Below are 205,604 nucleotides of genomic sequence, written 5' to 3' on the forward strand. Positions count from 1 at the left end.
ATGAAATATATTGATGCTCGAAGCAACTAGTGTCCCCATTCCTCCTGGATTCCCCCTCCTTTTTCCAGTTTTGGAGCTGTGATGGGATTGTAGCTCTGGTGTCTCAGTATGGTTCTGTCTCAGCACCTCATCCCAGACAGACTGAAGAAATGGCTGTACCAAACCAACTTCATAACCAAGAAACGGAGCTGAGCAGTGTGCTGGACCCTTGATGTTCAAAAGCTATTCACAGCACATCTGTACACTAGAAGGCCATGTAGCAATCAAAGGGAACCAACTGCTGGGTGAGATGACACATTATAATCCTAGGATGAAGCAGGAGGATTGTGACTTCGAGGCCAGTCTAGGCTACTTACTAAATTCAAGACCAGCCTAGAACTGACTAGCAAGACCCTGTCTCAACAGCAAAACAAACCACGGATATAAAGAACTTGGATGGAAAAGCCAATCCCAAAAATCACATGCTATATTTCTGGTTATATAATAATATCCACCCATGTAGAACAGAATAGTGGATGGCAGGAATTAGGATGCAGTCAAAGAGGGCCCAATGTGACTACCAAGGGGACTTCTTTGATATTGGAAGGTACTATGCCTTGCCTATGGGCAGCTGTTTCACACATCCACATGACACATTTCTTAGAACTAAACACTGACATGAGTACATGAAAAACTGGCTTATCCCAGAATTCGGGGGGGAGAGGAGCGGTCTGAGGATTATATCAGTCTTGCTTTCATGGCTATAATGTCACACTACGGTTACCTAAGATGTTGCTGTTGGGAAATGAAGCAAAGGGTACCCAAAGCCTCTGGTGTTTTTGCAATTTTTTTTTAAAGAAGTATTTTATTTATTTATTTATTTGAGAGCAACAGACACAGAGAGAAAGAGGCAGATAGAGAGAGAGAGAATGGGCACACCAGGGCTTCCAGCCACTGCAAACGAACTCCAGATGCGTGCACCCCCTTGTGCATCTGGCTAACGTGGGACCTGGGGAACCGAGCCTCGAACTGGGGTCCTTAGGCTTCACAGGCAAGCGCTTAACCACTAAGCCATCTCTCCAGCCCATGTTTTCGCAATTTTTAAGAATCTACAATAATTTCAAAATTGAAAATCCTCCCTTCCCTCAACTTGCTTTGACCAACAAAATGTGAGAGAAAATGACATTCACCTGAACCAGAGGTCTACTTCCCCCTGACATTGACTAGCAATTCTCCAGGCAGAAGCTGCTCTGGCTGTTTCTTGAGGGTGGGAGGGCCACAACTGACCTACAGGTTCCACAGGGCAGGGAAGTGAAGTGAGAAATGATCTTTTGATGTTGGACATCAGAGAGGGTGGGCACTTTACTCAAGACAGAAAAACCCAGCCTGTTCTAAATGATCCAGATAGAAGGGCCTTGGCACTCAGGAGCCCACACTTAAGACAACCAGAGAGATCTGCTTTTTATTGTTTTTTTCCTCAGACCTTGGCTATCGTACTTCTGGGCAACTTTACTTTAAAAACTACTGTGAGCCGAGCATGGTGGCACATGCCTTTAATCCCAGTACTTGAGAGGCAAGAGGTAGAAGGATCACTGTGAGTTCAAGGCCACCCTGAGACTATAGTGAATTCCAGATCAGCCTGAGACCCTTCCTCAACAAACCAAAAAAAAAAAAAAAAAAGAAACTACTGTGTATTTTTTTTAATTTTTTAAATTTATTTATTTATTTGAGAGTGACAGACACAGAGAGAAAGACAGATAGAGGGAGAGACTACTGTGTATTTTTATGTGTATTATTAATATAATTTTATCAGTGTATGAGTACTCAGAACATGTTACACATTCTTCATATGCTTGTTCTTTAAACAATAGTCCATACCTTATTTCCTCATGAGCCAGTTTGCCATAAACAGAAACAGGTTTTCTAGGCCAGAAATAGGTTTTGTGATAAATTATTTATAAAAATGAAGTGTTGGGGCTGGAGAGATGGCTTAATGGTTAAGGTGCTTGCCTATGAAACCAAAGGACCCAGATTCCTCAGTGCTCATGTAAGCCAGATGCACAAGGTGGCACATGCATCTGGAGTTTGTTTGCTGTGGCTAGAAACCCCGACACACCTAATCTCTCTCTCTCAATAAATAAATAAATACTTTTAAAATAAAAAAAAGAAATGTCCAACTTATGAATTGTGGATATATAACAACCTAGAAATCCCAGTAGTGCAGTTGTCTTATAAATCTGACATTTAGCCCAAGAGAAATTTTATGTCTTCTCCAGCGGAGAAGGAGGGAAGGACACAGACAGCTTAGTTCATCAAAATTATGTGTAAGTCAAGTTTGGTGATGGGTATTGAACCCAGGGTCATACTGGGATGCTGCCCTCTCCTTTCTGGTCACCATGAAGTGAGCAGTTTTGCTCCACCATGTGCTCCTCACCATGACACTTGCCTTACCAGAGACCCAAAGCTACATGGCCATGAAACCTCAGACTGTACCTCTGACACCAGGAGCCAAATTAAACTTTTTTGTTTGCTCTTATTTTTTAGGTAGAGTTTTACTCTAGCTCAGTCTGACCTATGTAGTCTCAGGATGGCCTCAAACTCACGGTGATCCTACCTCTGCCTCCCGAGTGCTAGGATTAAAGGTGTGCGCCACCTTTAGTCTTTTTTTTTTGTTTGTTTGTTTGTTCATTTTTATTTATTTATTTGAGAGTGACAGAGAGAGAAAGAGGCAGATAGATAGATAGAGAGCGAGAGAGAGAGAGAGAATGGGCACACCAGGGCTTCCAGCCACTGCAAACGAACTCCAGACGCATGCGCCCCCTTGTGCATCTGGCTAACGTGGGTCCTGGAGAATCGAGCCTCGAACCAGGGTCCTTAGGCTTCACAGGCAAGCGCTTAACCGCTAAGCCATCTCTCCAGCCCACCTTTAGTCTTTTAAACTTTTAAAACTTCACTTTTGAAGTTGGTTGCTCTGAGGTATTTGGACACAAGATCAGAAGGGTGACTAAGGCATGAGGGCACATGGCAAGGAAGGAGTGCAGGCTGGGAACGCAGTCCCCGTGGAGGAGCTCCCTTGCGTGGCGGCAATTCCACTTTGGCAGCTTTGGCTTCAGCTTGTCTTAGTTGAAGAAAGAGACTCTGGTCCACGGTTGTCACCTAGGAAACTGGTGAGTGGAACCTAGCTTCCTGTGATGGTTTGAATCTGATCTTCCCCATAAACTCATGTGTTCTGCATGCTTGGTCCGCAGCTGGTGACAGTGTAGGAGGTGGAGCATTGCTGAAGGAGGTGTGTTGTTGGGGCAGACTTTGAGGTGTCATAGCTAGCTCTCTCTTGCTAGACTTTGGCAAACTCTCCTACTGCTGTTCTCCATTTGCTGTGGCAAGATGATGCCCAGCCTCAGCTTGTGACATGCCACCATGAAACTTCCTCTGGAGAGTGAAAATCAAAATAAATTCCTTCTTCCCAAAAAGCTGCTCCAAAAGAGCTACTTTTGGCCAGGTGTTTTATCCCAGCACCGTGAAGGTAACTGCAACACTTCTGGTTACTGTAATGAAATGCCAGAGATAATTAACCTATAAAAACTTACTTGCTCACAGTTATGAAGGTTCCAGCTTAAGGTCAGTCAGATACTTCTTCAGGCCCCTAGTGGACATGCCAGATGACAGTTCTGAGAAGTGTGTGGCACACAAAACAAAATGTAAGCTGAAAGTCAGGAATAAGGTGGAAGGAGACCGGCCCCACAGTCCTCCTTGAGGGCACATTCCTAATAACCGAGGCCCTCCCATGGGCCCATCCTTCTAAATGTCTATAGCACCACCCTGGGTTCCAGGTACTTCACATTCGGACCTTTAGGGGATAGTCAACATTCAAACCAGGAAGCCTGGGGTGTAGATTAGGGGCAGAGTGCTTACCTAGCATATCAGAAGCCCTGGATTCCATCCCAAGCCCTCAAAAAAAAAAAAAAAAAATCATCCAGATATCACTAAATGGGTGAATACTTGAAGCAGGGAAAAAGACGCAAAGACTGCCTATTCATTAACATTTCCCTGTGCAAATAGTTGATCCTCAGCCTGAGCCGCCTCAGCCATGTGCATTTATGCTTGAATAGCGGAATGTTACCCTGTACCAGCAATGACTGAAACCCAGATCAATGAGCAGAAACGGGAATTGATACATCAGTATTGAGCCAGAATCTGGTAGCCCAAGCTTACTTCAAACTTGACATGAAGCTGAAACTCTGCCTCCAGCTCCTGGAACCACACCCAGTTTTATGGGGAGCTGGAGAATAACTCTGTGCTTGTTACCAATTTTCAGCCCTAATTTATGTATTTGTGTGGCTACACCAGCTCTCTTTGGAACAGAAATGCCTTTTAGACATAGTGCCATCTAGGATACCATTTTCTCCCCAACTTGAATAGGAAAGTAAAATTTTATAACTCTATAAAACTACCTCTCTATGCCTTTCAGTTTTGATTTTTTGTTTGTTTGTTTTTTGAGGTAGGGTTTCAACTCTAGCTCAGGCTGACCTGGAATTCACTATGTGGTCTCAGGCTGGCCTTGAACTCATGGTGATCCTTCTACTTCTGCCTCCCGAACGCTGGGATTAAAGGCATGCACCACCAGGCCCAGCCTCAATTTTGAATTTTTTAATTAAGCAAGCTAGATTTTGTTCTTTCCTATGTCTTTCAGGCACAACTTCTGTCAACATGCAGAAGAAGCTGAAAGTTCCAAGTCAAGTTCAAGTTGTCAGTGATACAGAGGTCTGGCAGGGCATGGTGGCTTATGCCTGTAATCCCAGCTCTAGGAAAGGTTGGGGCAGGAAGATTGCCACAAATTTGAGGCCTGTCTGGGATACATAGCAAGATCCTAACTCAAAAAGTTTAAAAATGGGGCTGGAGAGATGTCTTAGCAGTTAAGGCACTGGCTTGTGAAGCCAAAGAACCCAGGTTCTATTCCCCAGTGCCGGGAGACAGGAATTGTTTAGGTAGTCAGGGTAACAGAAACCCAAAAGTGAATGATGTTTTTATTCCTTGACTAAAAGCAGGAAATGTCACTAAGCTTGCAGAAACCTGGATGTTACACACGTCAGGAAAGTTCTCTAGAGTAAGCTTGTACCCTTCGGAGAGGACAGAAACGCTGACCCTTACCTAAGATGCCTGGCAAAGCTGTAAAATTTGGTCTTTGTCCATAGTAACCATGTAGCCACTCCCCGTAAAAAGAGAAATTCACACAGCCAACATATCCTTCATCTAACATTATTTTAATCATTTTAAAAACACTTAATTAACAAATAATTGTTTTTAGGAACAGACAACCTAAAGGAGAGAGTAAAGATTTAGCTCACATTTGTAATAGGAAGAAAGGCCTCACTCAGTATTGCTCTTTGGAGACCCGGTTTGGCCCACTTTCTCCTTGTATTTGGCCTGGTCTTCAGTTCTTACAACTAACGCAAAATGTGCTTGGGTCTTTTCCAAGAGCCGGCAAAGATGTCACATTCCACCTCTGCCCAGAACTGAGACTATACACCAATGAGTAAGAGCAAGTTTGGGCTTCTATGACGGTGCCAGGTAAAAAATTCATCTAAGCACCCCAACCATGCTCCTAAAATTCTTACTACCGGAGGTAGAAGAACGTTTATAAATCGCTGTGTCAAGGCGGTTTTCAAACTATACTTGCTCCAGATTACTAACATCAAAATAATGTCGGCCCCTACTCAAAATACTAAGGTATGCAGTCTCTACTAAAAAAAAATATATATATATATATAAGTTTCCGCAACTCTTCCTCCCGAGGCTGGCGCCCCGCAGCCACAGCGGGATGAGCCTCCGCACCCCGCCCTGCCGCCGGCCTTCCTCAGTGCTGGGCGGGCCCGCCGCCCGGGGCGAGCAGGAGCTTGGCGCCGGCCGCGTCCGCGTCGGGTTCGGGGACGCACGTGCAGCCCACGGGGATGGTGACGTAGTGCTCCGCGTACACCGAGCGTCCGCCCACGCAGGCCGCCGTGCGGCGCAGGACCACGGCGGGCGAGTAGACGGGCGCGCTGCGGAAGCGGAGGTCCTCCTCGCCGAAGAGCCCGGTCAGGCAGCCGCGGCACAGGCAGTAGGCCTCGGGCAGGTACCTCGGGAACCGCGCGGGGTCGTAGGAGATCCTGCGGGCGAGCAAGAGACAGTGCCGGTGCATGCATGCATGCCGGTGAGCCTCCTCCAGCCACGCGTCTGTGGCCGGCTGGGACTGCAGAGCACGTCCCAGGGTCCCAGGCTTAACTTGAGCTAGGAGCGAGTCCCTACCTTAAAAACTCCAGTCTGACCCGGCGTGGTGGCGCACGCCTTTAATCCCAGCACTCGGGAGTCAGGGGTAGGAGGATCTCCGTGAGTTCGAGGCCACCCTGAGACTACAGAGTGAATTCCAGGTCAGCCTGAGCTAGAGTAAGACCCTACCTTAGGGAAAAAAAAACCAACAACAACTCCAGTCTGGGCTGGAGAGATGGTTTAGCGCTTAAGGCGCTTGCCTTCAAAGCCAAAGCACCTGGTTTGATACCCGAGGAACCAGGTAAGGCACATTCACAGGTGGTGCATGTGCCTGGAGTTCGTTTCCAGCAGCTAGAGGCCCTGGCGTGCCTATTCTCTAATAATTTTTTTTTTAACTAAAAAAAAAAAAAAAAGAAAACCTCCAGTCTGCTGAGATCATTGTTTCAATGGTGTGGGGAAAAGGCTGAGCCGGGTATTTCATCCAGTAAATTAGCATCCTGCTTGAGGCTCAGCCTTGAACGCATAACCAGCTACACCACGGAACTGGACCCTGTCGGAGGCAGCATGGACAGCTATCCTGAGCCTCTCCATAACACCACGGAGTCTCAGCTCAACCTAAGTGAAGGAAAATACCAGGGCCACTGCAGAGAGCTCACAAGTGCCCACTGGACAGAATGACGCTCCCATGCCAGCCTGGAAGAAACACCTCTGTAATGCTCCCCTCCTAGCCCACCAGGCTCTGCAGCCCCAGGATGGATCCCCAGGACTGGGAGGCAGGATGGGACCAGTGCAAGGCAGAGCAGATACCCTCTACCTGGTTAATGTACCATATCTGCATACAGACCACAGGGTGCCTTCTGTGAAGGGACTAACACAGGCCTAGCTGGCCCCAGGCAATTAACAGTGAGTGATGCCAAGTGGTGCTTCTAGAACAGCTTGCAGGCATTAGAGTCCACAGGGCAGCTGGGACAGATGGCTTCCTGGGAGGAAAATGCAACTACAGGCCACAGTCTGCCCTCACAACAGCCACCTTCACAACCACAGAAACCGAAGGAGTCATTGGCAAGGACCCAGGACCCTTTTAGGATGTCCCCATTGCAGGCAGAATCACTTTCCCCAGTTTCTCCTGGGACTGCTGTGAGCATAAATTCATTTCCATGAATCTACACATCCAAAGCACACCCACCCTTATGAATCTGCTCTTCTTCCTTCTGGACAGAGTTCCAGACATTCTCATATCCCACACACTGCCTTGACCTCTCTAACCTGCCCGGCAACACATCTGCAGGTCCATGATGTGTCCTTTGAAGGACACAAGGAACCCATTAGCAGCCTCTGAAGAAAAGTGAGAAAAAGGGCAGGTTTGGAGGTATTTCTGTCCTAGATCTTCAGATTGGGGGGGTGGGGGGGCTGGGTACTAGCCATACCATACCATCCTGCAGACTACAATGCCAACCCTAGGACTTGCTTTCTCTAAGGGCCTCAATGCTAATGACAACCCCAACAAAGAGACTGTCCTTTGAAGAGTGCATTCAGGGCATCCACACTAAAGAAGGTGGGGCCAGACAGGGAAGGATGGACCAGTAGAGACCCAGGCTTGACTGGGCCTGTAACAGGCCAAACAGCTGGGGGTTCTGAAGTCAAGGCCTGCTGGTCATGGAACCTTTCAGCCCCCTTCTCTAGGGAACAGAGAGACAGGGCCCAGGGCTAAGGCTACAATGGGTGGGGTGGGGTTCAAAATGAAAACATCTCTGAAGCAAAAACAGTGATATTGTCCATTTGTGCTTCCCTCCAACATGTCCCCAAATAGGCAAAAAATCACCTTTTAAGCCTGTTGCTATCATCTCCTTATTTATGGCATGTCCTTGTCACCCACTAATCTGACACCTGACCCTCATCAAAATCCCAACTCTTCTACTTAGCCTTCACTGGCTTCCAGAAGCCCTACCTTCCCCCTTCCCTGTGCCCCTCACCACCTCACTCCCCAAAAGGATGGGGCTGAGAAAGATAGAGGCTGGAGATGGGTCTGCTCAAGAACTTGAATTGGATTGAGCAAGTTGACCAGATACTTGCTGATCCTAAAACAAAATACCTGAGACTGGATAATTTATAAGCAACAGAGGTTTGCCGAGTGCTAAGTATCTGTAATCCCAGTATCAGATGCATGAGGCAAGAGGGTTTTCAAAACTAGTGTGGGTTACATGGTAAGAACAAGTTTCAAACTCCTTCCTCCCCAAAGAAGTTTATTTGGACTTCAGCTCACTGTTTTGAAGGGTGGGAAGCCCAGCAATGTGGCCCTAGCATCTGCTTGTCGTCTGCGGAGAGTCTTCTCATTGCATTCTAACAGTGCGGTGAATCTTCTCACTGCATGGTGGTTGGATGCTCATCCACCTAAAATATCCACCTCAGTCTTCCAGTTGACCCCAGACCAGACCCTTCATCTTTACAGTGACTACCTACAGCCTGTTGACGAGACATCTGCACCTCTCATCTCCACCTGGGACCTAAGATACTAAAGGAGGGAACAATGTGAGGTGTTTTCAAAATTGTAAGCTTGAGCCGGGTGTGGTGGCACACTCCTTTAATCCCAGCACTTGGGAGGCAGAGGTAGGAGGATCGCCATGAGTTCAAGGCCACCCTGAGACTACTTAGTGAATTCCAGGTCAGCCTGGGCTGCAGCGAGACCTTACCTTGAAAAACCAATAAATAAATAAATAAAACCCTAAAATTATAGGATTGAGACCTGGATTGTTCCTTCACGACAGGAAAGTGCTACACCAGGTGGGACATCCGTGGCACTGATTCAGGTGGACCAGTGTCACAGAGAAACAGGCCAGCCCAGCAGGCCGAGGGGGCCAGGTAAAGCTTGGGCAAGTTATTAAGAAAGAAGCCCCAGACACTAGGGCAGCAGCAGGTTGACCCTGAACTCACCCACTCCCAGCTTCCTGCCTATGCTGGGAAGATCACCAGCCAGCAAGCAACGTCTTTGGTTACAGAAAGCCTCGCACAAAAAATAAAAGACCTCCTTCTGACCCTCTCTCTTCCCAAACTCGGACATACATACAGCCTAGCAGAAACCTTCCTGGCCTCCCTGCACTGTCGCTCCTTTGTCTCCACCTGCTGCTCTGTGCAAAGTTGGCTCAGGACACACGAAGCTTTCCCCTCTGACACTGACAGGGTCTCAGGAGTGGCCTCAGACCTGTGTGAAGTTTGGCCCGAGTGAGTGACAGCTGGTCGGGCTTAATCCAAGAACAAAGGACAAGAGATGATTAGAGGTGATGGAAACTGAGCTTGGGAAGGAATGTAAGTGACAGCAGAGACAGAAAAAGAGTGCTGCCCCTGGGGCCTGGCGGCAGTAGGAAACAATGTGAAGCGGCTCCAGAGGACTAGCTTAGAGAACAATGAACACCCCCCACCCCAGGAATCAGCCACCTGATGTCCCAAGTATAGCTGGGCATTCACTGGCTCACAGTCCGCAATGTGGCTCACCTCCTACTTTGCAAAACATGAAATTATTTCCATTTTTCTGCAGCAGATGATTGGTTCTCTCACAGTTACCCAAAGGACCCTCCACACAGTCCCAGGAACAAAGCCAGGAGGACACCTGAAAGCCTAGGGCACCACCAGTAAGAGCAGATAAAAATGACCTTAGCAGCCTGGCCCACTAGCACTTAAGGTCCCAAGTTCAGCCCAGCACACTTTCTTCTAGGGGCAGGAAAGAGTTAGTATGAGTCCCAGACTGAAAATTTTTGCCCAATCTAGCCAGTGACCTTGAGCTTATCAACCCCACCCCACACACACACCTTGTGTTTTACCTATTGAGAAGGATGTTTGACAAGAAGGTCACTCCAGCTTCCCAGGGTGTAACCCACCATGTGGCACTTACACCAATGTTTTATACCTAGAACACACTGTGATAATGAACTTAAGTTTCCAGAAAGAAAATTGCACCTGCTATGTTGCCCTCAGTAATAGTGGGAAGTTGGAATGTTGCAGGTCCACAGCCAGTTCATCTTGGGCTATCTTAGTCCCTAAGTGGCCATTTATTTGCCCAGCTGTGTGTGACCTAACATCCTGTGACTATTAAGTACATCTGTACAAACAGACCCCTAGCTTCCACCACACCAAAAGCTAAGCATGTCATCAGAGAGCATCTGAGACCTACGGCAGAGACGTCCTAGCTTTGCTATAACCACCTACCTGATGTTTGCACCAATATATTTGAAGTGTTTTGACTTATTACTATAAAAACCCCATGATGGGCTGGGAGATAGCTCCATGGTTAAAGGCTTGCAAAGCCTGCTGGCTGATGGTTCACTTCCCTAGTACCCATGTAAAGCCAGATATACAAAGTGGTACATGATTCTGAAGTGTGTCTGCAGCAGCAGGAGACCCTGATATAATGAATTGAGTCTGCAAAGTCTTGGAAAATTCCCCCAAATGAGTCTATTCAATCTATACAGTCAATGCAATCCTAACCAAAATCTCAATGGAGAACTTGGTGAGCTAGTCCTAAAACTCATAGAGCAGGAAAAGGGCTTGAAACGTCACTTTTGAGGGAAAATGAGGGGGTAGACTCCCTCCACCAGACAGGAAGATGTTAACAAAAAACGATAGGGAAGCTGGGTGTGGTAGCACATGCCTATAATCCCAGCACTTGGGAGGCAGAGGCGGGAGGATCCAATTGCAGATCAACCTGGGCTACACTGATGGTGAGAACCAGAGAGAAAGAGGTGGGGTGGGGGATATGCCAGCTATCCTGACTTTTTCATCATGTCATGCATATATGTATTGAATCATCCATCACACTGTACCCTATAAATATACACAATTACTGTAGCAATAAGATTAGTACATATTTGAAAAGAACAAAAAACAATTCTGATTCTCAGGCTTCACACCCACCGAGTCATATGTGTGCTCATTTACTACCCAATGATCTACTTGGCTCATTTAAACGGGGTGTAGTGAAGAGGGATTCTCAGAGACCCCTTCTGGGCTGCGCTGAGCATCAATGTTAGGCAACATCTGCCTTGGGTAGTTAGGCATTAGCACCAACAGACATGGCGACAATAGCTGGTGGTCAACAATTGGACGACGGCATCCTTCCCAGTGCAGGACTGCCCTGCATGCAAAGGGTAATTCACACGGAAGGTCATAACAACCCAAGCAGAGTTGGCAGTGCCAATGGAACAGCTTTGGGATCTTAGATGTTCTTCACTGGAGGCACACAAATTAGTTTTTTAAAAATAGTGATGCTGTTTCCTGACCCCTAGAGGCTCTGAATTAATTGCTTTGGAATGGGGCCGAGATATAGTAGTATTTTTTGAAAAGTTCCCTAGTTGACTCTCACAAACAGCTCTCTGTACAGGCCATTTAGTCTCAACATTTAAGAGAAGTAAGGAAGCCGGGTGGGGTGGTGCACGCCTTTAATCCCAGCACCCAGGAAGGAGGATCGCTGTGAGTTTGAGGCCATCCTAAGACTACACAGTGAATTCCAGGTCAGCATGAGCTAGAGTGACACCCTACCTTGAAAAACCAAAATAATAACAATAATAATAACAAAATAAAAAATTTTTAAAAAGTAAGGAAGCCAGGCCTGATAGCACACACCCATAATCTCAGCAGTTGGGGGGAGGCTGAGGCAGGAGGACTGCCACAAATTTGAGGCAGGCCTGAGTTACACAACAAGATCCCACCTCAAAACTAAATTAACTCTGGGAGTGGTGGCATATGGCTTTAATTTTAGCACCAGGGAGGCTGAGGTAGGAGGAGGATCATTCGTTTAAGGGCAGTCTGGGGCTACAGAGTGAGTTCCAGGCCTGCCTGAGCTAGAGTGAGAACCTACCTTGAAAATGAACAGCCGAATAACAAAAAGAAATCATGAATCATTAAGACAGGGTTTGGAGGCTGGGTGGCTGGGCTCAGTGACAGTGTTTGCTTTCCTAGATTCTATCCCTAGCACTCAAAATAATAAGTAAGTATGCAATTGAGAGTGATTTTGAATTAATGTTCTAATCTCTCATTTTCCCTTTGGAACAAGCCCTGCAGCTGGAGAGGAAAAGTCTCACTTATATATCACCACTGAAGGCCCAGGGGCCTGTAACAGTGGGCCCTGTGGGGTGGCCAAGGGGTAACTAGGGACACTGGAGGTCACAAACAGCTTCCCTCTGGGGGCACCTTGTGGCCAGCAGGCCTATCAGGTCCACTCTCCTTCCATTTGCTGAGGCCCCAGGGAGCCAAAGAGCTACAGAGCGTGCTGCCAAGAAGCTCTGAAAAATGCTTTTCTGGCCCCTAGAAGAAAACATCACTGTGCATTTCTCCTGAAAGAGGACATGGAAAAATTAGCTAGGGCTTGCATCAGGCTTGACTGGGGCACAGATCCCCATGGGCTTCATCTGGCCAAGAAGAGCTAGAGGTTGGTCTTGCTCCATCTGGGGACTGAGAAAGACTGCAAGCATCCTGAGCTTGGCACCAAGGCTGAGGCTGAGTCCATGAGGCAGCTCCAGGGTGAAGACAGCTCTTCTGCCTATGATCCAGCTTAGGGCCTCTTAAGAGAAGGAAAGCCCAGGCTGCTTACTTTCCCTCTCACTCGTAGGGGAGACTGAGGCACCATCAGGGCAGAGCTTGTCCACTTGGGTTAGCCCAGTTGCCTGCAAGGTGGTAATGTCTGCACACTCTGGATATTAGCAGGTGGTCCCTTGGCACCTAGTAAACTGAAGGTCCAACCCAGAAGGAGGGGAAGAGGAGACAGTGTCTTGGGCTATGGGAAAGAATGTGAAGGATCATTCCAGGCAGGAGTGGGAGTGTTGTAGAGGGAGAGAAGGAAATCTCTCCAGGTTTTTATTGCTGGTCACGGTACATGCCGCATTTGGCGCAGCTGGGAAGCAGCTCTTCAAGGAAAAAAACTGCTCATGCGCACAAGATGGCTAGCTCTCCAGGGAAAGCTGCAGAATATGGGTCCAGAGTCACCTCTGATGTGCCCTTGCTGGGGGTGCAGGGGGAGCCCATCTGGCACAGGGAGCCAGCTGTCACCACACCGTGGAGGGATAGTTTATACACAAGAGCCTAGTCTCTGCCTTGAGCTTTTTTTTTGGGGGGGGCGAGGGTGTGGGGGGTTGAGGTAGGGTTTCACTTTAGCCCAGGCTGACCTGGAATTCCCTAGGTAGTCTCAAAGTGGCCTTGAACTCATGGCAATCCACCTACCCTGCCTTCGGAGTACTGGGATTAAAGGCGTGGGCCACCACGCCCAGCCTTCCTTGAACTCTTAAGATTTCCTGATATTTTCTCCTTGACCACTTAGTTTCTCCATATATCTTCCTTTACCCTTCTTGCTGTCACCTCTGGAGGACAGTCACCAGAGGAATGTCACTTTGTGGCATGTGTGGAACCGCCTGCATTTGCAGGGCATGACACACATTTTTTTCAGGTGAGGAGCGTTGAAAGAGGTGCCAGGGAGTGAAATATTGTCATCCTCCCTGGCTGCACTCAGCATGCTGAAGTAAAGCCCCAGCCCTGGGGAGCAACCATCAAAGCGATGGTAATCCCAGAACAATGCACCATGACAATGCTTTTATTTTTACTTCGTGAAACAGTAGAGTCGGCTTTATTTTGAGATGCCCACCAACCGGCCTTGTACGTGGGTGGAATCAAGGTCACTTGTTCATACAAATATTTGGAGGAAAGATAACAGAACTTCTTAGTAAGCCGCTTTAAGCTAAAATGCATGCCTTCTTTTCTACAGGATCTTGTGTGGTGGGTTAAAATGGAGACTCTCAGCCAGCCACGGGCATTTTTTCTGCCGCTATTTCTTTCCTCTTTGCCCAGATCGCTCCCTTGTCTTAACAGAATATTATCCCAATAATGAAGCGGAAGGGACCGGGTCATAAGATACTAGAATCCAAATTGTTCTCCAAGAGAGGTTTATAATAAAGTCATTAGAGAAATCCACAAGGTGAAGCAGAGACCCAGGAAAAAGTGAACTTACTATGGGAAAACATTACAAAAGAAACGGATCCCGCCCCAAATTCTAAAGATCATAGGGATGAGTGGCCCTGGCGCGATCTGCGGGGATGCTGGCGCGGTGCTGCCCCCTGTCGACCACAGCCGCCTCTGCAGACATCTTTGCGGACCAGGTCCTGGTGCCTGAGGGCTGGGGGCCATACCCGCCCTCCCTCCCAGTTCTGTCTGTGGAAATCTTTAGTCTCAGTCTTCGCGCACAAAAAGTACATAAAGCAGGGAAGATGTATTTGAAAGCAACAAAGTAGTAATGTTTTTAAAAGGATAGTGCATATGGAACTTTCTCGAGCATACTGTAGTCTTCCCTTATGGGAGCTACTCTGAGGGACTTTGGGTAACTGAAACCACAGAAATCAAGAGGCGGGGGAATGTGTGTGCTCCAAATTTCTTTTATATTCCTTTTTAAAATTTTATTTACTTATTTACAAGGAGGGAGAAAGAATGAATGAATATGGGCATGCCAGGGCCTCCAGCCACTGCAAACAAACTCCAGATGTATGCAGCACTTTATGTATCTGGCCCTACATGGGTACTGGGGAACTGAACCCTGGTCGTTAGGCTTTACAGGCAAGTTCCTTAACCACTGAGTCATTTCTCTAGCCTCAATTCCTTAGATAGTATTTGTTTGAGCCAGAATATTGCTATATAGTCTAGGTTGGCCTGTATAACTTGATCCTCCTGCCTCAGCCTCCTTAGTGCCGCTGCCTGGCTGTTCTTAATAAGTTTTTTTTTTTTTTTTTAAACGTTTTGCTGGGCAGAAAGCAACAGATGCCTGTGTTCATAGGAGGAGCACTCAAGGCCAGTGTGGGCCCTGTACAACTCTCTGCTAGTGTCTGATGGTTGAATGTGACCTTCGGTGGTTGTGCTGGGAAATGGAACCTCTAGCGAACACCCCACACAGCAGAAAGGGTGCATGATGGATTCAGCAAAGCCATCCTTTCTACAAACCCAGCCTTTCCTGATGGCTCCACCAAGCACAGAGGCTAGGCTGTAAGAGGCAAGATCTCAGAAAATACTAGTGAGGGGTATGTGTCAACTCCGATCACCTGTAAACCCACTTGCCATGATTCCCCAAAACTTTAGTTCCATATTCATACAAGTCTAAATCACATGCCTAAATTGAGTCATTTTGTAGCGGTAAGTCACAGTGGCATTCCCACGCACACCGAGGACTTAATCTGCCCTCCTGCGAAATGTAACACTTGTAAGGAGCCGGCATCCCAGGGCAGTCAGGTGAAGGATTGGCTATCCTTTGTGGAACCCTGCTAAATGGCAACACCTGCAAGCACCAGGCAACAGCTTGTCACAGCCTAAGGCTGACTTATCAGTGGATCATCACTGAGGCAGGGTTAACCCTGTCTGCCCACAAAGTAGCTGGGGGCTGCATAAGTTGTGCAGGTGCAGATAGCCGGTGGAAGTTTCTAGATGCACTGAAAACAGCACAGTTCTTTATGGTTGGTTGGCATGTCATCTAACTATGGTACTGCGTGGTACGTGGATGTTAAGATGACTCCCAATTCCTTGCCAACACTCTTTTGTGTCTGTGTGTTTTTCCGCCAAAACCCCTGAGGTCAGTTTAAGTGCTTCCAGCTTCTCTTTTCCCAAAGTCACCTGTTGAAAGTTCTGGTTCCTTGAGTTTTCCATGGGGGAAAAACTAATCCCATATAGTTCAGCTGGTGCCTGTGTTAGGACGATTTCTTCTTGCCATGCAGGCCCATCCTGCCCACTGCCTTGCTGCCAACCTGCTGGAGGTGGCCTTACCTCTTCCTTCCTGGGGACCTTTTGTTTTTTTTTAATCTCTCTCTGTCCTGGAACTCACTCTGTTGTCCACACTGGCCTCAAACTCATGGCTATTCTCCTACTTCAGCCTCCTGAGTGTTGATATTATTAAAGGGATGAGCCACCACTCCCAGCTGTATGTCTATTTTTAAGTCACTCGGCCTTCCTGTTCCCTTCTCCTTTGCTGTCTTCTGTTTGTTTATTGTTCCATTTACTCATTGGTTGTTACTGGTAGCCACAGAGCTGTTTGCTACAAAATAAATGTAGGTGTAGCCTCTTAAGACTCCCTACAGAAAAAGTTATATTAAAAAAGTACTAAAGGCTAAGAATAAATCATTGGGCATTATTTATATCCTAGAGAAAAGGTATCTTTAGACTGCTACTTGAAATTGGAAAGTGTAAACAGGGCTAGGGAGATGGCTCAAAGGTTAAAGGCACTTGCATGCAAAGCCTGCTTCCTCTACTTTGATTTCCCAGTACCCATGTAAAGCCAGACACACAAAGTGGCACACGCATCTGGAGTTTGTTTACAGCAACAAGAGGCCCTCTAAATCAATCAATCTCTGTCTCTCTCTCTTTCTCTCTCTCTGCTAGGAAATAAAGATAATTAAAAAAAAGGCTGGGCATGGTGGCACACGCCTTTAATCCCAACACTCGAGAGGCAGAGGTAGGAGGATCACTGAGAGCTCAGGGCCACCCTGAGACTCCATAGTGAATTCCAGGTCAGCCTGGACTAGAGTGAGACTTTACCTCGGGAAAAAAAAAATCATGTATTATGCTTTTCTCAATATAAAAATAGCAGCACACTTGACTGGTCTACTTAGAGTGCTCTAAAAGTTACCCTCTTCATAGCTACATCTTACCCCGCTGTTTGTTGAATGTCTGATGCCTTCCAACCTTTGCTGTTAAAGCAATGAGCTCACATACTTGTTCGACATGCATCTGCAGGAGGTCACTGGATCAAACTGTGCGTGAATTCAACAAATTGATACTGAGCCAGGCACAGTGGCACATACCTGCAGTCACTTGGGAGGATGAAGACACAGAATCACTTGAGCCCAGGAATCTGAAGCCAGCCTAGGCAACACAGCAAGAACCGGTCTCAAAAAACTTTTGTACTGTGTGTATACGTGTGAATACAGTCACATAGGGACATCAGAGGACAATGTCAAGTGTCAGTCCTCAGCTTCTACCTTGTTTTGAGGTAGGGTTTCACTGTAGTTCAGGATGTCCTGGAATTCAGTCTATGGCCCCAAGCTAGCCTCAAACCAATGGTTTTCCTCCTGCCTCAGCCTCCAGAGTGCTGGGACTGAAGATGTGCAGCATCAGCACGCCCAGCGCAAGGCAGGGTCTCTTGCTATTCACAGCCGTGCTCAACAGGGTAGCTGGCCTGTAAGCTTCAGGATTCTCCTGCTTCTGTCTTCCTTCTCTCTTTTACACATGACCTGGCTTTATAAGGGACCCCGACTGGATTGTCAGATTTGTGTAGCCATCTCTCCAGGACCTCTCAAAACATTTTTTGGTAGTTCTATTCAGCTCCCTTCTATAAGTCATGACAATTTACCCTCCTCCACTGTAAGAGAATGTCTTCTTTCTTCCTCCCACCCTTGCCAAAGCAACCTTATGGTTGTAAATAAAAAGAAAAAGTTCATATGGTTTCAACATGTGTTTCACTTCCTTGCCTGCAAAAAGCAGCTCATCGTGGGCCAAGTGCTGAGTCATGTGACCTTCCTTCCTTGAACCGGCCCTGACTTTGGCCCATTTTCTCATGTTTATCATTGGCTTTTTTTTTTTTTTATTGGTTTGTGGGGTCTCTTTTAGAAATGAAGCCTTTGTGACACAGTTGCAAATATTTTCCCCTTAGTTGTTCTGTATCTCTCTCGTTTTATTTTACCAAGAAGACAGTATGTAATTACATAACTGCATTTCTTAATCTTATCTTTTATGATGTCTAGGACTGTGAGCTGCTAAATAGACCTCCTCCACTCCAAGATTATAAATAAATTTCTTGTGTTTTTCTCTATTTTTATGGTCTTTTTTTTTTTTACATTTAAATCTTTGAATCATCTGAAATTTGTTTTCACATAGAAGCGAGGTACAATTGTATTCTTTTACATGAAAAACCAGCTGTTCTGACACCATGACTCCCTATCCTCATGACATGGAGAGACTACTGATAGTCCAATGCCTATTTTAAAACCCATCTTATGGGCTGGGAGATGGCCCAGCAGTTAAGGTGCTTGCAAGTAAGGTCTGATGGCCTGGGTTCAATTCCCCAGTACCACATAAAGCTGGATACAGAAAGCAGTGTTCTGCATCTGGCATTCATTTGTAGTGGGAAGAGGCTCTGGCATGCCCATTCATCTCTCTCTCTCTCTCTCTCTTCCCTTACAAGTAAGTTAAAAAGTAAATATAACCTACTTTACCATCTAAAGTGATCCTTTCTTTGCTCATGATATTTCTGACTTGTGGTCTGTTTCCCTACTCACCTTTCTTAGCATTCTGGTTTGCCTATAGGACCATTCTACCTCCACATTAGAGGAGAAGAGACAGAAGAAAGACAGAGAGAATGGGCGCACCAGGGCCTCCAGCTACCGCACGTGTCACTTTGTGCATCTGGCTTTATGTGAGTACTGGGAAATTTAGCCCAGGTCATTAGGCTCTGCAGGCAAGCGCCTTAACTGCTGAGCTTTCTCTCCAGCCTCCAAAGGAGCATCTTAATTTAAGTTTTTATGTGCCAGATACTGGCTTTCTGCCCTGAGCTCTGCCAACCAGTCCATGGCTGACCTTGCAGGCAGGTAAGACTTAAGAGGCATAAGACCAAACTCCATGCTTCCTCCCAAAACACTTATTCCACATTCTGTTTCCCTATTTTGTTTAAATATGCTCAAACATATTAAGCCAGAACTACGGTGGACATGCCAAGCAGGAGGACCGGATTAGACTACACCTAGCTTCTCTGTGTAGCACACATGCCTTTTGGCTCACCAGACCTTCAACCCAGCCCCTAGAGAGAGTAGGATTTGTTACAGAGTACAGAGAAGCCAGATTGTTGTTCTGAGAGATATCCCCCTTAATACTATTTAGTGCATCATGGGCATCATGTGAGACTGGAGGAGACAATGATGTCATAGCCCACTCTGGAGTCTAGGAAATAAGAGGAAGACAGGAGAAAAGCAAGAGAATGAAGCCAACAGCACCGGGGCTGATGGGGCACGACTGGGAGGCAACAGATGAACTATGGGTGGAAGTCAGAAGGGGTCTTGGTGCCCCCTCTATGTGAGCAGGGATATGACAAGGGATGGGCCACAGATGAACTTGCCTTTTGCAAAGCAGCCAGGTGGAAGGAGGGCCTAAAATTCAGCTTTCCGGGACAACCTGAGATGTTGAATAAAGGTAGTTGTTGAGTAAAAATATAATGAAATTATAATAATAAATGGTTATTTTAGCTCACAGTTTTAGAGGTTTCAGACCTGTTGCTTTTTTTTTTAAGTTTTTATTTATTTATTTGAGAGAGAGAGAAAAAGAGGCAGATAGAAAGAGAGAGGGAGGTAATGGACACGCCAGGGCCTCCAGCCCCTGCAAATGAACTCTAGGCTCATGTGCTACCTTGTGCATCTGGCTTACATAGGTCCCAGGTAATCGAACCTGGGTCCTTTGGTTTCGCAGGCGAACACCTTAACCCTAACCCATCTCTCCAGCCCCAGACCTGTTGCTTTTAAGCCTCTGGTGTGGACGCCAGCTGGCAATGGTAGGGAACATGTGATGGAGTAAAACCATTCACCTCACTACTGGGAAGCAAAGAGAGAAAATAGGTGGCAGCTTGGGGAAATATCCACATGTGTTACTAGACACACCCATTCTATTGCTTGGGGTCTGAACCAGTGACCTAGAACACATTTTATGCCCTTTCTTCTCCCTCCCACATATACAAGCACCCATTTACCCAGCCCTTCCTTCTTTGATCAGCATTTGCCCCAAACATCCTGTCTCCACTGTTTCTTCCTCAGCAGAGGCCCTCACTGCCTTTTGCTAGAATCACTGAAGTGAGCCTGTCCAGCACCCCCACCCCTCACTGGGACACCTACTATATATAGCCTGCATCTTAATATCTCCCACAGGTCCATGTGTTAAAGGCTTGCTCCCCAAGTTGGGGCTACTGGGTGATAATATAGCCTTTAAGAGGGTCTAGTGGGAGGCCTTTAGGTTATTTGATATGTCTTTGAAAATGAGTGTGGGGCTTTGGTCCCTTCCTGTTCTCTCTCGCTCGCTTGCTCTTGCTTCCTTGTAATGAGGTGAATGTTTTTGCTCTGCATCAGGCTCCCTAAAACTGCCATCTGGCTCCTCACCTAAAAGCATCAAGTCCAAAGCCTCTAAAACTGTGGGCCAAAATGACCTTTTACCATTATAATTTCATCAGATATTTGTTACAGTAAGGGCAAGTTGACTCACACACCTTCCTGGAACACAAGAGTGACTGGCTGTATGACCTGGGTGATCAAGAAACATTCTACTGATTGAGTTATAGCTCACTGGTGTAGCACTTGCCTGGGAATCATGAGGCTCTGACTTCCACCCCCAGCACCACAACACAAATGAACAAACAAGAAAACTTGCTGGGGAATTCTATAGGCATCATCCTCTTCCTCTCCCCTTGCTACAGCTGTCTTTCCCTATAGACCACCCCCATCTTTGGTAGGCTCTCATCTGCTAAGGTGCAGCTCTTCTCTTCGTCCCGCCAGTGTGAGGGCTCCCTCCTTAAGGCTGCTCCTGCTTTCTGTGAAAATCATAGGGACAGTCACCAGTGTCTGCACAAGACACCTTCACCACACCCTTGCCCCACACTCCCAGCATTTCCAACTTTCCCTTTTGACATGTTCCTGCTTTCTTCTGAAATGAAACCATTGTCCAGGGGTGTGTGTGTGTGTGTGTGTGTGTGTGTGTGAGAGAGAGAGAGAGAGAGAGAGAGAGAGAGAGAGAGAGAGAGAGAGAGAGAGACAGACAGACACATAGTTTCACTCATCTTCAGCTAGCCTTGAATATGCTATGTACCCAAAGATGACTGTAGTGGTTTGATTCAGGTGTCCCTCATAAATTTAGGTGTTCTGAATGCTAGGTTCCCAGCTGATGGAGATTTGGAAATTAATGCCTCCTGGAGGGAGTGTATTGTTGGGGGCAGGCTTATGGGTATTATAGCCAGTTTCCCCATGCCAGTGTTTGGCCCACTCTCCTGTTGCTATTGTCCACATTATGTTAGCCAGGGGCTGATGTCCACCCTCTGCTCATGCCATCGTTTTCCCCTGCCATCGTGGAGCTTCCCCTCAAGCCTGTAAACCAAAATAAATCTCTTTCTCCCATAAGCCGCTCTTGGTCAGGTGATTTCTACCAGCAATGTTTACCTGACTGCAACAGTAAAGTGGTACCGAGGAGCGAGTGGGATTGCTGCTAGTCAACTGGCTGTGTGGCTTTGGCTTCTTGGAGCTGACTTTCAAGAGGAATGTGAAAGGATTTGAAACCTTGACCTAAGAGACGCCTTACAGTGCTATATGTACAGTTTGATGGACTATTCTGGCCAAAGTTAAAAGACCTGAATGCAGTAAAAACTATGGACTGGTGTGGAGGTGGGGAGGGAGGGAATTACCATGGGATATTTTTTTATAATCATGGAAAATGTTAATAAAAATTAAAAAAAGAAGATTCCATATGTGTGTATCAGAAGGTATGCATTGGACATATGTTTGTGTGTAATGGGGTAGGGAAGACGCAATTTACTACTCTATGATCCTAAACTGGAACCAACCCACATTTTCATCAATGGGAAGTTGGAGGAACAAATTGTGGTACATCCTCCTAATGGAATATGTTTAACAAATTGTGGTACATCCTCCTAATGGAATATGTTTACTAACAAAAAATAAAAAAAACCACTGATACATCCAAAAAAAAAAAAAAAAAAAAAAACAAAACCTATGGACTGTGAGGTTTGGCTTATGAGGTTGAGAAAGACCTTTGCCTAGACTGGGCTACCAGTTTGTGTGGGAAGCTTGCTGTTATGCCTGGGTCCTGAGAAGTTGTGCAGGGTTGCTTTGCATATAAATGAACTACTAGAGGGATATGGCACAGAAAAAATGAAATCTTTGGGCCTAAATTTCTGCCCATTCACCTGCAAATTGTTTGAGAGATTACAATCTTTCAGATTGGCCTAGTTGACCCGCGCTGGGGCAACATGAAGAACGGAGACCCTTTTTTTTTTAAAATTTTTTTTTTATTTATTTTTTATTTGAGAGCGACAGACACAGAGAGAAAGACAGACAGAGGGAGAGAGAGAGAATGGGCGCGCCAGGGATTCCAGCCTCTGCAAACGAACTCCAGACGCGTGCGCCCCCTTGTGCATCTGGCTAACGTGGGACCTGGGGAACCGAGCCTCGAACCGGGGTCTTAGGCTTCACAGGCAAGCACTTAACCACTAAGCCATCTCTCCAGCCCCGGAGACCCTTTTTGAGGGGCCTGAGTGCTCAAAAAGTGTCCTGTTCTTCAAAGTTGGCTTCCCCTCCCCCCCATTAACAAATTGGCATCGTACCTGGTATTGTGGAGTATTGTGGAAAGAGAGGGTCATTGAGTTTGCAACACTGTCTTGTGTTTTGGAAATGGCCATGGGCAATGTGAAGCAGGTTTGCTGGATGCCTGCATGTATACCCATTGCAGCCATGAGGATGAACAGTGGATTGCAGTGGAGACCCAGTGCCAGGACCACGAGATGGCTGCTAAGGAAAGCTGCCAGCCCCAATGAAGTTTTCCAGGACTGTGAGTAGCCTAGCTGGAATTGGAATGCCAGAGACTTGTTGCTGGTTAGAATTATCAGACTTGGAAATTTGTCACTGGCTAGAGTTGCTGGACTTTAAATTATGTAGTTTGATGTTTTCCCTGGTTGGTTTAAATCTTGTATTGATTGAACATTTCTTTGCTATGCCCAATGCCATCTTTTGTAGTGCACTTATTCTGTGCCATTATGTGGTGTTTTTTTTTTTTTTTTGGTATTATGGCTCAGTTAAAAGATCTTGGTTACAGAATAGAAAACTAATAAAATAAATAAATAAATAAATAAATAAATAAATAAAATTCCATCACTGGAATTGATAAAAACTATGGGGACTTTTAAAGTTAGATGAATGCATTGCATTTTACATCATGTATGGTTATCAGTTTATGTGGGCCAGTGGCAGAATGCAGTGGTTTGATTCAGGTGTACCCCATAAACTTAGGTGTTCTGAATGCTAGGTTCCCAGCTGATGGATATTTGGGAACTAACGCCTTCTAGAGGCCACAGTATACTGTTGAGGGCGGGCTTTTGGGTGTTAAAGGCAGTTTCCCCATGTCAGTGTTTGGCATACTCTCCTGTTGCTATTGTCCATTCTGTGTTGGCCAGGGGGTGATGTCCACCCTCTGCTCATGCCATCATTTCCCCCTGCCATCGTGGAGCTTCCTCTCGACCCTGTAAGCCAAAATAAACCTCTTTTTTCCCAGAAGCTGCTCTTGGTTGGGTGATTTCTACCAGCAATGCAAACCTGACTGCAGTAATGACCTTTAACTTGATTCTCCTGCCTCTACCTTCCAAGTACTGGGATTATAGGCATGCATAGTGATGCCCAGGTTATGTCGCGCTGGGATCAAACTCTGAGCGTTGTGCGTGCTAAGCCAGCACTCTGCCAACGGAGCTACATCCCTAGCTTCCTCCACGGATTCTAAATGCCATTTTCATCCTTGAAAACACCCTCTCCCACCCCCACCCTTAAGCCACCACATCCTGGAAGCTTTGCATTGTCACCTCACGTCCTACTTTGTCTTAAGGGTTTTCCCAGTCACCCTCTCTCGGGGCGTGCTTCCCTGTGCTCAGTCTCTCCGCGGTGCAACTTCCACAGGCCTCCTGCACAAAACCCCACGGCAATTAGTAAGCGGGTCAATGGACTTGAGCCCACTTAACCATGTGCCTTGCAAAGAGCTAAGGCGATTATTGCATAAGAAAAAAAAGTGGAAGAGAGGATAAGAGGAAGACAGGATTTCTCCAAAGGAAGTGACAAACCTTGGTTGGACTGAACATCTCCCAACCTGGTTATTCCACCTGTCTGTCTCTCTCTCACTCTCTCTCTCTCCCTGGCTCCTCCCTACCCCCGGCGGTCACCCGGGGCCACCTGCCCCACCCGGCCCCACCCAAGGGACGCCCCGCCCCTCTCGCTCCGCCCGCCCCCGCCCCGCCCCGCCCCCCGCCCCGTGGGCTCCCGCGGGCGCCGGCTCGCCTCTCGCGCTCACCTGTAGGCCCAGGGCGACACGCTGCGCAGGTTGGTGGGCGGCCGGAAGCGGCGGTCTGCGGGCCTGCCCCCTGCCGGGCAGCTGGCGTTGCGCGCCTGCTCGCGGGGCCCCAGCTGCAGCGTGTGGTGGAAGGCGCTGAGCACGCCGGCCGCCAGCCTGCCGTACAGCTGCTCCAGGAGCTCCTCGGGCCGGTCGGCGCAGCCCCGCGGCCGCTGCAGCGCCGGGCGTCTTCCCGCCCTCAGCGCGCCCGCGCCCGGCGCCAGCGCCAGCAGGAAGCCGGCCACGAGCACCCAGACCTGCGGGGCCACACAGCCCGAGCTCAGCGCCTCGCCCTCCCGCCCGCCCGCCGCGCAGACCGTGAGCTCCCTTCCCCACCCCAACGCCGCCCCGTCGCCACCCTCCGCAGCATGGGTGCCGCGCGGACGGGCCCCCGAGCTCCCTCCCCGCCCGCCCGCCGTCCGCGGGGCTCCCGGGGTCCCGCCCGCCACCGGCCCGCGCGTCCCCAGCCCCTGCCGCCGCCGCCGCCCCGAGCCGGAGCCCGCGCGTGGGGCGGGTGCGGGCCGCGCGTGCACGTGTGCGTGTGTCTGCCCGGCTGCTGCGCGGCGGGCTGCGAGTGCCTGTGACGCCGGCGCCTCACCCCGGGGCGCGCCATCCCGCCCGGAGCCCGCGCCGGGGACCGCCGCCGCCGCCCGCCAGCCCGCACGGCCAGCCCCGCCTCGTCATCCGCCCGCCCGCCCGCCCGCCCCGGCGTCCGGCCCGCGCCCCACCCCGTGCGCCTCCGGCCGGGGTCCCGGGCCGCCACCTCGGAGGCCCTCCTCCCCCTCCGATCCCCGCGCCAGCGCCTCCCCGGTCCGGGGGCGCTCCGAGACGCGGGGCGACGCTGCACCCTCCGCCTCCGCGGGCAGCGTACTCACCACGGTGCCCAACATCGCGCCGCCCGAAAGGGTTTCGGATTGGCGAGGAAGAAGATGGTTGCGCAGCGGTTATTTGCTGAATGAAACAAAAGCGCCACACGCTCGACGAGGGCTCGGTGCAAGCTCGCGGGGTCGGGGACCGGCGGCCGTGCGGCTCCCAGGGCGTCGCGGTGGGCCCGAGCCCGGCGCCTGCACTGCCACCGCCCGGGTGTGGTCCAGCCTGGCCGGCTGAAGAAGTGAGCGCTCTCTGGCCTGGACGTCTCCCGAGCCGGCGAGTGGGGCCCGCTTGGGCTCAGAGGAAAAGGACTTGCTTGAGGAATCAAAACAACACCTCCCCCCACCCTCGACTGGAATAGTCCACCTGAGAAAACTCAAAAAACCCACGACTCTCCTCCCGAGGACCACTTCCTCTTCTGAGATTTCATAATTCCAGGAAATGCGCTCCAGATTTTAAAAATCTGTGTTCCGTGAGCTGAGACGCTCTTCTTCCCCTAATTACCCTATAAGATGAGCCTGTGCCTCTCTCTCTCTCTCTCTCCAGCTTTAAAATGCGAAGTGCTAAGTACTTCATTGAACACGGTCGTAAGTGGGCATCGCTGGGTCTGAAGTTACAGTGTTGGAGAACTCTTGACTAAGTTGTGTGTGAGCAGTGCTTTAAAATGAGCCTAAAATTCTGTGAATATCAAAGGAAATATGCACAAATAAAGAACAATGTTATTTATCAAAAACCACGAGAAAATGTGCGTGTTCATTCTGCAACTAAATATCTAATGCTTACTAGATTAGCCAGCTAATATTTTTCAGCAGCAATGCTTTGAAAATGAAAACAAGTGGTTGATAGTAGCTGAAAGCTTTTTGAAAATGTGCCGAATGATATTTTGGCTTCCTAAATGTTTGCAGCTTTAGGATTAGGGTAAATTGTAAAGCATTGCTTAAGCTACATTTCATTTAGGCTATGTAGAAAAAAAGTTACATGCCGTCGATGTTCTGTAACAGAACTACTTAGTAATTGCTGCAAAAATCCCTCCAAACTCTCCAACTTCAGCAATTTACAGTTCTTAGTAAACATTTCTTTGGGGTTATAAAACACTTTCTGACTAGCAGATAAATTGTTCGTGCTCTTTTTGTTTGTAGTAAAATGGCAATAAAGACATCAGTGTTCAAATACTGGTTATTTTCTATTTGGGGGAAAAAGAAGAAAAGGAAAGGCATCTGTCAGGGGAGAGATTATTTACTGTAAGAGCTCCATGGGAATACCTTGTCTCTATAACATCTTTTCATACTTACTGTGACAGTACCAGTTTGTCAGTTCTGTTTTATTAGTCAACAAAGTACCTTCCAGTGTCTGATCACATGGCTTCTCCCTTCTTCCTGATTACCTTGGAAGCGAAGAAGCAAATATTTGCTTTCTAATTTGTAAAAGGTCACAGTCACTGAAAATTCCACCTAGTAGAGCAAAATCCATTTGAGATGTAAGCAGGGTTTGTGGACAGGCACAAATATTTCTCATAATGAATTCCCTCCAAATCTCAACATATTTATGAAGATGCAAGACTTACATATAATCAGTCCAAAATTAACACAGTGGAAAAAGTACAAAATATTCAACATTAAGCTCAGTGTTCCTTAGGAGCTGTGGTTCCTGTAGGGCCCCGTGTTGTTTCTATGAGTGCAGTCCTGTGGGCTGACTTCACATCCTCTTGATTCACTCAAGACCAGCAGAAGCTGCAAGACTCCTTAGCATTGCCAAGCTTTGGAGAAGTTTTACATCATTCTTAGGCACCATACCACTGAAAGTCAGTGTATGCTTGACTATTCCCATACTTACCTTCCTGGGTTACTGAGCAACACACGTACCTATCTTTTAAAGGGCAGTTTCATTGATACCATCTTTCCAGGTCTTTCTTTTATTCAGTGGTGATTTTTAGTAACTGGACCTACTCAAACTTGGCATCTTTAGGCAGCTCACAAATGTCAACATCCTGATTCTAACCATGTTAGCTCCAGTTATCATTTGTTTTCTCATCTGAGCCATCAAATTGCGTGGTTCCATGGAAGTTATCCTCAAAAGCAGCAGTTGAACCACATCCCAACATCTGATTCCTCTGGCCTGGGCCTTTCCCACTCCTGTACTTCTCAGAAGCCATCCAGTCTTCAAATCCTGTCACTTTTTAACTAGCATTCCACTTTAAAAGTCTTTTTCCCTTGGTGTTTAGTTTTGATTTCAACTAGATAGTTAACACTGTTACTCCTCATAATTCCTAACTCTTTTCGTCTGCTGAACTTGTCTGGAATAATCCAACTTAAAAAGTCATACAAGTGAGCTGACTAAAAAGCTCTAATTTATGTGTGAGGCACTTGGGAGGCTGAGGTTAGGAGGATCACTGTGAGCTCGAGGTCACCCTGAGACTGCATAGTGAATTCCAGGTCAGTCTGAACTAGAATGAGACTACCTCAAAAAGCCAAAAAAGAAAAAAAGTTCTAATTTATGACTAAATCACAGATTAGCATTTGTAATAGATTGGATGTTACCCAAAGGTGCATGTGTTCTAGGTTTGGTGGCACTAGCTATTGGGGAGGAGGGAAACCTTTAACAGGAGGAAGGACCTCTCTAGACAGGTCACTGAAAGTGTACCCTTGAAGGAATCCTGGTCTCTCTTTCTTGATTCTGGGCCACTGTGAGTGAACAGGATTCCTCTGTGACATCCTTCTGCCACAGGCTCAAAGTAACAGACCTAGTTAACCATGTACTAAAACTTAAAAACCATGAGCCAAAATATCTCGTGTATTTTGTCATAATAGTGGAAAGTTGACTGTGCTAGTTACCTTTTCTGTGACCAGTTCCTGACAAAAGTGCAACTTAAGGAAGATGTTTCTTTTGGCTCATTTTGAGGGCATATATGGTGGATAGGGCATGGTGGCTCTTTGGCAGCTGAGAGGGTGGACCTGTTTGTATCTCAGAGGACCAGGAAGCTAAGACTGACAGGAAGTAGGCTCTGACTATGAACCTAAAGGCCCAGCCCTAGTGACCCATTTCCTATAATGAGGTGGAACTTACTCAACATTCCACCAACTCCAAAAACAGTGCCACCAGCCGGAGACCAAATGTTCAAATACGGGAACCTGTGAGGAGTTTCACAGTCAAATCAGGACATTAACAGCATTCATCACAAGTACCCTATTAAGTTCTCCATCTCATTCCCTTTTTCCAAGATGGCTAATTTACATCTTTGAACAGATCTCACATTTTCCTCCTTACATATTGCATAGTTAGAAAAGAGATCCATCACACTTTTCCCCCATCACCAAATAACACGTACTTGCATTTGAACTCACATAGACTGCCTTTTTTCTTGAGGCATCTGATGAACCCTTTCTTGACCCCACATCTTAACTCTAGTTACCATCTAATTTTTCCCGTATAGCAAAGTTCTGAATTATCTTTATTCTCTGGTTTGAAAAAAAAAATCTGGCTGCTTATTCACTGGACACACTACAATTGGGACCTATCCCCATAGTTATTCCAGTGACTTTTAACAAGGGCACAGTAATATATAGTTATTACCAAAGTCATGGAGGTCTTTATCTTTTGAGACTTTCTGCATCCATTGACATAGTTAAGCATGCCTTCATTCCTTTAATGTTTGTATGACATATCTTTTCCCACCCTCTTTTTCAATCTATTTTATCTATAATATTTTTAAATTGGACAATAATTCCCACTGGCCTGAAAATGGCACATTTGACTTCCAAATTTTTTTTTTTTAAATTTTTTATTTGAGAGCGACAGACACAGAGAGAAAGTCAGATAGAGGGAGAGAGAGAGAATGGGCGCGCCAGGGCTTCCAGCCTCTGCAAACGAACTCCAGACGCGTGCGCCCCCTTGTGCATCTGGCTATCGTGGGACTTGGGGAACCGAGCCTCGAACCGGGGTCCTTAGGCTTCACAGGCAAACGCTTAACCGCTAAGCCATCTCTCCAGCCCAACTTCCAAATTTTTTTGTAACCTTTTTTTGGTTTTGTTTGTTTTGTTTTGTTTTCCAAAGTAGGGTCTTGCTCTAGCTCAGGCTGACCTGAATTTCACTGTGTAGTCTCAGGGTGGCCTCAAACTCACAGCATTCCTCCTACCTCTGCCTCCCCCAGTTTTTAAAAACATTTTATTTATTTATTTGAGACAGAGAGAGAGAGAGAATGGGCATGTCAGGGCCTCCAGCCACTGCAAATGAATTCCAGATGCATGCACCACCATGTGCATCTGGCTTATGTGGGACCTAGAGAATTGAACCTAGGTCCTTAGGCTTTGCAGGTACACACCTTAACTGTTAAGCCATCTCTTCAGCCCTGGCTTCCAAATTTTATTTAATTATTTGAGAGAAAGAGACAGATTGGGTGTGTCAGGGCCTCTAGCCACTGCAACAAATGAACTCAAGATGTGAGTGCCACCTTGTATGTCTGGCTTTATGTGGGTACTGGGGAATCAAATCTGGGTCCTTAGGCTTTGTAGGCAAGCACCTTAATCACTGAGCCATCTCTCCAGCTCCTATTTTTCATATTTTAAAACATGTTTCTTGTAAGTAATATAGTTAGGTCTTACACTTAAAAATTTTTTTTTTTTGTTTATTTGAGAGCAATGGACAGAGAGAGAATATGGGCGTGCCAGGCCTCCAGCCACTGCAAACGAACTCCAGATGTGTGCACCCCGTTGTGCATCTGGCTAACGTGGGTCCTGGGAATTGAGCCTCAAACCGGGGTCCTTAGGCTTCACAGGCAAGCATCTCTCCAGCCCAGGTCTTAACATTTTTATTTTTGTTTGTGTGCGTACATATGTATGCGTGCAGTGTGTGTATGTGTACGTGCCTCGCTGCCCCTCATATACTCCCATGTGGTGGGAGCTGCTCACCTAGTGTGGCCAGAGTGGAATGTTGGGTATCGCTGCTCATCCCTCTTTTGCCTGGTCTTGTTTTGAGCTACAGTCTTTTTACTGTTTCCAGAGCTTGCAGGGTTCTGTAGATTCTTGGGTCTCTGCTGCCTTCTGGGACTTGGGCTATAGGATAGGTATGTGTGGCCATACTCAGCTGTTTCATCTGAGATCTGGAGATTTGAACTGATGGCCCCACCAGGGAGGGAAGAAATTCAAAAAGTAGTCCACTAAGGTAAAAGCTGATATGTTAGATCTGATTTTAGTTTAGATGTGTGTTAATGTAAACTTTTGTCAGGTTTTTTTTTGAGGCAGGGTATCATGCCTGGGTTGACTGGGAAATCACTGCAACTCAAGCAGATTGTGAGCTCTCAACTCACAGCTAGCCTCATTTAGCTCAGCCTCCCAGTTGATCAGAATAAGAGACCACACCCATATGGTTTAGGGCCTTTGATTTTATTTATTTTTTGTTTTATTTGAGATAGGGTTTCACTGTAGTCCAGGCTAACCTGTATTTCACTATGTAATCTCAGGGTGTCCTTGAACTCATGGCAGTCCTCCTAGCTCAGCCTCCCTAGTGCTGGGATGGGATTAAAGCTATGTGCTACCATGCCTGGCTCTGATTTTATTTTTAATCCTCACACAGGCATGCATATTTCCTGCTGACTTTGGTTTCTTCTATTTTTTTTTTTCCACACAGACTACTATGAATGTAAGAGCCAAGGTTAAAGGAGAAGTGCACTGTAATACTGTCTTCCAAAGATAGTCATGACCCCACAGTAGCTTATGCTATCTACCCAAGATCTGCATAATAGGAGGGAAAAATGATATCAAAATAGTTGGAAAGAAAAGTTTCAAGTGGAGGCAGGATATATGAGTGGGGCAAAGGAGGGTGGTGGGAGTGGATTATGAAGAGGGACTCTTGGCTTTTGACTTTTGGGATAGTGACAGAAAAAACATGGTGTCAGACAAAATTTGTACTAGAGACCTCACAGAATGTACTCTGACTCAAGGTGAACGTAGCTGAAAGAGGAGCTCATGTTTTATTAGGGAAAGATCATCTTTTTATTATCAAAATTACAGGTAAAAAGTTTAAGTAGTAGGCAATTAAGGAACTTGAAGAGAGTACATCTGGGTATTGTTTATTAAGGCTAGTCATGAAAGTTTAAACATGAAAGGAGTTTAAACATGAAAGAGAGCAGTAGCCTTATCCTACATAAAGAGAGGACTGGAAAAATTTAGAAAAGAATCCTGTCAATACTTCATTCAGATTTGGCAGAGAAAGTGTGTACAGAGGTTACAAATAAAAAGTTAAAAAACATTATATACATATATAAAAATTGTCAGTAAAAATAATTTTAAAAACAGACCAAAAAGTTAATTTATAAAAGCAGTTAGGACACAAATAGATAAATGCTTAAAGCCTTAGAAAAAAAGAATAAAACCCAAACAAAAACTCAGTGCAGGCTGAGCGTGGTGGCCCACGCCTTTAATCCCAACACTTGGGAGGCAGAGGTAGGATTACTGTGAGTTTGAGGCCACACTGAGACTACATAGTGAATTCCGAGTCAGCTTGGTCTAGAGTGAGACCCTACCTTGAAAAACCAAAATAAATTTAAAAAGTATCCTAAAACGTACCAGAAAGCTTTTAGAGCTGATAACTGTTTTCATCAAAGTAGAAAGATACAAAATTAGTACATAGAAATCAGTAGCCTTCCTACATATCAGTAACAAATGTGCTGAAGATGAAATTAGGGAAACATTCCCATTCACAATTGCAAAACATACAAAAAAAAAAAAAAAAAAAAGAATCTTGAAATCAACCTAATCAATGAAGTGAAGGATTTCTACAATGAAGAAACTTTAAAGACTTAAGAAATTGAAGACACTAGAAATTGGAAAGGCATCTGTTGTGGTCAGCTCCACACTGCTGGGATTGAACCTCCAAACCAGACACAGTTTATGGAGGGGATTTATTTGAAGCTTACAGTTCTATGGAAGCTCCATCAAATAGTGGCAGAAGCTACCTCCCTTTCACAGATCCAGGCAGAGAGAAAAACCACCAGCAGCACCACCAAAAGCAAGTGCAGTCTGGCTGCAAATATCAGGGAACCCAGGCAGAGCTCAAGCACTCTGCATACCTTTGGGCTAGAAATCAGATGTCTCCACTGACAACACCTCCAGCCAGGTGGCTGGACACAAGCTATTTTTTGTATGTACTTTATTTATTTATTTGAGAGAAAAAGGAGAGAGAGAGAGACAGAATGGGCATGCCAGGGCCTTTAGCCATTGCAAATGAACTCCAGACGCATGCATCACCTTGTGTGTTGATGTGGGTACTAGGTAATCAAACTTGGGTCCTTAGGCTTCACAAGCAAGTGCCTTAACTGCTAAGCTATCTGTCCAGCTCTGGACACAATCTTTTTAATAAAAACACCTGAGTTCATTAGGTGGGGGCCATTCAAACTACTGCAGAATCTCATGTTCATGGACTGGATGAATCAGTATTGTGAAAATGTCTATCTTATCAAAAGTAGTCTACAGGTTTAATGCAATACCCATAAAATTCCAATGGCAGGGCTGGAGAGATGGCTTAGCGGTTAAGCGCTTGCCTGTGAAGCCTAAGGACCCCGGTTCGAGGCTCGGTTCCCCAGGTCCCACGTTAGCCAGATGCACAAGGGGGCGCACGCGTCTGGAGTTCGTTTGCAGAGGCTGGAAGCCCTGGCGCGCCCATTCTCTCTCTCTCCCTCTATCTGTCTTTCTCTCTGTGTCTGTCACTCTCAAATAAATAAATAAAAAATTTAAAAAAAAATTCCAATGGCATTCTTTAGCAAAATAAAAATATTATCCTAAACATCATTTGGAAGCTCAAGAAAACCTTGAATACCCAAAGCATGTATCTCTGAAAGTGCTAGAGGAACAAGCAGGAGAAACACTTCAACATATATGTACAGCAAAATTTTTCTGAATATAACCCACATTGCTCAGGAAGTATGACAAATGATCATCCATTGGGAACTTATTATTACTAGTTAAAAAGGTTTCGCACAAAAGACACTGTGAATACAACAGAATCAGCCTACAAAATGAGAAAAATCCTTGGCAGCTATGTATCTGACAGAATGTTACTATCTAGGATATACAAAGAACTGAAAAAAAAAACTAAATAATAACCCAATTAAGAACTCCATCAGCCGGGCGTGGTGGTACACGCCTTTAATCCCAGCACTTGGGAGGCAGAGGTAGGAGGATCGCCATGAGTTCAAGGCCACCCTGAGACTACAGAGTTAATTCTAGGTCAGCCTGGACCAGAGTGAGACCCTACCTCGAAAAACCAAAAAAAAAAAAAAAAAAAAAAAAAAAAAACTCCATCAAAGAGTGGGTTGTAGAAATGAATGATTTTGGAAAAAATTCAAACTGCCAAAAGAAAAAAAAAATGTTCTAGACTTCCAGCACTACTCCAGAGTCAGAACTCCAGAGCTGGTCTCTCCCCAGCCCTAGACACTGAGAAGGGTAGGCAGACTCATGTCCAGATGGCCATGTATACCAGGGAGACCCATTATAAGATAACCCATCATGAGATGAGTCATCTCTGTCACATCTTCCTTATAGAGGAAATGGTGGATTAAATATGAGGGCTGCTCTCACTGCTAGCCAGAGAACCAACTCGAGGGAGATGGCAGTAGACACTGAGGATACTCAAACTCATCAAAGCAGAAAATCAGAGGCTGCTAAAAGCTCAACACTAACACATTATCCAAAGCTCAGGGAACACTCCAGAAGAAGGGGCAAAAAGATGGTAAGAGCCACATGGTTGGAAGGTGTACTCTGAAACATTGTACCCCCCCTGCAGAGACTGACTGATGTTTTCATGACACCACAGTGAATAACCACAACCCCATTGGCACAGACCCTCAGTGGACTGGGGGTGAGAGGGAACATAAGAGTGTAACCTGGTGGGAATATGACCAATCTGCAATATGTTCATTCATATAGTAAAGTTCTCAATTAATAAATAGCTTTCAAAAATGTTCTACATTCTTAGTCATTAGGGAAATGCAAATTAAAATTGAGATTATATCTATCAGGTCAATATCAAGAAATCAAATGCCAGTGAGGGTATGGGTAAAGAGGACCTCTTCTCCAGTGTTGGTGGGAATGTAAACTGGTTCTGTTGCAGGGAGGGGTGCATGCAGTGAAACAGAATACCCAAGCTGCTGTATGTCAGGAAGCAGTTTATTTAACACAAACTCAGCAGATTCACATCCAAAGCATGAGCCCCAAATGCAGAGGGGCTTTGCCTTATACACACTTTGACTTCTTTGTCTCCCAAACATGGTGATACACATATTTTGACCGGTTACTTTGAACTTGCTAAGTAGAATTTACTGTCCGAAATTACCATAATTAATTACAGGGCCAGAGGAGAGGTGGGTTACAGTGGAGACTTGGTGGAATGTCACATACACTCAAGGGTAATAGCCTGTTGCAGATGTTTCTTGTCTTTCTCTTTTCTTTCATTCCTTAGGGCCACTCTACCACAAACTCTTTTATACAGTAACACACTAATTAAGCTACTGGGCACATTCTGGGCTCCAAGGTAGCTACATGTACACAGACACACAGCTGTCTTCTCTTTGTTGTGAGGGCCCTTTCCACAGTACAACCATTGTGGAAATCAATGTGAAGGTTCATGATACAGCTAAAAATGGATTTACCACATGCACTAGCTATGCCACTCTTCAGCATATACACTAAGTACACTAAGGACTCTACATATTAGATTAGAGATACTTGCTAATCCACATTTATTGCTGCTCTATTCATAATAGCTAGGAAATAGAATCAGCCTAGGTGCCCATCAACTGATGGTTTATGAAGATGTGGTACATATAATGATTTTTTTTTTTTTTTTTTTGGTTTTTCGAGGTAGGGTCTCACTTTAGCTCAGGCTGACCTGGAATTCACTATGTAGTCTCAGGGTGGCCTTGAACTCACTGTGATCCTCCTACCTCTGAGTGTTGGGATTAAAAATGTGCATCACCACTCCTGGCTTGATTTTTTTTTTTTTTTTTTTGGTTTTTCGAGGTAGGGTCTCACTCTGGTCCAGGCTGACCTGGAATTAACTCTGTAGTCTCAAGGTGGTCTTGAACTCATGGCGATCCTCCTACCTCTGCCTCCCGAGTGCTGGGATTAAAGGCGTGCGCCACCACACCCGGCCTGGCTTGATTTTTTTTAACCCCAATTTGTTTTTTCAAGGTAGGGTCTCGTTCTAGCTCAGGCTAACCCGGAATTCACTATGTAGTTTCAGGCTGGCCTTGAACTCACAGCCATCCTCCTACCTCTGCCTCCTGAGTGCTGGGATTAAAGCCATGTGCCACCACACCCAACTTACAGTGATGTTTTATACAGTGGTAAAGAAAACTGGAATTATAAAATTTGCAGGAAAATGAATGGATCTGGGAAATATACTAATTGAGGTGACCCAGGCTCAGAAAGTCAAATACTGCATGATCTCTCTCACATGCAGGTCCTAGCTACAAATACTTATACTTGTGAGTTGGAGTAAAAGTCAGTAGCAGTGCTGGAGAGATGGCTCAGCAGTTGGAGCACTTGTCTGCAAAGCCTAACAACCTGAGTTTGATCCCATAGTACTCACCTAAAGCCAGATGCACATGCATCTGGAGTTCATTTGCAGGGGCTGGAGGACCTGGCATACCCATTCTATCTGCCTCTCTTCTAATCTTTCCCTGCTTGCAAATAAGTAAATGATTTTTTTTGAAAGTCCGGAGCTGGAGGGATGGATTAATGGTTAAGGCACTTGCCTGCAAAAGACCCAGGTTTAATTCCCCAGGACCCACGTAAGCCAGATGCCCAAGGGGGCACATCCGTCTGGAGTTCATATGCAGCGGCTGAAGGCCCTGGTGTGCCCATTCTCTATCTGCCTTTCTTTGCCTCTTTCTCTCTCAAATATTAAAAAAAAAAAAAAAAAGCAAGTAGTAGAGGCCAGTAAGCTAGAAATGGGCCATGAGGGAGGAAGGAGAGGGGAAGGCTTAAGGGGAGTGTAGCTATGTAAATAGAGCGGCAGAATACTGAGGGCAAAAGGGTCTAAGTGGAGTTAGGGGGAGGGAATAAAAAGAGGATGAGGGGGCTGGAAAGATGGCTTAGTGGTTAAGGCATTTGCCTGCAAAGCCAAAGTATCCTGGTTCGATTCTCCAGGACCCATGTAAGCCAGATGCATAAGGGGCGCATGTGACTGGAGTTCATTCACAGTGGCTGGAGGCCCTGGCACACCCATTCTCTCCCTCTCTGTCTCTGCCTCTTTCTCTCTCTCAAACAAATACATAAAATATATTTTAAAAAAAGAGGATGTGGGATATTAATCATAAAATGTTATAAATAAGTCATATGGAAACCTACTTTGCAGTCAAAAAATACATAGATGTTAAAAAAAAAGAGTTGGAGAAGAAGTACCTTGTGGGGGTGGATAATTCTGTGCCTAGAATCCATAGATTGTTACTAGAAAATTTAGGTACCAAGGGTGGGATACCTTCCAGTGAATTGTTGGCCAGGGTGGCCTCTGATGACACCAAAATATTACAGGCTATTGCAGAGGCTCTTCGTTGCCCACCAGAACTAGGTGGTAAGACCCTCTTGCTAAAGGCACTACATGCTTGGGCTGCAGAACACTGAGAAATCAAGCTGGAGCTGAGCTGGAAGCTTCCTCCCTGTTGACTAGCTGTCAGGATGCTGAAAGGAGATACATAGCTGGGTGAGGATGAGAAGTTACTAACCATCTTATCCAGAAGTGGACCCTGAAAGCTTTATACTTGGCCTGCCCGGCTAAATGTACCAACTGGTAAAATGGCAACATGTCTGTTATGGGGAAGCCAACTGCACTCTTGATTGGATTTGAGGCCTGCTCCATGGGAGGGAATTCATGTCTGGTACTGAAAACCTAATCAAAAGCCTGTGCTATGTAGGTCATAAGCCCCAGTGGCTAAATTATATATTATGCCCACCAAACTGCCCTTTAAATACTTATGTTTATGCCTATGTTAATACTACTCTTTCTTTTTTTTTTTTAGAGAGAGAGAGAGAGAGAATGAATTCCTGTGCTAGGGCCTCAGCCACTGCAATCAAACTCCAGACGTTTGTACTATCTAGTGGGCATGTGTGACTATGCACTTGACTCAACTTTGTCCATCTGGCTTATGTGGGATCTAGAGAGAGATCGAACATGGGTCCTTAGGCTTTGCAGGCAAACGCCTAAACCTCTAAATCATCTCTCCAGCTCCTACTCAAACTTAGTTAGTGAGGGAGTGACAACCAGGGAGACTCAAAACTAATCAACGTTCTGAGAAGAGAGAGTAATGTTCGGTACTAAGTAAGACATCGTCATCACACCCTCCAAAGCGCAGGAGCTATTTGGAACGTGGTAGAAAGAATCTTGTGAATATGTGTGTGTGTGTGTGTGTGTGTGTGTGTGTGTGTGTGTGTGTATGTGTGTGTTGGTTCTACAAAGCTTCTTACTGTAGGTCACTGATACTAGAAAGGTAAGAAAGTCACTGGTCCATGGCATTAGTTTCACATGTCTTTATTTCATAAAAATGACAACACATATGACAATAATACTCAAAGAACAGAATACATGTAAAGTAAAAAAGTAAAGTCTGCATGTTTGATAGAAAGAGAAAATGAGTAAATATCTCATAAGGCAACTTCTTTTCTTTTATAAATGACCCATTAAAGTTGATATTATTCTGGAAGCAAGTCATCTCCTAACTCTTCATCTGCGAATTCATCATCATCAATTCTCTTTTTGGCTGCAGTCTTTGGTCTTTCTATTTGAGGTCCCAGTGGATCCACATAGTAGGCATCTAGGTTTCAAAATAGATCAAATCATTAGAGTAACAGAGAAAAACAACGATATATGAAATATTCTGGACTCAAATCAAAACTGAGATAACTCAGAGTGAACAGAAATGCTCTCTCAAGTCACTGGGAGCTTTGTTGGCACACATCAAACTCACAGGAGTTCCCAGCATACATTTGCCATCACACTGGTCTGCTGGGGGTGGGGCAGCACTTGCCTATGTCTTTGTTACTGCTGCTTTCGTAAGGTTCCTCCGCCCCAGGTAGAGCTCTAAGTTTGGTACTCAGTCGTTCCCCTTTACTGCTGGCACTGCTGCTCTGGCCACTATCTGAAAACACAAAAATAAAAATGTTTTTGTTCAGCAGGCTGAGGAAACAACACGACACTGTACAGCTTCGTAGGCAGACTTTCACTGGAAGCCAACTTCTTAGAAATGGAATTCATGTTTGAAAGAAATCTCTTGTGGAAAATCTGTAACACATAGAAAATACCATTTAAGTAGTCTTTGTATTGTTCCTATGTATGTTTAGTTATAGGTTTCAGTTTTATAGAAGTTGAGAGATTACTCTGAAAAGCATAGCTCAAAATAAGTGGCATCTGAAGGGAGACTAAATGGGAGGGCAAAGAATCAGTACATGGTATGTATCATGTTTCAAGGCTTTTGAGTCACCTAAAAGAGCAACATGTGAGAATTTTTTTGTTTGTTTTGTTTTTTTGAGGTGGGGTCTCACTCTGGCCTGGACTGACCTGGAATTCACTATGGAGTCTCAAGGTGGCCTCAAACCCACAGAGATCCTCCTACCTCTGCCTCCCGAGTGCTGTGATTAAAGGTGTGTACCACCACGCCCAGCGAGAATTTTTTTCTCTTTGAGACAAGTCTCAGGTATCCATATTGGTCTCAAACTTACCATGTAGATAAGGATGACCCTGAACTTGTGATCCTTCTGTCTCACCCTCCCAAGTGCTGGCATTACAAGTATGTCCTACCATATGGAAAGTAGCATTATAAGCTGATAAACTGAACCAAGGGTTACAGAGAACCTAAATTACATAAGTGTCAGACAGCTTAGGTTTGCTTTAACCCAGGGGACCAGACTAACACACAAGCAGTTTCTTCAAACACTTGAAAAATGTTCCCATACAAGGTGAATGATTCCCCATGTGTAGTGAGGTAGATTTTGGCTCAGTAAGAGACAAAACCTAAGGGCTGGGAAGATGGCATAGCAGTTAAAGGTGCTTGTTTTCAAAGCCCTACAGCCTGGGGTCGATTCCTCAGTACCATGTAAAGCCTAAACTCACAAAGAGACACATGCATCTGGAATTTAATTGTAGTGGCAAGAGGGCCTGGCATGCCCATACTCTCTCTTTCAGTAAGTAAATAACAAACAAATAAATAAATAAAGACCTTTTAAAAAGTCAAAACTTGAAAAGAATTACAACTACTCAAATAAAGCATGGCTAACTTGGGAAAAATACAATTTATATCATTTATTCTGAGGATGAAGTCTAACTGTAATAGAAAATACTTTTTTTATTTATTTAACTTTTTTTTTTTTTTGGTTTTTCGGGGTAGGGTTTCTAGTCTATGCTGACCTGGAATTCACTATGGAGTCTCAGGGTGGCCTCGAGCTCAATGGTGATCCACCTATCTCTGCCTCTCAAGTGCTAGGATTAAAGGTGTGTGCCACTACACCTGGCAGAAAATACTTTTAATTTCTATGAAGTTTTTAAAATGAACCACTGTTCCAGCCCTGTTTACAACTGTTTTGCAGTGCTGGGAATCACACACAGGGCCTTATACATGGAAGGCATGAGCTCTCTCTCTGAGCTACACCCCAGCACAATGAAAGTTTTTTTCCTATTTGGTAAATTTGACTTTATTTTGTTGAGGCAGGTTCTCACTGTAGCCCAGACTGATGTGGAACTCACTATGCAGCCCAGGCTGGCCTTGAACTCATAGTGATTCTCTAACCTAGCCTCTTGAGTGCTGGGATTAGAGGTAACTATGCCTGGTGGTAAACTTCATTTAAAAAATGAAGCAAGGGGGTGGGGAAGGAGGGAATTACCATGGGATATATTTTATAATCATGGAAAATGTTAATAAAAATTAAATAAAAAAAATAAAAAAATGAAGCAAGGAGAAAGGGGGGGGTAGAGAATGGGCATACCAGGGCCTCTAGCGGCTACAAATGAACTCCAGATGCATGTGCTACTTTGTGCATCTGGCTTTATGTGGGTACTGGGGAATTGAACCTGGCTTGTTAGCCTTGCAGGCAAGCACCTTAACTGTTCAGCCATCTCTCCAGCCCAATTTCTTTTCTTCTTTTTTTTCTTTTCTTCTTTTTTCTTTTCTTCTCACTGTAGCTCAGGCTTACCTGGAATTCACTATTTAGTCTCAGGGTGGCCTCAAACTCATGGCAATCTTCCTACCTCTGCCTTCTGAGTGCTGGGATTAAAGGCATGCGCCACCATGTCCAGCTCCAACTTCATTTTTTACATATTTTTATTTATTTATTAGAGAGAGGGGGAGAGGAGAGAGGAAGAGAATGGGCACACCAGGGCCTCTAGCCACTGCAAACGAACTCCAGACACATGCATCACCTTGCGCATCTGGTTTATATGGGTACTGGGGACTCAAACCCAGGTCGGTAGGCTTTACAAGTAAACACCTTTAACCACTGAGCCATCTCCTAAGCCCCAATTTTTTTTGTATTTTTTTATTTGAGAGTGAGAGCTTGAGCTACATGAGACCTTGTCTTAAAGAAAGTAAGGGATAAAGGAGAGAGAAAGAAAAGAAAAAGAAAAGAGATTCTGGAGCAAATAAATATAACTAAACCAAGAATTTACTTGAGGGAAGTAGGAGCAGAAAAAAATGATCAGTGAACTCCAAGACCAATCATTATTGAGTTAAAGGATAAAAAGCAGAATGAAGGCAAGAGAAGCATGACTAAGGGAAATCCAGGACAGCAGTGCGTGGAGCACAAGCATTACTAGAGACCCACAGGAAGAGCGGAGATAAGACAGGGCAAAATAATTATCTGAAGAAATAGTGGCTGAAAATTCTTCAAATTTGAGGAAACACTGAGCATCCTAATTCAAGAAGCTCAATGGACAACAACTGTGGTAAATCTATAAAACAGCCCATACTGACATAAGAGTATTGAGGCCAGCTTGGGCCGTCCAGTGAGTTCAAAGCAAGCCTGACTTATATACTAAAAAAATAGGTATCTGTCATAACTTTATAGCCAACACACATGACAAAGCGAGAGCAAGAGTGAAAGAAATTGAAGCAGATAGAGACCTTTGAGAACCTTGGCATGAACCTATGGTCCATTTTACATGTAGGTGCTCTGTAGTCTGACTACAAATAGCCTATCTCACGTTGCTTCTGTCCGTTTCCAAAGTTAACTGCCCTCTAACCTCCACCATCTAAGAAAGTAATAATGTCAACAGCTCTGATCCTCAAAATTTCACTGAGACCTAGTCTTAATCCAAGAATGTGTATACATGAAATACACATGTATATGTTCATGATGTAAGTACTTTACAGTTAGATATGTATATACATATGTGTATATCTGCAATCTTTAAAAAGTTTTTAGACTGCATTTCTTGTGATTTAGTAGCTTGCTTCTGGCATTCAAAAGTAGAGTTTCACAAGTATTTGAGTAAATTGTATTAATGAAATAGATATTAAGCCTTTCAAATTAGTAACTTAAAAAAATGACAGCTCTTGCCAGGTGTAGTGGTGCACACCTTTAATCCCAGCACTCAGGAGGCAGAGGTAGGAAGATCGCTGTGGGTTCAAGGCCACTCTGAGACTATATAGTGAACTCCAGGTCAGCCTGGACTACAGCAAGATGCTCCCTTAGGGGGAGAAACTTCTTTATACAATTTCTAGTGTTTTTGTTTAAAAAATTCTTCAGGAAACCAGAGGTACATTTCGTTGCATGTATTTTCATGTATTGGTAAATATGCTCCAACAGTGACAAGAAAAGTAGTGAGAACCAATCAACTCAAGGCAGTGTATCCAGTTGTATAAGAACATGGCTGGATATGGTGTTAGACACTAATGTTTTAGGTACTTATCCAGTACTTGCCCATTTAAGGCATTATCTTAAGAGTTTTCCCTATGTGAACTCATTTCTTCCTCTCTACAAGTCTTAGGTGGTGAACTATTTTCACCCTCATTTTATTGATGGGAAATTGTGACAAAGGGGCTCTACAGATGTTAAATGAGCACCAGGTCTGAGGAACCAAGTTTAGTGACCTCAAATTCAGGATAGGCTAAGAGGAAATGTTTTTTTGGAAAACCCCAAACCTTACCACATAAATACAAAATTGTTAGGTGTGATGGTATGTTTGGAAGCAGCTGGGATATAAACACCTAAAGTACTTTCAAGAGAAGGTCATGGACTATTGGGTATAGTGACTCACACCTTTAATATCAGCACTGGAGAGACTGAGGTTAGGAGGACTGCCCTGAGTTTGAAGTCAGCCTGGGTAGAGTGGAACTCTGCCTCACAAAAGGGAGGTGGTGGTCTTGGTCAACATCTCTCACTGTTCAGACTGTGTACTTGACTACAGGACTCAGGTGCTTTGATCCCAAGGATAAGTCCTAGGCTCACCTGTCATTACTGTCATGGAGAGCTTAGTTTCCATTGAGTTTGGCAAAGTACAGCCTGTGGCTCAATCTTTTTGTCTATCAGTAAGCTAAGAATGGGTCACACAGCTTTGAATAGTGTGGAAAAAATAAAAGAATATTTTGAAACATATGAAACCCAGATGACATTCATATTTCACTGCATTGTAATAAAGTTTGATGCTTATTCATTTATATACCATCTGTAGATGCTTCCCTGATACAATGGTAGGATGGGATTCCCTCACAGAAATGTGGTCTGCAAGCCTACACTAGCCATTGCTAGTTTGGGCATAGAGAATAACTGAGTCAAAAAACAGAATATCCTGGCAACGCAGCCTGACAGAGGGTATTGGCATGGACAAGGTTCTTTTGGACTCTACCAGTAAGATACTTTAGCATTACACATGCTATAAGCTATCTTCTAAAATTTGTTACTAAAAAGGCCTCATTTGTAGTACGTACATGCTGTAAAGTGACCAGAAACCAGGGTATCCATCAAACTGATGAACTTAATCTCTGTGATGAAGGGCTACTCTTGGTGACCCTGAAGGTGACCAAGAACAGTATTTGGAAAAATGGTGGCACCCAAGTCTGGCCCCACAAGGTTTACTCCTCCATATGTGTTCTCCCTTCTTGTGCTCTGTACTCAGTTGGGTGTCTCCTTAGTGTGACCTGGGTGACCATTCCAGGACAATAATCTGGGTCTCTCTACTCCAATGAACACGGGTGTGGCTTATTTACTCTACTTGTGACACCATCAAAACCTAACAAAACTCTGTTAAGGTGTTCTAGTAAAAAAAAATCCTGTGTGCCCTTATGATTATAATCTTCAGTTAAAATTTGACTTCAGAAAAAAACTATTATTCTCTTTTATATAAATATTTAGAGAGAGAGATAGAGAGAGGGAGGCAGACAGCATGGGTGCACCAAGGCCTCTAGTGACTGCAAACAAACTCCAGACACATGTGTTGCCTTGTACAGCTGGCTTTACATGGGTACTTGGGAAATCAAACCTGGGTCCTTCGGCTTTGCAGGCAAGTGCCTTAAACACTAAGCCATCTCTCCAGCCCAAAAGTTTGACTTTAAGACATAAAATAAGAATGGGTTATAATTTATGAAAGACATGTTCCTCAAAAAGTTTGACTATAACATGAATTTCTGTTCACTGAGTCACAATATCTTTATTTTCATTATAGAATTATTTTTAGCATAAAACTGTTACATCTTCTTACATCTTCCTTGGAAGAGTTCACATATAAGACATCATAGAAATTATATTCAAAAACACAATGAACCATAAACAATAAACAAAAAAGCCATCTAAAATGAAAACTTCATAACACAGTACTCAAAATAACTCACAAAACCATGCCAACATAGAAAATGCTGTACAAGGAGGTGCTCTTGTGACCTGACGAGAGATGCACATGAAAAGCTTAAGTGATTTCTTGACTTCTTAAATGTAGCTGACACGACAGACAAGAATGAGGTTATCCTCCTCAGCTTATCCATGAAGAACATAGACATTGAGGCTATGAATACTTTGAAGTTATAGAATGCATGGTTATGATTTGGGAAGCTGACATGGCTTCATTTAATTTTTTTACATCTTTGGATTGATGTTTGTTATTGAGTTATTCCAGCATAATGAGTAATGCATCTTTAAGTAGCAAGTTCACTTTGTTTTAATTACTTTCTGTAAAAATAAAAACTGGAGAGATGGTTCAACAGCGAAAGGTGCTTGCTTGCAAGCCTGACAACTCAGGTTTGATTTCCCAGTACTCACGTAAAGCCAGATTCACAAAGTGGTACATGAATCTAGAGTTCATTTCCAGTGGCAGCAGGCCCTAGCATGCCCATAGTCATTCTTTTTCCACCTGCCTCTTTCTCTGTGCATGTCTCTCTCTAAAATAAATAAATAAATATTATTAAAAAAAATTAAAAAGACCGAAAATCCTATACTAGGATGATAAACTCTCTGAACCAAGCACTTTTCAAATAGTGATAGTAAGAGTTACCATATCCAGGTGTTGTGGTGCGTATTTGTGGAGAGAGAGGATTACTGAAAATTTGAGGTCAGCCTGGATTACAGTGCCTGTCTCAAAAGTGTCAACATCATATTAAAAACAACAGGTATAATTTACTTAGGACCCAGAATGTGGCCATCAGTGTGGGGGCCAGTCCTACTGGCTGAGCATGCACTTCCTACACCAATGAAAGAGGTTGCTCAAGGTGACACCTTTAGAGAGACAGTGCCAGAGTGAGACCGCAGGCTGGTGACCATACTGTCACACAATGGGCACGGGCTCTGATGGTAGTAGCAGTATGACTTGGATCTTGGCATTGACTCCTTCAAAGTGGACCCGGGGTTCTCCCAGCATGGGCAGTAGCAAAGGAAGTGCAGCTAGGAGCTTGTCAGGCATGGTTCCAAAGCCCTGGGCTTAGGGTTCAACAGTCTAACAAGCCTTCCAGGTGATTCTCAGTCTGGGAGCTACTGTGGGGAGCTAAGGCTGAGCAAACATGTCAACAGCAAAAGCAGGACTGCAGTGAGACTAGTCTAATGCACCCAAACAAACCCCCATGAGCCCAGAGTCTTCAAGAAACAACTGTCATAAAAACCAGTAATTCTGGGGGCTAAAGAAATGGGTTAGTGGTTAAAAGTGCTTGCTTACAAACCAAAATACGAAGTGATCCATGCAGCAGCAAGAGGTTTTGTGCATGTGTGCACACACTCACACACAAACACATTAAAAAAAAAAAAAAAAGCAACCATGCACTCTGGAAAGGGCCTGCTTAATGCTTTAAACTGGTGCCAAGTGAGCAAAGCAGCATGAAACCCTGCTTGGAAAATGCCTCACTAGGGCTGAGTTTCTCCTTGGAACACCCTCATGTGAGCATAAAGCTCACTTGTCTACTGGTGCTATTTGTGTTGGCCTGAAGCAGACTGGATGGGAGAAGGAAAAATTGATTAAAATCTGCAGCAGTGCAGTTGCTGAGGCCCCTGCCAGGACTGCTTCAACAGAAGGGCCTCTTCCCCAACACACAGGTATCCTAGCCAGCAGCCCCGCCTGTCTTATGCTGGTCTTTCTCTACCCACCTTGAAGAACCCTGTACTCTGGAAAGCCTCTATTTTTCTGAGGCTCTAAGAATTTGAGGAATATTATGGCAAAGGCCGCTAGGGAGGTTGAACAGTCTTCCTGTAGTAGAGGGTGGTGGGGAAGCCTTGGGGGAGACTTTGCAAAGGAACCTCTGCCTTCCCTCCCGAGTCACACTACCTCAGCATTTCCTGGGGCTGCATGCAGTAGGCTTTCCTAAACCCTGAAGGGGGTGCTCAGGCAGGCTTTCAGGAGGATTTTACAAGTCTACACATGACCGGAAGACTGAGAACTGAATGTAGGGTTGGTTAGTAGGAATGATCTAGATGGTTATTTCAAACTTAGGTTTTCATACAGGTTCCTCATAGTATGGTGGGACTAGTGCTATAGTTTTCTTTAGGATTTTTTCACTCTTCTGTTCAAGACTTTATATTATATATACATACACACACACATATATATATATATACATATATATACATATATATTATATATATATATATATATATATATATATATATATATATTTTTTTTTTTTTTTTTTTTTTTCCTTCCCAAGGTAGGGTCTCACTCTAGCCCAGGCTGTTACTATGTAGTGTCAGGCTGGCCTTGAACTCATGGCAATCCTCCTACCTCTGCCTCCTGAGTGCTGGGATTAAAGGCATGTGCCACCATGTCTGGGTCTTTTAAAATAATTTTTATAAAGGTATATAATGTTTAATTTTGTTGAGCTTTTCAAAAAATTTTTATTTATTTGAGAGGGAAGCAGGGAAAGAGATAAAGGAGAGAGAAAGAGAATAGGCACACCAGGGCTTCTTGCCATTGCAAACAAACTCCAGCAGCATGCACCACTTTGTGCAACTGGCTTTAACTGGGTCTTTGTGGAATCAAGCCTGGGCTGTCAGGCTTTGCAAGTAAGTGTCTTTAAACAGTGAGCCATCTCTCAAGTCCTCTGATTAGTTTTATTGAGACAGGTTTTTCATTCTGTAGCTCAGGCTGGCCTGGGACTCAAACTTGCGATAATCCTCCTGCCTCAGCCTCCTGAGTCAGTACTCAGGATTACAGGTGTGATCCACTTCACCTAGTTTGGTCTTAATACACATTTACTACTTCCCTAAGCGCTACCATGACAATTACTCCTTAAAAGGATGCTTAATTTTAGGATGTCATATGTATTTTCCTGCTTCCTATGATTAAGTAGCATTGAGTTTGCTAGAACTTAAAAAAAAATATTCATTTATTTTCAAGCAGAGAGAAGAGAGACAGACAGAGAATAGGCATGCCAGGGCCTCTAGCCACTGTAAGTAGACTCCAGATGCATGTGCCACTTTGTGTATCTGACTTTACATGGGTGCTAGGGAACTGAACTTGGGTCCTTAGGCTTTTCTGGCAAATGCCTTAACTGCTGTGCCATCACTCCAGCCTAGAACGTTTTTTCTTTTTTTTAAGAGAGAGATCATGCCTTGCTATATCGTCCACGTTGGCCTTGAACGTCCTGCCTTATTCTCCAAAGAGCTGAATCACAAGAGAACACCATTTGGCCCAGCTTAAGAGTTTTCTTTTCCTTTCTCTCTCTCTATTTTTTGGTTTTTCAAGGTAGGGTCTCACTCTGGTCCAGGCTGACCTGGAATTAACTCTGTCATCTCAGGGTGGCCTTGAACTCATGGCAATCCTCCTACCTCTGCCTCCCGAGTGCTGGGATTAAAGGTGTGTGCCACCACGCCCGGCTCCTTTCTCTTTCTTTCATTCTTTTTTTTCTGTGTGTAGAGTATGTGTGTGGCATGTGATGTGTGTTAAAGGGATGTACGTGTACAGATGTACATACTCTATATGCATGTGTGCAGAGACCAGAGGAGAATGTTGGGTGCCCTCTTATTGCTCATTCACATATTTCTTTTCTTGAGGCAGGATCTCTCTCTCAACCCAAACCTGCTGTCAGGAAACCCCAGTGAGTCTCTGGTCTCCACCCCTCATTAGCTGGGATTACAGATGTGTGTAGCTACTCCCAGCCTTTTAGATGGGTTCTGGGGAATTGAACTTGGAAGTCTCTAGCCAGAAAGGCACTTATCCTTAATCCTCAAGTGCTTACCTGATGAGCCATCTTCCAAGCCCAGCAGTTTCTTTTAACTGATAAACAATATGTTGTCTGTTGAATTCTTGGCAGTTAATAACTTTTTTTGGGGGGGGGTTGTTTTTTCAAGGTAGGGTCTCACTCTAGCCCAGGCTGACCTGGGATTCGCTATGGAGTCTCAGGGTGGCCTCAAACTCATGCGATGCTCCTACCTCTGCCTCCCGAGTGCTGGGATTAAAGGCACCATGCCCAGCTAACTTTTTTTTTTTTAATAGACCCTCAATCCCTCTCCTGTAGTTCCACTTCCAAAAACTAAAGGCTAGGTATTCAGGTGGCAATGCATTTGTGACACTGAACTCATAAGAAGTCCACGCTTGGATATTCAGGATGGCTCCACAATCTGCCTGGCACAGAGTTTCTAGGTGGGGCTCTTAGGACCTACATAGCTACCTATAGCTTATAAAGAACTGCTGGGCTGGATCTCTAAGACCTAACTCCAGAAAGTTAAATGGATTCACTAAAACAGGAGTTGAAGGAGGAGGATGTGGTAGAAATGAGGTGATATCTGGAGTCTGAGTAACAGCAAGACAACAGCAGAGCATCAAGATCATGGGAGGCTCAGGAAGGAGGACCATTACTCCTTAATGTAGCAAATCGCCTTTGGTACTTTATGGGACTTGGGCTCAACACCACTAACTTCTCAAACTCTGGGTGGTAGCACTGTGGCTGAAGTAGAAGAAGGTCAGGAGCAGAGTTAGTGGGAGAAGCTAGACTAGCCCTTGTATACCAAGCTGCCTGGCTAGCAGTTTTGCACCACTGATGTTTAGGCACTATAATTGCCTGAAACATATTTAGCTAGGCCGACTCTGAGTTCAAGTATGAATCTTTATCTTCACTACAGTTTTCAATTCCTAGGAATGTAAGAAAACCTGTGTGAATTTTTTGTTAGGGAAACTCTGGAAGCAGCATTCAAACTTGTACACCTGTTTTTCCAACGAGATGCTAACTGCATTGTGTGCAGGGGCCACATCTCCTTCCTCTTCACTTATCATTGCCATACTCCTATATTAGAACATCACTGAGTAGTTACTCAGAACTGGGTCACATATGTAGGACCATGTTGATCATGGATAGGAAAGACTAGATATAGCCACATATTTCAATTTAGTATTTAATTTTTCCAATCAGATTCTTTAAAAGCACCAAATTTCTATTAAATTTAACTTCCACTACCTGACAGAAGTCAAAAAAGGAGGTAAGGGCTAGAGAGATGGCTTAGCAGTTAATATGCTTGCCAGCAAAGCAAAAGGACCCCGGTTTGATTTCCTAGTACTCATATAAGCCAGATGCACGAGGTGGCTGGAGTTTGTTTGCAGTGGCCATCCTTTCTCTCTATCTGCCCCCCTCAAATAAATAAATAAAAATATTTTAAAAAGAAAGAAGGTTGAGGGAGGGAATTACCATGGGATTTTTTTTATAATCATGGAAAATGCTAATAAAAATAAAAATAAAAAAATAAAAAAGAAAGAAGATTGTGGCTGATGAGAAAGGAACACAAAATTTACTAAAACTTTAAAAAATATTCTTAAATTTATTTATTTGAGAGAGAAAGAAAGAGGGAAGGAGGGAGAGAGAGAAAAAGGGAGAGAAAATGGGTATACCAGAACCTCCTGCACTGTAATTTGTGCATCTGGCTTTATGTGGTAGTACCAGGGAATTGAACCCAGGTCATTAGATTTTGCAGTCAAGTACCTTAACTACTGAGCCATCTCTCCAGCCGTACTAAAACTTAACTGAGAATTAATGCCTTAGGAGTCAGAGTTGAAGAAATACATAGATGCCAAGAACTTTAGATGCATTTATATGGCTGGTATGCAGACAGAAGGATGTGGTCATGTTCAAGACAGGACTTGCCATATCTCCTATTTGGTAGATTGGAGCTGGAACAGAAAGTTAGACAAGACTTTGACTGTCACCATTCCCCAAGACCACCCTACTCAAGTCCCTCATATGGACATTTAACAAACACAACACAGTAAAAAGCTCATCCATATGTATACTCTATGATAATCTATTCAGCCTGAACTCAATGATCAGAAATAGATATGTAATTTAAGAACTAAAATATGATAATATTTACAATCACATACCTGACAAATGACTGCTTAAAAAATTAGAATAACAAAAAAGCTGGGCATGGTGGTGCATGCCTTTAATCCCACCACTTGGGAGGCAGAGGTAGGAGGATAGTCATGAGTTTGAGGCCACCCTGAGACTACATAGTGAATTCCAGGTCAGTCTGAGCTAGAGTGAGACTCTACCTTGAAAAACAAACAAACAAACAACCCCCCCCCAAAATTAGAATAAGTGAGGTTTTACTATGTATGAAACTAACAAACATATAAAGGCCAGTATTGGATTTTTTTTCAAGGAAGGATCTCACTGTAGCCCAGGCTAGTCTTGAACTCACAGTGGCCTTCTGAGTGCTGGGATTAATGGCAAGCACCACCATAGTAACCCATATGAATTATTTTGTTATGTTTCTAGAAGCCCATGTATGAGAAGCTGTCAAACCCATTCTTCCAGGGCACAGGAAATACTTACCACTGCCAGCACTCCCCTCTCGTTTACTGCGAGAGCCCCCACTGCTGTCTCTGCCAGACTTTACGCGCTAAAATGATAAGAAAACAAGTTTAAAAGAATAAAAAAATGATATTCCTTCAAAGTTGAATGCAGCTAAAGGTTGAGATTAAAATAAATATTACTATGTAATCCTTAAAATTATCTCATCACCATGAGAGAGCCGAGTCAACAGGAAAAAAGGAGGAGTCATTCTGGAAGTAATGCCCACCTTGTCAGAATCCTGCAGTGTACACAAATGGTATTTCCATCCAAAAAGTCTTTTGCTTATCCATACAAGGAAAAAAAAAATCAAATAGCATTTTCTTGATGCAAAGGTTCAGGACTTAAATATAACAGTTTGAGAAAGATACTTTATGACCTAGTCCTAACCCATTTGGAAAAAAAAAGTAATTTGGCTTATTCAACTTCTCTTAATTTTCCTTTTTTGAAGTAGGGTTTCATTCTAGCCCAAGTTGACCGAGAACTCACTCTAGCTCAGACTGGCCTTGAACTCACAGTGATATTCCTACCTCAGTTTAGCTCAGCCTCTTAAATGCTCCTTTAGGCTCTAACATTCAACTGCTAAAATAAATTAAATTAATAAATTAAAATCTCACAAACTACTTAAGATTAGTCCGACAGTTTACTTTCTGGGATCCACACCTATTCTCAAAGCATAATAAACATTTCTAAGCTATGACAGTCTGTTTTATATTTACATTTATTAATTATATTCCAAAAGTACTGAGAAGTTGTGACTTCATTTTTATTTGATTCTAAGAATTTTTGAATTTCTTCAATGAGTATATTGTTCAGTCTCCAGGTATCTGGTTTGTTTCTGTGGTTTCTCTTACTATTGCTTTCTAGTTTTATTCCGCTGTAATCTGATAATACACAAAAAGTTACTTTGATTGTTTTGTTTTTATGAAGACTTATTTTGTAACCTAGAATGTGATCTATTTTAGAAATTATTCCATGGGCTGCTGGGAGGAATATGTATTCTGGATCTGTTGGATGGAATACACTGTAAGTATGTTAAATCCATTTAATCTATAGTGCAGTTTAACTCTGTAGTTTCTTTGGATGAGCTTTCTAAACATGAGGGTAGGATATTGAGGTGATTTATCTTTGTTTTAGAACCTATCTGATCTTTTACTGTTTGTTAATGAAATCAGGAAGCCAACATACAGTGCATATATATTTATAATTGTTATGGATTCAGATGAATTAGTTCCTTTTTATAAAGTGGTTTTCTTTAACCCTTCTGCCAAATTCAGCTAGAAATGTACTTTAGCAAATGTCAGAATAACTATGATAACCTGGTTCCAGCTTGTTTCTTTGAGAATTATTATCTCCATCCATGACTCTTATTCTGTGGGTACCTACCAATGAAATGTGTTTCTTAGAGGCAGAAGACAGTGGAGTTTTTAAAAATTAATTTAATTTAATTTATTTATTTGAGAGAAAGAATGGACAAAATGTGTTTCTTAGAGGCAGAAGACAGTGAAGTTTTTAAAATTTAATATAATTAATTTATTTGTGAGAAAGAATGGACATACTAGGGCCTCTAGCCCCTGCAAAAGAACTCCAGATGCATGCATCCCCTAGTGCATCTGGCTTATGTGGGTACTGGGGAATCAAACCTGGGTCCTTAGGCTTCATAGGCAAGTGCCTTAACTACTAAGACATCTCTCTAGCCCTGGAGTTTTTTACATTCAGCTAGCTGTCTGCTATTTTCCTTTGTTGTTATTGAGAGTAACTTGCTAATTCCTGTACTTGTGTTGCTTATTTTTCTGGTAGGCTGGGTTAGTATTTGATCTTTTTTTTTTTTTTAATGGAAATTCTCTTTTTAAGATTTTTAAATTTATTTTATTCATTTATTTGCAAGAAGAGAGAGAAAATGAACATGGGTGTGTACCAGGGCCTCTAGCCACTGCAAATGAACTCTAGGTGCATGTGCAACTCTGTGCATCTAGCTTTAGGTGGGCATTGGGGAATTGAACACAGGTCCTTAGGCTTTGCAGGCAAAGCGCCTTAACTGCTGAGCCATCTTTCCAGCCCAGTATTTAATCTTTACTTTCCTATTACTATTAGGGATGTGTTGGGCATGATGGATTACTTCCTAGCTCCCCTTTGTTCATCTATTCTCATAAACTTTATTCTTTCTTTGTACTCATGTGATAAAGACTTGTTTCCTTTTCCTTGTATAGTATTGCTTCAAACATCTACAGTGCTTACTGATTATTAACTGTCTTAGTCTGTGTAGATCTTTAGATGTTTTTAAAAATATCTTTGCTAGGGGCTTGAAAGAGTCTCAGCCATTAATGTGCTTGCTTGCAAAGTCTAGGGACCCAGGTTTGATTCCCCAGTGCCCACATCAAACCAGATGTGCAAGGTGGCATATGCATCTGGAGTTTGTTTGCAGTGGTACAGAATACTCATTCTCTTTTTTTCTCTCTCTCTTAAATAAGTAAATAAACAAATAATTTTAAAAATACCTTTGCTATTTATGATAAACTGATAGTCAACATATGGAATGGGGAAAAACTGACACTCAATATATGTATAAATTAAATGGATGAAAATAAACCAAGAAACTGAAATGAATGGTCAGTGGAATAAACTCTATGAGGACAAGATCAAATGTAGGAATAAATGCCAAGAGACAATAAGAAAGTTAAAACAGTAAATAAAAATGGAATTCAAAAAAGAGATGGAGTGATGGCTTAGTGGTTAAGGTGCTTGCCTGCAAAGCCTAAGGACTCAGGTTTGATTTTTCACATAAACTAGATGTACAAGGTACATGCATCTGCAGTTCATTTGCAGTGGCTTGAGATCCTGGTGTATCCATAGTCTCTCTATCTGTGTCTTTCTCTCTCCCTCCTAAATAGATAAATAAAATATTAAAAAAGATATGGAGACACTGAAAAAAAAAATGAAATAACTCTTATAAAAGGAAGCCTAACCAACTACAGACTATCAGAACTCAAGGAAAAGACAGTGGAAATAGAGTAGTAGTCCAAAAATAATGACATGTTAAAATTAAGGGCAAATAGGGGGCTGGAAAGATGGCTTAGCAGTTTAAGGCATTTGCCTGCAAAGGCAAAGGACCCCGTTTCAATTCTCCAGGACCCAAGTAAGCCAGATGCACAAGGTGGCACATGCATCTGGAGTTCATTTGCAGTGGCTAGAGGCCCTGGCATGCTTATTCTCTCTCTCTCTCTCTCTCTCTCTCTCTCTCTCTCTCTCGTATTTATTTATTTATTTTTTAAAATAAGGGCAAACAGATAAGGAAAATGTGAGGTACCTTAAAAAAAATATTTGAATTATGAGCATATAAGGAGAAGAAACACAGGCCAAAGGTGTAGGAAATATCTTCAATAAAATGATCAAAGAAGCTGGGTGTATAAACTCAGCACTTAGGAGGCAGAGGTAGGATCGCTGTGAGTTCGAGGCCATCCTGAGACTACAAAGTAAATTCCAGGCCAGCCTGGGCTTCAGCAAGACCCTACCTCAGGGAAAAAAAAAAATCAAAGAAAATTTTCCCAACCTTATAAAAGAAAGACCCGTCTAAGTTCAGGAAGCAGGGAGAACACAAAAAAAATTATAGGAGCAAAGGATAAATTTCTTACATCACATTATACTTAAAACTTTAAACACTGAAAATAGAATACTAAAAGCTGGAAGAGAAAAAAATAGCTCGCTAAATATACAGGTAAGCCCGTTAGATTTACCTCTGGTTTTTCTTTTTACCTTTATTTTTGTTTGTTTGTTTTGTTTTCTTGAGGTAGGGTCTCACTATGGCCCAGGCTGACCTGGAATTCACTATGTAGTCTCAGGGTGGCCTCGAACTCACAGTGATCCTCCTACCTCTGCCTCCTGAGTACTGAGATTAAAGGTATGCACCACCATGCCTGGCTATTTTTACCTTTTTATTTTATTTATTTATTTGTAAGCAGAGAAACAGAGAGAGGGAGAGACACACAGACAGAGAGAATGGGTGCACCAGGACCTCTAGCCACTGCAAACGAACTCCAGATGTATGTGCCCCCTTGTGCAGCTGGCTTATGTGGGTACTGGGAAGTGAAATGTGGGCCTTTGGCTTTGCAGGCAAGGACCTTTTAACCACTAAGCCATCTCTCCAGCCCACCTCTGATTTTTCAGTGGTGTGGTGATTTGATTCAGGTGTCCCTCATAAACTTAAGTATTCTTCAGCTGATAGCAACTGGAAATTAAAGTCTCCTGGAGACAGTGTATTGTTGGGGGAAGACTTATGGGTGTTACAGCAAGTTTCCCCACACTAGTGTTTGACATTCTTTACTGTTGATAATGTCCACCTTATGTTGGCCAAAGGGTGATGTCCACCCTCTGCTCATGGCATTGTTTTCCCCTGCCATCATGGAGCTTCTTCCCCTTGAGTCTGTATGCCAAAATAAACCTTTTTTTCCCCCATAAACTGCTCTTGGTCAGGTAATTTCTGCCAGCAATGCGAGCCTGACTGCAACAAATGGAAACTTTAAATAGCCAGAACAGCTTGGAATGAAGCATTTCAAAATTTAAAAGACCAAGTCTGCCAACCCAAACTATTATACCTAGAAAAATTATTCATAATACAACATGGAAGAAAAACTTCATGATAAAGCCAAGCTTTATGAATATATGAACATTAAGCCAATCCTACAAAGAATACTACCTGGGATACTCCACACTGAAGAGACAAACAAACATACTCAAGAGGCTACAGAAGGTAAAATGTAATAATGAAAACTAGTACAGACCTGAAAAAATTTAAAGTTCAATAAAATACCATACTCCACAAAACCTTCAATTTGACAAGGATTAACTCACACCTCACAGTTATAGCTCTGAACATTAATGGACTCACGTTCTTAATCAAAAGACACAGGTTGACAGGCTACGTCAGAAAACTAGATCCATCCACTTGCTATCTATAAGAAACCCACATTACCATTAAAGACAGATACTACCTTAGGGTGAAAGGATGGAAAAAGATATTACAAGTAAATGGAAATAAGAAACAAGCAGGTGTGGCTATACTAATAGCTAACAAGGGAGATTTTAAAGAGATAAAGAAGGCCACTTCTTAATCACTGTAGCAGACAGCTTCAGGTTTGCTGAGATGAACTTCCAGAGCAGGAACAGTTATGGAGGAAGGGATTTATTGAAGCTTACAGATCCAGGGGAAGATCCATAATGGCAGAGGAAGCTGGCCTGCTTTCACAGGACCAAACACAGAGAAAGATGCACAACCCTAAAAGCTAAAAGCCACACAGCACAGCACACCTCATGAACTCCAGCTAGGCACTATTTGCATATCTAAGATTGAAATCTCAGACCCACCACCACACCTTAATATCCACCCAGTGACACTGCCTCCAGCCAGGTGGCTGCAGATGCAAACTACAAACTAATAAAACACTGAATATATTGGGGACTATCTATTCAAACTACCACACTCATTAAAGGAACAATTCAATAAGAGAACATTACAATCATACTTCTTTGCACAAAAAACAGGTGCACCATTTTTTAAAAAGAAAAATCAAATAGCCAATTAATCCAAACACAATAATAGGAGACTTTAATACCTCACTATCATCAATAGATTATCTAAGCAGAAATAAAGATACAATGGAGCTAAGCAATACCATACATCAAATGAACAGACATCTAAAGAATATTTCACCTTAATTCCACAGAATACATATTCTTCTCAGCAGCTCGTGGAACCTTCTCTAAAACAGATTATGTATTAGGGCACAATGCATGTCTCCATAAATTCAGGAAAACTGATATAATGCTCTATATTATACCTGACCACAATGCAATAAAGCTAGAAACAAGCAATTAAGAGAAACAATAGAAAACACAATGACTCCTGGAAATTGAACAACTCACCATTAAACAATGAGTAGGTCATTAAAGAAATCAAAAAGGAAATCAATAAATTTCTAGAACTGAATGATAATGAAAACACAAAATACCAAAACTTATGGGACATAAGGAAGGCAGTCCTAAGAGAGAAGTTTGTTTTTTTTTTAATTTTTTTTGTTCATTTTTTATTAATTTATTTGAGAGTGACAGAGAGAGAGAGAAAGAGACAGAGAGAGAGAGATTGAGAAAGGGTGTGCCAGGGCTTCCAGCCACTGCAAACGAACTCCAGACGCATGCGCCCCCTTGTGCATCTGGCTAACGTGGGTCCTGGGGAACCGAGCCTCGAACCGGGGTCCTTAGGCTTCACAGGCAAGTGCTTAACTGCTAAGCCATCTCTCCAGCCCCTAAGAGGGAAGTTTATAGCAATAAATACTTACATTAGAAAAATAGAGAGATCTTAAGTTAATAACCACTTATTTAAAGGTTTTGAAAAAATAAGAACAATCCAAACTCAAATGTACCAGATGCAAAGAAATAATCAAGATCAGAGCAGAAATAAATGAATTGGAAATGTAGAAAACAATTAAAAAATTGTGGAAGGGGGAGGAAAGATTGTAAGAGCTACAAGGTGGCAAGGAATATATTAAGGCCTTGCCCCTGGCCAGAGACTATCTGATGCATTCATGACTCCACTGAGCGGGGCCCTCAGTGGAATGGTGGTGGGGGAGAGGCAATAAAAGACTATAAACCCAATGGAAATATGACCGCCATGCATTTTTTTCATACAGTAAGACTTGTAATTGAGGGCTGAAGAAATGGTTCAGTGGTTAAGGTGCTTGCCTGAAAAGCCTAAGGACCTGAGTTCAATTGCCCCATACCCATGTAAAGCTAGGTGCACAAGGTGGCACATGTGTCTGGAGTTCGTTTGCAGTGGCTAGATGTAGATGCCCTGCCACACCCATGCTCTCTCTCTGCCTCTTTTTCTCTTAAATAAGAAAAATAAAATTCATAGTTGAAAAAAAAATATATCTCAATCCAAGGACTTCTAGTTAAGATGGAGGAATAGGAGGCTTGCAGAAGGAACCTGAAGAAAACAGAGGTGAGATAACACACAATACACCTTTTCCCCCCCAAAAGTCAAGGGGTGCAAGGAGCTTATTAAGCCAGGGTGAGACCCTGGCAGAGCAGGAAGGAGCTACCATAATTAGACAATCAGTGAGGACTGTGCTCTGTTTCAGCCATCAAGATCAATGGGAACTACTGGGAAGGGATTCTCCTTACTCATACTGGCCTGCAAAATCAAAGAATCTGAAAAGAACAACAATAGGTTCTGCTGAGCAGCACCAGAACATGTCCAGACAGAATTCCACAACTTCCCCTCCCTCATAGCCACACTTGGAACTTCACTAGGTCACTGGAGATTGCAGGACACCAAGGGGTCCCAGCCACCCCTCCCCAACACAGTATCTAGACTAGTCGATCTCAAGGGTTGACTGACATAACCAGCTGAGACTAGCCCATAGTGCATTGAAGAGGGAATAAATTCTACAACTCAGTGTAGGTGTTAGTATTAACTTCTGTCACTTTTGATAATTCTTAAGTTTTATTATGTGTGTATTTAATTGGTGCAGGGTCTCACTTTAGCCCATGCTGACCTGAAATCCACTGCAGTATAGGCCGAGCTTGAGCTTATATGGAGACTTTTTAATTTAATTTCTACTCATGCATATATATTTGATGCTAGTTTTGTTTGAATTTTTAAGTTGCTTAGTTGGATTTTAGGTTTGTTCTGTATTTTTATCCATTCAGCCTACTTTCTACCATGCTTCCCATGCATGACTTGTTTACTTTCCTTCTCTTGCCAATCTCTCTGCCATATTCTTCCTCTGTATCCCTCCTCTTTGTTCTCTATGACTAAAATCTTCTACAGCCTCAACAACCTAAAAAATCTGTGGAACCTAACAGTAACTCAGCTTCTCTCTCCCAGGTGTTTGTGCCACCTCTATCTTTTTCAGTCACTACTAGTTTTCACCTGAATCCACTCCACATCCCTCCTGCTTCTAAGTAATCAAAACCCTTCCCTACTTCAAGCCAGCATTGTTTTATTTATTACTCACTCATTATTTACTCACCAACAATTAATGGAATCAAAAAGGACATCACTGTTAACTCACTGCTAGGACATTTGCATAGCAGGCATATCTACCAGTTTAGGTCAAACCTGTTATTATTCTGGGAGTAATACAGGTGACACATCTGGTACCTTGAGCTCCTACCCTGAGTCTATAACTTCCAATTTACACAGCTAAGAATAGAGCTGATAAACAGAAAACCCAAACAATAAAATAAACTGAAATAAAAAAATCTTAATATAGGAATATAAGAAACACAAAAAATCAAGGTACTATATTCCTTCAAAAATTGTAAAGTCAAGCTGGGCATGGTGGTGCATGCCTTTAATCCCAGCACTTGGGAAGCAGAGGTAGGAGGAGCACTGTGAGTTTGAGGCCACCCTGAGAGGACATAGTGAATTCTAGGACATCCTGGACTACAGCGAAAAAAACAAAAAAATAAAAATAAAATAAAAATTATAAAGCCAAAGTAATGATATCCAGTGAGACTGAACTGATGAAATGCCAAAGAATTAAAAATTATTATTATGAGTATACTCAAAGAAGTCTGAAAGAGTCCCCAAAAACCACAAGCTATCAACTTAATAAAATAAGGAGGTCCATACAAGGTATGAATAAAGACAAAAATACAAATACTGAAGAAAGAGCAATTTGAAATATTGGAAATGACAAACACAGTAAATCAAATGAAAAAACCCTGTAGAAAGTTTCACCAATGGCATGTATCAACAAAGGGACAGAATATCTGAGCAGGAAGACAAGGTGGATGATTTAGAACATTCCAACAAAGAGAAAAAGTAATAAGAAAGTGTGAGTGGAAATTTCAAGACATTTGGGATACTGCAGAGATCAGAGTTAACAACTGAGGGTAAAGAAGGAGGAGACTAATTTCAATCTAAAGGCATAGTACATATTTTAAATAAAATCAGAGAAGAAAGTCTTCCAAAATTAGAGAAAGAGATACCACTACAGATACAGGAGGCATTTAGAACACCAAACAGGTAAGACTAGAAAAGAACTTCTCCTTGTTATTTTATAATTAAACTACTAAACATACAGATCAAAGAAAATATATTGAAAGCAGTAAGAGAGAAACATGTAGTCACATATAGAGACAAACCCATCAGAATAAAAACAATTACTTGGGCTGGAGAGATGGCTTAGCGGTTAAGCGCTTGCCTGTGAAGCCTAAGGACCCCGGTTCGAGGTTCGGTTCCCCAGGTCCCACGTTAACCAGATGCACAAGGGGGCGCACGCGTCTAGAGTTCGTTTGCAGAGGCTGGAAGCCCTGGCGCGCCCATTCTCTCTCTCTCCCTCTAACTGTCTTTCTCTCTGTGTCTGTCGCTCTCAAATAAATAAATTAAAAAAAAATTACTTAACACATACACTGAAAGTTGGAGACCATGGAATGATGTATGCCAAGTTCTGAAAGATAACACCTGCCAACCCAGACTTCTATGTCCAGCAAAGCTATTCATCATAATTGAAGGAAAACCAAGAAATTTCCATGATAAAAACAGACTAAATGGATACATGATTACTAAGCCAGCTCTATAGAAAATACTTGAAGGGACCCTTTGAACTGAAGAGAAGGAAAAGAGCACACACAAGGCCACAGGAAAGAATAAACCATGTGAGGATAAGCACTAATGTAAAAGCCTAACCCCCTCCTCCAATTCTATAAAATCAAGAAGAATGAAAGAAATTAAGATATGCTGTTCAGTAATAATTCTGAATATCAGTAGCCTTGATTCTCCAATCAGACTTGCAGACTGGATTAAAAGGCAGATTCGTTCTGTCTGTTGCCTTCAAGAAATTCATGTCTCCATAAAAGACAGATGCTTTGGAAGGCGCTGAGAGATCCAGAGGCTCCTAAGAGCTCATCACTGAAGTAGCCTTAAAACACCCACCACAGCTCAGGGAATTTTGCAGAAGAGGGGGAGGAAAGATTGTAAGAGCTACAGTTTGAGATATCATGCCCGGAGGCATTCCCTTCCCCCACAAAGTAACTGACTACTGCTCCCACAATGCATAAACCACAACTTCATGGCGAATACTTGCAACCCACTAAGGAGTGTTCTCAACGGAATGAGGGCAGGGATGAGGGAAAAGAGGGTATCAACACATGATGTATTCACATGAAACATTTTGTTAATAATAATAATAATAATAATAATAATAATAATAATAATAAACATAAAAAGAGAGCTGCTACCTTAGGATGAAAGGATAAAAATAGCATGTCCAACAAATGGGCCTAGGAACTTAGCAGATGTCATTATTTTCTTTAATTTTATTTATTTATTTGAGAGAGAAAGAGTCAGATAAAGAGAAAGAGAGTAGGTATTCCAGGACCTACAGCCACTGCAAACAAACTCCAGATGCTTGTGCCACCTTTATGTAGATCCTGGGGAATCGAACCAGGGTCCTTAGGCTTTGCAAGTAAACACCTTAATAACCATTAAGCCATCTCTCCAGCCCAGATGTCATATTTTAATATCTCACAGGATATACTTCAAATCAATATTAGAAGAGATAAATTAAGTCACTTGATATAAGAAGACATCATTACAATTCTAAGCATATATGAACTAAACATGGGTGTGCCCACTTTCATTAAGCAAACACTCCTGGATATTATGTCACAGACTAATACAAGCACAATAGTAGAGGGTGATTTCAATGCCTCACACACACCAAGTGACAGGTAATCCTGCAAAACATAAACAGAGTAGCATCTGGATTAAACGGCATCATAGGACAAATGAACCCAACAGTCATCTACAGAACATTTGATCCAAATCCTTCAGAATACACATTCTTTTCAGAAGCACAAGGAATTTTTATCTAAAACAGATCATATATAGGACATAATGCAAATCTTTTGTTTAACTTAAAACTATTATATTTATTTATTTATTTGAGAGAGGGAGGCAGAAAAAGAGGAGAGAGGAGGAGAGAGAGGGAGAAAATGGGTGCACCAAGACCTCTTAATTCCTGCAAATGAACTCCAGATATATACATAACCTTGTATCTTGCCTTATGTGGGTACTAGAGAATCAAATTCAGGTCCTTTGGCTTTGTAGGCAAGCACCTTTGGTTTTTCCAAAGTAAGTTCTCACTCTAGCTCAGGCTGACCTGGAATTCTCAGGGTGGCCTTGAACTCATGGTGATCCTCCTACCTCTGACTCCCAAGTGCTGGGATTAAAGGTGTGCACCACCACGCCCAGCTACAATAATTTTTCAAAAATTTTTATTTATTTATTTATTTGAGAGAGAGAATGAATTGATGTTCCAGGGCCTCCTGCCACTGCAAACAAACTCCACGTACATGCATCACTTTGTGCATCTGGTTTTGCATGGGCACTGGGGAATCAAACCTGGGTCATCAGGCTTTGTAAGCAACAACCTTTAACCATTGATCCACCTCTTTAACCTCAAAATGCAAGTCTTAACAAATACAGGAAAACTGAAATAACTCCTTATATTCTATTTGATCACAATGGCATAAAATTGCCCATCAACAGCAACAAAGATGACAGAACTTTAATAAACTCATTGAAATTAAGCAATATATGACTGCATAATGAGTAGGTAATTGAGGAAATAAAAGATTAAATTAAAAAACCCTCAGACTTCTAATTAAGATAGCAGTATAATAGCCACACCAAAGCAGCCTAGGGGGAGAAATGAGCAGAAAAACAGCACAACACTCTTCTACTAAAAAGTGAAGGTGTATAAGGAATTATCAACCATAACAAAGAAGCAAGAGAGACTCAGAGCTTCTAGCAACCACACAGCTGGCCAGAATCAGCTCCAGCCATGGCTCAGTCTGCTGGGAAGAGCTATACCTATGTCTGGCCCTGCCTTAACAGCAGGAGTAGAACCACAGTGAAGGGACTCTCCATTCACATCAGCCTCCTCACAAAGTCAAAAAACCTGAAGGAGAAGACATCAGGCACCAGCTGAGCAGTTCTGGAACAACTCAGGTACTCACCACAATGTCCACTTCCCCAACCACCAGCACCAGGGAACTATTAGAAACTCAGAACTCCAAGAGATCTTGGCTACTCCTAAGCCACATAGCCTCCCACACAGCTGATCAGAACAGCAGATCCACCAGCCCAAACAACCTAGCTGAGCCCACAGCACAAAAAGAAGAACCCAGGCAGACTCTCAGTGTAGGTGAGACTGAGAGCCATCCAAAAGGTAGCAGAGCCTACTTACAATGGGTCAATACCTGTCCCAAATCTAGGTACATAGGCCTACAATGAAGTACTAATTGCACCTTCCATGTCAGGGCAGATTATGTGTTAGATTTGACTGGTGTACTATTGGTTGACTTTACCATTTTTAAGTAAGCAAGCTGTATTTTGGGGTTCACCTTTGTTACTTTTGATGTTTCCTGATTTATAGTGCTTCTTGTCTTTTTTTTCTGTCATTCTTGGGGATAGGGTCTCAGCCCCAGGCTGACCTGGAACCTATTACAGACAAGAAATCTCAACTTCCCAGTTGGCAGGCTTAAGGGTATGGGGCAAAACATACCTTTAGAGACTCTGAATTTATTTAATTATCTGTTTGTTTTAATTCCCACTCTTGCATGGCTACTCCATGCTGGTTTTGATTGAATGTATATATTTGTCAGTTAATTTTAGAAGTTGCCTGTCTTTTGCTGCACCCAACCTGCTAGAAGGCTTGCATAGCAGGGAAACAATACCTAGAGTCACTACTGCTGTTACTCTGGGATTAATATAATAGTCACACTTGGCATCTTAAGCTCTAACACTGAATTTGCATGTCGAAGAATATGCCAAAGAGTTAGAAAAGTCAAGCATCAAATTAACTCAATATGCAAAAACCTCTAATATAATACAAGAAGCAAAAAACCAACATAATATAATTCCACCAAAATTATAAATCCATCAGAAATGATATCCAGTGAGACTGATTTAGATGAACTGCCTGACAAAGAATTCAAAATAAAATCTGGAAAAAAATCAAAGAAAAAAAAAAACACAAAGGAACCAAAGAAGAAAACAAACTCCTGAAGAAATACCAAGAGAACACAGGAAACTAACTTAATGAAATAAGGTCAATACAAGACATGAGTAAGGAAACAGAAATGAAGAAATACTAGAAATGTGAACCAGAGTAAGTCAAATAGAAAGTCTCACCAGTAGAATGTATCAAGGAGAGGACAGAATATCTAAACTAGAAGACCAGATAGCAGATATAGTACAGTCCAACAAAGAGAAAGACAAACTAACAGCAAGGTATGAATGGGAATTTCAAGACATTCGGGACACTATGAGGAGAGCAAACGTAAGAATACAGGGTATAGTAGAAGAAGAATTTCACTCATCAGGATCATAGCAGATTACTCAACACAAATTTTAAAAGCCAGAAGATATATTCCAAGACCTGAAAGATAACAACTGTCAATCAAGGCTACTTTATCCAGCAAAGCTATCCATCCAAATTGATGCAACAACAAGGACTCTCCACCAAACAAAGGGCTAAAGGAACACACAATGACTAAACCAGCTTTACAGAAAACAGTTCAAGGGATCCTTCATGCTGAAGAAAAAGAAAAGCACACATATGCAGAAACAGGAAAAAAATAAGCCATATTCAAATAATAGATAATACAAGACAGTAAAGGAAAAACAGGAAGCACTAGAAAACAAGAAGAATGGCAAGATAAACTCACACCTTTCAATAATAGCTCTTAATATTAATGGCCTCATTGCTCCAACCAAAAGACACGGGTTTGCAGACCGGATTAAAAGGCAGGATCCTTCTGTTTGTTGCCTTAAGATGCACAGATGTTTCAACATATGCAAAAGGCTAAATATAATACGCTATGTAAATTGCCTGAAAGACCAAAATCACATTATCATCTCAATAGATACAGAAAAGACATTTGACAAAATCCAACATCCCTTCATAGTAAAAGTCCTAAAGAAACTGGGAAGAGAAAGAACATACCTCAACATAATAAAGGCTATTTATGACAAGCCTATAGCCAACCAAGTAGAAGATGGGGAAAAACTTGAAACTTTTTCACTAAAATCAAGAACAAGACAAGGGTGTCTACTGTCCCCACTTTCATTATTTAATACAGTACTGGAAGTCTTATCTATAACAGTAAGGAAAGAAGCACACATAAAAGGGATACAAACTGGAAAAGAAGAGATCAAATTATCATTATTTGCAGATGATATGATTCTGTACATAAAGGACCTCAAAGACTCTACCAGAAAGCTCTTAGAGCTGATAAACACTTTCAGCAACATAGCAGGATTAAAAAAATAACACACAGAATTTAGTAGCCTTCCTATATACTAACAACAAACATGTTAAGAATGAAATCAGGACCCAGCTATAGCACTCCTAGGCATATATCCAAAAGACTCATCACATTTCCTTAGAAGTACGTGCTCAACCATGTTTATTGCTGCTCAATTTATAATAGCTGGGAAATGGAACCAGCCTAGATGTCCATCAACAGATGAGTGGATAATGAAGATGTGGCACATTTATACAATGGAGTTCTACTCAGTGGTAAAGAAAAATGAAGTTATGAAATTTGCAGAAAAATGGATGGACCTGGAAAGTATTATACTAAGTGAGGTAACCCAGACCCAGAAAGCCAAGCGCCACATGTTCTCTCTCATATGTGGATCCTAGCTACAGATGACTGGGCTTCTGCGTGAGAATGAAAATACTTAGTAGCAGAGGCCAGTAAGTTAAAAAGGAGACATAAAGGGTAGAGAAAGGAAGAGGGGAGGATACTTAATAGGTTGATATTGTATATATGTAATTACAATGATTGTAATGGGGAGGTAATATGATGGAGAATGGAATTTCAAATGGGAAAGTGTGGGGGTGGGGAGGGGGGGAATTACCATGGGATATATTTTATAATCATGGAAAATGTTAATAAAAATTTTAAAAATAAAAATAAAAAGAATGAAATCAGGGAAACACTCCCATTCAAAATTGCCTCAAAAAAAAAAAAAATAAATAAAGTATCTTGGAATAAATATAACCAAAGAAGTGAAGGATCTCTACAATGAAATCTTTAAAACATTCATGAGAGAAACTGCAGAAGACAATAGGAAATGGAAAGGCATCTCATGTTGTTGGATTGGAATAATCAACATTGTGATAATGTTTTAATCTTACCAAAAACAATCTACACATTTAATGCAATCCCTATCAAAGTTTCAATGGCAGGCTAGAGAGATGGCTTAGCTGTTAAGGCACTTGCCTGCAAAGCCTAAGAACTCATATTCGAATCTCCAGGTCCCATGTAGCCAGACACAAAGTGACAGAAGTGTGCAATGTTGCACATGCACCACAAGGGTGCACACATGTCTGGAGTTCGTTCATTACAGCTGAAGGCCCTGGCGTGCCCATTTTATATTTCTTTTTTTCTTTCTTAAAATAACTAAAAAATACATTTTAAAAAATTCCAATGGCATTCTTCGCAGAAAAAAAAAATCCTAAAGTTCATTTGGAAGCACAAAAAACCTCCAATAGCCAAAACAGTTCTAAGCAACAAAAATAAGGATGGCAGTATCACAATAACTGATTTTAAAATATATTACAGAGCCATAGCAACAAAAACAGCATGGTACTGGCACAAAAACAGACCTGTAGATCAATGGAACAGAAGAGAGGACCCAGATGTAAATTCACACAGCTACAGTCATTCAATTTTCAATTAAAATGCCAAAAGTATTCATTGGAGAAAAGACAGCCTCTTTAACAAATGATTCTGGGAAAACTGGATACATATAGGTAGAAGGATATAAATAAATCTTTTTCTCTCTCCCTACAGAAGAATCAAGTCCAAATGGATAAAAGGCCTTAATATCTGACCTGAAACTCTAAAAATGCTACAGGAAAAAGTATGGGAAACACTTCAACATACTGGCATAGGTAATGACTTTCTGAATAAAACCCCAGTTGCTCAGGAAATAACACCATTAGCCAACAACTGGTACCTTATTAAGTTAAAATCTTTTGTACAGCAAAGGACACTGAATAGAATGGGAGGAAATCTTTGCTAGCAAAACATATGACAAAGGATTAATATCAAGGATATACAAAGAACAGAAAAAATGAAACAGTAAGAAATCAAACAACCCAATTAAAAAATGGACTATGGAACTAAATAGGGCATTTACAAAGGAAGAAATACAGATGAGCCGGGCGTGGTGGCATATGCCTTTAATCCCAGCATTCAGGAGGCAGAGGTAGGAGGATCGCTGTGAGTTTGAAGCCACCCTGGGACTACATAATGAATTCCAGGTCAGCCTGGACTAGAGCAAGACTTTGTGCTTGGAAAATAAGAAATATATCAATAGTAAAAATTTTTAAAAAATCTTTTAGAATGATGATAATGGAAAACAATGAAGGCAGTCTATGGTAGGAAATTTACGGCTTTCAGTGCCTATATTAAGATATTAGAGGGAAGCTGGACGTGGTGGTGAACACCTTTAATCCCAGCACTCAGGAGGCAGAGGTAGGAGGATCGCTGTGAGTTCAAGGCCACCCCGAGACTCCATAGTGAATTCTAGGTCAGCCTGGGCTAGAGTGAAACCCTATCTCAAAAAACAACAACAAAAAAAAAAAAAAGATATTAAGAGGGGGGCTGGAGGGATGGCTTAGCGGTTAAGATGATTTCCTGCAGAGCCAAAGGACACAGGCTTGATTCCCCAGAACCCACTTAAGCCAGATGCACAAGATACTGCATGCATGTGGAGTTCGTTTGCAGAGGCTGAAGGCCCTGGTATACCCATTCTCTCTCTGTGTCTCTTTCTCTCTGTCAAATAAATAAATAAAAATAAAATATATTAAAAAAATTAGAGGGATCACAAATAAGTAACGTAATGTTACACCTTAAAGTCTTGTAAAAAGAACAAGCCAAACCAAAAATCAGTAGGCAGAAACAATGAAGATCAGGACAGAAATTAATGATGGAGAAACAAAAATACAAAGAATCAATGAAGAAAAGTTTGTTATTTGAAAGAATAAATAAGACTGACAAACCCTTATTTAAACTAACCAAGGGGTTGAAGAGATAGCTTAATGGTTAAGGCACTTGCCCACAAAGTTAAAAGACCCACGTTTGATTCTCCAATACCCATGTAAGACAGATGCACAAGGTGAGGCATGTGTCTGGAATTCGTTTGCAGTGGCTGGAGGCCCTGGTGCACTCATTCTGTCTGTCTCTCTCCCTCTTTCTCTCTCTCTCTCAAACAAATAAAAATAAAATTATTTAAACTAACCAAAACCGAAAGCCGATCCAAACGAAAAAAATCAGAGGTGAAAGGGTACAATTAAAATAGATACCCATGAAGCTGGGCATGGTGGCACACACTTTTAATAGAGGATCGCTGTGAGTGTGAGGCCATCCTGAGTATACAGAGTGAATTCCAGGTCAGCTTGGGCTAGTATGAGACCCTACCTCAAAAAACAAACAAACAACCAAAACCCCCCCCCAGATACCAATGAAATTCAGAGAATCATAACATACATTAAAAACATATAAGCTACTAAAATGGAAATTCTAGAAAAATGGATGAATTTCTAGATATATATGACTTATCACAATTAAACTGATAGAGCTGATAAACATTTTCAGCAAAGTGCAGGATACAAAATTAACACACAGACATCAGTAGCCTTCCTTTATACCAATAATAAATATTCTAAGGATGAAATCAGGGACACACTCCCATTTATAACTGCCTTAAAAAAATACCTTGGAATAAAACTAACCAAGGAAGTGAAAGAACTCTGCAATGAAAACTTTAAAACATTCAGTAAGTCACACTGAAAGCTAATTCTTTACTAGCCAAATATATATGTGGCATATTTTAAAAAGACTTTAGACAGAAGTACCCTGGATCATCCTGTGCCCAGGAAGTCATAGATTGTTACAAGAAAATTTCAGTGCCAGGAATGGGATACCTTCCAGCAAGTTGTTATTCAGGGAGGTCTCTGATACACCCCACCTCCTACCTCCGCACCAATGCTAACTATTGCCAAGCTTCTTGGTTGCCTACCAGAACTAGATGGTAAGATCCTATTGCTAAAGGCACCACATGCTTGGGCTGCAGGATACTGAGAAATCAAGCTGGAACTGAGTTGAAAGTCTCTTTCCTGTTGACTACCTGCCATAGTACTAGAAATTATTATGTAGCCTGCTTTGGGAGAAACATCATCAATAGTTTTAACTAGCAGTGGACTCTGCAAGCTTCATGCCTGGCTATGCAAGCCAAACTAGTGTCTAGAATGTCTGTTAGTTCAGTTCTCACCATACAGAGTTTGAGTCTAGCTCAAGCTATGTGAGACCTCTTTGCAAAAAGCAAAACTGCAAAAACTTAAATATCAAAAACCAATTGAAAGCTCTACCCCATTCTGCCTTCTCGTGGGCAAGAATTCTCTGCACTTTCTTCTCTTTTCTTCTTTTAATCTAAAATTTTCTCACCAAATGTTAAAAAGAAACAAAAATATTTATAAAACAAAATAAAATGAAATCTGTGCTGGGGAGACAGCCTATCAGTTAAAGGCCCTTGTTTCCAAAGCCTACTGGCTCAAGTTTGATTCCCCAGTATCCATGTAAAGCCTGATGTACAATGTGGTGCATACATCTGGAATTCATTTGCAGTGGCAAGAGGTCCTGGTGTGTCCATAGACTCTCATACCCACAAGTAAATAAACAAATGAATAAATACACAAATAAAAACATTTTCTAAAAAACTAAATCAATCAACTAGGCTAATGATCTGAATATTTGTCATACAAAATATTTGAAAGAAAGTGTTCAATATCCTCAACCACCAGGAAAATATAAATTAAAACTGCTCTGCAAAGTCTGTGGATATAACTTAGTGTAAAACACTTGCCTAGCATGCAGAAAGCCCTGGGTTCAATCCCACTGCTGTAAAAATAAACAAATGAATAAATACAGAGTTTATAAATCTGCTCTGAGATATCATCTTACTCCAGTCAGAGTGACTGATCATCAAGAAAACAAAGGACAGTGGCTGGAGAGATGGCTTAGCAGTTAAGGCACATGCCTAAGAAGCCTAAGGACCCAAGTTCGATTCTCCAAGTCACAAGATGTATATGGTAGTGCATGAGTCTGCAGTTCGTTTGCAATGCTAGAGGCCCTGGCTTGCCAATTCTCTCTGTCTTTCTCTCTGTCTCTAATAAATAAATAAAAATAAGTCTTTTAAAAAAATTAAAAAAAGAGAAAACAAAGGACAACAAATGTTGGTGAGAGTGTGGGGAAAGGGAACACTTATGCACTCCTGACAGAAATACAAACTGGGGGCTGGAGAGATGGCTTAGTGATTAAGGTGCTTGCCTGCAAAGCCAAAGGACTTGGGTTCAGTTCCCCAGGACCCACATAAGCCAGATGTACAAGGTGGTGCATGCATCTGGAGTTCATTTGCAGATGCTGGAAGCCTTGGCATGCCCATTCTCTCTCTCAAATAAAAATGAAATATTAAAAAAAGAAATATAAACTGGTACAGTCATTATGGAAATTAGTTTCAAGGTTCCTCAAAAAAACTAGATAGAACTACCATATAACTGAGCTTTTGAGTACTTTTGGGTACTGTAAGTCATCATGTCGAAGAAATACTTGCACATCCATGTTTATTGCACACTATTCACAATAATAAGGAAGCAGCTTATAGATTCGACAAAAGCTGAATGGCCAAAGAAAATGTGCTACAGAGCTGAGTGCAGTGGCACATGCCTGTGATCCCAGCCCTTGGGAGGTAGAGATGGGAGAATGAGGAGTTCAAAGTTGTACTTGGCTGTATATCAAATTTGAGACCAACATGGGTTATATGACCCTGTCTCAGAAATCCAAGAAAAGAGGGCTGGAGAGATGGCTTGGTGCTTAATGCACTTGCCTGCAAAGCCTAAGGACCCATGTTCAACACCCCAGATTCCACATAAACCAGAAACATAAGGTGGCACGTGGGCAAAGTTGTGCATTTGCACAGGGTGGGCCATGCCTCTGTTCGATAACAGTGGCTGGAGGTCCTGGCACACCAAATTCTTTCTGTATCTCTCTCATTTAAAAAAAAATGCAAGAAGAAGGGCTGGGGAGATCACTCTGCTACAGGTGCTTGCTTTTAAAGTTTGTGGGCCTCAATTCAATTCCTCAGCTTCCACATAAAGCCAGATGGAAAGTGGCACGCACGCATCTGTGATCCCAATGCACCTATGACAATGGGAGGAGGAGCCAGGGCATCCTGCAGTCTGGTAATTTATTTGTACCTACAAGAGACTCTGTCTCCCAGAAGGTGGACCACAGACTCCTTGATGTTGTTCTCTGACCTCCAATGAGTGCCCATACACACCAATAAATAAATAAAAATAGTAAAAAGAAGAAGAGAAAGAAGAAAATTATGGTACATAGTGGTGCATATACATAATAGAACTTCACTCAGGTATAAAAATGATATTATGATGCCTGCAGGTATATATACAGAACTGAAGATTTTTATGTTAAGCAAAAACATGCCAGACTCAGAAAAAAAAGTAAGAGTATAATGCAATGTACATGATACAAAAACAGAAGCAGGACATCTGCAGGGGGAAGGGGACCAGGAAGAATAGGGAAGGGCAATGAGGAACATATAGGAATGAGGTATAATGACATGTATGTTTGAAAATGTTAAATGAAATTCATTTCTTTGTAGGTTTCACAAAAAACAATAATAAAGAAAAGAAGCCTCCCTCACAATACTATTCTTCCTCTTGCCCTCAGAGATAAAAGAAAATATGAACGAATTAAAAAGTAAGAATTTAAACATCTTGCAGGGTGTGGTGGTGAACACCTTTAATCTCAGCACTCTGTAGTCCCAGGAGGCACAGGAAAGAGGACTGCTGTGAGTTTGAGGGTAGCCTGGGACTACCGTGTGAGTTCCAGGTCAGCCTGGATTAGAGTGAGAGACTATCTCAAAAACAAAAACAAGCAAACAAAAAAAATCTTCTCTATAATCTGACTTTATTGTACAACTTAATTTTCATCTATTCCATATTGATTATCTCTAGCAAATCTAAAAGATCATATATGCTGAGAAACTTTTTGCCTTATCCTTATATCCTCTTTCTTCCATGGCACTGGGTAAACCCTCAAGTACACAGATAGCTGCCCCAGGGCACCCCATGGCCCAGTCAGTGTCTTTGTCTGTGCCCCCACGAAACAGCACACTGTTCTCACCTGTGGCCAACAAATCCAGCCTGCTTCATGAACCAAAGGCAGCAGCCTCCCTTGAGCACCACAGCTGCTGCCCTCAGCCTGCCAGGGCCCTTCTGGGCTTCCTCCAGCTCCTCTTCTCACAGACAACCTGTCTCCCCCAGGCGGCTGCTTCCTTGTGTACAAGTACCTTGTCTCTGCTGCTCAACATTATCCCTCATCACTTTCTTGTGTGCTGAGTGGTTATTCATCTTCTCTTCCAGCTGAGTAGCCATTTGCACTCAAAAAAAAAAATCAACTAATCTCACCAGAATGAGTCTCATAGGCCATCCACTAGTGAGGATGTCATGTGGAAGTTAGAGAGGCAACTTCATATGACATCAAAAGATTTATCAAAATATTGGTTTGATAAGGTTCAAAGAAACTGGAAGCAACTGTGAGGCCTCAGTTAACTGCTCATCTTTGATGTCATTTACATGAGAGAGATCTGACAATGGTGTTTCAGCCTTGACTGAAATTCTTACTTAGCCAACTCAGAGTAAACCCTGCAGGGACAAAGTCATGACAGCAACAACCCCACCAGGCCATGGGTCTGACTCTCAGATGCTCTTCCAGGGAGTCCGGGGCTAGCTGGGAGCTGTCTTGCCCTGTCTGCATGGGATAAGAGGTAAAGCAGCTTATTAGGAGCCCAGAAGAATGGAAGGAACCAGGAGTGGCCAGGCTACAGGGGCATACACAGCTTTGCTAGGTGAGGGAGGAGGAGAGTTTCCATGATATACATAACATGTACATAGCAATGTACATAATATGTACACTGCATTACACTCACCAACAGGGTAAGAGAGAGGGGCCAGGGTACCTCATCAAAGAGAAAATAAAGTTCAACTAGATAAATTTTGTAGTTATCTTCTTGTTGCTGGGATAAAGCACCCGACCAAAAGCAGCTAATGGGAGGAAAGTTTTTATTTTGGCTTCTAGTCTTGAGGGGAAGCTTCATGTTGGTAGAGGAAATCATGGCATGAGCAGAGGCTGGACATCACCTCTGCCACGGTAGGTGAAAAACAGCAGCAGGTGAGTGAGCCAGACTAACACTGGCAAGCTATGGGCTAATAAACCTCAAGGTCCACCTAGTAACACACCTCTTCCAGCAAGGCTCCATGAGTTTCATGGGGACATCTAATTCAAACCACCACAATAATGCATTATAGCTCTTAGGTGGGGATAAAAGAAAATAAGAAAGTAGAACAGATCTAGAATTTATGTGGCCAAAGGCTTATCAAGACTGGGGGAGGGGCCAGGTGTGGTGGTGCATGCCTTTAATCCCAGCACTCAGGAGGCAGAGGTAGGAGATCACTGTTGAGTTTGAGGCTACCCTGAGAAGCTATAGTGAATTCCAGGTCAGCCTGGGCTAGAGTGAGACCCTACCTCAAAAAACAGAACAAAACAAAAGACTGGGGGAGAATTTTGGAAAAAGATAATATTGAACTATGAAAATAAAATAGGTACAAATATAAAATTTATGTGGAAGGAGCAGCTAAACTGAGTGGCTCTACTATGGATTCTCTTGGCCATGGTAGCCTCTGTAGCTTGCCAGGACATTGGAGAGGGACATTTCCTGTGGTTCTCCTGCCATTAAACCACTCCTGGAGAACCAGCAGCCACACTTATATTGATATAATCTGATTTGTGACCCACGTTAGGTGTTGCATAGAACCAGGTATGTTTTTTTGTTTGTTTGTTTTTTTGTTTTTTTGAGGTAGGGTCTCACTCTAGCCCAGGCTGACCTGGAATTCACTATGGAGTCTCTAGGTGGCCTCGAACTCACGGTGATCCTCCTACCTCTGCCTCCCTAGTGCTGGGATTAAAGGCGTGCACCACCACGCCCGGCTGGAACCAGGTATGTTTTAATAGCATAGGACAGCTTGTTAAAGATAGTCATGTTAGGCTGGAGAGATGGTTCAGTGGTTGAGGTGTTTGCCTGCAAAGTCTAAGAACCAAGGTTTGATTCCCCAACACTTACATAAAGCCAGATGCACAAGGTGGTGCATGTGTCTGAAGTTCATTTGCAGTGGCTCAAGGCCCTGGTGCACCCATTTTCTCCCCCCCCCCCATAAATAAATAAATAAATATATTTTTAAAAGTCATTTCTATTAAAAATATTTTAAAAATAAACAAAATAAACAATCTGATGTATGGTGTGACAGTTGAGTACTTGGTGCTAAATGGAACATCTATATTACCCCAGTAAGCCTCAGGGAACACTGAAGAAGGAGTGGAAAAAATGTTAAGACTGGAGGATAAGAAGAAAGGAGTACAGTAGAATTCTGTCACTTGGACAGGGTATGGCCATTGCACTCACGAACTCACAGCTGCAGTTACCTGAGAGGGCCTGTCACTATCCCTCCATGGGCCTCACCCTCTTTGAGGAGCTAGTGGTGGTTAATGGGTGCAGGGGGTGGGGGAATCATCCTATTCAGTGGTGTAGCCACTGCTAAGTATGTGAAGAAGGGGTTCAGCTGGACGAGGAGAGAAATAAGAGTCAACATACACATGTATAAAATGGTCAAAACAAACTAAAAAAAAAGAAATTAATCAAGGGCTTGGATGTAGCTCAGTGGTACAGCTGTCGTGCTCAAGTCTCTAGGTCGGAGAGAGAGAGAGAATAATTTTGAATAGCACGAGATTATATTATTCTGGCTAAAAGAAAGCATTCTTCTATTTAAATACTTTGAAAATCTAGAAACTTGAAAATGTGAATTATTAACTTTTGGACAAGCAATGAAAAGTTTATTTCATGTCATTTCTACATCCATTTTCTTTTTCCTCTTTATTAATAGCTTCCCCCTTATTTATTTATTTATTTGAGAGAGTGGGGGGAGAAAGAAGGAGGGAGGGAAGGAGAATGGGTGCATATCAGGGCCTCTAGCTATTGCAAATGAACTCCAGATGCATGTGCCACCTTGTACATCTGGCTTTACATGGGTCCTGGGTAATAGAACCTGAGTCCTTTGGCTTTGTAGGCAAACATCTTAATTGCTAAGCTATACCTTCAGCTCCTCCTTTTTTCTTTTTTCTTTTTTTTTGAGGTAGGGTCTCACTCTAGCCCAGTCTGACCTGGAATTCACTATGGAATCTCAGGCTGACCTCAAACTCATGGCAATCCTCCTACTTCTGCCTACTAAGTGCTGGGAATAAAAGCATGCACCACCATGCCCAGCCTTTTTTTTTTTTTTTTAAACTAATTCTCTTTGGTATTTTTGTTGATCTTTTTGTATTCCCTATTTACATTTAAAACACCCAAGGACTCAATTCTTCCTTTCCCCATTTTGCTCTTTTCTTTTTCTTAGTGTTTTAACCATTTATTTGCAAGGAAAGAGAGAGAAAGGGAGGGGAGGGAGAAAGAATGGGCATGCCAGGGCCTCCAGCTACTACAAACAAATTCCAGATGCATGCACCACTTTGTGCATCTGGCTATATGAGGATACTGGGGAGTTGAACCTGGGTTGTTAGGCTTTGCAGGCAAGTGCCTTAACCTCTGAGCCATCTCTCCAGCCCAGTTTTGCTGTTTTCTACAAATCCTTGCACTCATAGTTTTCAAAGACAGAACATGACATCTTTTTAAAAACACTTTTGGGGCTGGAGGGATTGTGTGCCTACAAAGCCAAAGGGCCCATGTTCAATTCCCCAGGACCCACGTTAGCCAGTTGCACAAAGGGGTGCACAAATCTGGAGTTCATTTGCAGTGGCTAGAGGCCCTGGCGTGCCCATTCTCCCTCTCTCTCTGTCAAATAATAATAAATAAATAAATCAAAATAAAAACATTTTTGGTGCAGGGATCACAGATTCTGAGGGCATACTTGTTGCAGTCCTGCAGGTGGTGAGTCATGGCATGCAGGGAGGAGATCTGTCTACCCTGGTCAACAATCCTATACCCAGCATAGCTTTCTGCTTGCACTAATGAATGTAAAATATGTATCTGGCTGGAACAGTCTTCTTTTCCATAACAGTGCCAGGAAGAAGACAGATTTCTACAAAAAGTCCACTTAGATAAAATGTCTAGCTCCAGCTAGGGAGATGGCTTAGTGGTTAAGGCACTTGCCGGTGAAGCCAAAGGACCCAGGCTCAATTCTCCATGTCCCACATAAGGCAGATGCACATGTTGGCACATGTGTTGGAGTTCGTTTGCAGTGGCTAGAGGCCCTGGTGTGCCTATTCTCTCTCCCCCATCTCTCTTTCTCTAATAAACAAAATAAAAATAAAATCTTAAAAATTTTTTTTAAAAGTCTAGCTCCAATATTTTTAAAGAATTTATTATTTATTTGGAAGCAGAGAGAGGAAGAAAGAGGAGGGAGGAGAGGGAAGGAAGAAGGAATGGAGGAAGCAAATGAGCATGCCAGAGCCTCTTGCCATTGCAAATGAACTCCAGACACATGTGCTACTTTGTGCATCTGGCTTTATGTGGGTACTGGGGAATTGAACCCAGACCATCAGGCTTTGTAAGCAACTGCCTTTAACTACTGAGCCGTCTTCCCAGCCCCAGGCTCCAACATTTTACAAGCAAGTACCTTTAATCTCTGAGCCATTTCCCCAGCTGAGGCTCCAACATTTTAAATAGGAGTCAGTGGTTCGTGGAGAAAAACTGTCCTGACCTACATTAGGTTTATCCTCTTTCCTTAAGTCTAAACAAATCTTTGTCTTTTTTTGGTTTTCCAAGGTAGGCATTTTTGTTTTAAGACCATGGCTTGTTATATTTTGTGTCTATTTTCTTCCCTCTTAAATCAGATTCTACATGCTGGGCTGGTATTTAATCACCTGCAAGGTGACTTTTGTGGGAATGAACTTTGAGTGCTTATTAATTTCAGTAAGTATAAATTACTTGGAAAACTTGTGTACACACACATACCCATCCCCCTTCCCCACCCACACACAGTGGTGGACTGATCTCTATGCCCAGAGATTTTAATTCTGGGGTAGAGGGTGGGCTGGGACCATGGATTTAGCAATACTAAGTGTTTAGATGACTGTGAGGCTCCACTGCTCATGACTACACTGTAGATAGTACAATTCTGAGGACCCCTAATCTAAGTATGAAAGGCTGATGACAAAGAAACTTTAATTCTCAGCACATGAGTTACTAACTTCTCTGGACACAGAGTAAATATGGAGTATGTATCAACTGAAAACTGTTACATGTGGCACCCTTAAGGTAGTAAGGCACAGGAGGCAGGAGCTTGTACACAGGAACCTACTTTTGCCCCAGATAGTGGTGTGAACTGCAGAAGCTGTGTAGTCACTGTGAGTCTCTTGTCTCACTTATAAAACATAGCATAAGGACACCATATCCAGCATCATAGGATTACTGCAATGACTGAGTTAGTTCATGCATGTGGAGTGCTTAGGTCAGTGCCTATGCTTCCATGCATTCAATAAATGCAAGCCATCGCCATTAGCAGTGCTGGGGAATGGAACCCAGAGCCACCTGCATACTCAGCAGGTACTTTACCTAGGAGCACATTGTTACTGTGTGTGTGTGTGTTCTTGTGTGTGGAGGCCAAAGGACATCCTCAAGTGTCCTATTTCAGAAACATCATCCACCTCCACCTTTTTTTTTTTTTCCTAGATAGACCCTCTCATTTTCCTGGACCTCACCAAGTGGGCTAGGACGACAAGGATCCTATCTCTTCCTCCCCAGCACTGGGATTACAAGTGTGCACCACTGTGCCTGGCATTTTTATGAGGGGACTGGGGATTTCATTAAGGTCTTCATGCTCACAAACTTAGCTCTTTATTGACTGAGCTACTCTGTGTCCACCATTATTGTCTCACTAAGTTGATGTAAAAAAAAAAAAAAAAGGAATTAAAAGCCAGGTGTGGTGGTGCATGCCTTTAATCCTAGCACTCAGAAGGCAGAAGCAGGAAGATTGCTGTGAGTTTGAGGTCACCCTAAGAATGCAGAGTGACTTCCAGTTCAGCCTGGGCCACAGTGAAACCTTACCTTGAAAAAAAAATTTTTTTTAAATTTATTTATATGTGAGGAGAGAGAGAAAGACAGAGAGTGAATGTATATTAAAAAGCCAGAGCATTTTGCCACTGCAAATGAACTCCAAATACATTCACCACTTTGTGTACCTGGCTTTACATGGGTTCTGGGGAACTGAACCTGGGCTGGCAAGCTTTGCAAGAAAGTATCTTTAACCACTGAGATTATCTCCCCAGCCTAAGAAAGGATGTTTCTAAAATTCCTTGGTGTCTCTGACTGATGGTTTCGTTTTTCCTTTTTCTAATGGGGGGGGGGGGCACTACATGGTAAATTCCAGGTCAGCCTGAGCTAGAATGAGACCCTACATAGGAAAAAAAAAAAAGAAAAGAAAAGAAAAGAAAAAGAAAGAACGGCATCTATGCTGATCCACTCTAGATGAAACTAAAATTTAGAGAGTAAATTAGTGACAAACTATAAAACATTTGTGAAAAGTAATTCTAAGTATATTCAAAGGGGGAGGATGTTGTCTTGAGTTCTCAACTTCATTTCCCAGGAATTTCTTGGAATCCGTGTTTCCTAAAACTTGTGCTTTCATTCAGGTAGATACATTGTGACCCTGGGGTGTTGGCATACACCTGCAATCCCAGCACTTGTGAGGCTAAGGCAGAAGGGTTGTCAAGAGATTGTGGCTAGCCTGGGTTACACACTGAGTTCCAGGTCAATGATGACACAATAAAACCTTGTTTCAATAACAAAAACAAAGCAAAACAAAAGATTCCTCGTGAAGTGCCTGCAAGGAAGCTCCCAGGGAGTTAAGGTACTCTTAAAAAAAATTTCTTGTTCATGTATGTATGCTTTATCCTCAGCCCTTACAAGAAGCTACTTCTTATGACTTGGAAGGGGCGAATCCTTGTAGTCTACTAAATCAGAAATGCCAAGGCTGTAATTGCAAGAAGCATAGTATGCATGATTCATATCTGCAGAAGTCTCAGTGAAAGTTAACTTGAAACTTCTGGTGCTCAAACCTGTGGCGTGGGGAGAATGTGACTTTCTACACATACACATGGTTCTACATTAGGAACTTTATGGAATAATGAATTGAATTCTAAAAACATGCTTTCTTTGGAATATATACTTTTGATTCTTATTAATAAGACACTTTTTTTTCTTGATTTTTCAAGGTAGGGTCTTGCTCTAGGCCAGGCTGACCTGGAATTCACTATGGAGTATCAGGGTGGCCTCAAACTTAAGCAATCGTCCTACCTCTGCCTCCAAAGGGCTGGGATTAAAGGCATGTGCCACCATGCCCAGTTTAAGACACACTTTTGTGTGTGTGTGTGTGTTTTTCAAAGTAGGGTCTCACTCTAGCCCAGACTGAACTGGGACTCAATCTGTACTTCCAGGCTAGCCTCAAACTCAATGATCTTCTTCCTACCTCTGCCTCCCAAGTGCTGGTATTGAAAGTATGTGCCACTACGCCCAGCAAGACACACTTAATCACAATTAATGATGACAATTATGATCATTTGAATTTGTTTATACCAGGTTTATCTTACAAAGCTTTTACCCAAGTTATCTAATTTCATAGCATCACACTTTAATAGCAAAGATAACCAATCACATTTTGCAAGCACATGTGGAATTTAGATATTCTCTATAGGCATGATAAATACATACATATATATATACTGGTTTTTCAAAGTAGGGTCTCATTCTAGCCTAGGCTGACTTGGAACTCACTCTGCAGTCCTCAAGGTACCTTTGAACTCATGGTGATTCTCCTACCTCTGCCTCCTAAGTGCTGGGATTAAAGGCATGCACCACCACACCCAGTTGATAATTAAAGTTTTGAAAGTCATTTGTTGCTATATTTTCATAATTTCAGTTATAGCAGACTGACATTTTGAAAATTAACAGACAGCAGTTTTTGGCCCATATGATGTACCTGTTCTCTCATTTCTTTCATTTTTTCCAACCTCTTGAGTTTTGTCGCATATTCTTGAACTTCTTTTAATCCAATATCTGTACAGAGACGAACCAAGAATCGCAGACCTAAATTGTGAAAAATATATTTAAGAAAGAGTATGTGCATAGTGGTGAAAATCCAACAAGTCAGTGGACTTAGACTTTTGGCAGAGGTAGAACAGATGCTGACAAACTTAACTTCTCTTAGAACGCAGGTACACTTTGTAATCTCTGTACCTCATGATTTGCCCTGTCATCACACTGTGAGCCCCTAGAAGGAACATGGCACGAGGGCACCGCTAGGTAGTAGGAACTTGAGACAGATGTGGTATTTGTTAATGTGCCAATGGAGATTGGAAGAAAAAGGGAGACTTGGCTACAAAATGTAAACATTTTATACATAAATAATAAATAACTGATTTTTGTTTGTTTGTTTTTCAAGGTAGGGTCTTACTCTAGCTCAGGCTGACCTGGAATTCACTATGTAGTCTCAGGGTGGCCTCAAATTCTCGGCAATCCTCCTACCTCTGCCTCCCGAGTGCTGTATTAAAGGTGTGTGCCACCACACCTGGCTTCTGATTTTTTTATTATCAGCAAATTTATTCTTTTAATAAATATTCACATTATACGCAAAGCACTGGGAATGTAATAAAAGATTATTTTGTAGACAGGTTTGTAGTCAACATCAAATATATATACAATAACTATAGGAAACGTGGAAGTGAACACCAATGAATTGAACAAGAACATTCCAACACTTCATATCTGTCTATTTTTTTTCTAAATTTTATTAACAACTTTCATGATTATAAAAAATATCCCATGATAATACCTCCCTCCCCCAACTTTCCCCTTTGAAACTCCATTCTCCATCATATCCCCTCCCCTTCTCAATCAGTCTCTCTTTTGGGCCAGCTATTTCTTGTACCACTGCATGATTATATTTTCCATTGCAGTGACATTGAAAGGTGACAGAGGTGCAGTAAAATTTACCTTTAGTAGGAAAGGAGAGATGGTTTAGTGGTTAAAGCACTTCCCTACAAAGCCTAACAACCCAAGTTCAATTCCCCAGTACCCACAAAAAGCCAGGTGCAGATGGGAGTGGTGGTGCATGCATTTACATATCTGTCTATATACATCAATCCCCCACACTTATATCTGTAAATTTTTTGTGTTCATCACTTTGTTGCATAAAACAATAATAAAAATCCTTTCTATAACTTATGTCCCAACAAGTTATTTAGTTTTGCTTGCTAGAGGTCTTACAAAATATTATGTATTTTCTTTCTTAATATTTATTTAAGATAAGGTCTCATATATGCCAGGCTGGCCTTGAACTTGTTATGTAGCAGGGATGACCTTGAACTTCTGATCCTCTTACTTCTATCTCTTGAGTACTGGGATTTACAGGCAAACACCACTATGCCTGTTTTAATTGTGAATTTTATAAGTTGTTTTGGATTTAAGACTGTATTCATAAAAGAGCAGAATTAGGTTGGGCATGGTGGTTCATGCCTATAAACCCTAGTACTTAGGAGACTAAGGCAGGAGGATTACTACAGCTCTCAAATCCAGGCCTGCTTAGGTACATACTGAGTTTAGGCCAGTCTGGGCTAAGAGTGAAACCTTGTCTCAAAAAAAAAAAAAAAAAAAAAAAAAGCTTAAAAGAGAAAAAGTAAATACTAAAACCACAATGTAATTCTTTCTACAATAATGGGAATGACCTCTTCCATTTACTGTCCCAATTACTTTGAGTATTTTTATTGTCTTCAAAATAATTTGTTTCTCTAAATATAACAACTGTGTATATTATGGTGGAGAACTTGTAAAACAAGTGACACTACAAAGCAAAAAAAGAAAAATTAAAGTTAACTATTACTCCTCAAACCCAAGACAAAAACCAAACATTTTAGGTATTCTTTTTACATTTTTCTCAATTATCAAGAGAATAATGAAAAGTTAAGTTTTTTCTGGGATGGGGAAATGGCTCAGTGGTTAAAGGCACTTGCTTGCAAAACCTGCTGGTCTGGAGTCAATTCCCCAGTACTCATGTAAAACCAGATACACAAAGTGGTACACACATGTAGAGTTGGTTTGCAGAGGCAGGAGGGAGGTCCTGGTGTGCCCATTTTCTCCCTCTCTCTTAAAAATAAACAAGTAAGTAAAATTTCTGGGCTGGAACGATGGCTCAGTGGTTAAAGGCACCTGCGCATTGCAAAGCCGGCTGGTCTGGGGTCAACTTCCCAGTATTCATGTGAAGCCTGGTGCACAAAGTGATGCACACATTTTGAGTTCATTTCCGTGATAAGAGGCTCTAGTGTACCCATTCATATTTTCTCTCTCTTCATCCTCGAATGGGCCTGACAGATGTCTCAAATTTGCTCTCCAGAGATCCTGTATTATGAGCTTCTAATCCTAGTTGAAGTTTAGTTTTAAGTAATCTTACTGCTTTCTTTTCCATGAGAACAGAATGGTGCTCATAAAATAGGGATGTTTGCTATAGTTATTTTTTTTTTTGTTTCTATTAGTATCAAGGTTTAAATAGCTCTGCCTGCCTCTCTCTTTTTTTCTCAATGATACTTCACTATGTTGTCAAGGGTGCCTAATAGCCTCCAGGAGAGCTTAGCTATCACACCACTATCATTGAAATTATGCTTTATAATTATTTATATTTAACTAGATATTAATCTCTATTCACAGCTCTAAAGTTTGAGTCAGCTTTCCATCCAGCTTCCAAATTCAGTTTCAAGCCAAATTTTTGTTTCTCTAAGCAGACAGGTGAGTATGTTTGCTAGCCTCTATATTAGATATCAAAGACTATCTTTATATTGCATTTACATACAGAAGACTGTTCCACTGTCATTGGGATTTAGTGTCTGAAGTTCAGAGTTGCAGATTACTAGCTGGGCTTTTCTGTGTTCTAAAATGTTCTCCTCTACTATGTCTTTGATTTTCTTTTAAAAAATTTATTTTATTTATTTGAGGGAGAGAAAAGACACAGACAGAGAGAGAAAGGCAGATGAGAGAGAGAGAATGGGCATGCCAGGGCCTCTAGCCACTGCAAACAAACTCCAGATACATGTGCCACCTTGTGCATCTGGCTTTATGTGGGTACCAGGGAATCAAACCTGGTACCTTAGGCTTCATAGGCAAATACCTTAACTGCTAAGCCACCTCTCCAGCCCATGTCTTTGATTTTTTATTTCACTGCCATTGTTTTGTTTATTTATTTATTTTTTTGATTTTTTGATGCAGGGTTTCATTCTAGGGTTTCATACTAGTCTAGGCTGACCTGGGATTCACTATGTAGTCTCAGTGTGGCCTTTAACTCATGGTGATCTTCCTACCTCTGCCTCCTGAGTGCTGGGATTAAAGGCAACATTTATAATTCTCAGACTGTCTATTTCTCTTATTTTCTTTATCAAAGTCTCATCTGTTCTTTATTTCATTTTTAAAATTTTTTGTGCACTTTTATTTATTTGAGAGAGAGAGAGAGAGAGAGAGAGAGAGAGAGAGGGAGGGAGGGAGGGAGGGAGGGAGGGAGGGGCACGCTAGGGCCTCCAGCCACTACAAACAAACTCCAGATGTGTGTGCCCCCTTGTGCATCTGGATAACATGGGTCCTGTGGAATTGAGCCTCAGGGGTCCTTGGGCTTCACAGGCAAGCGCTTAACCGCTAAGCCATCTCTCCAGCCCTTATTTCAAATTTTTATTAACAACTTCCATGATTATATAAAATATCCCATGGTAATACCCTCCCTCCCCACACTTTCACCTTTGAAACTCCATTCTCTATCATATCCCTTTCCCATCTCAATCAGTCTCTCTTTTATTTTGATGTCATGATCTTTTCCTCCTCTTATGATGGTCTTGTGTAGGTAGTGTCGGGCACTATGAGGTCATGGATATCCAGGCCATTTTGTGTCTGGGGAGAGCACATTGTAAGGAGTCCTACCCTTCCTTTGGCTCTTACATTTCAAAGTTTCATCTTTTTTTTTTTTTAATTTTCTTTTGGTTTATTTTTATTTATTTATTTGAGAGTCACAGACACACAGAAAGAGACAGAGAGTGGGGGGAAGAGAATGGGCGCACCAGGGCTCCAGCCACTACAAATGAACTCCAGATTCGTGTGACCCCTTCTGCATCTGGCTAACGTGGGACCTGGGGAAATCGAGCCTTGAACCGGGGTCCTTAGGCTTCACAGGCAAGCACTTAACTGCTAAGCCATCTCTCCAGCCCCCAAAGTCTCAGCTTCTTTTAAAAAATATTTTATTTATTTATTTGTGAGAGGGAGAGAGAGCGATAGAGAGAATTGTCATGTCAGAGCCTCCAGCCAATGCAATTGAGATTCAGACACATGTGCCACCTTGTGCATCTGGCTTACATGAGCCCTGGGGAATTGAACCTGGATCCTTTGGCTTTGCAGGCAAGTGTCTGAACCCCTAAACTATCTCTCCAGCTCTCAACTTCTTAACTCTTGTTTTCTCTATAAGAACTTCCTAGCTTTAAAAAAAAATATTTTATTTTATTTGAGAGAGAGGGAGAGAATGAGGCAGATAGAGAGAAAGAAAAAGAATGGGCATGCCAGGGCCTTTAGCCACTGTGATTGAACTCCAGACGTGTGTACCACCTAGTGCACATGTGTGATCTTGCACACTTGTGTCACCTTGCATCTGGCTTATGTGGGACCTGGAGAGTTGAACATGGGTCCTTAGGCTTTGTAGGCAAGGACCTTAACTGCTAAGCAATCTTTCCAGCCCTCTGCTACACATTTTTAATTTCTGTGTAACCCTTTCTAATGTATTATATATACACTCTTGTCAACCCTCCTCCTTCTTTTGTATCATCCTATTATATATTTGTTTTGGCTTGTAAGTTTTGTCTATGAGAAAGATAGGAGCCTATAGCCTCGTGAATCTTAAAGAAGGGGCCAAATATTTGTCTGCATTTTCTTTTGGTTTCTTTAATATTTTTTGTCTCCTCTATTTCTGCAGGTGATAAAAATAACTTTATTTCCTTTGTAAATAGCATTATTTTTCATAGTTTCATACTGGCTCTTTCCTTATAAGGGCTCAAATGAGAAGAACTCTAGACCTTATAGTTACCAACATAAGAGTAGAGCTTGCCAGTGGCCCTGCTCCTTGTCTACAAGGATGTAGATACAATTGTTTCCTGCTACAGAAGGCTGATTCTTAAGTATTCTCTTGCATGAGAAGTGTCATCACATTAACAAAATAATAACCTATCCACTCTGTACAATTAATTACATTCCTTCAAACTTTTTTTTTTAAATTTATTTATTTATTTATTTGAGAGCGACAGACACAGAGAGAAAGACAGATAGAGGGAGAGAGAGAGAATGGGCGCACCAGGGCTTCCAGCCTCTGCAAACGAACTCCAGACGTGTGTACCCCCTTGTGCATCTGGCTAACGTGGGACCTGGGGAACTGAGCCTCGAACCGGGGTCCTTAGGCTTCACAGGCAAGCGCTTAGCTGCTAAGCCATCTCTCCAGCCCTCCTTCAGACTTTTAATCCCCATTGTTGTGCTTCTGTGGCATATTTTCAGTTTCCCCTAGACCATTTCCCCAGCCAACAGAAATCCTCACCTCTTGTCATGCTTTTAATAAACAAGTTTCCTGGGACTACAAATTTCATCTAAGCAGCCGATTCCTCGCTTTCCCTCATACTTGAAACCCATTATGTGGGCTGGGGTGACAGCTTAATGATTAAAGGTACTTGCTTACAAAGCCTCTTGGATTCAATTCCCCAGTAATGCCAGATGCACAAAATGACGCATATGTTGAGTTCATGTGTAGTGGCAGGATACCCTGATGTGTTCATTCTCATTCTCATTTTTTCTTTCTCTCTGCTTGAAAAATAAATGAATAAAAATATTTTACAGAAAAAGGTACTTTCTTAAAACCTACTGTATTTCTGCTTCAGCATCTACTTTCCTGATGGCCTAGAGTCAGTGGCTTTCTTTCAGTTTATAACTTCTCTTCTGCAGTGCTGGGGAGGTCTTCTGAATGCAGTCTTCCATAGAAGAATCCCCCAGCTCAAGCCTTCACAGACACCCACAGCTTCTTGAATGCCTTCTCCCTTGGCTTCTGGGCACTACTCTTTTAACTTTCCTGGCTTTTCTTTTCTTTTTTTTTTAATTTTTTATTAGCATTTTCCATGATCTGGCTTCTCTTTTCAATTTCTTCTACCTCCCTTAAATATGAGTGTGCTCCAGGTATTAATTTATGATGTGTCCCATCCTTTTATCAACTTCAGGCAGGCTTTGCATTAATAATTTGAAGCTAGTTTTTCACTCCAGACCCATACTACTCAGAATTCACTACTGTCCTCTGCATGGAGACTTTGTTAAAGGAGACTGAATATCTCCACCCACATCCCCAAGACCTGAGAACACCTGCCTCATACTGACATCATCCCTAACTTTTCCTCCCATGTCTCCTCTACTTAACTATCCAAGTTATGCTTCTTTTGCCTACTTTTACAAATTATTCATTTGACCCTGTTAAATATCTTCTGAGCAGGTTTCTTCATATGTGCCCCAACAGCCTCATGGCTTTCTGCCTAGATTCCACTGAGGATCTGGGAACCATATTGTTCCACACCCACACACTCAGACAACCCTTCTGTCTTCAGCCCTGGCCAGAACACCTCCTACTCCTGATGCTTCCACTTCCTGGGGTCTCCTTGGGGTTGGTGTCATAAACTCTTTTATTTTTGTCTAATCGGCTAAACAGAAAACTTTTCTAAAATCTTCTAAGACTTAATTGTATTTTTGCTCTTTTAGGTTTATAATTTTTTAAATGTCTTTTTTATGGTTTTTATTTCTGTTCTAGAGCTCAGATGATGGCTAAAGGCACTTGTCTGGAATGTCTGCTGGCTCAGGTTCAATTCCCAAGCTACTCATGTAAGCTAGACATAAAAAAGTGACCAAGCATCTGTCATTCATTTGAAGCAGCAAGCAGCCCTGGAATACATGTATACACATGTATGCAAATAAATAAATAATGACAAAATTTAAAAAAGAAAACATGTTCTACCTGCTATATTTTTCTAGACAGTGACATTTTGAGATAGTTGTATTCCCGTATCTCTGTTCCTCCCAGGGCTGCTCCTCTCCCGGAGGTCTGGCTGTCTAGTCTTCCCTGCCTAGAAAAGCCTGTCTTTTCTTCCTTTTAGGCCACTTACTCCAAGAAAACCTAACTTGGGCTGGAGAGATGGCTTAGTGGTTAAGGCGTCTGCCTGCAAAGCCAAAGGATCCTGGTTTGATTCTCCAGGACCCACGTAAGCCAGATGTACAAGGGGGCACATGCATCTGGGATCCGTTTGCAGTGGCTGAAGGCCCTGGTGTGCTCATTCTCTCTTTCTCTCTCTTTCACTCTCTGCCTCTTTCTCTCTCAAATAAATAAAAAATATTTTTTTTAAAAAAAAGAAAAAGAAAAGAAAACCTAACTTATGGCAAATGTTCCCCAGTTCTGGCAGAGTTGAGTTCTAAACTTCCACAGCACTTTGGGTATTTAAGGTTGTCTTTTCTATAGAGTCTTAGGGAGCAAGACCCAAGATTTAACATATATTAAACCAAGTGTGGTGGTCCAGAACTCAAGTAGTGGATATAGGAGGGTTGCTATAAGTTTGAGCAGCCTAGGTGAGTTCCAGGTCAGCCTAGGCTAGAGTGAGGCTCTGCCCACAAGATTATAGGGAAGGAAAGATGGCTCAGCAGTTAAAGGTGTTTGCTTGCTTCCATAATCTCCAGCCAGATTCAATTCCCAAGCTACCCATTGACCTTTTTTAAAAAAAATTAAATTTATTTATTAGGGAGAGAGGTAATGGGTACACCAGGGCATCTAGGCACTGCAAACTCTAGATGCATGCACCACTTCGTGCATATGGCTTTATGTGGGTACTGAGGAATCGAATCCAAGTCCTTAGGCTTTTCAGAAAAGTGCCTTAACTGGTAAGCCATCTCTCTAACCCCACCTTTTTTAAAAAATATTTATTTGAGAGAGACATGAGATAGAAAGATAGATGAATAGATGGGAGAGAGAGAGAGAGAGAGAGAGAGAGAGAGAGAGAGAGAGAGAGAGAAAATGGGTGTGCCAGGGACCCTATAACTGCAAATCAACTCCAGATGCATGTACCACTTTGTACATCTGAATTTCTGTGGGTACTGGGAGTTGGAGCTCATCCTGTGAGTCTGTCAAGCTGTGTAAACAAGTGTACCTTGAACTGCTCAGCCATCTCTCCAGCCCTCAAAGTTGAACTTTTAACCCATTCCATATACCTGGTGTTAATCTGCAATATATATATATGCTGTCTTCATATATTCTCTGCTGTTCTCTTTTCTTTTACAGCTGATATGTCAACTGCCAGTCAAGCCTGGAAGCTCTTTGCCAAATCTGCATGCCGTATTGGTAGAGAGTTCTTTTCTAAATCCTCCCTGTCTTTAGGTAAGTCCACTGCTCTCCTTCATGTATAAACTCCTTTAATGATAAGCTTTTATAAACAATGCTCAGATGTACTCTCTTTTTTAAGTTCCTTAGTTAACTACTATTTGAACTTTTTTACCTGCAAATTTGACAGTAAACAGATGTACTTTACTTAATAAAAGACTAGCTCCCTTTTGGCTGAGAGAATCTTTGGTTGGAGCTCATCCTGTGAGGCTGCTCAATTACAAACTCTGCTTGTCTGAGATCATGTTTTTGTGACACTGTTCGACAACCCATGTAATTGGGATGCAAAAAGTGGCACATGTGTCTGGTGTTTGTTTTCAGAGGCAAAAGGCCCTGGCACATCCCACCCTCTACACATGCAAGCAAGTAAATAAATAAACTTAAGAAAAAGCACACAGGAAATAGGTGACAACACCCATCAAAAAGTCTCTCAATTAACTATGCTTATCCCCTTTAATCCATGCTCCTCTCACTCTTGGTTGGAGAATCTGTTTTCTGTTTGTTTTTTACAGATGGCAGCAAAAAACAGGGTAAACCAAGATCCATCCATTAGGAAAAGATAGTTGACTGCCTAGCATGAGATTCACCACCTCTAGCACATCTGCCAGAGCCCAGGAGACACCACAGATAAAGGAGCATGAGTGCTGCTCTCACTGCTGGCCCAATAAACTACTCCAGTAAGATGGCAATAGACACTGAGGACACTCAAAACTCATCAAAGCAGAAATCCAGAGGCTGCAGAGAGCTCAACACTGAAGTAGACTTATAACACACCCGTGAAGGCTGAGGGAAAGTTGCAGAAGAGCGGGTAGAAAGATTGTAAGAGGCTCAGGGTGGGAAGGAGTATCTGGAGACATTGCTCCCCAGTTCCCCTCCACAGAGACTGACCTATGCATTCATGACCCCACAGTGAATAGCAATAACCCCACTGAGGAAGATTCTATGTAGTGGAAACAGGGAAGAGGGATTATAAGAAGATAACATGAGGGGAATGAGACCAACATATTATTTGTTCATACAGTAAAGTTCGTAAGTAATTAAAAAAATAGGTAGCTGGGCGTGATGGCACATGCCTTTAGTCCCAGCACCTGGGAGGCAGAGGTAGGGGGATGACTGTGAGTTCAACGCCACCCTGAGACTACATAGTGAATTTCAGGCCCAGGTCAGCCCGAGCTAGAGTGAAACCCTACCTCAAAAAAAAAAAAGATGATAAAAATTTTGAGGAACAAATGAATAAATATATGAAAAGTCTTAACAAATATATAGTTTACTCAAAAATGTTATTTGTAATAATATCCTTTTTTGTTATTTTATTTATTTATTTGAGAGAGAGAGGATATGCCAGGGCCTCTACCTACTGCAAACAAATTCCAGATGCATGCATCACCTTAAACATTTGGCTTATGTGGGTTCTGGGGAACTGAACCTGGGTCCTTTGGCTTCATAGGCAATCACTTTAACTGCTAAGCCATCTGTCCAGCCCATGTAATAATATTCTACAGAAGAAAACAACATGTATTGAGATAAATTTATATGTTAATGACCTCCAACTTTAGGTGCACAATGAACATATCCTTTGAGACACCTAACAGGCAGACATCCCAAGCACATTTTTTTTTTACCTTTCCCCTCTGAAACTTGCTCCTTCTATAGTTTTCCATATCTTAGTGAATAGTAAGAGGCTCTGTCCTTCAGTTGCTTCTACCTAGATCTGTGAGGTCATCCTTGATGCCCCACACCATATCTAATGTTCAAGCATCCACAGATTCTGTCACCAACACTTTCAAAACAGAATTAGAATGTGACCACCTTTTAGTAGTCCCACTGCCATCACTTGAGTCTAAACTCATTATAACTCATGTGGCTACTGTCCACCCCTGTTTTTCCCTAGAGAACAGCCAAAGTTTGCTTTAAACTTCAGATATAAATGTCTGAGTCAACTTCACTCTGGTGACGCTTTGAAAATGCATGTCAAATCACATAATTCTTCTTAAAAGTCTCCAGTGGCCACCATCATCTCCTTAAAGATAAGCAAAGCCTTGCTACACAGCTGCCTGTGCTGACACTTCTAACTGGCTCAGTCCCTCCTGGTCTCCCATAACATGGTCTATATTGTACTCCATCTACAGTCCTCTAAGTCTTTACATCTTGTTCTTTATAGTCTGTCATGTTCCTGCTGAAATTCCACCTTGTTAGAAAGACCTCCCTTGTCCTACAGTCAGAAGCATCAGGCCCTGAACCTCCTTTCTTACAGTGCAACTACAATACAATGTATTGTCCTTCTCCTCTCATGACAATACCAGCTCCATGGCACCATGGACTTTAGTCTGTTTTGTTTTCTGCTACGTTCATAGTGCTAAATGGTATCTAGAACATATTAGTCACTCATCAAAAATTTATGCATAAATAGTCAATTTATAACCATTAAAATACTGTGAAAGTGCCACTCCTAAAATAATTTAAAACATCATAAATACTATAAGTTATCTGTTTTGACTTTAGTAATTCACAATAAGAAGGTAGTTTATACTTTTGCAAATATTAAGATAGATAAGACTACTGTTTGTCTGTCTTACCTATCACTTCTCAGAAGAGTGGCTTAGGGATGTCTAATTATAAAACAACAATGATTGTTTCTAGCCAGATGTGATGGCATACATCTATAATCCTAGCACTTGGCAGTGGAGGTAGGAGGATTAGGAGTTTAGGGCCAGTCTGGGCTACATAGTAAGTTTTAACCTAGGGTGGTCTACATAAGACCCTATCTAAAACAAAGCAAAACAAAACACTCAACCCTCCCAAACAAATAACAACAACAAAAACTCCTAAACACCTTTTTGGTTGATGTCCTCTGAAATGTCACATATCATCTGCAAGTGAATAGAGCAGACCAACTTTTGGTGAAGCATATATTTTGAAATTAAGTTATTCTGTTGGGTTCACCATAAAACTATTTTGTTTACACTAACATTTCATAGATTTTTTTCCCTAAAGTCCAGGTTAAGGCATTCTATTGATTATATTTATTTTGAGAATTATATAGACCAAAGTCATCCTGGACATTCCTTACAGTGTACTCACTCACTCATTTAATTTTTAGGGTAACTCTTAAAATTTTCTATAATAGAAAGTACTTGTCCTTGCTGGCCCTGTGCCAAAGTTTTGTGGCTACTTCAGTGTTTTTCATTTGGCATCAAGTGTTCCCCTTAGGGGACATCTGGCCAAGCTTGGAGACTTATGGGTTTAATAACTGTGATGCAGGCTGGGGAGATGGTTCAATAGTTAAAGGTGCTTGGTTGGAAAGCTGGCAGCCCAGGTTCAACTCCTCCATACCCACATAAAGCCAGATGCACAACGTGCCATATGTACCTGGAGCTCTCTTGCAGTGGCAAGAGGCCTTGACAAGCCTATGTGCTCATGCTCTCTCATTCTCTCTTGCAAACAAATTTGAAAAGAAATAATTGGGATGAGAATGCTACTAGTATTTTCTATCTGGTGGTGGAAGCCAGAGATGCTGCTAACCCAACTCACTGGCCAGCCCCAGAACCAGCATTGTCTGAGCCCAGAAGTCAGGAGTGCCTGCTGGACACTGGCAGCTCTCCTTCACAGCACCATCCCTGTTCTCTGCTCCTGAGTGCTCTCTACCACACCAGCTTCAGATTAGGATCACACAGAAAACCTTTTAAAAACAGATGCCTTGGTGTACTGCAAACCTAAGCAGGAGTCTCTGAAGGTAGGGCTGATGAAGTCTACACATTTTTAAATGTTTTTATTTATTTGAGAGAGAAAGATTGAGTGTATCAGGGCCTCTTGCCATTGCAAATGTACTCCACACATGCACCACTTCGTGCATCTGGTTTTCACGGGTACTGAGAACTGAAACTGGGCTGGCAGGCTTTGCCGGCAAGTACTTTTAACCACTGAGCCATTTCCCTAGCTTGTGTCTGCAAGTGACTGCTATTTGGATGCCGTGGCTGGGAGGTGATACATCTGCTTCTAACCAGCAATAGAGACACCTTGACCCTGCCCCACTCCACAGATCAGAGCCAAGTCACCTACTGTACAGATCTTTTCAAAGGCCGGCAAGAGACACACATTAATGAAGGGCATAGTACATCTACAAAATCCTTGGGTCAGGCTGGGCTACCAGAAACCTTGACTTGGAAGAGATCAATTTCAACTGAACTGTAATGTGCTACATGTGTTTACTGTCTCTGGGCAAAACTCATCTTTTCAAACATGTTAGGTTCTTTGCTGCAGGCATGGTATTAAGTATCGTCTACCTTTCTTTCCTTCTTCTCCTTTCTTCCCTCATCTCTTTTCTTTGGGCTCTATTTTCTCTCATCTCCTCTTCCTCTCTTTCTTCTCTTTTCCTGTCTCTCCTTCTTTTTGAAGACAAGGTCTCACACAGTCTAGACTGGCCTCAATTTTGTTAGTAATCAAAGATGGCCTTGAACTGCTGACCCCCCAGCCTCTACCTTCTGAATACTGGGGTTACAACATGTGTCACCACACTCAGTTTATATGGCACTGGGAATTGAACACAGGGCTTCATGCATGCTAGGCAAGCACTCGACTAACTGCTACATCCACAGCCCCTAAAATATATTCTTAAAAAATTTCACAAAAGTTTGAAATGTAGATTTGTTTAGTAGTAAAGAGAATTTGATATTACACTTAAACCTATTAATAATTAAAGTCTATAAAAATGTATAGTTACATAGTCAAATTTCCTGATTCCATAAGAACATTTAAACATAGGACCACAATATATGTCACATTCACGTTTGCAGTTACTATAGCAAATATTATACTAGAACACAAGCCACTGAATCTCTGCCTTCAAGTTATTACATATAATGTTACTTACAGTCAATATTTTCTGGAAATTTTCTGTGAATATCTTTATAAGTATCTAGTGCTTTTTGGTAGTTACCTATACATAAAAAAGAAAAAAATGTTAACATTAGCAAGTTATACAAACTAATAAGATTTAGCAAAATATTAATTTTAATATAAAATACTAACATTCTTTTTTTTTTTTTTTGGTCTTTTCAAGGTAGGGTCTCAGTCTAGCCCAGGCTGACCTGGAATTCACTATGTAATCTCAGGGTGGCCTCGAACTCGTGGCAATCTGCCTACCTCTGCCTCCCGAGTGCTGGGCTTAAAGGTGTGCGCCACCACGCCCGGCTAATACTAACATTCTTTAATGGTTTTAATAGAAAGCTTTACTAACATTAAATTAAAATTATTAATTAAATTATTAATTAAAATACTAACATTCTTTAATGGTTTTAATAGAAAGCTTTCATGTTTACCACAAGCAAATATGAAAAATTCTTAAATAATCTCTCAGAGAAAAATGTGCATATAAAATAAAGTTGAGGCCTGGCTTGGTGGTGCATGCCTTTAAGCCCAGCACTCTAGAGGCAGAGGTAGGAGGATTGCCACGAGTTCGAGGCCACCCTGAGACTACACAGTGAATTCCAGGTCAGCCTGAGCTAGAATGAGATCCTATCATGGAAAACCAAAATAAATAAATAAATTTAAAAAATTAAAATTTAAAGCTTTGGTTGTGGTGGTACACTGTAATTCCATCACTGAGGAGGCAGAAAGAGGACTGCCACTGGTTCAGGCCTGGTCTACATAGTGAGGCCCTGTCTCAAAGACCAAAAAATAAGTAAGTTTGAGAAAGGGTTAGCATACAAGTAAGTAGGTAATGGTTGAAACTAAGTTTTACTTCTCAGCAGTAATACTTTAGTGGCCAAAGTTAATATCCACTCAGAAAGCTGAGGATGTAGCTCCATGCTATAGTGGCTTTCTAATGTGTGCCTGAGGTTCCATCCTCAGCATGATACAAAAGGAGAAAAGGAAGGGAAGAAAAGGGAAAAGAAAGGAAGAAAGGAGAGGGGAAGGAAGAGATCTACTCAATTTTCTAGAAACAATTATTTCAGAACAACGGGCAGATTTTAAAATAACTTAAGTATTACACTAATAGTAATTTCCATGGCATACATTTATTAGGAAAATATACAAATATATTTTCAAATATATTTACAAATATATGAAATCAATTTATCTCTAATCTTCCTTCCTCTCTTTTCTTTCTTCCCACTTCCTTCCTCTCCCCCATCCCCCCTTGTAGTGCTGAGGATTGAACTCAGGTACTTGACAATGGTAGACAAGTGCTCTACTGCTGAGCCAACAATTTATTATAAAAATAAATTCACTCATGTAGTAGCAAAGAGTAGGAAAATGGGTGTGGATTAAGGATCTTTGTTAAAACCTCAGCAAACAATTTATGAATGCCTCAAGGCCCCACTGTATGAGAGATGGCCATTCTCATCCTTTGAGGGGTTGTGAGACTGAAGTGAGAGAAGCAGCAGCACTAGCACTCAGCAGGCTCTCAATGAATGCTAGCTACTTCGAATCTGGACATCAGTAACTAGCAGGCTGTCTGTAAATCAGTCTGATTAGCATATATGTGTGTACATCCCACTTGACTGAGACCAATGAGCCCAGGCAGCTGAAAACACATGGATTTAATGAGTGCGCACAAAACAATCAGGTTGACAGGAAACAGGAACTATAGCAATATTAAAGATCAAACCCTTCAGTGACTTGAATATTTATAAAATACACATGAAATAAATATGAAATACTTCTGGTACCATTCTTAAGGTGTTCACAAACATAAAGAATACAGTTAGGTATGAACATACTGTCAAAACTTTCACAGTCGGTGTTTTCCTCATATTGAAAACTTTCTTTGCCTGGGCATTATTTTTTTTTTTTAAGGTAGAGTCTCACTCTAGCCCAGGCTGACTTGGAACTCTGTAGCCTAGGCTGTCCTTGAGCTCACAATGATCCTCCTCCCTTTGCCTCCCACATTCTGGGATTCAAGGCATGCACCACCACACCTGGCTCCCAGGGTACATTTTTATGCTGTACCAAAAAGCCTCCTCATTGAATCACTGATATTTTAAGCAGATCATATACCTGTTTGTCTAAAACTAATAGAATCTCTAACCTTCATGAACAGTGCTGCTAGTATGGAATGAAACAAAATCCAGGTAGGAAACACAAGCCATCATATCTAGTGACCTTTGCTGGAACTAATATATAGTCCCCATTGACCTAGTCCTGAGTTTTCCTCACATTTTTACATATGAAATACCTTTGTAAATTTGGTTAGCACATGGGCCATTGAGAATCACTTGAGTAGAAAATGGAAATATATTGGGACTGAGGAGATGGCTTATCAGTTAAACGTACTTGCTTGCAAAGCCTCGGGTTCAATTTCCCAGACATCCACATAAAACCGGACAGGTATTCACCTGCAGGGTGTGCATGTACATATTTGCATACACACAAGCACATATAAAAATATTTTAAAAAGAAAAATGGAAATATAAATTAATATATAGCACTGAAGAGATGGCTCAGCAAATAGAAGTGGTGAACATTAACCTCCTCTTTAAGTGGACATGGTGGTGCATGCCTTTAATCCCAGAATGTGGGAGGCAGAGATAGAAGGATGGCTTGTGAGTTTAAGGCCAGCTTAGGCTACAGAATGAGTTCCAAGTCAGCTTGGGCTACGGTGAGACACTACCTTGGAAAAAGTGGTAAACATTAACCTTGCTTGCAAAGCCTGTTGGTCTGGGTTCAATTATCTAGTACCTAGGTAAAGCCAGATGCACAAGGTGGTGCTTGCATTTGGAGTTCGTCTGCAGGCGTAGGAGACCCTGGTGCATCCATTTATTCCCTCTTTCTCAAATAAACTAAAATATCAAGAATATTTTTGTGGCTAACTCATAAAAATGATTACATGTTAATTTTGAGAAACAATCCATATTTAAGAGGTTCTGGAGTAAATTATTACTATCTTCCTGTGGGCTGGGGTATAGCAGAGTGTTAGGTCTTAAATTCAAACTGAGCCCCAACCTCTCCTACTAAAAAAACAACAAAAAAGTCCCACTTTGTAAGCATAACTTTTTCTACACATAATAAGTATTATCTTTTTCATATACTGCTTCAACTATGTGTATTTAGAAAGTTAAGTGTTTAAATAAACATTCAACTGGAACACATAATTAACTAAAAGAAAAGAAATAAGTAAGAAAAAAAATCATAACATTTACCACTTCTTCTAAAACAACTAGCTAGCATCAGCTGCCACTTCACTTGCATGGGCCTAGAAAAAATCAAATTAGTTGAAATTAGAGAAGAAACAAAAATAATATGATATGTTCAGTTTCAATTAACATTACACCTGTATTTCCTTTCAATTACTTTTGACTTTCGTTACATCATTTATTATTATTGTTGTTGTTGTTGTTTTTATGAGGTAGGGTCTTGCTCTAGCCCACGTTGCCCTGTTTTTATTAGATAGGGTCTTACTCTAGCCCATGTTGCCCTGGGATTCACTATGTAGTCTCAGGGCGGCCTCAAACTCTCAGTGATCCTCCTACATCTGCCTCCCAAATGCTGTGACTAAAGAGGTGTGTGACATCAAACCCAGCTCATTTTATTATTTTAAATGATAAATATATAATTCCTTCATTATTAGTTGTACCATTAATACTGGTACATTTAAATTTAAGACTCCTTCAAAGTTCATCTAATTCATGCCTTTATTTAGATGTTCTTATGAAAATGACTGAGGAACTGTTTATACCCCTCTTTAGAATCTCCCTTTTTTTTGTTTACTTAATTAATTTATTTATTTGAGAGTGACAGACAGACACACAGAGAGAGGCAGATAGATAGAGAATGTGTGCGCCAGGGCCTCCAGCCATTGCAAACGAGCTCCAGATGCATGTGCCACCTTGTGGATTTGGCTTACTTGGGTCCTGGGGAATTGAGCCTTGAACTAGGGTTCTTAGGCTTCATAGGCAAGTGCTTAACCACTAAGCCATCTCACCAGCCCTAGACTGTCCCTTTTAATCAACCAACGGCTTCAAAGACAGCCTCTGGGTTCACATCCAATTTGACGTCAACCCTATCAGCTTTAGAATCAAATAGAGCTGGGTTTAAATCATAGCATTGCTATCAAGCCCATCACCTACACACCCACCCATTGTGATCTAAATAAAATACTTATAAAATACTCCTGAAAATCTGTCATCTTCTGTACCCACACATCAAATCCAAGATTCTAACATAGTCTATCCACTTTCTAGTCCCTTTCTTCCTCTCCAACTCTTCTTCCACCAGAGCTTGTCTAATCTTTCCTTCTATGTCAGGGCATGGCTAGATGTACTAGACTCTAGGTCATACACATTATCATCTGTCAGCTAGGAGACCCCTTCCGATTTCTAATATTCCTCACACTCGGTAGGATCTAACTGTTCTATGCACACCCCAAACAGCTTAGAATTGTACTATACTGTACTTATGTGTTGTTATTTGTGTTGCTGAATGTTATTATCAGCTCTTTTCCTTTATAAATGTGACCACTACCTAATTTCTAACACTGTCAGCTTAGCCTGATTTTGAACTTCACATGAACAAAATTATCTATGTATTCACTTTTTTTTTTTTTTTTTTTTTTTTTTTTGATTTTCGAGGTAGGGTCTCACTCTAGCCCAGGCTGACCTGGAATTCACTATGTAGTCTCAGGTTAGCCTCGAACTCATGGCGATCCTCCTACTTCTGCCTACTGAGTGCTGAGATTAAAGGTGTATGCCACCATGCCTGGCCTATATTCACCTTTTTAAATAGCTGAAATATTGAGATATAACTCACATATCATACAACTAACCCACTTAGGGGATATAATGCAATATTTTTACATGCATATTATGTGACTTAAAAAATTATAAAATAAACCAGGCATGGTGGCGCACATCTTTAATCCTAGCACTTGGGAGGCAGAGGTAGGAGGATCACTGTGAGTTCAAGGTCAGCATGGGCTAGAGTGTGACCCTACTTTGAAAAAACAAAACAAAAAACCCCAAAGTTATAACGTGTGTGTGTGTGTGTATAACATAAAACTTGTCACTTTAACCATTTTATATGTACAGTATAGTGGTATTACATTCACAGTATTATACAACTTTTACCACTGCATGCTATTACTCTGCACTATTAGGATACCAAACAGAAACCCTTTATCATCAAACAATAACTGTTTATTCCTTCCTCTCCCAATCCTGGCATATTCTTATTAATTTTCTTTCTATGAATTAACCAATTTTAGATACATCACACAAGTCAAATCAAATAGCATGTGTTCTCTTGTGTCTGGTGTACTTCAATTAACATGATGTTTTGAAGGTCTTTCCACATTGTAGCACAGTCCAGGACTTCCTTTTCATGGTGGAATATTTCCTTGTATTTGTATACCACATTTTAATCTATTAATTGTGGGTGGATACCAGTTATTTCTACTTTGGGACTACTAGTGAATGATGCTACAATGAAGCTCCTAGCTGACTCTCCACTTTTGCTTCTGAGTAAAAGTAAAAGAAATTTATATTAAATTAAAATAAAGTAAATTAAAAGCAAAATGCCTGGGAGTAAAGCTGATAGATCATATTGAAATTCTAGGTTGTGCTTTTCATATGGCAATTCTAGGTTGACCGTTTTGAAGATCTGCTAAGCTGTTTTCCAGTAATACTACTTCAGATTCTCATTAATAGTATACAAAGGTTCTGGCATTTCCACATCCTTCCACAACACTTGTTATTTTCCTTTTCAGTTTCTCTTGAGTTACATTCTGCCTTTTTTATTTTTTGCTTTGAGACAGGATCTTGCTATATGACTCAGGCTAGCCTGAATTTTACTGATTAGGTCTCCTGAGTGCTAGAATTACAAGTATGTTTCACCATTCCCAACTTATTTCCCCCCCCTTTTTTTTTTAATTTTTAATTTATTTATTTGAGAGTGACAGACAGAGAGAGAAAGACAGATAGAGGGAGAGAGAGAGAATGGGCGCGCCAGGGCTTCCAGCCTCTGCAAACGCTTCACAGGCAAGTGCTTAACCACTAAGCCATCTCTCCAGCCCATTTTCCCCCTTTTTTGTAATACATTCCTAGGACTGGAAAGATGGCTCATTGGTTAAAGGCACTTACTTGCAAAGCCTGACAGCTTGAATTTGATTCCTCAGTACCCACATAAAGCCAGATGCACAAAGTAGCGCATGTGTCTGGAATTTGTTTATAGTGGCAAGAGACCCTGGTGCACCCATTTTTTCTCTCTCTCTCAAATAAATATTTAAAAATACTTGCCTAAAAAGGTATGAAGTAATATCTTATTGCTTTCCTGATTCACATTTCCCAAAAGACAAAATGACAGTGAGTACCTTTTCATATACTCATTGGCTATTTCCATACCTTCCTTTTTTTTTTAAGTTTTTTTTAAAAAAATTATTTATTTGAGAGTGACAGACAGAGACAGAAAGAGGCAGAGAGAGAGAGAGAGAGAGAGAGAGAGAGAGAGAAGAACGGGGACACGCCAGGGCCTCCAGCCACTGCAAACAAATTCCAGATGCATGCGCCCCCTTGTGCATCTGGCTAACTAACGTGGGTCCTGGAATATTGAGCCTTGAACTGGGGTCTTTAAGCTTCACAGGCAAGTGCTTAACCGCTAAGCCATCTCTCCAGCCCTTCCATGCCTTCTTAAAAATTAAATCTACTCAAAACTTTTGCTGGAGGCTGAGGAAATGGCTCAGACAGTAAAGTACTTGTCATGCAAGCGTGAGGGACAAAGTCTGGGTCCCTAGCACCTACAGAAATGTCAAACGGAGGCTGCAGAGATGGCTTAGCGGTTAAGCAGTTGCCTGTGAAGCCTAAGAACCCCAGTTCAAGGCTCGATTCCCCAGGACCCATGTAAGCCAGATGCACAAGGTGGTGCATGTATCTGGAGTTCATTTGCAGTGGCTGGAGGTCCTGCTGCACCCATTCTCTACCTGCCTCTTTATCTCTCACTCTCAAATAAATAAAAATAAACAAAATATAAAAAATAAACTGGGAGTGGTGGTGTATGCCTTTAATTCCAGCATTTGGGAGGCAGAGGTAGGAGGATCGTCGTGAGTTGGAGACCACTCTGAGACTACATAGTTAATTCCAGGTCAGCCTGAGCCAGAGTGAGACCCTACCTCGAAAAACCAGAAAAAGGAAAAAAAAAAAAAAAAGTCAAATGAGCATAGAGACCTATCCATAATCACAGTGCTCAGAAGGCAGGATTTTCAGGGTAAACTGGCTAGCTAGACTAGCCAAATTGGTGAGCTATGAGTTCAAGTAAGAAACTGTACTTCTGTAAATAAAGTGGAAAGCAATAGAGGAAAAAAATGTTATTCTCTGGTCTCCACACACTTGCACACATTATGTACCCATGCACCTACACACACATGCAGCTACTGCATACAAACATGCATGAACACCACAAACACAAATACACTTAAAAAGAAAGCTTTGCCGGGCGTGGTGGCACACGCCTTTAATCCCAGCACTTGGGAGGCAGAGGTAGGAGGATCACCGTGAGTTCAAGGCCACCCTGAGACTACAGAGTTAATTCCAGGTCAGCCTGGAGCAGAGTGAGACCCTACCTCAAAAAAAAAGAAAGCTTTGCTATTTTTTGTTGTTGAATTTGTAGGATTTCTTTATATATTTTATAATAATGATCCCTTATCGAATGTATGATTTGTAAATATTCTTCCCATTCTAGGGACTGCCCTTTTTTTTTTTGTTTTTTTGAGGCAGGGTCTCACTCTGACTCAGGCTGACCTGGAATTCACTATGTAGTCTCAGGGTGGCCTCGAACTCACGGCGATCCTCCTACCTCTGCCTCCCAAGTGGGACTGCCCTTTTGTTTTATCTGCTAAGAAGTGCTATAGTGTGATGAAGTCGAATTATCTATTTCTTGTGTTCTAATGTCATTTCCAAAGAATTGTAAAGTCTATGTCATAAACAAAAAAAGTCCTGTAATTAGATGTTTCATCCATTTTGAATTTTTATGTAAGGTGTAAAGGTTCAATAACTTTGTAGTTAGTTTTTGAGATAGGATCTCCTTATATAGCTCAGGTTGGCTTTGAAACTCATAATCCTCCTGAGAGCTAAGATTATAGGTGTATACCACCACTACTTATGCTTCCAACTTCATTCTTTTGCTATGTGGCTAAAGAACCCCAATCAGCATGCTTTGCAACATACACCTTTACCCACTAACCCATTTCCCTAGCCCCTACATTTAATTTTTTATATGTACAATCTGCAAGGATTTCTACATATAAGATCACATCTGTGATTAGAGGTTTCAGGACTTTAAATATATCACCCATCGTCTTGCAGTCTCCAAGGTTTCTGCCAATAAATTTGCTGAGAATCTTGTTGAACATTTCTTTTAGGTCATGGGTTACTTTCAAGATTCTCTCAAAAGTGTAATGACAATGTGTCTCACTATGAGTCTCATGTGTGATCCCTACTGAGAATTATTTACTGAATAATGCTTTTGTCACTGAGAAAGAAGGTAAAGACAGGTTCAAACGAAGGTAAATTCATAGGAAAGTAAGGAGAGAGAAATGTAAGGGGACTTTCTACAAAAGGTATCCATTTCTAGGGAAAGTAGAACAAATAACAAGGGGAGGAGTTGAAGGGCTCTGAGGAAAACAGGAGATGGAGAAACACTGAGGACTAAAAAGCAGTGAGCACACACACAGACTTCTTTAGCACCAATTCACCTGGTCACATAAACTGTCTGCACAGTCTCATAAGCTTCCACAGCAATGGAACAAATAGTTGGGCTAACCCAAGAACAGAAGTTTGAGTGGACAGACAGGATAGCAAAACAAGGGAGAAAACAGAACTAAGAATGCCAGTAAACAAAAGCATAGAAGGCCTGGGACGATGAGTCCAGTGGATAAAGGGATGGATGGATGGACTGGCCCATTTGTAATACCAGCACTCAGAAGGCAGAAACAGGATTCCTAGAGCAAGCTGGTTAGCTAGGTTAGCAGAAATGGTGAGCTGTGCGGTTAAATGAGAGACTGCACCTCAGAAAACAAAGTACAGAGTGATTGAGGAAGATATCTGACATCCACTTGTCAGCTTCTGGCTACCAAATGCATGTATGTGCATATATACTTGCATATTTGTATATTCACATGCATGTGAACATGCACACACATAAATAGACATACAATGCATACACATGCCAAAAAATTTACAAAAGGAAACAGATATGACTAGTTAAGCAGCCTAGTAAGGTTAAGAATTCAAGTCAGGAGAAGGCTAAGAGTACAAGAGAAGGAAAGGGCCAAGAAATTGAAGGTTTGGTGGAGGGATGATAAAAGAAGGCAATGGGAGGTGATTATGATCAAAATACATTATATACATGTATAAAAAATGTCACCAAATTAAAAAAAACAGTAAAAGAGAGATTGAAGGTTTCAATTATCACCAGACAGGCATACTAGGAAGTAGAAAGTATGGATACTGGAAAGAAAGGCAGCTATATTCAGATAGCTAGATATTACTAATGTCAGTGTGGTATTGAGAGCATCAAGTAAAATCTACATGGCTGGACCTCAGAAGAGATAAAGCTCAATGGAGGTAGGGAGGGTAAAATGTTTGAGGCTGGGCTGGGGAGGTAGCTCAGTGGTTGAAGGTGCTTGAATGAAAAGCCTGCCAGCCTAGGTTCAATTGCCCAATATGCATATAAAGCCAGATGTACAAGGTGGTGCATGCATCTGGACTTCATTTGCAGTGGCAAGAGACTATGGCACATCTATTCATTCATTCTCTCTCACATCTTAGTGAAATAAAAAACTATTTAAAAAATGGAGGGGCACTGGAGATATGGCTTGGAGGTTAAGGCACTTGCACAGCATGGTTCGTTCTTTGGGAATGGCCACTGGCTGGGTAATGGGAAGAGGGTTGTTGGGATGCCTGCATGAAGCTTTATAGAGCCATGAGGATAAACCATGGGTTGCAGCAGAGATCTCAGAAGATGACAGGAGAGCTGCTGGTCTGGAATGGATTGTTCCCTGTGCTGTAAGCAGCCAAGCTGGAGGGGCAGAACTGAAAACTCAGAGACTTTGTCACTAGTTACAAATGTTGGACTTGGAGAGACAGAATTTCAGGTCTGCCCTGTTTGTTTTAGCTCTTGTATTATTGGTCCAATCTTTCCTTGCTCTACTCAGTGCCATCTTTTGCCCTATGAATGTTTACTTTGTGCCATTATGATATTATTTGGTCTTAAACACTAATAGTTAAGAGACCTTTGGACTATAGAGATGTTTGGGCAATGTTGGGATTGATAAAAAAAACAATGGAGACTTTTAAAGTTGGACTGAATACACTACATTTTCTCTCATGCATGGTTATCAATTTAAGGGGGTCAGGGATGGAATGGGGTAGTAAGGAGTCTTCTATAAACTCATGTGTTTTGAATGCTTAGTTCTCCAGCTGATGGAAATTTGGGAGGTGGAACTTTACTGGAAGAGGTCTGTGTGGGCATGGGCTTATGGGTATTGTAGCCAGTTACCTAGAATCTTGCTCACTTTCTGCTGCTGTTTGCGACCTGCTGCAGTAGAGGTGATGCCCAGGTGATGCTTATGGTAATGTTTTCGCCTGCTATCATAGAACTTTTCATCAAGTCTGTAAGCAAAACAAACAACTTTCCTCCTATAAAGCTGCTTTTGGTTGGATATTTTGTGTCAGCAATGAGAAGGTAACTACAACAGTGAGACAACTCTAACACACTCTCTAAAGCTCAGGGACTACTGTGGAAGAGGTGGTGGAAAGGATGTAAGAGACCAAAGAAGGTTAAGAATGCTTAGTATAGTACTGTCTTCCATACACAAAGTGGCCTTGCCATTCATAACCTCATAGGGACTGATGTTACCTATACAAGACCTGCATAATAGGAGGCAGAAAAGATGATGAACTCTAAATAGACCCAGGATTAGTTGGAAAGCAGAAGGCAGTCAGTGGAGGGGGTACGAAGGAGCAAAGCAGGGTCATGGGAGAGGATTATAAATAATCATGTTATATTGTATATACTTATGGAGTCTGTCAATACAAAAAGGTTTTAAACTTATAAGGCTAGAATATTGATGGGATAGAGAGAATAATTAGACTAAATAAAGGAATGACTTGTTTCACTTTATTTTTCAGCTTTTGAAAATAATTTATGTCTTCCTAAGAAAAATATAAAGAAGTAAAATGGAAAAAATCCTGCTCTAATATGGAGAGCATGAACTACTCATTTAATTGAGTCTGTTTGAATCTAAAGTACAAAGTTTCCTTTGTGACATTGAGGCAATTACTTAATCTCACTATTGTTTTGTTCTGAAGACAGGGTTTCACTTTGTTGCTAGCTTGGCTTTCAACTCACAGCCATCCTCTTGTCTCAATCTCCGAACGTTGAAATCACAAGTGTGGGCCACTTTGGCTGTCTGGGAATGACTGTGACACTAGCGTATGACACATAAAAATTAGGACCAAAGATGGGACAGTATGGATGGAGCCTTAAAGCAGGAATGGTCTAATGGCTAAGATAGGGTAAGATTAATGTAATAAACACAACTTTAGCCCTATAGATGTAATCAAATTTAAACTATTTCCTTAACCTGGGTTCTTTTATACATTTTTAAAATTTTTATTTATTTATTTATGTACTTGAGAGATAAAAAGAAAGAAGCAGACAGAAAAGGTGAGTATGGGTGCACCAGGGCCTCCTGCTACTGCAGATGAACTTCCAGACACATGTACCACCTTATACAACTGGCTTTATTTACATGGGTACTAAGAAATCAAAAATTGGGCTAGCAGGCTTTCAGGCTTTGTAATCAAGTGTTTTTAACTGCTGAGCCATCATTCCAGCCTCCAGTTTTACATACTTATGTGAAATCAAATAACAAAAATTAATTGCCTAATAGAAATTCTACATAAAGATTATTTAAATCACTAGGCCTTCCTTATTTTAGAAATAATTTGAAATTAAATATCCTCTCTTTAACTCAATTTGGCCAAATACATAGGAGAACATGAAACGATTTTTGAATAAGATAAGTATAAAACATTCTGACATGAGCACAAAGACATTTACAAGTTTTGTTTTAATATACAATGTGTATTAATTGTAAATTGAAACCAATACATGCTTTTCTATTAAGACTTTTTTAGATGAAATTAACTTAGGAACAATACAGATACTTTCTGATTACATGTAATTAATACTTTTTGCTAAGATTTAGACAAGAAAAATACATAACGAAAAGCACATTATAGTATTTAAAATGTAATAAAATACAAAAAAATGAAAATAATTTGCAAATGTTCAGAAATACCTTTTCATGAACTTACTAGGTCTGTCAGATCCTAATGTTCTGGGGATTAAGAAAAATCTCAAAGCAAGATATTAAATATAAAATTCTTATAGTTACTTACTGTATAAGAGAAGCTCTTTCAAAGTACTGAATGGCTTTTTCACAGAACTGGGTGTCAATGTAATAAGCTCCAAGCCATTCAATGACTTCAATATTAGAAGGGAAATACCTATATGACTACAGAAAACATGAAAGTTGACAATATGAGTTCAGTAGCAATATAGAATACACTTTGTTTTTGTTTTGCTTTTCGTGGAGGTAGGGTCTCACTCTAGCTCAAGCTAACCTGGAATTCACTATGTAGTCTCCAGGTGACCTTGAACTCACAGCAATCCTGCCTCTGCCTCTGCCTCCTAAGTGCTGGGATTATAGGCATGCACCACCAAGCCCAGCCTAGAATACACTTGTTGAATACTTTCCTTGCTGAATAGATTGATGTTCTCAAGGTAAAATGTTAAAATTTCTTCATAAAAAAGTATAAGCTGTCAAAAGTACAAGTTCTGCAATGCTGTAAGATTTTAAAAACTTAAGCTTCATTTGATACTTTTCAATTATCTATAAAGATCTTTATAATTATATATGATCTGAGTCTTATTTATTTATTTATTTATTTTGAGGTAGGGTTTTGTTCCAGACCAAGCTGATGTGGAATTCACTACGCTGTCTCAGGTTGGCCTCAAACTCACAGCAATCCACCTACCTGTGCCTACCAAAGGCTGGGATTAAAGGCACATACCACCATGCTGGCCTGAGTCATATTAAGTATTTAAAAGAATCAAAAAGGGATTTAAATCATTGTTTAGCAAAATAAATTAGTACTTTTCATTTTAATTAAAATTAATTAAAAGCAATTTCACGAATCCAAAGCTATTTCAAGAATGTTTTATTTTAACTGGGCGTGGTGGTGCATGCCTAACACTTGGGAGGCCAAGTAGAAGGACTGCAGGGAGTTTGAGGCCAGTCAGAGACTACATAGTGAATTCCAGGTCAGCCTTAGCTAGAGCAAAACCCTACCTTAAAAACCAAAACTTTAAAAAAATAAAAGAATGTTTTATTTTAAATATATCACTTTCTAGGCCAGGCGTGGTGGCACATGCCTTTAATCCCAGCACTTGGGAGGCAGAGGTAGGAGGATCATCATGAGTTCGAGGCCACCCTGAGACTACATAGTGAATTCCAGGTCAGCCTGGACTAGAGTGAAAACCCTACCTCGAAAAACCAAAATAAATAAATAAATAATAAAATAAGCTTTTCTAAAATCTTAAGGACTTTCTCCCTTTAAGATTCATAAAATGGGTACAAGGCTATTTAAGAAAATAAAGTTCAGTTTAGTTTATAATGAAAAAAAAATCATAAAATTCCAAGAAATATAAGGAAAGTGAAATAACATACCTACCTCATAGTAATATTGGAATGCTTGGGATTTATCTCCTTCACTGTCATAGAGCTCTCCTAGCTTAGACAATGCTTTAGAATCAGTTGGAACAACACTGATCAATTGCATTAGCCATTCAATAGCTTGATTGGGATCTTCCATTAATTCATATCTTAGGCAATAGCAGTTAAGGATAATACAATTGCTCTGAATTCATTACTCAATAAGCAGATATGAAAACATTATCACAATGAAAACAATTCCTAGTCTACCTTAATGTTATTTTGCACTGTCTGCTCTAGGTTACTTCAGGAGAGGGAAAATGGAGTGGTTCTATATATAAATACTTTTGCTCTTTCTCTATCCTGCTTTTACTTTTGCTTACTACTTGCAAATTTCTAGCAGAACAGTTCAAATCACTATTGTGATTATCCTTAAAATACTGTCCTCAAGCCAGGCATGGCGGCACATGCCTTTAATCCCAGCACTTGTGAGGCAGAGGTAGGAGTATTGCTGTGAATTTGAGGCCAGCCTGAGATGACATAGTGCATTCCAGGTCAGCCTGGGCTAGAGTGAGACTACCTTGAAAACCAAAAAAAAAAAAAAAAAAAAAAAAAGTAAAAATAAAATAAAATGCCCAAATGTCTAGATCTCTTAAATTTATCAGCATATTAAATAAATCCTTTCTATTACTCTTTTTTTGAGTTTTCCCTAATTAGATTGCAAGTCTGAGAATAGGCAGACCTTTTCCTATAGTTTCCTTTAGAACCTAATATTGCTCTGCATATCCTCAAGTAATTTGTTTTTATCAATGCATATTGGCTATGGTGATAGTTTATATTGTCAATTTGACAGGACCCAGAATCACCTATGAGAGAGAGAGAGAGTCATTTAAATGTATGGCCCCGTAGACTCAGGCTTGAATCTTGAGTCTCCACTGAGCAGAGGCCCTACCATAGAAGAGGCATGTCACTGGGAGCAGATCTTAGAGGCCAGCTAAGGTATGTTTGAGAGTGGATCCTGAGTCCACCCCTACGGTTTGTGGTGCTGGCTATTGGTGCTCGCTGTTTGCTGTACTCATGCCTCTCTGCTTGGCTTTATGGAAGTTAGCCAGCTTCTTCTGCCATTGATGATGTTCTGAAATTTCTAATTTTTAACAAAATTTTATTTGACAGAGAGAGACAGAGAGGAAGAGAGGCAGAGCACGTACATCAGTGCCTCCGGCCACTGCAAATGACCTCCAGACACGTGTTCCTTTGTGCATCTGGCTTATGTGTGTCCTGGGGAATGGAATCTGGGGCCTTTGGCTTTGCAAGTGCCTTAACTGCTAAGCCATCTCTCTAGCTCGTGTTCTAAAATTTATAAGCCTGAAAAAACCCCTTTCCTCCCATAAGCTGTGTCTTGTTGGATGTTTGTACCAGCAACGAGGAGCTGACTGTAACAAGGGATTACATAAATTAGTCTAGCTTCTGTGTCCTTCTTTGATGAAATTCTATTGATTCCATTAATTAAGGCTGGAAGACCCATCTTAGCTGTGACTGGCACCATTCCATGGGCTGGGGTACTAGACTGTATAAAAAGGAAAAAGTTGTCTGAGCCAGAAGCATTTATCTCTACTTCCTATCTTATGATGTGCCAGCCAATGTGAGAAAACCTCCTGTTCCTGCCATGCTTTGCCCACTATTAATGGACTCTACCCTCTGAAATTAAGCTGACTAACATACTTACTATTTATTTTTATGTTTGGTGTCCCAATGAAATGAATACATTTTAATCCAATGTTTATTAAAAAAGAAGTCTCAAGCCTAGTGTGGTGGCACATGTCTTTAATTCCAGCACTTGGGAGGCTGAGGTAGAAGAAACATTGTGAGCTCAAGGCCAGCCTAGGGCTATAGTGTGAGTTACAGGTCAACCTGAGCTAGGGTGAGACTCCACCTCAAAAAACATAAATAAGCCAGGCATGGTGGCACATGCCTTTAGACCCAGCACTAGGGAGGCAGAGGTAGGAGTACTGTCGTGAGTTCGAGGCCACCCTGAGACTACAGAGTGAATTCCAGGTTAACCTGAGCCAGAGTGAGACCTTACGAGACAAATAAACAAACAAACAAACAAACAAAAGAAAAGTCTTTCCAGGTGTGGTGGCTCACACTTTTTTTTTTTGTTTGTTTGTTAAGGTAGGGTTTCACTCTAGTCCAGGTGGACCTGGAATTCACTCTGTAGTCTCAGGGTGGCATTAAACTCACAGCGATCCTCCTACCTCTGCCTCCCGAGTGCTGGGATTAACGCCACCATGCCAGGCTTGGCTCACACTTTAATGCCAGCACTTAAGAAGCTGAGGTAGGAGGATCACAGTGAGTTTAAGGCCAATTTGAGCTAGAATGAGTTCCAGGTTTGCCTAGGCTAGAATGAGACCCTGCCTCAAACAAAAAATTATGATTATGGTATATTATATATATTTATGGAAATTGTCAAAGTTTTTTTAAAATATGCATTTTTAAAAAGTTTATTTGAGACTGACAGGCAGAGAGAGAAAGAGGCAGAAATATATAGAGAGGGTGGGCATGCCAGGGCCACCAGCCATTGCAAAAGAACTCCAGATGCATGTGCTATCTTGTGCATCTGGTTTACGTGTGTCCTTGAACCAGGGTCCTTAGGCTTCATAGGCACGTGCTTGACCACTAAGCCGTCTCTCCAGCCCTTAAAAACATTTTTGTTTATTCATGAGAGAGAGAGGGAGAGAGGGAGAGAGGGAGAGAGGGAGAGAGGGGGGGGGGCAGATAGAGTAGAAGAGAGAATGGGTGCACCAGGGCCTCCAGCCACTGGAAAGGAACTCAAGATACATGCACCACCTCGTGCATTTGGCTTACATGGGTATGGGTACTGGGGAATCGAACTTGGGTCTTTAGGATTCACAGGCAAGAGCCTTAATTGCTAAGCCATCTTTCCAGCCCCAGTAAAATGTATTTTAAAATTCTATGTTTTTGTTGTTTTGTTTTGTTTCTGAGATAAGGTCTAAGTTGCCTAAGCTAACCTTGAACTCAAGATCCTCCTGCCTCAGCCTTGTATATATTTGTCACCACACTCAGCTTACTGTCCTATTTTGAATATGACAAATGTGATACCACAAGATTACTACCTGGGCAGTATGAAATCATGATGTTTATAGTTTCAGAGAGGTTGAAAAGATAGTCCAACAAGGGCTTAGATCTGTAGCTTATGGCAGAACATATGCCTAACATGTTCAAGGTCTGGGTTCAATTCCCAGCACTGTAAAAATAAAAAATTACAAAAAGAATAAATGTATTGATGATTCTATCACTCTAAAACTAAGATTTTTATGAAAATATTTAAAAATCTGTATTATCAAAAGTATAGCAGAGAATACTTAAAAATTATTAACATATACCTCACAATATACTTTTTTATCTTCCACATATTTATATGAAAGTTGTATTAAGATAGTAAAACCTTAAAAACCTACCTTGACTGGTCTGATATGGCTCAACTATTAAAGGCACTTGCTTGCAAAGCCTGACATTCCAAGTTCAATTCCCCAGTTATACACATAAAGTCAGCAGCAATAGACTTGGTGGACACCTACCATAGACACATGTGCAAATAAATAAATCATTTTTTTAAAACTACCTGAGGGCCGAAGAGATGGCTTAGCAGTTAAGGTGCTTGCCTGTGAAGTCTAAGAAACCAGGTTTGACTCCTGAGATCACACATAAGTGAGATGCACAAGGTCACACACACACACAAGGTGGTGCACATGTCTGAAGTTTGATTGCAGTGGCTAGGGGCCTAGTTGTACCAATTCTCTCTCTCTCTCAAAAAACTTTAAAAAACTATCTGAGATTTTAACTCTCCCCACACAGTATTGTCAAAGTTTATAAAATGAGAGAAACTAAAGTGCTTTTCACATGAAAAGCATCAACATATTTTTGCTTTTCTGCTAGGAAAAAACAACTAAATAAAGCCAAGTTTTAGAAGAAACTAACATGACTGAATATTTTATAGTATTTTCTCTAGAGTTCTAAACATAAGGCTGTGCATACAGGCCAATATGCAGAAGCTTGAAGGATAAAGGTCTCTGGGGAGTTATATTTACTGTCTCTACACATTAGCTAAAACAAATACCTCATCAAAATTCAATAGCACTAGTCTTTTTAATTTGTAAATTACTGCTTCAATGATACCCAAGGAATCAGAATTAATACAACATTCTAAGTATCTAATTTATTTTCAACAAATAGCTTATGTACTCAGAATATTGAACTTTATTCCTTCAACATTTATCTACAAATTAATAAATAACAGTTTAATTCATCTCACCATGCAAATGATCTTTTAAAAATGAGGTTAAATAGTATTTTCACCACATGTTAGATTATCATTATCAGTTACCTTAATGGCTAATATCATTTAATTATTGAACTTTAGTCAGCAATTGAGTGAATTAATATCCTTAAATTTTCAAATAAGATACATATTTGCTATCTGGTAAAGAACCTGGGCACTGTTTCGAAGGATTGCATGAAGTTTCAAGAAGCAATCCAAAGCCTCATCTAGACGGTTTAGCTTCTTACAGGTTAGGCCTTAAGTACGAGAAAAACGAGAAAAAACAAAAAACAATTACCATTATTAGTATAATTTTACTCAATGTAAATGGAATAAATATCTAAATACAAGTAAACAATCCTTTAAAAAAGCAAATGAAGCAAAAAAAACAAAGCATGAACTTGAGGAATTTTATTTATTTTTATTTTTTAATTTATATTTATTTATTTTTGATTTTTCAAGGTAGGGTCTCACTCTAGCTCAGGCTGACCTGGAATTCACTCTGTAGTCTCAGGATGGCCTTGAACTCAGTGATCCTCCCACCTCTGCCTCCCAAGTGCTGGGATTAAAGGTGTGCATCACCACACCTGGCAATTTGAGGAATTTTAATAGAACAGTTAGGGGGTGGGAGTTTTCCATGCACACACCAAACATGCTGCAGAACTTCTGTGCTTTTAAGTGTGGTGTCAGGAATAGACAAACAGACCCCAAAAGTTGAATAAATAGTTCAGAAATCGACTCAGCTATAAAACGCAGTTAAAACACATTTAAAATAAAATAAGCCTTCTGTTAGAGAAGCTTCTCTTTTCAGATGAGGGTGACTAGTTGGACAATTCAAAGTGCTAAGAAGTGATAGTAGGGTGTGCTCAGCACTAAATGAGTCATATAGAGACCATTGCAGAAGAAGTGACAGAAATGATATAAGAGGCAAAGAAAGGGGAGGGAATGCTTTGTAATACTGTACTCCAGAAACAGAGTGACAGTGGTATCAATGGCTTCACAGTGGCTGATGCTATCTATACAAGACCTACATACCAGGAGGAAAAAATGGCAACATCAAAGTAGAAGACAGACTAGTTGGAAAGAAGGGATTCAATAGAAAGGGATATACAGAAGAAGGGGAAAAGGAGGGTTGTAGGAGGGGATTATAATTATGATATAGAGACTATCAATAAAAAGCTTAAAGAGCTAATAAAGTCAATGAGGATGAAGGGACCAGTGATAAATGATGTTCATTTTTTAATTTTATTTTTATTCTCAAGTTCATTTTCTTTTTATTTTATTATTATACCTGAAAGGAAATAAATACAGATCCTTATTTCATTTTTAAAAATTAAATTATACAGAAGAAGAAACAATAAAGCTTAACACTACAAAAATACAGGTTGTGGGTTGGAGAGATGGCTAAGTGGTTAAGGCCCTTGCCTACAAAGCTTAACAATCTGGGTTCACTTCACCAGTACCCACAGAAATCCAAATGCTCAAAGTGGTACATGCATCTGGAGTTAGTTGGCAGCCACTGGAGGACCTGGCATGCCCATTCTCTCTGTCTCTCTTCTCTTCTCTCTGCTTACAAATAAAAAAATTTTTTTTTAAAAATACAGGTTGAGAATCCTTAATCCAAAAGTTCAGAATCCAAAATCTGAAACTTTTTAAACTCCAACATGTCATCATGACAGGAAATTCTGTGCCTGGCTGGCTGTAGTGGCACATGCCTTTAATACTAGCACTTGGGAGGCTGAGGTAGGACTGCCACGAGTCTGAGGCGAGCCTGAGCTAAAGAGTGAGTTCCAGGTCAGCCTGGGCTATAGTGAGACCCTGCTTCAAAGAAAGAAAGAAATAAGGAGAGAGACATAGAGGAGGAAGAGAAGGAAGAAGAAGAGGAAGAAGGAGGAGAAAAAATGGAAAGAAAATTCCATGTCTGACCTATGTGATGGATTGAAGTCAAGAGTGAAGCTATTTTATAAAATTACCTTCAGACTATGTGCATATGATATCTACTGAACATAAATTAATTCGGTGCTTAGACTTGGTCTCACTCCTAAGATATCTTATTAAATATATACAAGTATTTAAAAATCCAAAATAATCAAGTCCAAAAACTATGGATCTTAAAGCATTTCAGGTAAGGGGTATTCATGCTTTATAGAAAAATTGTTTTATAATCCTGGGATAAGGAAATGATTTCTAATGCAATCAACAGTAGTTGTCTATGCCTATAATCACAGCATTTGGAGGCTAAGGCCATAGAGGAAATAGGATGAAGCCAGGTTGGGTTACTCAGCTAGACCATCACAAAATAAAGTACTCACTTCAGCAGCATATGACCAAAGATCAGAATCACTCCCATACAAGGATGAAGGATGACACACAGTCATGAACTATTTCCTATTTCAAAAAGAATAAAGTGGTAGAAAGAGGCAGACCCCTGGGGCTCACTAGACAGCTAGTCTAGCCTATTTGGCAAGTTATAGGCCAGAGAGGACCTCTGAGAGCTGAGAGTGTGGCTCAGTGACAGACTATTTGCCTAGCATGCCAAGACCCTGATACGATCTCTCATGCCACACAATACACAAAGAACAACAAAGAGGAAAAACACAGAAAATTTATAAAGTGAATTAATGGGCATTTATTTAGGCAATTAAGCTCCTCCACGAAGGCTTGTGCCTTTTTCTTCCCAAATGCCACACCCTCTGTCCCTCCTTGTCATTTCTCACTGACTTGATACTTCCTCCTGGCTCTCCTCTTTTCCAGAACTGGCAGTGGGTCTTCCTTTCTCCTCTAGGCAGATATAAGAGTCGATCTTTCCTCTCAGAGAAGACTCTTAGAAGTGTCAGGCAGGTTCTGAACAGAGCAGTCAGACAGGTTGCCCATGCAAAAATGCCACTCTCACTCACGAACCCACACTCTACTCAGCTCCCATTTACAAATTGCTGGCCATCAGAAGACAGCTCAAGACATCAGACATCCGGGGAAAGGTCACAATATGAAAAGGCAATAAAAGAAACAAGCAAAAAAATCTTGAAAACAATCAATGAAGCAAATTTGAAAAGAAAGTTCAATAATAACTAGTATTACAGACATGTGTTTGCAACACCCCAGGGGCATTAATGCCCATTTCAGGCAATCTCTAAATGGCAGGGAAGAGAATGAAATGAGGAGGAGCCGTCACAGCTTGATATCTTTTGTTTTTTGCAAACAAAGTCTGAAGTACATATGGCAAAATGTGTTAAATTGGGGTGCTAATTGCCACATTATGGTTTTTATACATTTGAAGTTGTTTATAAGTAAAAAGGAAGATGAGAGTTTTTTTCCTACTTCTTTGGGAATAGTAAAAAAGAATATCATCTAGTATCATGAAAAATTTAGGGACTAAGTCAGTTTTATAAAATGTGGTAGAAATAGATGTTGGAAAAGCATTTTGGAGGGCAATATAGCAATAATATCACAAATTTCATGTATATAGTTTCTGAATTATTAATTCCATTTAAAATAACCTATATTATGAGAGGCATCAACTTTTTTTTCTTGGCTTTTTGAGGCAGAGTCTCACTCTAGCCAGTCTGGCTTAGAGGGAACTTACTCTGTAAACTCTGGTGGCCTCAAACTCACAGCAATCCTCCTGCCTCAGCCTCCTAACCACTGAGATTAAAGGCATGACCTATCATGCCTGACTTTAATGTTTGTTTGTTTTTGAAGAAAGCCAACAACTCCTATATTACATAAAATTCAATTTTGCTTTTTAACTTACCAATATTATAAAGTGCTTCAGTACAAGAAGAGTCATTTCTTAGAGCCTCCTTATAGAATTCAGCTGCCTTCTCATAATCACCATTTGCAAAGACTGTATTCCCTTTGTTGGTAAGAGCTGATGGGTTGTATCTATCAGAGTTCACAGCTAAATCTGCATAGCTGCTGGCTTGCACAAATTCATTTTCCTAAGTATAAAAGATACAAGCTGAATTTCCTTCAGTTTCTTTAGGTTCCAAAATTATACATACAGTAAAGCATATTTTTCTGAAATTACAGACAATAATCAACAGAAAAAAATATTTTAAGTCTCTTGGTTTTAATGGGCTATTTTTACAAAAAGATGTTTAACTGTCAAGCTCAAGTAGTCAAGTTTCTTATGGCTGACTTCTCTAGTCTCATGGTGTGCATAACAGTATTTATAGGTAGGAGGCTCCATGTTCAACGCCCAAGTCCCATGTCCTCATTTGCTGCACACTCCCTTCCCACTTGAAGCACTGAAATAGCTGGAAAGGTCTAGCTGTCCCGTTTACCCTGCACCTGGCTGCATCACTCACTAGGTTCCTGCACTCCTAGCAAAGCTCTGTATTCTCTCCCTCTCTCAGCCACATGCTTGATGAAGATCTTGTCATCATTCCTGTGAGGCTCAAGAACCCCCTACTTCTAGGGACATCTCCCTTTTGGTGGGCATTTGAACCAGGTCAGCTTGGTGAAGCAAGAACCACTTAAAATGCTTAAATTAGAGGCAGTCAATACCTTCACAAAGTTGGGACAGTTAAAGTTCTCAAATCAGTGGCAGTCAATACCTTCACACATTCCGGACAGTTAGTGCTATTAATTTCAGCTGTTACCAGAATATTTTTCTCCACTCCCAACAGAAACCCTGTGCCCACCAGCAATCAGGAACTATTCTTCCTCCCAGCCTCTACTTTCTCTTTCTACTTTCTTTTTTTGTGCTCTACTTTCTGTGTCCCTGCCTGTCCTAGATAAATGGAATCTTAGGGATGATATGCAACCTTTTGTGTCTGGCTACTTTCACTTGGCATGCTTTTTTTTAAATTTTTTTGGTTTATTTTTATTTATTTATTTGAGAGCGACAGACAGAGAAAGAGGCAGAGAGAGAGAGAGAGAGAGAGAGAGAGAGAGAGAGAGAGAGAGAGAATGGGCACGCCAGGGCTTCCAGCCACTGCAGATGAATTCCAGATACATGTGCCCCCTTGTGCATCTGGCTAACGAGGGTCCTGGGGAATCGAGCCTCAAACTGGGGTCTTTAGGCTTTACAGGGAAGTGCTTAACCACTACGCCATCTCACCAGCCTTCACTTGGTATGTTTTTAAGGTCCCTGTAGCATGTAGCAGAAGTCTGTTGCTTTTAATAGTTCAATAACATGTGTTGTGTGGATATAGCATATTCTGTTAATCCTTTCATCACTGATAGATTCTTGTCTGCTTCCACTCACCCTGTGGTTGTTATGAATAATACTGCTGTGAATATCTATGGGCAAGATTTTGCATAGACTCTGAATTCTGACTGTTGTACAAAATGGTACCAATAAGTAGAGTGTTGTTGGGAGCTATGAACCAAACCTCGGCCATGTTAACAGAAACCGCCATATAGCAAGTTAAGTTTCTACTTCCTCACCTAATATTCAACTACTAGAAACAATGGGATCGTACACCTGGCTAAACACTCCCCCATCCTGCCAGTAGCTGATGAAGAAACAAAGGCATTGCGGTTTAACCAGTAACTCTGTAATCTTTGCCCTAACTATGTCCCCTTCCCCCTACAACTCTATATAAACCTATGTGGAAAAAATAAAATCTCGAGGCCTTGACAAACACCTAGCATGGTCTTCTTCTTGTGTCTGTTTGCCTTTTCCCACCCAGGTTAGCTTCTCCTCGAGTCCTTGTTCAACTCCCCACTGGCCAGGGCAGAGTGCTATAGCAACTGAAAACTGAAATGTGACTGGAGAGATTGCTTAGTGGTTAAAGTGCATGCTTGCAAAGCCTAAGGACCCAGGTTCGATTCTCCAGGTCCCATGTAAGCCGGATGCACATGGTGATACATGAGTCAGGAGTTTGTTTGCAGTGGCTAGAGGCCCTGGTGCCCCCATTCTCTCTCTATCTCTCTGTTTCAAATAAATAAATAAATAAAAATCACCAGGTGAGGTGGTGCATGCCTTTAATCCCAGCACTTGGGAGGCAGAGGTAGGAGGATCGCCATAAGTTCGAGGCTACCCGGAGACTACACATTCCAGGTTAGCCTGGACTAGAGTGAGACCCTACCTTGAAAAACCAAAATAATAAATAAATAAATAAATCTTTAAAAAAAAGACTAAAACGTGTAACACTGTCTTTTCAACAAGAGAACAGGAAAAACTTAGAAGAGCTGTGGGATGTTGCACTTAGGGTTGAGAGAAACAGGGAACTGTGAGTGGAGCCTGCAGAAGTAGGAAGAGCTGTTATCAGAGGCTGGGTAAAGGGCAAGTCAAGTCTGTACTTAGGAAGCAACTGACATACTAGCACCCACATACTGTTAGTATTCCCAGTGATTGGCATCTAGTAGGCACTCAGTAATTGTTACAGATGGCACTCTGTAACCTTATTTAAGTCATTTAACCTAAGATACCACTTTCTTCATATCCAACACAAAGAAACTGAAGCATGTCTAGCTCATCTTGTAGTGGTCATTCTATAATTGTTTTCCTCACTACCACAATTGTTCTCCCCACTTTTCCAGAGATGGTCTTCTCACTCATGTCTGTCATCTCAATACCAGACCTGGCACTTGTCATGACCAGATCCGCATTACAGTGCACTCCACTTACATTCTGCATCAGTCTTCTTTGGGGGACACTTCTTAGGTACAATCCTTACCCAGAAATTTAGCAATACAAAAACAGCATGTGAACAACTATTAGTTGTAAAAAACAAAACCTACCAGATAATACAGGAACGAGAGGTTGGTTGCAGCTGCACTTTTCACCCTACTGTCCTTTTTTTCAAACATTTTCAAGGTATCTACAGCCTAAAAATGTAATACATGAAGTTACTACCATTGTAATACAACAGTATTTAAGGATATGGCTGGGGAAAAGGTCCTGGACTGTAAGACCAGGGTACAGAAGGGGTGGGTTAATATGTTCAAGAAAATAGATGGCAAGAGGAGAACTTCATTCAAGAATTTATCAAACATAGCAAAATAGAAATTCTGGAACTAAATTATAATAACTAAAATTAAGAATATATAGGATTAGGAAGATGGCTTAGCTATTAAAAGTGTTTGTTTGCAAAGCCTGCCAGTCTGAATTTGATGCCTCAGCACCCAAGTAAAAACTGATGCAAAAAGCGGTGCTGGCATCTGGAATTTATGTACAGATCAAGAAACCCTGGCGTGTATGCACATATATGTGTATGTGTGTGAAAAAAAGGAAATAAAGAATATATAGATAGGTTTAATAGCAGATTACACATAACTGACTAGAGGACTGGTCACTAGGAGGAAGGTCAGTGATGAATATTGAGCCCTGTGAGTCATAGGAAAATGTCCTATGTTCATCCTGCATAATGGAATGGGATGAGGGCCTGAAAGGCTTTACCTGACATGATTAAATTTTCTCTTTACAGAATATTCTGGGATACTTGCTTCTGGATATTATAGATTAGTCTATAAAATCATACTTATTTCCCAACAGAAAACAACTGGAAAATTAATATAAAATACTATAAACATTTTTTGTTTATTGATTGATTTCAGAGAGAGAAAGGGAGAGGGAAAACAGAGACGCACAAAGTATGGTCATGCTAGGGCCTCCTGCCACTGCAAGCAAACTCCAGGCACATGTGCCACTTTGTGCCTTTGGCTTTATGTGAGTACTACAGCACTGAACTTGGACCATAAGGTTTTGTAAGCAGCCCCCTAAAAATATTTTTGAAGGCACTAGAGAACTACTAGGGTTACTAGTAATTGAAGGCCAAGATCTCATTAAAAAAAAAAAAAATCTCAACAGGGCTTGGAGAAATGGCTTAGTTAGTGGTTAAGGCATTTACCTGCAAAGAACCCTGGTTTGATTCCCTGGAACCCACATAAGCCAGATTCTCAGTGGGATGCATGAGCCTGGAGTTCATTTGCAGTGGCCAAAGGTCTTGGCCCACCCATTCTCTCTGCCTGCCTACTTCTCTCTCTCTCTTAAATAAATAATATTTTTAGAAAACTATTAAACTGTAACAATGTGCAAATAGTTTCCTTTAAATAAAAAAATCTTCTAAACAAATAAAGTATAGCAAAAGAATGAAAAGAGTGTTTTATTAAAAATGTACTTTAGGGCTGGAGAGACAGCTTAGCAGTTAAGGCATTTGCCTGCAAGGCCAAGGGACCCAGGTTCAATTCCCCAGGACCCACATTAGTCAGATGCACAAGGGGGCACATGTGTATGGAGTTCGTTTGCAGTGATTGGAGGCCCTAGTGCGCCCTTTCTCCCTCTCCCTCTTTCTCTGTCAAATAAATAAATAAAAATAAAATATTTTTTTAAAATGTACTTTAAGCTAGTGTGGTGTCACATGCCTTTAATCCCATCATTTGGGAGGCAGAGGTAAGAGGACTGTTGTTGAGTTCAAGGCTAGCCTGTACTAGAGTGAGACCCTACCTTGAAAAACCAAAAGAAAAATAAGTACTTAAAAAAGATATAAGAAAAAGAGAAAACAGTACAAAGGTCTTATATAAATAAAACTAGAACTGTGAAAGAAGAAAAAAGATCAACAGATGAATATCAATCAATGACAAAATAATTCTAGGAATATTACCAAAAATAATCCGAAGTACATTTAAATATAGTTACATTTTAAAGTCATTAAAAATGAAAGTCTACTTTTAAGTTATTAATTTATTTAAGACAGAGAGAATGGGCATGCCAGGGCCTTCTGTCACTGCAAATGAATTCCAGATGCATGCACCAACCACTATTTGCATCTGGCTTATGTGGGTACTGGGGAATCAAACATAGGTCTGCAGGTTTTGCAGGCAAGCGCCTTTACTGCCAAGCCATCTTTCCAGCTCAGAAAGTCCAATTTTAATCATCAGCCAAGTCAGGGATAATGCTAACCAAACAACAAGATACAGCTGTTCACGGAAGGTGAATGATAATGCACCCTAGAAATTACTATACAAAGTGAAAAAGGAAGAAAAAGCTGAAGACAGGCAATGGGTTTTCTTTCTTCCTACTTTTTTTGTGTTGTTCTTTGGAGGTTGAGTCTCACTCTAGCCCAGGCTGACCTGGAACTCCTTCCATGCCTGGCTCTACCTACTTTTAAAATAAGTTTATAAGCCAGGTGTGGTGACACATACCTTTAATCCCAGCACTTGGGAGGCTGAGATAGGAGGATCACAGTGAGTTCAAAGCCAACCTGGGGCAGAGTAATACCCTGTGTCAAAATAAATAAATAAAAATTACAAAATAAGTTTATGGGTAAAAAATGCTTGACATCTTGATGCCTTCTGTTCTTGGCAAGCACTTGTGTCCAAGCAAAAATCTTGCCTATTTTTACCATGACCATCAGTAATGGCTGCAGATGCCTGAAACACTCTGACCTGAAACTCACTGTTTAGGCCAGGGTGACCTTGATCCTCCTGCTTCTGTCTTCCAAATCATGGCATGTACCACCTGGCTCTCATAATCTTTTCTTAAACCAAAAACAAAATATTGAGAGATAACTCTAGAATTACAGCCTTCTAGAAGGAGACATAGTTCTTTTCTCTTATTCTGAATAGTAAATAAGGTAGTCTGACCAAATGATCAAAATGAGACACATGAATCAAACTATTTTAACCTTATAATGCTTTTTTTTCAAACTAAGATTATGTTATACATACCTCATCATACTTACAATACGCAAACAAAAGTAAAGCAGAAATGTTGAAAAGAAAGTAGAAAATGGTATTTAAAATATAAGCAAATTAGCAGATTTAAAAAAAAATGAACACATAAATGTAACAAAAGGTATTTTGAATAAGACCAGGCATAGTGGCACATACAAGTAATTTCAGCACTTGTGAGGCTGAAAAAGGATTGTAGAGTTATAGGCCAGCCTGGGCTATGTAGCAAAATCTTGTCTAAAACAGAAAATAACATAACAAAACACCCTCATGTTTTAAAGAGAGCAGCAAATAAAGCAGCAGCAAATAAGATCTCAGTTAAGTGAACTTGAACATGTAAAAGTGTGTTTCTTCCCTCCCTCACTCCCTCCTTTCATCTCTCTCTCTTGCAAGTATATGTGTAATGTGGTAGGTGTTTGCCTGTGATGACCAGTAGGGAATGTTGGGTTCTCCTCCACTACTCTTCTGCCCGGGTTTGAACTGAAGACTCTTACTAATCTTGGAGGTTGCTGTCACCTGCCCACCCTCACAAGCCTGGGCAAATCTCTGGTTTCTGGTCTCTGCTCCTCACAGGACTGGGGTCACAGACATGTGTAGTCATGACTCCGTTTATCGAACTCAAGTGGTCTCTCAGGTCTCACTTAAGCCCTCATACTAGTACAGAAAGTGCTTTATCCCAAGAGTACTTCTTTCTTGATGTACACTTTTAAAACATGAACGATGGCAATGCACTGATAAACTTTCTTTAAAGATCCTTTGAAAATAAAATGCCTAACTTGCTTGCAAAGCCTGATGGCCTGGATGCCAAAGTGACATATATGTCTGGAGGTCATCTGCAGTGGCAGGAGGTCCTGGAGTGCACATGCTTACTCTTGCTATTCTTCTGTCCCTCTCTCTCAAATAAATAAGAAAATATTTTAAAAAATAAATGCCTGGAAAAATAAATAAAGGTGAATTTTTTTCATTGTCCTTTCTACAACAGTTCATCTCATCGTCATAACAAATATTTTTCTAGTGGAAAATCACTTCAGCAGGACAACAAAGACCACTTAGTCTCACTTCACTCAATTTTCCTGTATGCACAATGCACATTACAACAGCTTAACAGAGCATTCAGTGGCTTTTTTTTTTGTTTGCTTGCTTTATCTCAGGAAGGCCAGCCAGACCTTGAATTTGCTATGTAGCTTAATATGTCCTTGAATTTCTTCTTTTTAAAATTTTTTTTTGTTTATTTTTATTTATTTAAGAGTGACAGAGAAAGAGGCAGAGAGAGAGAGAGAAAGAGAGAGAATGGACATGCCAAGGCCTCCAGCCACTGCAAACAAACTCCAAATGCATGCGCCCCCTTGTGCATCTGGCTTACATGGGTCCTGGGGAACTGAGCCTCGAACTGGGGTCCTTAGGCTTCACAGGCAAATGCTTAACCACTAAGCCATCTCTCCAGCCCTTCTCTTCCTCCTCCTCCTCCTCCTCCTCTTTTTTTTTTTTTGGCTTTTCAAGGGTGGCTCTTGCTCTAGCTCAGGCTAACCTAGAATTCACTCTGTAGATTCAGGGTAGCCTCAAACTCATGGCAATCCTCCTACCTAGATCCTGAGTGCTGGGATTGTGTGCTTGAGCTCTTGGTCTCAGTAGCATTGTTAATGGCCAATAGTGAGATGATAAAATGACACAACAGACCCATTCCACCCCCCCACCTCTTTTTTTTGTTGCTCTCCCAAATAAGTAAATAAATAAACCATATTTTAAGAAGATAGCACAACAAGTTGGGCATGCTGGCGCACACCTTTAATCCCAGCACTTGCGAGGCCCAGGTAGGAGGATCACTATGAGTTTGAGGCCACCCTGGCCACCCTGAGACTACATAGTGAATTCCAGGTCAGCCTGGGCTAGAGTGAGATCCTACCTTGAAAAAAAAAAAAAAAAAAAAAAAAAAAAAAAAAAAAAAAGATAGCACAACAAATATAAAGATACTTTGAAAGTCTTTTAGTGCTTTGTAATTCAAATAAATAAATAAATAACTGGGCCAGGCTTGGTGGCACATACCTTTAATCTCAGCACTTGGGAGACAGAGGTAGGAACATTATTATGAGTTCAAGGCCACCTTGAGATGTCAAATGAATTTCAGGTCGGCCTGGGCTAAAGTGGGATCCTACCTCGAAAACAAACAACAACAACAAAAAATTGGCACGGTGAATTAACAGATGCAATGAACCACCCTGTGGTACTGCAGCACATCATCATATAAACACTCCTTGAACACAGGGTTAGTTCACTCTATTCTTATATTCTCTGAGATGGTATTCTCTATCTTTATCCTTTATCTATTTCCCAGACAAGAGGGCAGTTCTTCAAATAGGAAGAAAAGGGAAAGCACAGGCCTGTGGGAAAGATGCTATGGTTTTATTTGGTCCTTGCTATTTGGGCTGAGTGAGTTTTTGAGTTGGAGACACACGACATCAACCATTTATTTTACTCTATTTTAGTATCCCTTGTTTTTCTTTTCTTTTCTTTATTTATGAGAAAGAGAGAGAGAGAGGATGGGCATGCCAGAGCCTCCAGACACATGTGCCACCCTGTGCATCTGGCCTACATAAGTACTGGGGAGTAGAACCTGGGTCCTTAGGCTTTGCATACAAATGTTTTAACTGCTAAGCCATCTCTCCAGCCCTCCCTCCTTTTTCTTAAAGCTGTGCAAACTTGCTCTTGTCTAAGCTCTGCCTCCCTTGAACAAGCACCAAAAGGAACTCCTACACCCCACCCACCTTCAAGGCAGCAATGTAGCAAGGGTGCCAGTGACAGATCTGAAGGTTCTAACCTGGCGTCTAACAAGGGGACCCTTTCATTCCCAATGTAGCAAATATGAACCAGCCTGCAAGGAAGCTGTTCCAGAGAGGAAGGAAGAGAGAGGCACACCAGGCTGCTCTTCAGGCTGCCTGCAAAGAACCCCTGCTCTGCATGCCTTAGCCCTTCGCAAAGCAATAGGACAACTTCAGGATAAAGTTAATGACTAGACTAGCATATGATTTGGTAATTTAACAATATATCATATAAAGACTTACATTTTAAGAAACAATTAACAGATCATTTTTTTAAAAGTTTATGAATGGGAGATATAGCTCAATGGTAGAATATTTGCCTAATTTATAGAAATTATGTTAAGACAGAGAAACAAATTACTTAAGTTCAGAATGATCACACATAATACAGGAAACTGCTTTGTCCAACTAACAAATGAAATGCCACAGAAAACTGTTTTTTAAACTTACTTGGTTAAAGTCCTTTTGTCTCAAATATGTAATTGCTTTGTTTATTTCCAGATCATTGGCCAGCTCTACATATTGAGATGCTTTCACTACTTCCACACACCTATAAAAAAAGTCAAAGCATAAAAAAGGTGACTGGGTTTGGGGACACGGCTCGGTGGCTGAGTGCTTTCTACTTATGCCTTTGGGCATGAGACTTGCCTAAGGCTGACCCTGCAGAACCCACATAACAAGAGCTGAGAATGGCAATGCATGACCACAGCAGCTCGAGACCAGAAATAAGCAGGTGCTCACAGATGAGAAAAGCAGCTCCAGGTTCAGGGAGAGACCTCATCTCAAAGATGTCGATAGATGAGCAATAGAGAAGGGCACATATCTGTATATATGCATACATACATATATGTATATATACATAGATGTACCCCACATAATACACAATACCACAAGTGCTAGGTCTATACATACATGCTACACCAAACCCAGCTTTTGTTTGTTAAATGTGCCTTTTTCAAAGTTAGTTTTCTTCCTTCCTCCTTCTTCCTTTCCCTTTTCTTTTTTGAGGTAGGGTCTTGCTGTAGCTGAAGCTGACCTGGAATTTGCTATGTAGTCTCAGGTTGGCCTCAAACTCAGTGATCCTGCTACCTCAGCCACCCAAATGCTGGGATTAAAGGTGTGTGCCACACCTGACTCTTTCTTTCTTTTCTTTTTTGTCCTTCCTTCCTCTTCTTCCCTCCATCCTTCTTTCCTTTCTTCCTTTCTTTCCTTTCCTTCTTCCCTCCCTCCTTTCTTCCTTTCCTTTCCATTCTTCCCTCTCTCCCTTCTTCCCTTCACCTCTCTCTTTCTTCTTTTTTTTTTTTTAAAGGTGTACACCACCATGCCAGAATGGTTATTTTTTTTAATTTTTTTTTATTTTTTCAAGGCAGAGTTCAATCTAGCTCAGCCTGACCTGGAACTCACTATGTAGTCTCAGGCTGGTCTTGAACTCATGGCAATCTTCCTACCTTTGCCTACCAAGTGTTAGGATTAAAGGCGTGTGCCACCATGCCCTACTTTATTTTTTTAATTTTAATTTTCCTTTATTTGAGAGACTGAGAGAAACAGGCAGACAGAGAGAGAGAGAAGAGAGATTCTTTCTTCTTTCTATCCTCCCTCCCCTCCCTCCTTTCTCTTCGCCCTCCCTCCCTCCTTTCTTTCATTTCCTTCTTTTTTCTCTCTCTCTCCCTTCCTTCCTTCCTTCCTTCCTCTTTCTTTCCTTCCTTCCTTCCTTCCTTCCTTCCTTTCTCGCTCTCTCTCTCTCTCTCTCCCCTCCCTCTCTCTCTCTCCGCTCCCTCCCTCTTTCCTCCCTCCCTCCCTCCCTCTCTCCCTCTCCCTCCCTCTCTCCCTCTCCCTCCCCCTCTCCCTCTCTCTCTCCCTCCCTCTCCCTCTCCTCCCTCCCTCTCCCTCTCCTCCCTCCCTCTCCCTCTCCTCCCTCCCTCTCCCTCTCCCTCTCCCTCTCCTCCTTCTCCCTCTCCCTCTCTTTCTCTCTTTCTCTCCCTCCTCTTTCTCTCTTTCTCTCTCTCCTCTTTCTCTCTTTCTCTCTTTCTCTCTCTCTCTCTCTCTCTCTCTCTCTCTCTCTCTCTTTCTTTCTTTCTTTCTTTCATGCTAGGGATCAAACCCAGGCTGACTACATGGTAGGCAGGTGCTCTACTGCTAAGCTGCATCACCAGTTCTTATTTTTTTCCCCTCTTAAATGCTCTCATGGGCTGGAGAGAGGGCTCAGCAAAGTGTGCTTTCTGCAGAAGCATGAAAATCTCAAAGGGAATGAGATTACTCAATTTTGAATCATTAAACAGTTGTGTATAACCATGTCAACCTATAACTCCAGTCCTATAGGGGAGCAGAATCCCTAAATCACTGAAGCTTGTGAAAAGATGGCAAGCTTGGGCTGGAGAAATGGCTAAGTGGTTAAGGCACTTGCCTGAAAAGCCAAAGGACACAGGTTTGATTCCCCAGAACCCACATTAACCAGATGCACTAGGGGGCACATGCATCTGGAGTTCATTTGCAGTGGCTGGAGGCCCTGGTGTGCCCATTCTCTCTCTCCCCATCTTTCTCTGCCAAATAAATAAATAAATAAATAAATAAATAAATAAATAAACAAACAAACAAACAAACAAACAAACCAAAACATTAAAAAAAGTTTAAAAAGCAAAAGCAGGAAAGCTCTGGGATCAGTAACAGACTCCAACCTAAACAAGAACCCAAGGAACAAAGGAATGAGAACACCCAATATTCTACTCTGGCCATCCTGCCACATTGAGCACACAGAATGCCACATACATGTGTACACTTCACATACATACATACACATGAGCAAAATTACTCTTATGAGAGGAAAAATTCTATAGAAGTTATAGAATATACTTAATTACATATGCATCTGTAAAATTTGAAAGCTGTTGATCTTTAAGTCTTGTCACACACAAAAATAAGTATGCAAAATAATGCATATGTTAGACTTATGTAACATCCCACAATGTATACATATATCAAAACATGTTGTAAAGTGAAACTCAATACTTTATACACTTAAGGTATACTAACAGGGACAGGCATGGTAGCACATGTCTTTAATGCCAGCACTTGGAAGGCAGAGGTAGGAGGATTGCTGTGAGTTCAAGGCCACCCTGAGACTACATAGTGAACTGCAGACCCTACCTTGAAAACAAACAAACAAAAAAGATGTGCTACTAAAAACTACCGAAGTAGGAGCTGGAGAGATGGTTCAGTGGTTGAGGTGCTTGCCTGCAAAGCTCACAGACCCAGGTTCAATTCTCCAATACCCATGTGTTGCAGTCCAGGTCGCATTGCTGGTAGAAATCACCCAACCAAGAGCAGCTTCTGGGAAAAAGAGTTTTATTTTGACTTACAGGCTCAAGGGGAAGCTCCACGATGGCAGGGAAAAACGATGGCATGAGCAGAAGGTGGACATCACCCACTGGCCAACATAAGATGGACAACAGCAACAGGAGGGTGTGTCAAACACTGGCAAAGGGAAACTGGCTTTAAAGCCCATAAGCCCGCCCCCAACAATACACTCCCTCCAGGAGGCATTAATTCCCAAATATCCATCAGCTGGGACCCTAGCATTCAGAACACCTAAGTTTATGGGGGACACCTGAATTAAACCACCACACCATGTAAAGCCTGATGCACAAGGTATCACATGCATCTGGAATTTGTTTGCAGTGGCTAGAGGCCCTGGCATGTCCATTCTTTCTCTATCTGCAACCCCCCTGCACATAAATAAAGTAAAACATTTTAAAACTACCAAAACAAAAAACAGCATGTACATATAATAAATATGTAAATTTTTATTTATTAATTTAAAACAATAAGGACATTTTCAATTTTTTTTTTTGTTTTTTTGAGGTAGGGTCCCACTCTAGCTCATGTTGATGTGGAAGTCACTAAATAGTCTCAGGCTAACCTTGAACTCATGGCAATCCTCCTATCTCTGCCTCCCAAGTGCTGGGATTAAAGGTGTGTACCACCATGTCTGGCAAGAAAAATCTCAGAAGACAGTATATATATTGAAGAAAAGGATTATTTCACTCAGTAAACAAAGCCAAACAGTATTTCTCACTGAAGTCTGGATCATTGTCCTAGACCAATGATTCAAAACTACTTAAAACAAAGAATCCCTTTCTTTTAGCAGAATCTTTAAAAAAATATTTTACTAACTTATTTGCAAATGAGAGAGACTATGAATGGACATATCAGGACCTCTTACCACTGCAAATAACTCTAGATGGGTGTGCCATTTTGTACATCCAGCTTTTTGTGGGCACTGAGGACTTGGACCCAGGCCATGAAGCCTTGCACAGAAGCACCTTTAACTTCTGTCCTAACACTCCAGCCTGACAGCTTTATATTGCTTTCTTTTTCAGGGAAAGGGGAGTCAGGGCTTCACTCTGGCCCTGACCAACCTGCAACTCTGTAATCCAGACTAACCTCAATCTCATGGTGATCCTCCTACCTAAGCCTACTGAGTGCTGGGATTGAGGCATGTGCCACCACACCTAGCTAGAATTTTTTTTTGGGGGGGGGAGTGGGGGAGGAGACATAGGACTCGAAGCTCTGACTACACTGCATGTCACTGAGTGACCTTCTGTCCCTAGCACTGTCCCAGGACAGGATCTGGAGACATAGACAAAAGAAGTTTCTTGTGTTCCAACAAAATAATCTAGAAAACACTGATGTACTCAGCACACAATTATTAAATTCTATTGTACTGTAGATAATATATTTGGTACTGGGGCTACAAGGATAAATAAAACATGGTTCCTGCACTGGCAGGGAAAGCAGAACAATAAAACAAGCTCTGTGGCAGAACAATGATAAAGAAATCCAAGACAGGGGAGAACTACATCAAACTTGGAAGGGTATTAGAGTTCAGTTTTTTTTTTTTTTTTGGTTTTTCGAGGTAGGGTCTCACTCTGGTCCAGGCTGACCTGGAATTAACTCTGTAGTCTCAGGGTGGCCTTGAACTCATGGCGATCCTCCTACCTCTGCCTCCCGAGTGCTGGGATTAAAGGCGTGCGCCACCACGCCCGGCTTAGAGTTCAGTTTTAAGGACAAATCTGCACCATGCCCGGCTGAAGGACAAATCTGAATGCATTTGAGAAAAGACAAAAAGGCATTCTAAGAAAAGGGAACAATATCTGTAAGGATGCAGAGGAAATATTTAAGAGATAGATTCAATCACCATATGGAGACTTGGTAACTTAAGAAGTGCACATGAAGTGGAAAGAAATATGATCTGAGAAACAGGCAGAAGCCACATTATCCAAATCTTTTGCAGTAAGCCAGGGAATACGCACCATACTCTCAAAGTCCCTGAGAAGCATTAAGAACTGTAAGTACATGAGTGATGGTGACAATTCTTAGAAAAATTACTTGGATAGCAGTTATCAAGGAAACCCAGGAGCCAGGCAGACAATGTGGATTGATTCTGAAGTAGCCAAACAAGAACAAAAGCTTGAATCCCCACAGTAGGTCAGGGTGCAGGAGGTCATTCTGTGAGCTATTAAAGAGACAGAATTGATGAGTACTTGCTGATTTGATGTAGAGGTGAGATGGAAGAATGCAGAGAAGTCCAAGGCAGTCTGGTTTAGGCAATCTGTTAACTAGTAGTACTACTTGTGTCAGAAAGACAATTCAGAACAGGACATGCTTTAGGACAGAAGAGAAGATAAGCTTAGGAGTGAAAAGGCTGAATTTGCACTTCATAAAAGAACATCTGAAAGATGAGAAGCAAGGGGCAGATTGTGCTCCTATAATATACAGAATTCCATAAACATTATTTGGCATTTGACAGATATAAGGGACAGTTAAGACACACAGGTGTTAAAATAAAACCCTTTTTCTAGGGCTGGAGAGATGGATTAGCAGTTAAGGCATTTGCCGGCAAAGCCAAAGGACCCAGGTTCGATTCCCCAGAACCACATTAGCCAGTTGCATAAGGGGGCGCATGTATCTGGAGTTCATTTGCAGTGGCTGGAAGCCCTGGTGCACCCATTCTCTCTCTCTCTTTCTCTTCCTCTTTCTCTGTCAAATAAATAAATAAAATAAAATATATTTCTTTAAAAAACCTTTTTCTATATGCAATTCTGACATAAAATGCATGGAGGCTTTCTTCCACCCCAAGCAATTCTCAAGTTTTCTTCTAATACTACTGTATATATTAAAAAAAAATTTAAATGTGTTTACTGTGTATGTGCATGTTCACGTGTGAGAGTGTGGGTACACGGGTACTATGACATGCATGTGGACATTAGAGGACAGCTTATAGTCCAGTCTTCACTTTCTACCTTGTTTTGAGGCCGGGTCTTTCATTGGTGTTCAGGGCTCCCTTGGGGAGCTGCCTGAGCTTTGTGGACTTTGTGAACTTCTGGGAAATTCTCCTGTCTCTGCCTCCCTTCATGCAGTTGGTACACTGGAATGAGAGAACCCTGACACAGCTTCCAGCTTTTGTGTGGGGTCTGGGGATATGAACTCATATACTCAGAGTTGTGAGGCAAACATTTTATCCACTGAGCAATCTTCTCATCCCCAACAGTGTCCCATAATTTAGCTCAATTCTGTCACTAACTTAAGTAGCTGAAGTTAAAGGTCGGTCCTACAAGACTTCCCTACATTTCAGACCCCTTTTGTAAGCATGGGTCCCTAGCACTAGACAATAAACTTTTAATAAAGAAAAATAACCAGGGCTGGAGACATGGCTAATCAGTTAAAGGCACTTGCTTGAAAAATCTGCTGGCCTGGGTTAGATTCCCCACTACCCACTTAATGCTAGATGCAAAATGTGGCACATGTGTCTGGAGTTCATGGCAATAGGCCTTGGCATGCCCATATTCTCATATTCTTTCTCTCTCTCAAACAAATGAATAAAAATATTATTTTATTTTTTTATGAGAGAGCGTGAGATAGAGAGAACTGGTATGCTACGATCTCCAGCTACTTCAGTCAAACTCCAGACGCAAGAGCTATCCTGTGCACATGTGTGACTTTGCACACTTGCATCACTTGTGTGTCTGGCTTATATGGGATGTGGAGAGTCGAACATGAGTCCTTAGGCTTTGCAGGCTTAACCAATAAGCCATCTCTTCAGCCCTCAAAATATTATTTTTTTCAAAAAGAAAAATTAACTAGAAAATTATGGCTGCAACACTCAACTTACTTTAAAAATTCTGGTAAGGTGCTATGTAGGAAAGGTCACCAATTGTATTTGTTCAAAAACTCAAAATAAGGGCTGGAGGGATGGCTTAGTAGTTAAGGCATTTGCCTACAAAGCCAAAGGACCAGGTTCAATTCCCCAGGACCCAATGTTAGCCAGATGCACAAGGGGGCGCACATGTCTGGAGTTTGTTTGCAGTGGCTGGAGGCCCTGGCGTGTCCATTCTCTCCCTGTGTGTTTCTCTCCCTCCCTCTTTCTCTGTCAAATAAATAAATAAATAAATAAAAGAAATGTCTATAAAAAATCACAACAAGAATTTCCTGAGGGGTAAATTTGGATTTAATGCAAGCAATACACCCCTCCCCCACCACACACACATTGATTTTTCGAGGTAGGGACTCACTCTAGCTCAGGCTGACCTGGAATTCACTGTGTAGTCTCAGGGTGGCCTCAAACTCACAGTGATCCTCCCACCTCTGCCACCCGAGTGCTGGGATTAAAGGCATGTGCCACAATGCCCGGCTTCAGGAATAAATTTTACTCCTTAGAGATGTTAGAAAATCAAACTAGTAAGTATTAGATTCCAAACAGAAAGTAAATGATCACCTCTACAAGATGTTGTTGAAGATTCCCATACTATGTGGAGAAAATATTAAACCACTTGCTCATGTAACAAATAATCTGAGACTTCCCAGCTCTACAATACTTTACTTCTCTCTAGGAAATATATTATATGAGGAGACTATGGCCTCTTTAGAGCTATTACACACGATGGAAAGTTTAGTAAGATGATAAAATTAAGGCAGAAACAGATCCCCTAGGATGGAAACCAATAGGCTCCAGAGAGATCTTCCACTGCTCTTTGACTAAGAAGTGTGGATATATACATCAATAAGTCTCTCCAATAACTATGCTTATCTCCTTTAATTCAAACTGCTCTCATTTTTTTTTTTTTTTTTTTTTTTTTGGTTTTTCGAGGTAGGGTCTCACTCTGGTCCAGGCTGACCTGGAATTAACTCTGTAGTCTCAGGGTGGCCTTGAACTCATGGCGATGCTCTCATTTTTGGTTGGAGAATCTGTTCTATCTTACAGATGCTAAAGAACACACTGGGAAGAACCAGGATACATCAATACATAAAAAATAGTCAACTAGCTACCATGAGATAGGGCACCTCCACCTTATCTGCCCAAACCAAGAAGTCATTGCAGAAGTAGTGACATGAATACAGCTCTCAAAGTCAGTCTTAAAACCAATTCCAGGGAGATAGTGTCAGTCACTATGGTCAAACCTCATCAAAACAGAGATCCAGAGGCTACAGAGAACTCAACACTAAATCAGGTTTCTATCATTCCCACCAAGGCTCAGCAAACATAGCAGGAGAAGGGTGGAAAGATTGTAAGAGCCTCACAGTAGGTTGAAATATGAGACACTATGTCCCCTCTAACTGCAGAGACTGGCTGATGTCACTTGGTCCACATAATAAATACTAATAATTCCAAGTAGATATTATATGTTAATGTTAACATAGGGAAGACCTCCAACAGAATTGGGGTGGAGGAGAGGGTATATAAGAGTACAGCCTTCTTATTAAAAAAATTTAAGGCAATCAGGCATAGTGCACATCTTAAATCCCACCACTTGGGAGGCAGGGGTAGTAGTTCAAAGCTATGCTGAGACTACATGGTAAAATCCAGGCCAGCCTGGGCTAGAGTGAAACCATACCTCAAAAGCCCTCACCCCCCAAAAAAAATTTAAAAGGAAGGAAGGAGGACAGGCTGGAATTATACAAGGGAAGCAAACATAGCAATGATAGCACCCTGGCCCTAACTATTTATTTATTTATTATTTTTTGGTTTTTCAAGGTAGGGTCTTACCCTATCTCAGGCTGACCTGGAATTCACTATGTTGTCTCTGGGTGGCTCACCACAATCCTTCTTCCTCTGTCTCCCAAGTACTGAGATTAAAAGCATGAGCCATCACGCCCCTATTTAATTTAAACAATGGCATGAGGGCTAGGAAGATGGGTCAGAGGTTAAAGGCATTTGTTTGCAAAGCCTGCCAACCCAGGTTTGATTCCCAGTACTCATGCAAAGTGCTACATATATCTGGAGTTCATTTACAGTGGCAGGAGGCCCTGGAGTGCCCATTCTTTCTCTGTCTCTTCTCACAAATAAATAAAAATATTTTTAAAAATCAAAAATGATGAGCAATATGAAAAATAGCTTGGGCTGAGGAGATAGCACTGCGGATAAAGCACTTGCTACTCAAGCTAGAGAACCTGAGTTTGATCCCCAGACCTGGTGTGAAAAGCGAGAAGCCATGTAGGCTTATGTAATCCCAGCACTGTGTTGGTTGACTGTGGATAGGAAACGGAAACAGGAGATTTCCCAGAAGCTCACAGGAAGCACATCAAAGAATAGCAGGGTGAGAATACAGAAGGGAACTATCTCAAACAGGGTGGAAAGGCGAGGACTGACCCGAAAGCTGTCCTCTAACCTCCATACATGTGCTCTGTAGCACAAGCATGCCTACAAAACACACACACACACACACACACACACACACACACCTCCACACATGTGCTCTGTAGCACAAGCATGCCTACAAAACACACACACACAAACACACACACACGTGCACGTGCGCATGCAACACAAAGAAGAGAAAAATATCTTACTAGAACTTTTACAATGATCTATGTTAACATTAACATATAATATCTACTTGGTAAGTACACATCAACACTATTCATCATTTACACACTTTTCTAATGCCAATATACATTATGACAATGGCATATTCATGCAATTTTGCTGAATTTTTCTCTTACCAGTCATAGCCTACAGCAAAAGATGTTTCAATTACAGGAGCAATCAGTTTTGCAGCAGTCATGATGTATTTTTCTGCCATGGCTTTCCTATATTAAACAAACAAAATGCTGTATTTAGCACCTTAACCACTAAGCCATCTCTCCAGCTCCCATTATATTTAGATATAAAAGTAGTTTAGATTTATTTCTTTTTAAAAAACTTAATTTTTTTTTTATTTATTGGAGAGAGAGAGAGAGAGAGAGGGAGGGCGGGAGGGAGGGCGGGCAAGTCAGGGCCTTGACCTGCTGCAAACAAACTCTGGGCACATTTGTCACCTTGTGTATCTGGCTTTACATGGGGAGTTGATCCTGGGTCCTTTGGCTTTGCAGGCAAGTGTCTTAACTGCTAAGCCATCTCTCCAGCCCTAGACTTATTTCTTAAAATTTTTAAAAAATATTTTTATCTTTCATTTATTTATTTGAGAGCGACAGAGAGAGAAAGAGGCAGATAGAGAGAGAGAATGGGCGTGCCAGGGCTTCCAGCCACTGCAAACGAAATCCAGACGCATGAGCCCCCTTGTGCTTCTGGCTAACATGGGTCCTGGGGAGTCAAACCTGGGTCCTTTGGCTTTGTAGGCAAGCACCTTAACTGCTAAGCCATCTCTCCAGCCCATATTTCTTAAAATTTAAATATAAACATTAAATTTATTTTTACAATATTTTTATTGATTTGTTTGTGTGCGTATAACAGAGAGTGTGAGTATGGACATTCTAGAGCCTCTTGTTGCTGCAAAGGAACTCAAGACACCTGCACCACTCTGTGCACTTGGCTGCACAAGGGTACTGGGGAATTGAACCTAGACCAGCAGGCTTTACAAGAAAGCTCTTTTAACCACTGAGCCATCTCCTCAGCCCTATATTTAACTATAAATTAAATATAAATGTTATATTTAAGTATAAGCATGATAAATATTTAAGTATAAACATGACATAGCAACATAAGATACCAATTTTTCTATTTCTAGTGCTATTTTTTTTTTATAGCCATACTAGTGGGTGTTAAGTGGTATCTTACCATAGTTCTGAATTGCATTTTCTTAACAGATCCTGAACTTGAGTTATCTTTCCATTTGTCTTCTGGGCATTTATGTATATTTCTGTTTAGATCTGTTTAAGTTGGGTCATTGGTCCCTTTTGATTGAGTTGAAAGTTATCTACATAGACTAGAAGTAAATCTCTTTTCAGATACATGATTTGTAAAATACTTTCTCCTATTCAGTGGGTTGTGTTTTCTTTCTTGATAGCATCCTTTGGAAAACCTAGTTTTTTATTTTAATTAAACTTATATATTTGTTCTTTTATCACTTGTGCCTTTTTTTGAGGGGATGTTTGAGGTAGGGACTCACTCTAGCCCAGGCTGACCTAGAATTAACTATGTATTCTCAGGGTGGCCTTGAACTCACAGCGATCCTCCTACCTCTGCCTCCCGAGTGCTGGGATTAAAGGTGTGTGCCACCACAACTGGCACTTGTGCCTTTTATATTATATCTAAGAAACCATTGCCTATATCAATCCATGTCAGTAATCTTTTTTTGTTGTTTAAAGAACTTTAAGCTGGGCATGGTAGTGCACACATTTAATCCCAGTGCTTGTGAGGCAGATGTAGGAGGATCACTGTGAGTTTGAGGCCAGCCTGGGACTACATAGTGAATTCCAGGTTAGCCTGGGCTTGAGTGACTCTACCTCAAAAAAAAGAGAGAGAGAGAGAGAGAGAGAGAGAGAGAGAGAGAGAATTTTAGTTTTAACTCTTATGTTTAGGTCTATGGTCCATTTTGAGGCAATTTTTGTTTTACTTTATTCTTTTGCAACATTTACTTGAACTGTAGTGGATTCTTCATTGACCATAAGAATAAGGCAGCCTCCAGAAGTAATAGGCTATTAAATGAATATTCCACTGCTCCACAAATTTGTGGTTAAAAAAAATACAGGCCATTCTCACTTCTCACCAGAAGTAGACGGTAAGGCCCTATTGCTGACAGCACTACACACACAGGTCACAGAATGAATTAAACTGGTACTGGGCTGGAAGTTTCCTCCCAGCTGGCTGTCCCTCACAGTGTGGGAAGGTGCTAACCTGGCTCCTCCTCGGGGAAGAATGGTCATCAACAGTATTACTCAAATGTGGACCTTGCATGCAACAAAACTGAACAGTCAGGCAAGATATGCCTACTACTGCAGTAGTATTAAGTCGGCTAAGGGGGTAAACAACCAATTTTTGAATGGATTTCAGGCCTTTATCACAGGAGAGAATTCGTGTCTGGAACTGTAAACCTGGTTATAAACCATGGCTGGGGAGACATAGGCCTTCACAGGAAAGCTACTGCTGTTGTTTTCCTAAATGGACATGAGCTGTCTATTAAATTACCTTCTAAGGGGCTGGAGAGATGGCTTAGCGGTTAAGGCACTTGCCCAGGTTTGATTCTGTAGGACCCACATAAGCCAGATGCACAAGGGGGTGTGGTGCACCCATTTTCTCTCTTTCTACTTGCCTATTTCTGTATCCCTCTCTCTCAAATAAATAAAAATAAATTACCTTCTATGTAACTTTATGCCATAGATTAGCTTTCTTTACAGTGGCAACTGCAGGCACTTGTCAAAGTGCTAAGAATAAGTACTGCTGAATGTTTAGCAGCATCCATACTAACCCCTCTCCCAGGCTCAGGGAACATCACAGAAGGAGAGGTGGTAAACAGTATGGTGTGGAGGAAGCAGGTGAATGGTGGTATGGCATGATGACCTTGGGGCATGACGTGGTTGTCATATTCTGTTTTTAAGGTTAAAAACTATTTTTACTTATTTGTTTGCAAGTAGAGAGAGATAGAAGAAGAGAGGCAGAGAGAATGGGTGCACCAGGGCCTCCTGACACTGTAAATGAACTCTAAATACATGTACCACGTTATGCATCTGGCTTTACATGGGTACTTGGAAATCGAACCCAGGTCATTAGGCTTTGCAGGCAAATGCCTTCATCACTGAGCAATCTCTCCATCCCCCACACTTTTATTTTTATTTTACTTTATGAATATTATAATAGGTTATACACTTTTATCCCCTTACCTCAACTCCTGTTACCTTGAGGGCCCTCCTCAGTGGGGTTATGGTATTCATTGTGGGGTCATGAAGGCCTCAGTCCCTATAGTATAGTAGAGAACTGTCTCAGGGTATTTCTACCCACTCTGTGGCTCTTACAGTCTTTCTGGTCCCTCTTCTGCAATAATCCCTGAAGCCATGGGAGGCCTGTTGGCAGACTGATTTAGTGCTCAGTTCTTTGTAGCGTCTGGATTTCTGCTTTCATACATTTTTATTAACCTTTGTGTTTGTCCACATCACCCTGGGGTTGATTGTCAGGCTAGCAGTAAGAGCAGTGTTCATGATGTCACTTCCTCTGCAATTTCTCCTGGGCCCTGGCAGATGAAGTAGAGGTGGCAAGTCTCATGGGCCCTGGCAGCTGTGTTGACCTACACAAGATCTGCATAAAATTGGGCCCACCAACATTCTGTCATGGAGGGCAGGGAGGTTCATGGGTCTCCACTCCTCCTTGAGGATTTATATGAGAGAGTTAGAGACATCTTCTTCAGTGGCATAGCAGCTGGTAAGATGCCCATGCTTCTGTAAACAAACCCTTACCCATTCTCCTGTCAACAACCCTACTGAAACTCACTGAGTCACCAAAAATAAAACAAAACATGACAGAATGGAGGCAAGCTGGGGAGAGGAAGGGGATCAGTGGGAGGGGAACAAGAGGGTAATGGGGAGCTGATATGATTGAAATAAATTATGTACATTATAAAATGTCATAATTAAAACCTATTATGTATAATATATGCTAAATAAAATACTTAAAAATCTTTCATTTACATAGACTATGTTGTTAGAAGGATCACTGTGAGTTCGAGGCCACCCTGAGACTACATAGTGAATTCTAGGTAAACCTGGGCTACAGTGAGACTCTACTTCAACAAACAAACAAAAATATAATAAGTGAAAAGAAAGCTTACTGGTAAAGTACAGGGCCCTGAGTTTAATCCTGAATACAATTAAAAAGAGTAATAGCTGAATAAGGATAACTGGGATCAGCATGAGGACTAAGTTAATATTAAGAAGAATAGAAAATACAGTGAAGTACAGAAATGATGACATGGCAGCACCACTCAAGAAATATATGGACTAGAGTTTTGTAAGAATTAATGAGAATGTGCATTCGGTTTATAAGTTAAAACTATACTACTGAGTTTCTAAAACAGTACCTTTCACGTTCCATTTGCCTGAGAGGATCGTTTTTTATAGCTTCAATCAGTAAGTTAGTATGAGGATCATCCTGGGAAAATAAAATTGAAAAAAAGTCAGAGGTAAATATGAAAAACTTACATTTCTTATCACAGCCCCAACTAACTGGATATATAAAATGGTGAGTAAATCAACCTGTCTTCCCTTATGTAAAGTAGAAAGAACCCCCTTTTTGATTCTTATTTCTGTTTGTCTGTCACATTCTCCATTGAACTAACATGTGTTATGAGTAGCAAATAAAAAGGTCAGGCTACCAAGAATAGAACCAAGTACATAAGAGCTGTGGCTGATAGCATAAGTAAGTGATACAATAAATTCTAAACTCTAATACTGGTGTTTTCATAATCATTTTAACTGTTTAGTGTAATCCATGTCTCTACTCCCTACCTAGGATACAAATACAAATGAGGCTGAGGATGATGGAGCTCAGGGACAGGAGCACTGAACGTAGAAAGGTTAGTTTACAATCACTGGCTCCAGCCCAAACAAACATACATCAAACAAACAAAAAAATTAGATCTTTTAAACAACATATGGTTTTCTAATATGAAAAAACATACAATAATTAAAATTTACCTAGCACTTACTATGTTACAGGTAAACTTCCAGAATTTCACAAGCATTTGCAGACATTCAACCCTTACAACTTTTAGGTAGGTTGTTTTAGTTATTCTACTTCAAACAAAAAATTCAGGCATAGGGCTGCAGAGTCTACAGTCTTTATCTACTACTCAATAATGCCCTTACATACCATTAAGGAAATCTGCTGCTGGGCACGATGACCCATGCTTATAATACCAGCAGTGGGGAGGATGAATCAGGAGGACATGAAGTTTTGAGGCCAGCATAGGTTACATACAGAAATCTTATCCCCTCCCTGTCAAAAAAAAAAAAACAAAAAACAAACACTATGGAGTCCCACTCTATTAAACTGAAAATACTTTACCATTTTGATTTATAAGTACAGGAAATTTCATGATAGCTTAAATTAATGTAACAGAATAACAGGGTATTTGTTTGTTGCAGGCAGGGTAAACTAGAACTCAGTCAGTAGCCAACCTAACCTCTTACTCATGGCAAGCCTATACCTTAGAGTGCTAGAATTGAAGACATGGCCACAATTCCCAATTCCAATAATTTATATATAAAAATCTGGGTGTTAGGGTGATGAGACATCTCAGTAGTTTAAAATGTGGGTTATGGGTTGGAGAGATGGCTTAGTAGTTAAGGCACTTGGCTATGAAGCCTAAGAACCCAGGTTCGATTCCCCAGGAGACACATAAGTCAGATGTGCAGTGCTGCATGTGTCTGGGGTTCATTTGCAGTGGCTGGAGGCCCTGTCGTGCCTTTTCTCTTGCTCTCTACTGAATAAATAAATAAATATTTTTAAAACCTGGGTTATGTTTTTAAAGCATTAAAAGACGGAAAATCGTTTAATTGTTCAGAAACCACAGTTTCTATTACAGTGTATGCGTTCTCATTTTCTGTTCATGTGTAAGGCATGGGTCTGTGTTTTTTCACTTAATCTTATTATTAATTTCTTCAGGTGTGGTGGTTTGATTCAAGTGTCCCCCATAAACTTATGTGTTCTGATTGCTAGGTCCCAAGCTGGTGGCAATATGGGAAATGAAAATTTCTGGAGGTGATGCATTGTTGAGGGTGGGCTTATAAGTGTTATAGCCAGCTTCCCCTTGTCAGTGTTTGGCACACTGTCCTGTTCCATTGTCCACCTGATGTTGGCCAAGAGGTGATGTCCACCCTTTGCTCATGCCATCATTTTTGTCTGCTATCATGAAGCTTCCCCTCAAGTCTATAGGCCAAAATAAAGCCTTCCCTTCCACAAGCTGCTCTTGGTTAGTGTTTTCTGACAGCAATGTAAAGCTGACTGCAACAGTAAAATTGGCACCAAGAGTGGGATTGTTACTGCTAGAAATCTGACTTTGTGGCTTTTGGCCTTTTGGAACTGCTTTTCAGGAGGGATGTGGATGGATTTGAAACCTTGGCCTAAGAGATGCCTTGCAGTGCTGTAAGTATAGCTTGATGGACTATTCTGGTCAGAGTCAAAACACCTGAATGCAATAATAACTATGGACTGTGAGGTTTGGCTTACTTATAAAGGGAACAAAGAGCTATGCCAGGACTTGGCTAGAAGCAGTTTGTGTGAAAGGGTTGCTGTGTTCTGCCTGCCTGTGTCCTAGAAATTTGTGATGGATTGCATTGCATAAAAATGGACTGGTGTGAGCAGAGGAATATGGCACAAAAAAATGTAATTGTTGGTCCAAAACTGCTGACTGTCCTGCTGCAATTGTTTGAGAGATTATAGTTATTAAGATTGGGCCAGCTGATCTGCACTGGGACAAGAAGAATGGAGACTCTTTAGAAGGGGCGCAAATGTGGAAAGACTACCCTGTTCTTCAAAGTCTGCTTTTTTTCCCCCACTAGATTAACAAACTGGCAGCCCACCTGGTACTATGGAGTATAAAAATGCAGGAAAGATATGGTCATTTGATTTGCAACATGTTTTTTTGTTTTGGAACTTGGCCATGGGCAGTGTGAAGCAGGCTTGTTGAATTACCTTCATGGAGACCTGATGGAGCCATAAGGATGAACTGTGGGTTGCAGTGGAGACCCAATGGAGAAGCCAGGACTATGGGATGGCTGCTAAAGAAAGCTGCCAGCACGAGATGAAGTTTTCTGGGGCTGTGATTTTCCTAGCTGGAGGGGTGGAACTGGAACTCTACAGATTTGTCACTGATTAGAATTATCAGACTTGGAGACTTGTCATTAGTTAGAATTGTCAAGACTTGGAGGTACAGCATTTGATGTTTGCCCTGTTTGTTTTAAATCTTGTATTGGCTATTTCTTTGCTATGTGCAATACCATCTTTTGCAGTGTGAATGTTTATTCTGTGCCATTATGGTTTTTTTTTTTTTTAATATTATGGCTCAGTTAAAAGACCATGGACTATGGGGATGTTTGAACATCCCTGGGGTTGATAAAAACTACGGGGACATTTGAAGTTGGACTGAATGTATTGCATTTTACATCATGTACGGTTAGCAGTGTATGATGGTTGAGACAGAATGTGGTGGTTTGATTCAAGTGTCAAAAACTTATGTGTTTTGAATAATAGGTCCCCAGCTGGTAGCAATTTTGATATTGGAGCTTCCTGGAGGCAGTTTATTGTTGGGGCGGGCTTATGGGTATTATAGCCAGCTTCTCCTTGCCAGTGTTTAGCACACTCTCCTGCTGCTGTTGTCTACCTGATGTTGGCTAGGAGATGATGTCCACCTTCTGCCCATACCATCATTTACTCCTGCTATCATGGAGCTTCGCTTTGAGTTTGTAAGCCAAATAAAATCTTTCCTCCCACAGGCTGCTCTTGGTCAGGTATGTTCTAATAGCAACATGAAGCTGACTGCAGCACAAGATATTTATAAAATAAAACTTTTCAGGGACTGGAAATATAGTTTAGCTGGTAAAGTGTTTGCCTAGCATTCATGCAGCCCTGAGTTTGACCACCATTACCACATAAAATGGCATAGTTTTGCACACCTTTAATCCTAGGGGTTGTGATAATTGCCCAGTCTGTAAAGTGCTTGTTGTGCAAACATGAGGACTGGAGTTTGAGTCCCTGAATCCATGTTTAAGCAAAGAAACAAGGATGGTCGTATGTGCTTATAATCCCAGTGCTGGGGAAGTAGAAACTGGAGAATTTCTAGGGCTTGCTGGCCAGCCAGTGTAACCACTTGGTGAGCTCCATGACAGTAAGCGATCCTATACCTCATCCCCCCAAAAGGTGGACATAGTTCTGAATATGTATATGTACATACATGCACACAGGCATACCTATGCATACACATGAACATGTGCCTATGTATACACACATGTATAGCATATACACACACAAATACATTGAGTTCTAGGCTTGGGATACATGAAACCCAGTCTCAAAAAAAAATTGGACTTTTCAGAGCTTTAGTAAGTTCTACCCCATGGATCAGGAAAAGTGTTTTTCATTCTTAGCACATTTAGTACAGGTGATTTATTTATTTATTTAAAAATTTTGTTTACTTTTATTTATTTATTTGAGAGCAACAGAGAGAAAGAGGGAGAGGGAGAGAGAGATAGAGAATAGGCACGCCAGGGCCTCCAGCCACTGCAAATGAACTCCAAATGCATACACCCCCTTGTGCATCTGGCTAATATGGGTCCTGGGGACTCAAGCCTTGAACCGGGGTCCTTAGGCTTCACAGGCAAGAGCTTAACCACTCAGCCCTCTCTCCAGCCCAGTACAGGTGATTTATGATGGCTCTGTTCAACTTTAAAAAGGTCTAAAAAGGATTTGAGAATTGGGTATGGTGTTAAATGCCTGTAATCTCATGAGTTTAAGGCCAGTCTCAGCTAAAGTTCCAAGCCAGCCAGTGCTACATAATACCTGCCTCAAAACAAGCAAACAAAAAACAACTTGAAGTTCCAAGATCAATGGGCTTAGCAGCAAAGCATTTGTTTAGCATATGCAAGGCTCTAGGTTCAATTCCCAGTACAGGAAAATAAAGGTCAACATACTAGTTAATGAATTAGTGACATAAAATCTTATATTTAATGAGACATTTAAAAAAATTTTGACTAAAATTGTCCAGTCTGCTTAATCATCTCTAGCCCCATTTCAAGTCTTTTTCTCAACTTGTTAAATAGCAAATGAAATATATCAAATATATGATAAAACCAGAATATGGGCCTGTGAGAAATTCAATTACTCATCTATTCCAAATTTATCATTTTTTGAAACAAAAAAACACAGATAAGTAGGAGATGGTTACATAAATGTCCTTTTCATACTCACACTTGGAGAAATATATTTATCATCTTCATCAATTTCTAATGGAACAGCAATCAATTTTTGGAATGCCTTCTTCATTTTTTCACGGTCTCCAATGGCAAAATAGCTAAGAATTAGGTTGAAGCCTGCCTTCAGATTTGGCGCCATACTCATTATGTACTCAAATGAGTTAATGGCATCTGAATATTGACCAGTTTTAATAAATGTAATTCCAATATTCTGCATTATTTTAATCCTAAATAAAATAAACACAAATTAGCCTTAAAAGTCTGATTCTTAGTATGACATTCAAGTTGTTGCACAAATGTTATGCTTTTCTTTCTTTCCCATTTTACTTCATTTTATTTTATGAAAGCTTTAATGTGGTTGTGGTAGTTTAAGTATAAATGGTACCATAACCTCAGGTATTTTTGATTAAGCTTCCTACTTAGTCTTCAGTATGTGGGGCCCTGCTGACGGAGGCATATCCCTAGGGGCAGATCTTGAGTCCAGCTCTACTAGGTGTGCAGAGAGCCAGTTTAAGCCCTGGCTGTTGGTGGTCTCTCTCTGCTATGGCTATGTAATGAAGTGAGCAGCTTCTTCCACATGTGATACTGCCCCAGGAGTCTGTAAGCCTGAAATAAATCCTTTCCTCCCATAAGCTGTTTCTGGTCAGATGTTTGCCCCAGCAATGAGAAGGGAATTAGAACAATAGTATAATAGACATCATAAAATTCATTTGTTTCAAGTATGTGACTCAATAGTTACTGCTGTACTTATACAGTAGAGAACAATAACCACATATTTAAATTATTTCCATTGCCCTCAAAAGAAAACCTGTGCTCATTAACAGATGCTCCACATTTTCAGCCTGCCCTAATTGAGTACTAAAATCCTTTCTATCATCCTTCTTTTTCTTGACAGTGTATACAAATAGAATCACAACAGTCCCACAATATGTGCCAGGCTTCATTCACTTGCTTTGATCCCAAGTTCTCTCCATATCACAGCAAGTATCAGTACTTCCCTCCTTTGTCATCAAACAGTATTCTATAGTACTGATACAGACCATATTTAACATATCTATTGCCTACTTAGTGGGCATTTTGATTATCTCCACTTTTAGGATACTATAATTAATGTTTTCACATATAAGTTTTGATAATAACAAGTTCTCATTTCTGTTGGATATATACCTAGGAATAGAATTACTGGTCATATGGTAAATATATGCTAGACTTTTAGATACTGCTTGTCTTCCAAAGTGGCTGCATCATTTTATATACCCAATGTACAGGATTTTTGAACTTCTCTACATTCTTGTCAATACTTGTTATTGTCTATCTTTATGAGCAAAGTCATTCCAAAGGATGTGATGCCACCTTATTTCCAACTACCCCTCAATATGATCCTACTGTTTAAACACAATAAGCTAAGTGGATCATGACCACTTATTATATTCCTTTCTCTTGTCTGGGATGTTAATTCGTATCTTAGTTAAGTAACTTATCTCAAGTATATCTCCTTAAGAAAGTCTTTTATGGCCATTCTTCTCAATAATTACTGCCTTACCTGAATTGCTATAGTAACTAATGTCTTCATTGTTATTAAGCACTTAATATATGCCATTTAATATTACCTTGTTCTAAAATGCTCAAATTCTTAGTCTTACCAAGGTCAAAAGTACCTCCTGAGGCCCTGGTATTCATATTCATTCTCATTTTTTTTTTCATTTCTCTCTCTCTCTCTTCCCCCTCCTTCCCTCTTTCTCTCACTGCATTCAGTTCAATGGGAGACAGAGAAATCACCAGTGAAGATACTCAACAGCAGACATTGCAAGCCTTATATTTTGCCAGCCAGGCCAAATGAGCCAACCAGTGCAATAGCAGCACGTCTGTCATGGTGGAAACCAACTGTCCTCTAATTGAACCTGAGGCTCGCTTCATGGGAGGGAATACATCCCTGATACTGAAAACCTACAACAGGGGTAGTCATGAGCCCTAGGGGTGTAATATCTGCTGCTATCTGGCTACATGTATATACTATGCTCATCAAACTGCCCAGTAAGCACTTCTCTTAATGTTTATACCCATATATTAATGCTACTCTCACTTTTGATAGAGAACCTTCTCTTTTCAGATGGCAGTGACCTTGGGGTAACTCAGAAGGCATCATAGTGCTGGGAAGAAGTGATAGGAGTGCTCAGCTCTGCAACATCTCTATCACACCTTCCAAGATTCAGGGTCCACTGTGGAAGAGGTGGTGGAAAGAATGTAAAAGCCAAAGGAAGGGTAGAACTCCTTCCAACTCCCTCCAGACACAAAATGGCCTGGATATTCATGATCTCACAATGCTTAATACTACCTATACAAGACCATCATAATAGGAGGAAAATATGATGGCATCAAAATAAAAGAGATACTGATTGAAAGAAGGAGGGGATATGATAGAGAATGGAGTTTCAAAGGGGAAAGTGGGGGGGGGAGGGAATTACCATGGAATATTGTTTACAATCATGGAAGTTGTTAATAAAAAAAAAATTAAAAAAAAATTTTTTTAAGCTTGAACATCAAGCCGGGCATGGTGGCACATGCCTTTAATCCCAGCACTCGGGAGGCCGAGGTAGGAAGATCACCACTAGTTTGAGGCCGCCCTGAGACTATATAGCTAATTCCAGGTCAGCCTGGAGTAGAGTGAAACCCTACCTTGAAAAAAACAAAGACAAAACAACTACACCACCACCAACAACAAAAGCCTGAACTATAAGCTAGAAAGATGGCTTAGCAGTTAAGGCACTTGCCTATGAAGCCTAAGGACCCAGGTTCAATTCCCCAGAACCCACGTAAGCCAGATGCACAAGGTGGCATATGTATCTGGAGTTAGTTTGTAGTGGCTAGAAGCCCTGGTGCACCCTCTCTCTCTCTCTCTCATAAATAAATATAAATAAAAAGCCTGAACTTCAAAAGAATTAGAACTGCTTGAATATTCTCTAAGTTAGTTAATATTTGTTGATAATAATGAAATACCATGAAAATCAAACTTACAATGGTCAAGAGAGGTGACATTTACAAATAAAGCCAATACCACAGATGATATGTACCCTTTATGTAGGGGACATTAGAACCAATAAATACATATTTCTGCTCTTGAATACTGGAAGAACAAAAAATATTCCACCTTCTCCCTCTTCTAAAACTCAGAGGTTATCTCTTCCTTTTACTACTTCACTGGCAAGCTCTAGAAAGAAAGTGACAGAGATCTTAATTCTAGCCTTGTATTTCAGTCTGACAGTCTGCATAACTGTGATTGTGACATTTCTGGTTTTAAGTTGTATAATAATATTAATAACCTGCATGGTTAATCCCTTATTAATCAATCAGCTTAGTTTCATTAGACTTAAATATCTAATATGTCTTTAGCCTTTCAGTTGTTATTACACAGATATGTGCAAAGAGTCACAAGGAAATAGTAAAACACCACTCATATAACATGAATCTAATACCTCTCATTAATAAACACCTCAACATACCCAGCCCACAGACAACAATCCAGAACTTAAAACACCTGCAATTTACACTTACTATGGTGCACACTTACCTCATTTCTTTGTGGATACTTGGGATTTGATCTAAGGCCATTCGGTAGAATTTAATGGCTTTGGAAAAATTTCTTTGCTTTAAATAAATATTTCCCATATTCACTTTCAGTCTCCCTAATTAAAAAATTAATAATGAATCATATTTGTACTTTCTTATGATATTTCGGATGCCCTCAGTTGATACCATCTAAAGCACTCTCAAGTTATGAAGCTTTCAAAAATAATTCTAACTTTAAAACAGTATATAACTATTATATATCTACACTCTATTCTATGAAGAAATGGAATTTAAAACAAGTAAATTCTTAAAAATATGGTTGGAAAATGATTTATTTTATGAAATTAGTCTGGTGTGGAGGAGCATGCCTTTAGTCCTAGCACTTGGGAGGCAGAAGTAAGAGAATCGCCATGAGTTCGAGGCCAACCTGAGTCTACATAGCGAATTCCAAATCAGCCTGCGCTACAGTGAGGCCCTACCTTAAAAAAATAAAATAAAAACAGAAAAAAAATATTTTTACAAAATGATAAATATACTTTGCCAAGAAAAGTAGACTAAAAGACATTTTTAAATTAATATCAATACTACATACATTTTAATAAGCTATTAAATAAAATGGTATCTGATAAACTTTAATACTGCAACAAAAGCTACACAATATAAATACTAAATATAAACTCTCGTTTCTTGGAACTCTCATCACACAGGAAAGAATAACCCATAGGACTGCTATGGCTCCTTCTACCTGTTATGACAGATGACAGTTTTGCTTTGGCATTGGGCAGCATCTTTCATACAATTATATTTCTTGCTTTGTATTTTATGGATTTTCACACATAGAATCTTTAAGCAATACATTCCAAAGTAAGTGCCAATTTGCCTAAAGCATAGATAATTTCATTATAAGGAATATAAAGTAAGGAAATGTTAGGTCATACTACAAAAGAATTATAAATCTTTTGAAACAATGTGTTATATCCACCTACCTGCATTACTAAACATTTTATTTTTCACTATAACTTGGTAAGTGTTCAGTGCTTCTGAGTACATTTCATTAGCTGAGTATTGACTGGCCAAGTTGAAGAGAACCTATGGAAGAAATACTGTAGAGTCACATGCTGACTGCTCTAGCCCCTCACTGTGAGTACAGACATTAAAACTATGAGTAAATTTGGTTGTTTTTATTGAAATACCAACCTGAAATAAAAGAACAGAAAAAATCTTGCATTCCAAATAAAGAAAAATACTAAGAGATAAAGAACTGTCTTCTAGATTTCATGGAATTAAAAAATATTAGCTTGGGCTGGAGAGATGGCTTAGCGGTTAAGCGCTTGCCTGTGAAGCCTAAGGACCCCGGTTCGAGGCTCGGTTCCCCAGGTCCCACGTTAGCCAGATGCACAAGGGGACGCACACATCTGGAGTTCGTTTGCAGAGGCTGGAAGCCCTGGCGCGCCCATTCTCTCTCTCTCCCTCTATCTGTCTTTCTCTCTGTGTCTGTCGCTCTCAAATAAATAAATAAAAAATTAAAAAAATATATTAGCTATAAACTACCAACATTGAATATTTTAACATTTCAAATGCCTCTTTTTTTTCATTTGATCAGCATATAAACACACTGCCCACTGACAATACCTGTGGTGGTTTGATTCAGGTGTCCCCCATAAACTTAGGTGTTCTGAATGCTAGGTGTCCAGCTGATGGATATTTGGGAATTAATGCCTCCTAGAGGGAGTGTATTATTGGGGGCAGGCTTATGGATATTATAGCCAGTTTCCCCTTGCCAGTGTTTGGCACACTCTCCTGTTGCTATTTTCCACCTTATGTTGGTCAGGGGGTGATGTTCTCCCTCTGCTCATGCCATCGTTTTCCCCTACCATCGTGGAGCTTCCCCTCCAGCCTGTAAGCCCAAATAAACCTCTTTTTCCCAGAAGCTGCTCTTGGTTGGGTGATTTCTACCAGCAATGTGAACCTGACTGCAACAATACCCTTTATTTTTTAAATGTTTTAAAAAATTTATTTGAGACAGACAGACAGTCAGAGAACACAGACATGCCAGGGCCTCTTGCTGCTGTAAATGAGCTCCAGATACATGTGTCACTTTATGTATCTGGCTTTATGTCAGTATAGGGAATTTAACCCCAGGCCAACAAGGCTTTGCATTTGCAAGCAAATGCCTTTAACTGCTGAGCCATTTTCTCAGCCCCAATACCTTTTATATCTGATAAACATCAAGAATGTTTTCAGCATTAGACTTTTTTTTTTTTTCAAAATTAAAGACTTTTTCACTATCTTCATAGAACATTGTCTTATTTATCTAGTTCAAGTCCTTGAAAATCACTGACTGAAGTCTCCTTTGGAATCTTATTAAGATCAACCTACAGAGAACATAAATATTAACAATCTTTAAGAAACACAGGCATAGGAAGGTAGGTTTGCAATTATTGATTAAGAACCACTATCTGAATAACTAAGTAACTAAACAAAAGAAATCTTTATACAAACCAAAGAAAAGAGTGTCTTATAAACTAAATATGCACTTAATCCTGGGTGCCCAAGTGTGATGACGAATTTCCTATGTCAACTTATATGGATCTAGAATCACCTAGATTAGTCATTGAGGTGCAAAAACCCACCCTAATGGGTGGTACCATTCCATAGGCTGGGGTCCCAGACTGAATAAAACAGAAAGCAAGCTGAGCACCAGCATTCATCACTGTTGGCTTCCAAACTGTTGAAACAAAGTAACCAGCTCCTCACAGTTCTGCTGCTATGACTTCCAGGCCATAATGACCGTGCCTTTGAACTGCGAGCCAAAATAAACTCTTCCTTAAGTTGCTTTTGTCAGGTATTTTTTTGCAACAACAAAAAAAGTAACTTATACACCAAGAAACAACCAAATTAAATTTTTAGGAAAACCAACAAGGAATTAAAAAAAGGCTCTGAGAGGAGTAAAGGAAAGGAAGAGATTGACTAATGAATATAAAGTTTGTAAAGAAAGTGTAGTGTTGTTGAGTATAGTGGCAAGGGACTATAATCTCCACACTTGGAAGGCTGAGGCAGGAGGATTATAAATTCAAGGTCAGTCTAAGATATGTAGAAAATTCAAAGTCATCCTAGGCTATTTAGTAATATGCTGTCACAACAAAACCAAATAAGTAAGTTTTGATGTGCTATTTTGTACCACAAGGTAATTACGCAAAATGATAATACCCTATATATTTTTTAAAGGTAGAAGGAGTTTGAATGATCAATGTTTGAGGAGATAGATATACTTAATCTGACTTAAGCATTATATAATGCATATACTTGTTAAAGTACCACATGATAGCTCATAAATATGATTTGGTTAAAAACATCTAAAGTGATCAAATCAGGGCTGATATAGCTCAGTGTCAGAGTACTGGTCTAGCATGCATGATACCCTGGATTTGAACCCCACTAGTACTGAGGAAACAAACAACAACTGAAAAAAGAAAAAAAAAACAAAAAACAGGCAAAAAGAGAATGACCTAGAATTCAGAGATCCTAGTCAATACATTACATTCTGGAACACATCAATACTTACTGAATAAGTTAAATCCAAATTGATATTTTCTGGAGTTGTAACTTGCTCCCGTTGTCTCACCAGGACTCTTTCTTTTCTTCCAGCATCTTTTGCTTTTTCTAAGGCCTTGAATCAGATTTACACTTTGTAAGATCAGCTCTATGTATTCATGAATTTTTGAAGATTTGGGAACTATTTATGTGACACATGATTGAATTTATTCCCCACCTCAAATTTCCCAAAACCCCTCTTTGTAGTCTCATATAAAATTCCCCAGAGTACTGTTTAAACTAGAGCTCAGCAACATAGAATTGTGTATGTGATTTTTCTGAGAATGAAGGGGAAAACACAAGGATGAAATGTAGGGTATATTTGCTCCACCTTCATGTTCTTACTCCAAGTTAATGTTCCAGCACCTTGCGGGTTTGACTATGCCTATCTAACTTGCTTTATCCCTCAAATTCCTAAGTGTGTGAGTATTTTAATTCAAATTTACAAGGCATATATCTGGATAGATTCTATTTGGCAGAATCCAAACAGTCAGGATACTCAGAATTCCAACATATCATATGCTGTGACTGCAGAATACTGAGAAATTAAGCTGGAGCTGAGCTGGAAAACTCCCTGTCCATGACTAGCTAACAATGTGCTGAAAAGTCAGACTGCTGGGGAGGAGAAGTCATAAATGGGCTTAACCAGAAGTGGACCCTGTGAGCTATACAGCTGGCCAGCAAGACAAAATGTGTCAATTGATGGAATGGTGGCATATCTGTTATGGGTATAACCAACTGCTCTCTAATTGGTTTTGAGGCCTGTTCCATGGGAGGAATTCATGCCTGGCACTGATAACCTAACAAAAGTTTATGGTTGTAGAAGTCATAAGCTCTGGTGTGTGTGGGGAGCTACTATTGATGTTTAGCTAGTAGATATATTATGCCCACCAAATTGCCCTCTAAATATTTATTTTTATGCCCATATATTAATTCTACTGTCACTTTTGGTTAGAGAAGCTTTTCTGCTCAGATGGCAGTGATCACTAGGATGACCCAAAACTCACAAAAGTGCTGAGAAAAAATGACATTGGAGTGTGTTCAGCACTGAATGACAGCTTTATAACACCCTCTAAGGCTCAGGGATGGCCTGTAGAAGAGGTGGCAGAAAGAATGTAAGAGCCAAAGAATGGGGAAGAGTGCTTTGTAATTCTGTCTTCCAGATACAAAGTGGCCTTGGCATTCATGATCTCACAGTGACTAATGCTACCTACACATGGCCTGCATAATATGAGGGCAAGAAAAAAAAGCAGAGATGAAATCAAAATATAAGAAGAATGAGTTGGAAAAAAGGTGTTCAGTGGAAGCCGGATATGGGAAGAAGTAGGAGGCGGGTGGGGAAAGGAGGAATAAATAAAAGAGGGAGAAAATATTTCTTCCCATAAATGTGCAAGTCACAATAAGGAAATTCAAAGAGTAAGGGACAACAAGCCACCACAACTTACTCCAAACTTTCAACTCCCCAAAAAGAATCAGAAAATGCAGTAGTAGAAATGCCAGAGAAAGAATTTAGAGTTCTAAAAGTAACTAATGACTATGAAGACTCTACAAGCAGATAAATGAAAGGCCATTTAAAAAACAAGTTCAAGATCATGACAAAACAATCTCCAAAGTGAATTAAAAAGTAAGTAAACTGGAAGAAAAAGTGACAAATCTGAAGAAATATACCTCAAAATAACAAACGCCATATATGAAAAATCCACAACCAACATTGTATTAAATGAAGAAAAACTGTAACAATTTTCTCTAAAGAAAAAAAAAAAAAAAGGATGCTCACTCTCACTACTTCTATTCAATATTATTCAATATTATGTTTGAAGCCCTTACAAGAGCAATAAGACTTGAAGAAGACATAAAGAAAATAAAAACAGCGAAGGAAAAAGTCAAAGCTATCCCTGTTTACAGATGCTGATTTTTAAATATTTATTTTTATTTATTTGAGAAAGAGAGGCAGATAGAAAGAGAATGGGCATGCCAGGACCTACAACCACTGCAAACAAACTGCAGACACAGGCACCACCAAGTGCATCTGGGTTTACATGGGCACTGGGAATTTGAACTTGGGTCCTTAGGCTTCATAGGCAAGCACTTTAACTGCTATGCCATCTCTCTAGCCCCAGTTTCATACTAAAAGATCCTACAGAATCTATGAAAAAAAATTCCTAGAGTTAATAAATAAATACCTCCAGTAAGGTTGCAGGATACAAGGTCAATACACAAAATCAGTGGCTTTTGCCAGGTGTGGTGGTGTACATCTTTAATCTCAGCACTTGTGAGACAGAGGTAGGAGGATCACTGTGAGTTCAAGGCCACACTGAGACTACATAGTGAATTTCAAGTCAGCCTAGACTACAGTGAAACCCAACCTCCAAAACAAAAAAAGAGTAAAAAATAAACAGTAGCTTTCATATATACCAGTAATGAACTTACAGAGAAAGAAATCAAGAAAAACATCCCACTTGCAGTAAAAAATTAAACATTTAGGAATAAACAACCCAAAAATGTGAAACACCACTACAATGAAAACTTCAAGATACTAAAAAGAAATCAAAGAGGGTACTACAATGTCAAAACCTCCTGTGGTCCTGGGCTGGCAGAATTAGCACTGTAAAAATGGCTATATACCAAAAAATAATCTGATAATTAGCACCAGGGTATAGGAAACAGACCCTGAGAATACTCAAAACCTACCAAAGCAGAGACCCAGAGGTTCCTAAGAGCTCATCACTGAAGTAGACTTAAAAAAACTCACCCTCGATGACTCAGGGAATTTTGCAGAAGAGGGAGTGGAAATATTTTAAGAGCCAGAGGTTGAGACATCATGCCCAAAGGCATTCCCTCACCCCCAGAATAACTGACTGCTGCACCCACAAGGCATAAACCATAACCCCATGGAGAATACCTGCAACCCCACTGAGGAGTGTCCCTAATGGAATGTGGGTAGGGATGAGGGCAAAGAGGGTTCCAATACATAATGTATTCATACGAAAATGTTGTTAATAATAATAATGACTTACAGATTCAATACAGTTTCCATAAAAATTCCGGTGATATTCCTCACAGAGTACAAAAAAAAAAAAATAATCCAGGAATTCATATGGAACCTCAAAAGACCAAAAACAGCAAAAGCAATCCTACGGAAAAAGAAGACAGTAGGAAGTCTAACAATACCCAATCTCAAATTATACTACAGGGCAACAGTGATAAAGACAGCATGGTACTGGCACCAAAACAGACATATAGACCAATGGAACAGAAAAAAGACTCAGAAATAAAGCCACAGTGCTGTGATCACCTTATCTTTGACAAATGAGCAAAAAATTCCCATGGAAAAAAGATGGCTTATTCAACAAATGGTACTGACAGAACTGGATATTCACCTGCAGAAGAATGCAATTAAATACATACATCTGTGTGTGTGTGTGTGTGTGTGTGTGTGTGTGTGTGTGTGTGTACACAAATATCATGTCAAAATGGATCAAGGGCCTAAATCTAAAACCAGAAACACAAAGAACAGCAACAGTTAAATACCCCAAAAATTAATTTGCCAATCAAATGAGCTAATGAATTGAACAGACAGGTCACAAAAGAAGAAACACAAGGGCTGGAGAGATGGCTTAGCAGTTAAGGTATTTGCCTACGAAGCCTACGGACCCAGGTTTGACTGTCCAGGTCCCATATAAGCCAGATGCACATGGTGGCACATGCGTATGAAGCTTATCTGAAGTGACTGAGAGGCCTTGGTGCACCCATCTCTCCCTCTCTTTTCCTCCTCTCCCTCTTTCTGTCTCAAATAAAAATTCAAATAATAAGAAGAAACCCACATGACCAATAAGTGCTTAAGAAACTGCTCAACCTCCCTAGCTATCATGGAAATGCAAATCAAACAGTGAGATACCCAGTGAAGGTATCATCAAGAAAACAAACATGCTGGGAGATGCAGGGAAAGAGGAACTCTCATTCATTGTTGGTGGCAGGGCAAACTAGTACAGCTATTATGAAATCACTGTAGAAGTTTCCTAGAAAAAGTTAAAAATAAACCTCCCATATGACCCAGTCATATCTTTCCTGGGCATATACCCTAAACATTCCACACTCTACCTCCAAATACTTGCACATTAATGTCTATTACAGCTCTACTTACAATAGCTCAGAATTGGAAAGAGCCTAAATGCCCAGCAGCAGATGAATGGATAATGAAGATGTGGTACATATGCACCAATGAAATTTACTCAGCAGTACAGAAAATAGATGGATCTGGAAATAATCATGTTAAGAGAAGTGACTCGAACTCATAAGACCAAAATCACATGTTCTCTTTGACATGGGGGTCTTTTGTAAAACTCACTTAAAAATATGTACATATGGGGGGGAAATATAGGTAGAACCCATAAACATAGAAACATAACTAAAAACAAACAAAGAGATGAGCTGGAATAGGGAGGAAGGATGGGCACAAAAATACTTGTTGACATATAAAAAGAAGGAAAAAAATACAATGGGGAGGAAATTTGGTGAACAGGAACAGGAATCAACAACAAAAAACTGCATTTGAAAATGCTATAAATAACAACTAGGAGGTGGTAAGAATTGGTGGACACATGGTACAAAAGGAGACTGTGGGTCTGGCTTAAGCACTTGCCTGTGAAGCCTAAGGACCTTGGTTTGAGGCTCAATTCCCCAGGACCTACATAAGCCAGATGCACAAGGTGACACATGCATCTGGAGTTTGTTTGTAGTGGCTGGAGGCCCTGGTGCACCCATTCTCTATCTGCCTCTTTGTCTGTCTGTCACTCTCAAAAAAAAAATAAAAATAAACAGAAATGTTTTTAAAAAAAAAAAAAAACAAAAACAGGAGACCGTGGTAGAGGAGGGAACAGAGGGGTTGGAGGAGTGGGTAAAAACCTGGGAAGAGACACAAAAGCAAACTTTGAAAAACATCTTAGCTGGGCATGGTGAAGCACACCTTTAACCCCAGCACTTGGGAGGCAGAGGCAGAGGTAGAAGGATCACTGAGTTTGAGGCCAGCCTGAGACTACATAGTGAATTCCAGGTCAGTCTGGGATAGAGCGAGATCTATTAAAAAAAAAAAAAAAGGAAAACATCGTAATAAAACCTAATTCTTTGTATGCTAATATAAATAAATGAATAGATAAATAAAATTTGAAGAAAAGAAAAGATACAGCTAAGCCTGATGATGCAGGCCTATAACCTCAGCTACATGGGAGGCTGAAGCAAGAGAATTCCGCATTCAAGGTGTATGTATACTGCACAGCAAGTTCAAGGCCTACCTAGGCAGCTTAGTGAGACTGTCTCAAAATAAAATGTAAAAAGAGGGGATGAGGATATCACTCAGTGGTACAGTGTTTACCTAATATGCACAAGGTCCTGGAATCAATCTCCAGGCACCATAAAAAATAAACAAATAGTGCTGGAGAGATGGCTCAGTAGGTATAATGATTGCCATGTAAAAGTGAGGACCCAAGTTCAGCTTACCAGTACCCATGAAAATTCTGGGCAGGCATGGAAATCTGTTTGTAGCCTCAGTGCCCAGGAGGCTGAATAATGAATAGTTCTCTAATATAATTATTATTTATGTTCTGTAACAAAGCTGGCATGCTCGACTAGCCAAACTGGCAAGCTCTGAGTTCAAGATAGACCATGCCTCAGCAAACAAGATGCACAGCAATCAAAGACATCAATATTAGGCTGAAGAGATGACTTAGTGGTTAAGACATTTGTCTGCGAAGCCTAAGGACGGAGGTTCAATTCCCTAGTACCCACATAAGTCAGATGCACAAGGTGGCACATGTGTTTGGAGTTCACTTGCAGACATCAATGTTAGGCTGAAGAGATGGCTTAGTGGTTAAGACATTTGTCTGTGAAGCCTAAGGATGCAGGTTCAATTCCCTAGTACCCACATAAGTCAGATGCACAAGGTGGCACATATGTTTGGAGTTCACTTGCAGTAGCTAGAGGCCCTGGCACATGCATTCTCTCAATCTACCTACCTCTTTCTCAAATAATTAAATATTTTTTAAAAGACACCAATGTCTAAAGCCAGGCGTGGTGGTGTACACCTTTAATCCCAGCACTCGGGAGGCAGAGGCAGGAGGATCGCTATGAGTTCAAGGCCACCCTGAGACTCCATAGTGGAATTCCAGGTCAGCCTGGGCTAGAGTGAGACCCTATCTCAAAAAACCAATAAAAGAAAAAAAGACACCAATGTCAACCTCTGGCATACATTCAAACATACATACATGCATTAACATACATGCATGCACATACCATGCACACACAAAAAAATAAATAAATAATTTAATATGCAAAAGTAGTTGGGGGCTGGAGAGATGGTTCAGCAGTAAAGGCGCTTGCCTGCAAAGTCTAAGGACACAGGTTCAACTCCCCAGTTCCCACATAAAGCCAGATGCATAAAGTGCAGCATGCATCTGGAGTTTGTCTGCAGCAGCTAGAGGCTTTGGCATGCCCATATTCTCATTCATATTCTCTCTCTCTCCTTGGAAATAAATAAATAAATAAAATATTTTCTTTTAAATAAGTAGTTGGATTCCTAAAATAAGCAAGCCACGATTTTGTGGTTTACTTAGGAAAAAAAATTTCAGGCTAGTGAGGCTTCAAAAAAATAGCACTTAAGGAAATCAGGCAGGTGGTGCCTGCCTGTAATTTCAGTAAATCCCCATACTCAAAAGGGTTAGGGGAGCTGGAGAGATGGTTCAGCAGTTAAGGCACTTGCCTACAAAACCTAACAACCTGAGTTTGATTCCCCAATACCCACATAAAACCAGATGCACAAAGTGACTCATATATCTGGAGTTCATCTTCAGTGGCTAGAGGCCCTGGCAATGATCACTCTTGCTCTCTCTCTCTCTCATCTTTATCCTTTGCTTGACAAATAAATAATTAAAAAAAAAAAAAACCCACAAAGGCTCAGGCAAGAATATCAAGAGTTCCAGACCACTTTGGGGTACAGAGTGAAACCCTGTCTCAATTAAAAACAAATAATCAAAGCTGGAGAGATAGCTTACTGGTGAGGCGTATGTATGCCTGTGAAGCCCAAGGACTCATGTTTGACTCTCTAGGTACCATGTGAGCCAGATGTACAGTGACACAAGCATGCAGGGTGGCATGTGTACACAAGGTGGAGCAAGCATCGGGCATTTAACTGCAGTGGCTGGAGGCCCTGGCATGCCAATCCTCTCTTTCACTCTCACAAAAAAATAAAACAAACAATAAATAAAGCCGGGCGTGGTGGTGCACGCCTTTAATCCCAGCACTCGGGAGGCAGAGGTAGGAGGAACACTGAGAGTTCAAGGCCACCCTAAGACTACATAGTGAATTCCAGGTCAGCCTGGGCTAGAGTGAGACCCTACCTCAAAAAACCAAAAAATAGAAACAAATAAATAAATAGTCAAACAAACAAATAAAAAAAAAAAAACCAACAAGGAAAACAGTACTCAGAAATACAAGTGATTCATTGTTCCTGGTAGCTATGATTTTTGACAGCACTCCATACTAAAAAGACTAATGCCAAATATTACAACAGTATTTAATTCTCCTGGTATCAGAACTTATAAAGTTATAGGTCTATCAATCAAATCCTAAGGTCAGTCAAAGGCAAAAGAAAATATTTATGTGTGTATGTGTATACACATATAAAAGCAGATACAGGGCTAGAGAGATGGCTCAGTGGTTAAGGTACTTGTCTGCAAAGCCTAATGACCTGGGTCCAGTTCCTGTGGTGGTTTGAGTCAGTGTCCCCCATAAACTTAGGTGTTCTGAATGCTAGGTTCACAGCTAGTGGAGATTTAGGAATTAATACCTCCTGGATGGAGGCAGTGTATTTATTGTTGGGGCAGGTTTATGAGTGTTATAGCCACTTTCCCCATACCAGTGTTTGGCGCACACTCTCCTTGTCTACCCTATGTTGGCCAGGGGGTGATGTCCACTTCTGCTCAAGCCATCGTTTTCCCTTGCCATCATGGAGCTTCCCCTCAAGCTTGTAAACTAAAATAAGCCCTTTTTTCCCACAAACTGCTCTTGGTCAGGTAATTTCAGCAAGCAATGCAAACCTGACTACAACAGTACCCCAGCACCCAAGTAAGCCAGATGCACAAATTGGTGCATGCATTTGGAATTCATTTTCAATGGCTGAAGGACCTAACATGCCCATATCTGTGTGTGTGTGTGTGTGTGTGTGTGTGTGTGTCTCCCTCTCTGTCTATATTTCCCTCCTTGTGAATATATAATTTTAAAAAGCAGATACAGCTGGGTGTGGTGGCGCATGTCTTTAATCCCAGCACTTGGGAGGCAGAGGTAGGAGGACTGCCGTGAGTTCGAGGCCACCCTGAGCCTACATAGTGAATTCCAGGTCAGCCTGAGCTACAGTGAAGCTCAACCTCAAAAAAAAAAAAAAAAAAAAAAACAAATAAAAAAATAAAAAGCAGATACATACATCCACACATAACTATCTTAAATTCTATTCTACTTTCAGAACTTACCAATTTTAAGTCTCCACAACTGTTGGCAATGCAGCTTTCTTCTACCAACTCATTGACTTTCTTCTCCAACTGTCTAATCTTTTCTTCTGGACTATAAAAGAAAAAGTGAATATAGATTAAATTATTTACTAATAATCTATAGCAAAATTTACTTTTAACATTCAAGAACATGTCCCAAATATGATAAGCATATACATGGCACTACAGAACAAAAGTAATAGTGTGCATAATAATTACATTAGAAAGTTATTCATAATAGTAATAATGCAAATTAACTCTTACTTAGCACAAGTGTAATAAATTATACACCATTAATTGCTTTAATAATTCCATCTAGAGAATGGAATTTCAAAGGGGAAAGTGGGGGAGGGGAGGGAATTACCATGGGATATTTTTTTATAATCATGGAAAATGCTAATAAAAATTAAAAGAAAAAAAATTTTAAAAAAGAAAAAAATAATTCCATCTAATTCTCATAATATTTGATACAAAGTACTATCATTATTTCTATTTTATTGAAAAGGATGTCTAGAAAGTTAAGTCTTTTCCCCAAGATCACAAAGCTACTAAGTGATGGAGCCAGGACTTAGTCGCAGCTAAGTACTCTAAAACTGTTTGATATCATCACCCCAGAAAGAAGTACTTTTTTGTTTCAGATGCTTTAGCAAATGAAAACATAACGTCATGGCTAGAAAAACTTAAGTTCATAAAAAATTACTTATGTGGGCTGGGGAGATGGCTTAGCAGTTAAGCGCTTGCCTGTGAAGCCTAAGGACCCCGGTTCGAGGTTTGACTCCCCAGGACCCACGTTAGCCAGATGCACAAGGGGGCGCACGTGTCTGGAGTTCGTTTGAAGTGGCTGGAAACCCTGGCGAGCCCATTCTCTTTCCCTCTCTCTATCTGCCTCTTTCTCTGTCTGTTGCTCTCAAATAAATAAATAAAAATAACAAAAAAAATTTTTTTTAATTACTTATGTAAAGAAAGATACTACAAAGAAAATTTCCATGCTGGAGAGATGGCTTAGTGGTTAAGGCACTTGCCTGCAAAGACTAAGAACCCATGTTTGACTCTCCAGATCCCACGTAAGCCAGAAGCACAAAGGTGAGGCAAGCACAAGGTTGCACATGCCCACTAGGTGTGCCTGGAGTTCTATTGCAGTGGCTGAAGCCCTGGAGTGCCAATTCTCTCTGTCTGTCTCTCTCATTCCCTCTAAAATATTTTTTTTTAAAAAGAAAGTTTCTGACAAAGTGAAAAAATTAAAAATTTTGATTCTATTAAAGGAAAATCATGGGGCTCAGTGGTTAAAGGTGCTTGTTTGCAAACCCCGACAGCCCTGATTCCACAGCACCCCTGTAGAACCAGATGCATAAAGTAGTGCATGCAATCTGGAGTTTATTTATAGTGGCAAGAGGCACTGGCACACCCATTCTCATTCTCTACATGTCTGCTTCTCTCTCTTTGTCCTGATCTCTCTCTCAAACAATAAACAGATAAAAATATTTTTAAAAATACAAATTATCCTGGGCCTGTAGATACAGCTAAGTGGTAGAGCACTTACCTGGCATGTGTGAGGCCCTGGATTCAATTCCCAACAACACACACACACACACACACACACACACACACACACACGTGCATAAATAAGTAGCTGCCAAAGAGTCGTATTTCAAAATAATTATTATTGATGGTTTGCTAGTACCATGTTCCAGCAATGAATGCACATCCATGCCTAAAGATTTACCCAGATAGATAGCAGTTCTCTTAATTCTTTACAAATGGACTTTTCATAAGAATAAAGGACTAAATGTAAACAATGCAGTTTTATCTATAGAATCATATTCTGTGGGGGAGCCTGCAAAAATGTCTATAGCCATAGACTACTGATTGTAAAGATTTTTTTTAAATTTTTTATTTATTTATTTGAGAGCGACAGACACAGAGAGAAAGACAGATAGAGGGAGAGAGAGAGAATGGGCGCGCCAGGGCTTCCAGCCTCTGCAAACGAACTCCAGACGCGTGCGCCCCCTTGTGTATCTGGCTAACGTGGGACCTGGGGAACCGAGCCTCGAACCGGGGTCCTTAGGCTTCACAGGCAAGCACTTAACCGCTAAGCCATCTCTCCAGCCCTGTAAAGATTTTTAAAACTGAGCAATGAGCATAACAAATGGAAAGTTATGGGCTGGAGAGCTGGCTTAGTGGTTAAGCGCTTGCCTGTGAAGCCTAAGGATACCAGTTCAAGGCTTGATTCCCCAGGACCCACATTAGCCAGATGCGCAAGGGGGCGCATGCATCTGGAGTTCGTTTGCAGTGGCTGGAGGCCCTGGCGCGCCCATTCTCTCTCTCTCTCTCTCTGTTGCTTTCAAATAAATAAATTAAAAAAAAAAAAGAAATGGAAAGTTATAATGGCTACAATGAAGTTCAAATACTCTCAAGTTTTCTAAAACACTCTAATGAATATCTTTAAATGTTGCTTATAAACTGATATTACACTACAAATAATTAGTATAGAACTTCATGTGCATATATATATGTATGTGTATGCATGGGTTGCTATGGGTACATATGGTCAGAAGACAGCCTTGGAGTGGTGGTCCTCTCTTTCCACCTTGTTTGAGACAGGGTCTCTCTTGTTTTTTGTTTGTTTGTTTGTTTGTTTTTGGGTTTTGGTGAAGGCTAGACTAGCTGGTCCACAAGCTTCATGACTTTCTTGCTGTAGGTCAGGTTGGGATTGTTGACGTGCTACGTGTATCTTGCTTTACATGGGTTCTGAGGATCCAATTTCTGGTCAGCAGGCTTGGGCGGCCTACTTAACCATCTCCTATGCCTTAATATGACAGTTCTAAGTTAAACATACTTAAAGGAACTTTTCTGAAGACACTCAAGGTAACTTCGGTCCCTAAAAAATACCATAAAATAACATTAATATGCAGAATTGTTCCATAGTTGCCTAGCAGGAGCCTGCTTGCTGTCATGCAGACTATAGCATTGCATTCCCTTTCCCAGTAGTGAAGTTGGCTCAACTCAAGACATGTGATGCATTTCTGGTCAACAGGTCTATCTGTGTGGGGCAGAAAGATTTTGCAAAGATTTTCTTTGCTTTGTGAAAATGACTCAGACTGGGAAGTTTCAACTGCTAGACTTCAATTACATGGTGATTTTGAATCGTCTCTACTCTCTCAACATCATGATAAGTAGACTCTTGGGAAAAGCCAGGAGAATTAGAGGAACAGTAAAATTATCCACAGTAGAACTATCCTTTCTCCAGAACTCACACTATATGACACAATAAATGTTCTTACTAGGTTTGTGTTTTAAGTTTTCTCTTCTCTTGTTAGCAGCTAAACTGGTCCTAAATTATGTAACAGTTTACTGAAATAATGTGTTTTCATTAGCAAACATGCTGTCATTACCTAGGGTATGAAATAAATTGGTTTTCTATGGCAGTTTCTTGTTAGTCAAAAGGGAACTTTCATAATTTATACAATATCTCAACTACTGGGTTTAAGAATCACTATTTAAAAACAAACAGTAGGGCTAAAGAGGATCCTAGCAGTAAAATGCTTGCCTAGCGTACATAAAGCCCTGGTTAGATAGATCCTCAGCACTGCACATACATATGTGCATAGGTGGCTGCGCTCACACTATAAATACATACATACATAGACACACGTACATGCACAATCACTCACACAGCAACTAAATGCACAAGCTCCAGACTTGACAAACAGGATTTGAATTTCAATACTGCCCTTTATTAGCCTCAGAAAGTCAAGATCTCTGGGCTTCAATTCTTCTTCTTTGACTAGTAAAAGTAACAGCTTCCTTTTTATGTACAAAGATCTTACAATAGTGTCTGAACATAGGAAGCTCAGTAAATGTAGCTGCTATAACTATTTATAAAACATATGCATCCTTAGAAACAAGTAAACAGAGATTTGGCTGTTTAGACAACAGTACAGAACTAAGTTAATTCTCCAAAAACTTCCATTGCTCAGGCTGAAGTGCTGCTCAGTGCTATAGCATATGCTTAGCAAGCACAAGACCCTAGATTGGACCCTCACTACCATACACATAGGCAAAAACTAAATCACTCAATAATATGACTAACTTGCAATGTGCTCTTTTAATTTTTTTTGTTTGAAATATCTCCTTTTAAAATAATGTAACTGTTGGGCTTGGTGGCTCACACCTTTAATCCCAGTACTAGGGAGGCTGAGGTAGGAGGATCACTGAAATCAAGATCAGCCTGGGCTAGAATAAGATCCTGTCTCAAAAAGCCACAAAAAGAGAAAGAAAGATGGCTCAGCAGTTAAGACACTTGCCTGCAAAGCCAAAAAAGCCTAGGTTCAATTCCTCAGTACCCACATAAAGCCATATGCACAAGGTGGTGCATGTATCTGGAGTTTGTTTGCAGTTGCCTAGTGTGCCCATTCTCTATCTGCATCCTCACTCAAATAAATAAATAAATTTTTAAAAACAGAAAGTAAAATGAATAATAGAATGATACAGTGAGTACAGTCTACAAATCAAGATAGACTGTGAGAGGAAAAAAAGAAGTAAGGGGGAGGGGACAAAAGAAAATGTGGGCTGGAGAGATGGTTCAGTGGTTAAGGTGCTTGCCTGCTGTGATTCAGGCATCCCCCATAAACTTAGGTGCTCTGAATGCTAGGTTCCCAACTGATGAAGATTTGGGAACTAATGACTCCTGGAGGCAGTGTATTGTTTGGGGCAAGCTTATGGCTATCATAGCCTGTGTCCCCTTGCCAGTGTTTGGCACACTGTCCTATTGTTATTATCCACCTTATGTGGGCCAGGGGGTGATATCCACCCTCTGCTCATGCCATAGTTTTTCCTACCATCATAGAACTTCTTCCCCGAGGCTGTAAGCCAAAATAAACCTTTTTTCCCCCCACAACCTGCTCTTGGCTGAGTGATTTCTACCAACAATGTGAACCTGACTGCAACAGTAAAGTAGAACTAAGGAGTAGGATTGCTACTAGACACCTGACTGTGTAGCTTTGACTTTCTGGAGCTGATTTTCAAGAGGAATGTGGAAGAATTTGAAACCTTGGCTTAAGAGACATCTTGCAGTGCTGTAAGTACAGCTTGATGGACTATTCTGGTCAGAGTAGAAAGTCCCAAATGCAGTAAGAACTAAGGACTGTAAGGTTTGGCTTATGAGGGTGAGAAAGAGCTTTGCTTGGACTGGGCTAGCAGTCTGTGTGGGAAGCTTGCTGTTTGGCTAGGTCCTGAGAAATTGTGCAGGGTTGTTCTGCATAGAAATGAACTAATGTGAGCAGAGGGATATAGCACAGAAAGAAAAAATCTTTGGGTGAAATGCAGCCTGTTTAGCTGCAATTGGGAGATTACAACCTTTGAGATTGGGCCAGCTGACCCGCACTGGGCAACAGGAAGAATGTAGACTCTTCGGAAAGAGCTTGAGTGCTCAAGGAGTGTCCTGTTTTTCAAAGTCTGCTTTATTCCCCCACTGGATTAACAAACTGGCACCCTACCTGGTATTGTAGAGTATAAGAAATGCAGGAAAGAGAGGGTCACTGAGTTTGCAACACAGTCTTGTGTTTTGGAAATGGCCATGGGCAGTGTGAAGCAGGTTTGCTGGTTGCCTGCATAGAGACTCCATGGGGCCATGAGGATGAACCGTGGATTGCAGTGGGGACACAGTGGAGAAGTCAGAAGCACAAGATGGGTGCTGAGAACAGCTGCCAGCCCTAGATGACGTTGTCCAGGACTGTGAATAGCCTGGCTGAGGGGCAGAATTGGAACTCCAGAGACTTGTTGCTGGCTAGGATTATCGGACTTGGAGATGTCACAGACTAGAGTTGTTGGTCTTGGAACTACAGAGTTTGATGTTTGCCCTGGTTGTTTTAAATCTCGTATTGGTTGAATATTTCTTTGTTAGGCCAAAGGCCATCTTTTGCAGTGTGAATGTTTATTCTGTGCCATTACGTTTTTTTTTTTTTTTTTTTTTTTTTTTTGGTATTATGGCTCAGCTAAGAGACCTTGGATTATGGAGATGTTTGAATGTTATTAGGATTGATAAAAACTATGGGAACTTTCTTAAGTTGGATGACTGCATTGCATTTTAAATCATGTATAGTTATCAGTTTATGGGGACCAGGGGAAGAATGTGGTGGCTTGACTCAGGTGTCCCCCATAAACTTAGGTGCTCTGAATGCTTGGTTCCCAACTGATGGAGATTTGGGAACTAACGCCTCCTGGAGGCAGTGTATTGTTGGGGCCGACATATGGGTGTTATAGTCAGTGACCCTTGCTAGTGTTTGGCACACTCTCCTATCGCTATTGTCCACCTTATGTGGGCCAGAAGGTGATGTCCAACCACTGCTCATGCCATCGTTTTCCCTGCCATCATAGAGCTTCCTGCTCAAGCCTATAAGCCAAAATAAACCCCTTTTCCCACAAGCTGCTCTTGGTTGGATGATTTCTACCAGCAATGTGAACCTGGCTACAACACCTGCAAAGCCTAATGATCTAGATTCGATTCCCCAGTACCCATGTAAAGCCAGATGCATAAAGTGGCACATGCATCTGGAGGTCCTGGCCCGCCTATTCTCTCCCCCCCTCCCTTCTATCCCTTTCACTGCTTGCAAATAAATCAATAAATCTTTATTTTTTCAAAAAGGAAACATGTAGTCTGAAAGTGGAAAAAAAGGGCTGAGAGTATAGCTCAGTGGTAGAGTGTGTGTTTAGCACGCTTGTAATCCTGTGTTAAATTCCCAGCACCAAGTAAAAACAATGTGCATTAAGAAAAAAAAAATGAACCGAGCGTGGTAGCACCCACCTTTAATCCCAGCACTTGGGAGGCAGATGTAGGAGGATTGCTGTGATTTCAAGGCCAGCCCAAAACTACATAGTGAATTCAGGTCAGTCTGGGCTATAGCAAGACCCTGCCTCAACACCACCCCCATCAAAAAAAAAAAAGGAAAAAAATATGATGTGTAAAGAAATGAAGGGACCTAGGCATGCTGATACTCATCTGCAATCCCAGCACTCAATAGATGGAGGCATGAGGTTTAGGAGTTCAAAACCAGCTTGGGCTATGCAAAAATCCTATCTTATAAAAAAAAGTGTGTCAAGGGGAGGAGAAAATGGAAAGGAAGCTATGGAGGAGAGGACACAAGGAGGAGAGAGGAAAGGACAAGAAAAAAAAGCAGAAAATAATTTTTTAAATACAACATAATAGCACTTAATTTTTTGTATGCTAATAAAAAATAAGACATATATAATCCTGTTTGGCTTTCAAAAGAATCAATGCAGGTATACATAAAAATCAGACAATTTCAGCCAAACACACGCCAATAAAATAGAATGGAACTGGTGACTAATTATTCTTTTTGGGGGGAGGGGTTGAGGTAGGGTCTCACTCTAGCCCACGCTGGCCTGGAATTCACTCTGTATTCTCAGGGTGGCCTCAAACTCACGGCAATCCTCCCACCTCTGCCTCCTGAGTGCTAGGATTAAAAGTGTGCACTACCACACCCGGCAATGACTAACTATTCTTATTCTTGCTAGCTCCAAGTACTAGGGATGACATTTCATTAGTGAAACCTTTTCGAATTATGCATTTGGAAAATAGAAACTATGCAGCAGCAGAACATCAGCATGGGGGCTTGCATACCTATCTTCATTTTTGGCTTCCAAAGGAGGAGCAGGGCCCCTGGACTGACCAAGAGGATCAAATGCAGAGCCTGAGACACAATTCAAGAGTTTACATTTAATTTGAAATGCAGAGAAATTGAAGAACAAAATTTTACATAACATATTTGCCTATTTATTAAATCATTTAGGTTATCTATTAAATGGATATAACATTTATTATGTCTATATAAGTATTTCTTATATAAAGAAATTGTTAAAAATTTTAACATACATCAAACTACGTAAATAAAACTTGTAAATTAACAAAAGTAAAATAAGTAAACACAAAGACACTCCTGTGTTTCTATTTTCTCTCTCAGTGATATATTTATATTCTTTGTGTAAATTCTAAATAATCAATCATGTAAAATATAACCTGGTATTAGCTTTCTAATTTTCCTTATTAGTATAATAAATGTTAATTATGTCATAATTTTATTTTAATTATTATTTAGCTATGCATTTAAAATACTTTTACCTCTCATTTTCAGCACAAGCTCTAACATATAAACCATATTTTATTTTTATTTTTATTTTTATTTTTTATTAGCATTTTCCATGATTATAAAAAAAAAATCCCATGGCAATTCCTTCCCTCCCCCTCCAACACTTTCCCCTTTGAAATTCTAAACCATATTTTAAATGCACAGTTTGGGCTAGAGAGATGGCTCAGCAGGTAAGGCACTTTTGTCTGCAGACTCTAAAGACCTGGGTTTGATTCCCCAGTGCCCATGTAGAGCCAGATGCCCAAAGTGGTGCATGAATCTGGTGTTCATTTGCTGTGGCTAGTAGCCCTGACATGTGCTCTCTTCAAATAAATAAATAAATATTAAAAATAAATAAACACATAGTTAAAATTTTTGAAAAATTACACACTACCATACCTATTTAACACCAACTGAATATACAATTTCTTCTCCCTATCTCCTTTCTTTTCCTCTCCCTTCTCTTCCCCTTCTTCCCTTTCCTGCATCCCTCCCCTACCTTTCTCTCTTGGTATATAACCCAGGCCTAGAACTCGTGACCCTTCTGCTTCAGCCTCCCAAATACTAGTATTACATATATGCATCATTATAGCTGACTTACCCTTTTCCTTTCTTAATGATTCCTAAGATTATGGTGCATCTTATAATCAATAACATATTGGATTTTATTTAAAATAGTAATGATATGCACATATAATGACAATAAAAGTAAAAAGGATCTGGAAAAAAAAACAATTAGTAAAAGAGGCATAACCAACCTCTCAAAGCTGCCTTGGTAAAACCAGCTGCTCTCACTGCTGTCATAGGTCTAGTAACTCCATCCTGCAAAGAATAGGAATCATTAAAAGTACTCTTTTAAAAAAATCTTTTATTATTTTTTATTTATTTAACAGAGAAAGAGGAAGGGAGGGATGGACAGAGAGAGAGAGAATGGGCATGCCAGGGCCTCCAGCCACTGCAAAGGATCTCCAGACAAGTTTGCCCCCTTGTGCATCTGGCTAACATGGGTCCTGGGGAATCGAACCTGGGTCCTTTTGCTTTGCAGGCAAATGCCTTAACCCTGAAAGTATTTTTTTTTTTTTTAAATTTTTTTAATCAATTTATTTATTTATTTGAGAGCGACAGACACAGAGAGGAAGACAGATAGAGGGAGAGAGAGAGAATGGGCGCGCCAGGGCTTCCGGCCTCTGCAAACGAAATCCAGACGCGTGCGCCCCCTTGTGCATCTGGCTAACGTGGGACCTGGGGAACCGAGCCTCGAACCGGGGTCCTTAGGCTTCACAGGCAAGCGCTTAACCGCTAAGCCATCTCTCCAGCCCCCCTGAAAGTATTTTTAAACAAGATCTATTACATCTTTGTAATCCTGCACATGACACATTGTAGTACAGCTACAATTTTCAGTGCTGATTATTAATTACCATCTGTGTATGTTTCTGTATGTATCAATCCTGTTTCTTTCTCTTTCCTTTCTAAAATTCCAATGCCTTAAGACAGCTGACCTTTTCTCTTGGTTTGAAAAAGGAGTGAGGACTTAGCTTATTAGTTAGCTACAACCCTGCTTCTAGCTGGTCTCCTAAGTGCCCATAGAAAAGCAATTTTCAAATGCATCATGAAAGCAAACCACCAGTTCTATGTCTGCTCCTCAACAGGACTTCACTTGAGACCATGGAATGTAACTCCAAAGACGTCTTGTCCCTGAAGTTTCAGAACAATACAAGTGTCAACTCACAACTTAAAGGATCAGGGTCACTACATAAGCAACATCTTTTTCAACATTGCTAAATATATGATAACGAGGAGAAACCTTTGGTAATGAATTCCAAGCCACAAAAAAGGCATAAAGTAAAAATCCATCTTACCTGAATAGTCCCTGTCATTGGTCTTCCCAAGGATGATGCCAGGGATGTCTTGGACTATAAATAGAAGTTTAGTAAATTTAAAAGATTCCTAAAAACAGATTATCTTTAATTTTATGAAAAGCAAGAGGTTTTCTTTAAAACAGTTTTCTTCGTTCAATCTACCAGTGTACGTAAACATAACTTTTCCGTTTATCACCTCAGAGGATGGGATCAAATCACAAAAATCTAATGTAGGGGACCACAAACTAGCACACACCACTTTTTATTTTGTTTTGTTTTTCAAGGTAGGGTCTCTCTCTAGCTGAGGCTGACCTAGAATTCATTTTGTAGCCTCAGGGTGGCCTTGAACTCATGGCGATCCTCCTACTCTACCTGCAAGTGCTGGGACTAAAGGTGTGTGCCACCACTCCCGGCTTCTTCTTCTTTTTGTGTATGTGTATGCACACATGTATGGTGCCCCAAGGTCTCTTGCTGCTGAAAATGAATGCCCATCCAGCTTTATGTGGTTGGGAATTTGAACCTGGACCAGCAGGTTTTGCAAGCAAGTACCTTAACCACTTCCCAGTCCCTACTTGACACTTTTATATATAAATGTTTTTTTTTTGGGGGGGAGGTAGGGTCACCCTCTAGCCTAGGCTGATCTGGAATTCACTCAGGGTGGCCTCAAACTCACAGTGATCCTCCTACATCTGCTTTTTGAGTGAGTGCGTCACCACACCCAGCATAAATAAAGTTTTACTGGACCATAGCCAAGTCCCATCCATTTATGCTACTACTGTGGCTGCCTTTGTATTACAAATACAATTGGATGGATATTTTCAAGAAAAACCATATGGCCTGCAAAGCCTAAAATATCTGGTTCTTCATAGCCTCTTATTATGAAACAAGACCAAAAGTCAAATATATAAATAATGCATACTCAGGCTGATTAATAAAACTGTTTCCTGCAGAAGGCTACTTTCTTTCCTTCTACAAAGGACCACTACGCAGACAACTGTCCTGAACCTATGGGTTCTAAAGCCATTTTTCTGATCAGGATTAAGCTATGCTACTCCACTTCATTCTTCTTTTTTTCTACCACTCCTCTCCTACTTTAGGTAAGCCAGAAAATCCAAATGTAGGAAAGTTAGGCAAGATTAAAAGGATTCTTGCTTTTATGAAGTTTCAAAGACTTTTTTTCAGAGACTTTCTCTCCAGAGACCAAATACATGCCTCAGAAATACTTTCCTTAAATTTTATCTTTTCATTTATTAATCATCAGGTTTTTAAAAACATTATTAACATATAACATTTAACTTCACATAAAATCCATGAATGGAACACACATGTATAATGTACAAAATGAAGAAAAAGTCAATAAAAACATAAGGGTAACAAATGGAATAAAACAATATTTTCTGATATAAATTAAGATGACTAAAATGTTTAAAGCTGGTTTTATAAAACCAGACTTTTTAATGTTTATAACTTTCCAAATGAAACTATATCTAAGTTTGAACTAAATGATCCAAAATTATTTACAACTGCCTTATGTGAACTTATATGTAAGAAAAAGCATCTTAAGATTTTCAGCTTACAAAAACCTACCCCATATCCAGTAGCTATAGGTCTAGTAACTGCCGTGCTTGGTACTTTAGCAGTTATCTTGGAAAGGAAAAAGAACATGGTTAACAGTATTCAGAGTAGGGTATGTTCCAGAAAATTGGAGAGAAATGGAAAATATTAGGCTCATCGATAAATGATTATATAAGACTTAGAATAATTTCTCCTAAACTATCTTAAATGCTAGGGAGCCCAATTACTGTAGGGAGAACAGGGACTTTGGAATGACCTGAGGTGGCGACAAGACCAGTTTTCATACTTGCTTGCATACATCACTCATTCTCCACCTGCAGCAGTCTCAGTACTAATCACCACTGGCCCCACCAACAGACAAAGAATTTGGAGCATAAGAATATGAGCTTAAATCTGTTCTTCTCCCTCAACTGTGTGTGTGTGTGTGTGTGACATCTTTGAGTCTAAATTTACTCATCTTTCAAATAAGGACACTGAAAACACAACTGTAGCAGGAATCAAATAGGACTTTGTGACAATACAAACACCCTAAACATGTTAGTTGTTAAGATATTTGTTTGAGATATTTGGTGAAATATCACTCCAGAAGTTTTACCCTGGGTTATAACGAGCTATTGTTTTACAAAGCCTTCCCACTGAAAACAACTAAAAGAGCTATGGACAACAATGTTTTAAAATTTGTTTGAATGCATTAGAGAACCACTAAGTAAAGAATTATAATATCTTACAAGAAGGAAGACAAGGGAACCTGTACTATGTTGTTTTTGTCCTTGAGGCACCATGTGTTCGTTTTACAGGCAATGGCTGCATAGCTGTACATAGTTCAGACAACTCACTACCTGAGGGGATAAGTGCTGGAGGTGAGGGTAGGTCAAGGAGACAACCCTGGTATCCTTCAGGCTAAAACCTGCCATTTCAAACAATTATGCCAAGACAAAAGGTAAACAGAACTCCACAGCCCTCAAAAGGACTGAAGTCCAAGAAACATCTCAAAATCCAACTTAATTAAAGTGCTGAGATTTCTATTGCTTAAGATCCTGTGATGTCCAGTAGCACTTCCTGCAGGGATAGAAGAACTCTGTTTGCCCTTTCTGGTAAGAGAGGTACTGGCCACAAATCATTGAGCATTTGAAATGTGACTAGTATTACAAAGATCTGAATTTTCAAGTTAAATAATTTGAATGCAAGTAGCCACGTGTGGCTATTAGCCATCATGTTAAGACAATGAAGACATAGAGCGAAAACAAATTATCTCTGCAAGTTTTCACTTACAGATTTAAGGCCTGGCATTCAGTAAAAACAACTAAAATGGGAGGCTTAACCCAAACTCAAGTAAAACAAATGCAAAGAAACTCAGAAAATATATAGTGGAAAAATCAGTCAAAATAACCATGTTTAAAATATTCAATGAGTTAGAAGACTAACAACCCAGGCTTGATTCCCGAGGACCCACATAAGCCAGATGCACAAGGTGACACATCCATCTGGAGGTCGTTTGCAGTGGCTGAAGGCCCTTATGTGCCCATTCTCTCTCAAATAAATAAAATAAATAAATTTTTTTAAAAGAAGAATCAATCTTTTTTTTTTAAAGACTAACAACTTTAGAAGACTGGAACTTTTTTTTTCTCTTTTTTAAAATATATTTTATGTATTTAAGAAAGACAGAGATAGAGAGAGAATGGGAGCACCAGGGCCTCCAGCCACTGCAAATGAACCCCAGATGTGTGCACTACCTTGTGCATCTGGCTTACGTGCGTCCTAGAGAATCAAACTGGAATCCTTTTGCTCTGCAGGCAAATGCCTTGACTGCTAAGCCATCTCTCCAGCCACCCCCCCCATTTTTTCCTATTTTTTTAAAATGTATTTTATGTTGAATTTTTTTTAAGACTGGAAACTTAAAAAAGAATAGCAGAAGGACTCAGGTTGGATTCTCCAGTACTCACGTAAGCCAGATGCACATGGTGGTATATGTGTCTGCAGTTTGTTTGCTGTAGCTAGAGGCCTTGGAGTACCCATTCTCTCTCTGCCTCGTTCTCTTAAATAAAGTATTTTTTAAAAAGAGAAGGAAAGAGAAGAACGTGCAGAGAGCTCCTGCCATGTGGAGGGCAGGAGGGGGTAGAGAGCCCATGTAGGACTAAGGTGTGTGTAAGGGGGTCACTTCTCATCTCTGATCAGTTTACCAGAACCTTGAAGTTCAGGAGCCAGCCAAGAAAGAGACTTGTCCCCTGTCATGCATCTATTTATAACTTTATTACAGTGGGTCTTACCTTCAGGCTCAGGTGAGCCACAGTGAGATCTGGTTGGTCTGGGCTACAGGCTGGCTCAGGAAGATGCCAAATTCTGGGGGATGAATTTGACCAACCACAATGCCAGGAGTAAGCCAGGTGTGGTGGTGCACACCTTTAAGCCCAGCATTTGTGAGGCAGAGGTAAGAGGACCGCTGTGAGTTCAAGGCCACCCTGAGACAACATAGTGAATTACAGGTTAGCCTGGGCTACAGTGAGACCCTACCTTGAAAAACAAAACAAAAAAACAAAACAAAAAAACCCTCCCCCCACAATTTTCAGGATTAGATTGAAATTCTAAATCAGGTGTGATGGTGACTATCTTCAATCCCAACACTCTGGAGACAGAGGACTGGGCCAGCCTGAAGTTACATAGTAAATTCCAGGTCAGCCTGGGCTAGAGCAAGACCCTAACTTGGAAAACAAAACAAGATAAAACAAACAAAAAATAAGTAAATTTTAAAAAATAGCCAGGTGTGGTGGCATACACCTTTAATTGAGAGGTAGAGGTAGGAGGAGGATCACTGAGTTTGAGACCAGCCTGAGACTACTTGGTGAATTCCAAGTTTGCCTGGGCTACAGTGAGACCTTACCTCAAAAAACAAACAACACAGCTATGAATATTTTGCTAGGGTACAGTGGAGATAGAAAGATTACTGAAAAGTTTTGCACTTGGATTTTTTAAAGACCTTTTTATATTTATTTTATTTATTTATTTGAAAGAGAAGGGGGTGGGGAGAGAGAGAGAGAACTGGTGGGCCAAGGCCTCTAGCCACTGTAACAAATTCCAGATGCATGCGCCACCTAGTGCATCTGGCTTTATGTGGGTACTGGAGAATCAAACCTGGGTCCTCTGGTTTTGCAGGCAAATGCCTTAACTGCTGAGCCATCTCTCCAGCCCAAGACCTGTTTCTTTAGTGAATATTATAGTAGAATCAGATTGTCCATTCTAAAATGTCTTTTCTCTGATCAGAAAGAACAAATGTCAGTTTCTCTTATGATGGTGGAAAAAGGAGTTAGTTAATGAAAAAAAAAAACTTAAAAAAATGTATAAAAAAATAATAAGAGCTAAGCCAAGTGTGGTGATGTGCACCTGCAATCCCAGCACTAGGCAAGCTGAGGCAAGAGGATCACCAAGTTCAAGGCCACCTGGGATACATAGTGAGACCTTGTCAGGGGTTAAAAGTGCTTGCTTGCAGAGTCTGATGGCCCAGGTCCAATCCCCCTGCACTACATAAAGCCAGGCTCTTGCCCATGAAAAGGCACAAGGGGATAAAGCCCCTCCTTTCTGGTATATGTGCCTATATGATATTGTGTGTGTGTGTGTGTGTGTGTGTGTGTGTGTGTGTGTGTGTGTGTGTATACTACAGTTTGCATGAGGAAAAGAACTTTTGATTCTGTTCCCACCTTCCACCTTGTTCTGAAACAAGGTCTCTCACTGTTCTCCACTCTGTCAAGCTGGCTTCTGGGAAATGTGCCTGTCTCCCACCTCCCATCTCTCCCTACTCATGCAGACATTATAGAAGCCCACTACAGCTTCCAGCTTTTATATAGAATCTGAGGCAAGCACTTGGTTCACTGAGCCATCACCCCAGCCCCAAACAATTCTTTTCTTTTCTTTTTTTTTTTTTTTTTGAGGTTAGCTTACAAAGTAATGGGTTTTTCATGGAGTCTTCAAACATTTATGCCATAAAGGTTTGTTGTCATGCACTCCCCTCTTGGACTGCCCTTATCCATGCCTCCTCTCCCACTCCAGCTGGTTCCCTTCTTTCCCTCCCAATTATCCCCCCTTTCTGTTTTTTTGTTTTTTTTGTTTTGTTTTGTTTTTTTACCACATACATCCTATTACCTGCTCTATTTCCCACCTCCCTTAAGATCACTTCATCCCTTCTCATGAGCTCTTTTCTAGTTTTGTTGCCTACACTTACACATTTATAAGTACACACATACAATTTTAAATCTAGGTTCTGCATATGACTAAAGCATGGTATTTATATTTTTGAGACTGGCTTATTTTGCTTAACATAATGCTTTCCAGTTACATCCATTTTCCTCCACATGTCATTGTTTCATATTTCTTTATGGAGGCATAAAATTCCACCATCTATATGAACCACAGTTTCCTTAGCCATTCATATATTCATGGACATCCAGACTAGTTTTACTTCCTGACTATTGTGAACAGTGCAGCTAAATAGGAATGTACAAGTGTCTTTGTGGAATGTTCACTTAAACCTTCCAACTATTTACCCAAGAGTGGTATAGCTAGTACAATTGTTTTTCTTTAAATGGGCTGGAGAGGTGGCTTAGTGGTCAAGGCACAGGCCTGTGAAGCCTAAGGACCCATGTTCAATATCTCTCCAGATCCCACTTAAGCCAAACACACAAAGATGATACAAGTGCAAGGTGACACATGTACACTAGGTGGTACAAGCATCTGAAGTTTGATTTAAGTAGCTGAGGCCCTAGTATGCCAATTTTTTCTCTCTCTCACTCGCTCTTGCTAAAAAGAAAAACAAAAATACCTCTGAGGCCATAGAGATGGCTCAGTGGTTAACAATCTTAACAATCTGAGTTTGAATCCCCAGTACCCACGTAAGCAAGATGTACAAAGTAGCACATACATCTGGAGTTTGATTGCAGTGGCTAGATGCCCTGGCATGCCCATTCTCTCTCTTTCTCTTTCTGCTTGTTAATAAATAAATAAACAAAAAGCCCTCCATATTGATATATTGATTTCCATAGTAGTTATAATACTTTACCTTCCCACCAGCAGTGCATAAAAGTTCCTCTCTCTTGTCCTACATCCTTGCCAGAATTTGTTATTACTTGTTTTCTTGACAATAGTCATTCTGACTGGGATAAGACAGAATCTCAAAGCAGTTTCAATTTGTAGTTCCCTGATGGCTAAGGATGTTAAACAATTTTCAAGGATTTATTGGCTATTTGTATTTTTTAACTTTATTTTATTTATTTGAGAGTGAGAGAGAAAAAAAGAAAGAGGCAGAGAGAGGAAGAGAGGATGAGTGTGCCAGGGCCTCCAGCCACTACAAATGAACTCCAGACACATGCGTCCCCTTGTGCATCTGGCTTACCTGGGTTCTGGGGAGGTGAACTGAGGTCTTTTGGGTTTGCAGGCGAACGCCATAATTGCTAAGCCATCTCTCCAGCCCCTGGCTATTTGCATTTTTTCTTTAGAGAACTATTATAGGTCATGTACCCATTTATTGATTGGATGACTTGTTTTGGTGTTTAATTTTTGCAGTTGAGTATCTGGATATTAATCCTGTCTGGAGTATGCCTGGCAAAGCTTTTCTTCCCATTCTGCAGGTTGTCTGTCTCCTCACTGCTGTCTTTTTTTTTTTTTTTTAAGATTTATTTATCTATAGAGACAGAGAGGGTGAGAGAAAAGGAAAAAGAGAGAGAGAGTGACTCACTGCTGTCTTTTTTGCTGTGCAGATTCTTTAATGTCACATAATCCCATTTATCACTTCTTGGAATTATTTCCTATGTTACTGGAGTCCTGCTCAGAACCTGCCCATGCCTATACCTCTGAAGTGTTTCCCTATGTTTTCCTCTAACACAGAATAGTTGATTGCCCCCAGAACAGTCATGCCACTGTTCCACCTGCAGACACATCTTCCTGGCTGGTCAGTTGTAGAGGTCAAAGGGTCAACTGCTGGTTTAGACTACTGAACACTCTCCGCCCACCCCCACCCCCCAGCATCCTGCATAGCACTTTCCAGCACTATGACAGCTAGCCAGCAGGGAGGAGGCTTCCAGCTCTGTTCCCACTTGACTTCTCAGTATCCTGCAAGTGGTGTCTTCAGCAATAAGATCTTACCATATAGTTCTTGCGAGCAACCAAGAGCCTTGGCAATGGCCTGCAATGTTTGATGGGGAAGGACTCAGGGGCCTCCCTGACAGCCACTCATTGGGAGGTAACTATCCCTGGCACTAGAATTTTCTTGCAACAACCTATGGCTTCTGGGAGCAGCATTACTCACCCCTCAAACAAGTTACTTTTAGAGGGCTGGATAATTCTTTACTGTGGGAAGCTGATACATTAAGGAATGGTCAGCAACATCCATGGCTACTACCCACTAGATGCCAGCAGTACCTACTAAAGATTTTATAACCAGAAATATCTCCAAACATTGCTACATGAACTCTGGAGGTGTGGGGGTACACAAAATGTGCCCACCTCAAAACTGCTACTGTATAGCATCTGGGATTAAAGGCATGAGCCATCACACTTGGCTCCATATAAGAAGTTGGGAGGCCAGCGTGAGCTACATGAAATCCTACTTCACAAAAAGTAAAACTCAAACAAAGCAAAAAACTATTTGTATCTGGGCATGGTGGCTCATGCCTTTAATCCCAGCATTAGGAAGAAAAAGGTAAGAGGATCACCATGAGTTTGTGGCCAGCCTGAAACAAGAGTGAATTCCAGGTCAGACTGCACTAGAGCGAGACCCTACTTTCAAAAAACTAAAAAAGAACTATTTATAAGAAGAAAGAAGTCAGGCATGGTGGCACACACCTTTAGTCCCAGCATTTGGGAGGCACAGGTAAGAGGATCACTGTGAGTTTGAGGCCACCCTGAGACTACATAGTGAATTCTAGGTCAGGCTAGGCTACAACAAGACCCAACCTTGAAAAAAAAAAAGAAAGGGAGGAAAGAAATAATTTCTGCATTTTACTATTGTACCTAGTCCTAATCTTGCCTATTTTCAACTATAGAAGGTTTTCAGATTTCATTTAGGACAGAAAGCAGATATATATGTTTGGAATGACATATAAAACCTTCAAAATAATAACAAAAGGGCTGGAGAGATGGCTAGGTGGTTAAGGCACATGCCTCTGAAGCTAGAATGCTGACCTGTAAGCCCCGTTGAGCCTCTTGCCTCCACCCCACATACAGCTGAGGTTAGAGGCATGTGCAGCTATGCCAGCTTTTCACATGGGTTAAACTCATATCCATACATATGCCCACTGAGCCATCTCCCCAACTCTAGTTTCTAGTCTGTCCCCCAAGTTTTGCCTGCTGGACACTTGGTCCCCACAGTGGTAGTACTGGGTATAATGAAACTTAAAAAAGTGAGGCCCAGTAAAAACAAGGGTGCTATTTTCAGAAGGAAATGTTAGTCTGCTGGAGTGAATTCTGGAGTAAAAATGCTTAAGATGGTTGGAGAGATGGCTCAATGGTTAAGGCGCTTGCCTGCAAAGCCTAATGACCTGGGTTTGATTCCCAGTACCCACTTAAACCATATGCACAAAGTGACTCATGCAGCTAGAGTTCATTTGCAGTGGCTGAAGGCCCTGGGGTGCCCAGACACACACAGACAGACAGATAGAAACACACAAACACACACACACATTCCTTCTCTCTCTCCATCTTCCCTGTATCTCTCTGCTTGAAAATAAATTTTAAAAAATTTAAATGCTTGAGCCTAACCCCTGAATCTCTTTCTGTTTTACTATATGTCTTCCCACTCATACTCTGCCACATGCCCCATGTTCTTCCATCTGTCTCCTCATGTATACTGTCATCTGCCCATATGCTGCCTCCATACTCTGCCATGTGTCCCCCAACTACAGGTTCTGCCACATATCTCCTTGCCATATGATCTCCCTGCTACAGGCTGTGCCACATGCCTCCCACACACTGATGAGTCTTCCCACACATGTTCTGACATGTCCCATACACTGTCTGTCACATGCCCTCTGCCATGTGCTACCACCCACCACATATTGCTGCATGCTTACTTCTCCACTTGCCATGATTTTTTCTTCACATGTTCTACCATATTCCATAGGGCTATCTGAACTTCAATCTCTAAAACTGAGCAAAATACACCTCTTTCCTTTATAAAATTATTCCATTATAGAATTCCACCATGGTAACAGGAGCTAACTAATATAACATAAACTAAAATAAATTTGTAATTAATTTAATGGGTTTCATTGAAAATTACAAAACACCACAAGAAGAAATTTAAAGATGACATTCATAAATGAAAAGGTACTGTGTTCATGAGTTGCAAGAGACTTAATGCTGTTAAGACGTCCATACAACCCAAAATGACCTACAAATTCAACCTAATCTTAACCTAATCTCTATCAAAGTCCCAGCATCATTTGTTACAGAAATAGAATAATTCATTCTAAAATTCACATGAAATATCAAGAAACCCTGAAAAACTAAAGCTATTTTGGAAAAGAAGAACAAAGTTGGAGAACTTGGGCCTCCAGAGTTGAAAACATAAGCTACAATAATCAAAACAGTTGCTTCTAGTATATTGACATTTAGAACAACAGAATAGAAAAGATATTCCATCAAAAGCTCTAGTATATATGGTCAAATGCTCTTTGGCATAAGAGTGTAGAGGCCATTCAATGGGAAAGGACCATCCTTTCAACAAATAGTATTGTGAAAACCAGACAGTCACATACAAAAGAAAGAAGCTGAACTTTTATCTTACATCATACACATAAAAATTAACTTAAAGGGCTATAGAGATGGCTTAGCAGTTAGGGCGATTGTCTACAAAGCCTAAGGACTCTTGTTCAACTCTCCAGGTCCCACGTAAGCGTGATACATAGCGACGCAAGTGCACAAGGACCCACACGTGCACAACACGGTGCATGCTTCTGAAGTTCAACTGAAGTGGCTGGAGGCCCTGGTGCACCAATTCTCTCTCTCCCTCTCTTTCTCACTCTCGCATATAAAAGACAGTCTATTGGGCTTGTCTCAAAAACAAAAATTAACTTCAAAAGGATAAAAAAATCTAAAACTACAAACCTTTCAGAAGAAAATACAGATGCAAAGTTCTGCAGTATTAGCCTTGGCAATGACTTCTAGGCTATGTCACCACAGCATAAAGCAACAAAATAAAATGAGTACAGCAAACCTTTATGTGTCAAAAAATATAAATAACTTCTTCAACTGAACAACAAAAATAGACAACTGGGGCTGGAGATATGGCTTGGTGGTTAAGGGGCTTGTCTACAAAGCCTAACAACACAGGTCCAATTCCCTAGTACCCAAGTAAAGCCAGATGCACAAAGTGGTACATGCATATGGAGATCATTTGCAACAGCTAGAGTTTCTGGCATGCTCAGTCAATACTAACCCTTTCTTTTATTTTTTGTAATTTCTCTTTTGAAGAAAATGCTTTGACAGAGTTTCTTTTAAATTATTAAGTAACTGATTTATTATTTATTTGGATATGGGGGTGTGCCAGGCCCTCTTCTCACTGCAAAGGAACACTAGATTCTTGCACCATTTTCTTGCATCCGGCTTACATGGGTGGCTTGGGAATTGAACCCAGGCCCTCAGACTTTACAAGCAAGCACATTTAGCCACTATGATATCTTCCCAACCCCAAGAACTTCTCATTAGTTAATTGGATTGATGTCACCTTCTTGTACTTTTTCTGATTTCCCCAAATGAGTGTAGTTAGTCTATACTTTGTAGGAACTCTGCTCTCACTACTGTGGAGTTACTATCTTTTCCATCCTGTTACAACGAATCAAATCAAATCAAGAATATGGGAAATAAGCAAGAATGCTGCTTTCTTGGTGAATCTGGTACCAGCACAAGGATGAAGGAGATAGACACAGATAGAACACTCAACTCCTACCAAACCAGATATCCAGAGACACAGAGGCTCCCAAGACCTCATCCCTGAAGTAGACCTGAAATGAACCCAACATGGCTCAAGGAAATTCATGAAAGAGTGGGCAGAAAGATTGTTAGAGTCACAAGTTGGGACATTACACACAGAGACATTGCCTCTTCCCCATATCTGATGACTACCCCCGCAATGCATGACCTACAATCCTCAATGAGGAGGGTCCCTTCAGAGGTGGGAGGACAGGGAGGAGGCTAATGATGGTACCAACATGGCTGTTTACACACTGAGTATGTCCATAACTAATAATAAAAAAATAATATTCAAAAAATATAGTCAACAACATGAAGTATCCCTTACATGAAGGGAGAAAAATCTTTGAAAATCATGGAGCTGATAAGAGGTGTATTAAATCTAGAATATATAATTAACTTCTTCAACTGAACAACAAAAATAGACAACTGGGGCTGGAGATATGGCTTGGTGGTTAAGGGGCTTGTCTACAAAGCCTGACAACACAGGTCCAATTCCCTAGTACCCAAGTAAAGCCAGATGCACAAAGTGGTACATGCATCTGGAGATCATTTGCAACAGCTAGAGTTTCTGGCATGCTCATTTTCTGTCTGTCTCTCTTCTATCTCTCTGCTTGCAAATAACAATATTTTTTTTAAAAGACAACTGTTCATTTACAGATGAATAGATAAACAAAATGTGGTATAAACATAGAATGGAATATTATTAAGCATCAAACCAAAGGAAATTCTGTTATATGCCACAGCACAGATGAACCTTGAAGACATTTACTAAGTGAAACAAGACAATCACAAAAAGACAAATATTCTATGTGAGGTAGCCAGGGTAGTCAAATTCACAGAAGCAGAAGAGGAGTGGTAGCTAATGGTATGGGGGGTAGTTAGGGAAGGAGAAGAGGAGTTAATGGTCAAGAATTTCAGATTTGCAGACAACAAAGTTCTGATTATCATTTTGAGCAATGTACTTAATACTATTAACTATATACTTAATTGTGATTAAGATGGTAAATTTTGTGATATTATTTCTACCATTTTTTTTTAAATTTCACTTACTGGAGGTCTTCTACCATGACTGGTTCTCACTGCTTGCTGAAAACCTGTATCATTCTCCAATTCCTAAAATGAAAAGGCAAATTTAACACTCAAAATAAAATGAAAAAATTTTTAAACTCTTTTGTATTAAAGATTCTCTATAATTCATTTTACCCCAAATAGGAGGGGCCAAGGGTTCCTGTCTCCAAGTCCCTGCCACCCCCCCCCCCAAATGTCAAGGTTCCTTCTGCACCTATGAAGAGTACTAAGGGTAGTCACTTTTAAGGGCATTTTATTGCCTACTGTTCAGATGGGTGGGTATAATGCCTGATTAAATGTCAAGGGTTCGATAACACAGCCTTTCCTCTTTCTCACCAGAAGCTGGAGCAATAAAAGAGATTCAAATCTTTCTCTTTCCCTCTCTGCTGTATAATTTTCTTGAGGGCCTGACATTCTAAATACTTGCTTCAAATTAAACTGAGAGGGTGTTGTAGTCAGGTTCGCATTGCTGGCAGAAAACATCTGACCAAGGGCAGCTTATGGGAAAAAGGTTTGTTTTGGTTTACAGACTTGAGGGGAAGCTCCATGATGGCAGGGAAAATTGAAGGTTTGAGCAGAGAGTGAGCATCACCTCCTCACCGACATCAGGTGGACAACAGGAACAGGAGAGTGTGCCAAACAGAGGCAAAGGGAAACTGGTTATAACACCCATAAGCCAGCCCCCAACAATAAACTGCCTCTAAAAAGCATTAATTCCAAAATCTCCATCAGCTGGGAATCTGGCATTCAGAACGCTTAAGTTTATAAGGGACACCTGAATCAAACCACCACCGCAGGGTAGAAAGTTGTTTTATGCTTTAAAAAAATGATCATCTTCATGACCCTGGAATTCTACTCTGTAACTCTATCCTAAAAATGTTTGATCAAAATACAGAAACAAGGCTGGAGAGATGGCTCAGCAGTTAAATATACAAGCATGAGGGTCTGTGACTACCCCAGTTTGAATCTACAGGACTCCCATAAACAGATGAGTGTGGACATGCATGCATGTAACCCTAGGCCTGTGTGGAGCCCAGTCTCCAGGATAAGTAAGAGACTTATACTCAAACAAGAATGTGCAGAAGAGGAGCTGGAGAGATGGCTTAGCAGTTAAGGTACTTGACTGTGAAGCCAAAGGATCCAGATTTGATTCTCGAGTACCCATGTAAGCCAGAAGCACAAGGGGGTGCATGAGTCTGGAGTTCATTTGCAGTGGCTAGAGACCCTGGTGCACCCATTCTCTCTGTGTCTGTCTCCCCTTCCTCCTCCCCGCCCCCCCCCTCTCCTTGTGAATAAATAAATGAATGAATGAATGGGCAGAAGAGCAAAGGAGTGGAAGACCCAGCATTCTGCTCCAACCACCTCAGATAAGCACACCCTGCTGTAGATGAGTGTGTAAGGTGCTTCAGGGGGACTTATGCTGTATTCATACAAGCAAGCAAAACACAGAAAATATACAGAGATACTCATGCACAAAATTGTTTTTGCAATGCTATCTATAGTAGCAGAAACTGGGACGGGGGAAACCTATGCTAAAGCAACACATCTAATCAACTCAGGATATTCAGTGCAGTCATTAAAATCCTATCTATTTGCATGTTTACAATCATGACATTGCTTATTATGCTGTGGAGTGTAAAAAAGCAAACAGAAAAAAATGCTAGCTTAATCTCAAACATGATAAAAGAAACATGTATATATATGCATATAAGAAAAAAAAGCAACAAAATGTTATCAATGTGATATCGTTTGTGTTTGGAGGATTTTTGAAACAGGATCTAAATAATATAGCCCAGGCTGCACTCCACATCCTGATCATTTTGCTCCTTCCAAGTGCTGAGATTATAGGTGTGCATCACAACACTTAGCTCACAATTATTTATGAGAGAAAAGAGCATCAATCATCAATTTTGTTTTCAACCATGGGCATAAACTGCTTTTTTCTTTTTTCAGCACTGGAAATTGAACTCAGTACCTTGTACATGCTAAGCACTCTACCATTTACCCAAATCCCTAGCCCAGTATTATTTTTATAACTGGGATAAAGGTTTGAGTCCCCAGTACCCACATAAAGCCACATGCACAAGGTGGTACATGTGTCTGGAGTTTGTTTGCAGTGGCTGGAGGCCCAGGCCCCATTCTCTCTCTCTTTTCTCTCTCTGGCTCTCTCTCTTTACATGAAAATAAATAAATAAAATATTGTTTTAAAACTCCTTAGATCAACATCAGGTGTCTTCCTCAATTATTCTCCATTTTTTTGTTTGTTGTTTTTTATGTCATTATTTATGAGAGAGAAAGAGAATGGGCACATCAGGGCCTCTAGCTATAGCAAACGAACTCCAAACACATGTGCCACCATGTGCATTTGGATAATATGGATTCTGGGGAATTAGACCTGTGTCTTTAGGGCTCACAGGCAAGTGCCTTAACCACCAAGCCATCTCTCCAGCCCTGTTTGTTGTTTTTACTTATTTATTTGAGAGAGAGAGAGAGAGAGAAGCTGGGCATGGTGGTACATACCTTTAATCTCAGCACTCGGGAGGCAGAGGTAAGAGGATTGCCATGAGTTCGAGGCCACCCTGAGACTACCTAGTGAATTCTAGGTCAGACTAGACTAGAAAAAGATCCTTCCTCAAAAAAATCAAAATAAAGAAGAGAAAGAGAGAGAATGGGTACTCCAGGGATTCTAGCCACTGCAAACAAACTCCACTTTACTGACTGAGCCATCTCCTCAGATCACGGTAATGTTTTTTTCCACTGTGAATTTGAGGCTAGTCTGGGCTACAAAATGAGTTCTACATCAGTTTGAGCTACAGGAAGACTCTGCCTAAAAAATATAAAATAAAACAAAAACAAGAGATTCTTGGGGCTGGAGAGACAGCTCAGTGGCTAAAAGTACTTGCTTGAAAGCATGACATTCCAGGTTCAATTCCCCAGTAGACATGTCAAGCCAGATGCACAAAGTGGAGCATGCATTTGGAGTTCATTTGCAGTGGCAAGAGGCCCTGGAGCACCCATGCCCACCCCTTGCAAATAAATAAGCAAGTAAAATTTTAATTCTTAAAACAGTTATTTTAATTTTTAAAAATTTATTTATCTGCAAACAGAGACAAAAAAAGAGAGAGAGAGATGGGTACACCAGGGCATCTAGCCACTGCAAATAAACTCCAGACACATGCTCCAGTTTGTGCCTCTGGTTTCACATGGGTACTGGGGAATTGAATCCGGGTCCTTAGTCTTTACAGGCAAGTTCCTTAACAGCTGAGCCATGTCTTCAGCTGAAAGAATTACTTTTTTGGTTTTTCAAGGTATGGTTTCACTCTAGCCATGGCTGACCTGGAATATATTATGCAGTTTCACTCTCAGTGATCCTCCTACCTCTGCCTCCCAAGTGCTGGGATTAAAGGCATGTACCACCACACCTGGCCCCCAAAATACTTTTAAAAAACAATAGATTGTCAAAAACAACAACAACAAAAACCTGTTCTTAGGTATGTATCCTCAGGAGGTTTAAGCTTTTTGCACATTCAGATAGTCAGTGCTGAGGAATATATAACTCAGCATCTTAATTCATTTACATAACCTTTCTGAAGATCTTCCCTCCTGCTGATGCTAATAACCACTGGTAGGAATTTCAGGATCTTCACTAAGTACTCTTCTAGGGTTTTGAATTAGATTAATTAAAGAACATAAAAGGCAGAAAATACGCAAAGCCAAAGTCTTCATTAATCAGCTGAATTCATTAAAAGGAAAATAATATTTAAAAAACCCTAGATTTTGTTTTACCTCAGTATCATAGGTTGGATTGTAATCATTGTAACCAGAATAAAGATCATCTTCATCTGTCTCTGGAGCCAGGTGTACATTTTCCATCATTTGTACCTATAAAAAAAATCAGCACTGTTACATATGTTCAGATGTTTTATTATGACACAGTTTTTTCAACTTCTCAAAACTGTCAAAACCTTCATTAACTGCCCTTTTTTTATGGCAACTTCAGAGCTCTACATCAAAAGAATAGTGACAGGCACAGAGAGGGGTACAGCTGATTATCATGATTTCCACAGAGGTAACAAGTTCAGGAGAAACAAATGCAATAATCAATTAAAATGTAAGCTGTACTCCATTATACACCTAACAGTGCTAAAATTATAAAATCTAACCCATAAGATTGGCACAAATGTGGAACAATTGGAATGCTCATATACCTTTTAGTGACAGCATAAAATGATATAATGCTGCGAAAAGCTCTGCAGTTTCATAAAATTTATAACATTTACATATAAGACCTCAAAACCCTACTCCAGTATTTAATTGACAGAAATGAAAACATATGTCTACAAAGATTTCTGTAAGAATGTTTAGAACAGCTTTATTCATAAAATCCAAAAATGGTCAGACCAGGAGGCAGAGACAGAATGGATAAGCAAAATGTGGCATGCATGCACAAAGGCTTGCTCACAGGCAGAAAATGCACTGAGCTAAGAAGTGCCAATGGAGTTTTCAGCACTGAGACATCTCTATTCCATCTTCCAAGACTCAAGGACCATGGTGGAAGAGGTGGCAGGAAGAATGTAAGGGCCAAAGGAAAGGGAAGAGTGCTTTCAATAGTATCTTCAAGACACAAAGCGACCTTGGTATTCATGATCTCACCAGTGGCTGATACTACATACACAAAACCTGCATAACAGGAAGAAAAAAATGAGGACATCAAAATAGAAGAGAGACTAACTGGAAAGAAAAGATTCAGTGGAGGAGGGACTTGGAAGGGGGAAATGATTATGATCACGGTATATTGTCTATATTTATGGAAGTTTTAAAATATACATAAAAAATAAAGGGGCTGCTGTTTAGCCTAAGAACCCGGTTTGAGGCTCGATTCCCCAGGACCCATATTAGCCAGAGGCACAAGGGGGCGCACGTGTCTGGAGTTTGCAGTGGCTGGAGGCCCTGGCATCCCCATTCTCTTTCTCTATCTGCCTAGTTTTCTCTGTCTGTTGCTCTCAAATAAATAAATTAAAATTAAAATTAAAAAAAATAAAGGGGCTGGAGAGAGAGCTCAGAGTTAAAGGTATGTGCTTGCAAAGCCTGCCAGTCCAGGTTTAATTTCCCAGTACCCACATAAAGTCAGACATACAAAGTGGTACATGCACCTGGAGTTTGTTTGCAGGGCAAGAGGCCCTACCTAGTGTGCACATTTTCTCTCTCTCACTCACTTCACCCTCTCTCTCTCAAATAAATAGAAATATTTTAAAAAATAAAAATAAAATGCACTACTGGCACATGACAATATGGAAGAACATCAATTATACTAAGTGAAAGAAGCCTTACATAAAATAACATGGTAGACATCATTTACTTTGCATGAAGTTCTAGGATAGGTAAAACTAATTTATAACAGAAAGCAATTGGGGGCTGGAGAGATGGCTTAGCAGTTAAGGTGCTTGCTTGTGAAGCCTAGGGACCCAGGTTCAATTCCCCAGTACCCACATAAGCCAGATGCACAAGGGGGTACATGCGTCTGGAGTTCATCTGCAGTGACTAGAGGCCCTGGTGTGCCCATTCTCTCTCTCTCTCTAAATACATACATACATAAATAAATAGATAATTTATTTATTTTAAAAAACAATCAGAGCAATAGTTGCTTCTTTGGGCTTAATGGAAACTGAACAAAAAGGGATATGAGAGAATTTTCTGGGGTGATGACAAATTTCTGTTTTGTCTGGGGTTTGAGTCACACTGGCTTGCATGAGTGAAAACTCAGCATAGGAACTGGGGAAGTAACTCAGTAGTAGAGCATATACCTAGAAAATCCAGCAAATACATACTTAGGAGTTCTGCTTTTTGTAAATTTTGTCACAAAAGAAGAAAAAACTATCCAGGTATGTTGAAGCATGCCTTTAATCCCAGTACTCAGGAGGCCAAGGTAGGAGGATAGTTTTGCAGTAGAGGGCAGCCTGAGACAACATAGAAAATTCCAGATCAGCCTGGGCTAGCATGAAACCCTTCCTCAAAAACCCATAAATGTAAAAACTGTAAACAAATACTGAACTATAACAGGCTGTATATTTACAAGAAAGTTTAAATGCTTGTAATTTACTTTGAAATAGATAAAGGAATACATGATTTTAAAAAAGTGTAGAAAAGTGGGCTGGAGAGATGTCTTAGTGGTTAAGGCACCTTCAAAGCCTCAGGACCCAGGTTTGATTCCCCAGTACCCATGTAAGCCAGGTGCATGTGGTGGTGCATGCGTCTGGACTTCATCTGGAGTGGCTAAAGGCCCTGGGGTGCCCATATTCTCTCTCTCTCATCTGCCTCTCTCAAATAAATATATTTTTTAAAAAATCTCAAAGCGTAAGTGAAGCTTTGTAACCTTAAAAAAAAGAACTGTAGAAAAGTAATAATGCCAGAATCTAGATAGCAAGTATAATGTTCACTGTACAAATTCTTTAAACTTTGCTATACAGTTGAACATTTTTACAACAAAATGTTGAGAGAGATGCAGGCAGATATCAAAGCAAAGTGGAAATAAAATCATGAAATAAATGTAATTACTGTACACTTATACTGTAAATGTAGTAACTGCTTGCAAATCTAGGAAAGTATCCCATAAGTGTCACTCAAATTGTGTCAATATCTTAGGGAAGGCAGGGAGATGAAAGGTTAGGCAAGAAATGTATATAAACTATGGTGTGTCAGTTTGAACCATATTAGGCTGCTAGAAAATTCTATTTAATCTTATTGCTCAGCATAATACCAAATATATGTGGTCTCTCTGCACCTTTTAAAATTATTCATACACTTGTAAATATTAAAATTATTATCTTTTAACTATGATTAACATGCTACAAAATTCGCCCTTATAAGTGCATCATGCCAGGTATGGCACACACATGAAATCCCAGAACTTGGAAGGAGATAGAAGGATCAGGAGTTCAAGGCTATCTGTTGTAATTGCCTATATATTGCTGGGAAAAAATTTTCTGAGGGCTGGACAAATGGCTTAGTGGGTAAGGTGCTTGCCTGCAAAGCCTAAGAACTCATGTTTGAATCTCCAGGTCCCATAGAAGCCAGATAGATGCACAGTGATGCAAGTGTGGGTAAGGTGCTTGCCTGCGAAGCCTAAGAACTCATGTTCAAATCTCCAGGTCCCACATAAGCCAGATGCAGTGATGCAAGTGTGCAATGTCACACATGCACACAAGGGGGCACATATGTCTGGAATTTATTTGCAGCAGCTGAAGGCCCTGGCATGCCCTTTCTTTCAAGTGTGCTTGCGCGCGCGCACGCGCGCTCTCCCCCCCCCCTCTCCCCCTCCCTCTCTCTCTCTCTCTCTCTCTGTCTTAAAAAAAAAACAAAACTGACCAAAGTAGTTCATGGGAGGAAAGGATTTATTTTGGCTTTCAATCTTGAGAAGAAGCTTTATGATGGCAGGGGAAGATGGTAGAACAGAGGGTAGACATCATCTCCTTGCCACAGCAGATGGAAAACAGCAGCAGAAGCATGTGCCAAACTGACAAGGGGGTGCTGAGTTATAACACCTCAAAGCCCTCCTCCAACAAGGCTCTACCTCCCAAACTGCCAGCAGATGGGGACTAAGCATTCAGAACACATGAGATTATGGGGGGAGCATCTGATTCCAACCACCAACTACCATAGCATCCATGGTTATATAACAAGTTACAAGTCAACCTGGGTTACATGAGACTCTGTCTCAAAAAACAAATACTAAAGAATTGTGCATCATTCAGTTGGTATATTCAACAGGAGCCCAGCCATCACAGCTGTCTAATTCCAGAACATTTCCTTCATCCCATAAAGAGTCACTCTACATGTATCCTTTCACTCAGTGCCTAGAAAATATTAGTCTAGTTCCTATTGCATTTCCGAACATGAAGTCATACTGTACATGGTCTTTGTGTCTGGTCTGTTTCATATTCATGTTTTCAGGTTTGTCCACAATGTAATATCCATCTGTTATACTTGTATTGCATTCTTTCTCATGGCTGAATAATAAACTTATATTTTGCTTCTCTATTCATTAGTTAATGGACATTGGGCTGGTTCTATGTTTTAGCTTTTATAAATAATAGTTATGAATGTTTATATGTAAGAGTTTTGCATGAGTATGTTTTCAATTATATTGAGTATATTCTTAGGAATGGAATTGCTAGGTTACATGGCAACTCTGTTTAATGTTTTGGACAGCTACCCATTTTTCAAGTAAGCTATATTTGCTATCCCATTGGCAATGCATAAGAATTCTACTTTTTCATGTACTAGACAACACTTGTTATTGTCTTTTTTTTCTCTCTCTCTCTCTTTAAAGCCATGATCATACTATGTAGCTCAGGCTGACTTGCAACTCACTACATGTAGCCCAGGCTAATTCTGATGTCATGATTCTCCTGGCCCAGCCTCAGTGGCATACGCTTAGTTACCACCCCCGCCCCCATGACTGGCTCTGATCTTCTGTTTAGTAAAGCCATTCTAGTGAGTATGAAATGCCTTGCTGTGGATTTGCTATGTTCCCTGATTACTCATATTGAGCATCTTTTCATGCATTTATTAATCATCTGTACATTTCTTTGGAGAAACATCCATTTAGATTCTTTACCCACTTTAAAAAGGCAGCTATTTTTCTTATACAGGTTATAACAATCCTCTATATTCTGAATACAAGATCTTTTGTTTCAGTGCCGGGGATGGAATCCAGGGTCTCACGCATGGTAGGCAAGCACTTTACCCGTGAGCTACAGTACTAGTCCCAGACCCTACCACATACATGCTTTAGTAGTATTTTCTCCTGTTCTGTGTACTGTCTTTGCACTTTGTGATAGTATCTACTGAAGCACTAAGGTTTTTTTAATACTTTTTATTTTCCCTCCCCACTAAAGTTTTAAGTTTGATGTTGTGTAATTTGTCTTTGTTGTTGTTTTGGTTACTTGTATATTTGGTATCACATGTAAGAAACAATTGCCTAAGCAAAGATAATGATTTACATTTGGGCTGGAGGGATGGCTCAACAATTAAGGTGCTTGCCTGTAAAGCCTAAGGACTTGGGTTCTATTTCTCAGTACCCACATAAAGCCATAGGCACAAAGTGGCACATGCATCTGGAGTTCATTTGCAGTGGCTGAAGGTACCCTGGTGCACTCATATTTATTAATCCATATTCCTCTCTCTCTCTCCCCCTCCCTCACTCCTTGCAAATAAATAAAAATATTAAAGAAAGAAAAGATCTACACTTAATATTTTTTTCTAAGAGTTTCATGATTTTAGCTCCCACAAATAAAATCTTTGATCAATTTTGAGTTCATTTCCTATTACTTTTCAAAGACAAAAATTCACTACTATGACAGACAATGTCAAACACATAGAAATGTCATTTTAAGTTGGGTATGATGGCCTACACCTGTAACCCTTGTATACAGGAGGCTGACACAGAAGGATGGTGAGTTCAGGCCAGTCTGGACCACATGATGAGACTTTGTCTCAAAAGAAAATAAACAAATACAAATGGTCATCCCAAAACACTTCCAAAGCATATTTTGATAATTAATAATATCAACTTGACAGGATCTAGAATCACCCAGAAGAAGAACCTTTGGGTATGACTGTAAGGGAGTTTCTAGATTAGGTTAACTAACAGAGGATGTCTCACCTAAATGTGAAAGACAACATTCCAGGGGCTATGTCTATGAATTTAAAGGAAAAAGAGAAAATGAGCTGAGCACCAGCATTCATTTTTCTCTGTTTCTAACTGCAGATGCTGCTCCAAACACCTGTTACCATGATGGACTGTACCCTTAAACTATGAGCCAAAACAAGCCCTTCCTTCCTTAAGTTGCTTTCATATGGTATTTTGTCACACTAATGGGAAAGTAACTGGTACTAAGAAGTTGGACCATTACTCTGGCAAACCTGCTCTATAGTTCTAAGACCTTTGGAACTGGTTGGCAGACAGAATGTAGGAGTTTGGAACTTTGAGGTAGAGAAGCCTTAGAATGCTATAAGCAGAACTCAATGGGTCATTCTGGTGGGAGTTAGGAAGATCAAAATGCCAAGAGAAATTCTGACAGTGGAGGCCTGGCTCATGAGGTTACAGAGTGAAACAAGGACTCTGTCAGCAATGGGGCTAAAGGCCATTTGTGTTAGATTCTGAAAAAGAATCCAGCTGTATTCTGCCCATGTCCTGAGAACTTGAGTAAGAATGAATTTTAAAATAAAAAGACTAATTTGGGTGGCAAAAAGACATCTCAAAACAGGATAGTATTCAGGCTGTGGCATGGTGACTGTTCACTACTTTTATTTATGTCTACAGTGAGAGAAACAAGTGGAACAACAACAACAACAACAAAAAGTCAGGTATGGTGATGCACACCTTTAATCCCAGCACTCAGGAAGCAGGGGTAGGAGGATCGTCATGAGTTCAAGGCCACCCTGATGCTAAAGAGTGAATTCCAGGTCAGCCTGAGCTACAATGAAACCTACCCTGAAAAACGGAAAAAAAAAAGTGGAACAAAAAGATATGAAAATGGTCTGTTTGGAAGAAAAGCAGGGGAAGATTAAAGTTGAAGCAAAGCAGAACAGATATAATTGTTAGAGATTAATCCCTTTCAAGTAAACCCTCGTGCTCTGCACTAGAATGCTAGGAAAAGTGACCTACAAGGAAGACCTGAAGCCATCAAAGGCTCTACCTGGTAAAAATCCAAGTTCATCTGAAAAGAGAGAGAGCCTAAACTGAGAATGTCACAGAAGGGTTCCCTGCTGGAAAACAAACACCTAAGGAGGTGTTTTCCCAGGGTCAGTCTAGAAGGCACACAGAGCCTGGTATAACTGAGATCCAAGGAGACCAGGCTACATTTGGAGGTGACAGCAGTATCATCCATGAGGTGCTGGTTTTAGAGGTATGATGGATACAAGAAGAATGGGGTCATGGAGGCTTATGCCAAGGTTCCGAAGGCTGCTAAAGCCAAGCAATATGAGGCAGGGTTGGATTCTGTGCAAAGTGATGCTGACAGGCCACTAGGTAAAGCAGCTAAGGTGAAGCCTAAGTCAAAATGGAGACACTAGGATGTTGGAGAGACCAAAACCATGGGATGTCCACTGAGGACAGCTGCATGTACAGGATGGAGATAGGCTATGTATACTGTAAGCAGCAGAGATGGGGGCTCAGAGCTACTTAAACCCTCTGGAGCCCAGATGATTTAATTATCCTCAGATACCTCCTTATTGCTGGGACAAAGCACTTGACCAAAAGCAGATGACAGAAGGAAAGGATTTAGTTTAAGCTTACAATCTGGAGGGAAGCTCCATGATAGCAGGGGAAAACAGTATATGAGCAGATGCTGGACACCACCTCTGCCTCAACAGGTGGAAAACAGAGGAGAGTGAGCCAAATTCTACCAAATGGGAGCTGGCTAAAATACCCCTAGCTCCCTGTCCCCCAATAACACACTCCTGCCAGCAAGGCCCCACCTCCTAAATTGCCATCAGATGGAAACTAAGCATTCAAAACACATGAGTTTATGGGGACACACCACATTCTGCCCCTGCCCCCATAAACTGATGGTCATCTATAATGTAAAATGCAATGCATTTAGTCCATAAAAGTTGTCACAGCTTTTTCAACCTCAATACTTTTCAAACATTTCCATACTCCAAGAACTCTAAACCAAAAATACATAATGGTACAGAATAAATATCTGGACTGCAAAAGATGGCACTACAAGAAAAGATTGAACCAATGCAAGACCTAAAACAAACAGGGCAAATATCAAATCCTATAGCTCCAACTCTGACATCTGTAACCAGTGACAAGTCTCTGGAGTTCCAATTCCATCCTTATAGCTGGGCTGCTTACAGCCTGGGCCAGCAGCAGCCATCCCATAGTCCTGGCATCTCCTGGGGTCTCCATGGCAACCCACAGCTCATCTTTATGGCTCTAAGCATATTCCAACAACCCTGCCTCACATTACCAAGAACCATAAAAAAAAGTGTTACAAACCCAATGACCTTTTCTTCCTGCACTTGTTATACTCCTATATACCAGATGGGCCACAAAATTTGTTAATCCAAGGGTTGATAAACCCAACTTGAAGAGCAAAATACTCCTTCAGCATTCAGGTCCTCTATTTTCAAAAGAGTCCCCATTCTTCCTTCTGTCTCAATGCAGACTGTCCCAATGTCAGTGGTGGTGATCTCTCAACTGTAGCTGAAGCAGCTGTAGTCTTTAGGCAAAATTTTCATGTTTCTGTGCCATATTCTTCTGCTTACACCAGTACATTTCTATGCAACACAACCCTGCACAAATTCTCAGGACATAGGAAGAATGCAGTAAGTCTCTCATACTAACTAGCCTCTAGCCAAGTACAGACAAAGCTCTTTCTTCCCCACATAAGCCAAGTGTCACACTTCATAGTTCTGCATTTAGGTACCTCAACTCTGACCAGAACAGTGCATAAAACTATGCCTTCAGCAGTACAAGGTGTCTTTTAGTCCAAGGTTTCAAATCTTTCCATATTCCTCCTTCAAATCCATTCCAAAAAGTCAAAAGCTACAGAGTCAGGTTTCTAGCGGCAACAACCCCACTCCTCTGGTACTTCTCATGGCTGGTACAAAGCACCTGATTAAAAGCTGCTGGTGGGAGGCAAGGATTTAGTTTTGGCTTATAGTCTTGAAGGGAAGCTTCCAGATGGCAGGAGAAAGGATGGCATGAAAAGAGAGGCTGGATATCACCTTTGCCACAGCAGATGATAAACAGGAGAGTGAGCCAAACTCTAGCAAAGGGGAGCTGGTTTTAACACCCCTAAGCCAGTCCCCAACAAGACATCTCTGGCAAGGATCCACTTCCCAAATTACCATTAGCTGGGAACCAAGCATTCAGAACACATGAGTTTATGGAGGAAAACTAATCCAAATCACCACAACTGACATGAAGCTACAAGATTTAGTGTTTTGCCTTGCTGGGTTTCTGCCTTGCTTTGGTTTGATATTCCTTGCCATGCTTCCATTCTTCCCTTTTGGAGTGACAACACTGACTCTGTGCCATTGTATATTGAAAGCATACAACTTGTTTTTTTTTTTTGTTACCGGGCTCACAGCTAACTTCCTGATTGTAAGTCCTATTTACTAAGTGTAATCATAAAAACAAGCAACTTTAAGAACCAGAGATCCTTTTTCTGGGTTATAACCAGATTTCAAAACAAAACAAACACCTGGAGGCTGGGGAAATAGTGCAGTGTATAAAGTTCTTGCCCTGTAAGCATAAAGACCTGAATTCATTCAGATACTCCCACAATCATGTACAAGGAGCTGAGGTGGCATGTGTCTGTGATCCCCGTGCTGGGAGCAGTGAAGAAAAGAAGAATCCTTAGAATTTGCTGGCTAGATAGAACTGGTGAGCTCCAGATTCAGTCTCTCAAAAAATTAGGTAGGCTGGGTGTGGTGGCACACACCTTTAATTCCAGCTTTCTGGAATCAGAGGTAGGAGGATCACCATGAGTTCGAGGCTACCCTCAGATGACATAGTGAATTCCAGGTCAGCCTAAGCTAGAGTGAGATCCTTCCTCAAAAAAAAATGTAAAAAAAGGGCTGGAGATATGGCTTAGCCGTTAAGCGCTTGCCTGTGAAGCCTAAGGACCCGGGTTCGAGGCTTGCTTCCCCAGGTCCCACGTCAGCCAGATGCACAAGGTGGCGCACATGTCTGGAGTTCGTTTGCAGTGGCTGGAAGCCCTGGCACACCCAATTCACTCTCTCTCCCTCTATCTGTCTTTCTCTCTATGCCTGTCGCTCTCAAATAAATAAATAAATAATGGACAAAAAATATTACAAAAAAAAGTACTAAAAATTAAAAAAAAATAGGTAGAAGGCAGCCAATAAGACATCTAACAGTGACCTCTGGCCTCCACATGCACATGCATACATGTGCAAGTATTTGCATACAAACCTGCAAACAGACATATAAGTGTACACCACACACATACATAAGCAAAAAGAAAATCACTCTGGAAGCCATTATACATAGCTGAACAGACATACTGAGGAATGTATTAAGTTTAAAGATGAGGAGAGCAAGACCAGGAAAAGTGAAAAAGAAACCCCCATTACAAACAGGTATGGGTGGCAGAACCAATACTGTAAGGCCGGCTTTCTGCGTTCTTCAAGGATCTCAAAAGCAGCGTCAGTACATAACAAGTTTCTCATTTTGAAACAGTTTGGGATACCACCACCTCAACATTGCTGGTAAACCATTTTAAAGTTATACTTTAAAGTATAATTTAAAGTATACTTCTTCTATACCTATGTTCAAAATGCCTATTGTAGTTTCTCAAAACTCACAACCAGGCAATTAAAAAAAAGGTCTAGAAAGAGAAAAGGTGGAATTTTAGGTTTAGAAAGAAACTTGGGAAACCAGTGAAGCCACGCCTTCTTTATCTGTAGGCTGCATTCTTGGATTCAACTATCAGTGTATTGAAAATACCTCAAGAAAATTACATCTTTATTGAATATGTAAACTTTTTCTTGTCATTATTCCCTAAACAATTCAGTGTAATGACTATTTCTAAGACATTTACATTGTATGAGATATCAAAAATAATCTAGCGATGACAAATACCGCAACACCTTATATAAGGGAGTTGAGCTTCTGGGAAGCGTGGTAGCCAAGGTGATGGAATCCGTCCCTTGGAGGTACACGTTTTTAGTGTTTTCCTATCTGCGGGGCTATGTGCTGTATGCATTCTTTCACAACTAATTCGACCTTTTTTATTAAACAACTTGAAAAAGTTTGATCGGGCCCGAGATTAAAGAGGAACGTTCGCCGCAGAGGCTGCGACACGGTCTCGCCGCGCGCGTGGTACCCGGCCGCTGTGACTTCAGTGTGGGTCAGCCACGCCAGGCGGGGACGCGGCGGCCCCAGGGTCCGCCTTCCCTCGGGGCGGGGGGTCCCCGGGGCCCGGCCGCAGGCCTCCCGCACCCGGCGGCTCCGCGCGAGGGCTCGGGACGCGCCCCGCCTGCCCTTCTCCTACCTCGCGCAGCGGGGAGCGGGGACGGCGGCCGGCGGAGCCACGGAAGACGCGAGGGACGTCAGCGCCCACCGACGACGCGGGGCCCCCGGCAGGCCCGAGCCCGACGCCCGGCCGTTGCCAGGTGCGAATCCAAGGAAGCCGCTCCCAGAATGCTCCGCGCGGGTGGGCGGGACCGGAAGCGGGGCGCGCGGGAGGCTCGCCTGCCAGGGAGATGAGGGCTCGGCGGGACCCGGAGATCCACCCTGAGGCAGTCATCCAGAAAGCCGACCAAAGGAGGTTGCTGGACTAATGAACACACACTGTAAAGCTTGGAAGCCTGTTTTATGTTGTGTGTGCAGAATCGAATTTTATTGTCGCAACATAAAATATCACGTGATTATGTCTTGTTTTCTCCACAGAGAGTGTCTCAAAGAAACATTGCATTGCAGGCTCCTGGAAACACGCGTTGTGAAGCTTTTGATACAGTATGTAAGAAGAATTAAGTTCATAGGTATTGCCGGGTGTGGCGGGGTAGTTTATAATCACAGCTCTCTGGAGACTGAGGCAAAAGGATTGAAGACGGATAGAAAGATAGGGAAAACTATGAGGACATAGAAAGTTAAAGATCCCTTCACGAACCCCAGAGTATGGTTGAACCTTGTAGCCAGCTGAGAATTAAGAATTTCAGTAAATCGGGCGTGGTGGCGCAAGCCTCCAATCCCAGCACTCGGGAGGCAGAGGTAGGAGGATCGTGGTGAGTTCGAGGCCACCCTGAAACTACATAGTGAATTCAGGTCAGTCTGGACTAGAGTGAGACCCTACCTCGAAGAAACAAACAAACAAACAAACCCTTTCAGTGCAAGTAACAACTGTTCAAGGCACTTTTTCCTGCCCAGCTGTAAGCTTGCAATTTTCTAGGACTCTCACCAGAAACTGCCATTTACAGTAAAAGATTTGTCCTTCTGTAACACTAGTGACTCAAGGATTGCATATATTAATGTTACTCTCATGTTTTAAAAATTATTTTTATTTGCAAGCAAAGAGACAGAGAGAAAGAGGAGAATGGGTGTGCAGGACCTCTAGCCACCGCAAACAAAGTACCACTTTGTGCATCTGGCTTTATGTGGAAACTAGGGAATAGAACCCAGGGTTGTTAGGCTTTGCAGGCAAGTGCCTTAACAGTTGAGCCATCTCTCCAGCCCTAGATAGGATCTTTAGATCCTAAATTTTGAATAAGCACAGTGTATTTACATTTCCAACACAAAATGCCACTCTGTGAGCTCAGATTTGTAATATTTCTTACTTGCAAGCTACAAATTAACTGGAGCCTGCCAATAATTTCAACTTATTCTAAAATAAATGGACTTTGAACTGTAAAATGACCTTAATGAAAGGGTCTTATGTCTGCTCACATCTTAAAAACCACAACCACTAACAGGCCAAAATGAATGTTAAATATCCAAGAAGGCATGAGGTAAGCTGTACCCATACTATCACAGGTCCCAAGGACATACTGTTAAAGGAGTAATTCACTGAAGCATCACTTTGTTGCCTTTCCCACATCTATCTCCTAACAGTGTCTCCCTATGATGGCTTCTACACCCAACACTTCAGCACTAATGGCAAATTTAGGGTGCCAGGTTCATCCAGTGTCATAGTTCCAAATGTCATACTTCTCTGGTCCTCGGATAAGACCAGGCAGGATGAGCTGCTTTGGAGGTGACAACACCTGACAGCCCATGTTCTATTCCCCAGTACCCACATAAAGCCAGATGCACAGTGGTGCATGCATTTGGAGTTCATTTTCAGTGGCAAGAGGTCCTGGTGTGTCCATTCACGAGTGTGCTTGCTCTCTCTCTCTCTTCTATTCAGCTTCAAGTTGCTGGCAAAAACACCCAAACATGAGAAGCTTGTTCAGGAGGAAAGAGCTTGTTTTGGCTTACTGACTTGAGGGGAAGCTCCATGATGGCAGGGGAAAATGACAGCATGAGCAGAGGGTGGACATCACCCCCTGGCCAATATCAGGTGGACAACAGCAGCAAATGTGTGCCAAACACTGGCAAGGGAAAGCTGGTTATAAGGCTATAACACCTATAAGTCTGTCCCCAACAATACACTGCCTCCATAAGGTTCCAATTCCCTAATTGCCTCCAGCAAGGAACCTAGCATTCAGAACACAAAAGTTTAAGGAGGAGAACTGAATCAAACCATGACATTCTGCCTCTGGCCCCTATAACCTGATAATAATCCATGATATAAAATACAATGTATTCAGTCCAACTTAAAAAAGTTTCCATAGTTTTTTTTATCAATTCCAATGATGTGCAATCATCTCCATAGCCCAAGATCTTTTAACTGAGCTATAATACCAACAACAACAACAAAAACCTCATACTGGCACAGAATAAACATACTGCAAAAGATGGCATTGGGCATAGAAAAGAAATAGCCAACCAATATAGCATTTTAATCAAACCGGGCATATATCAAACTCTGTAGCTCCAACAACTCTTACCAGTGACAAGTCTCCAAGTCTGATAATTCTAACCAGTGATGAGTCTCTGGATTTCCAATTCTACCCTTCCAGCTAGGAAGTCCCAGAAAACTTCATCCAGTGATGACACCTCTCCTTAGCAGCTATCCCATGGTTCTGGCTTCTCCATTGGGTTGCCATTGCAACTCACAGTTCATCCAAATGGCTCCATCTGGCCTCCACTCAGGTAATGCAACAAGTCTGCTTCACACTGCCCATGGCCATTTCCAAAATACAAAACCATGTTGCAAATTCAATGATCATCTTTTTCCTGAATTTGTAGGAAATTCTTCGTAGTACCAGGTGGGCTACCAATTTGTTAATCCAGGGATGAATAAAGTTGATTTTGAAGAACAGCAAATGCCTTCAGCATTCAAGCCCCTTACTTCAAAAAGACACAACAGTCTTCCTGTTGTCCCAATGCAGCTCAGCTGGCCCAATGACAATGGTTGCAATCTCTCATACAATTGTAGCTGAATCAGTAGCAGTTTTGGCCTGAAGATTTCATTTCTTTCTGTGCCATGTTCCTCTGCTCACACCAGTCCATTTCTACACAATGCAACCCTGCACACAAGTTCTAAGGACACAAGCATAACAGAAACCCACTCAAATAAGCTGCTTCAAGCCCAATCCAGGAAAAGCTCTTTCTTGCCCTCATAAGCCAAACCTCATAGTCCTTTGTTCTTACTGCATTCAGGTCTTTCAACTCTGAACAGAATAATCCATTAAACTGTAGTTACAGCATTGCAAGACATCTCTTAGGCCATGGTTTCAAATCCATCCACGTTCTCTTGCAAAGAATTTACAAAAGGCCAAAAGCTACACAGGTTTCTAGCAAGAATTACCCCACTTCTCACTATCAATACACTGTTGCAGTTAGCTTTTCATTGCTGGCAGAAAGCACCTGGCCTAAAGAAGTTTATAGGAGGAAAATGTTTGTTTTGGCTTACAGACTTGAGGGGAAGCTCCATGATGGCAGGGGAAAATAATGACATGAGCAGAGGATGGACATCACCTCCTAGCCAACATCAGGTGGACAATAGCTGCAGGAGAGTATGCCAAACACTGGCAAGGGGAAGATGACAATAGCCTCCAACAATACACTGCCACCAGGAGTATACAATTCCTAAATTGCTACCAGCTGAAGACCTAGCATTCAGAACACATAAGTTTATGGGGGAACCTGAATTAAACCACTGCACTCTCATTCCATGCTTGCAAATATAAATAAATAACTTTTTAATTTTAATGCATTTTTATTTGGGACAGAGAGAGAGGGAGAGAGAATGGGCATGCAAGGTTCTCCAGCCACTGCAAACAAACTCCAGATGCATTCACTACCTTGTGCATCTGGCTTAGAGGGGACCCGGAGAATCAAACCTGGGTCCTTAGGCTTCACAGGTAAGTGTCTTAACCACTAGCCCATCTTTCCAGTCCTAAACAATATATTTTTAAATATTTTATTTTTATTTATTTGACAGAGAGAAAGATGGAGAATGAGAGAGACAGAGAGAGGGAGAGAATGGGCATGCCAGGGCTCTAGCCACTGCAAATGAACTCCAGACATATGTGCCTCCTTGTGCATCTGGCTTAGGTGGGCCCTGGGGAATCAAACCTGGGTCCTTTGGATTTGCAGACAAACACCTTAACTGCTAAGCCATCCCTCCAGCTCCTTAATAATATTTTTTAATTCTTAATATCAGGCGGGGGGATGGCTCAGTAGTGCTTGCTTGCAAACCCATTGATCTGGGTTCAGATCTCTAGTACCCATGTATCCCCAGATGCAAAAAGTAGTGCATACATCTGGCATTTGTTTACAATGGCAAGAGTCCTGGCACACAAGTGCTTATGCATGCACATGCACATATGTGTGCTTGCATACACATACACAAGCAAATAGATAAAAATGTATTTTATAAGATTATTATTTATAAAGGTTACAGTCTTATATCCCCTCTCTCCCAGTCCCCCTTTCCCTGAGGGCTCTCCTCAGTGGAGTTGTTGGTGTTTGCAGTTGAGTGATTGAGGCCTCAGTCTCTGTGGTGGGAGCAGGGGAACCCTGTGCCTCAGAATATTTCTACTCCACTGTGACTCTTACAATCTTTTCACCCCTCTTTCACAATGGCCTCTGAGCCTTAATGGGTCTATTAGCAGTCTGGTTTAGTTATGAGTTCTCTGTAGCCTCTAAGTTTCTGATTCAATGTGTTTTGCTTAACCATAGTGTCTATCACTGTTCTCCTGGAGCTAGTTGTCAGGCTAGCAGTGGGAGCTATACTCCCATATGGTAGAATTATGTATGTGTGCCACTATGCCTGACTGAGGAGGGGTTTTCCAAAAGACTTCTCAGTGCAGTGTTAAGTTTAGAGGAGGTTTGGGCCTTTAATCAAGAAGGAAGTACATTTTCCTCCATCTTTGAGGCTGTCATGTAAGGAATAAAGAAACATAAACATAGAAAAATTTGCCTTTTTCCCTTTCTTTTCACTTTTATGTATATATGCATGTGTGTGCATGGTCATGTGTGCATTTGTGTGTGTGTGTGCGCGCGCGCGCGCGCTAGACTAGCCTAGGGATCTACCTATCTCCCCTTCCCTAGCACCAAGATTACAAGTGTACACCACCACATTTGGCCTTTTTAAAAAACATTTCTGGGGGCCTGGAGAGATGGCTTAACAGTTAAGGCACTTGCTTCAGAAGCCTAAGGACCTAGTTTTGATTCCCCAAAAGTCGACAAGGTGGAGCATGCGTCTGGAGTTCAGTTACAGTGGCTAGAGGCCCTGGTATGGCCATTCATTCTCTCTCTCTCTAATAAGTAAATAAATAAAATTAAGAATATTAAATTTCTGGGGATGGAACTCAGGTCTTTATGCTTGCAAGACAAACACTGTACCAAAGAGTTGTCTCCCCATCCAAGAAAGCTTGTTTTTATGTTAGAGACTCTGGTGTAATGACTTTTGTCCCTTCCTTTTCTTTTTTTTAAAAATTTTTATTAACATTTTCCATGATTATAAAATATATCCCATGGTAATTCCCTCCCTTGTCCCTTCCTTTCCTAGAACTGTCTTTTCACCTATAAAAGGAAGGGTCAGGATTGACCTTGTCCAGCCTCACTGCTTTATTAAAAAAATAATAATTTGTTTATTTGCAAAAGAGAGAGCTCACATGGGAGTGCCAGGGCCTTTTGCTGCTGCAAACACCAAATGCATGCACTACATTGAGTACCTGGCTTTATGTGGGCACTGGGGAATTGAACCCAAGCAACAGGCTTTTCAAGCATGTGCCTGTAACTTTGAGCCATCTCCCTCCATAGCCCTCTATCTGCTTTTGAGTCTTTGATCTCACTTAATTCCCTTTTACTTATCAGAACAGCTTGATTCTCACACTATATGGCCTTATTGTTCATGAGGAAATGGATATTTAATAATTGTCAAAGGGAATTTAGCTCAGGTTCAAGATTAAGATTCCTCTTAAATTTCTCCCTTTTAAGAACAAGTAGAATATTCTACATTTAAGGCAATCACTTCATATTCTGTGTACAAAGGAGATTTCTGAGTAAGACAGAACAGAGTAGGGAAGAAATAAAAGAGAAAGGTGGGAAAATACTAAATCACTTTTAATGATGGAAAATGGTAGAAGTGGGGCTGTGGTGCACACTTAATTGCTGCCTGTGTGATCTCAGTGTGCTCGGAGCAAAGGGGGACCTGCTGAAATGTCTCCTCCCTAGACCCGCACTCCTTCCCTTTCATGAGCTTCACACACTGCACTGTTGTCAGTCTAGGCTGCCCTGCTGCTTAAAGCTTGTTTCTGAAAGGACAGTCTGTGTAATATATGGGCAAAGGAAATTTTCACCCCTTGGACTTTCCTTTTTTCTGCTTCAAAAGAGCTCACCTATTAAAAGCCTTATTCCCTAGTACAACATATTCATTTTTTTCCCTACTGGTAATTAAATCAGTTTCATAACAAAAAAATGTGAATTCAGCTTTTCAACTTGAAAGTAGGATTGGCCAAGGCTGGAATGTGTGTTTGGAAAGAAACATATATGAATTCTCTAATCCAAAGTCAATTCCTCTTGTTTAACATCCAAAATCACTAAAAACTAAGAACACACAAATTGCCAAAGGATATTGTATGAAGATATTGGTGATAAGGAAAAGCAATATTGGGCTGTGAGTACAGGTCAGTGGTAGAGCACTTATCTAGAATAAAAAAAGCCTTGAGTTCTACCCCAGAATCACAAAATAAGCAAAAACAAAACAAAACAAAAAAGCAAACAAACCATCAGGGAAACGCAAATTAAAACTATGAGATTCCACCTTACCCCAGAAAGCATAGCAAACATCAAAAAATCAAATGCAAATAAATGCTGGTGAGGATGTGGAGAAATAGCATTAGTGATCTATATCCAAGCCTAATATAACACCTTCACTATTCATTCATTTTTTTCCTTTTTTTTTGTTTTGTTTTGTTTTTCGAGGTAGGGTCTCACTGTAGCCCAGGTTGACCTGGAATTCACTGTGTAGTCTCAGGGTGGCCTCGAACTCACAGTGATCCTCCTACCTCTGCCTCCCAAGTGCTGGGATTAAAGGTATGTGCCACCACACCCAGCTTCATTCTTTTTTTTTTTTTGATGGGGCAAAATCACAAATGTACAAGCCAGAAAGGTGGCAACCCTGGCAGATGGAAGACATTCAAGCTGTGCTGTCTGACACAGAAACCACTTAGCTTACAGGAGTTTATTTCAAAATCAGTTTACATTCGCTCACATTAAATTACATTAAAAGTTTAGCCTAGGCACATCTGTCATGGTGGAAACCAACTGCCCTCCAATTGGACTGGAGGCCCGGTCCATGAAGGGAAACACATCCCTGATACTGAAAACTTAAAACAGGGATAGTCATGAGCCCTAGGGGTATAACATCTACTGATGTCTGGCTACATGTATATACTATGCTAATCAAACTGCCCAGTAAGCACTTCTCTTAATATTTATTATATTATTATATTATATTAACACTACTCCCACTTTGGTAGAGAATCTTTTCAGATGGCAGTGACCTTGGGATGACTCAGAAGGTATCATAGTGCTGGAAAGAAGTGACTGGAGTACTGAGTAACATCTTGATCACACCTTCCAAGGCTCAGGGTCTAATGCGGAAGAGGTGGTGGAAAGAATGTAAGAGCCAAAGGTAGGGTAGGACTCCTTACAACGTGCTCCCTCCAGACACAAAATGGCCTGGATATCCATGACCTTGTAGTGCCTGACACTACCTACATGAGACCATCATAAGAGGAGGAAAAGACCATGACATCAAAATAAAAGAGAGACTGATTGAGAGGAGGAGGGGATATGATGGAGAATGGAATTTCAAAGGGGAAAGTCGGGGAGGGAGGGAGGGTATTACCATGGGATACTTTTTATAATCATGGAAAATGTTAATAAAAATTGAGAAAAAAAAAGTTTAGCCTATAGGGCTGGAGAAATGGCTTAGCAGTTAAGGTGCTTGCCTACAAAGCCTAAGGACACAGGTTTGATTCCCCAGTACCCATGTAAGCCAGATGTGCAAGGTGGCACATGTGTCTGGAGTTCAACTGCAGTGGCTTGAGGCCCTGGCATGCCCATTCTCTCTCTCTCTCTCAAATAAACAAATAAAATAATTTTTAAAATTATAAATAAACAAATTTTAAGTAAAATTACTCATGCATCACTTAACAGGGTCATTTCCTGAGAACTGTGTCATCTGGCTTTTTGGTTACACAAACATCATAGAGTATACTGACATGAAATTTTGGTGTATACCTACTACACACCTAGGCTATATGGCAAATACCATAATACATATAGTATAGCATCAACCAGAACATCCGAGGTGTCACTTAACTACATACTAAGTTTAGACAAATAAACCAGGGAGCTCTGGCTAAAGAGATGGGAGAGAAGGCAAAGCTCAACTTGCTCTCCCTCCTCAAGAAGAGACTTCTTGGGCTGGAGAGATGTTTCGGTGGTCAAAGGTGCTGGCTTGCAAAGCCTGCTGGCCTGGGCCAGCCCACTTCAATTTCATAGTTCCTATGTAAAGCCAGCTGCACAAAGTGGTGTATACACCACTGGAGTTTGCAGCAGCAAGAGTCCCTGGTGGATCCATTCTCTCATCCTCTCTCTGTTGGCAAATAAATACTGTATTATTTAAAAGAAGAGGCGTCATGGTTGAGAAGTGTGCCTCCAAAGCCAAAGGATCCCCGTTCAATTCTCCAGGACCCAGGTAAGCCAGATGCACAAGGGGGCGCATGCGTCTGGAGTTTGTTTGCAGTGCCCAGAGGCCCTGGCGGGCCCATTCTCTGCCTCTCTCTCTCTCTCTCAATCTCTCAAATAAATAAATAAAACGTATTTAAAAACAAATTAAAAAAAGAAGAGGCTTCAGGCATTCTTCCAAGAGACCAATTTCCGTAACCCTTCAGCACCCCCCCCCCCAAGTCTGAGGCGAGCTTACCAGTAGATGGCAATGACCCCAAGGGTGAGCATGCTGGTCGACCTGACAAGCAGGTAGAGGAGAGCGGAGAAGTTGCACCAGACCACACCGAAGATCCATTCCCTCTGGATGGAGCTAGTCACCACGAACGGCAGCACCAGCACGGACAGCAGGAAGTTGGACAGGGTCAAGCTGAAGACAAACTTGTTGCTGAGGGTGAGGAGGTAGGACTTCTTGTACAAGGTGACCACAATGACCAGGTTACCCAGGCAGACAAACCCAGTGATGATGATGATGGTGATGAACTCAGTAAGCACGATGCCTCTTCACCACCTTCCACTGCAATCAAGTTGCTTAGCTCCTTCCTGTAGCCGAGGGAGGAGTTGAGGATCGTGGTCAGCGCATCTTGGGATGGGGTGAGCACAGCATGCTGGACGACAAAGAGCCACCACCCCGGCAGCTCAGGGCCCAGCCCGGGCCGCCACTTCGCTTCC

The 205,604-nt window shown here is 41.1% G+C and overlaps 2 protein-coding genes across 4 annotated transcripts; both read right to left on the bottom strand.

The window, feature by feature from the left end:
• Positions 1 to 5,223: 5,223 nt before the first annotated feature.
• Il17d (interleukin 17D) lies at positions 5,224 to 25,709 on the bottom strand. Its single transcript, XM_045155611.1, has 3 exons — positions 25,245 to 25,709; positions 24,331 to 24,626; positions 5,224 to 6,125 (listed from the first exon to the last, which is right to left on the bottom strand). The coding sequence occupies exons 1-3, from the start codon at positions 25,257 to 25,259 to the stop codon at positions 5,834 to 5,836; spliced, it is 603 nt and encodes a 200-aa protein (XP_045011546.1). The 5' UTR covers positions 25,260 to 25,709; the 3' UTR covers positions 5,224 to 5,833.
• A 12,033-nt stretch (positions 25,710 to 37,742) lies between these two features.
• Ift88 (intraflagellar transport 88) lies at positions 37,743 to 205,150 on the bottom strand. Of its 3 annotated transcripts, none has more exons than XM_045155255.1 (26): positions 205,132 to 205,150; positions 184,892 to 184,987; positions 181,088 to 181,150; positions 170,093 to 170,149; positions 168,506 to 168,559; positions 167,405 to 167,468; positions 166,142 to 166,211; positions 158,485 to 158,575; positions 149,937 to 150,041; positions 147,358 to 147,460; positions 146,373 to 146,487; positions 142,800 to 143,031; positions 137,914 to 137,984; positions 133,628 to 133,714; positions 124,082 to 124,181; positions 117,885 to 117,971; positions 114,946 to 115,132; positions 111,343 to 111,451; positions 106,875 to 107,025; positions 105,540 to 105,655; positions 96,288 to 96,340; positions 93,017 to 93,082; positions 79,660 to 79,766; positions 50,453 to 50,519; positions 38,255 to 38,365; positions 37,743 to 38,041 (listed from the first exon to the last, which is right to left on the bottom strand). In XM_045155255.1, the coding sequence occupies exons 2-26, from the start codon at positions 184,979 to 184,981 to the stop codon at positions 37,920 to 37,922; spliced, it is 2,478 nt and encodes an 825-aa protein (XP_045011190.1). In that variant the 5' UTR covers positions 184,982 to 184,987; positions 205,132 to 205,150; the 3' UTR covers positions 37,743 to 37,919. The 3 variants fall into 3 exon arrangements, with proteins under 3 accessions (XP_045011190.1, XP_045011192.1, XP_045011191.1); XM_045155257.1 differs by lacking the exon at positions 205,132 to 205,150 and adding an exon at positions 196,138 to 196,194; XM_045155256.1 differs by lacking the exon at positions 170,093 to 170,149.
• Between the last annotated feature and the right edge of the window lie 454 nt (positions 205,151 to 205,604).

This window comes from Jaculus jaculus, chromosome 7, assembly GCF_020740685.1.
Source record: "Jaculus jaculus isolate mJacJac1 chromosome 7, mJacJac1.mat.Y.cur, whole genome shotgun sequence".
Classification (NCBI taxonomy): domain Eukaryota; kingdom Metazoa; phylum Chordata; class Mammalia; order Rodentia; family Dipodidae; genus Jaculus; species Jaculus jaculus.

Coding starts and splice junctions, on each gene's coding strand:
- Il17d (XM_045155611.1), bottom strand. Junction 6,126..24,330: donor GTGTCGCCCTGGGCCTACAG/GTGAGCGCGAGA, acceptor GCTCGCCCGCAG/GATCTCCTACGACCCCGCGC.
- Ift88 (XM_045155255.1), bottom strand. CDS start 184,981: ATGATGGAAAATGTACACCTGGCTCCAGAGACAGATGAAGATGATCTT. Junction 115,133..117,884: donor TCTCGTTCCTGTATTATCTG/GTAGGTTTTGTT, acceptor TTTTATACTTAG/GAAAATGAATTTGTGCAAGC. Junction 105,656..106,874: donor CATTCCAATATTACTATGAG/GTAGGTATGTTA, acceptor TGTTTTCTGTAG/TCATATAGGTATTTCCCTTC.